The sequence below is a fragment of the Sminthopsis crassicaudata genome, chromosome 5 (genome assembly GCF_048593235.1).
Source record: "Sminthopsis crassicaudata isolate SCR6 chromosome 5, ASM4859323v1, whole genome shotgun sequence".
NCBI classification, from domain to species: domain Eukaryota; kingdom Metazoa; phylum Chordata; class Mammalia; order Dasyuromorphia; family Dasyuridae; genus Sminthopsis; species Sminthopsis crassicaudata.
In genome coordinates, this window is record NC_133621.1 from 290,342,303 (window position 1) to 290,586,095 (window position 243,793).

The following is a 243,793-nucleotide window of genomic DNA, read 5'->3' on the forward strand; positions in this document are numbered from 1 at the left end:
AGGACTTATTCTCCAAATCTGCCAAAGTAAGCCTCTCTTTCTCAAGTTTTTCTGCTCTTTTCATTCTGACAAAAGTAATTTATGGCATGCTTTTGGATTAAAATTCTCAGGAATGTTCAGGAAACCTTCACTCTCCACAGTTATGCCTCAAAGAATGGTTACATCAGGAATGTCATTCTTCTTTTTCCCCCTTTTAAATTAATATTTCTTTCTTTTTTTTTCCCTGAGGCTAGGGTTAAGTGACTTGCCCAGGGTCACACAGCTAGGAAGTGTTAAGTGTCTGAGACCAGATTTGAACTTGGGTCCTCCTGAATTCAGGGCTGGTGCTCTATCCACTGCGCCACCTAGCTGCCCCTATTTATTTCTTTTCATCTCCCTTAATCTCCATCACTGAAAAAGAAATATGCATACTCAAACAAAACAAATTCTCACATTGACCATATTAAAAAATTGGTGTTTTATCCTGTGGCTTGAGTCTATCATGTCTCATTTCTCAGGAAATGAGCAATGTGCATCATCACTGGTCCTCCAGAATCATATATTCAACAGTCATTTATGAAAATTCTACTATGAACTAGATGGAGGTACAAAAAAATATGGGATATTCCTTCCCTCGTGGGGTTTATATTCTATTGGTATATAGAGCATGTAACATATGCAAACTAAATGCAGGACAGTTTCAGTAGGCTGATGTGTGAGTTGAGATTTGAAGGAATAAATGTGGAATTCAAAGAAGCAGAGATATGAAAAAATGAGAGACTGAATATACATTGCAGGGGAGAAGGATGGGGGTGGGTTTAGGTTTATTTTGTCTTCTTGTGAATTGTGTATGTTTGTGTCTATTCAATATGCAGTGCAGTGCATCTGTGGTGCTGAGGATCCTGCATTGTTTGGGATGTTCCTTTAAGAGGCAAGTGGTAAAGGGACTAGAGTGAGGGAATCTGAGTCAAGGAGAGTTGGAATCCAAATTTGCCTCAGATGCTAATTGTGTGACAATTGGAACAATAGAGTGCAATTCCCTCTACCTCTTTGAGGATACTAAGGCTCAAAAAGTGTAAGTGACTTGCCCATGGTCCTTCAGCTAGTGTCAGGGGAAAGTTAAGAACCCAGTTCTTTTTTGAACTCGAAAAGAAAATAGGGCTTTATTTATCTCCCCCCAAAATTAACATGTTCAGAAACTCCATCCTGAAATGTGTTTACTACACCAGGAAGACTCATGTGGTCATAATATAGCCCTGAATGGGACAAGATTTTAAGGGGGGTGTAAGAAATCATTTCTTAAAACAAAACAATATAGGCAGCTCTAAGTGACATCCTTCAAATCAGAAGTTCTATTTTTGGATGAGCCTGCTTCTATCTGAATCCCTTGAAATTCAGTCTTGAATACAAAAGTCCACTATACAAAAAGATAATCTTTCTTCTATCCCCATTCCCCCCCCCCGCCAAAAAAAAAAACCTTTGGTGTAACTTAAGGCAGTGTTCTTAACCTGAGATTTATGAACTTTTAAAAATATATAGTTTGATAACCATATTTTGCTTTCATTGGTTTCCATTGTGTTTTATCCACTTAAAAACATTATTCTGGGAAAGAGTCCATAGGCTTCACCAGATTGCCAAGAAGGGCCCATCACACACACACACACACACACACACACACACACACACACACACACACACACACCCCAAGATAAGAATTCCTAGATTAAGGAAAACTTGGAGTTCCTTAAAACTCAGAATCAAAGGGATAATATATCATGGTCCAACCTGACAGGTGGGGGTTTGCTAGTTAAAGGACTAAGAATAGTGGAAAGTATTTGGCAAAAAAGAAAAGAGGTTATGGCATATGTCTTTAAAGAGAACAAACCCCAGATCTGGACATATTAAAATTGAAACACAAATACATGCAAACCTTCAAAGGAAAAAACTGCCCAGATCAGTCAGATCATGCGGGTCACTCTGTGTTCTATGCTTTTCACTGTAGCCATCCATCCTACTGTAGTTACTGTTGCCAAGGGAAACTTGATCCTTTGCTTCTATATGTTGGATTGGTTGGTTTTTGTTTTTTGGGTTTTTTTTTCCACATCAGAGCTTGGCTGGTCGCTTTCCTTCAATGCTTTCAGAACTGTAGAAGAAATTTAAAAAATACCATCCCACTCCCTATTATGACCCTAAATACCTACAAAGCAGAGGGAGTGACCCTGGCAGGTCACCGGGTGGGCCCTTTTGCCATTGATGCCCTTGCGCCAGCAGCTCTTTGCCTTGTGTGCCAGGGTCAAAGCCAGGACCTCTGCTGAGTGTCCTCTGTGAAGAATTAACAAGTGTGACAATTTGTGGTCCCTCCCCTAGGGCCCCTGGTCCTGCCTGTTTCAATGCTGTAAATAGAGACATCTGGATAGAGCCCTTTCATTGGAATAATTGAAAATGAACGTGCATCAGGTTCTGGACTGTTGTATTCATAAATCTTGGGGCTTAATTACATTAAAGGGGGGAATTGAAGGCCCAGCTCTATGGAAACTGCAGATTCTATTGGGCTCTTGGATCATGAATCTTTAAGATAAGTGTGTAGTTTCTCTTTCTTTCTCTCCCCCCCCCCTTCTCTTTAGCAATGGCTGAATGGGAAATTTCCAACTTAAGTCTTCCAGCATTCATACACAGAGAAACTTTAGGAAGAATTGCTTTCTTCTTCTTTCTTTCTTTTTTTAAACATTCTCCTGTTTGTACACAGGTTTCATGTAAATTTTCTCTCCTTGACATTTACAGGATTTCTACAAGCAGTTCGGTATTTTAAGAATTAAAATTAGGCCCATTACCATGAGTACTCATGAAGGACTTGACAGGTCTCTAAAATATGTTTTTGTAAGGAAAGCTGGAAGAGGATGCATCTGGTTAAACTTTAATGAGTTGGGAGAAAGAATTATGGGGATTTAATGTTAAAAATGAAGGCAAACCACTCAGCATCTTCCCCTCCCCTCAAATCAGGAGGGGAAAATAATATCTCTGAGATATTCCTCTAAAAGTTGTTTTTTTTTTTAATACCTATCACTGAATTCTCACTATTACCCCTGGCTTGTGTATGGGGAAAGTCATGTTTTTATTTCATACTTTTAAGAAAAGTCCATCAAATTGGTGGGTGCTAGGACTTTTGTTCTTTGGACTATAAGACATCTGGAACTCATTAAGGATGCCTTTTGTCTGTCTACCTTAGTCTGAATCACAAGATCACTGGAGTCCATACTTCTAGACTAAGGATTCTCCCCAGGAAACAAGGGAGAACCTGGAGCTGAAAGGTAGCTGAAATCATTTACTCTATCACTAGGGGGCAATAGAACCAACACAACATTGTCCCAGGCCCTTCACTAGTCATTTATATAGTGACTTCTAGGAGAAAAAAAAAAAAAAATCAATGATCATAAGTAGAGCTTGGACTTGGAACCAGCAAGATGAGAAGTTATCTGGGTATAACTTAAAAGAAGGTGCAATGGAATCGGTCAATCAACATGCAATTATTAAGTGCCCATTTAATAATGTGTACTAAAGATATAATAGTAGTGAGACAGTCTCTACCCTGAAGAATCTCCCATTCTATTAAAGAAATATTTGCCGGGCAGCTAGGTAGCGCAATGGATAGAGCACCAGCCCTGAAGTCAGGAGGACCCGAGTTCAAATCTGGTCTCAGACACTTAACATTTCCTAGCTGTGTGACCCTGGGCAAGTCACTTAACCCCAGCCTCAGGGGGGAAAAAAAAAGAAATATTTGCATATAAATAATTATATGAATAATTATAAAAGATATGCAAAATGAATTCATAAAAATCTTCAGGAGGCATTGGCTTCTGGGGGAGTGGAGGAATCGGAAAAGAGATTTAAATGTCTTTATAAAGGCACAAGTCAGAAAATTTCATTTCCCCTGGCATGCAAGTATTTATTTTGTGATAAGTCAAGATTCATGTATTATAAAATATCTTGAAGTCCCCAGGAGACAGATTTTGGGTTTTTTTCGACCTTACCTAAGGCATCTAAATTATTTCTCTTTGCTCCTCCTATGACTGGAAGCAAATTCAAGTAATAGTTAATAAAGGAAAATTAAATAACCATAATAAGGAATGGGAAAAGTCTATATCCTTATATCATATCTTGAGTCAAGAATTATTAAATTATGTCAAATCTGCATGTCCATGAAGTTCATGAAGTTGATATTAGCTAGTCAAATATATTAAATGGTGAACATGTCCTTTACACTTTTACATTTTGCCTGTTTAATATTAATAATCATGGGAATGTTGAACAAAGTTATCCTCAGTTGTTATACTATCAACTAATTTCTAATGTTTTTAAGTTATGTGTGGGAGATACTTTGTTGGAAGAGAGTCTTTAAGATACTATTTTGCTCTGCTGATTTGAATATGTTTTTATACGTACATACATATACATATGTGTATGTGTATATATATATGCATATATATGTAATTTAACAAGCTATAAACCCATTTCCTTATGAAATGGCGATAGTACTTAATCAATATCTGTTCTTTCACCTATTTCCCATCTTTCGGCTTCCTTTCATTTATTGACTCCTTGCCCACACCATTATAGGCATAAAATCAGTGAGGCAATACCTTTCTCCTTCATATAAAACTCTTGAGCCTCATGTATATCTTTTTAAACTCAATTGTTCAGTCTGGGGGCAGCTAGGTGGTGAAGTGATTAGAGCATCATCCTTGAATTCAGGAGGACCCGAGTTCAAATCTGGTCTCAGACACTTAACACTTCCTAGCTGTGTGACCCTGGGCAAGTCACTTAACCCCAGCCTCAGGGGAGAAAAAAAGAATTGTTCAGTCTGTCTTCTCTCTGGAAAGATCTAAATGTCCCCCAAAGCATCTACAATGTGCTAGTACCTCCAAAGCAGCACCTCTTAAGACTTCATTCAGTTGCTCAATCTTCAGAATTGAAACTGTGGAACACCTAGTATAGTAGAGAGAAAAGATTAGTCATTTTGTAATCAGAGTATCTAAATTTAAATCCCTTTCTTATCTTTTATAATCCTGTGGCTTTTGATGAATAAGTTAACTTCAGCCTCTAAGGACCCTTCCAACTCTGAATCTATAATTCTATGATCTATGAGTTTAAGTATCAATCATTGACCTCTTTCTCATTTTTTTTGTTCCTCTATATAAAATCAACAAGGTCTGCTGATTCTCTCTTCGAAAATTCTCTTAGATATATTTGTTTCTCTTCCATTTCTATTATAGCAAGCTTAATCCAGAATCATCAGCTTATATGTCTGATTATTCCAACAATTTCCAATTTCAGGGCTTCTAATTTCCTTATGCAATCCATCTATGAATGCCAGATTAATCGTCCTAGATCACTACTTTTTATATCACTTACCCTACTTAAAAGGTGAAATGAGTACTAACTCTTTAATTTTCTAGATTTTCAGAGCCAGGATCTATATAACTCAGCCTAGCTTATTCCATCATTATTCCTCAGGAAAGACTGTTCCCTCTAGGTTAGATAACATCTTTATTTTTCCCTACACTATCCTCAGTCTTCCTTCTGCTTTTCCTCGTGCTCTACAAAAATGTTGTCCTCAATTCTCTCCATGATTACAAAGTTTATTTATCCATTTAGAATCTCTTTGCTTTTGAGATTTCTCTTATTACTTCAATCCATGATATTCAACCACTATATCGAATTTCAATAGAATTTTTAATATGTTCCTGCTGCCACAACCACTGAGAAAGAAAAATTGTCAGCACCTTGGCCAGGGTGAAGAACTGCAAAGAAACAGAACTATTCATTGGGTCAGCACTGCTTGCAGGGACAGCACCAAGTCCCTAAAGCTGAGCTCCACCACAGCTTACTGGGGATATAGTTTAGTGGGAAGGAAGAATAATCCTAGAAGACAGTTATAGACTAAGTATTAATATGATATTTGGTAGAAATTTTGTTCAGAAAATGACTTTTACCTAAATGGGACCTTAAGATTTGAGAAGGACCAGATTGGACTAATGAGGTCTCTGGGACACTTCCTGATTTAGCAATGTCACTGTATTTCTCTCTCAAGATCATTAACCCTGAGGTTTAAACCCATATTCTTTTTTATTTTGTATTCTGTGAATGAGTCAGTCTTCCAATATTGAACAAGTATGTAATGATGACACTTTTCTTGAACTTTCAATGACTATATCTCTGACATAGCATCTTTAGGAGACTCCACCCCATAAGCCTCAGGAATGGTTTGCAGGTCCTGGAAGTTAAGCTTTAAGAGCAGGAAAGCACATGTTGTTATCAACAACCTTTAAAAATTGAAGATTGAATTTCTAACAGTAAACCCAAAGGGAGAAACATATAATCATTCTTATAATGGGATGGGATAATTTCCCAAAAACTCAAAAAAGCCCCCACATACACAAACAACAACAATAACAAAGCAAAGGAAAAGGAATAGAAAAAGTCAGAAAGGGGAGGAAGAAGAAAAAGAGAAGGAAGAAGAGGAATCAGCCATTCACTCATTCAACATTTAAGCTCATTGAATTGAAGTATTATGCTGGGCCCTGAGAATGCAAAAACAAAAAGAAATAGCCTCTGCCATTATAGAGTTTATATTCTGCTTGGACATAGTGAATTCAATGTGTGTACAAGAATACAAACCCCAAAACTACAGAAAGTAAATTCAACAGGAAAGGGTAGTTATAACCCAAAGTTATCAAGAGGAGCCCCCTGAAGGAAGTAACATTTGTCTCCTTAAAATACACATATATGTTTATTTACATACATTTTATCCTTGTAATTTATGTTTTTATTTATCTACTTATTACTTTAATTATATATGCATTATCCCTGCAATTTAAAAAATCTATGTGTGTTTTGCCCTATAAAATAGTTTTACTTGATTCAGAAATTCCCTACGGATGGTTTAGAAATTCCATGCGGATAAAGAAAAGACCCTTCTCCAAGGGAGATTAATTGGACAAAATCCTGTAAGCAAAAACTCTAATGCAATTTCAAAGTTAACTCAAATAAGCCATTCATAACAAAGGACCCATTTACCCCACACTATGAGCCTGTCCTTCCCTTTTGTTGCCTTTCTTCCACTAATTAATTCTGCAAATATTTATTGAGGTCCTACTATGTGCCTAGTGCTTCAAATGTGTCATTCTGTGGCACAGACAATATATATTTTTCATATATTCTCTGTTACCAAGGGAGCTCGTACTTTAGACATCTTTCTCTGATTTTAATGAAAAAGTCTGGTGAACGGTAAATTGTCCACAGAAGATATTTTCCTGAGAAGCCCACTGAATCCAAGAAGAGAGTTGGGCAGGAAGAATGCTTTGTTTCCTTTAGGAAATTTTGTCTCTTCTCTATTGTTGGACACTAAGGGCTGCTAGCTTGTCACCTTATCTGTGACTTAGGGGATCTAGAAGAGCAGGCCCCTCCAGCGCTGATGCTAATAGAATGCTACCATTGGATTAGCAGGGGCTGCTGGAAGCTTCCTCCGGCTGACAGTCTCACTGAACATGACGGCCCCCATAATGAGTCCTGTTCTCCCTGCCCAAGTTCTTGTGTCTTAAGTACATTCCTTTACACATTGATCCCAGTTGTCCCAGCAATGTCCGGCTGCTATGTCAACTAGGTCAGCTGAATGGGTGTCTATAAGGGTATGTGTTGAAAATATTTTTGAGTTCCCATACTTTTGAAAACATCTCGTTAAATAGGCTAAATAGCTTGGTCTTTTCAGGAGGAGAGGGGATGATGGAAATAAGTTGCCATGGTAACATGCTCCCTAGACAGAGGTCAATGATTTTTTTTTATTAAAGTATGTTTTTCCCAAACATGTCTCATATTTAGTTTGACTACCCTTTGAGATAAGATTTATAGAAATTAAATTCAATACTTCTCCCTACATCTACCCTGTTTGCAGTAGAACTGATATTTTTTAAAGCCGTGTGTTCAATCAACTTCACTGGCAGGAATATGATCAAGTCCAAAGATTATTTTCTTTCACTATATGAGTTCAAGAACACAAATTAAATTGCTAGAACAGCGGCTATATTTATTATTGAATATATGTACTTAGTTATGTAAACCCTAAAACACCATGTAAATGCCAGTTTTATCATTACTATTATAATAATGTTGGCTATCTCTTATATTTCTATTCTCAGAAGCAACTTCAAGTTCTTTATTCAAAGCCCATGAATCTTGACATTTCAGCCAGATGTAGTTAAATCATTTAACTAAATCTTTAAAATTTAAGAGAAAAGAGTCTTGTATGTATGTATATATATATATATATAATGTTATATTATTTGTATGTATATACACATACATATAATATATAATTATATATAAATGCATAATATAACTAATATATTAATAATAATAATATTATATTAGATAGCTATGTATTGATTAATATTCATATATTCTATGCAATCATATGCACACATGTATAATATTACATTATTATATAATATAATCTATTATATTTTATATTATTATGTGCTATAAAATTATAATATACATGTGCATATCACAGAAAGAAAGTGTGGCAAGTTGGATAGAAAGCTGGCCTAAAAGGCAGGAAGAACTGAGTTCAAGTCCTACTTGGGGCTCCAAGTAAGTCATTGGTTCCAGACAGGGTTCTAAGACTAATAGCTGCAGAATAGTTTCTGGTCTACATTTGAAAAGGAAAAATTTATTTGCTGTGAATTATTATACAAACAAAATGATGAGATTTGAGATGGAGGTGTAGAAACACATATGTATTACAATTATGTTTTTAATTCTAAAATAGTATAAAATGTTGCAAGGTACTACATTATAATAAAATTCTGCTTGTATTACAAATTATATGTAATATATATTAAGTCATTGAAAATTTGTCTTTCTGGCCTCAGTTTTTTCTTCCATAAGGTAAGATTAATATTACTTGCTCTGTCTACCCTATGGGGCGCAAATAAATCTAACTCAATCCCTTCATTTTATAGTTAAGGAAACTGAGGTCTTGAAAGGTAAAGTCATTTTGCTAAAGGTCACAGTGAAAGTAGGAAGTAAAATGGTCAAGATTGGAACCTGGCTCTTCCCATTCAATGCAGAACACTTTTGAATGGCCTGTGGTGCCTTAAATTTCCTGGATTTAATGAATTATAATGATTTGGGATAAATATGTTTGTCCCATAGAGATGACATCCTTGGAAGGGAGTGTGGAGGCTTATTTCCTCCCGATTCTCTTCTCAGGCATGATTTCAATACTCCATCACCACTGGCACTGGACCACACACCACTGGACTGCACCACTGCATCACACAATGCAGCTGCTCTTCAGTCTCCTCACTTGGGTCTTTCCATCATGGTAGCCATCTCTTGAATCCTATCTTTTCTCCAGAGGGAGCAAGAACTATACTTTCTCTGGGACCAGCTACCTTCTCTATCAGCATAACCCATCCTGTAGTTAGATTATCTTCTGAGACACCATCACCAATCCACTCCTAAAATCTACTTCTAATTTTGCTCCAGGTGACAGATTCCCTAACTACAGGTCTAGCAGAGAGAAATCATATTCTAATAAAATAATGACTAATAAGAAATGTTGTTAACTAGGAACCAGTCCAAGATTCATCCATTCAGCTTCATTCTAGACTTCAAGTAAAATAAGAGGCAGAACTTTTGCATAACAAAAGTTGTTCTAATGCAGGTATCTCTTCATGTTTTGGGAGATAATCGCTATCAAATGAACACAAAATATAGTAAATTTCAGCTGCAAATATATTTGCCAAAAATATGACAGTTTAAAAAATAGCACCATAAGTCCATGATCCCAATTCCCATCATCTTTGTTAAAGTACTGGCTCATCTTGGAGCCCTTGAGTTCTAAACAAAAACAAAAATATGAATCCTCTGCCTTGTGATAGTGAGCAATAAACACCTCAAAACCAACTCTCTTACTCAATGTCCTCAGGGTTATTTCCATGTCCACCCAGAAGCCAAAGGCTTTTCTGTAGATTACAGTACATCTCAGCCTTTGTGTGGCCTTATTCTTCCTCTGTGTTTTCTAGGGTGCACCTTGGCATGTCAAATGCTCCCTTCTCAGTGGAACCATGTCAATTCAGGAAAAGCCATCTTCCATTGAGAAGACAATTGTCTTCTATAGAGCTGAGAAACAAATACCCATGACCTGGGTCACCTTACCCCAGCAGGCTTTTGCTTCGGCTTCCTCTGAGCAAATACAGCAGGGACCAGCAGCAGTGAAGCCTGCCATCCCACACTGAGTCGCTCCGGTCCTGCAGGGCTATTTACCCTTCCTATTAATCTGTCAATGCTCTGGTCAAACAGGCAGAACAATATGGTGCCCGCGTGGTCTGATTGGCCATTGCCAAGGAACCTAGGCGAAATGGAGTAATTGGAACGCCCACAGTACAAAAAAGAGAGAGGGGACAAGTGGGGGGAGGGAAGCAGAGGAGAAAAGAGAAAGAAGGAAGGAAGAAGAGGGGGAGAGACACAGAATGACACAGAAAGAGACTGAGAAGCACAGACAGAAGAGGAAAAAAAAAACAGAATTCCATTAAAAGCTGACAGCCATTCCACCATGCTGTTAAATGGCAGTTATTAGGATGGCTCTACTTTTAAAAGTCCTCAGTTGGCAGTCTTATGAACACCTAGAATCATAACATATGATCTTTGAGATTAGGAGTCTGACCCCCTCATTTTACAGATAAAAAAATCTAAGGCTGCAATCACATATTTAAAATTGGGAGGAACTTTAGAAAATGAGAAAATTTCATTTTACATGAAGAGACTTCAAATAAGTGAAAGTCACACACCCAGTAACTAGATTTCAAACCTTTGTCTTCTGATTCCAAATTCATCCTTTACATATACATGTGCTGAATCTAAATCCTAGCCATGTCACCATTCCAAAATCGTGGGATGATATTGGACCAACTGAACTTAAGCTTTCTCCCAGCTGTAAGTCAATGACTCTACAAACACTTAATGTTAACCCATGTTAAGTCAAGACATCTCAAAAATAGCTCTTGTAATTAAGATGATTTATTCTAATAGCATCTTGAGTAAATAATCATAGCTTCCATTCAACTGACCTTTTGGTAGCTCCCTCAGGACAACTCTATGAGACAGATAAAGTAACTGTTACTGCTCCCATTTTACAGAAGGGGGAAACTAAAGTTCAAAGATGTGAAATGACTTGCCTAAGGTCATATTAGAAGCATATCTTGCAACCCCATTCTCCTGAGTGCAAATTTACTGTTACTTTAATCAGTCCCTCCTGAGGAAGTATGATTCACTTTTCTCTTTTTCTTGTTGCTATATGTACAAAGAGGATATCAAAGGAATATCAGATGATAAAAGCAGGTGGAACAGAGTGAGAACAAAGGACAAACAAGGGACAGTTTCCATGTTTGATCAAAAAGCAGCCAAACAATGTCACTAAAGTTAGTAGAAAGTCACCAACAGATTGGAAAGAACCAATATGGAGGCTTTACGAAGGAAGTACAGCTCTACAATTTAGAACTATACTCAAAAAGTTATCAAACTGTGTATATCCTTTGACCCAGCAGTGTTACTACTGGGCTTATATCCCAAAAAGATCTTAAAGGGGGAAAAGGAACCCACATGTGCAAAAAATGTTTGTGGCAGCCCTTTTTTTGTAGTGGCAAGAAACTGGAAACTGAATGGATATCCATCAGTTGGATGGTATAAGTTATGACATATAAATGTTATGGAATATTATTGTTCTGCAAGAAATGATCAGCAAGGATGATTTTAGAGAGGCCTGGAGAGACTTACATGAACTGATGCTAAGTGAAATGAGCAGAACCAGGAAATCATTATACATGGCAACAATAAAACTCTATGATGATCAATTCTGATGGATGTGGCTCTCTTCAACAATGAGATAATTCAAACCAGTTCCAATTGTTCAGTAATGAAGAATCATATACATCCAGAGAGAGGACTATGGGAACTGAGTATGGACCCACAACACAGGATTTTCACACTTTCTGTTGATGTTTGCATTTTGTTTTCCTTCTCAGGGTTTTTTTCTTTCTAGATCTGATTTTTCTTTTGCAACAAGATAACTATAAATATGTATACATATATTGGATTTAACATATATTTTAACATATTTAGTATGTTTTGGACTACTTGCCATCTAGGGGAAGGGGTGGGGGGAAGGAGGAAAAATTTTGGAACATAAAAAGTTTCGCAAGGGTCAGTGAAATTATCCATGCATGTTTTGTAAATAAAAAGCTTTAATAAAAAATTTTAATTTAAATTTTTTTAAAGTATAGCTCTACTCAGGTCTCATCCCTACTAAATAAACTCCAATGGTCCCCTACTGGTCTAGAATTAATTACAAAATTCTCTATTTGGTAGTAGTAGTCAATCTACTTCTCCATTATCATTTCCCATCCCCATTCCTTTGCTTTGTCTACTGTCCTCTGTTATGGGCCAGAAACTCTGAATTTGAAACAAGGATTCTTACAAGGTGCTAACTCAGTGGAATTGATAGGACAATGGTTTTTTAGCATGGTGCTTAATAGTTCTCTAGTTCAGTACACATACTTAGTGCTTAATATAGTTCTACAAGATTCACACTTATGATAAGAGAGCATGTAAACTTAGACAAACTCAACCAGATTCAGGGCAGAGAAGATAGGCAGGAGCTTAAGCTCTCAGAGGCTCAGAGAGAGAGCTAGAGAAGATAAGCGCACTAGAAGCTCTCGGAGCCAAAGAGACAGAAATTCATTTCACCTTCAGTCAGGCCAGCCTAGCCTGGCTTCCCTGCACTTTCTCCCATTGAGACCAAGGCCAAACTGAAAGGCTCTCCAGAAAGCTGCCCAGCCTCAGGAAGGAGATAATAATGGATTTGGACTTTAACACCTCGCTGTTCTTGTGGTGATTACTGAACTGAAATGAAAGCTGCTTCCAGAGACCCCAAGAAAACCAAAACAGAGAACATTACAGTCCTCCATGCTTAAAATGTCTCCTCCCCTCTTCAACTCTACATTTTAGAATTCCTAGTCTTAAAAGAGACTCACCTTTAAGACTCAACTCATGAAGCCTTTCTTTCACACACACCACACACACACACAGCACACACACACACACACACACATACACACACCCCAACTACTAATAACTCCTCTGTAAGAAATGATTTCATTTGGATCTCTGCTCTATTCCAATCAGTATTAGTCAGTCTGATGTTTTACAGAAATTATATAAGGATAAGTAGAGAAGTTCTTATAGAAAAGGACCTCAAAATTTAATGTAATGTTAGTCACTCATTTACTAGATATGAAGTTCATTTGTACTACCACAAGAATGCTAATAAATGAGACAGCTAGATGGTATAGAGAATAGAATACTAGCCCAGGAAGTCAGGAAAGACCTGAGTTCAAATCTGGCCTCAGTCACTTAACACTTCCTAGCTGTGTGACTCTAAGCAAGTCACTTAACCCCAATTGCCTCAGCAAAATAATAATAATAATAATAATAATAATAATAATAATAATAATAATATATCTGCATCCTTTTTTGCTCCAAGTCCAGTACAAGTGGTATGGTATGGAAATCCCCAATTTATTTTTAGTATATCTGTATTATCTCTACCATATATTCTTGCCCAATATGAGGAGGAACCCATCTATATTATGATAAGTTTATCAATGGAAATATTATGTACTTCTGATCTGAGTGTTCAGATTCTCCAGTTCTGGGAGACCAGAAATATTTCAGTTCATGAGTTAGAGTTGAGATCTACATTATTAAAAGGAGCCATGAACTCTTTAATAAAGTGCTATTGACTTGGAGCTCTGTCTCTGTGTTTTTTCTTGCATTTCTTCCCAAATACCTTGTCTTTATTCTGTATATACTTATTCACATACATGACCTCCTCTGATAGGATAGAAGCTTTTTGAGGGTTGGGATTGGATATTCCCAACAACTGGCACAGTGCTTGGCACATAGTAAGTTTGTAATAAATGCTGGTTGACCGTTGACTTCCAGAATAAGAAAGCATGGCTGAATTCCAGTATGACAAGGAAGGGGCAGAAGGTAAGAGGGAATAACACAAAACAATGAAATTCCAATTCAAAGTATAAAGGTCATAACAATTCATTCAGTTACTCAAGCTATTAAAGAGAGATTGTGTCCATACGTTCAATCCTAGGAAATTACTTTGTGTTTTATTTTCTTTAAAAAAAATTGGATTAAAGGAAAGAAGAAATGTTTGAAAGCTAATAACCCCATGCTTAATAAAAGATTCTCCTCCACTAAAATCCTCCTCCATTGCCTCATAGGAATGGGAAAATACAGAGTGAAGTAAATGTAGTCAATAATCTCCTCCACTAAAATCCTCCTCTTCCATTGCTTAATAGGGATGGGAAAGTATAGAAGTAAGAGGAGTGTGGTATAGTGAAAAGGGCATTTTTCCCTACAGTCAGATGACCTTGGTTCAAATCTCATCCCTGATACTTAGTACCTATATAGCTTTGATCAAGTCATATCTTTGTGGGCCACCATTTCCCCATTTATAAAATGTGAAGTGTTAGTGTTAGACTAGATAACCTTTGAAATTCTTTCTACCTTTCAGTCCATGATCCTTTTATCATAGTGGGCCTAATTCTCTCATCTCTAAATGAGGCAAATGGACTAGATAGCATCTGAAGTCCCTTTGAGCTCTCATCTCTGGGCCTCAGTTCCCTTAACTGTAACATGGCGGGGAAATAAGACCAGATAGCTTCTGAGGTGCCTTCCCACTAAATTTGAGATGCTATGATCCCTTAACTCTAAATCCAGTGTCATTTAAATGGCATCACAAGAAGGATGAAAGAATTAGTCTTTTCCAGTTGAACTCACTCAGTAGGACTTAAAGTGAGGTTCAACCACAAAGCATCAATACTATCCAAGAAGTAAAGAGGCTAAATTAGCGTCTGGCTTTGGAGAAATAGGTCAAAGAGAAGATATTCAGAGTGCCATGGATCAAAGGCAGCAAATAACTTTAACTGAAGGCTTGGTCCAAGATCACAAGTCAGTCAGGAGGAGATAAGCAGAATTTGGGATCAAAGGCTAGGATTAGTGAGCATCAACAGTCATGGACAAGAGCAATGTGTTATGCTCAGTTTAATGGTGTGTGGCCCTAGCCTTTGGATCTAGAGCCTCAGCACTAGCCAAACCTTCCCATTTAAATGGCTGAGACTGGCTGTGATCTCTGGCAGCTACGTGGTACCATGGATAGAGCACTGGACTCGGAATAAGTCTGAAAGCAAAGCAAATCATACTTTCTAGCTGTGTCATCCTTGGCAAGTCACAATCTCTATCTGCCTCAATTTCCTCATCTATAAAGTAGAGATAATGGTGATACCTACTTCCTGGTGTTATTATGAGGGTAAAATGAAATAATATTTATAAATTTGTAAAGTTCTTTACAAATATTTTTTTCATTTTTTAATGGTAGCTTTATCTTTCTCAAAATACATGCAAGATAGTTTTGACATTCACCCTTGCAAAATCTTATGCTCCAAATTTTTCTCTCTCCCTCCCTACCTCCCCTACCCCTAGACAACAAGTAATCCAATATAAGTTAAATATGTCAATTTTTAAAAATATATTTTCACATTTATCATGCTACACAAGAAAAATCAGATAAAAAAGAGAAAAAAATTAGAGGAAAAAAACAAGCAAGAAAACAACAACAACAAAAATGATATATTATAATCCACATTCAGTCCCCACTGTCCTCTCTCTGGGAGCAGATGGCTCTCTCCATCACAAGTCTATTGGAATTGGCCTGAATTACCTCATCGTTGAAAAGAGTCAAGTTCATCACAGTTGATCATCACATAAATCTTGTTGTTGCTGTGTACAATGTTCTTTTGGTTCTACTCACTTTATCTAGCATCAGTTCATATAAGTCCCCAGGTTTTTCTGCTCATAATTTCTTATAGAATAATGTTTCATCTTTATTTATTTAAAAATTAAAGGATTTTTTATTATAGCTTTTTATATACAAAATATATGCATGGGTAATTTTTCAACATTGACCCTTACAAAAACTTCTGTTTCAACTTTTCCCCACCTTCCCTCCACCCCCTCTCCTAGATGGTAGGTAGTCCCATACATGTTAAATATGTTAAAGTATATGTTAAATACAATATGTGTATGTATATATATATATATATATTTTTTTTTTTTACACACTTATCTTGTTGCACAAGAAAGATTGGATTTAGAAAGAAGGTAAAAATAACCTGAGAAGAAAAAACAAAAAATGCAAGCAAACAGAAAGAGTGGAAATATTATGTGGTGGTCCAAACTCATTTCTGGGTGTAGCTGGTTCTATTCATTATAGATCAATTGGAACTGATTTGGATCCTCTCATTGCTGAAGAGAGCCACGCCCATCAAAACTGATCATCATATAGTATTGTTGTTGAAGTGTATAATGATCCCTGGTTCTGCTCATTTCACTTAGCATCAGTTTATGTATGTCTCTCCAAGATTCTCTGTATTCATCCTATTAGTCATTTCTTATAGAACAATAATATTCCATAACATTCATATACCACAATTTACCCAACCATTCTCCAATTGATGGACATCCATTCAATTTCCAATTTCTAGCCACTACAAAAAAGGCTGCCATTTTGGCACATACAGGCCCCTTTCCATTCTTTAATAGCTCTTTGGGATATAAGCCCAGTAGTAACACTGCTGGGTCAAAGGGTATGCACAGTTTGATAACTTTTTGAGCATATTTCCAAATTGCCCTCCAGAATGGATGGATCTATTCACAACTCCACCAACAATGCATCAGTGTCCCAGTTTTCCCATATCCACTCCAACATTTGTCATTATCTTTTACTGTCATCTTAGCCAATCTGACAGGTGTGTAGTGGAACTTGGAATTCACTTGAAGAAAGGAATGGTAAGACTGAAAAATAGTAAGTCTTGAAAATGTCACATACTATTCTTCATTTGAGGTTGTTTGAGATATCTTGTGAAAATCATTCAGAGTTCATAGATTTAGAGCGGAACATCTAGTCCAAATTCCTCATAGCTGAGGAGACCAAAGCTCAGAGAGAAAAGAAATAAGTATTTATTAAGTACCTACTGTATGTTAAGTTGGTCATTATATTCTCTTGAGCCAAGGAAAAAAAAATCTATCTTCTTCATGATAGATCTCTAAATACTTGAAAATGGTAAGGATGTTTCTGCTTTTCATCTCTAGGCTAAACTTGGCCAAATTCTTCCAATTGATCCCCAAATGGCATAGAGCCCAGTCATTCTACAGTCCTAGTCACCATTCTCTCTGTCTAGTCTAGCCCATTAGATTCCTTCCTACACTGTACTGCCCAGAGCCAAAAGCAGTATCTACCCCTGTAGAATACAGCTACAGTCAATGAAGACTAGACACTAGACCTCTCAAACCAGCTTATGATCAAATTAGATTTTTTTTGGCTGCCCTGTCCGCTGCTGATTTATTTATCATGGTGTTGAAGATTAAAAACTGATGTCTATAGAGGTTAAGATTGAAAGAGTTTAAAATCCAGCAAGCATTTCTTATGTGCCTACTGTCTGTTCATTTAAATCCAATTTATGTGCAAGTTAAGACATCACTCTTTGGTCTTCTTTGAAAGGGAAGGGCAAAACAAACAGCAACTGTGTGCTAGGTGCTAGAATTATAAAAACAGAAATGAAAATGTTCCCTGACCTCAAGAATATTAGAGTCTATTTGGGAGGTTAAGGAAAGAGTGAGAAGAGAGAAAATGGAAACATCCATTGTAGATAGCCTTCTCAAGGAATTTAGCCATAAAAGACAGAAGAAATACTTGGAAAGGAAAGAATAAATGAGAGTTTTTGGAGGAAAGTAGGGGAGCATAGATGTGTTTGAAGACAATAGGGAAGCAACCAAGAGACAGGGAGAGATTGATGAAAAATGACAGAATGGAAATAACCGAGAGGGTAATTTGTTGGAGGAGATATATGAGGAGTTCTGTGAAATCGGTCTGTAAGAATTATTGGAGCTAAATTATGAAAAACTCTTAGTAGCAGGCAGAGAAGCTTAAATATGATAAACATATTAGATAATCATTTGAGTGAGAAAAATACAACTGAGGAGAGAGCAGATAGGTTCATGAAGTTGGTAACACCTAAGGAAAAACATGGAGATAACAAGCCACATGTTCAAGGTTCCTATTTAAATATAGCAAAGATACACAAAAAGAAATAGTGTGAAATCATCCAGAGAACATAGCAAATCAATCACTGAACTTGTTGTTCAAATTCTGCCTCAGTCTCTTAATAACTGTGTGACCTTGAGCAAGTCACTTTACCTCAGCTTGCCTCAGTTTCTTCATTTGTAAAGTAGGGTCAATAATAATAACAGCTACCTCCCAGGATTGTTGTGAGGATTAAATGAGATCATTGTAAAGTGTTTAATACAGTGCCTGACACATGCCTATCTTCTCTGTCCCTCGGTTTTCCCAGCTATATAATTGAGATCATAATCGTATCTATCTCAAAATGTTAGAATCAATTGTGATAATGTGTAAAAGGCTTTGCAAACTTTAAAGAGCTAGTTGCTATGATTCTCACTATATAAATGTTAGCTAACATCATGATTAACGTTGCTGTTGTTGTCTTGGATGCTGGAACTTTTTTTTATATCTTTTGCTATTTGTCAGAAGCGGAATTTGAATCTAGATCTTCCTTCCACTAAACCCAGCTCTATCCACTACATAGCATGTTACTTCTTATATCTATACTGACTATATTTTATATTTACTTTTCTAGGTACATATTGCCACTTCCCCCATGCCCTTTAAGAATATAAGCAAAATGGGGACAATTTCAATTGTGTCTTTGAATTGCCAGAATCAAGAATAGAACCTTGCACACAGTACATATTTAATGAATGATTGTTGATTGATCTATTGGTTTAGAATTGGAAAGGACCTTGGATATCATGGAATACACTCTGTTCATTTTATAACCCAAGAACTTGAGGCCCAAGCCCAAGCCAGAAAAGTGACATGACCTTTCCCAAGTTCCAACTTATTCCTCTTGTTACAAATCATAGACTTTGGCTGTAATCTACTCCACACTCCTCATTTTACAATTCAGAAAACTGAGACCTGTATAGGGGATTTAGCCTGGTTAAGGATACACAGTCAATATCACAGGTTTAGAACAGGAAAGGATATTGAAGGTCATCGAATCCATCTTTCTCATTTTACAGTTGAAGAAACTGAGGGCCAGACAAGTCAAATAACTTGCCCAAGATCACATGAAAGAATTAGATTTGAACTCAGGTCTTAATCCAGTGCTCTTTCCTCCACTCCATTCTTCCTCCCCAACTGATTGGAAAATGATCTCTTCTTCCAAATTGGAGTTTTTCATTGGCAGTTCTATCTCCTTGATTTTCTTCCTAAAGTATGAGGAAGAGATTGGGCAGAGCCAGACCAGTGTCCATCATTGATCTTGAAATGAGGGGGAGGAGGGGCAGCTAGGTGGCGAAGTGGATAGAGCACTAGCCTTGAATTCAGGAGGACTTGAGTTCAAATGTGGTCTCAGACACTTAACACTTCCTAGCTGTGTAACCCTGGGCAAGTCACTTAACCCCAGCCTCAGGGGGGAAAAAAAAAGAAAAGAAAGAAATGAGGGGGAGGGAGACAGGAGTAGAGGAAAGGGGAGAAGAGGGAGAGTTGGTATCACCTAAGGAAAACATGGAGATAACAAGCCATATGTTCAAGGCTCCTATTTAATTATAGCCCATGGTACACAAAAAGAAATAATGTGAGATCATCCACAGAGTATGGCAAATCAATCCCTGGCTTTTAGTTCAAATTTTTCCTCACTCTTACTAGCTGTGTGATCTTGGGCAAGTCACTAATCCAGAGAGGGAGAGGGAAAGGGAGAGGAAGAGAAAAAGGAAGAGAGGGAGAGGGAGAAAAGGAAAGAGGGAGATGGAAAAGGAGAGGGAGAGGGAGAGGGAAAAGGGTCACAGGATTATAGTTCAAGAGCTAGAAGGGAACTGAGGATCATAGATGTAAAGTGACTTAGCCAACATGACTCAAGTAGTAGGTACTATAAACAGCATTTGAACTCAAGTACAAAACAGGGTTCCTTCTAATACACTGATTAGATTAGAATATTTTGAAATTCTCTCACAGCTCTAATTCTCTGACCTCATGATATTTTTAAAATCGCTTAGCAACATTGCCTGAAAGTTCTTTACAGGGAATAATGAAGTAAATTGTTTAGGATTGTCAAGAAAATGAAAACTAGACTAAAAGGACGAGAATAAAGGTCAAAATCAATGGAAAAGGCCAAAAAAAAGAATAATGGGAAAAGAGAGAGTGAACAGGAGGGGAAAAGAAGCAAGTCTGGCAAAGGGGAATATAGATAGCAAGCTACCTGTGAAACCAAAGTGGGAGGAAATGAAATCTGCTGGGAAAGTGGCAAATAGAAGGATGAGCAATAGAAGAAAAGAAACTAGAGTAAAGTAATCAAGTTTTTAAAAGATCAACCACGAAATTTTTAAAAATTAATTTGCGACTTTCCGGTTTCATGGATGAATAAGCTAAAATTCTAACTTCACCCCAAACCTTGAGTCTGGGTGTATGTGTCTGTGTGTGTTTGTAACTTGTCTTCCCTCCACACTTAGTGGTTTCCCCCCCCCCCTCTTTTCCTTGAGGACCGAGCAGGGCCCAGCCAGCACTATCTCATTTAAGGAGCCGATCTAAATGAATACTCCAAATGGGTTAGGGCCCTTTGAGAAACTCATTATTAGACACTAGACGAAGCTAATGCTTCTTTTCTCATTGTAAGTTTGCACAGCGAGGACCTGAAACAAGTTTGAAAAATACAACGGCCCACTATTATAAGCAGCCGGGTACATGCGGCGTAACTTCTACACAATGGCTCGGCCCCCTCGCCTTTCTTTGTCCCTCCAAGCTCCCCTTTTGTAACTCACAGGTGTTTGCGGCCCAAAGCCTACCGGGGAAGAGTTTATTGTGAAGAGTTCTTTCTTAGCCACTTGTCCTAAACCTGTTCGGAAAGTGCTACATGCATTAGACCCAGCTCTCTAAGAAGCAAGGAACAAGCAGCCTTCTGTAAGCTTGGCCCTGCAGCTACACTATGACATCAGTTTCGACAGCTCTGTGACCCTGTATTGTCTGCGCTGCATTCACAAGTCCTCCTCTCACCCCCCCACCCCCACTTCTCTCTCTTTCCCTTAAAAGAAGGCATTTTTATCTACTGTAAAATAAAAAGGTTGGGGGGGGGAAGACAAGCTTTTTCTTTTTTTTTTTTTCTTTTTTTTTTTTTTTTAAAGCACTATGGGGCAGCTATCAGTATATGCAGTTACTGTAGCATGGACTTCCCAAACCACCTGCAAAATCAAATGCAGTCACCATAGCCAAATGGGGGTCTTGGAGATCTTTTTTCTCCCCTCCTTTTCCATTTTAAAGAGCTCTCTTGCCATAATACGGCAAGGCGGCCCATGAATTTATGTGACAGCTATGAAGTTAGTATTAAAATCGTGAATAGTGGCTAACAGTTTTTTTTTTTGTGCCCTCCCGAGAAGCATCCCACCCCCCTCCCCATTTGCCACACAACCGTGAATAGGGTAAAGAAGGGCTTAGGCTGGGTGGGGAAAGGGGGAGGCCGCTGGGGAGAGAAAGGGGAAAGGGAGGAGGAGATGAATGAGAGGAGTGTGTGTGTGAATGGGAGGGGGGCAGGGTAGGCAACAGGGAAGAGTGATTTATTTTTCAAATTCCAGGAGAGAAAGACTGAGAGAAGCCCCCTAAAAGATGCTAAAGCAAAGGGGCCACAAGATAAATAATATGTCTGAATACATTTATCCTGTGTCAATGTGAGCTCCAGAAGAGAAGACTGGAAAGGCTGGGGGAGGATGGAGGGGTGGCAAAGGGGGAGGGGGGAGGTGAATCTATTTCTCTGGCCTGGGAGTGATTGAATACTTATTGCCAGCAGGGAACAGAGTGGGGTGTGGGGGGGAGGTGGGGGCTAGGCTGTTGGACATTTATCCCAGCTTTCCCAGTAGAAATAAATCATTTGACTGGAATAGGGTCGAAGCTTGAAAAGGGGGCCTCCCTCCCCGGGTATCTGGGGAGGGGGCGGTTTATTAACACCAAGATAAGCATTATTGGAGTCAAGAAAAGTAGATGAGGCTGCCAAAATTCCGAAGAAATTTGTCAGTCGCCCCCAACATGGAAGTCTTCTGGCCCCCCAAATTGTCTCTGGCTGCAAGAGGGGAAGGCCGAGGTGCCGGCTCGGGGGGAGGGCCGCTCTGAGATCGATCTGGGGGTCTCATTGTCGCAGCCGCGCTCGCCTCCGCGGGGGACCATCTGCTCCCTGTCAATGCATCACCTGCTCGTCTGGCCCGTTGCCCCGGCAACGGGGGGGGGGTGGAATTGGAGGGGGAGGGATTAAGGAGCGTGTGTCTCAGTGGGAAGAAGGAGATGGACGGAAGGGCAGGGGGCTTCCCGAGCAGGCAGTCCCCCTTCCAGTGGTCCTAGAAGGAGCTAGGGCATGGAGCCAGAAGGGGAGAGGACCCTGGCTGAGGTGGTAGGCCAGCTAGGAGTGGGATGTGGAAGCTGGGGTGGACGTACCCCCACCTGCAGTAGCCTCAACTTTTTCAGTGACTTTCAAGCATCTCTCCTCCACAGTCAATTTATTGGAACTTAAGATGCAAGACCTCAAGGGGTGGAATGGGATTGATTCAAGGCAGCAGAAGTGGAGCATCAGTCCGACTGAAGAAGAAGTACAGAAAGAACTGGGGACAGTTGGGTGAGGGGCAACTCTAGTACCACGAAGTGGACAGCTCCCTCGTGCCTTAAGCCAACTGCTCCTTAGGGCCATTGAACAGCAACCAAACTCATTCTGAGCAAATCCTGGGGTCTCAAGGTGAATCAAATGACCTCAAAGTCAAATTTAAAATGCTCCTGATCTGTGGCCTCCATTTAAAAGCAAACAAGCAAACAACATTTCAAACATTTCAAAGCAAAACAAGAATTACGGCTTTCCTTTCCATTCTTTTTGGCCTTTTTTATCTTCATTACCAAACAATTTGCTTTGCACCGAGCACAGATTTAGATCTGGAAAGAACTTTAGATGCTATTTATTTAGCCCAGGCTTTTCTTTTTCTTTTTTTCATTTTGTATTTTCTTTATAGTATATGTGATTTATATTTATATTTTACATACAGGGAAACGGAGATCTAGGAAAACTAAATGACAAAGAGAAGGGACAAGATTCAAACCCAGGTCCCTTTCTTTCCACCGCCTCACACTGCCTTTCTAGACAGTAGCTATGGGATACAGATGAGACCAGGTCCGGGATAGTAAAGGAAATAGTTACTGAAGAAACTCCCTCTGTCACTGCTCATTAGCCCTTTCTATGCAACTCCAGAGAGTTGCCTGGAAAGCACTTATGCTTTCCAAAGGATAAATGAATTAAGTTTTTTCAATACTATTTTATTTTTCCAAATGCATGCAAAGATAATTTTCAACACTCACCTTTGCAAAACCTTGTGTTCTAAACTTTTTCTCTCCCCTCCCCCTTTCTCTCCTCCAAACAGCAAACAATCCAATATAGATTAAGCATGTGCAATTCTTCTAATCAATTAAATCATTTTATTAAAGTCTCAAAACCCAGACTGAGTGCTTCCCGAAGATCCTTACTGCAAATTTTTGGGACCCTCTTGAGATCTTGATGTTTTTCGATGTCCAGAGTTCCAGGGACATTTTAAAAACTCTGATTCCTGCCACCTACCCAAGTTCTTGAACACTGAGAGAGCTAAAGGTGGGAGGCAAAGAGAGAAGAGTTTTGCAATGGAAAATGATGTCAACCCTCAACGGACTTAGGAACACCCTTTTTTGGCTGGAAAAGAATGTAATAAAAACCGATTTTCTGGGTGAAAACTTCAGGTGAGAGGGGAAAAGCACACTCTCTCGATCTGAATCTACATTCAGCATCAGCAACAAATAATGTATCTGTAGTTCTTTGTTGATTTAGACAAAGAGAACAACAGTCTCCTACATGGCTCCATCCACCATGAGATTTACATCCATGATTCCCATGTGGGCAGCACCAGTGATGAGGAAAATGGGAACAATCTCTCCTTGGATCAAAACTGGAGGATTTGTGGCTAGTTTTCTCTCAGTGTAGATGGATGGGAATTCCTCTAGGGAATCACTCAATGACAAAGTCCCTTAAGAGTGTATCTAGGGCCCTATGCTCATCACACTATGAAGCTGGCCCACAATGAAATTATTCCTAGTAGATGAGAATCTAGCTTCTTTTAAAGAGCTCCATCATAAGAAAGTTGGAAGGCTTCATCTGAACCATAGTCTAAGCCCAGTGAATATAAAATCCTTCTTTGAATTCTTAACTAGCTGTCTTTGGCCCTGATCAAATCACTTAATCTCTCAGCCTCAGTTTCTTTATCTGTAAAATGGGAATAGTAAGAGCACCCACTTCGCAGAATTGTTTTATATTAAATGAAAGCTCTTCTTATTATCTGATGCCCAATAACTCTCAAATTGTCTTTCCCTTTAACTCTTGGTAGTTTAAGCTTGTTTCATGTATTCTTCCCCACACAGAAAAGGAAAATTCATAATGGGAAGAGCAGAGAAGTGGAGAAAGTCACAGTGCTCTGCAACATAGTCTTTCTTTCTACAAATTGTTCTCGGTCTTTTCTTCTCTGTATAACATTTTCCTAGGATGTCACACTTTCGTAGGACCAAAGATTCAGAGCTAGAAGAGACCTCAGTGACTTCAAATAAAACTCTCTCATTCTGTAGAGGAGGAGTGTAAGGAATTTCCCACAATTATTAGAGTGAAAACACTGAATCTTGAGTTTAAAAAAATCTGGGTTTAAGTTGTCATCCTACTATTTAGAACCTATGTGATATAGGGCAAGCTTTTTTTTCTTATTCAGGTAACAGTTTTCTCCTTTATAAATGAGGGGCTAAATGACTCTTACAGCTCTAAATTTATGATCATGCTGGGATTAGGAATATGTTTAGCATATGGGATTAGGATACAGTTCTGCTACAGGAATGCTGAGGCTGGTAAAATATTCATTTGTAAATATGATGATGAATGAAGATGATTATGATAATCATATGATGATAAAGTGCTAATCATAATGAGCAAATAATAATATTGTATTAGCAAATTCTCATTAGCATTTATATAGTGCTTTAAGTTCTATAAAGCTCTTTACAAATATTACTTCATTTTATTCTCACAACAACTTTGGAAGAAAGGGACTATCATTATCCCCATTTTGCAGATAAGTAACTGAGGCAGTAAGAGGTTAAGTGTCTTGTCCATGGTCACATAGCTATTAAGTGATTGAGGAAAGATTTGAACTCAGATCTTCCTAACTTAAGGTCCAGCATAATCCATTGTGTCACTTAGTTTGGCAGTTTCAGGCTGCAATAGGCTGGTGTCAATCAACTGTCAACATCAATTTGGTGAGCAATCAGCAGCAGAAGCCCAGCAGGCTGCATAAATGGAGAGTTAACTGTCAGAAACAGAATAGATCAAAGCTCTCGTGTGATGACCAGAAATAGGATTGGGCCCTTGAGTGTTTGGAGCCAAGGGAGATAAAGGAGACCCAATCTCAAAAAAAGAACTAAGGAGAAATTATGATCATGGGATAATCATCAACACTCCTTACCACTTTAAACATCATCATGTAACATTCCATCACATTTGTGATAAATTCCTTGAGTGCACAGCTCTGGCAAAAGTGATTTCACCTCTCTTCTCTAATTCAGAGAAATGGAAATGATGAAACAGCTACATTTTCTGACTTAAAGGCAAATAAAAATGGTGGAATCACTTGGCAATGAATAATGATTCCTACTGACTTGTAAGTTGGTTCCTAAAGGAAAAAATAATAAAGAAAAAAATTAACATTCAAAATTGAATTAATTCAATATGTATTTATGAGTGTCTACTACATGTCAGGCACTATTCCAAATTCCAGGGACAAAAACAGCTTCTGCTTTCAAGAAGCATCTATTCTAGGATCTTGGATTTAGAATTGGAAGGGACCTCAGATACCATCTAGTCCAATTTCCTCATTTAAAAATGAGAAAAATTGAGCTACAGATAGCAGAATCTACTTGGAATGATGATAAGGGACCCCGAAGGCCATCTAGTCTAACTTTCTCACTTTCTATAATTAAAAAAAAGCCTTGCCTAAAGCTATTAAGTTTATAAGTAGTATGTCAAACCTATTAAAACTTATTCCACCATTTAGTCTATGGGATAAATAATTAGACTGTAGTTAGGAAGGTCTGAGTTCAAATCTTGACTCTGACACATAATCACTAAGGGATCGTAGAGTAACCACTTAACTTCTCTGTGCCTCAGTTTCTGCATTGATAAAAGGGAAGTGGTATTAATACTACCAACCTTGAAAGATTATTGTGATAGCCAAATGAAAGAGTATATTTAAAGGATTTTTTAGAAACCTTAAAGCACTATATAAATGTTGACTATTCTTATATATTTAAATTGGAATGAAACTCAGTTAATGACGCATTGAGTACAAATCTTACATTCTGTAGATAAATTAACTGAGCCTCAGTGCTCTTTCCATATTGAAATGTATTAAAATATATTAAAATTAACCTAAGTCATCAAAGGAAAACTCATGTTTTACTATGCAACTTTCACCAGTAACTTTGTTACTCAAGATATCTCTGTGTAATTCTTTATTTAAAAATTAATACAATTTCTTCCTAATTTTTATTCAAAAAAAGGTACTTCTGATATCACTCATGCAGTAAATACAATGGTATCTGTCTCAAACTGAGTCTTGACAAAATGCTGAGAGGACCATTTGTCAGATACATTGTCATGTTCGGATATGAGTGAGATTATCTGATTAGTGAAGTATCTTCCAGGTTTCATGGAGTATTGATGCTAGATTCAGAGGACTTTGATTCAGATCACTCACTATCTTTGTGAGCTTGGAAAAGTCACAGTCCTATTAATTGGAACAAGCATTGATGTTGACATGATTTCACTCTGTGAAAGCAATAGTCAAGTGAATGTGTTTATCATTCAACTGGCAGGGGAAAACGAGTTTAATCAGCTTTCAACTGGTCAAGCCCCCCCCAAAAAAGAATCCTCTCTATAAATACAGAACGAGTGGCCATCTAGCCTCTGTTCTAAGTCTTCTAGCAAGGGGAAGTCACAGCTTTTTGAGATGACTCATTATACTTTTGTATCTCTTTTATAATTAGGAAATTTGCCCTGACATTAAGTCTTTTAAAAAATAACTCAGTTATTTATTTAAGCTGTTAATTTTAAAAAATCATCATCAATGGGGCTAGGGTGATTTAAATCAATCTCTGTCAGTGCCAGGTTTGGGGTCAGTGAGGCAGGTGGATGAGGGATGGAGAGAAAAACACATAAGGCTGCCTCTGAACACCTGATTGTGACCAGTTGAAAGCTGATTAAACTCGTTTTCCCCTGCCAGTTGAATGATAAATTTCACGATATACAAGTGTTTCATTGCTCTTTTTTCTTTTGTTCTGTTTTTAATTCTGTGATTTTTGAAAATGAATATTATTCCAAGAAAACATGCAAAAGTTGTAACTGCAAACATTGAAGGGCTTGAAAAGTACTCTTCAGGGACTGTTAGAGAGATTACAATGACTATTGGTGTGGGGAAGTCAAACATTTTGTAGATCAAGCCATCACAGATTAGCCATATCAAAACGCAGAACATAATAGTGAGAAATAGAAAGGAGTGGCAGTGATTGACAAACTATCGCACCACATTCCACTTAGTAATATGTTTATCTAATTAAGGATCCATGATGTAGCAAAAAGAGTACTGAACTGGTGATTATAGGAATCAGCTTTGAATCCTGGAGGAACTGTTTAGCACCTGTATGATCTTGGACAAGCCTTTTAACTTCTATAAGTCTGGGTTTCACTGTTGTGAAAAAGCCAATTAATTCTCAGAAAACAAGCAGAGTTTCAGGGGAACTCAAAGGAACTTGATCTTTTCATTCAAGATTGTACCCAAAGCATTTTCAGAAGTCTAGGTAGACCTGTAAGAACTGGGCATTGATAACAGACTGTAAAACATTTATCTTTACTTTCATGGGGCATGGGAAGAGAAGCTGACTAAAGAACCTCTAAGGACTTATTTGGGACCTCAGGCAACTGGCAACACTTTGACTTCTCTAGATCTCAGCTTCCTCACTAGTAAAATGAGGGGGGTAGAATCAATGGCCTCTAAGATCTCCTCCACTTTTGATCCAAAGTAAATATCCACATAGCATCATAGAATCTCAGAAAGACAATGGACTACAGGAAACATCTACCACAATGAATACCCCCCAAAAGAATCCTCTATATTACTACTTAGTGGTCATCTAGCTTCTGTTTGAAGTCTTCTAGCAAGGGAAAGTCATAGCTTTTTGAAATGACTCATTATACTTTTGTATTTCTTTTATAATTAAGAAGTTTTCGCTGGTGGAGTTGCGAAAGAATCCAGCCATTCTGGAGAGCAATCTGGAATTATGCCCAAAAAGTTATCAAACTGTGCATACCCTTTGACCCAGCAGCGCTACTACTGGGATTATATCCCAAAGAAATACTAAAGAGCGGAAAGAGACATATATGTGCCAAAATGTTAGTGGCAGCTCTTTTTGTTGTAGCTAGAAACTGGAAGATGAATGGATGTCCATCAGTTGGAGAATGGTTGGGTAAATTGTGGTATATGAAGGTTATGGAATATTATTGCTCTGTAAGAAATGACCAGCAGGAGGAATACAGAGAGGCTTAGAAAGACTTACATCAACTGATGCTGAGTGAAATGAGCAGAACCAGAAGATCACTATACACTTCAACAACAATACTGTATGAGGATGTATTCTGAAGGAAGTGGATATCTTCAACATAAAGAAGATCCAACTCACTTCCAGTTGATCAATGATGGACAGAAATAACTACACCCAGAGAAGGAACACTGGGAAGTGAATGTAAATTGTTAGCACTAATATCTGTCTGCCCAGGTTGCATGTACCTTCGGATTCTAATGTTTATTGTGCAACAAGAAAATGATATTCACACACATGTATTGTACCTAGACTATATTGTAACACATGTAAAATGTATGGGATTGCCTGTCATCGGGGGGAGGGAATAGAGGGAGGGGGGGATAATTTGGAAAAATGAATACAAGGGATAATATAAAATATATATATATAATAAAAAATTTTAAAAAAAAGAAAGAAAGAATTAAAAGCAAAGATAGACCTTCAAAATTAAAAAAAAAAATTTAGGAAGTTTTCCCTGACATTAAATCTTAAAAAAAAAATAACTCAGTTACTTACTTAAGCTATTTAATTTAAAAAATTATCATCAATGGAACTAGGGTGATTTAAAGCAATCTCTGTCAGTGCCAGCTTTGGGGCCAGTGAGGCAGAGGGATGAGGGATGGAGAGAAAGACACATCTATGAAAATAACTCCTAGAACTGAGGAAGCAGAGCAGAGAAGGGAAGGAAAAACAACTCACATTATGAGGATATCTGGCATAAAGCCCAAAGTGAAAACTATAAATATTAATCAGACGAGAATCAGTGTCACTTTATTTCAAAAAGCCTTAGCAATTAAAAGGCTGGGTATTGCATGGAGTGTGTTAACACCACTCCCACCAATAATGCAGGCATGCCAGCAATCCCCTGGGTGCCAAGGAGAGACAGTGGGCATAGATACAGACTGTCACAATGGTTGTTGTTGGAAAGTTCACAACACAAAAATGTCACGCATTTGAAACCGGTTCAAATGACGCCTTTATGTAGAAGATCTAAGGAAAATCAAAACCACTAAATTTTTGTGCATGTTTTGAAAGTAACATGAAGAAGTCAAGTTTTAAGAAAAATGTAAATGTCCTGATTGTTGTTTAGTTATTTCAGTCATACCTCAATCTTTGTGACCCTATTTGGGATTTTTGTGGCAAAGATATGGGAGTGATTTGCCATTTCCTTCTCTGACTCATTTGCCAGATGAGGAAACTGAGGCAGACTGGTTGAAGTGACTTACCCAGGATCACTCAGTTAATAAGTGTCTGAGACCAGATTTGAATTCAGGAAGAGTCTTCCCAATTCCTAGCCTGGCAATCTATCCACTATGGTGCTACCTAGCTACTTAATGTTCTGATTAGGGTCTGTAATAATATGGCAAACTACTTCATCTAGTGCCCTTATATATCCTATGAGATTGCAAAATCAGTGGGCTAGGAAGGAAGTAAAAGCATGATGAAGGGGAAAAATGCAAACCTTGCCATCAGTGGGCTCAGGTTTCAATCCTTTTGCTTCTCTCAGTTTCTTCATCTTCAAAATGAGGCCGATTGGACTAGATGGTCTCCATGCTCCCCATGAGCACTACATCTCTGCTTCTGCCTATGTGACCTTGGGCAAGTCATTTCACCTGCTTGCTTCTTAATGTCCTTATTCATGAAATGAGGGAGTTAACCCTCTGACATTCCTTTCAGTTCTTCTTCTGTACATCCTTGCTCTTACCACTATGGTGCTCTTTAAGCTCTTTAGGTTTCAGAGTTCTTTTATTTAAATAAAAGGGCCAGACTCAAGAAACTCTATACTGCCAGTTAAGTCTATATGTATGATTCTTTCTCATCATTGTATAGTGTAAAGTTTGAAGAAAAGGCTCAGGCTCCAAAACAGAAGTAACATGCTTAATAGGAAAAATGTTTCCTGTTGGTTTTCAGTGAGATAGGCCAGAAGACTTGAATAAACTTGACCAGTTCAGAATAAAATACCAGGCCTGGTCATCTTCCTGAGTTCTAATCTAGCTTCAAACCTTTACTAGATGTGTCATCCTAGATAAGTCATCTTACCATGTTTGTCTCTGTTTCCTCATCTGGAAAATAAACTGGAGAAGGAAATGACAAACTAGTATCTCTATCAAGAAAATCCCAGATGAGCTCATGAAGAATCAGACATGACTGAAAAATGACTGAACAACAAGAACAAAAGCTTAGGATATAGGAGGTACTTAATTTATCTTATTAATTGATTCATTAAAAGAGAAATCAAGAAAAACGATGAATTTGATTTCACAAATCTTGATCATTTATCCTCATTTCTGAGCAATTCAAATCTAGAAGCCTTTACTAAGCAAATGCTAAGCACTGTGGTAGAGGCTGATTCTTTTGTTTCTTTGGGGAGAGCATGGGGAAGGGGGGCCAGACCTATGATTTTATTGATATAGGGTACACACAGAATAGAAATTCACTGTACTAAGCCAGATTTCCAACTGCTCTGCAGTGTACAGTGCTAGAGAATTGCTTGGGGCATTTAAGAGGGTGACTTGCCCACAGTCACTGAGGCAATGTATCTCATAAATAGGACTTGTATCAAAATCTTCACTTTTCGATCCCTTCACATTCACCCTCATAATACATTACCTCCCTTTCTGCATTCTGCAACCAAACTGAATTTACTTTCTTCTTATTGTTTAGCTACTATAATCAATTTCCCATTTCTAAGCCTTTGCATCAGTTACCCTCCATATCTGTGATGCACTTCCTCTTCATCTCTGTCAGCTACAATCTCTCTCTCCCAAGGATCATCTTCCACCTGAAACTTTTCCTTATATTCTCAATGGCTAATGTTTTTCCTCCCTCTAATATTAGTGTATTATTATTGATGTAATTACTATATGTCAGACACTATGCTAAACACTTTTTTACAATATTTTATTTAATAATATTCATAACAACCTTGAGAAGTAGATACTATTATTATCCACATCTTATAGATGACAGAACTGAGGCAAACAGAGATTAAGTGGCTTGCCTTGAGTCACATAGCTAGGAAGTGGCTAAGATTGGATTTGAACTCAGGACTTCTTGAATCCAAGTCCAGTGCTCTCTCCACTGCATCACTTAGCTGCCCCAGTAGTAGTAAACTAACTTGGATTTATTCTCTTTGTATTTATGTGATATATACTTACATAGGAACTTGGTTTTTTACCTATTAGAAGAACCTTGAGAATAAGAACTGTTATACTTGTATCTCCAGTGCCTAGCACATAGTAGTACTTAATAACTGATAATTGATTGATTGATTAATTTTTGTGATTGTAAATCCAGGTCTATATTCATTCTGTTGTGCCATCTTTCATAGCATGGGGGAAATGAAATACTCCCTGCCCTCAAATAATTTACTTTCTATTTGGGGATAAGTAAATATGAAATAGATGTGAAATGTAGGTAAATTTATTCAATTATGCACTAACAACTAGAAAAATATGCAAAGTCATCTTATATGATATAATATTTTAAGTGAGCCTTGAAAGAAAGAAAGCCTTTTCTAAGAGGAAGAAGAAGTGAAGAGAGAGCATATTTTCAAGCATAAAGGATAAACAGGAAGAAAGGAAAGGAGGGAGAGATGGAGAAAGGTGGGGAAGAAGGGAAGAAAGGAGAAAAGAAAAGAAGGAAGGGAGGAAGGAAGGGAGGAAGGGAGGGAGGGAGGGAGGGAGGAAGGAAGGAAGAAAGGAAGGAAGGAAGGAAGGAAGGAAGGAAGGAAGGAAGGAAGGAAGGAAGGAAGGAAGGAAGGAAGGAAGGAAGGAAGGAAGGAAGGAAGGAAGGAAGGGAGGGAGGGAGGGAGGAAGAGAGGGAGGGTGAAAAACTAACTTATCAAGTACTTTTTATATGCTTATTGTACTAAGCACTGAAGATACAGATACAAGCAAAAAGAAAACCAATTCCTGAACTCAAGAAGTTTATATTCTAATAGGGGAAAACAACATATCAAAGGGAGTCCAAAAGTTGTGGGGAGAGAAGGGATAAATGTACCTAAGCATGAAGATATAGTTTTGAAGTCCTAAAGAAGTCAAAAATACAATTAGAAATCAGTTTCTTCATGTCCACAAAATGTAGGCTCCAGGAGGAATCACCTTGGTCATTGGGAAAAGAGCTCCCCATGCAGAGGGATAGCCTATGGTGAGTGCTGCCCTATGGAAGGCAAGCTGTTTCAGGCAAGAAGTCCCAGGCCCATCAGCAGAGAGGGAAAGGTGTTGAAATAGGAAGGAAAGCAGGGCCAAGGCCAGGAGGACAATGAAAGGAACAGCATGCAACCTACTAGACAGCACAGGTGATGGCAGATGTCTCTGTCCTAGATTTATTCGGTTTGGATTGAACCACGAATGCCCTTCTACTCAAGATGCCATGTGCTGCTTAGCACTTTGTATGTGACACAATAAAACTGAGCAGAACTTTCTGATTCTGTTTCCTCCCACATATACATAAGAAGATTTTCTCCATCTCCCCATTTAATCTTGAACTTTAATCTCTGGAGTTCGATGAGCAGAGATTCCAGGTGAAAGTTGTTTTTCTCCAAATCCTCACAAAGCTGTCATTTCATTTGGACACAGTGATAAAATTACAGAACCATATGCCCCTATCCTGAATTTCTTTGCTTTGTTCTTTAGGATCTAGAGAAGCAAGTGCATAAAAACTAAAGAAAAGCCAATTTTCGTGCCAAACCAATGCTCATGTTTCAGTCCATCCTCCAAAAGTCAAAGTTTATTCTTCATTGATTTTCACTAACACACACAAATATACACACATGTATACACATACATACATATATACACATACATACATACATACACGTCTCTTTTTCTCCCCTCTCTTGTAACCTAGCCATAGGAATAGATCTTTAAGTTTCTTCTCCTAAATTTCTCTTTAGAGCTAATATTTTAGCATCACAACTAGTCTAGTCTGATGGGCCAGTGAGACCATCACTAGTATAAAAGTGCTCCAGCCTCAAGGGGACATCCATCTCAATTTTTCAAGTTCTGGGCAATTATAAGTTTTCTTCCATCTCTGGGTTTACAACCCTATGATACTTTGGGCCAGCTTCATTAAAGCAGTGACTTCAAAGTGAGATCTTCTGACCTAGAATAATACAAGCATATTTGAGAAGCAGCATAGTATAAGAGTTAGAGAGCTGGTGTCAAAACCAAAAGAATCTTGGTCCAACTATCCTCACTCTTTGTATCCCTAGGCAAACCACAGCTGGTCTATGCAATTCCCTAAGATTAAAGTTGTAAAGCAGATGCAGACCTTCATTAACAAAGGGAATTTCCTCATCAGGGAAATAATAGATCCCCTATGATAGCTAATATTTGCATAGAATGACAATAACAACAATAATAATAACTAATATTTTTAAGAATGCTTTACATATGTCATTGCATTTGATCTCAACAACCCATGAGGTCAGTTCTTTTGTTATCATTATTTTACAGATGGAGAAACTGAGGCTGGGAGAAGATAAGTCATACAGCTAAAAGATGAAGCATTTGAGTTCAGATCTTCCTGGCTTCACTCCCCATTTTGTCAACTACCTTACTTTGTAGTCTCATGGAAGCTGCATGGAATGAACAGCTACAAAGCTGTTTCACAAAAGAAGACAATATTCACCAAAGAGAGGAAAGTATCTAAAATGATACCATAGTCCAAAATGTCCTCTTCCCAAGAGAGTTTGATGCTCTCAAGGACTCACAACAGACATTCATTATAAACCCTTAAAGTAATGTCTTTTGTTCTCATAAGATGATGATCAGAGGAGTTTGTTTTCCAATAGGAATATGCCCCTCAATCTAGCGTCCCTATCCCCATCACCATTCTCCAAGTCACCAACCTTCACAACCCAAGTCAAACTTGCCTCTTCCTTCTCATCACCCCCTCCCCACATCCAATCATTGGCCAAGTCTTGGCAATCCTTCCTCCACGGCATCTCTCCTATCTACCCTCCTCTTTCTAATCACGTATTAGAATCTATTTTAATTTAGATCATTATTATGTCTTGTTTGGACTACTGAATGCTCTCATAATTGGTCTCTTTGACTTGTTTCTCCTTTCTCTAGTCTATCCTCCACCCAAATGCCAAATTAATCTGCCTAAAGTAGATATCTGAACACATTACTCACCTCCTCAAGAAATTTCTATACCTCCCTTTGACCTTTAAAATAAAAGGCAAATATCTCTGATTGGGATTTAGAGCCTTTCATAGGATTGCTCTCATTTCTGTTTCCAGACTTGTTACACACTATTCCCCTTCATGAATTCCATATTCTAGTCAAACTGGTCAACTTGCTTCTCCTGGGCCATGATTCAATATCCCAACTCAGTGCCTTTATAACAGGTTATCTCCTATCCTTACAATACCTTCCATTTTTATCTATACATTCAAGATTCAGTTCAAGTGGGCTACATTCAGCTTAGCTGAAATTTTCCCTGCTCCCCACTCCCAACAATTTTATCTACCCTCAGATAATAAATAGATTAGAGGAACAGAGGATAATCTACCTCTCAGACTTGTGGAGGAGGAAGGAATTTATGACCAGAGGAGAACTAGAGATCATTATTGATCACAAAATAGAAGATTTTGATTACATCAAACTAAAAAGTTTCTGTACAAATAATACTAATGCAAACAAGATTAGAAGGGAAGTAACAAATTGGGAAAATATTTTTAAAAACAAAGGTTCTGACAAAGGTCTCATTTCCAAAATATATAGAGAACTGACCATAATTTATAAGAAACCGAACCATTCTCCAATTGATAAATGGTCAAAGGATATGAACAGACAATTCTCAGAGGAAGAAATTGAAACTATATCCACTCACATGAAAGAGTGTTCCAAATCACTACTGATCAGAGAAATGCAAATTAAGACCACTCTGAGATACCACTACACACCTGTCAGATTGGCTAAGATGACAGGAACAAATAATGATAAATGTTGGAGGGGATGTGGGGAAATTGGGACACTAATACATTGCTGGTGGAGTTGTGAAAGAATCCAGCCATTCTGGAGAGCAATCTGGAATTATGCCCAAAAAGTTATCAAACTGTGCATACCCTTTGACCCAGCAGCGCTACTACTGGGATTATATCCCAAAGAAATACTAAAGAGCGGAAAGAGACATATATGTGCCAAAATGTTTGTGGCAGCTCTTTTTGTTGTAGCTAGAAACTGGAAGATGAATGGATGTCCATCAGTTGGAGAATGGTTGGGTAAATTGTGGTATATGAAGGTTATGGAATATTATTGCTCTGTAAGAAATGACCAGCAGGAGGAATACAGAGAGGCCTGGAGAGACTTAAATCAACTGATGCTGAGTGAAATGAGCAGAACCAGAAGATCACTGTACACTTCAACAACAATACTGTATGAGGATGTATTCTGATGGAAGTGGAAATCTTCAACATAAAGAAGATCCAACTCACTTCCAGTTGATCAATGATGGACAGAGGTAGCTACACCCAGAGAAGGAACACTGGGAAGCGAATGTAAATTGTTAGCACTAATATCTGTCTGCCCAGGTTGCATGTACCTTCGGATTCTAATGTTTATTGTGCAACAAGAAAATGATATTCACACACATGTATTGTACTTAGACTATATTGTAACACATGTAAAATGTATGGTATTGCCTGTCGTCGGGGGGAGGGAATAGAGGGAGGGGGGGCAATTTGGAAAAATGAATACAAGGGATAATATTATAAAATATATATATAATAAAAAAAAAAAGACATGCATCAAAAAAAAAAAAAATTTATCTACCCTCCCTGAATTGTTGAATATTTGAATTTACCTATTTATTTCCATGAGGTAGCCTTCCAGAGGAATGTTAAGCTCCTTCAGGGCAAGAAAGGTTTCATTTTTGTCTCAATATTTCAATCTAGCCCTGTCCCTGGAACATAGTAGCATGTAATAATTGCTTGTTGGTTTGAATTAAATCAAGACTTTTCCCCCAAAGATACTTTTCTTGATGATGGGAATTCTAAAGTGGCAAGAGAAAATTATACATGATCATAGACTTTTCCCAATGGACCTAACCCAGAAATATCCATCATAGGGTAGATATCTCACACAGGTTGTAAAGAGATTATATATGTTTATAGATATAAATATATAATGTGTGATAATATATGAAGCTCTTCAGAGCTTCATAAGCCATAAAGCTCTATGTAAATATTAGCAATTACCCCTATGGAATAACTCTGTCAACCCATTAACTTGATTGTTTAGCCTAACAATCCATTCCTTATTTCTCATCTTTAGGGTTTCTGCTATCCAAATGACAAGTACCTGGGACAGGGAAGCAGAGTGGACAGGGATGGTATACTACATTTGATTATTCTCCCCCCCTTTGGGAAGAGACACAAGGAAAAAAAGCAACTGCCTAACACATATGCATTATTGTTTTTAAAAAGTTCAAGGCCATCTTGTTCTCTCAAATCAAGGCATGAGATTATTAGTAGAAAGTGACATGTGAATGCTTCCTAATTTGCAATAAGCAAAGGACTTGATTTTTTTTAACTAAGAAAATGTCATTTCAGGTAAATAAAAAGTCTTTGGCACAAATCAAGCTTCAGGGAAGGAAAATGTTTTTGAAAAGCTAGCTTGCAGTATAATTAAGTGATAATGAATTCAGGGTCTCACTTGGTATTCCACTACAACACATTGGAGTTGTAGCTCAGCTCCCACAGCCAGAGCCTTCCACTGCTCCTGCCCAGCATGGGTGAAACTCAGAGTTTGGCCTTTGGATAAACACAGCTGCAAGGGAATAGATGGTAAAAATTTAGATGATGCTCCAAAACCTGCTATTTCCCAATTTCTTCATTTGAACATCACAGTAACTACATATACACTTGCCCTTGATGGAGGAGGGAATGTGGTTCATTAAGAATCAGAAGGCAAACTAATGAAGCAATAGACAAGTGGCTTCTGTTCTCTGATATTCTTTCTGGATGTAATTTCTGCATGTTCAGGAAATCTACGATTCAGTTTTCCTTAAAAGATTGGGGTGTGTGTGTGTGTGTGTGTGTGTGTGTGTGTGTGTGTGTGTGTGTGTTTTGAGTGGATGTGTAAGGTTCATTGCTACCAAGAAAATTGCTCCAAGATGGGCCTCTATACATATATTCTGACAATGTTGGGTGCTCTTAGCCAACAGAAATGCTGACAGGATTCAGAGAACCTGAGTTCAAATTATGTCTCTGATGCTTACTCCCTATGTGACTTTGAGGAAATTAGTCAAACTCCTTGAACTTCTATTTCCTCTTCTGTAAAAGAACAGGTATGGACTCAGAATTGGCCTCTGAGGTTAATTCCAGCTTTAGATCTAGGTTCCAATTACAATTTATTTGAAGGTAATTAAGTCATCACGGAGGGTAAAAAGAATGGTATCTCATATCAGAAGTCTTGGATTCAAATCTCAGTTCCATCAATACATGGTAACATTGGACAGGTCACTTAACTTTCCTGTATTCTGGTTTTCTCATTTGTAAAATATTTTGTCAGTAAGAAAGTAATCTGTAAACATTAAAATCTAATTTTCTTACTAAGATTTATTTAAATTCCTTATATGTCTCAGAATGACTCAGATTGGGGAAGTTAACTTGAATGTGGTATAATTGTTAAGGGAAGTGGTGATTTGGGCAGAATGAGAGGAATAAAGGAAGTTTAACTGTTTCACCTTGCTTCTCTAGCATTACTCAGTGAAGTTTCAGAATCATTTGTAAAATCCTAATATTAACAGTTAGGGATATAATTGAAGTTAAAAGCTACTTAATCACTACAATGGAAGGAGCACGTAGATTTGGGAGAATTTTGATCAAGATGGAAATTAAATAGTGAAAAACATAGATTAAATGAAGGACTTTTTGTTCTGCTGACTAGGTGTGACTGTGAATCATATTCACAAAAGAGCATTAAACACTTTTTGTGAAGAATCAGAAAATGACAGCAACAACCAAATGGAGAAGTAACCTACCAGAATTCTCTTAGGAAGAAAAAAACTTCCAATTAATAGGATGTGATTTTGGTGAATTCAATTCAATAAGGACTTAGTTAAACTTCATTCATTCTTTTGAGATGCTGGACTTTACATTCTACTAGAAGAAAATAACATGTGAATATACATAAATATTCATACATATAACAAATGCAAAGTCATTTTTGAACAGGGGAAAGTGCCAACAAATGGAGGGACCAGTAAAAGAAAGGAAAGGTACCTGAGCTAAAATGTAGTGAGAAATCCAAGAGATGAACATAAGAAACTTGGAGTCACATAAGTTTATTTTGCCATATAATATCTCAGAATAAAGAATATTCTTTCATTTTTATTAATGTTCTTTTTTTCTTTAATGTCAATGTTACTTTCCACTCTACTTTCCCCTTTATGCCCCCAAATCTATATTACGTTCAAGAGAACCTTCTCTTGTAACACACATACATGTATATAATATATATTTATGTTATTTAATAGTTACATATGTGCATTTATATATTTAAGCAAAATAAATAAGCATACTTGTTGTGACTGCCTATGTATGTCTCATTCTGTACCTTTAGTCTACCACCTCTCTGATGAAAGGCAAGAGGTATGCTTTTATAATCACTTTTCTGAAGTCATGATTGATCATTAAATTAATCAGTTTCCAGATTTTCCAGTGTTGTTTTCCTTTACATCATTCCCCAGTATATTTAATTCTTAAGAAAATAAAAATTCTTAATTTGGGGGATCTTTACCAATGAAGAGTACAGCTTTTGAACCAGAAAACTCATCATTATTTCTATATTTCATGAGGAGAGGGTGAAGCTGGGAATTGGGGGAAGGAAGAATTAATTCCTCTGGCACAGTTCAAAGAGTCATAGAATCTAAGAGCTAATGGGAACCTTGGAAATAACATAGTTAATTTTTTTAATTGTCCCAAAGTACAAAGATAATATAATTCTGTGAATACTTGTTATATAATTATAACTTAAAAGCATACTCTTAATACTTGTCTTAGATTATAGTTCCTTGTAAGATTTAGTTACAGAGATAGATTTTGGCACAATTTAACAAAAAAAAAATTCCTAACAGTTGGAGAGGAAATAGTGTGATAACTGATTTTTTTTTTTTTTGTCTTTTGAGATTTAAATCTACGATTTCATTGGTGGAAGGAATTGCTGGTGTGGAACTTCCCTACATTGCTGGAGATGGGCAGTACATCTGAAGTTTCTTTTCTTAGGGAATCATCTGCCTTGCCCAAAGTCATGCAGACAGTGTGTGTCAATGGTAGGATTAAAACTTAGGTCTTTTCTGATTTGATTTCAAACATCTACTCACTAAATACCTTATCTATTATACATTATTCTTCCTTAGGCCACCAAAATGGACTTCTTACATTTCCCCAGGATATTGCTCCCTTATTACTCTCCATGTTTCAGCACTGATTCTCCCTAATCCTAGAATATCCTCCCTTCTCTCTTCAACTTCTTTAGATTATTTGGTTTTCTTTCAAAGTTCAATCCAAATTCCATATTCTACAAGTGACATTCGGGATGCTCCCTTCCTAATGTCCTTTCCCCTACGATTACCAAAAAAATCACTTTCTATTTTGTATGGACCTATAAATGTATGACTTATCTTATTATATTGTCCCTTAAGGGCTGGGACTATTTCATTTTTGTCTCTCATTTTTGTTAATTAGTTTAAACACATTGATTGACTGAAATTGTTCAAATAGAAGGATATTAGAGATGGGATTTATGCATTTGATGACAGAGTTTGAAATATAAGGCTTCTGAGATTGCCTCCAATTCTGCAATTCCGTGAATCCAAATGGCGTTCCATGACCTTCCCATGTCAGTGGGACATCATATGTAACAGGTTCAATCAGCCTTCTGTCAAACATTCAAGTTTGCAAAACCCATGAAGCCCTGATCTCTAGTAGCATCATTTGCAGCTCCTCAGCTCATCTCTCTCTCTGAGTCCCTCTCAATATTTACCTAACATTTCTTGGCCTTTTAGTGAGTTCTACAGTGTGTAACTGTCTTTGAACTCTGTGTTTACAAACAGTCCTATCGCTTGATGGATCTGGGAACATTACTTCTGTTAGTTCTGCTTGTTAGCAGTCATTCATCATGAGGCACCCTGACAGGAAGTGACCAGGGGCATTGTGACAGATAACGGGGAGGAAAGAAAGCGCAATGTACTTAGCGAATTACATGTTTCAAATACAGGAAAGTTCTTTGGGGGCCATCACTGTTCCTGCCACTCAGCTGACATTCACTTTGACAATTAACAGCAACAGACTGGGTCTGTTGCCTGGGTTTAAATTATCAATCACCAATGGTATTTTAAAGGGAGAGTTTGCCTGTGATTAGCTGTCTTCACCAACTAGAATTTGGGATTGGGGATTGAATGAAAGCAGGCCCATATTTTTCCTGATCCCTATCGTCATGGCATCTTTGAGGAAATATTCCTTTGAAAAGAAAAGGGTTACATCCCTGCTTCCTCCCCCCTCCCCACAAAAGGTTTACAGGTCTTTCTGACATGTAAGAAGCCAAGATTATAAGAGTGGAAAGAATAGAAAAACAAACTATTCTTCTTTCCCTTGTTATTTACAATTGAGTTGAATACCATAAAAAGAAGAAAAAACAGGAAGAAGAAGGAAAAAAAAAAAAAGAAAGGCATAGTAGGGTGGGGAGCAATAAGAAAAAAGGAAGTTAAGAAATAGAAAAAAAAATAACTAAGAAGTCAGGATTGTACCAAATGTGGCTTAAAAAAAAAAAAAAGCAGAGTGATTGATCCAAATTCACAGAGCTGTAAAGAAAATTAGAAGTGCAGAGCTTCTTAAACTTTTTCCACTCGTGGCCCTTTTTTGCCCAAGGAATTTTTACCTGATCCCAGGGAGAAAAGTATATGAAATAAGTATACAAATAAAACATCTATTGACATCATATTATAATTTCAGAGCCCTCACATTCAGTTACAAGATCTTACATGGGGTCTCAAACCACAAATAGGTGGTATTCATTCTAAGTAACTTAAACTCCCCAAAGACAGCTAACATCCTCTTAAATCTTCCTATTTCCCTGCAGTGAATAAGTAGCTGTATCTTAATGAAATCAATAGCTTGCTATGGTGGCCAAACAAGTTAGGGATCCTTAGGAAGATAGCATTATAGTACGCCATCTTGTTCAGAGTACATCAGAAGTATACATCAGAACTTTGGAAGATTTGTATGAACTATTACAGAGTGCAGGAAGCAAAACCAGGTTACTATACACCAGATGTGTCAAATCCCCAACCTGGAGGCTATACGCTAGTCATAATATGCTCAAGTGTGCTCCAATATGTAATTATGAAATATTTAATAAAATAAAAATGCAATGTTTAATAAAACTATTTCTGTATAATAATAAAATAAAAATACACTTAATAAACTATTTCTACACAATAATAAAATATTTAATAAAATACAACATTTAGTACAACATTTAATAAAATAAAATAATAAAACTACTTCTGTATAATAATAAAGTAAAAATACATTTAATAAAATATTTCCTTACAATAATAAAATATTTAATAAAATATAACATTTAATATAATATTTGATATTTTCAGTCTTTTTCTCACTAGCTTTTACTTGACTATTTCTCTCTGTACCAAGAGTAGAAAGCATATCAGGGACTGACTAGTAAGTAAAAGCAAAAGGCATTTATGATTTTAAAAATAAGCAATTGAATATAAAAGGGCCACTAGGTGGTGCAATGAATGGATAGAGCACTGGCCATAGATTCTGGAAGACAATCTTCCTCAGTTCAAATCTAGCCTCAGACACTTACTATATGACATCCTTGGAAAGTCACTTCACTCTTTTTGCCTCAGTTTCTTAATCTATAAAAATGGGCTGGAGAAGGACATAGCAAGCCACTTCAGTCTTTCTGCCAAGAAAACCACAAATGGGATCATGGAGAGCTGGACAAGACTGAAAAACCAAACAAGAAGTAAAAGTGTTAATCAGCATCAAAATATGTAAATGCTGGAAGAGGCCAAAAAGATCCCATCACGGGGTCTCTGTGAGTATTGACAAGTTGTTCAACTAAGTTGCACAGTGGTTAGAGCACCAAGCTTGTAGTTAGGATGACTAATCTTCATGAATTCAAATCTGAGTTCAGACACTTACTAGCTGTGTGACCCTGGGCAAATCACTTCACTCTGCCTCAGTTTCCTCATCTGTAAAATGGATTGGAGAAGGAAATGACAAACCACTCCAGTATCTCTGCCAAGAAAACCCCAACTGGGGTCACAAAGAGCCAGACAAAATTGAAAACAGCTGAATGACTGAAAGTCCTTTCAAAAATCTTTCCAAAAGGTTAGAATACTAGTCATCTCAATCTCTCTCAACTAAAAAAAATCAACCAATATTCAAAACTCATGAAAATATATATTTTCCTCTTACTTTCCAAATTTTTAATAAAATATAAGAATGGGGTTTGTTTGTGTGTTTGTTTACTTACTTTGGCTCTAAATCAGAATATTCCTTAGAATATGTGAGTCCATACTACTGAAAATGCTCCAAATGAAATATTTGAAATGTAAGGACTTCACTTTACCTAGTCCTATAATAGTCATGGGTGTTTAAGGACTTGTTGCTAAATGCTTTTTTGCTAATGAAAATAGCCCAGCTGTACTTCAGCCCTCAATCAGCCCTGAAGATATCCACTGGCTTGGACAGGCTCAATGACATACAATGCCACTTACTGTATGAATCATGCTGAACTAATAAAACAGTCTTCAGATTAACTTCTGGCAACAGAAAACATAGACAAGGAGGATGGAGGAGGATATTCATAAAATTCAATGCCATCTTAAATATTATGTTTATATATTTAATATTTTAGATATATTATATAAATATATTCATAAAAGCAATAGCAGTCCAAAACACTGCATTGCCTTTCATTATTACAATATGAAATTTCAAGGCATTTGGCATCTTTTTAGGGTGTTTATGCTTTTAATGGGATGGGACAGATTCTACTCTTCAGCATGCAATTTCCATACTGTAGAAAAGTGAAATTCTTTCTACTTGGCCCTAGAAGACAGAACTAGGTGGAGGTAGTAAAGAAGCCAATATAGGCTTGATGGCAGGAAAAACATGATGACAATTGGAGGTTCCCTAAAGTACAGTAGGCTGCCTGAAGAGATGATGGCTGCTTTGTCCTTGGAGATTTTCAAGTAAAGGCTGAATGACCACTTGTCAGGGATATATCATGATAGGAATTCTCTTTGTATATGAGTTAGGCTAGTTAACTATTCAGGTTAATTCTGTTTCTTGAGGGTAGAAACTATTCTGTATTTCTAAAGAAGGGGAAGAAGAAAAGGAGAAAGAAGAGAAGAAAAAAGAGAGGAGAAAGAGGAAGAGGAGGAGGAGGAAGAAGGAAGAAGAAGAAGAAGGAGAAGAAGAAGAAGAAGAAGAAGAAGAAGAAGAAGAAGAAGAAGAAGAAGAAGAAGAAGAAGAAGAAGAAGAAGAAGAAGAAGAAGAAGAAGAAGAAGAAGAAGAAGAAGGAAGAGAGGAGAAAGAAGAAAAAAGAGAGGAGGAGGAGGAAGAAGGAAGAAGAAGAAGAAGAAGAAGAAGAAGAAGAAGAAGAAGAAGAAGAAGAAGAAGAAGAAGAAGAAGAAAGAAGAAGAAAGAGAAGGAGGAAGAAAAGGAGGAGCAGTAGGAGGAAGAGAAAGAAAAGAAAGAATGGAAAAATGGAGGGAAGAAAAGAGGGAGGAAGGGAGGGAGAGAGGAAAGAAGGAAGGACAGACTGATGGATAGAAGGAAAGAAAGAAGGTATGAAGGAACAAAGAAACAAAGAAATAAAGGGAATGAATGAAAGAAGAAAAAGGAAAGAAGGAGAGTGAATGAAGAATATAAAGAGAGAAAGAAAGAAAGAAAGAAAGAAAGAAAGAAAGAAAGAAAGAGAAAGAAAGAAAGAAAGAAAAAGAAAGAAAGAGAGTAAGAAAAGAAAAGAAAAGAAAAAAGAAAGAAAGAAAAGAAAAGAAAAGAAAAAAGAAAGAAAGAAAGAAAAGAAAAGAAAAAAGAAAGAAAGAAAAGAAAAAAGAAAGAAAGAAAAGAAAAAAGAAAGAAAGAAAGAAAGAAAAAAGAAAGAAAGAAAGAAAAGAAAAAAGAAAGAAAGAAAGAAAGAAGAAAGAAAGAAAGAAGAGAAAGAAAGAAAGAAAGAAAGAAAGAAAGAAAGAAAGAAAGAAAGAAAGAAAGAAAGAAAGAGAAAGAAAGAAAGAAAGAAGAAAGAAAGTAAGAAAGAAAGAAAGAAAGAAAGAAAGAAAGAAAGAAAGAAAGAAAGAAAGAAAGAAAGAAAGAAAGAAAGGAAGGAAGAAAAGAAAAAAGAAAGAAAGAAAGAAGAAAGAAAGAAAGAAAGAAAGAAAGAAAGAAAGAAAGAAAGAAAGAAAGAAAGAAAGAAAGAAAGAAAGAAAGAAAGAAAGAAAGAAAGAAAGAAAGAAAAAGAAAGAAAGAAAGAAAGAAAGAAAGAAAGAAAGAAAGAAAGAAAGAAGGAAAGAAAGAAGGAAAGAAAAAAAGAAAGCGAGGAAGGAAGGGAGAGAGCAAGGAAGGGAGAGAGCAAGGAAGGAAGGAAGGAAAAGGAGGAGAAGGAGAAAGGAAAAAATGATAGGGTCATAGATAAAGAGCTTCAGAGGCCATCTAATCCAATTCCCATAGTTTACAATTCTGAAAAATGAGGTTCAATGAATTTGAGTCACTTGTCTAAGGACACACAGGTAATAAGTGGCCTTTGACACAGAGTCTCTGGGTCTCTTTGATCCAGGTCTCTGACTCCAGAGTTTCACTTGTGTCTGTGCCCTCTGCTGCCTCCACAGAGGAAGAAAAGAAGACAAGGAGGGTAGAGGGAGAATAAGCAGGAGATAAAGCAAGAGAAGAGGAAAAGAAAACAAAGAAAAGAAAAGAGAGAACGCTAAGAAGGAACTTGACAGAAGATGTTCGGGGAGTTTTCCCGGAGGCATGTCGTTGGAATCCAACCTGTCAGCAGCACATGGAACCCAGTTGACTTATGAAGAGTTTGATGGGAGAGCATGTGGTATTGTATGAAGGAGGCAGAGGGTGGGCAGGCGGCCAATGTCGGGGGGCAGGTCTGCCATCCTTTCACTTTCCCTGGCCTGCCACTGCCTCCCAGCAGGAGCTGACCGAGCCTTTGCAGAGGTTAACTCGCTCAGCAGCCAGCATTTGTGCTGAGTGGGAAAGCCCATGTGCTGAGCCCCAGCTCTCCTTTTGGAGGCCTAGGGAGCGGGGGCGAGAGCAGAAGCAGGGGCAGCTCCTCTCTGCTGCCTTCACATTGGCACGGGGCAAGAACTCAATGTGTGTCTGCTTTCAGAACCCCAAGGATCTGTTTCCAGTCAGTTGCAGGAAATGACACCCAAGACATTGAAACCAGGTATTTTCTAAAACAATTCTGCTCATAAGCCTGTGGATGACGGTTAGAAAATAGCGCCTTTATCCAGATGCCTTCCCCTGGATCTCAGGGTATCAGATGATCCTTTGGGGGTGGGGAAGGTCTTGGAATGAAGGGATGTTTGAGGAGCAGCCCCATGGCCATTGTGAGCCCATCATCTTGCCAATGTTTTCCCATCAGAGCTCTCATTATGAAGTACATCAATGGAAAAATCTGAACTGTCAAGAAAATGCTAGCCTGGAAAGGGAGGGGGGAACAGGAGCAGCCCAGGCTACAGACAAAGCAGGCGTCCTACCCCTACCATCATAAGCAGATACATTTGTCACAACATTTTCCCACATCTCCCAACAACTCGAAGGGAACTGTTTCAGGAGGGGGTGAGACACAACACTGTCAAGTACCTTCCCATAAGAAGATAGAGTCATAGTCCACTAAGTGTGTCCCATTCATGGTGAAAGGTCCTGAATTAGATCGTGAAAAAAAAAGTGAATTGTAGATTTAGAGCTAAAAGAGATCTTGAAGACCATACAGTCTAACTCACTCAGTTTACAGATGAGAAAACTGAGTCCCTGAGAGCTGGCAAGATCGTAATTTTAGATTTGGAAGGAACCTCAGAAATCATGTAGTTGAATCCCCTCATTTTACACGTGAAGAAACTGAGGATCAGAGGGGGGAATTGACTTGCTTGAAGCCAGACAAAGTATCAGAGATATAAAACTGGGAAGGACCACAGGAAAAGTCCATCTACTCCAATAACATTGTTTTAAGATGAGAAAACTGAGGCCCAGACACAGGAAGTAACTTAACTTCACAGATTTAAACCAAGGAAATAAGTTAACAGATTTAGACAGAGGAAGTAGCTTAAATTCAGATTTAGCTTAAGAAAATAACTTAAGTTTACAGATTTAGATCAAGCAAATAAGTTTACAGATTTAAGCAGAGGAAACAACAAGTTCACACACTTAGAAGAAATAATTTAAATCCACAGATTTAGGCAGAAAAAGAAACTTAAATTCACAGACTTAGACCAAGGAAATAACTTAAGCTTACAAATTTAGACAGAGGAAATAACTTAAGTTCATAGATTTAGAACAAGGAAATAACTTAAGCTTACAGATTTAGACACAGGAAGGAATTTAAGTTTATGGATTTAGACCAAGGAAATAAGTTTACAGATTTACACAGAGGAAATAACTTAAGTCCACAGATTCATTTTTTTTATTATAGCTTTTTATTTACCAGATATATGCATGGGTAATTTTTCAGCACTGACAATTGCAAAACCTTCTGTTCCAACTTTCCCCCTCCTTCTCCCCACCCCCTCCCCCAGATGGCAGGTAGATCAATGCATGTTAAATATGTTAAAGTATATGTTAAATACAATACATGTATATATGTCCAAGCAGTTGTTTTGCTGCACAAAAAGAATCGAACTTTGAAATAGTGTACAATTAACCTGTGAAGGAAATAAAAATACAGGTGGACAAAAATAGAGGGATTGGGAATTCTATGTAGTGGTTCACACTCATTTCCCAGTGTTCTTTCTCTGGGTGTAGCTGGTTCAGTTCATTACTGCACTATTGGAACTGATTTGATTCATCTCATTGTTGAAGAAAGCCATGTCTATCAGAATTGATCATCACATAGTATTGCTGTTGAAAATTCACAGATTTAGATAAAGGAAGTAACTTCAGTTCATAGGTTTAGACATGGAAAGGGCCTCAGAGGCCATCTCATGAAACTTTCTTCATTTTACAAATCTTCACAGAGATAGAATGATTTCTATTCAAACATTCTCATTTTATAAATGCAAAAAGTAAGGTGTGGAAGGTTTTGGTGACTTAGAATCATTAGTGTTACCTGCATCTTGACATTATTTTGTATAACTGTGTTTATATTGTGTATTTCCTTTTATATGGACATTTTGTATCCTCCCCTTAGAGTCTATACTTCTCATTGTTTGATTTTTGTCTTTGAAACCTTAACACATGGCCACACCTTCAAATGTAAAAACATGTTTTACATGAGACACTTGGGCAGAATAGCTTTATAATTGTTTAATCATTTTTCAGTTGTGTCCAACTCTTTGTGATCCCGTTTGGGGTTTTTGTGGAGCCCATTTTACAGGTGAGGAAATGGAGGCAAAGTTAAATGATTTGCTTGGAGTCACGGAGTCTGGGTTTGGCTAGGTTTGAACTCAGGAAGATGAGTCTTTCTGATTCTGGGTTTAGTAGCTAACTACCACCTAGCTGTCTCAAAATAACTTTAATTTAGCATTAAGAATGGTCCATTTACTCTTTAACACTGAGGCTGGAGAGCAACATCATTAAGTTTAATATTTCTATGATTTGAAATTCTTGTTTTATTCCCTGGATCACCTCTTACCTGAATAACTCTAAAAGCCTTCTAATAAGATTCCCAGTTTCTTTGGTTACTTACAAGCTAGATGACCTTGGATGAATCACTGCAAATGTCTTGTCTTCAGTTTCCTCATTTATTGGACTAGATGATCTTGAAGTCTCTTCAAATTTTAGATATATGATCCCCGGTCTTTGCCCTCTGTAATCTGTCCTCCACCCTGCTGCCAAAATAATTATCAACAGAAAAGTGTGACCATGTCACTCCATTGACCAAAATGATTCACTGGGGTAGAGGAAGGGGGATATAGTTGGAAATTAAGATTACATAAATACAAAAGAGTCTAATAAAAATAAGATTTTTTTAAGATTAAGATTTCAGAAAGCATATTCATGAAATAAACAGCTGGATAAAAGAATGGTATCTGAGAATAGCATTTGGATTTCTCAGCCTTTGGAAACATCTTCCTTGCAGATGTCAAACTGATATTACTAAAACATGGATCTCTCCACATCAGTCCCCTAATCAAAAATCTTCACTGGCTCCCTATTGCCCTCAGAATAAAATGCAAGTTCCTTATCTTGGCCTTTACAACCTATCAGATTCTGATTCCTATCTACCTTGGTGGTCTATTACATGAAATCTCTTACATATATTCTTGTTATTGTTTAATAGTGATCTACCCTTCGTGACCCCTTGGGTTTTTGTTGGCAAAGATAATGGAACAATTTGCCATTTCCTTCTCCAAAGGATCCATTTTCAGGTTAAGTGACTTACCCCAGCGCACATAAGTAGGGTATGTCTAAAGCTGAATTTAAATTCAGATCTTCTTGATCCTAGGTCAAGCATTCTATCCAGAAGATCTAATACATTTTCTTTTCCAGGATGAAGGAGATTTGGAAATCTTTAAAGGTAATGGGAAAGGAATCAGAGTTAGTGAGATATTGAAGATTAGAGATGGAAAGAGGAGGGTGGTTGGATAGGGCAATCTGAAAAAAAAGATAGAAGAAGATAGGATCTAAGGCCTATAAAAGGGGGTTGACATTGGTAAGGGGAATAAGATACTTTATTTTTTATATATTGTTTTATTTTCTGGTTATACATGAACATTCAATTCAAATGTATACATATTTCTTTATGAATCATGTTGGGAGAGAAAAATCAGAACAAAAGAGAAAAACCACAAGAGAAAAAAAAGAAAAAAAATAAATGAATATAGCATGTGTTAATTTACAATAAGTCTCTATAATTCTCTCTCTGGATGGAGATGGTGTTTTCTATCCAAAGTTTATTGGGATTGCCTTAGATCACTGAACCACTAAGAAAAACTAAATCATATAGCTGATCATCACACAGTCTTGCTGTTATTGTGTACAATGTATTCCTGGTTCTGTTTTTTTCGCTCAGCATCATCTCATGTAAATCTGTCCAGGTCTTTCTAAAATCAGCTTGTTCATCATTTCAAAAGAACAATAATAATCCATATTTTCATAACTTATTCTGCCATTCCCCAATTGATGGGAATCTACTCATTTTCTAATTCTTTGCCAACACAAAAAGGAGTTACAAACATTTTTGCACATGTGGGTCCTTTACCCCCCTTTATAATTTTCTTGAGATATATTCCTTAGGAACGTGATGGATCAAAGGACATGCACAGTTTGCCAGCCTTTTGGGCATAGTTCCAAATGCTCTCCAGAATGGTTGGATCATTTCACAACTTCACCAACAATACATTAGTGTCCCATTTTCCCCACATCCCCTGCAACACCTATCATTATCTTTTCCTGTCATCTTAGCCAGTCTGAGAGATGTGAGGTGATACCTCAGAATTATTTTAATTTTCATTTCTCTAAAAGTAATCTTGAGTATTTTTTTCACATAACTATAGGTAGCTTTAATTTCATCATCTGAAATCGTCTGTTCATAAACTTTGACTATTTAAAAGATATTTTATTTTCACAATCTAGAGAAAAGGAACAAAAAGTGAGGGGTGACTTCAATGGCTTTTGAGATGAAAAGAATAGGAGAAGAATTTCCTGGTGGATGACTGTAATTTTTTTCAATAACATTAATGATAAGATTCTCAGTTCATAGGAAGAGATTTGGGTGTGAAAGGCTTGAGTAGAGAAGAGAAGGCTTCAAACATCTCCCTTGTGGCAAATTGAATAGAGGACATATTCTAGAACAGTAGGAGAGCCCGGGTGAAAATGGATAACATCAATTTCCAGTGGACACAGTTAGCATGGTGTTGTGACTTCCTTTAGCACTTCCAGGTGAGTAAGATTTGAAGGGACAGGCGCTGGAAATAATCTGTGCCTAGGGTTTAACAAGGCATGAACAGTGATGGGACAGAGGAGGGGTGGGATGGTTCAAAAGGGCATTGTGGAATAATTATGGAATTCAATTAGTTAACAATAGTTAACTTGGAAGGAAGGGAAGGGAAGTCAGAGGAGATATGATAGCCTCAGAAAGTACAGAGGGGAGGTGCAGAGGGATTGGAGGCCATGATGGTAGCCTTAGAGGTCAGCAATTTCCCCTCACTGGAACTCTTCAGGTACAAGTGAATTGACCACTTGTCCAGAATATAGCAAGCAAGCAAGGATGTAGCAAGATTCCTCCTGCCTCTGAGATTCTTGGGTATAATTCAATACAGTGGTGTTCAGTAAGCTTTTATTTATTAACTACCCTGAGGCAGCCATTACAATTAGCCCTGAGTTTACAAAGACAAAAATTAAACTCTCACTCTTTGGGGGGGATAGGAAACAACATACACACATAATGATCCATTAATAAATCAATAAGAACTTATTAAGAACTAATTATGAGTTTAGCAATGTGCTAGATAATGAGCCCCTTACATTCTATTGGAAAGGAAAAAAAAACTTATAACAGCAATCCATTGATAAATCAATAAGCATTTATTGTGTTCACTGTGAGCTGTTCATTATGCTAGGTGATGAGGATACAAGTTACAAATTAATCAGTCTCTGACCTCAGGAAGTTTACATTCTGCTGGAAATTCTAAGTATACAAATAATAATCCATGGAAAATCACCAAGCATTTTTAAAGTACTTACCTTTATTAAATACTTACAATGTATTTGCCTGGTTCTGTGTTAAATGATGAGGTTACAAAGTTTAAAATGAACCAATCTCTGACCTCAGGAAGTTTACATTCTGCTGGATATGTTAAGTATACAAATAGCAATCCAGGAAAATCAATAAGCATTATAAAGTACTTACAATGTATTCACATTTATTATGTATTTACTAAGCTGGCTTTATGAAGATACAAAGTTAAAAATGAACCAATCTCTGACCTCAGGAAGTTTACATTCTGCTGGATATGTTAAGTATACAAATAGCAATCCATGGAAAATCAACAAGCATTATAAAGTACTTACAATGTATTCACATTTATTATATATTTACTAAACTGGCTTTATGAAGATACAAAGTTAAAAATGAACCAATCTCTGCCCTCAGAGAGTTTACATTCTCTTGGAAACAACATGGGCACACATAATAATCCATAAACGTTTATTAAGTACCTACTCTGAACCTAGCACTGTGCTAAGTCGCCCCCTGGAAATGTAAAGTCAAAAATTAAACAATCCCTATCATTTTGGGGAAGCTCACCTTCTACTAGAACAATTTGATGGCTGTTTATTAAGCATATAAATAAATAAAAGATCATTTGGGAAAGGGAGAAAATTACTGGTCCCTCTGTGAGGAGCTGAGTTATAAAGTGAACTTTGAGAAGATAAAAGATTCTGAGAGGCAAGGAGGAGATGGAAAGGGTTTAGAATACCTCAGCCATGGGAAACAGGAAAGTTATATGAGTGCACATAGACAAAAGATATAGAATAGTTTTTCTTTTATTATCATTGCTTGACAAATATTTGTTTTTTGTTTTTGTTTTTGTTTTTGCTTGACAAATATTTGTAATGAAAAAAAAAACAAAAGAAGGACTTGTAACTAGTCCATTTTGGAAGGAACACATTATGCAAAAGGGATAATATTTATATTATATAATAATAATGGGAATATATATTTATTTTATTTATATAATATTTTAATAAATATTTTTATTATATATAATTACATATTATATAATAATCATGGGAAATAAGATGGGAATGGTAGGTTGGAAATAGGACCTAGAGAGCATTATTAGATTAATAAGATGTTTGTCTTTTATCTTGAGGTAAATGGGAAACCATTGAAGTTTCTTGAATATATTGCATTAAGTTCTCCACAGAAGGCCTAGCTGCCATGTTGGATGATTTTTAATATTTCACTGATACTAATGTGTCCAACACTCTTAAAACCTCTCTCTTGCTATATGACTAGCCAATGTCCCTTTTGGCCAAAAATGGCCTCGATGTTGCTTTTCAGCTAATGATGGTAAAATTGGCAAATTATTACACATGGCTACTGAGTCAGAGTATGAACAGGCCAAAAAACCCACAGAGAATATTATGGTTGAAAACCACTTACTGATGTTGTTTTGCATTTCTTTGCCTTCATCTTTTTTGGTTTTTGCCTTTCTTTTTTTTTTTTTATACAGACAAATGCAAATTTTATTTAAAGCTATATTTTAAGTTTAAAGTTACTAAATAAATCACTATGAAAAAATTTAAAAAATAAAATGCAGCAAAACTCAAATCTAGGAAGAATCCTGTCTCCAAGGTATGGCCTACCTAAGCAGAAGTGAGCATTATCTATTTTAATAGGCAGTAGGACAAAAACTAATCTATATTTTAACAGATGGAAATAAGTTTGTTAGTGCCCATGGAAGATATGCCTTGGTGGAAAGGCAAGAACTTATTCAAAGCATGGCTAGGTGGTACAGTGTATAGAATGCTGGCTTTTTATCAGGAATACTTATCCTCATAAATTTAAATCCAGCCTCAGACACTCATTCACTATGTGACCCTAGGCAAGTCATTTAACTCTATTTCCTATTTCCTCATTTTAAAAATAATCTGGAGAAGGAAATGGCAACCACTCCAGTATCTTTGCCAGAAAACCCTATTAAATGGGGTCATGAAGAGTCAACATGATTTAATGACCAACCAATAACAAAAAGGCATTTTGAAGATTAAAAATGCTTAAGGAGGAGACCAATCTTAGCATTTCTGGTACAAGCAATGGATTGCCAAAAAACAAATTGTCACTTGCAAAGAATGTAAAAAAAAAAAAAAAAAAAAAAAAAGATATGCTATACTTGTAACTAAGGTATGTTGTCACCAAGGGAGGGACTCATTAGACTATTAACTTCTAGAATGAGGCACATGTGGTATCAATAATAGGATACCCTAAGGGAAAACCCTGGATTTGCCCTTGTAATTTGTCTCCATGGTGTTTTTCTTTTGATTGCCACATCCATATGACTTAGTAATGCCCCTGGTATTTATCTGATCAACCTTTGTACAATATCTGAATTTTCATTGGTGCTTAAATGCTTTCCACGGCAATTATTATAATATTCCCCTGTGAAAAAAATGGATGGGCCAGTTATTCAAATACAAAGATTTTAATTCCTTCCTATCATATTCACTAGCAGAAGATGTTTTCCTGCTTTGTCATCTTACCAAATATGAAAAATGATAGATTTTCTTGTTATGTATTTTCAAGAAAAAATAAGGACAATGCGCTTTTCTTGATGCCTTTGAGTAGAATTCCCCTTTCAATCAATGACCATTTATTAAGTACCTATTATGTGCTTGGCACTATGCTAAATGCTGGGGATTCAAAAAGAGGCAAAAAATAATTCCTGCCCTCAAAGAACTTACAATCTCATAAGAGAGGTAACATACAAACAAATATCTACAAACAAGCTATGAATAGAGGATAAATAGAAAATAATTAACAGGGGAAAGGCCTTAGAATTAAGAGGAGTTAGGGAAGACTTCCTTTAAAAGATGGAATTTAAGTTGTGACTTAAAGGAAGCCAGGGAAGTCCATAGGCAGAGGTGGATGACTGTCCAGATTGCTGATTTCATTCTCCACCAAGGCCTTTCCTATTCTCCCAGTCCTTTGAGTACCAGCAAATCTTTTGCTTTTCCCTTTTGTTGAGGTATAACAGACAAAGCATTGGACTTGAATTCTAGAAAAAGAAAATCCCACCTGAGACAAGTGTGTGTGTGTGTGTGTGTGTGTGTGTGTGTGTGTGTGTGTGTGAGAGAGAGAGAGAGAGAGAGAGAGAGAGAGAGAGAGAAAGAGAGAGAGAGAAAGAGAGAGACAGACATACAGAGAGACAGAGACAGACAGAGAGAGAGAGACGGAGACAGAAAGAGAGACAGAGAGAGAAGGAGAGACAGACAGAGAGAAAAGATTCCTGCCTTGGGGTCCTGGACTTCTGCTTGGTGGTTAGTGACAGTTATAATTTTAGACCCCACCACACTGTTGCTCCCTCACCACCTCCATACCATGAAGATGTACACATACATCTCTTCTCTCTGACCCCATCTTCACATCTAGTTCTAAAAGAAAAAAAGAGAAGCAAATAATCAAATAAATACTACCATTTTTGAAAGAATATGTCCATTCATTGCCTATGGTTCCACCACTCCATCTCTATGATTTTTTTGACCAAAGTGCCCCATGCCTGGCTATCACTACACTTATGTGTAGTCTTTCTTAGAACAAGAAGGGATTACCTCATTTTTTGTGTTTTTATTCCCATCTCCCAGCACTGTACCTGGCATATAATAAGTACTTAATTTTTTTATTCATTCATTACTAGCTATATGAAATCAGGAAGATCACTTAATCTCTCACTCTTAGATTCCTCATCTTTAAAATGGAACACTAGAATGAGTTATAGTATGTGAATGTAATAGAACTTTTTTTCTATAAGAAACAATCAGCAGGTTGATTTCAGAAAAGCCTAGAGAGACTTACATGAGCTGATGCTAAGTGCATAGAACCAAGAGCACATTGTATGTGCTAACAACAAGACTATGAGATGATCAACTCTGGTGGACTTGGCTTTCCAACAATGAGATGATTCAGGCCAATTCCAATAGACCTGTAATGGAGAGAGCCATCTGTACCCAGAAAGAGGGCCATGGGTACTGAATGTGGATCACAACATAGTATTTTTGCCTTTTTAGTTTTATTTGCTTGCTTTTTCTTTCTCATTTTTTTTCTTTTTGATCTGATTTTTCTCATGTACCATAGAAATATGTTTATAAGAATTGCACATGTTTAACCTATATTGGATTGCTTGTTCTCTAGGGGAAGGAGATAGAGAAGAGGGAGAAAAAGTTGGGACACTAGGTTTTGCAAGGATAAATGTTGAAAACTGTCTTTCTTTGTGTTTTGAAAATAAAAGGCTATTATAAAGAAAATTTAAAATAAAAATTTAAACTGAGAAGCTAAAGAAAACAAACAAAATGACTTTAGAATTACCTCACAGAGTTGTTGTGAGAATCAAATTCAATGAGGTAAATAAATTATCTCACAAATGTTACTTATTATTTACTAGGGCAAGTTAGTAAAGAAATTCATCTGATGGATAGTATTATTGCATTAACTATACCTGGAACTTTCTACCTTGTCCTTCTGGCCTGTAGAACTTCTACATGCTTGATCTCAGACTCATAGGATTTTATTTTGTTGCTATCCTGGTGAGTAGCAATGTCCCCTATCATCTTCACTTCGTGAGAAACCAAAGGGTCAGCTTCTATAGTACAAGAATTTATCAACCATATGAGAAAAATTTGTATATTTTCTCACTTTCCTTTGTATCCACTTATACAAGTAACTAAATATTTCTCCAAAAATCTCATGTTGAGAGGATTCTTGGCCCCAAAGGAGTTAGAGAAGAGAGCCACTGAAGTGTCTTCCAATTTTGAGATTCTGTAATAATAAGAAATGATTATGAAAGTGATGACATTAATAATAGCTGAAATTTGCACTGGAGAAGTACTTTACACAAATCACCTCATTTGGTTCATAAATTTTTGTACTTTGGAAGCTGACCCTTTGGTTCATCAGGAAGCTGAGAAGATAAAGGATATTGTCTGCTCACCAGCAAAAGAAAATCCTATTTGTCTGAGGTCTTAAGCATGCAGAAGCTCCAGAAACCAGTAGCTAAAAAGAGAGAAAAAGTAAGGGGAAAAGTTTCACCATCTTCTTCACCCTCTTCTGGATGCTATTACAGAACAAAATACATTTATTGGAACGTAGAGAAAATCTTCTGGTTAAATAAAGATTCTTAGAACTTTAGGCTTTGATTATTTGAATTCAATTATTAATGTTGTTGTTGTTGTTGTTGTTTTGGGGGGGGAGCTTTCTTTTTACCTGTCTATCAATAGTTGAAAAAGGGTTGTATGGAGATTTGAATGGAAAACAAAGACTAAACAATTATACTGATTGTAAAGTAAGATAACAGAACCATGAATGTCATTTGCTTCATGCCAAGGATGAAAAGAAACATAGGACACTGGCATCTAAATGAGAAATGAGAAGTTGATGTTCAAAAATAATGTAAAGAAAGGATGATATAAAGCAAGACTTCTTAAACTGTGGTTTACAACCCTTATTAGGTCTTGTAACTAAAAGTGGGGGAGTTGCCAAACTATGACATTATCAGTAAATGTTTGATTTGTATACCTATTTTATATACCTATATTTCCAGAGTCATGCAAAAATTGCTTGGGCGCTAGATTATTGGAAATGATAGTCTCATTCAGCCCTGGGATCAAACATGGATCCAATTGATCCCAGAATATCTCTCCCATTTTAATAAATTATTAAATACTTTCTAATCTCAAAAAAAATTGCTTGGGCAAAAAGGGGTCATAAGTGGAAAAAGCTTAAGAAGCCTTGATATAAAGCATATCCTGCGTAGTTTCAGTCCATTTTCTATTTTTGTTGGTCAGTTAATGCCTATCTTTAATTGCTACAAAAGGAATTATTTTCTCAGAAGAAAAATCACAAAGTGTTTACATGATTGGGAATAAGCTGATTAGGCTTGTTTTGAAATAATGTATTAGGGATTTTCCATAGCAACAATTAACCAAGCCTGGGAGGGGGGAGATAAGTGAGGAAGGAAGAAAAAAATTTAGAACATAAAATATTAAAAACAATAAATGTCAAAAACTATCTTTAAACGTATTAGGAAAAATAAAATACTATTGAGAACAAAAGGAATGTAAAAATAAATAATAAAATGAACATACATAAATACATAAAACAATTAGCCAAGTCCATAAAGAACTTTTTTACTCTGTTCAAATAATGAGCACCTTTAATCAGAAGGAACCACAATGAATTTCTCTTTTTTCTATTCTGCATCTAAATAAAAACAACATGTTACACAGATGTGAATGTATCCTCCCCAAAAATGATATTTTGTAGTCTACCCTTGAGATCTGGATGCAGTGTACTGGTAAGTACTTGAATTGGAATTGGAGGAAATGATTTTAAATACTAGTTCTGCTTTTTTTTTTTTTTTTAGGCAAGTCACTTGACTTCTCAGAGACTTAGTTTTCACATCTATAAAATGAGGAGAATGGTGACTTTGAGGGTCCCTCCCAGCTCAATATCTCTAATTTGTACAGTCTTAGTGGCTAAATTTCATTGTTCTTTTGTTTCTTCAAACATAAAATCAGAGGGCTGTAGTAGACAACACTAAGGTAATTTCCAACTCTAAACATTTAATTTCAGGATCCTAAGCCTCATTACCTGAAACATCATCACATCTGACTTCATTTTGTACTTGGCTGCTCCCCAAGACTTGATCATCTCCAGAAATTCAGCATTCTGCAAGGTGAAATAAACTCAGCAACTCACACATCCTCAGTACTCTCAGCCCATGGAGTGCCTCCTTCCCTCTGGCTAGAGAAAGGGGTTCTCTGACCTTCCATCATTTAAAGAGATGCCCGGAGAATACATTCTACTCATTGTTTCCCATCTGGCTGCTCCCTGGGCTTCATGATCTCCAGAAACTTATTTTGCAAGGTGAAATCAGCTGGGAAACTCTCACCAAGTCTGGGCCATTTGTCACCCCTGGCAGCAGGATTCCATCATGTCCCAAGTGGGTAACCTCTCCCTCACTTTTCAGTTCTCTTTTATATGCTGTCTCCCCCCCCATTAGATTGTAAATTCCTTGAAGCCAAGGCCTGTCTTAAGTCTTTCTATGTATCTCTAGTACTAGTGCTTTTTAAAACAATCATTTTTTATTTATTTTGTTAATTATATCTGAGCAAGGTGGTGCAGTAGATGGAATGCCAGTTCTGGAATCAGGAAGACATCTTCCCAAGTTCAAATTTGACCTCAGATACTTACTAGTTGTGTGACCCTGAGCAAGTCACTTAACCATTTAACTCAGTTTCCTCATCTATAAAATGAGCTGGAGAAAAAAATAGCAAATCTCTTTGCCAAGAAAACCCCATATGGATCACAAGGAATCCAACTGAATGACTCAACAACAAATTTGCAGCGAAATGTGCTAAGTACTGGGAATAAAATAAATAAAAAATATTAAAAGAAAATTTTAGAAATAGTCCCTACTGAGACAGCTAGGTGGCACAGTGGATACTAAGGATAACCTGAGTTCAAATCTGTCCTCAGACACTTAACACATCCTAACTGTGTGACCCTGGGCAAGTCACTTAACCTCAATTGCCTCAGGGGGGAAAAAAAGAAAGAAAAGATAAAAGAAAAATAACTAAAAATAAAATAAAAATAGTCCCTGCCCCCAAGACAGTCACAATCTAAACAAAAGGAAAATCAAACTACATTTAAGCATGGCTCTATAGGGTCTCCTTAGAGAGGCAAGCAAAGGAGTTGATGAAGTTGGCTTTCATCTGGCACCCAAAGGCAAAAAGAAACATCATTCCTTGGAGCATCCACTCACTTCATATTACATAATCCTGAGCAAAAGATCACCTGGAAGGTAACCATGGTTTATGAGGAAACAACTGTCGCAAAGGACAAAGAGGGAAATAGATTAGGTCAACATAACTTTCCATTTTCAAAATATTTAATATAAATGGGGGCATAATGGAGAATAGATGAATTATGTTGGGAATGAAGCTCAGATTTGAAAAACAAAATGATCAATAAGCTTGTGAATGATTAAGGAGCCTCAAATATATGTGCCATGAATGTGTCATAGTAAAAGGACCAGAATATACATATCGTTTCAGTAAAAGTTGATTATTATAAACTATGGCTGGCAGAGAGCAACTGATTGCCAGAATTTCTCAGTCAAGTGAGCTCTGAACACAATTTCTTACCTATATCTAGTATAATATGAGCCATAAGAGTTGAATTCAAATCTCACCTTTAGTGATGACTTCCTGTGTTTTTCAATGAGTTTCCAAGGCCTTAGTTTCCTGAGCTGTGAAATGGAGTTGTATAGTATTTCAGGCACTATGCTAAGCACTGAAGATTCAGAGAGGGATAAGATTTGGAATAAATGATCTCCATAGTTCTTTGTAACTAGACTGATGACCCTATCGGGAAAAAACAGAATGAGAATGGTGTCAAGAAGTCAGCTCTCTTATTTGCCAAGAAACAGAAGGAACAAGCCTCTGGCTTCATTATCCACTAGAAAGAATGAGAGATAAAGATAGATTGGAAGAGAAAAAAAAAAAGTGACCTCAGCATACCTTTGTCTTTAAGCCCTGATTCCTAGTATTCATTAAGCAAAGTTACAACCTAGGATCTAGGACTGGTCAGTCTAAGCCTTTGTGGCTGAGCATATTGACACCTGCCTGTTGCTCCTGCCTCTGGGAAAGGCTGAAACAGATGGATCAGTTGGGCTCATGAATCCTGAGCTGTAGTGTAGTCAACTCGGTGACCATACTAACTCTAGTGTTAGGTTCTTACTAAGTGCTAAGTCAGTACTTAACAATTCTCTAGTTCACACCTTTGGTTCCAGCCTTTAAGGGGAGTTTACCCCTTTGAACTTCTGAGGAGGAGTTTACATATGAAAAGGAGTTTATACAACCTTTAAAAGGAGCAAGTTCATTGGTTGAAGTAATTTTCCCATAAGCCCTTGAGTTCTCACATTCCCCTTCTCTGGGAGGATAAAAGAGACAACATTGGGCCTGGAGGAGTGAGTGTACTCTAGGTCAGAGTTGGGATGGCTCTCTACAGGAAGAAGAGTCTGGCTGGGAGATTGAGTTGAGACAGCAGATCTCCCCAGAGAGTGATGGGCAGTTTCTGGAGACAATAGAACATTACACTCTAGCACCAATATGGTGGTCAGCTTCTGTCAGTATGTTAGGAACCTTCAAGGTAGGGGAAGTGAATAAGGCTGTCTGAGGAAGGGAGACTCCAGAAAGGTCAGAAACAGGGCAGGTTAATGCTTCTATTTTCATCAGTAGTGGGATTGGATCCAGTTACCTCTTTGGTCTATTCTTGCTCTACTTAATCAAATGGTTCTGTGATAACCCATTTAACCTTCTTGAGCTTCAGTTTTCCCCTCTGGAAAATGAAAGTTTAGACTGGGTAATCTCTGAGGTCCCTTCCTTCAAATCTATGCGTCTATGGACTTTCTCTAAATGTTCATACAGACATCTTATATGTACTTCTTCAAAAACCAACCTTTTCCATCTTGAACTTGAACTTTTTCCTTAAATACTGACACAATGATGCCTTCCTTGTTACTTCCCTAATGATATTTTCAACTCTTACCAGGTCTCTGTCTATAACTAGGATCATGGTTAGAAGCAGAAGTGGGAAAGGAGAGAGGATCACAATGGAGATTTGGAGATCACATATATTTATATTCTTGCCAATATGTGTAAATTAGCTTCTGCCAGTGCTCTGAGCTTGAGAGATCAATCCCCATTTAAGATCTTACTGTGTAGATTTGAAAATTTTAGGGATTTTCCCCAGCAACAGACAAAATTATCAATGTTAAAATAAGCTTCTAAGAAACTTTTCCATTAAATGTATAATAAAAGGAATAAAAATATAATAGATAAAACTTATTTTTAAAAAATCCATCACTCTAAAAAGAGCTATGATAAGAAAACATCAGTCTTCAGTTAATTCATTCTGATGCTTTATGAAAGCTTGCTAGCATTTGTAGGAAAGACAAACTAATATTTACATGCAGTGACATCATGGTATAATAAATAAAAAACTTGCTTTTTAAATTTTGTTTTTGTTTTTTTTTGAGTGATCAATATTTCTTTTTCTTTTTTTTTCTTTTAAAGCTTTTTATTTTCAAAATATATACATAGATAATTTTCAACATTTACCCTTGCAAAACTTTGTGTTCCAAAATTTCCCCCTTCTTTGCTCCTACCCTCTCCCCTAGACAGCAAGTAATCCAATTTATGTTATAACTTGTTCTGTTCTTCTATACATATTTTTACAATTATTGTGCTGCCCAAGAAAAATCAGATCAAAAAAGGAAAAAAAAATGAGAAGAAAAACAAATCGCAAGCAAACAACAAGAAAAAAAGTGAAAATTATGTTGTGATCCATACTCAGTTCTTTCTCTCAGTACAGGTGGCTCTCTCCATCACAAATCCATTGGAACTGGCCTGAATCATCTTGCTATTGAAAAGAGCCATGGCCATCAGAAATGATCATTATATAATCTTCTTGTTGCTGTGTGCAAAGTTTCTTAGTTCTACTCACTTCACTTAGCATTAATTCAATTAAGGAAGACTTGCTTTCAAATATCACCTCACTCTATCTATGTCACTCAGGATAAATCACTTAATCTTGCTAAACCTCCATTTCCTCATTCTTAAAATGGGAATAATAATAGCATCTACATCAAATCAAAGTGCTTTAAAAATCTTAGAGTGCTATGTAAAAGCTATTATTGCTAAAGTATCCACCCCAAAGGACTATTTCTCACTAGCTTTGCATCATGAAAATGATGGGATTTTTTCAAACCTGAATTATTTTATTTCCCTTCATTGAGTTTGTCAAGGGAAACAGGAAGCAATAGGATGTGGCAAAAGCCCTGGAATTGAGTATTTAGGAATCAAGGGACTTTAGAAATTAGTTAAAATAATCCCCTTATTTTTAATTGGGAAAGGAAGCCCAAGAGATTCTGTAACTTACTGAAATCCCCATAGATAGTAAGGAGCTGAATTGAGAAGTGATCCCCTCATTCTCTGACTCAGTCTCATTTTCCTTCTCTGTGAAATAGGAAAGTAGCATTGACTCAGATGACTTTTGAGGACTCATCTATAATCCTATAAATCCCAATATACTTTCTGCTACATAGTCAAAAGATTGGGATTTGAATCTATTTCCTACCTGTGTGACTCTGAACAAGGCACTTTAACCTCTGTGAGACTCAGTTTCCTTCTCAGTAAATATATCAAAATGTTTTGATTTTTGGTGATTTGGTTTGTGTTTTTTTTTCCTTCATATTGCCTGGCAATCCTCTGATTCATCACAGTCAGATTGATATTATTTGACCGATCCATGCACCAGCTGCCATAAAATTTCTATTTATGAGGAATTTTGAGCAACACTCTTTCTTTCCCTAGGCTATCAGCAGTTGGCAAGTTAGCAACAAAGTGAAAAAATGAGACAAAGTGAATCCCAAAAATCTCTTTGGCCTTTGAGAGTCCAGCTTGAAACCAAGAGAATAGCTTATGTTTTGCTTCCATCTAGTGGCAAAAATGGTTGAAGTAATGAGGAATTCTTTGTATCAATAATTAAGGAAGACGTCCAAGGAGTAGATGGAGAATCTTGGCTTTGGGAGTATAGTTTATTAGCAGGTGAGATGAGAACACATAGAGAATGTTCACAATCTCAAGGATATTAGAAGGAAGGCACCTCAGAGGTCAACTAATTCAATCACATCAGTCTCTGGATATAGAAATTGATGCTTCCTGGAGAAGAGATGCCATGTGTGATGGTTTAATCTGCTCACAGACTTTGGAACATTTAAAAACCATGTATTTCAATCCCCTTATTTTACAAATGAGAAAACTGAGGGTTAGAAAAGTAAAGTTACTAGTCTAAAGTAATACAATGGCAAAAGCTAAACCTAAATCCTGTCTCTCAAGTCAGTTTCTTTCCATTATACCCCAATTTTACCAAACTAAATTTGCTGACATATCAAGTCCCTTTGCCATTCTAAATTACAGCTTTCTCCTCTATCAAAAATATTTCTAAAATCTATTCTAGCTCAAATGTTTCATAAAATTAGAATCATGAATTTTAATCTGAAATAGGCTTTGAACACCATATCATATATTACAGCGGTGATAATTGAGATACAGAAAAGTAAAAAAAAATTCTGACAATCACACTTCAAATCTAACAGTTCAATCCAAACATGTATTCCCAAATGACAAGACTATGGATCGTGAAATCCAAAACTTATGGAAGAACTGGACCTTCGAAGCATTGAGTCCAAGTCCATCACTCAGCCAATTAGAAAACAGACCCAAATGGGTTAACTCACTTTTAATATCTACTAAATTTTAGGATACTAGGTCTTAACTGGAAAGGACTGGAAAGGACATCTAATACAACCACCTTATTTTATATATGAGGAAAAATTAAATGATTTACAAGATCACTTAGATAACAAAGTACAGAACCAGGATTTAGGAAATTTAGGAGAACTTAAGTTCTGGATTTTTAAATTTCATGCTTTTTCCATTTTTTCATGTTGCTTCCCCTAAACACGCATCCACTTCAACATTTCCCCCATCCCAGGAAAAGTCTATCACAAGTTCTATCTCACAGGAAAGGATTTGAGACTTCTGTAGTTTGTCTGGACTGTTAAGAAAATGACAGCTTAACTATTAGCAATTATCTTATTACCTTCTAACTATTTAGAAGACATCTTGTTACCTTCTAAGGAATTGAATAGCATAGTGGCTGACTCTTCCTCTACTTGTCTCTGGCCACAATGGATCTCAAAAAAGTGGGTCCCAATAAACCAGGAGAACAGAATCAGAAAGAAACTGTCTATTTATAACAGGGACAAAAAATCATAGGCCCATAGCTGAAAAGGACCTCAGAGACCAATTAGTACAATTTATTTTTTACATTTTATTTTGTTATTCCATTGTAGCCAACACCAAAAAGGCAACATTTCCATAGGCAAACTAGAATATAAAAAGTAATTTATATGTAACACTATTTCTTTTTTTAATTATAGCTTTATATTTTCAAAATATATACATGGATAATTTTCAACATTCACCCCTTCAAAAGCCTTTGTTCTAATTTTTTCCCTCCCTTCCTCCCACCCCCTCCCCAAGTTGGCGAGTGATCTAATATATGTTAAACATGTAACACTGTTTCTTAATTAACTATATTTTTAAATTCTAAAACCCACTCAAAAACTTTTCTCTCTAATTACAGATGTTTTATATTTATCTTTCTTTTTTAAATGATTTATCTTTTTCATTACCTCACCTATTGCATCAATAATAATAATAATGTTGATGATGATGATGAAGAAAGAGAAGGAGGAGGAGGAAGAGGATAAGAAAGAAGAAGAGGAGAAAAAGAAGAAGGAGGAGGAGGATAACAACAGGGACAATAACCCTGGATACCTCTGTCTCTGTCTCTGTCTCTTTGACTCTCTTTGTTTCTCTCTGTATTCTGTCTCTCTCACTGTTTCTCTGTGTCTCTGTCTCTCCTGCTCCTTCCTTCCCTCCCTTCCTCTCTCTCTGTCTCTCTCTGTGTGTCTCTCTGTCTCTGTCTCTGTCTCTGTCTCTCTGTCTCTCTCTCTGTCTCTCTCTCTGTCTCTCTCTCTCTCTCTCTCTCTCTCTCTCTCTCTCTCTCTCTCTCTGTCTCTCTCTCTCTCTTTCTCTCTCTCTGTCTCTCTCTCTCTCTCTGTCTCTCTCTCTGTCTCTCTCTCTCTCCATCCTTCCTCCCTCCCCCCTTTCTCTCTCTCCCTTCCTAGATTTAAGAAATCACTAAGTTCAACTCATTCATTTTACAAAGAAGTTTATGCCCAGAAGAGTTAAGTGATTTCTCTAAAGTCAAGTATAGCTATTAATTAAGAAAGGATTAGAGACTCAGATCTTCCTGACATTAATTCAAATCCTCTATCCTTTTTCAGCTCTAAATCTATGATTGTTTGATTTCATATTATATACATTCCCAGCTTTCTTCATTTTATTAGACCAATGCAAAATAGATATATAATTTATACATACACACATCTATTACATTTACTTATATTAGAAAGAGACAAAAACCGAGAGACAGAGACAATGACACAGATGCACAGAAGAGACACAGAAAGACAGAGAAACACAGAGAGACAGACAGATACACACACACACACACACACACACACACACACACACACAGGGACAGAGACAGAGACAGAATATGTGTATATGTGTATTTGGCATTTCATAAAGTAAGAAAACCAGACTAGATATTCAGATGCAAATATAAATCCTGATTTAATCTATCAGGTAAGTGATTAAGTGCCACTATGTTTCAACCATTCTATTAGTTACTGAGAATACAAAGACATATGGAAAACACTTGCTATCTGTATGACCTTGGACAATTCACTTAACTTCTGAGCTTTAGGTTGAGCATCTACAAAATGTGGACAATGGCGTTGGCTGTATCCCAGACTCAGAGGATTGGAAAATTGTACTTAGAACTGGAAGCAACCTCAGGGATCATCTACTCCAACCTCATTAATTATATAGATGAAGGAACTGAGGCCCAGGGAAATTCAGATCCTCTAGGTAAGTATGAAAGGGGAGATGTGAACTCAAGGTATCTGCCTTTTGAGCTAGGGCACTCTCCACTATACCACACTGCCTCTTTCAGCACCTATGTTTATGACCTCTCTAAACAGATATGGAATTGTAGGAGGTATATATCCCCTCAGTGGGTCTAAAATTGATGCCTGCTTATTATTCTATGTATTTCTCCATAATTTCTGGGCTTGGGATCAAAAAAATCTGAGTTCAGATCCCATCAGTAAAGCTTACTATGTGTGAGATCTTGCCCAAATGACTTAATCTTTCTTACTTAATTTGACTTAATTAACTTGGCAAGGTATAGATCAGGATTTTTTAAACTTTTTCTACTAGTGACTCCTTTTCACCTGAGAAATTTTTACATGAGCCCTGATACATAGGTATATAAAATGGGAATACAAACCAATCATTTACGGATAAGAAATCATAATTTCACAGCCCCACATTCAGCTGCGCAACCCATATGAGGTTGTGATACACTGATTAAGAAGCTTCAGGACAATATATACAATGCATACAATGTTTGGAATGGGGAAAACATGAATTCAAATTCTGCCTTTCACATAAGCTGTATGATCATAGGAAAGACACTTAATGTCTCTGAGTCTTAATCAGTTTCATAGAATCATAGGTCTTAAGGTGGCCAGAGGTCATCTAATCTAATTTCTCTCTTTTTATAGATGAGGAAACTGAGGTCCAGGAAGATGAAGTGGAAGTCCAGGAAAACTAGCCCATATTCATAAGGGTAGGAAATATCAGAGGCAGAATTTGAACCCAGATCCCTTAGGATCTGAACCCAGTTTTCCTTTATTTCCAGGCTGGTCAACTACCCACATCTATGCCAAGCAGCTGACTTGAATAAATCCAAAGAAGTTGCCTGACAGAGAAATTAAAATGATTTGCCAGAAGTGCCACAGTAGCATCAAAAGTGGGATTTGAATCCAAATCTTTTTGACTACTAATCCGATGTTCTATCCAGCACACTGGTGGAGAGAATTCCCACACCAGGAGCTCCTCACTCTAACTAAGTCACAAATGCTTTGTGCCTTCAAGTATCTCCTTCACAAAAATTCCAAAAACAATTACCTTGCTGCTTTGTACAGAGTAGACAAATGCTTGTTTTGTATCTTAAATGAATGGATGGATGAGTTCCCTAAAAGGAACATTATAATAACATTCAGCTGATTGATCTCCCATAAAATGCACTGCACCCTTACAAAATAGTGGCTAAATCATACATAGATTTCCTTGGAAATGGCTGAAGTTCATTGCAAACTCTGAGATTTCCAAATTAAAAAAAAAAAACAGCAACATCTGAGTCTCAGAATCTAGTCAAAACACACATTTATAACTCTTAGATCCTACGGAGCTCACCCATTTATCTTGATGTACCTCTCAAGAAAATGCTGCCCATCTTTGGTTCAAATGGAACAGTATTTGTTGAAGATGATTTCGTCCACTGAGATACTTTTTTAAGAACAAGAACAACAAAAAAAGAAGCCAGAGAGGTGACTTTCAGTCTCCTAATGTATGGGGAAGACCATCCCTTTCCTAGTTGTCTGCATGGCTATCAGTGGGATGCAGCAGGGATGCATTTTACCAAGGGGAATTAACTATTTCTTCCTTCAACCAGTCTGGATGAAAGGTCTGCCTCCCTCCAACTGGAGGCATTCCTCTGGAGAGCAGCTGCAGCTATATCTTAACCTATGGAGCTAATTAGTTCTACTCATCTCCAAATTTAAAGATGGCAGCCATAAGACCCCATTATGGTGAGCTCTTCCCTCTTGGAGAAAGTCATCTCTATAGAAACTAAAACCCCCACATTGCCAACTCTCTTCATGACAATGATAATAACAATATTAGAGTCTCAGGCTTACAAGGAGGGAGGCTGTGTGACACAGTGGATAGAGCTTGGGGTCAGAGGTTAGAAGAGCCATGTTTAAAATCTGGCCTCTGATGCTTATTGTTGGTATGACCATAGAGAAGTGACTTCACTTCCCTAGAATTCAGATTTCTCAACTATAAAATGAGAAAATTGGGCCAGGAGGCTCCTGAGATCATTTTAGCTCTAGATCCATGATCTTATGATCCCAAGTCACTTCATCTCCTGGAGCCTCAGTACCTGTAAAATGGTTGGAAGACGTGATCTGACTAGATGAACTTTGAGAACTCTTTCCAGCTCAAAATTCATGATCCTAAGAGATAGGAAAGTTTCATTATCTCTCCATTTTAAAAATTAGGAGCCTGAAACTTAAAAGAAAATGTGTTTAAAGTCAGAGTGTTTTAGGATTATTCACTAAGCAAATATATAGCACTTTCTAAAAAGCATCTTCTTTGATCCTCACAACAAATGGTGGGTGCCATTACTATCCCCATTTTATAGATGTGGAAACTGAGGCAAACAGGGTGAAGTGACTTCCCTATGGTAAAATATAGCTAATAATCTTAGGCCAGATTTGATCTCAGGTTTTCCTGACTCCAGGTCTGATGCTCTAACCATTGTGCCATCAAGCTGCCCTGAGTTACCTACAGAAAATGGACCCCATAAAACAATTCATCTATCTGCTTTTTCTATGATCACACAGCTAGCAAATATCAGATCTGGACATCAAATCCAGGTCTCCAGATTCCAACAAGTAGTCTTGTGTGTTTCATACTGTCATTTATTCATTCAATAAATATCCCTTGAATATCCACAGTAATGATTTAAAGTTGTTAATGACTTCAGAGAATGTTCATTTATACATGATCTTATTCAATTTTCACTGCAGTCATAGAAACAACAGTGGTTTGGAGACAAAACTAAACTTCTAATTCCAGTTTTATCATTTATCTCCCAGATCCAAAAGGATCAGAAAAAAAGATGGACTGGTAGAAAAGCAAGAGCACATCACATCTATCTCTAAGCCTCTGCGTTCTCAGAATCATGTAACCTTTCTGCGTCTCAGTATCTTCACCTGTCACATTCAGAGGTCTGGGCTCGAGCTGTATGTTCCCTTGTAGTATTCAATCTAGAACCCTTAGCTCTCCTTTATTTAAATGTAAGCACCTTGAAAGCAAGGATTATAGCATTTTTTTTGTCTAGGTACTTCTGCAGTAGATATTTAATAAATGCTTATTGATCGACAAATCCTATCAATAACTTTACAGGAAACAAGGCAAGTATGTACTTATTTTATTTCTAAGGTTTTTTTTTAAATAAATGTAATCACCATCAATATTTATGAGCATGTTTATTCATTGCCCTTCTCATCCTCTTCTGAATATCTTCCTGGGGTTTTATATATTTTGATATTTCTTGATTATTGTGTTCATTGGAGAGATGAAGAAACTAAAGTTGTATATTCAAGGCCACACAGTGGAGCAATAAATCTGGGATCAACACCCTGGTTTTCTGAACATGGCTGGTCTTCCACTTCTTCTTGATGCTTAGTTACTTTCACTGCCCAATGGTGAATTTCCACCAATCTGATAAAGCAGCCATCACACAAAGCAAAAACAAGAGGGAAGAGGCCCCCTCAGCTCTTGTGTGAAGTCAATTGTATTTCCCCCTGAAGATAAAGTAGATCTGGAGAACAGAGAAGGGGCAGCTGACAGCCCATGAATCAGAAATGGTGCATTTGTCTCCGGCTACGCAAAGGAAACGGATGCCATGCCTCCTGACTTTTCAACACAGTAAATACATAGATTGAAGATGGAGGGAAATAGGAAACAGGAAAGAAAAGAGCTGACCTCAAAATGCATCATTCCCAGAGGGCCACGAGACAGGCACACTTGGTCAAAGCTGGGTAATTAGGGGATGAATTCAGGGACCCAAATGGGGTCTGTTTCCCCTTGGAAATACACTTTGATCTCTCAAGTCATCATTTGATCTTTAGCCCCATTATGGAAAAATCATAGCATAGGAAATAGTACTAGCTTTGGAGTGGGGGACCTGAGTTCAAAATACAATTGTGTTTTTCCCTACCTATGATATTGTGGACAAGTCCCTTAATTTGTATGAGCTGTAGTTTACTCCTCTTTCAAATGGGTCAAAATGATCAATTCTGCTGAACGTGGCTCTCTTCAACAATGGTTCAGGCCAATTCCAATGGTCTTGTGATGAAAAGATCTGCATTCAGAGAGAGAACTGTGGGGAACGAGTGTGGATCACAACATGGCATTTTCATTCTTTTTGTGGTTGTTTGCTTACATTTTATTTTCTTTCTAATTTTTTCCTACCTACGCCAAGATTCACTTATGGCATCACCTCGCTGCTCCAAGATTCACTGATAGCACCATGTACATATCCCAATATTCACTTATGTAACCTTGAGCAATCACAGCAGCTATGTAGCTGTCTCTGGAGTCAAATCCAGCCTCAGACACTTCCTAGCTGTGTGAGCTTGGGTAGTTATTTGCCTCTGTTTGCCTCAGTTTTCTCATCTGTAAATGAGTTGAAGAAGGAAATGGCAAACCACTCCAGTATCTTTGCCAAGAAAACTCTAAATGGGGTCATGATGAATCAGGCACAACTGAAATAACTGAAAACAACAACATTTGAACCTATCACTTAACATGTTTATGCCTCAGTTTCCTCATTTATAACATCAAAATAGACCCTGAGCTTTGTAATTTTAAACATAAGGCATTCTATGTACTGAAAAGTCAATGTAAATGTTAGTCTTTTTCATTCCCAATTTCCCAGGAGTGTCATGGGCAGAATGCCCTGGAAATCTCAGAGCCTATTGAAATGTGAACTATTGCAATGGATGAAAAGTGCTCAGCAAAACTTAAAGTGAGGTGAAATACTAGCTATTTTATGTATAGAAGAATTGCACATGTTTAACATATATCGGATTACTTGGCATCTACAGAGGGAAAGAAAAACTTAGAATAGAAGGCTTTACAAAAGTGAATGTTAAAAATTATGTATATGTATATTTTTAAAATAAATAGCTTTAATTTAAAATGTTGCGTTTTTTAAATTTAATAGTATATTATTTTTCCAATTATAAAAAAGTTTTAAATATTCATTTTTGTAAAATTTTGATTTCCAAATTTTTATCCTTCTCTTCCTTCCCTCTCCTCTTCTAAAGACAGCAAGCAATCTGACATAGGTTATACATATACTTCATGTTTAACATATCTACATACTAGTCATGTTATGAAAGAAGAATCAGAACAAAAGAGAAAAGCCATGAGAAAGAAAAAAAAGTAAAAATAATCTAATTCAATCTGCATTCAGATTCCATTGTTCTGTGGATGTGAATAACATTTTCCATCACAAGTGTATTAAAATTGTCCTCCATCACAGTATTGCTGATAAATTCTAGTTGTGATGAAGATTTTTTTTTGCTGAGACAATTGGGGTTAAGTGACTTGCCCAGGGTCACACAGCTAGGAAGTGTTAAGCATCTGAAATCAGATTTGAACTCAGGTCCTCCTGACTTCAGGGCTGGTGCTCTATCCACTACTGTTACATAGCTGACCCAGTGATAAAGAATTTGAAAGATGCCCTTAGGTATCTTATTCTAGTGTTTTATCACCCAAATAATGATCTCATCTGGCAGCATAAATCCTTGAACAGGTAAACAGCACCTCTGCATTTAAGTCAATAAGTCAATGCTGTTGCTATTGCTGCTGCTGCTGCTGCTGCCCATCAGGTATTGCTATAAAAACTCTGGAAGTCTTCAGGAGTAATACCTTAAGCCACAAGAGGGAGATATTACTCTAGGAAAGCAGGTCCTTTTTCTCTAGAAAATTAAATGGTGAATAATTCATTGAAAAGGAGGAAGAGAAGACAGGTTGTTGGAAGGGACCTCAGAAGCAATCATGTCCAATATCCTCAATTTACAGGTGAGGAAACTGAGGCTATTTTGGAGAAATGATCACATGGCTGGGCAGTGACTGAACTAGAATTTGACTGAGGTTCTGGCTCTAGATTTCTTTCCAAGATTTAAAAAACTCTCAAGTTTATGTATTTTAAGAAAAAAAATGGAAATGTCATTATAACAAATGCTGACAATGTTTAATTTAGTTATTACAGAAGAGTGTGTTATTGCTTTTATTGGGTGTTTTTTGTTTTCCCCCCAAAATTCTATGACAATAGATTAGTGAATAGGTTAGTTTCTCAATTTTGAAGTTTTAACAAATGTTGATTTTTTTATCTTTTGTTTTCATTTTTTAATATTCTTTTCTTTATGAGCTCATAGTTCCAGAGTAGCAGGTCATCTAGTCCAAGCCCTTTTTGTCAGAGAGGAGAAAATTTTGCCTCACATGGATTAAATGGTTTACCCAAGATCAAACAAATGGACAGAATAAAAAGCAAGGTTTGACCTTATGTGCTCTGGCTCACACTGACGTTCTATCCACTATATTATGCTAGCTTTTCCCTCATTCTCTCCCCTTTTGGCTCTTTCTTTCCCCAGTCCTACTTTCCCCTTTATTTCTCCCCACTAATTAAGTAGAATTGAAATTTGCTATATTTTTCTATTTATTAAAACTGTTTCCTTTATTTTAAAATTTCACAACTGAAAAGAAATTTGTATTTCTTACTAGAACAAAATAAAATTATAAATAAAGTCTAGGACACCACGACCCTCCCAATCACCCAGGCCTACAACTTTGGTGTATTATAACTCACTCCTCTCTTGTTCTTCTACCTCCACATTTCTCAGAAATAACTTCTTCCCTCCCCTCACACAGTCACAATTCTGTTTCTGGCCTTAGAACCTCTCTCCTGGATATTAATGTGCTGCTGCCATCTTCTGACAGGTTTCCCTGACTCCAAACTCTGCTCACTCCAAGTCATCTCCCATCCAGCTGCCAAGGTGATTTTTCTAAAGTGAAGATCTGATTGTGTCACTCTTCTACTCAATGAGCTCCAGTAGCTCCCTATTACCTCCATGATCAAATTTAAAATCCTCAGTTTGGCATTTGAAACTCTTCACACTATATAGCCCTTTTTTGTCTGTTTAGTCTTGTTATTTTGAACTTCTCTCCCATTGTCTTACTGTATTTCTTCCAGTAAAAGACTCCATTCTCCAATTAGACACCTTTGCATTTTAGGCTCTTTAGAGGCTGAAATGTTTTATCCCCTTAAGATTGTTTTTAAATAATTGAAGGAAATGCTAAATTTCATCTAGAGATTAATGAAAATAAAGATGGTATTTTTCTTATTCAAGTCCATAGGCCCCCTGAAATAGTTAATCCTAGATTAATATATATTTTTTTAAATAAGAGATCACCTTATTTATTACACACACACACACACACACACACACACACATACACATGCTTTACAGAGAGGGGAAAGTGACTTGTATAATGTTCCACAGTTAAGACTGGGATTAAATTCAAGACCGGAGACTCTTAGCAAAGGCTCCTTTGCTGTCTCTCAAGAGACCACAAAGAACATTTTTTTATAATTCTGTGGAGCAGGTAGATCATGCAGGGAAAGCTGAGGATACTTAGAGAGGGCGAATGACATGTCTAGGGATACTTACTAAGTAAATCCTATATTAAAACCAAGCCCCTTATGTCAGCGATCCTCATAATTTTTTAGTCTCTTATCCTATGTTAATTTTTAAATTTTATTTTGCTTTTGAATTTACCAAACATCAAATAAAATTGACATTTCAGTATATACAGTAGAACAAAAAATGAGGATCGTGCAGGAAACTACAATTTTCTTTTATGTGTGCTAGCTTGTCTGCCCTGCTTTAGATGTTCAAGAAGCATAAGCAACATTTAAAGCTTGAAGGGACTTTAGGGATGATCTCATCCAATTTGATCATTTAGATGGACACTTTGGTAGAGCAAAGTTGAAGTGGCTAAATTGGTATTGATGTCAAGAAAAAAAAGTTCTTCTGAGTGGATGCCCAACAGTTGGGGAATGGCTGAATAAGTTATATGTCATGGAATATCATTGTTCTATAAGAAACGACCAATAGGATGGTTTCAGAGAGGCCTGGAGAGACTTACAGGAACTGATGCTGAGTGAAGTGAGTAGAAGAACCGAGAGAATATTGTACCCTGCAACAAGATCATGCGATGATCAATTCTAATGGATCTTTTCAACAAGGAAGCATTTCAGGCCAGTTCCAATGATCTTGTGATGAAGAGAGCCATCTGCACCCAGAGAGAGAACTGTCAGGACTGAGTGTGGATCACAACATAGTCTTTTCACCTTTTTTCTTGTTATTTACTTGTTTTTGCTTACTTGTTTGTTTTTTCATTTTTCCCTTTTTGACTTGATTTGTCTTGAGCAGCATGATAAATGTGGAAATATATTTAGAAGAATTGCACATGTTTAACTTATATTGGATTACTTGCTGTCCAGGGGAGATGGAGAGAGAGGGAGAAAAATTCGTAACACAAGATTTTGCAGAGGTGAATGCTGAAAACTATCTTTGCATGAATTTTGAAAAATAAAAAGCTATTATTATTTAAAAAGAAAAAGTTCCTGATAAATAAGGCTCTCCAAATGTGACATCAACTACCATGGAAGGTAGTAAAACCCCCATCCCTAAAGGTCCTCATCTCAGGGATAATTCCCATTTGGCATCCTGTGATTGTGGGCTCAGCTTTCTGGATGAGCTTGTTTAACCCAGTTTGCTCCTTGTGGTTAATGGCATTTGTGATACCAACTTCGCAGGATTATTTTAAGTAGGTTTGTCTCATTCTCACAGAGCACCATGATATGCATGAGATGAAGCTATGACATGCAACTGAATTGCATTTGAGTGAGGGAGAGCTGATTGTACAAGGTCACCAACCTCACTTTCCTCTCCAGAACCACTAGGGTCTAGTGAGAAGACATAGATGAAAGAGGGATTAAAATATGGACAAGATATATAATTTCATTAGTATATAGAACCATCAGATGAGCAAACTCCCTCTACTATTCCAGTTTAGCATCAACTCACCAATATATGGCTCTAGAAAATTAGCGGAAAAATTAAATAGCTTGGCCAGAGTCATATAACCAGTCTGTGACATCAGCATGACTTGATCTCAGGTCTTCTGGCTTCAAGAAGATCTTGCTATACACTATACCCAATTGGGTCTCTGCTATTTAAATACTAAATTATTGTTATTTAAGAGTCAAATTTTCCACAAAACACTGTCTTTACAGGATGAGGAAAGTAATTATATTTCTATGGGAGATGATATGCTATAAAGGTCAACTTCTGAAAGATTTATTCTTGAGGCAAATTGGAGTAGTGGTTAGAGCAATGGACCTTGAAGTAAGGAAGGTTATTTGCTTCAGTTTTGTGGCCCAAGGTAAATTTCTTAACTGCTTTGGGACTCAGTTTTCTCAGCTGCAAAATGAGGATAATAACAGAACTCACCCAGAACCAATAATAGAATCATCTCAGAATGGTTATGAGGATCAAAGGATCTATATGAAGTGCTTTGAAAACTTTAATGTGCCTAATGAATATTATAATTGAGTTATTATTAATATGATGATGATATTATAAAGAATGAAAGAAAATATAAGTGACTATTATAGTAGCAAATCCTGAAGGAGGAAAAAGTGAGTGACATTCAGATGATGTTCTCCTGTTTCCATAGACATAAATGTTACCAGATTAGTTCTAAGAGATTTATACTTTTTCCAGAAAGTCCTTGTTTAAATTTTTTGTTATCTGGAATGGTTAATATACATTTGCACATTCTATTTTTGATTTGCATATTCTAATTTGCATAATGTGCAAATTATATAGTTTCTCCTCTGCAAAATTAGAATGATACAAGTCATACTTCCTTGTCAGGGCTATTAGAAAGGTCAAAGAAGACAATATACATAAATGTCATTGTTATTGTTCAATAGTGTACAATTCTTTGGCACCCTGTAGGTACCCCATGGCACACCAGTTCCTTCTAGCCTCTACTATCTCCCAAAGTCTATCTAGATCATATTCATTGTTTTCATGATACTATGTATTCATTTTGTTCTCTGTCATTTCCCTTCACCATTTGCTTTTGATATTTCCCAATATCCAACAAGTCCCAACTTTTCATTATATGGCCAAAGTTAATACGTTTCAGCTTCAGTAGTTGACCTTCCAGTGAATAATCTGAATTAATTTCTTTAACTATTAACTGAGTTGATCTCCTTGATGTCCAAGGGACTCCCTAAAGTCTTCTCCAGCACCAGAATTTGAAATTGTTGATTCTGGCCAGCTCAGCCATGTGTTGCTATTGGAAAAACCATAGTTTTGACTAAACAGACATTTGTTAGTAAGGTGATGTCTCTGCTTTTTAGTCTGTTGTCCAGATTTTCCAGGGTTTATGTCTTAATTTCATGGCTGTAGTTGACATCTGTAGTGATCTTTGAACCCAAGAATATAAAATCTGATGTTGGTTTTATTTCTTATCCCTCTTTTTGCCAGGAAGTAATGGGACAACTTGTCAGAATCTCAGAATTTTTTGGAAAATCAAACCAGCTTTTATACTCTCTTCTTTCACCCTCATCAAGCAGCTTCTTTCTGCCATCAAAGTGATATCTACATATCTGAGATTGTTGATATTACTTCTGGTAACCTTGCTTCTAGCTTTTGATCCATACAGCCTGGCATTTTGCATAATGTATTCTGTGTATAAGTTAAATAAATGAGATGACAAATATAGCCTTGTCATAACTCTTTTTCCAATCTTAAACCAATCAGTTGTTCCATGTTTAATTCTAAATATTACTTCTTAAGGTTCCTTAGAAGACAAGCAAGATAATCTGGTACTTCCTTCTCTTTGAAGACTTGCCACATTTTCTTGTTGTGATCCATCAATCAAAAGCATTAGTGTCATCAATAAAGCAGAAATTTTTTATAGAACTCCTTTGCTTCCTTTATAATCTAGTAAATGTTGGCAATTTTGGTCTCAAGATCCTCTTCCTCTTAGAAAACCAGCCTGTTCTTCTGATACTGCTTCATTCACATATTGCTGGAGTCTAGCTTGTAGAATCTTAAGCCTAACCTGGCTGTTTGTGAAGTGAGCCCAGTTGTTATTTGGTAATTTGGTCATTCCCTGCCATTACCCTTCTTTAGGATTGGGATGTAAACTGATCTTTTCCAATTCAGTGGATACTGTTAAATTTTCCAAATTTGCTGGCATACTGAATGCAGCACTTTAACAGCATCACCTTTTAGGCTTTTAAATGGTTTGGCTGGAATTCTGTCACTTCCATTAGCTTTATTATTAGGGCTTAACTTCATTGTCCAAAATGTCTGGCTCTAGATCAATAATCACACCATTGCTTTTTGGTGATGTTAAGATTTTTCTTGGAAAATTCTTCTGGAAATTCTTTCCATCTCTTTTTGCCACCTTATTAAAGAATAGTATCTTTAAATGCATTCAGTTAAGAATATTCAGTGAAGTCCCTACCATTTTTGTCTTTTATCTCGCCCATTTTTACATGAAATGTTTCCTTGCTATCTAATTTTCTTGAAGAGATCTCCTGTTTTTCTCATTCTGGTATTTTCTTCTATTTCTTTGCACTGATCATTTAAGAAAACCTTATCTCTCTTTGTTATTCTCTAGAATTCTGCATTCAGTTAAGTATATCTTTCCCTTTTTCCTTTTCCTTTCCTTTTCCTTCTTTCTCAGCTATTTGTGAAGTCTCATCAAGCAGCCATTTTACTGTCAATAAATTATTTTGCAGCTCTTGAAGTGCTATAGAAATCTGGGCCATTGATTTTATTATTATAATAATTATAATTGGAACTTGTAATTTCATTAGTACGGGGAACCCCAATAGAGAAACTTCTTTTACCAATAAGAACCCACTCAGTCTATGCAATTTCTAATTTTAAAGAGCTTCCTGAGACCCTGAGAAGGGAAAAAACTTACCAAGTCAGGCAGTCATTGTGTGTCAGAGATGACTCTAAGAAGCTGACTCTAAGGTCAAGTCTCTAGTTACTATACCAGTCTGTTTCTCATTTTTTGGTATTATTATGAGTACTCTTTCACTATAGCACTAGTCATAGACTTTCAGTCTAAGGACAAGCCACTTTCATTTTTACTAGGTCATAGATTTAGAGCTGGGAGGGACCTTAGAAATCAAAGACTTCACCCCACTTCTTGCCTTATACATGGGTATAACATATCAATTCAAGCTATTGAAATGATGTCGAGACAATAAAAAGAAGTAAAGGAAACAGCAACAGGATAAAATCTTGACAGTCCATTACAGTTATTATAATGAGTCCTTTTATCATCTTAATTAACTACCATCAATAGGAAACATAAACCCAAGGAATTAGGATGTAGGAAGTTACATTTCATTAAGATAAAGATGATACAGCCCAGAATACTGAAAATTATAGATAGCTCTGGGGTTGATTGAAAAATTGGGAAAGTGGGAGGTGAACTCCCTCCTTTCTTTGCAGAGGTGGGAGACTATGAATTTGTGAGGGAGACTATGAACCATACATATAACAATGGATTCAGAAAGCCAAAATTCAAATCCAAACTCAGACACTTACTAGCTGTGAAACCCTGGACTTTTCACTAAAAAAATACCCAAAAAATCTCTATTTTCTTCAGTTTCCTCACCTATAAAATGAGGATAATAATAGCACTTAGATCTTGGGGTTGTTATGAAGATAAAATGAAATATTAGTAAAGAAAATCACACATTTTAAAGCACTACATAAATGCTAACGAGTATTATCACTGTCAATTGCTTAATTTTACTGGATTGCTTTTCTTCTCTTTTTTTATGTGCATGTGTTATAAGACAAGGGTTCTTAATCTTTCTTCAGTGATTGGCCCCTGTTGTCAGTCATTTTAATGAAGTTTCTGGACTCTTTACAGAATAATGTCTTTAAATGCATAAAATAAAATACAATAGGATTACAAGAAAAATCATATATATTGAAATATAATTATAAAATTAACTTAAGATCCTAGAAATAAGACCAAAAAAGGCATTTTAAATGAGTAGTCTATGGACGGACTATATTAGGAAGTGTTGGTGATATAGAAAACCAAAGATATTAATAGAGGCTGATCCTTTCATTTTCGAGATGAAGGAACTGGAACCCAGTATAATGGGCTACTTCAGATGCCAGGTAGACTCCGTTGAAAGATGAGGAAGGTCCAGTAAGTGAAGTGATTTACCTAATTTCAAACAGGTAGTATCAGAAGTAGGATCTGAATGCAGGTCATCTGTCTCCACTTTCCCCTAAAACAGGTAGTAGATAGAATTCACTCTCATAACTTGTTCTCTGGTTCCAAAGTCAGGGTTCCACCTACTCCCTCACTCTGCTTTATGTCCAGCAGCCCTCCTGACTCACTGCTGTGAGAAGTGAAAAAAAAAAAAAAGAGGGGAAGAAAAGAAGCATCATGGAAAGATCTGAACTAAAAAGAAAAGGCAAGGAAAAGGAAAAAGGAAAAACACTCTAGAGAAGGGATGGCTCCCAGTGCCTGCAAACATCCTCAGATTTGGAACACTGGCTGCTGCCCTGTCTCCACAAATAATAAATGGTCAGTCTTCCTCAATGAAAAACAGAAAGCAACAGGATCTGACCTGTGACCAGGAAGCCCCTTAGCCCTATCAGTTCCCAGCAAACTTTCACTGCATTTTCCCCTTGCTGAATCTCAATGTGCTAGAGAAACAATGAAGGGGTACCTAGATGGGGCAAACTTGAGAAAGTAATTGCTTAATCCCTTTAACAAAGGCTTCTTAATCTGAGATCCATGAACTTTTTAAATATATGTTTTGATAACTGAATTTAAATCTAATCGGTTTTCTTTGTAATATCATGTATTTTATTTAACTGTATTTACTTAAAAATAATCCTAAGAAGTCATGCAGAGAGTTCTTCATGACTGATGTCTGTATTTCGATCTAATTGGTTTCTTTTGTAATCCTAATGTATTTTTCCCTAATAAACTTTTTTTAAAAATTTTCAATAGTATTTTATTCTTCCAATTCATAAAAAGATAATTTTCAACATTCATTTTTGTAAGATGTTGAATTCCAATTTTTTTCTCTCTTCCTTAACTTTCCTCTCTCCATGATACCAAACAATTTGATGTAAGTTAAACATGTACAATCATTTAAAATGTATTTCCAAGACCCCCCTGTGGAAAAATATTTGTAGCAGCTCTTCTGTGGTAGCAAAAAATTTGGAAAATGAGTGGATGCCCACCAACTGGAGAATAGCTGAGAAAATTATAGTATGTGATACATACATATATATAGTATATTTTTCTATAAGAAATACTATATATAGATATGCTACATATAGTATATATACTATAGTACATATAGTATAGTATAGAAAAATATACTATATAGTATATATACTATATATGGCATATATATAGTATACTACATATAGTATAGTATATATATGATACTATATATATTATACTACATAGTGCAGTATAGAAAAATATATTATATATATAGTATATATACTATATGCTATATACTATGTTTTTGTATAAGAAATGATGAACAGGCTGATTTCAGAAAAGCCTAGAAAGACTTATATAAACTGATGTTCAGTGAAGGGATCAGAACCAAAAAAAATGACAAAATCTTGACAGCAAAATTGGGTGATGATCAGCTATGATAGACTTGGCTCTTCTCAGCAATTCAGTGATCCAAGGCAATTCCAATAAACTTTGGATAGAAAATGCCATCCACATTCAGAGAGAGAGAACTATGGAGACTGAATATAGATCAAAGCATACTATTTACAGGGTTTTTTTTTTTTTTTTCAGTTTTTTTCTTTCTTGTGGTTTTTCCCTTTTGTTGATTTTTCTCTCCCAATATGATATATTTGGAAATATGTAAAAAAGAAAATGTATTTATATAACTTTAAAAAATTAAATATCTAAAAATTTGTAAATAAATTTCCTATAAAAGTATATAAAAACTGTAAAGAGAGAGGGTTGAACTACATGATGTCTAGAAGTCTCTCGTAGCTCAGTATCTATGATCATGTGACTTGCCTATGTTCCCACAGCTAACAAGTAGCTGAGTCAGGATTTAAAGCTACCTCTTGGGGAAAAAAAAAAAAGACTCCAAGCTAGTTTTGCTCAAGAGGTCAGTATGTGAAAGAGATAAGCTAAGATATTGGGTGCTGCCCTTGATAATTTCTGTAGTCTTAATAGAAATAGCTAGCAGATTATCCTAATGTTACAATTAGAAGGAAAAGGAAGAAAAGTATTTTATATTCTCACCAAGCTATCATGGATTCCAGGAATTTGGTGAAATGAGTAGACAAAATGGATGTCTTATTGACTTTAATACCAAATTATTTAAATAGGAAATGTTGATTTATTTTAAAACATTTTCTCTGCACAAGACCAAAAAGCTGAAGGAGAGAGAGAGCTCCAGCCCCACAAGAGAAACTTATTCTATCAGCACTGGATAACTAGTGCCTCTAGCTTGACAAGTACTGCAAAGAAGCTTGTGGTTTTGTTTTTGTTGTTGTTGTTGTTGTTATTTTTTGTTTTTTGCATTAGAACTATTCTAGCTCTCTAGTAAGAAACTCCTCAGAGTTTAAGTGAATTATTCACTATTGTTCTTAAGTGAATCAATCTATTTCTAAATACCTGGTGAATTCTTTTGAGTAATATTCATTCATTCAACAATCACATATTAATGTTTCAGGCATTGAGATGCAAAGAAAAAAAAAAGAAAAAAAAGAGATTTTGTTTTCAAGGCATTTATGTTGTATCACAGGAGATGACATATATGTATCAATCAATCCATCCATCAACTAACATTTATTATTGTTATATGCCAGGCACTATAGAAAGCACTAGAAGATACAAATTCAAAAAGGAGCTGAGACTGCCTGCAAAAAGCTAACATTCTATAGGACAGACATTCCAACTTCAGTAAAGCAGAGATAACATCTTGTTGACAAAGGTCTTTATGGTCAAAGCTGTGTTTTTTACAATAGCAATATATGAGTGTGACAGCTGGACACTTGAACCGTAGTGCTGGAGAAGACTTGACAATGCCTTGGAAATCAAGAAGATCAGATCAGTCAGTACTTAAAGAATTAATTTAGACTATTCACTGATAGGTCTCTGAAACTGGAGCTTAAATGTTTTGCAACTTAATGAGAAGACAAAATTCATTGGAAAAGACCCTGATCTTGAGAAAGATTGAAGGCAAATAAAAAAGAGGAGTGCCAGAGGATGAGATGGATAAATTGTGTCATGGAAACAATATGGGATATAGCAGAGGCTATATGTAATGTGACAGGGTCCCTAGGTTAACAAAGAATTAGACATGACTGAACAACAACAAATGGAGTTTATATAACTTCTCTTCTTTGACCCTCGCTCTCAACACCCCTGTAGAATTATGAGAAAAATGACAGCTGATTTTCCCATGATCTCATTCCTTGCTGTTTTCCCCAAAATAATGTTTTAGAAACCATCCTGTGAGGCAGCTAGGTGGTGCAGTGGATAGAGCACCAGCCCTGAAGTCAGGAGAACCTGAGTTCAAATATGGCCTCAGACCTTTAACACTTTCCTGGCTGTGTGACCCTGGGCAAGTCACTTAACCCCAATTGCCTCAGCAAAAAAAAAAAAAAAAGAAAGAAAGAAAGAAACCATCCTGCCATGTGCTCAGGTCAAAGTGTATAAAGACACACTTGACTCATCTAAATCGTTTATATCCATATTTCTTTCTCGCTCCTTTTTTTCATGCTCTGAAATTATCACAACTATTTTTGTCACTGACATCTATCTATCTATCCGCTCCCTATTACTTCCCAAAAACCTCAGAGCCTGAGTTGCGGGGGAAATAGGAGAGGACACCTCTTTGGGACTCAGTTTCCCTGTGAGTAATTACTTTTAATTCAAACCTGTGATTTTATTGGCATAGGAAATCCAGTGAGGTAATGTGCAGATGAACTCCAACTTGTCTTTAACTTTGTCTTTGAGAGAAGCTTGGGTAAGAAACTTGACCAGAGTAACACAATCAAGATGAATCAAACCATTCTTGAACTCAACCAGCTCATTTTGAAGCTAGTTCATCATCCATTAGCTCACACTGCCTCTCAGCATTTTAAAATTAAATAAAACTAGGCTAGGTCATTAATTAAAAACAGCCACCAAACCCTGTTCCTTAGAGGCCTGAGAGCTGTTGTGAAATCACTACAGGAAATGGGTCTTGGGCTGCTCTGACAGCACCCTTGACAGTCTTTAGCCAAAGGACATATATCACAGCAAAGCTCTGGGCCCATCTCCAGAAATAATATCAAGAATGATAACAGAAGGTCACATTTCTAAATTCTCAAGTCTACAGTGAGCTTTTCCTATCATCATCCTCTGAGGTCTATTGAAATAATCTTACCTATCCTTGAGAGAATTAGACAGTAAAACTTTTGTAAGGAAGTTGTGTATCTCAGCATGTGAGTAGATTATTCTTCAGGGTTTGATAACCATTCATTCATTCAAAAAGAATTTAGAATCACAAATTTGGAGATGGAAGGTTCCTCAAGTGTCAAAGAATCCAACACCTTCATATTACAATCAAGGAACCTGAGGCCATGAGAAATAAAAGTGAGCTTCTCAGAGTTACATCAGAGAAAACTTGAACCTAGATTTTCCTGATTCCAAGACCTGAGTTCAAAACACAATACCATTTTGCCTCAGTATTGTGCTATATTCAGTTATTTTTCAGTCATGTTTGACTCATTGTGACCCCACTTGGGATGTTTTTTTTTATTTTATTGGATTTGTGTGTCAATTCCTTCTCAAGCTCATTTTACAGATGAGAAAACTGAGACAAACAGGGTTAAGTGGCTTGTTCAGGGTCACCCAGCAAGTATCTGAAACCAGATTTGCACTCAGGATGATGAATTTCTAAGATCAGGACCTATCCACCGCACTACCTAGCTTTAGAATTAGTAGATAGCTATTAAATTAACATTAAATTTAATTAAACTAAATATTTATCCTGACGTTATGATGAAATTTACTCTTTATTCTCTTGGGTGAGTTATCTGCAAAGCAACTGTGTGGACAGAGATACAACGGAACAATATTGACCCACAAATCTAGCCAAGTCACTCCCCCCTTAAAATTCTTTAATGGGTTCATTTCAACCATAGGATAAAATTCAAAATCTTCAACTCAGTACTTAAAGATTTTACTGGACCCTATCTACCTTTCCATTCTTATTTCCTGTCACTTCCCCTCATGGATGCTGCATTACAATCAAAATAGGCTGTTGACTATTTCCTGTATACAACATTCCATCTCCTATGATGGTAACTGGAAGCAAGTGTCTGTCTCCCTTTCCCATCTGAAAGGCACTCCCTGCTCATGTTTGCTACTATAGAATCCTGAGCTTATTTCAAAGCACAGCTCAGGGCCTGGTTTACTACATAAAGCCATGCAATTCTAGTTAGTAGAACTCAATCCCTCTTGAAATTAATTCAAATAGACTTTACATAGAGTTTGTATTTGCTTATGTGCATGGGGGTAGGGGGAGAATTAAAAAAAATAATGAAAACTCCCTGAGCACCAGATCTGTTTTACTTTTTTATTTTTATATTCCCCAGTCCCAAGAGCATTAGGTAATCAATGATTGTTGAATCTAATTGAATTGAGTTGGCTTGAATTGAATTGAATTGAATTGGCTGGCACATTAAAGTTCATAAAATATTTCAGCCACAGCATCCTTTGAGTTAGATAAAGCAAATGTTATCATCATGCAAATGAGGATTTGACAGCACAATTTGGCAGCAAAGAAACAAATGAGTTGAACTTCAAGCTATCCAAAAACATTAGATAATATAGGAAACCAGGGGACAGTAGTTTCTCCTATGATGGTTTTACAAATGAGGGAATGTTGGCTATGGAAACGGAGAAACTGGGTTCGAGTCCTATCTGTTTGACCATGAGCAAATCACTGTGCCTCAATTTCCTCATTTGTAAAATGAAGCAATTAGACCAAAAGACCTCTGAGATTCCAGATCCTAACTAAGTGACCTTGGAGAATTCAATTCCTCTCTGTATCTTGGAGATTCCACAAGGTGTGCCATTACTTATATTCCCTAGAACTCATAAGATCTCAAACCATAAATAACTTTAAAGATCATGGATTTATAGCTGTAAGGGGTCGAAAATGAAAAGAGGTTCTATCAGCTAGTGTAATGTTAATAAGTTCTACCAAGCAGAAGAAAGCCAAGGACATAGAAGCGACAACCTATAGAGCCAGGATTTGTACCAAGGTCTCCTAAGGTCACTTAGTATACATTTAATAAATTGTTTTTTCTTCACTCATTCTTCCATTAATTTACAGCTGGAGAATTCCAGGGATGTATCTGTTTGCATTGCTGATCTTAAGAGAAGATAAAGGAAAACATGTGTAGACTATTTGCTCCCATGCCATCCATGTAGATAACAAATGGATTTAGAGGTATACCAGAATTTAGAGCATCAGTTTGTGGTATAGTAAAAGAGAAGAGAAGAGAAGAGAAGAGAAGAGGAGAGGAGAGGAGAGGAGAGGAGAGGAGAGGAGAGGAGAGGAGAGGAGAGGAGAGGAGAGGAGAGGAGAGGAGAGGAGAGGAGAGGAGAGGAGAGGAGAGGAGAGGAGAGGAGAGGAGAGGAGAGGAGAGGAGAGGAGAGGAGAGGAGAGGAGAGGAGAGGAGAGGAGAGGAGAGGAGAGGAGAGGAGAGGAGAGGAGAGAAAGAGAGAAAGGGAGAAAGGGAGGAAGGGAGGAAGGGAGGAAGGGAGGAAGGGAGGAAGGGAGGAAGGGAGGAAGGAAGGAAGGAAGGAAGGAAGGAAGGAAGGAAGGAAGGAAGGAAGGAAGGAAGGAAGGAAGGAAGGAAGGAAGGAAGGAAGAAGAGAAAGAGGAGAGAAAGAAAGAAAGAGAGGGAAAGAGAGAGAGGAAAAGAGAGAAAGAGAGAGAAAGAGAGAAAGAGAGAAAGAGAGAAAGAGAGAAAGAGAGAAAGAAGAGAAAGAGAGAAAAAGAGAGAAAGAGAGAAAGAGAGAAAGAGAGAAAGAAAGAAAGAAAGAAAGAAAGAAAGAAAGAAAGAAAGAAAGAAAGAAAGAAAGAAAGAAAGAAAGAAAGAAAGAAAGAAAGAAAGAAAGAAAGCTGGATCTAGAGTCAGAGGACTTGATTTAAATTATACATTTGCCTCTTAATACCTATGTGATTGTTGGCAAGTCACCTTCTCTGAGCCTCAGTTTCCATATCTATAAAATAAAGGGATTGGACTAAATGATCTCCAAAATCCTTTCTAGCTCTGAGTCCATGACATAATGAATATAACCTCCAATGTCCTTTCCAGCTCAAGATCCTATAATCAATTGGCCATTCTTACCTCCCAACAAAATTCAGAGACTTTGAGAGTGCTTGATTTCCCATATATTGCCTAGGATAGGCCTTCCTTTTGGGTACTCACATAAATACTGACAAACTCAAAGTCTGGCCAATTTTATTCCATTTGTATGAACTGGCATGTGGCCCAACCCTGAGAGAGAGAGATGAGTTATGTGGTTGGCTCTGTGAATCGTGCCAGGGCAAGGGACCACGAAGCAGGTCAGGCAGGGGCCTAAAAGGTTGGGGACAATTCTTAAAAGTTGTGGAGGGCACAGACATGCCTTGCTGTGGCCCTGCCTCTCAGGAAATCCTGTCATTCAGCAGGAGTAGTGTGGATCCACCACTGGAATGGTCGTTTTCCCTAAAATCCCGTATTTTGGCTTTTTTCCTGTCTAGGCTTCCCATGTCTGTTTTTTCAGTCCTGAAGTTCTCCACAGGAAGAGAAGGCAACTGACTTAAAGGGACTTAAAAGCAAGGACTGAACAGAGAAATAGCTGCATCGCCTAAGGGAAAGTCAATGAAGTTCAGCTGATCTCTGCCCTACCTCATTTGGTCATTAACAAAATTAAAGAATCCTGGTGAGAGGCTGGAAGGAGCAAATATTTCCTCATCATGAGAAAAAGCCTGAAGTCTTCCTTCCTTCTCGGTTTCATCATACATATTCTGTATTCACTGACTGAACCACTAAAGCAGGTAAGACAAACTTTCTGTCTTTGGGGGGTAATTCTCATCCTTCTGCCTTCAAACCCTTCTTGCCCAGTTTTGTTATTTATCAGTATGGGGCATTCACATGCAGGAAAATCCCTTCATTTTTGTATATTACAAGTATTGCAATACTTGAAGCATTAAGAGGTTAAGTGATTTGCTTATGGCCTCATCACCAGGACATAGTATAATAAAAAGAAGTGAGGGAACTGGGCTTCACACCCAGCTTCTGTTGCATAGTCTATCACATTGGATAAGTCACTTACACTCTCTGATTTCCTCATTTGTAAAATGGAGATTATGGAAGCAACTCCCTCACTCGGTTGTTGTGAGGATCAAATGATATAACATCTGTAAGTGCTTTCCAAAAGTTTAAACCAGGAAGTTTGCCTTAACCTGTTTGCCTAATGAACCCATTTGGTTTATAGAGCAGTTCTCAAAATAATATTTAGAAATGGATAAAATACATAGAATTATAATGAAAACCAGTTATGATGAAGTTCAGTTATCAAAATATTTTATCTATCTTCACACACACTCTTAAGTTAAGAACCTCTGCTTTATACACTGGGACACATTTTTTGTCATTTATTTAAGGCTTTCGCTTTCTAGTAGGCTCCTATACATATGCTAAAAGTTAGATATGAAAGAAGAAATTTATACTCAGACTGGAAATCTCTGTCTTCAAAACTTTTTACTTCTTGTAGCTTGGAAATTATAAATATTTTGTATGCCAAAGTCTATTAAAACATTAGTCTGACATTTTTATGACTCAATGTAACATCTGATTATGAGTGACTGTTCAGGATGCATTAATGGTCCATTTCCAGGATAGTTATTTATGTTCTCAAGGATATTTTTGAGATCTGTATTTGTAGTACAAGGATTTGTCATTTATTGGAATTTGTTGCAGTTTATATTGGATTTTTTTGTATTTTAAGTTACTTTTGTCTTTAAAAATATTTTAATTAATTTTTAAAGTTAAATTTTAAATTATTTCTAATCTTAATTAAATTTTAAGTAAACAAAAATTCACTTTCTCTCCTTTCCATCCCTCCTCACCATCTCCTGCACACCCACTGGAAAAAAACAACAACAACAAAATTCCTGTAACAGGCATGTATAATCAAATAAAATAATTCCTATATCTATCATGTACACAAATTATGCACGTCTCATTTTGTACTTTGAAAGCCTGTCACCTCTCTGTCAAAAGATGTCTTCTACTCATTTACAAAAAATTTCAAGAATCTGATATGTAATTAAGTAATATGTAATCTATCCAGTACCATCTTCTTAATATTTGGGAGGTCTTAACCTCTTTAAATTAATTTTATTTTAATGATCAAATGGTATTTTTTTATCACTTCACTGGTGGGAAGAGAGAAAGCTCTTCTAACAAATAAGTAAAACCAAGCAAAACAAATTTCCATATCAATCATGACTAGAAATGTGTGTCTACTTACACTTATTAGTCTGTGACTTCTTTATCAAAAAGTGGATATTATTTTTCATCATTGATCCTCTAGAAGTATGATTTATCATTGCATTAATCAGAATTAAGTTCTTTAAAACTGTTCATTTTTATGATACCGATGGTGGTGAGTTTTTACAGCCTAAAGTGATATGTTACACTGTTTCTGTCATAATCTGCTTTACCCAAAAAAAAAAAAAAAAAAAAAAAAAAGGTCTCCTAAAGGATAATCCTTTGATAATTTAGGTTATCATCATCATCATCCTCATCATCATCATTTTAATTTATCACTTTATTCTCATCTTTTTAAATGATGTTCATGTAGAAGAAAGGACCCCCCAAAATTTTATGCTGCTACTGATCTTTTATATGCAATGTTCTATGGAATCCCAGAAACTAAAAACTAACAAACAAAATACCAAAAACAAGCAAAATTTCCTTTTTTCTTTTCTTTCTTTTTTTTCCTCTTGTAATTGAAGCTCATCTTCTGCAGGCTCACCAAAAGTATCCTTGGGACCACACTAGTGGCAGACTGGATAATAAGAATAATATGTACCTCATTTTGTTCCTTCATGATTTTATCTTGTTGGCCAGTTCTCTAAATCTCAAAGGCTTTCTGTTCCATATGGTTTAGAGATTTAGAAATTTTGAGTATGCTTATACCTATTAAAATATTACTCTTAAATACTTATAAATCAATTTCACATCCAGGCAATTGTCAGAAATAGTACTATTTCAGATAATTGTCCTGACCTGGTACAGTTTATTGAAATCTCAAGGAAATTTTGAAGTCTAAATGTGTAGTATGGGAATTATCACTGTCATAATACCACCACTATTATCATTATCTTTGTTATCATTATCATTGTTTTTATTACAAAGTTTGAGGTGCTTGGTTCAATCCAGCCAGCTCCAGTGGCCTCAACTGATAATATTCAAAGCTCAGTTTACAATTCAATTATATAGAAGTGTCCAAATTTGGAAATAATGGATGTCGATCAATTTTAAAAGATCTAATAGAGTCCTATTAGGTTACTTATCAAGGCATTGAAATACAATAAAAAAAAAAATCTAACAGTCTCTGCCCTCAAGGAGACTAGGGAAAATAATGCATGAAGATAAATACAAAATATATTCCAGTTTTGGAGAATGAAAGAATTTATGGCCAAAGAATAACTAGAGAACATTATGGAATTCAAGATGAATAATTTTGATTATGTTAAATTAAAAAAGATTTTGCACAAACAAAATCAATGCAGCTGAGATTAGAAGATAACAGGAAAACTGGGAAACATTTTTTACAGATGTTTCAGATAAAGGCCTTATCTCTAGAATATAAAGAGAACTGAGTCAAATTTATAAGAATACAAATCATTCCTAATTGATAAAGTCAAAAGATAGAAACAGACAATTTTAGATGAAGAAATTAAAGCCATTTATAGTCATATAAATGTTCTAAATAAAATATATTCAAATAAGTACTCTATAATTGGGGAGAGACCACTAATAGCTGGGTAGATGAGAAAAGGCTTCATATAGCATAACACCTGTCTGAGCTTTGAAATGAGAAACTGTAATAAATAAAGTTAGGGAGAGAATGCTGATTCCAAGAATGAACACAACTTGTGCAAAAGCACATGGAAAATAGAATGTTTTGCTTGAGAAATAACAAGTAGGCTGTTGTGTCTGAAATGTAGAGTGTGAAAAAGAGAATGATGTGTAATAAAGGGTGAGCAATTGGAGTTTATTGAGAAGAAGAGAGATGAGAAATAAGGGGATCAATTAAGAAACTGTGGCAGGTGCCTAAGCAAAAATTGAAGAGGGTCTGAACTAGGATGTGGGACATGTGTGTGGAAAGAATTAATATTTATGCTTCCCTTTCAAGCCTAAGAATTTAGGAATCTATGAATGATAACTTGGCAGGAAACATTTGAAAGTCAGTGGAACTATCAGAATTGAATGTTAGAAATTGCCTAATCAGTATGAGAGAGAAAGGGAAGAGTAAATTGTGTTATAATTTGATATAATAATCTTAAGACAAAATAGTGGGAAAGCTTGTTTAGAAAAAATAGAATTTTACTTCAGGATCCCAGCAGTTCCATAGAATGTTAATTCAAATTACTTTTACTACTTTTATTATTATGATCTATACCATTCATTTAGAAAACTTTATATATGGTAAAACTAGAAAGGACCTTTGGGCAGTTAGATGGTACAATGGATAGAGCACTGGTCTTAGGAGGTCCTGAGTTCAAATGCAGCCTCCGACATTTAACACTTCATAGCTGGGTAATCCTAGGCAAATCACTTAACCCCAATTGACTTACAAAGAAACAAAAGCAAAAATAATAGAAAGGACCTTCAAATGATATGATAAAGTGAAATGTGTGGAAGATCTGGGTTTAAATCCCACTCCTATTCATGTTGGACAAGTTATTTATCCTCTCTGGAGTTATACAATGAGAGGGGTGGGCTATATGGCCTCTGAGTACCTTAGACTGTTTCAGCTTTGTCACTATATCCCCAGAACTTAGTAGAATGTCAAGCATAGAGTGGACACTTAAGAAGTGCTCATTGACTTGAATTGAGGGATCATGGAATAGTAGATGAAGCCTTGGACTTGGGAATAATTCAAACATTATCTCAGACACATATTAAGTGTGTGATGCTAGACAAGTTAGTTTCCTCATCTCTCAAATGAGGGTTTTAGATTCAATAAGATATCTTCCAGATATCTGAGATATCTTCCAGATTTAAAAATATGATCTAATTCCTTCTAGTTCCATATTTCTGATAATATGAATAAAACATTTTTGACCATCTATTATGGGCCCAGAACTTGCTAGATATACCATTGGGAGAAAACAACAACAAAAGAAATATTCGTTCTAGATGGAGGAGATTAGAAAGTCATGCAAAATGGAAGAGCTAAGCAAGCTGCTTCAATAATTCATATGATCATGGAGTTAGGGCTTAAAGGAACTTTAGATATCTTTGAGTTTACATCCTGATTTTATTTTTTTGTGTGTGAGGCAATTGGGGTTAAATGACTTGTCCAGGGCCATGCAGCTAGTAAGTGCTAAGTATTATGAGACTGAATTTGAACTCGGTCCTCCTGAATCCAGAATCAGTGCTCTATCCCCTGAATCATCTAGCAGCTCCTACCCCTTGGTTTTACAGATGGTTAACTGAGGTTCAGAGAGAGCAAGGAATGTGTCCAAAATCACACAGATAGGATCATAGGTTCCCATTTAATAAGTGAGAAAATCAGAAAAAGTGAAATAACTTGCTCAGGACCCCATACCTAGTAAGCATCTGGAATGATTCCAATACAGATCTTCCTTACTCCAAGTCTAACATCCTATCTGTTGTATCTCACTATTTCCCCACTATACCAAACATGAGAAAATCTAAGAACAAATTGAAGAGGGAGGAAGCACTAACAATAAGGAAACCACTCTCAGAATCAGAGGTGGAGAGGGTGGCATTTTAGGTCTGAAGGGACAGCCTGCCCAAAATTTCAGAGATGGAAGATGCCAAATTGGGGGGGGAAAGGCAAAAAGGGAAAATATAAATAATAGAAAAATAGAAAAAAAATAGCAAATACAAGAGTTTGATTAAAAGACAAGAAATCTCAAGAGGCAGCCAGGTGACATTGGGGAAAGAATAAGAGTCAGGACTATTGTGACTATTACTGAAACTCTTCCAATTACTGACAAAAATAAAACAGTACCTACCTTCAAAGACTTAATTTTTTTAAAGCCCTTTCTAGCTCAAAACTCTGGTGAATCTTTAAACTGAGCTGTACTGATTCAGAGCAGGTTTGGCACTTGAAGAGAGAAGACTATGAGATCTTAGGGACTTAATGGGGCAGCAGAGAACTTCTAAAGAAAGAGTCACTTGAGCTGGTTCTTGAAATATCAATATAATTTGGATATCTAGCAAAGGAAGAAGAAGAACATAAGTAAGCACTGAGGTAGGAAGGATTGTGAAAGGAGAGAACAATGAGAAAACCCATTTTTTAGGCATAAGCCTTTCCTGCTTCCTCACCTATGGGTGTTCTCCCTCCCCAAACTACCTTTGTATTCATTTTGCATATTTTCCATATCTACTTACATATACAGCTATATATAATACATATATAGATAGATATAAACATCTAGATATATAGTACCTTCCATTAGAATATAAACTCTTTGAAAGTAAAGATTACTTCACTTTTGACTTTGCAGCCATAGAGCTGCAAATGCAGATGCCTTACAAATCAGTGCTGGGATCAATGCTAAGAAAAGAGACAATTTTAGAAAAACTTGGAAATTTGTCAGAACTGATATAGAGTAAAGTGGGAAACCAGGAGAGCAATTTATACAGAAACAACAATTTATTAAAGACTTTAAAATTCTGATGAATTCAGTGACTAACTTTGAGTTAAAAGAACTCTTGATGAACCATGTTATCTGCCTCCTGACAAAAAAGATGATGGGAGTCATATTCAGAATAATCCATTTTTTGCTATGGTCAGTACAGGAATTTGTTTTGTTTGTCTATCCTTATTTATTATAAGGATTTGTTTTATTCTCATTTTCCTTCTCATTTGAAGAAGAATCGTGGGAGTAAGAGAAAATAAATGTTCACTGAAAATTTTAAAATAATAATGTTAAAGAAAATATGTGTCAGGACAGGGAATGGTACTGAATTACAGTCAAAGGGTAAGGAGCTGGGACATGGAGAAATGATCTGAACTTCTCTGTGGTATACTTTATCATTTGATGTTGCTATTCAATAATTTTGTCTGTATATCCCTTGTTTCTCCAATGAGATTACAATTTTTTGGGGGCAGGAACAATTCTATTCTCTGGTTATCACTCTCTCTTGCCCACATTGCTGGACACACAGTAAATGATAATAAATACAAATGGAACAAATGATGGGCAAACCTTTGGATGACTATTGGTGGAAGTTTTGTAAGGGGTCTTTATCTGTGTATGGTTAGTACTGTAGGACTTATGCAGTCCTTTCAAACTCTGGTTCTATGATTCTTGAGAAGAGTAGGGGGAAAAAAACCGTCCTGATTTTGAAGTCAGAGTACCTGGATTAAAATTCTAATTGCCACTTACTCTCAGTGTGACTATAGAGAAGTCATTTTTATTTCTCTATATCTCAGTTTACTCATATGTTTTTAATAAAAAAAAAAAAGAAAAGAAAGAAAGAAAAGATTGTCTGGAAAGTCTTCTACAAACTGAAACAAAAATGAAATGCATTGTATACAAATAGCAATATTGTGAGATATCTGTTGTGAATGCCTTAGATATTCTCAGCAGTACAAGGATCCAAAACTACTGTGAAGGACTTATGATGAAAAATGCTATCGATAGCATTTATCGATTTTTATCGATAGCAGAGAAAGAACTGATTGTCCTAATACAGATTTTTTTATAGTTTCAATAAATTTTATTTATCTGAATACAGATCACAGAATACTTTTTTCTTTTACTTTATTTTTCTTGAGGGTTTTTTGGGGAGGAGGAGATAAAGGGAATCTGTCTTCTTTTACAACATGATTTATATGGAAATGCTTTACATAACTTCAGTTGTATCTTCTCAATGGAGGTGGGGGTAAGAAGGAAGGAAAAGAACCTAGAACTCAAAGTTTAAAAAAAAAACCTGTAAAAATTGTTTTGTTTGTAACTAAGGAAAATAAAAATATTAAATAAATAAAAAAATTTTAAGGTTTTAACTTAATCACTTCAAAGGTCTCTTCTAGTGGTGGATTAGTGGAATAGATTAGATATATAATAAAACAATAATCAAGGTCTATAGCAATCTAATATTTGGGAAAAAAAACCCAAACTCCAGCTTCTGGAATAAGAACTCAGTATTTGACAAAAATTTGGGGGGGAAATGGAAAATAATGTGTCAGAAATTCAGCATAGACCTACAAATAAGTAAGTGTCCATCAATTTGGGAATGGCTGAATAAATTGTGGGATATGAAGGTAATGGGATATCATTGTTCTATAAAAATGATGAACAAACTGATTTTAGAAAGGCCCAGAAAAATTTACAGGAACTGATGCTGAGCGAAACAAACAGAACTTGGAATATATTGTACAAAATAACAGCAAGAATCTGTGATGATCAACTATAAAAGACTTGGTTGTTCTCAGTGGTTCAGTGATCCAAGGCAATTCCAGTAGACTTTAGATGGAAAATGTCATCTGCATCCAGAAAAAGAACTAAGGAGACTGAATGTAAATCAATACATGCAATGTTCACTTCTTTTTTCTGTTTCTTTTTCTCTCTCCCATGATTTTTCCTTTTTGCTTTGATTTTCCTTTCCCAATGTGATTTATAAAGCAATGTGTGTTAAAAATAAACAAATAAAAAAGTCTACTCTAAAACTATGCATTTAGAATCCCCAGATGAAATTTAAGTTCCCTGAGATGAAAGAAATGGGTTTTTGACTTTTAAAAATTTTTGACTATGTTTATACACACATTGTATCATGATAACAATAGTCAGAAACCTGACTCAGATTCAGTCAAGACCTTGTTTCAAACCTTGCTTCTAGCATAGAGTGGTTGTGTCATAAGGCCCTTCTCTCTTGCACCCTCAGACAACTCTCTAAAATGATATCCAGTGCTGTCTCACATAGCAATGAAAGTATATATCTGAACAATAAAAATAACTCGCACCTAGCTTAATGCCTTGCATATGAGTACTTTTAAAATTCCTTTGGTGTTGAATTGAACTAAATCTAACTGCATCAAATCAAGCTGAAACATTGCTTCCATTTAAAGTAACTATTTTGCAAAAGAAGTCTGTCTCAATAACCCAAAAAAGTCCCCAGAAAAATATTTGCTTCAATGAACATGATTATTAGTTAGATATTCATAAAAGATAGCCAGAACATGAATTGAGATTATTTCATAACTTTCCCCAGGCAAATAGATGTGACAAGAAGATTCTGGTCACCACCAGGACTGAGTGCCGGTCTTGTAGTCTCAACCTTCATATCAATTGTCCAGAAGGCTACACTAAAGTGACCAATGGCTCCTCTGGAGTAAGAGACTGCAGGTAAGTACCATGGACAAGTCCTAGTGCAGAAATTATCTACAATCTGCAGAATTTCTTCAAACTGAAATTAACCTGCTACACGGTAGCATCCTGAAATTTTACCTTATTCTTCCAATGCTACATCAGGAGGTCTATGTCTCTTAAACCTGTTTATATGAATCTTTTAAACCCTTTGGTGCTTTTCATTTAAATTTCAATAAAAAGAGGTGCGTACCAAGAGGTCTCTAAAGGCAGACCCATGAGTTCAAGTCTCACTTATTACACAAACTGGATTGTGACCCTGGACAAGCCACTTAATCCCTATGGTACTTTAATCAATTCTCTGAGACACTGGATTGCAGAGAAGGTATGAATTTGCTTTGGTAGATGGAATTTCTTTAACTGGGAGTTTCCTACATCAATGACCATACAGGTCAATTTTTTTTCCAAAAACCAAAAGAGTTGAACCTTTAAAAAAATTTAATCCCATTGCCCTTAGTATCTATCACTCTTTCATTTCTCCTTGAGAAGTTTTTGGTTTGTTTCATCTCTGATAGTTAAATTAATGAAAATAGAATACAAACTTGAAAATAAAGATTGTTTCTTTTTGTGTCTTTTTATCCCTAGTAGCTAGCACAATCCCCAGTACATAGTAGGTACTTAAGAAATGCTTAATTTATTAATTCCATAAACAGCTCAACTGGTTCAATGAGTTGTATTCCTTTATCAAACTTTATTTATATAGGATTTCCTCTATATAGCTTTCTAGAAAGCCTCTTAAATTTTCTAAGATGTTCTTAACTCTTCCCTAACTTTTTTCCTGTCTCCAAGATACTCCTTCCAGGTCAGGGATTATTCCCTGTCTCTTCCTGGATGCCGACATATATGCAGAAAGGAATATCTACAGCCACAATGCTGTCCAGGATTCTGGGGTCCAGACTGCATGGGTAAGTGGTCCTTCCTTTACCTCAGATTTATGGACATAGAAAAATATCTTCCTGGCTTTCCTTCAGTTTTATAGACAAATAAGCTTTGCAACCAGAAAACTGAGAAGCCATTCTGAGCCTCTTCTGCTCAGTTTATCAGCATGCAGAACAAACTGTTGAGGCACATTTAAATTTGCAGGAAGAATTTGTTTTTGTACATGGCTTAATTGAAGTAAGGGCAGCTCTACATCCAAATCTCCCACCTGGCACTCATTCCCTCTGACCCCTGACCTTTCTGAGCCTATTTCCTCACCTGTAAAATGGTCTTCATCATGTCAGCATTGTGAGATTGAAATAAGGTAATGTTTGTAAACTGCCTTTGCAAACAGATCTGAAGCAACATGCAATTTTTAAAAAAGCATGTTGGCTATGGAGTCCAGAGATTTAAATTCAAATCCTGACTCTGATCTTTACTTCCTATATGATCTGGAGCAAATAACAATGCTTTTGAGCTTTTACTTCCACAAACATGAAAAGGGGTACCTTTTAACTCTGGATCTGTGGTCTTATTATGAACATGTAGCAGCTCCCCCTCTTTCTCTGATCTTTTCTCTTTTTTAATAGTATTTTATTTTTCCAAATACTTGCAAAAATAGTTTTCAATATTCACCTTTGCACAATATATATTTATTTCCATATTTATCATGCTATGCAATAAAAAATCAGATCAAAAAGGGAACAAAAACAAGAAAAAAAACAAACAATGGCAGTAAAAAGGTGAAAATATTATATTTTGGTCCACATTCAGTAGCCATAGTTCTCTCTCTGGATGTGTAGATAGTTCTTTTCATCACAAGTATATTGGAATTGACCTGACTGATCTATTCTTTTAGCATGATCAAGAAAATAGACATCATAAAAATAAGATGACCTGAAATCAGAAGCTAAATGTATTCTGCCTTGTGTTATTCTATGTCTCCTGCCAAGCATAAAAAGGTCCCCCATATGAGATCAAAATAGTAACAAAGGTGAAAAAGTTCTTTGAAAGCTCTCTTAATTCCTTCTGTTTTGAGAGCGTGTTTTGAGAGCCTCTTAGATGCATGAGACTGTGTTGGCTATTGTATATACAAAGATAAATAGCAATAATAATGATAATAATAATAATAACAAGCATTTATATAATGCTTTAAGATTTGAAATTTTTAAATATGTAATTTGATACTCCCTCCAATAATCTTGAGAGATATGTGCTATTATTATTTTCATTTTACAACTGAAGAAATTGAGGCAAGTTAGGTAACTCATCCAGGATCACACAGCTAGTAAAATAGTCTGAGGTAAATTTGAACCTAGTGATTCCTGATTCCAAGTCCCATTCTCTATCCACTGTACCACTTAGCTAACTCCAATAAAATAGAACCTGACCTTAAGACACTAATTCTCCAAGAGTAATACAACATGTGCCCAGATCAGCAGCTCAAAGTATATACAAAGTCATTTCCAAAGGCACAGATGAGAAAGGGGAGGATTCCACATATGAATTCCAATTCCACCCATACAGTGTTTTGGAAGCAAGAGATGGGGTGCTCTGTACAAAGAGCTGGCTTTAGGCTAGCTACCTGGAATGGGGAGTGTGTGAAAGGGAATAATATAATATAATAATGATATAAATGTAAGTAAATAAATTATATTATGTATTATAATAGAAATATAATGATAAATATTAATAAAAATAAAATAAATGTGGGAACCAGGTTGTCAAAGGCTTTAAAGGCAGGTTTGTATTTTTTAGCTAGAAGCATAGACACCAAAGATATTTGCCCAGGATAGTTACCTGGCCAAAGCTAGGTATGTCTTTGTCTGTATTTCAGGTTGTCTGTAAACGTGGAAGAGAAAGAAATAGCATTTTTATTTTCACTTACCTCTAACAAAAACTTAGCATTTCTTTCTGATGTAAACAGAGGCAACAAACTACAACATTATTAGCAATAACTGTGACTTTGTCACCATAGAAATGACAGATACTTTCCTATCATGTTATACTTATTTTGGGAGGGGTTTTTTAGGTTGATTTGGGTTTTTTGGGTTTGTTTTTGCTAAGGCAATTGGGGTTATAAGTGACTTGCCCAGGGTCACACAGCTAGGAAGTGTTAAGTGTCTGAGACCAGAATTGAACTCAGTTCTTCCTGACTTCAGGGCTCATGCTCTACCCACTGCACCACCTAGCTTTCCCTCACATTATACTTGTTACAGCTAGCTCAAAATATAGTTTATGATCATCAACCCTATCTTTATATCTAATCATCATCAGGTATTTAATAACCAAAGCCAAGAATGTGCTGGAGCCAGCTCATCGTTAGCTTTTCAATGTTAGCGTTTTAGCTCAGAAATCAATAAATGCTATAAATTAACATTTGATTTGATATTTTTTATTGTTCAGACTTAAGAAAATGATAAAAAAAAAAAGTTGATGCAAATTAAACTTAAAGATGTATTCAGGTATACCCCCTGTCCTGAGCCATCAAACACCTATCTCTAATTCTGTTTTTGACCTTATAGACCCTTCAAACACCCATGGGAAACTATTTTAAAATTACTACAATTATATATATAATTACTACAAACTTTTAAAATATCATACTATTATTAGAGTTGCTTCTGTATCCTATATCACTACAGTCTTATTGTCTACAAACTGTTTCAACATAATTTTATGTATTTTATTTTATGCATTTAAAAACATGACTCTGAGGGGTCCATAAGTTTTACCAGGTTTTTGAAAGGATCTAGGACAGAAAGGAAAAAAAACCATATTTAAAAGCCTCTGAATTAGAGAAGCAATTTACAAGCATGTATTACGTGTCTGCTGTGTGCCAAACTCTGTTCTGGACTCTGGAGAAATAACAAAAAAGAAGCAGTTGCTGCTCTTGGTGAACTTATATTCTTTGGGGTCATAATAACAGCTACACATTTCAATGCATATAAAATAGATACGAAGTAAGCAGCCAATTCAAATATTATTGCAATATCCCAATAAATCTGAAGATCAGAGGAGCAAACAACGTATGGGTGTTTCTGATTCTTCCCCTCACTTAAATTGGGGGAGGGAGGAAGAGTTAAAGAGCACACCCTTTATCTGCTGTTAGAGAACACTCTACATTTGCTGGCAAAGCTTCCTTCCTGTGACGTGTGCAGGAAAAAGTGTCTGTCCTCAAATTGCATGGTGATGACAAAGTGAGATTCTGGCTATCACTTTACATTTCCTGAAGAGATAAGGGTTCTGGGAGTGGGGAGGAAGGGAAGGGGAAAGTCATCCTTGAGCTTGCATTGGGAGGAAGCACATTCCTAGACTCTGCAACCATAAATTATTCAGAAAAGACTTCTTTTTCTTCTCAGTAAATCAATCACATCTTCACCCAAAACCCCTTTAAGACACTAGACACAAAATTCAGCCATTCAGACACGAGGGTTCTAATGATTTTTGCCCTTATTCAAACTGGTAAGGCAAGAATGCCTGCTTCTTCTTGATTCTGCTAGTGTTCATCCTCATTCTGGCTCTCCAGGATAAGCCCATTTGTTCTTTGGTTTTTTGATCCTGATTGATTCAGCATGAATGTCAATAGCAATTATTGCTGTTTTGGACAAAAATTTTGAGGGCTTTTCCCTCCCGGATTAATTATTTTTTAATTAAGTTAAAAAAAAAAAGCCTATTTTTTTTTCTCACTTAGCCTTATTCACTGAATGGGTGTTGCCTCGGTCAAACTGAGACTGGTTAAAGTTCTTAGCTTTAAAAAGGCTAAGGCTCCTATTGCATCCAGGACCAACTTCAATCATCCTGATCTATATCTGATGGTTCTGGAGGAGAAAGTGAGGCAACCCTCTCTCACTCAGATCCAACTCACTTGTACATCCTGATGACATGGTCCTTTTTGAGAACAAAGAACAAAACTAAAAATAAGTATCCATCCTCATTCAGGAATTCAGAAGCAAAATTCTTTCATCTCTCAGATCATATCACACATGAACAAAGCAGAATTAACTAAGCACTTACTAGCTACTTAAGTCAAATTATTAGATTTAATTAAGTTATGGAAGTGAATTAAGTGGAAGGGTGGTGGGATTACATGTCTATAGGACTGGGGATCTGGAATTGGAAAGTACCTCCTTTTATAGATGAAGAAGTTTAGGTTCAAAGGCATTAAGTTCCTTGCCAGAAATTATACAGGAAGTAAAGATAAGAGTGTGAATTTGAACTCAGATCTCTGGACTCCATAGTCTAGGGAAAATAATGCATGAACATAAATACAAAATGTATTCAAGGGAGATGCATTGTAATAGGGGAGGGACTATTAACAGTTGAGTCGAAGAGGAAAGGTTTTGTTTAGGGTAGGTACTTTGAAGAAAGAGACTCTAATAGGCAGTTAGGGAGAGAACTGCATTCTACGAATAGGAAGGAACTTTAATGTAATTCTTCATTCTTGAAAGGAAGAAATCAGGATCCAAAGAGAAGTGTTGACTTTCTAGATCTTCACTTCATATGATCATAATTCTAGAACTGAAAGGAATTCCAAAGGAATTTATTTATTTATTTATTTGTTTATTTATTTATTTATTATTAGAAACTGAGGCACAGAATAAAAGTTATTACTCTAAGGTGGATTTTTAAAAATATCTTGATAACTATTTCAATATATTTCCTGTAAAATTCTATCAATTTTTTTTTCTTTTGCATTTAAAAACTCTCTGAGAAAGGATCTTTGGTTTCATCACACTGCCAAGGAATGCCATCACATAAAAAAGTCAAGAGAGATTAAATGACCTGCTCAGGTTTACACACAAGCAGTTAAGTGACAAAAGTAGAATTTGAATATAGGTTCTCTGTATCTAAAACTATAAGTATTTGTCACCTTTCTCCCAAGTTCTTTGAGCAATAGGTAGATAGCAATTTGTCAGTTATATTGTAAAAAATTTTCCCCAGGCATGCTCTGGCACTATTTGTATGAGAGCTCAGGCAAATCATTCTGTAGGCTTCAGTTTCCTTGTCTATAAAATATTGGGGGTTGGGGATGGGCCCTGAAGTCTTTTCCAGAACTCCCAGATCCCATCTCAGTAATACAAATGAGAGGATTGATAAGATGTCTATTGGAGAGCCCTTGACTTAGTGTCCCTGACATTGCCAAGGTCACTGTGCTTGCTTATTTCCCATCAGGATACAGGATTCCAACCTGGGATGTAAATGGGAAAACCCAGGAAACATTCCTATTATCTCCAAATCCAACCAGCGTGGTTTCACACCCAGCTGCTGACAATTCATTGGTATTCTTATTTTTTTAATCTAGAATTCCTAGGAGTGTCCTAGCCTCAAGCCAAAAGGAAACTCATTATCTTCTTCCCTAAAGCTCCAGAACAATATGATTCTTTGCTGACCAGCTGATAATGGCTTGACCTCTTCATTGAGAAAAATAGCCAAACAGGAGGCCATGTGGGGTCCTGGTGATAACTCAGGGCAAATGGAAACACTGTGACTCAAAATAGCTTTGTCAGCTATTTTTAGTACACAATTCCCCCAAAAGTTTGTCATGGGAATAGGGAAGGCTATGTCCAATGATAGCTATGGCAAATGAGGATTCTGAAAATTGCAGTTCTGAACATTTTGTTAAATGAGGGCATGAGGAAAAGAACATGGGAAATTGCTTTGGCTAGCATGATAGATATGCCTCCAGCTTTAGGGGGGAGAAAAGTAACTCGAAGCAGTACGGAAATGAATTTTCAAATAAGTTTTCAAATCATTAGACCTCATTCACCACACAAATGTGAAATGCCAATGGAAATTCAACATGTATGGATAAAAGAATGGGGCCACCAAACTTGGAGCTGGGAGGTGCTAGATTCAGATCCCACCTCAAGTTCTGACTGCCTACATGACCGTGAGCAAATCCCTTAACTTCTCTAAACTTCCATTTCCTTAACTGTGAAAATGAGAAAGGTGACCTTTATGATCTTAACTGTGAAAAATGTTGGAGGGGATTTGTACATGAGATAGGGATGAGAGGGTGGAGTTAGTTAGATGGAAGAGATCTAATATTAGTTTCAGCTCTTTCACTCTTTGAGTCTATCTTCTCTCCCATAATACACTTCTCTTGAGTAAATTACAATTATTCACTAAAACTTACATGACTCTTTAAGGTTATAGAGTACTCTACTTAAATCTCATTTGATCTTCACAGCAGCTCTGCCAAATAGGTTCTCTTATCTATGTGATATTACTGGGCATAAATCCCATTAAGTCTTCTTTTAAGCATTTATATAGCACTTTAAGATTTGCAAAATGTTTTATATGTATCCTCATCTTATTCTCATAACAACCCTAATGGGTAGGTGCACTGGGCTTGGAACCAACAAGATATCTTCATGAGTTGAAATCCAGCTTCAGATACATGACCCTGGGAAAGTCATTTGACCTTGTTTGCCTCAGTTTCCTCATCTAAAAATGAGTTGGAGAAGGAAATGGCAAACCACTCCAGTATCTTTGCCAAGAAAACTTCAAATGAGGTCATAAAGAGCTGGGCACAACTGAAACAATACAACAAGAACAAAAACTATGTGACAGGCAGTGTGCTAAGGACAAAGTAAAGTACAAGATAGACCCTGCCCTTTAGAAGTTCATCCTGGCCAATGATAGAGCTAAAGCTGGAAAGGACCTCAGGAAGTCATCCCCTGCAACTATATCATCATTCTACAAATTAAGAAACTGAGGCTCTGAGGGTTACAATGATTTTCCCAATGACATTATGAATTTCAAAGGTGGGATTTGAGTCCTAGAGATCAGAGTCAGAAGCCCATTCCATGGGAGCACATCTCTTCCTCCTTTACCTCCATTCAAGAGATGACAATGCCATATCTTGTGCAAATGAAGAATGATGACATTTGCCCATTGTGCTTCTGTGGTTGGGGACAGGTCTAGATGTTCTCTTCACCCAGATATCCATCAAAAAATGGATAGTTTCTATGGTTTCTATGAACATGGCCTTAGTTATCATTGTTATTATTTATTGGTGGTATTTTCAGCTCTGACTTTTCCATTGTTTCCTTCAGAATGTCCTGGAGGAGAAAAGTCCCCTTGCAGTGACAGGGGGCGTTGTTCCGATGGCATTGAAGGAAACGGAAGTTGCATTTGTTTGGTAAGTTCAGGGATGAATTCTCCAAATTTCACACTCTAACCTTAGCCACTAGAAATTCCCCATTTCTGAATATTTCAATGGCTTTTTAACCCCATTATCATGAACAGCTCTTCAATTCAGTTACAGGTTACAATCTATCCATTCCCTTATCATCCTAGTTATAATATAATAATCATATATAATAAACATTATATATTATGTTATATGTAATAAATGTTATATATTATATATGTTATACAATAATCGCAATATTATAGTGCTATTTGAGAGTTTTGGAAGAAGTGGATTCAAATCCTGGCTGGGCCACTAACTACCTCTTTGACCTTACACTCAAGAGAAAGTTAGATGGGTTCTGAGATCCCTTGTAGCTCTAGGTCTTTTATCTTATAATTCTATGACCTATAAAATCACCTCTCCTCTCTGGGCCTCTGTTTCCTATACTATAAAATGATATAATTGAACTAGATGAGCTCCAATAGACAGATGGTTGAGTAGATGGATGGATGGATGGATGGATAATTAGATGGACAGATAGATAATTAGATTGATAGATAGACAGGATAGATAGATGGATGGATAGACAGACAGGATAATTAAATTGATGGATAGATGGATAGATAGATAGAATAGATAGACAGGTGGACAGACAAACACAATGGATAGACAGACAGACATGATAGATGGATAGACAGACAGATAGACAGGATAGATGGATGGATAAATAGACAGACAGATGGATTCTAAATTCCATGACTTCTTATTTGAGCTTCCCAACAAGCTTGGAAGGTTGTTGTGAACACCTTGAGAACAAGGACTACCTTTCCCCTTTCATCCTATTCCCAGCACATCACAGTGCCTGACACATAGTAAGCTCTTAATAAATGTATTAAATACCTACTAATGCACTAGGCACTAGGAAGCAGCAATATACAATGGTTCCCTGTTCTCCATCTAATTATTTACAAGGCAGTACAATATTGGATAGAACAGTAGACTAGGAGTCAGGAAGACCTGGATTCAAATCCCACCTCAGCTGCTTACAAGCCACCTAGGTAAATCACTTTATTTCTGTGGGTCCTAGTTCTCAGAGTAAGATGAGGACTCAATGGCTTTCTGGCTTTATTTATATCTGGATCCTTTGAATGTAACCTTACTAGTTCTATGATCTTGGGAAAGTTACCTAATCTCTATAGATCTCCAAGGCCCCAACCGCAAAATGAGAATGTTGGACTCCATGGCCTTTGAGGTCCTTCCCATGTTTTAATCTATTTATTCTGGTCACATAAACCAGGTCCTCACAGACAGAACAGAAAAATGAGGAGAAGGCTGCAGTGTTGTTTAATAGCAAGAGTTGGTTTTAGAATGGATGGATTTAGGTTTTAATCCTCCACTGCCACTTACTATCTGTGCAATCTTGTACAAGACAATTTAGCATTCTGAGTTTGTTTGCTCCTCAGTAAAACAAGGAATTGGGGCCATATAGCATCTGAGGTCCCTTACAGCTTGAAAGCTATGGTCCTAGATAGCACGTAGGGGTTGGGGACTAGATCTGTGATTTCCTTAGTAGAGGAAATTAATTCCCTAGTGAGAAATTCCCTCCACCAATGCTGATTGGTACTTCTTAGATTCTTGGCCAAGTATCTAGAGCACAGAGACATTGGTTGTTGCTGTCCTTCATTCCTAAAGACAACCATGACATCAGACAAGTGAATTGAGTGAGTGAGGATTGTGCAAGTTTCTCCCCTGGAATCATCTGAGTCCAATGGCAAGATACAGATCAGGATGACTGGAAATGGCCCTACATGCAAAGGTAGACACTCATTCTGTGATTAAGGCTGGATAAGAAAGAAATGAGGCAAAGAATAGCTTTTTTAATCTAGTCCAAAAACAAAAAACAAATCAAAAGGAATCAATCTGGGAGGAGAAGATCCTCATGGTTTCCTGTCAAATAGCAACAAATGCTATTTCTGTTTACTCTGAGCCGATTGGAGCCAAAACAAAAACCAATTCAGTTTGGCCTAGGATCTTTTCTTGGCCATTCAGAGCCAGAGTGATTTGCTTTTAAAGAATAGCCAACATTAGACAGCCCATGTTCATCACAGATAGGACTTGAACCCAGGATTTATTCTGATTCCAGATCAATCTTCTACCCATTCCACCATATTGTCTCTACAAATGCATATAACACATTATAGAATATCATGAGGCAAAGGAGTAATCCAGACAAAAGAAAATTTGAGGTAGGAGAGTGAAACTTTCCATTGGTTGGGAAATATTAGAAAAGGCTTCATGGTGGAGGGGATGACTGAAGAAAAAAAAAAAAAAAAAGATATCAACACACCAAGCTGGGGAAAGAGTTAGTACAAGATCCTGGGATCAAGATGTGCAAATGTACAAAGGTCAAAGATCGCTGATTCTCATACCTTTATTCCATCTATTCAATGAGAAGACAGGGTATAGGAAGAGCATATTCAAAGTGCATCATGGGTACTCTTTAGTCAAGTGACATGTGTTTGGTTCTGTTCCACAGGAAGGATACGGTGGAACAGCTTGTGAAACCTGCGCCGAGGAAAACTTGTTTGGACCTAACTGTACTTCAGGTTTGCCCAATCAGATGAAATAATGTCTTCAAAGAACTTTACCAACTTTAAGGCATTACATAAATATTAGCTATTAATACCCCTATTAATTATTAATATCCCTATTAAGGGGATATTAATTTGATAAGGAACATCCTTTAAAAGGATGAATCAAGAAACAAGCCACACCGAGTTTTAGCAAAGAAATGTGAGACAATATTTGAACTCGGGAGTTCCTGACCCAAAGTCTAGTTCTCTGTTGAATATACTCTACAGCCTGATTATTTCTGTACCTGAAGAGGGAGCAATACATACAATATTTGAGCAGTTTAGTGGTACAGTGGACAAAGTAGCAACTCTGGAAAGAGAACTGCCACCTCAGACATTTACCAGCTGTGTGACCCAGAGCAAGCCATTTAATCTTGTGTGCCTCAGTTTCCTTATCTACAAAATGGCTGGAGAAAGAAATGGCAAACCATTCTAGTATCTTTGCCCAAAAAATGAGGTCACAGTCAGATATGACTGAAACAATTGAGCAATAACAATCACAATAATGTTTTCTTTATCCCCCGGAAAAAAAAAAAAAGGCTAAATGAGAACTTTTGTGAGCAATGTGTGTCAGTTTCCAAAAATCACCTTTTGCTAATTTGCTAATAAGCAGGGAAGAACAGCCCCAAAAGATTATTCTAGCTATGCTACGTTGTCCAAATCACTTAACTTCATATTTTCCTTTCTTTATCTTTTAAGGGATTAGAGTAGATGCCCCCTTATACTTCTCGATTAATGATGTTTTGGGTGACCTTGGGTAGCTCACAAGCTACCTGAGCCTCAGCTTATTAGGGAATAAAGTAGAAAAGTTTTGGGATCAAGAGTTCGAGAACCTGGGTTCAAATTCTAACAATGATTGTGTGATATTAGGTAAGGATGGGGGGAGTTGGAATAGAAGGAGACCTTCTGAATGAAGAAGACTTTCCTTTTGGCTGTAGCCCTTGATCCTTATGATCTCTACTGTGACACTTATTACCTATGTCACTTTGGACAAGTCAATGACTCTCTCTGTGCCTCAGTTTTCTCATTTGTAAAAGGGGTTGCACCAGATGGCCTCTGAGGCCCCTTTTAGCACAAACCCATGTGCTTTACAGAGGCCCTATGATAAGAACAGATTCTCTGCTTGCTTCACAAGACTGTCTGGTGGGAGGAAAGACACTTGTTGAGAAGGGCCATAGATATATGATGTGTTTGCTTCTCTCTTCAGTTTGCAGTTGTGTCCATGGCATGTGCAACAATGGAATAGATGGGGATGGAGCGTGCTTGTGCTACTCTGCCTATTCAGGCCCCAACTGTGATAAGCGTGAGTATAGACATAACCTCCTTCATGTTTCTGCCAGCTCAAATCTACCAGGGTGTCCAGTGCAGCCAGGAGCTGGGAATAATGGGGGCTGCTTCCAAAGATTAATCATGATCCCTGCCCTGAAGTCAGGAAGTAAGTCGTCCGAAACCTTGGGACTGTTAGGAATCTTGTTACTGTTAGGAATCTAGGAAAGGGAGCTTATCATTGGGATACAAGAATTCCTTCCCTATTGCAGGGTAGCTGAGCAAGAAAAGAATCATAGGTTATAAAATCTGGAACCAAACAGAACCTTCAAGGTTATGTAGCCCAGAAGCAGTAGGTAGGGAGAGGGGCAATAGATAAAGCCCCGGGTCATGAAGGCCTGAGTTCAAATCCAGCCTAAGACACTTATTAGCTGTGTGACCTGAGCAAATATTAACCTTTGTTTGCCTCATCTATAAAATGGGGATAATAAGAATGCCCTACCTTACAAGACGATTAGGAAGATCAAATGAGATAATATTGATAAAATGCTTTGCATACTCCCTAACACCTAATAAGAGCTATGTAAATGTTATTATTATTAAAAACAAAGTGATTCTCCCTACATGTGTCATTAGATGAGTGACTTTGTAGAAATAATTTTATTTTTATAAATTTCAGTTTTCCTATAGTAACAACTCACATTTTGATAGGATTATATAATTTATAAACCACTTTCCTTGCAACAATTCTGTGTGTGTAGGTGCAGTAGTATCAATATTATTCCCATTTAACAGAAGAGGAAATTAAGAGAAAATAATTTGTCCATAGGTTCAAAATTCTGGCCTTCTGACCATCAAATTCAGTGGATGTCCCTTGACCTCTCTGGGCCTCCATTTCTTCAACTGAAAAATGATGAGATCTCTGAAGTTGCTACTTCTTTAGCTGGTTCTTTAGAAGTTCTATCTCTTTAGTCCTAAGGAGCTGTCTAAGGAATAGAGGTCTTAGTTGTTCACTTGCATTTTGTTTTCTTACTCATTTACTTTCTTTTTTTGATTTTTCTTGCTCATCAAGAGAATTGTATAAATATGTTTATACATATTGGATTTAACATATTTTACCAGGTTTAACATATACTGGATTGCTTGCCATCTAGGGAAGGGGGTGGGGAGAAAGAGGAGGAAATCTGAAACATAAGATATGCAAGGGTCAATGTTGAAAAATTATCCATGCATATGTTTTGAAAATAAAAAGCTTTATTAAAAAAAAAGGAATAGAAGTCTTATCCAGAGACATAATCACATAGAATCATAGATGAAGAGGTGGAGAGAACTTTAGAACCTCATCCAACTTTTTCATTTTATAGATGAAAAACCTGAGGTTAAATGACTTACCTAAAGTCACACAATCATTTTTAGAATTTGAACCCAATTTCTCAGACTGTTGATTCCCAAATGTTTCTATTATATCCCCTCATAAGTTTCAGAGAGAAGCTAGAAATAGCCATATTCATCTCCTTATGTACATTCTGGAGAGAATTCTTCAGGTATGGGTCATGCTAGGGGAGATCTGAGATTGCTTTCTAGTTCTAAATCCCTCATCCTTTGACCAATCTATCTTTATTATTAATTTATTTTAGCAATCCCTGACTGTGAAGCTTTGTTATGCCCAGAAAATTCTAGATGTTCTACTTCCAGCATAGACGAATCCATATTGGAATGCAAATGCGTCCCCAATTACAAAGGAGATGGCCGACATTGTGAGCGTAAGTGATGCTAAGAGATCCCGTAATGTTGATGGACATATAACCAGAGGACAGAAATATGTTTTCAGCTTTCCTGGAAAAGCTGTTAACCAAGAGACGTGGCTTATGAATCAATCTACTAGTGTTCATCCACTGTTCCTAATAATTCATATTCCTTGGCTCATATCCGGACCTCATCAATCTGTCATTTGTTTTGTTCTTGCCTCTCAAGCTATCAACCCATGTGAGCAAAAGGTCTGTGACGAGAACGCTCATTGCACTTATCTGGGACCAAATCGGCATCAATGTACCTGCCGAGAAGGTTACAAAGGGGATGGCCGAGTGTGTGTACCTGTTGACCCTTGCCAAGTAGACTTTGGAGGCTGTCCGACTCAGTCCACAATATGCCAGTATGATGGCCCTGGACAGGTGAGCAGATGATACACACCAGGAATGATTCTTTGGATGGGGCTGGCCCCACATGGCAAAATTCTGGGAATGAGGAAAATATCTATTTATAGAATCATAGAATGTCAAAGCTGGAAAGGACCTCAGATATCAAAATGCCAGTTGCCTCATTTTAGCGATTCATAGGATCATAGATTTAGGTCTAATTTTGTACCTGATGACACAGATCCAGAGATCAGATAATAAATGTCAGAGATAGATTTCACTTCAGGATGGAAAATCAGACAAGAATGCATCTTTAATTTTGTTTTAATTTAAAACTTAAAGCTAAACTTTATTCTAAACATTTTTTTATTCTAAAACTAAACATGGGGCGGCTAGGTGGCACAGTGGATAGAGTACCGTACTTGAACTCAGGAGGACCCGAGCTCAAATCTGGTCTCAGACACTTAACACTTCCTAGCTGTGTGACCCTGGGCAAGTCATTTAACCCCAGCCTCAGGGAAAAAAAAAAAAAAAAAAAAAAACTAAACATTAAGTAAAATGAACATTTCCATATCCAAAGCAGAAGAGCAAAAAAGGAATGTACAAGAGATTACAGATCTCTAGTTTGTAGAACCTGATGTTTTTCTTAAAGTTTATAATAGATTCACCATGTAACTTTCAAAATTTTCCTGCTTGCCAAAAATTCCTTTTGTTGAGGTTGGGAAGGGTTTGGAGTCACAGACCAGTGTCACAAGGTGTCTCAAAAGAATTTGCAGGCTTGAATACATTTCCTTGTAAAGGGGCAAAGTTTATTGTAATTGTAATGCCATTACAAGTGGGCTAAATTCCAAAATAAATTAACAAAGTCCTACCAGAGAGAAGACTCCTTGATCCAGCTTTCTATCATTGATGTGGCCCAGAGAAGTGGTCTCCAGAATTTGGTTATCACTGACCAGATTATCACTGACCAACAGATTATCTATGTGACAGTTAGCATTGAACTGAGGTCTCTTCACTATTGTCTCAGGAGTTTGCCCTGTGGGACTGTCCTGAGGCCAGAAGCTATCTGACTGAGGAGTGGCCTATTCAGAATCAGACAGATTAGGTGTGGGAATTTCCTGAGGCAGACTCCAAAGCCAGAAGATTTAGGATTACTGATTTAACAGAAACCCTTAAAATCACAGGACCACAAAATCATATTACATCACTTTTTTAAAATTTATTTTTAATAGTATTTCATTTTTCAAAATTCATGCAAAGATCATTGTCAACATTTACTTTTGCATAACTTTGTGGTCCAAATTTTTCTTCTTTTTTTCCTACTCACCGCCATCCCCAAGACAGCAAACAATCTGATATAGGTTAAACATATACAATTCTTCTAAACATGTTTCCATATTTGTCATGCTGAGCAAGAAAAATCATATCAAAAGGGAAAAAACATGAGAGAAAAAAAGGAAAAAGCCAAGCAAACAATTTTAGAAGATGAAAATACTATGCTTTGATCTACACACAGTTCTCTCTCTAGATGTAGATGGCTATTTCCATCCCAAGTCTATTGGAATTGGCCTGAATCACCTCATTGTTGAAAAGAGCCAAGTCCATCAGAGGTGGTCATCTCATAATCTTGTTGTTACTATGAACAATGTTTATTTGATTCTGCTCACTTCCCTTAGCATCAATTCATGTAAATTTTCCTAGATTTTTCTGAAATTAGCCTGCTCATCATTTCTTATAGAACAATAATATTTTATAAGAACAATAATGTTCTTATAGAACAATAATATTCCATTATTCATATACCACAGTTTGTTCAACCATTTCCAACATTTTCCTTCTGTTCTCTTCTGTGTATTTGGGGAGGAGGAGAATTTCTTCAGTGAGTTTGAGGTGGAATTGGAACCCAATCTCCAGATCCCTACTCATTCCATTGTGCCAAGCTCTCTACTAATACTAAAAGGCATAAATATATATACAGATGAGGAAGAGAACTTAGGGAGAAGTCTCAAGGAGGAGCAAGCTTCTAGAATCAAATTCATCCCTGCCACAAAACTCATTCTTCATACAGAAGCAAACAATCACTTGATTGCTGAGGGAAACACTTTCTGCCTCAGCCTCCCAGAATTTTTCTTTTCCTCAATCTCACTCTCTACTTAGCTGGCTGAATTCAAAAGTTTGCAAGCAAGTGACATGATGTCTCAGATGTTTCATGGTCAGAGATAGAAGCCAGAAGGGATCTCTAGCCTACTGTTATGAATGAGATAACTGAGATCTAGGGAAGTTTAAGGAGTTGTCCAACATGACAAAGGCAGTTAGTATCAGAGATGAAATTTGAATCCAGGTTCTCTGAGTTGTGAGCCTTTGTTCTTTCACTTGTCATCTCAAAAGTAAAGATCAGGATGAGCAAAGCCAAAAAACTATAACACTAAAGCACTAAAAAAACCAGATATTTTTAAAAACAGAAGCAAAAAAAATGGATTTCTATTCTGACGGAGAAGTGGGAAAAAGCCTACCAATAACTCTCCATGGGAGAACTGTCTTTGAGTATTTGGAAAATCCTCTTTTTAATTTATGGACTATAACAAGCATTTCCATAACACAGTACAATAAAAAAGATGTTATATGAAATCACAAATATGCTATGCATAAGTTACTATTCCTTTTAAATATATAATAAAGTTATCATGCAAATTTCTTTTTTTCCTCCCCACCCTCATTCCCTAGACTACTCTTAGTCTACCATTAGACACAAATATGTATATACTTGCAGAATTATTCTATACATACTTTTATTTATCTGTTCTTTCTTTGGATGCAGATAGCAGCTTTCTCCATATGTCCTTTATAGTTAATTTGGGTATTTATAATAGAAAAAAATAATTTGCTCAAAGTTGTTCTTAAACCAATATTTTTTCCTTAATAGCTTTTCCCCCTGAAATACATGTAAAGATAGTTTTGAGGGATCATCTTGTGGAAGAAGGATTAGTTATGTTGAGCTTGGTCCCAAAATGTGGAACAAGTCACAATTAGTGGCAGTTGCAAAGAGCCAGATTTAGGAAAAACAAATAATAATAGCTGCTCAAGGTAGTACTGGCTGCCTTAGGAAGTAGAGAGTTCTTCCTCTTTGTCTTCCAACAAGGGTTTATATAATCATTCATAAAGGGGATTTCATTTTGGACTGAAGCTTTTTTTTCTAGTACAGGTTGATCTAGATAGCTATTGAGGTCCCTTTGAACCCTGGGATTGGGATAGGTACTAAACCTGAGATTTCGCTGGTATAGAGAACTCCCAGGTGAAAAATTTCTTTATCAATATAAGTCATTCCCATCTCTTCAATTTAGAGTACTGGAGAATTGAATAGAACACTGAGGTCAAGTGACTTGCCCAAGGTCACACAGCAAATCTTTATTAGATCTGGGACTTGAATCAGTTTTTCTTACATTTAAGACCAGCCTACCATATATTATTCCATGCTATTTATCTTTGAACCTGAAATCAGGTAATTTTGTGATGCCTTTGTTTTTTTCATGGTGATAGAGCAAATATTAATTTTAAAGTGTTCTTTACATTTCTACAATATGCCAGGCACTGTGCTAGGGATTTGAGAGAGAGAGAGAGAAAGAGAGAGAGAGAGAGAGAGAGAGACAGACAGACAGACAGACAGACATATACAAGAGATACACACAGAGGCAGTAACAGAGGCAGGGACAGGCAGGGATAGAGAAAGGGAGGGGGAGAGAGAGAGAGAGAGGGCAGGGAAAGGAGGAGGAAGGAAGGAGAAAGAAAAAGGAAAGGAAGGAAGGAAAGGAAGAAAAGAAGAAGTGAAGGAGGAAAGGAAGAAAGAGAGGAAAGAAGGAAGGAACCACTTTTTGCCCTCAGGAAGCTTACATTCTATAGGGAAACATGGTACATATGCACAAAATAAATAATTTTGTGAGAAGTTTACCAGTACTTGAGATAATATTTATAAGGCATTTAGCACAAAGGCTGGCACATAGCAGGTACTATACAAATGTTAATATTTTTGTAAGATCAAGAAAGCTTCATTACAGACTAAGGGAATTTTATACTGAGCTTTGAAGATAGCTGGAGACTCAGAGGTAGCTAAGAAGAACTAGATAAACCTGGTATGTTCTTTTTTATATTACATTTTCATTTATTCTTTTTTTTTTTTGCTTTTTATTTACAAGATCTATGCATGGGTAATTTTTCAGCATTGACAATTGCAAAACCTTTTGTTCCAATTTTTCCCCTACTTCCCCCCACTCCCTCTCCCAGATGGCAGGTTGACATTGTAATACATGTTAAATGTGTTAAAGTATAAGTTAAATGCAATATATGTATACATGTCCATATGGTTATTTTGCTGTACTTTGAAATAGTGTACAATTAACCTGTGAAGGAAATCCAAAATGCAGGCGGACAAAAATAGAGGGATTGGGAATTCTGTGAACTGTAAACCTGGTATATTCTTTGTGAGAGGCATCCCTCAGTTTCAAATATTTCACTGGATTTTTTTTTTTCTCCCATGACTTTCTATTCAAGTCCCATTGTGAATGTAAAGAACACTACCAGAATTTTGCCCCTGGCCTGGGCTGCAGCATGATGGACCTCTGTGAATCCAGCAATCCATGTCATAAAAATGCCAACTGCACCATGAAGGCACCTGGCCAAACAGAGTAAGTCTCTCTAAAGCCCCCCAGCTTTGTCTTACCAAATCATGCTAATTCTGGGACACAGAGAACCTATAATTTCAGGGGTATAAGTAACTCCCAGATAAGGAACTTCCCCTCCACTAATGAAAAAATCAGCACTTTTTCTGCAATGGTCTTGGAGACTGTCAGTGTCACTCAGAGGTTCATTAAACTTCTCCTAAGCCCCCTGACCTCAGCACTCCCTCTCTGTCCAGGCCACAGCTCTGCCTCCCATAGGCAAGGAAGAAAAATCATCAGCACTGTACAAAGTTGATCATGGAATAGAAATCCCTTGAAGTCAGAAATTCTATCTCATCAGCTTACAATGAGAGCATAGATGTGCAGCCAAAGAAGTTGAGTGGCTCATCCAAGAGCTGGATCAGGATTTGAACCCAGATCTTTCTGAGATCAGGTGTAGCTCCACATCAATTATATCATGGAGTGTCTCTCAGTCTCTGTCTCTCTTGGCCTATGTATGTCTCTGTTTCTTTGCATATGTGTCTCCTGGTCTATCTGTGTATTTTTTTTAAGCTGGGGTTAAGTGACTTGCCCAGGGTCACACAGCTAGGACGTGTTAAGTGTCTGAGACCAGATTTGAACTCGGGTCCTCCTGAATTCAGGGCTGGTGCTCTATCCACAGCGCCACCTAGCTGCTCCTATCTGTGTATCTTTGTATGTGGCTGTCTATCTGTCTTGGAGTATTATGTGTTTGTGTATGTGTGTCTCTCTGTGTGTATCTTGATTTTTGTGTATCTATCTCTGTATGTGTGTCTATCTCTCTCATGAGCGTGTGTGTGTATCTCAGTCTGTGTGTCTATTTTCGTTTTGGTGGGTCTGTCTCTATGTATTTCTGAATCCTTTGTTCTATGTGTGTGTGTGTGTGTGTGTGTGTGTGTGTGTGTGTGTGTGTCTCAATCTGTGTGTCTATTTTGGTTTTGTGTCTATCTCTCTGGGTGTGTGTGTGTGACTTGGGGTCTGTGTGTGTACCTCGGGCTGTGTATCTATTTTGGTTTTGGTGTCAGTCTGCTTCTATATGTATGTATGTTTCTCTTGTATATCTCTCTCATGTATGTGTGCATGTATTTCTCTGTGTGTATCTGTCTCTCTATGTATATGTTTCTTGGTCTGTGTGTCTCTTTCCATTTCTCTTGGTCTGTGTCTGTGACTCATTTAAAGGGCCCTCAGAATCCACACTATATAGCCTTTCCCTGACCCAGAATCCCTTTTGCTATACAATGGAAAAGTGGCTTTTCTGCCATTGCTGGCAGACTCCCAGTTAAGAAGCCTCCCACTAAAGGAGCACCCCCTCCTTTTGGGAGAGCAGTCATAGGCAGGAAGTTTCTCATTGAAAAAAGCCCAGCCCAAACGTCCTTCCATCCGCTAGGCTTCTCTGCTCCCTATCAAGTTGAACTCTGTTTAATCCAACAAACATTCATTAAACATTTGTTACATTTATGTCCCATTTCAGAGCACTATGTCTAGACATTGAGGATGCAAAAAAAAAAAAAAATTCTTTCAAAGAGCCTATATCCTAATGAGAGAGGGAGGAAGTCAACATGTTAACACATAAATATGTGTTATAATTTTTAAAACTCGAGCTTTTACCTCCCTGCAACCAAAGAAAACAAGTCTAGTCCTTCTGTTCATGAAAATTCCTCCATCCTACTCCTACTCATTCCCCCCCTCCCAGCCTTCTCTCCTCTCTAGGCATTTTTATTAAAAGTTTCTATGGTCTCCCCTGAGTTTCATAACAAACCTCTGAGGCAGATAATCCACGTATTATGATGTCCATTTGACATCTAAAAAAGAAAATATCCTGAAGTTCAGAGAGATAAATTGATTTGTCCTAGGTCACACAGCTAGTAAGAAGCAAGGGTGGAATCTGACTTCCAAATCTAATGCTCTACTGTAGGTTTATATTTGTGTCCCCAGTATTTCACTCACAGTAGGTATTTAATAAATGCTTGTTGATTAATTGGTATTGCTGTTCTGCTAGCTATGGAGTCAGGGAACCTTAGCTAAAATCTTGGTTCTGCCACAGAAGCACCTATTTTTTTTTTGATTTGTTTATTTTAAGTAACTTGCCCACAGTCACACAGCTAGGAAATGTTTAAATGTCTTGGCTGAATTTGAACTCAGGTCCTCCTGACTCTAGGGCTGGTGCTCTATCCTGTGAGCCACCTAGCTGCCCTATTGCACCACCTGGTGGCTATGTAAGCACCTACATGACTGGCCTCAGATTATCCCGACCCTTATGTACAATCTCCTTCAAGTTTAAAATCTATAATTTTATGATAACAATAACTAATATTGACATATCCCTTATTATATGTCAGGCACTATGCTCAGTACTTTATAATTACCTAATTTGACCTTCACAACAACCCAGAGAGGTAGATGCTATTATTCCCCTCATTTTATAGATGGGAAAATTGAGGCAAACAAATATTAAATGATTTACCCAGTGTCTCAGAGCTAGTTAATATTTGAACTTCCTGTTTCCACACCTGTCTATCTCCTGTAATACCTGCTGTGCAGTTATGGCTAAATCACTTAATCTTTGGGATTTTCATTTTCCTCATCTGTAAAATTAAGGGATTGGACTAGATGGATTTTAAGGTCCTTTTAAATCTATGAACCAATGACCGAGTAAGCCATTTCACTTGCCACAGCCTCAGTTTCCTTATTTGTTAAAAAAAAAAAAAAAAAAAAAAAAAAAAAAGGAAATTGCTACTGAGATTCTTTGTGATCAATGCTTCTTTCATTAGATTCCCTTGTATCACAATCTCAGCTCCTCACCCTGGTCATAGCTACTGCCCTCTACCCTCGGTGCCTTTTAACCTAGTAATTCTGTGGATTAAGTAAATTTACCAGCTAGCCAATCAACAGTAGAATGGTTTACCCTAGTACTAGGACACTCTAGGATATTGGCTCATTTTGCCCATGTGGGTTCAGTGGAATGGCAGGAGGAGGAAGCAGCTGCCACTGAGGAAACATGTGTAAGGGAAGATTACAGACCTGAACTCTGCAATGTATATAGTTGTTTCCTTATTCGTGAAATATTAGATGTCTGCAGTACAAAACAAGACCAGGGAGAGCATATAAACATCAGTTGGACTTCCTGGAAATAGAGCATGAATGTAAATGCTTACTGTGTGCAAAAAGAAAAAGAAAGATAGAGAGACAGAAAGACACACAGAGAGACAGAAAGACCCACAGAGACATACATGCACATACAGAGAAAGAGAAAGAGAGATACATAGAGAGACACAGACACAGAGAGACACAGATAGAGAAAGAAAATAGAAAGAAAGATAGATGGCTAGATGATTGATGGCTAGATGGATACATGATGGATACATGGATAGATGATGGATACATGGATAGATGATGGATACATGGATAGATGGATACATGATGGATACATTGGTAAATTGATACATAATGGATACATGGGTACATGCATAAATGAAGGATGGATGGATGGATGAATTTTGGAAGGGAAAGCTTTATGTGATGGCCTGGTGATCAGAACAACTAGGGAGAATGAAGAATTCAGAGTTAGTCTTCCATTGTCTTCATTGGTTTCTTGCCATACTCTTCTCTGCCCTTGCTTGGTATCCACTTACCCGGCATTCCCATGATTTCTGCAAGTTTTCAGAATCCCCCACTGAAGTTGCTCTCCTTGAACAGCTCTTAAGAGTTTGTTTTTCCCCATCCTGCATCATCACAATATATGTACTGCCAACTAATCTGTTCATATCCTATGTGTTAATGTGATCATTGATGGTAGTGCATTAAAATATTTCCCATCAGCTAATGTTTTGTATTTTAACAGAAGCTTTCTGGAAATATTGTTTAAATCAAAGGCAAAATTTTAATAGGGGAGTGAAGGCAAAATTCAAAGGGAAATGGACAGCACCATGGTAAGCTGGGAGAACTAAAACTGTTTTACAATTAGATAGTAATGCTTCACAAAAAAGAACATATCTAAATAATTGTAGAACTATTGATTGCTAATGATTAGATTATACCAATTCAATTAAAATGATGATAATCTTTTGATGGTTTTTTAAGTAAAAGAGGCCACTTATATGGTACATAATTCTAATATATCAAAAAAAATCCTGCTTTCATAATGTCTCCTCAGGTCACTGCATGGTATCCAAGATTTCATCATTAGAGCTTCAATCCTTAGCTAAAGCTTTGATATCTGTTTAAGTGTAAACAATTATAAGAGGCTGTCAGTTAATAGTGTTAATAATTTAATGTAATAATGTAATGTTAATAATGTACTAAGTAAGGATTGAGGAAACAAATGGTTGTTCTTAGTTCTGGTTGACCAATAAGCATTTATTATGTGCCTATTATAGTCCATGTATTATGGTTGATGGTGTAGACTTGTGATGTATGATCATAGATTTAGAACTGGAAAGGACTTTAGAGACATCTAATCCAACCCCTTCATTTTATAGAGAAGGAAACTAAAGCCCAGAAAGATTGCTGCTACTGTTTAGTCATTTCACTCTCATCGTGAACCCACTTGGCATTTTTTGGCAAAGATATTAGGTGTGATTTGCCATTTCCTTTTCAGGCTCATTTTCCATATGAGGAAACTGAAGCAGAGTTAAGTGACTTACCCAGGGTCATGCAGCAAATAAGTATCTGAAACTGGATTTGGAGTATGTTTTCCGGATTTCAGACCTGGAGCTCTATCCACTATGGCACCACCTAGTAGTCCAAAAAAAGAGCATAGAATCATAGATTTCAAGTGGAATGGACCGCAGAGGCATATAGTTCAAATCCTTCATTTAACGGAAGAGGAAACTGGGCTCCAGAGAAGGGCAGATGATTTGCCAAGGTCCTAGAGATAAGAAATAACCAAGACGGGATTAGAAGTCAGATCTGCTTTCCTCCAAGTTCACCATCCTTGTGATTATTCCACACTATCTTTTCATGGTCCTAGGAAATTTGCCATATAAAGATCATTTAAAGGAATTAAGAAAGCTTAGTCTTTTTCTTCTTGTGACCCTTTTCTCTAAAGAAATTTTTATGTGACCATATATATAGGTGTGTAAAATAACTATATAAATTAAACATTTACTGATAATCAGTCATAAGTAAATTTATTTAAAATAAAAATTTTAATTTAATTTAAAATTAAAGTTAAATTTAAAAATTAAAAATCAAATTATATAATTTTAATTTTACCATTTATTAAAGATAAAAGCAAATTTGCATTCTAATGAGATGGATGTGCTTGTTTATTTTACGTAAAGAAATAAATCTTGGCAAAATATATGTAGAGCATTCAGAAATCTTTTTTTGTAGCCAAAATTTTTCAACCCCCACATTATTGGGTAACCCTCTGGGTCTGAACTCACAGTTTAAGAAGCTTTGGTCTAGAGAAGAGAAAACTCCAGAGCATAATAGGTATCTTTAGGCATTTTAATGACACCAAATGGCCAAGAGATTAGGCTTGTTGTACTTGGCCCCAGAGGGCAGAACCCTGAATATGAGGTCCAGAGACAGCTTTAGATTAAACATCAGAAAAAAAAATCAGATGTCCAAAAGTGGAATGGTCTGTTCTGGAACTATGTAGCAGGTTTCCTTTCACTCTAAGTCTTCAGGAAAAAGCTGGGTGGATAAGCCCTTGTCAGAGAAGTCATAGAGGAGATGCCTGGTCAGTTGTGGGTTGGACCAGATGACGTCTGTCTCCCTTCTGCCTCTGAGATTCTGTCATTCTCTCCCATCTTCCCTTTCTGCACAGGTGTACTTGCCAGAAAGGCTATGTGGGAGATGGCTCCATGTGCTACGGAAACATTATGGAACGGCTGCAAAACCTCAACACGGAACCCAGAGGACAGTGGCAAGGAAAACTTACCTCATTCATTTCACTCCTGGGTATGCAGTTAAATATGCATATTCCTCCAGAGAGCTCCACTGAGTTGCACTAGACCCTGGGGAGCCACAAGGTCAGGCTATAGCCTGGATCCAAGCCAGGTGGAGATAGGAGGAAGAAAAATATGGCAGAAGTAAAGAATCATGGCTAGACAATCACTTATTCTATAATAAGGTTGTGAGTTACTTTGGGAGGGAATAAAGAAAGAACAGGTTCTAAGCAAGGTGTTTTTGATGAGCATCTAAAGGAAGGGATCAGGCCACCTGAGAAGGAAGAGACAATGAAGACATATTAAAGAGTAAATCTGTAGAGTATCCTAGGCTTGGCATAAATAAGCAGGTTTGGACCATCGATCCTCGATGTAGGAAAGAAATTACATGCAGTCTGACATTTCTGCTTATATGTGGGCAGATAAGAATGGAAAGATGGGTCTCCTGGAGTCTGAGGACAATATACGATCTTACTACTGGGTATCACGGGCACCATGACATGGCATAATAAGTACTTGAATTGGATTCAAATGCTTGGTTCAAATGCTCTTTCTGATGCTGTGTGACCTTGAGCAAATCACTTATACTCTCTGGTCCTTGATTTTCCCATCTCTAAAGCAAGGATAATAATATCTACAGTGTCTACTTCAAAAGGTTATTAGGAGGATTAGGTATGTTTGTTACAAACTTTTGAATCTTGTGTAAATACCAAATTTAAATACGGCCATACCTCAAATCCACCAGCTCCCCAAAATGTTCTTCTGGGAATAAAGCAGGTAAAGAAGCCAGTGAAATCAGCTACTTAGTGGACTTGCTTCTCCTTGGTTCATTGATATTTATTAGTTGTCCTTAAGGCTATAAATATGAGTGTAGTGGACTGAGTTATACACTAGAAACAGTTAAGTACACACTCCCGAACTCCACAAAATTCTCCTGACGAGGATCATGTGTCATAGCATCAGAGATTTAGGGCTTAAAGGATCCCTTAAAGGCCATCAAGTTCAATGCCTTTATTTGACAGATGAGGAAACTGAGACCTAAAGAAAGAAAACAATTTGTCAGGAAGAACTCAGTTCAAATCCAGTCAGTTATTTACTAGTTATGTAACCTTTGTCTGCCTCAATTTCTTCAACTGTAAAATGAATAGGGATGGATTTGATGGCCTCCAAAATTCCTCTAACTCCAATTCTATTATCCTATGACCTCCAATAAGGCTTCCTTCCAGGTTTAAAAAATCAATAATAATAATAATAGGGATATCATTCCACATATAGAGTGTGTGTGTATACATGTATGTGTGTGTGTTCTACATATAGAGTATAGAAGTATAGAACATTAAGAAACTTCATGGTCACAGAACCACTGTCCGTAAAGACAAAAACTCTTGTTTTAATCTTCATCTCTCCTTCTTCATGCCTTCTAACATATACTTAGTATTTAATAAGTGATTGTTGACTGAATGAACTGTACAAATGCAAAAATAGAGAATTGAGATCCACATGAGGTAAATTACTCAAAATGATATAGAGAATAAGTGATGATCAAGATTCAAACCCAAACCACCTAAATCCAAATTCTTTTCCCTTTCCATTGTGCCAATCGGTCACAAAGCATTTGTTAAGCATCTACCATGTGCCAGTGAGCATGAACTATATTGCCTCCTCGTGAGTTAATTTGGTATATCAGGATGAGAGAATATCCACAAGTTCCATCATGTCTTTGGCACATTGCTGGAGTTAAGGATGCCCTTTAAGCTTCTCCTGGAGCTCAAGGATGATTACCTGTCCCTCTGCACTGGTTTTTCTTTTGGCAGACTTGGCACTCCAGCCAAAGTGCCCAGAGAATACTGAGACCCATTATTCCAAATGCTGAAACCACCTACCCTCAAGGAAAAAAATGATTCACTGAGAGCCACCATCATTTTTTACATAATGTGTTTTTGTCTTATCCCATTTTTCTCTCCCAAGATAAAGCCTATGCTTGGCCTCTCAGCAACCTGGGACCCTTCACTGTGCTAGTACCAACAAACAAGGGGTTAAAAGGAACAAATGTAAGTAGCTGTGGGGGTAAAAATACATGGGAGGGGAGAGAGAGAAAGTATGGTTAACCAAAGAATACCATAGCTCTCTCCCAAAGTGCTCAGCATCAGACATCATCATGGTAGTGGTGATGGGGGCAATACTGGTGGTAGTAGTGATAATAGCCAAGGTGCTACTGAAAGTGGTTTTGGTGGTAGCAAAACTATTCCTTACTCAAGGGCCCATGGGCCATATCTCATTCTAACATTCATTTTGGCCAGAGGGATTTGTGTGATGATTGGTAAGACCTCAATTGAGTTCTAAGTCCTACATACACCTACATACACTTATGTGATTTATGGACATAAATGATAAATGGGCCCAAAAGGAGCTAAGGGCTTACCTAATCCAACTCTTTCATTGGAGTGACGAGAGAATTAAGACCCAGTGATATAGACTTGGGTTGAACAGGGAGGAATGAATAAGAAAGCATTCATTAAGCATCCCTGCTTGCCAAGCACTGTGTGATAAGCATTTGGAAATACCAATATAAAATTATGAGCTGTTCTTATCTTCAAGAAACTTACTGATGGAAGAGACAATGAGTACAGGAAATAGTGACTAAGGACATTGAAGTTTGGAAGTTTACAGGTACAATGAAGGGAGCCAGAATGACATACCTTCTTGGGAAACAATGGCACTGTTGTTTAATTACAGATTCAGGGAAGAAAAGGAGAGGGGATGGGAGATAAAGGCATTGTAAATGCCTGATAGAGTGGGCTATAAGACCAATCAAGATAGCAGGGTCCTAGAATGGATGCTTTAAAGATTTCCAGGGAATTATCTCTGTTCAAGTGGTAAGGCAATTGATGAGATGATGGCCACCAGGAAGTAAAGTAATACCGTAAATTGTGAGAGCTGAGGTGTGAACTCATAAAACAAACTGGCTAAGTATTCCCACTGGTTGGGGGGGGAGAGGAAAGGAGGGAAACAAACACCTACTAAGTGCCAAGCACTGTGCAAAGTGTTTTATGAAGCCAGAGCCATGTCTTCCTTCACAGAACTACACATCTTAAAAACAAAACCTCATTTTATATGCATCTTTCTCTTTTACTACATTTTCCGTGCTCCCAGTGAAGTGCCTAACATGTAAATAGTATTTAATAAATGATTGTTGGCTGAATGAATTGTACAAATACAAATATCCATTGGGACTCCCTGGCTCTGCCCATATGCAATATGAAGGTTTGTTTGGCGATCAAAAAAAAAAAAATGGGAAACATTTCTTTACTTTTCTTAGGTCAAGGAGCTTTTGATGGATAAAGAGAAGGTTCAGTACTTTGTGAAACTCCACATCATCGCTGGCCAGATAGACATGGAAGGATTGAACAGCACAGACACCTTTTACACCTTGACTGGGAAGTCAGGGGAAATAATCAATGGAGACAAGGTAAGAGATCTTAGCTTTGTCCTGCATCGTTTTTAAGTATCACACTATAACTCAGATTTAAAACCCTTTATTGTTGCTCATAGGACAAAATGTTTAAAGATAGAAGACCTAAAAGGTTTTTTTGGCATCCATTTCTGTGGTGAAATAAAGTATATTTAAGAAAAGGAATAGAGATGCAAGATCCTGACTTCCCAGTGGACTCCCAGAATGTTTTGTGTTTTTTTTAATACTTGCATGGGAGACCCAGAGGATCTTTGTGGGGCTGATCCACACAGTCTTATTCTTTCTTCAGCAGAAACTCTTTAAGTAATTATAGAGGAGATAATGGTTGACAATCAAGAACTGGCAGAAGTAAAAGAGGACTTTCTAACTCTAAATCAGATAGAGGCCTGGGATAAGGATAAAGAGAATAATTCTCAAATAGCTTTCCCTCAATCTACCATTTCACTTTATAATTTGTTTTGCATTTTAAAAAAATATTTATTTAAAATGATTCAAAAATAAGAAAAAAACAAGTAGAAAAAGAAAGACAGAAAAGAAAAAATTTTTAAAATAAAACAAAACAAACATTGTCATGTGCCCAGCAGAACAACAGGCAGGATTCAAAATATGTAACAATAAATTTATATTTCAAGAAAGCATATAATAAGAGACTATATTTGACTATCCATCTTTTTTTTTTTGCTTCCTTGTAAGTTATTCTTTTGTTCTCACTTTTTACTTTATATTCTTTTTTCCCCTTCATTCTTACCTCACCTCTCCTGAGCAGGTTACAATTAAGTATGGACATATACATATACATACATATGTATACACACACATATGTATATACATATATGTGCATGTATTGTGTTTGTTTATGTATATAGTGTATATATCTATATATACACATATCTTCATATACACATGCACATTTACACATATGTAGATATACATCTAAAACAATATTAATATAACTGACATATAACAGATTTCTCTCTCACTTTATTTTTAAGTTTAATTTTGTGTGAAATCAATGATTATGAGCCCTACTTTGTCATTTTTTAAAAAAGCAATAATGTTACAAAGAACATTCTTTCCTTAATTCTGGCACACAGAATATGTGACTCTGGGCAAGTGACAAACTTTATCAGCCCCAGTTTTCTTATTTATAAAGAATAGATAATAATGGTACTATTTCATGGGATCGTTGTGAGGATGAAAGAATAGAATGCATAGAAATTTTTAAATTAGCTTTAAAGTACTTCATAAATATACATTATTATTATTATTATTATCAGTTGAAATAGATTCTTACCTCTTCCTTAAGGTCTAGCCCAGCTAAGTTTAGCCATATCTAGAATCTAGTTGGGCTACAGGGGGATGAATGTTTGGGCTGCAACAATTTTCAGAAAGACCATCCACCATGAGGGAGCATTTGGGTTGTTACATGGGGGTATTTGAATTTGTGTGTGAGAGTGTGTTTTGCCAAAGACAGCAATCATTCAACTGAGAACAGGAAAGAAAAATTTAAGCATGAAATCTGTTTCCTGGTAGGATGGGTACAAAGCTAGATCAGCATTCCTTTTAAGGAAAAGGAAATAGACTGTGTTTATTTTAGATTGCTGGAGTTTATCTATCCCCTCTTACTTAACCTTCCATTTTTCCTAATGCTTAAAAAAAAAAAAAAAAAAAGGAAACTAAAACTCCTTCCTTCATGAAAGGCCATTGTCAGCCCCACTTCTTCTGATCAGTAATATTTGAAGGAAATTCATTGGAGATTTTTCAGCTGTCATTATTCCCATGAGGATTCATTCTCCCCATCACTTCTAAAATGGAACTTTCCTTCCAAATATCTAGGTAAATATAATATTCACATCATATTTCTATAACTATAATATTCAAAGCCATTTTATGAAAGCCCTAGGAGTATGACTTTTTAAGGATAATTATCTTCATTTCTAGATGAAGAAACTGAGATTTAGGTAGGCTATGTGACTTTTATATTTATACACATTGATTATCTGTGATATCATTAGTATAGACATCTACAAGCCTTCTTATTCTTATCCTATTTTATCAATGTCATCCTGTGATTTCTCCCTAAAAAAAGATCCAATATGTTGAAGTCTGCCTTCAGATCTTCTATACATTCTATGAATCCTGAGGTGCCCAAGTATTGTCACTTTCCCTCGGTCCCAGTCAGACACACTTAAAATCAAAAAGGTCATGTCATTTTGTTCCCTTTCAAGAACAAACAACAATAACCAACCAATGTATAACTAGCCCATCTCCTTTCCAGATCATTCATTTTCTTGCAAATATCTTTTTACAGAACATTTTGCATAAAGATCATCACTACTGTTATTATAGAATCATAGAGATCCCATGATTCTCAACCATATAATATTACAGTGACAGTATTGACAATAAAAGATGGATTTTCTTTTCCACTAGGGAGTAATTTAGGATTGCAGATGTTTTCTGAAATGTGACCCAACCCTATGCAATTTTCTTCCTCTGTGGAAGAAAAGAGGCCCCATTTATTGGTCAAATGCCCAGCCACCCAAGGCCAGAGAGATAATAAAGAGTGAAGCTGAGTCCAGAACACAGGTCCTCTGACTTCTGGTTCAATGTTTTTCCTATCATACCACGATTTTTAACAGCCATTCCTTTCACTTTTTTAGGACAATCAAATTAGGCTCAAACTCAGTGGAGGAAAAAAGAAAGGGAAGATTGTACAAGGGAATATAATCGCCTCCAATGGACTGCTGCACATCATTGATAAGGCCATGGACAAGATGGCACCTGCGTTTGAGAGCAGCTCAGAGGTGAGAAATCTAAGATAAAAATGTTAACCTAGACATTTTGGTGATGCAGTGAAAAGAAGTTACAAGGGTTAAAGTCAAGAACCCTGTGTTCAAATGTTGTCTTGACTCTTAGTATGTAACATTATATAAGTCACTTAACCTCTACCTCAGTACCCTCCTTTTTAAAATAAAAAAGATGGACTTGCTGATATCTGAGATCTCTTCCAGCTCTAAATCTCTAATCCCATGATCCTTTTTTATTGCACTGAAGGGCAACATCTAAATAGAAAGGCACAGAGAGGGAAAGGGGTTATTCTATAATTATTTCTTATTGGCTGGAAGTATAATTTCATTGGGGTAATAAATTCCCAGTGAAGTAACTCCTTCTACCAAAGCAAATTGCCAACTATTCCTCAATGTTATAGTCTTAGAAATTTGACTAGGAGAGTTAAGTAACTTGCAAAAGTCACACTGCCCATCTGTGTCAGAGGCAGGACTTGAACCCAGATCCTCTGACTTTCCACTATTAGCATCGTGTTCCTCATTTTTACTTCATATAGTATTGGATTTATCCATGCATTCATTCAACAAATATGTTTAAGCACTATTGTAGTAATACTCAAAGATAAAATCTGTGACCTGTCATTTCAATGAAAATTGAACAAAAATGTGATAGTAGAATAAATGGTGAGGTCATAAATAATACTATTCAACAAAGTTGATTTTTTTGTACTTTTCTATGATGAAGAGAACGTGACAATCAGCTATGGTATTTGTGGTAATCTGTTCTATTAGCCTAAAAGTTGAGAATTTACCCAACATGTCTTGCACAGGAGGGTCATAACTGGTCAACATCGACTCAATTAACTCCATGTATAGAATAATCTGGAAGCTATCTTGGCAATATTGAAATATTTCTCAAATCAGATGTTTTATAGTTTTAATACTTTAATGCACAGCATCTTCTCCTCAATGATTTTTTTTGGTAAAATAGTTCCATTTGTCTTTTTTTTCCCTAAGCAAACCATAATGGCAATGCTACAGCCAAGATACAGCAGATTCAGATCCCTGTTGGAGGTAGGTTTCTGCATATTTCCCATGAAGTCTTGGGGAATGTTTTCAAATGTGTGTTCAGGCTTGACTGTCTATAAGTCTTCCTTTTCTAAATTCAGGTAACAAACGTGGGCCAAGCTTTAGATGAAGATGGTGTTGGTGGACCATATACCATCTTTGTTCCAACAGATGAAGCCTTAAACAACATGAAAGATGGAGTTCTGGACTATCTCCTCTCTGCAGAGGTATTGGGGAACAATCATAGAAACATACATCCTAACTAATACAGATAGCAAAGTGGTAGAAAGAATAGAATACAAGACTTGGAATCAAGAAGACCTGACTTTAAATCCAACCTCAAACAATTACTTACCTGTGTGACCCTGGTCATGTCACTATATGATGTGCTAATTAGTAATAGCAGTGTTCAAGACAAAGAACAAGAGATTCAGAATCAGAAGATGGGTTCAAATCCAGCCTCAGCCATATATTACCTTTGTTTAGTCACTTCATTTCTCTAGATATGTTTCTTCCTCTGTAAAAAGGAAGGGGTTGCACTAGATGGATTCTGACATCACTTCCCATACTAAAACCCTAATCTTCAACTGGCATGATTTTATTTAACAAACATGGTTATTTTTTGATACGTACTTTTAAAAAATCAGAAAGAATTTCTCAAATCCATAGTCAAAGATGTCAACATATTAGTCTTTCTAGCCAAAAAAGATTCAGTATTTAACTTGAATAATTAAAGTAAAAGCATCAACTTTGAAGCTAGTTGATCCTACTTCTGATATTGGACTAGTTTCATGACAGATAATTTCTTTAGGCCTCTGTTTCCTTATGTGTAAAAATGAGTGGATTGGTCTAAATGGCTCCTGAAGTCCCTTTAGCTCTTTATGATCTGTGATTCTGGCCCTTTTTTCCTGTAGTTTCAGACCTTAAAGGGAAAAGATTTTGGATATTTACTTCCTTGCATTTCAGGTCACTGCCACCAAGGGGCAGGAACGCACTTGCAAGTTCTTAGTTAACCTTCCAAATATGTGCTTTTTCTGAAATAACAGAAGATGGCGCTGTGTTGGAGCAACTATTAAAAAGCCACAATTTTTCCATATTTGATATGTAAAAATAATCCTTGTTAAAAGATCAATTTAAACAAAACTTAAGTAAATACTAACTCTACAGATAGTGCTTTAGAGCAAAGTAGTTAAAGAAATAAATTCCTAGGAAATAAGTTGAATAGAAAATAGTCCATTTGGGAGGATCATTCAGTCTTTTCCTAACCTTTTCTTCTAAGTCCTGACTCCAGGACTAATATTCTATCCATTACACTATATAGTTGCTCCAGGATCATTTTATAGGAAACAATGAGGACTTTAATCTAGCCTGCCCCCCAATCCCATTTTATATATGAGGAAACTCAATCCTGGAGGAAAGTGACTTGTTTGAGACCACACAGTTAGCAGCAATAACATTTGAACCAAAGCCTTTTAAATCCAAATCCCCAGGTGTCTCTACTGTATCCTTCTGTTCTCCAAAAGAAGACCCCCCTCTTCTTTATGCTTGAAATTATGAAACCTCTCTCCTTAAAAAGAAAGAAGTATATTGTTATTTGGATTTTTTTTAGATTCATGAAGGCTTGGATAAGAGAATACAAGCACCAACAAGCCGAAAAAGCTTTTCTTTGTTGATGAATTGCCTATCTGTTATCTGAGGACCAACTTGGCTAAATTAGGAAAGGCTTGTCATCCTATTAAAGAGGGATAACCACTGCCTTGGTGGAAACATTATCCTAACTCTTAATTCTCTGGATGTGTTTTCTAGGACACAAGGGAAAAATTCCTTTCTTGATTTTCCCCAGGCCCAAAGATATCCATTTAAAATTTTCACACGATGGTTTTAGCTTTCTCTTAAGCACAGCCCACAAGAATTGATTACATACCAGTAGCCATATCTAATATGGCCCTGATCCCATCATCATGAGGTTAATATACAAAGTGCCTTTAAAGTTTTAGCGTATGATAATACCAGGATTTGGAGAACCCCATGTACGTGATCACTGACTAGAGGGTTAAGCCTTGAACTTTGCTCTGGAATCAGACAGAAATAATAGAGTATGAGAATACTGTTAATCCACAGATACCTTCCATGTACCATGAGAACTGGTAGATTTATACAAAAGGCTTTGATAGAAATGCCCCATCTGCCTGTCCTTCCTTGAGCAATTTTGTCACTGGACCACTATTGAGGAAGCCATTGTCATCACTTCAGAGAGAATGTACATGTTAGGGAAGTAGCACCAAAAGATACTTGGATAATAACAATACCTGGAAATGTATCCTGTTTGTCTCTATGTCCTGGATAAGCTGAAGTGGAGTTTAATGCAGTGTTAAATTCAGTCTAATGGATGTCTAACACTAGAGACTCTGTGGCTTGGTGGATAAAATGCTGAACATAGAAGTCAAAAGATCCAAGTTGATTCTGGGATTGAAACTTCCCTTGTTACCCCAGACAAGGCTCTCCAGCTCTGGGTCTCTGAATATTATCTTGAAAATAGTTTTGACCTCTGAAAGGGCTTTTAGAGGAGGAGAAATGTTGTATCTTAAGCCTGAAATGGCTTGAAAATTCCATCAAATACAACTGTCAGAGAAAAGACTGCATCCTTTTTTCTATCCTGTAGAGCTTTCTCTCAGCTTGGCTTTGGATGCCCATCATGGTGGCCCTCAGAGGAAGTTCTGCCTCTATTTTTCCAGTTGGATGTCACTTTGATAATAATGAGCAGTGAGACGAAGGGTAGCCTCAGGCCAAAGAGGATTAGAGAGCTATATCCATACTCAGCAGACCACCCAAGAATGAGTTGAGGATTGGAAAGGTTTGTGTTTTTTTTCACTGACAAGGGAATGTCATAGGTTCATAGCTATAGAATCAGAAGGGACTTTGCAAGTCATCTTCTCCAGTCTCCTCATTTGATAAAGAAGGAAACTGAGACCCAGAGAAACTAATATTAAAATTAAATTGAATAGGGATTCAAACCAGGTTTCTTTCCTGGACCACATTCATTCATCCATTGCTGTCCAGAAGAGGATTGGTGCCCAAGAGCCCTGTGCTTCCTACCCAAGTTCTGCTTCTCCTTTCCAAGACTAAATGGGGAGTGGAAAGTTGAGAGGGAGCTTTTCTCTATTCTTCCTAGCGACACTTCTGTCTACTGACCCCTTTCAGTTATCTATTGTCACAGAACTTCTTTGTATGGAAGCAAGTATTCTCAGTTGCAAGCACACTTTGTCATAACCAATGGGTCCATTCCAAATAGATCTGCCTTTTCAAAAAAGAATGTCATAGGCAATGTGGGTATTTACCACCAGAATCACCCAAGCACAATGCATTTAGAATCAAGGACCTGGATTCAATGGTCTTTGCCATTTGTATAATCTTAAGCAAGTCAAAGTATTTGACAGAATGATCTCTGGGATTCTCCCAGATCTATGATTATATTATACTATCACTGTATTTGGGTTAGGTAGGTAATGCAGTGGATTGAGTGAAATATAGCCTCAGATACTTACTAGCTGTGTGACCCAGGGCAAGTCACTTAAGCCTCTTTGTCTCAGTTTCCTCATTTATAAAATGACCTGGAGAAGAAAATGGCAAACCATTCCACCATTTTTTGTCAAGAAAACCCAAATGGGGGACACAGAGTCCAATATGACTAAATAACAAAATCATTTTGTCTCTTGTTTTCTCAACCACAAAATGAGGGAGTTGAGCTAAAGGTTTTCTGAGATCCTTTCTAGCTCAACTTGTGATTCTGTGAAGAGATACTTCTTTTCCCCTGGGTTGTGGCTCCTGAAAGATCTCCATGCTTTTCATTCTCTCTTGTTTAAATAAGCATTCTATTTCTCCCATACAGGGCTCTCGAAAGCTTCTGGAACTTGTCCGATATCATATTGTCCCATTTACTCAGGTGGGTATTCCATCTTCATGCTTGGGGGCAAGAGGAAGGTGGGGGCAAGAGGAAGGTAGGGGCAAGAAATCTCTAATACTGCTCTAATACTGAGAAATTTTCTTTAAGCCTTAGAAAAGAGATTTTTTTAAAGCCAGAAATCCCTAATTTCCTCTGTTTGAGGAGGGCAGATAGGATGGTGAAAGACCTATAGCAATGTATCAAATGGAGGATTTGGGAATTTTTAACTTAGAGAAAAAGAATGGACTAAGCAGGGGCATGATAAATATATTCAAGTATTTGAAGGATAGTCACATGGAATGGGGATTAAGCAGAGAAAAATCCTGAAAGAGAAAAATTTAGGCTTCAGAAAAGCAAAATCTTTATAAGTATCCAAAAGTAGAATGGGCTAGCTCTAGAGAAGGTGGGTTTGTCCTTCTTCACTAGAGACCCTCAAGCTCAGGTAAGACAATTTGGGGGTTGAGTTTCAAAAGTTTTCCTTTGTGCTAATATCATTTGGATTGGATAACCTCTACATCCCTTGCAACTCTAAAGATATGGATTGCTGGGAAACTATAATGTCAGAATTGAAAAGAGTCTCAGAAGCCATGTAATCCAAACTAGTGAATAACAACACTTCCTAAAACTTCCCCATTGCCCTTATGGGAGATATGAAGGCTTGATCAATAGAATCTTCAAGACAACACATCCTTATCCCACCAAAGACCAGGATCCATTTTTAAAAGGGAAAAACTTCAATGTCCCCTTCTTTCCTTGGAATAGCACTTTGGATCGAATGGCTAGTTGTCGTTTATGTGTATATCATGCTTGATTCATTTCAGCTGGAAGTTGCCAACATCATCTCCAAACCCCACATCAGAAGCATGGCCAACCAGATTATCCAATTTAACACGACCAGCAATGTAAGTGCAAATTTTTTTCTACTGGGAACCAATCCCCTTGACTAGTCCATCAGGCATCTATTAACTGAGTTATTCTATGGATGTTTTAGATCTGTCTCTCACCACCCATGTGATTCTCTCCTCTAAACAACTCATCCTCTATATAGCTGTCCAATTGGTTTTCCTAAAGTACAGATCTAATCATGACACTCTCTCTTCTCTGTAAACTCTAGGGTCTCTTTATGATCTCTAAAATCACTGTATCATAGACTTGAAGAATAAATAACTCCATACCATCATTTTATCGAGAAAATGTATGGAGGCAAAATCAGTAGTATTGGAGCCCATGCCTTTGGACTCCAAATCCAACACTACTCCACACAACACTGTGCCTCTCCTACTTAGGGTTTAAAGCTCTTTGTAGCCAGGTTTTTCCTATCAGGGAGCTACATGACAGAGGGAAGTACTGTGCAGGACTTACAATAAGGAAGGCATAAGATCAAATCCTGCCAAAGATGCTTCCTATATGTATGATCCTTCACTTCATTGAGCTTTGCTTTTCTGATCTATAAAATAAATGGGATTGGACTCTATGGCCTCAAAGGCCCTTCCCAGTTCCAAATCCATGTTTCCATGATCTTTCCAGTCTTTATTCCACATACATATGTTGTTACTTGCATACAATGTTCCCTTTCTTCTTTGTGAGCCCTTGCATTATCATCATGCTGCCCACTTGCTTAGGTTGTTTTCCCTCCTCACCTTCATCTCTTAGCTTACCTGGCCTCCTTCAAAGTTCAACTCAAATGCTACTTTCTACAGGAAGCTTTTCCCTGTCTCTCATTTATCTCCCATTCCAAAATTCTATTTTGATCTAGGATAATCAGAGTGGAAAGGAAATGCCACATGTTAAGATGTAGACTGACTGTGTGACCCTGGCAAGTCAGTTTGCCAGGGCTCTGGGCCAGATGTGTCTATTGGGAGACATTTAACAACATAAATCAAATATAATAAAACATAGATAATGTTAATGGAATTCTGTGAACCAATAAACTGCTAGCAGAGATATTTACAAATGGTTTAATGGCTCCCATTTGGATTTGAGTGTGACCCCACTGTTGCAGACAATTCTCTAAGACTGTAAATTACAGAGCAGAGGTGGGATCTATATTGGCAGATATAGGTTAGATGGATGTGTGGTTGGATGAACAGACTGATGAATGGGAAGATGAATTGGTAAATGTATGGGTAGAATAGAGAAAGAGAGAAAGAAAAGGGAAATACAGGAGAGAGAGAAATTATTCCAAGCATTGTTTTTCTTACTAGGGGCTCTCTACATGACTGAAATTCCATTAAAAAGTCCTTTAAAATGTATTATTATTATTATCATATGTTTCCTAATTATGATAGGCCTTGCATTAGAAGACTGTTTTTCATAGGAACAATACCAAGAATTGTGGGTCCGTGATACAAAATAACTCAAGTAGATCTTAGGATCCTAAGAAAAACTGATGATGCTCTGTTGTTTTTTCTTTTGCAGGGACAAATCCTGGCCAATGAGGTGACAATAAAAGAAGTGGAAGTGGCTGCCAAAAATGGCCGAATCTATACCCTCAATGGAGTTCTCATCCCCCCCTCCATCATTCCCATTCTTCCCCATCGGTGTGATGAGACTCAGAGGGACATGAAACTGGTAAGATCTATAAGCTCTCAGATTGGCTTGCCCAGGGTTGTAGCTAAGAAGTGCCTGAGGTAAATTCAGCTTCAGAGACTCAATAGGATACAAACACCTCTATAAGCTCATAATATTTAGATTAAGAGTCAGAAGAGACCCTATAGGTCATCAAGTCCCACTCTTTTGTTTTATAGGTAAGGAAACTGAGTCTCAGAGAATCCAAGTGACTTTCTAGGGCAAAAGAACCAACATCCGAGGGAGGGATCCAACCCCAGATCTTCCTGACATACTAAACAAGAACCTCTTATTCATAATGTATCAAGGACTAACCAATGCTACTCAGGAGACAGGGGAAATTGCAAAATACTAGATCAGAGGAGGGAAATCAATCAACAACTATTTTTAAGCACCTATGAAGTACTAGACACTATACTAAGTGGTAGGGATAAAAAATATAAAGAATGGAGCAGTCCTTGATCCCAAAGAGCTTACATTTTTATGGGACTGACATGTACAGATATAAATATATATTCCACAGTCTTTTGATTTTTATTGATGTTAGAAATTTCCAGTGAAGAAATCCCCTCTTCTGTAATTTATAGTCTTAGTATCCCTCAGTTTTGTCCTCTGAAAAATGGGGATAAAAACTGATGTCTCACAGAAAAAATTTTCAGTGTTTTTGAAATGCCAAATACTGCTTTTCTCTGAGCTTATGAACCCCGTTGGGGTCTACTCTGGTTTCCATGGTAACCTTTAGACGCATCCTGTTGAAATCAGAATGTTTTAAAGTTCCACACTGCCATATGGATACTTTTCAGGTTCCCATGGATACCACAAGTCCAAATGTATTGAAGTCATAATATTTTACATCAGTACCGTGCCTTCTCTTAAGTGCTCTCCAGCTGGTACCTCATGGATTCTCACAATAAAATTTGGAATAGTTTCTTCTGGTCTCATAATAGATCTCATGAAGTTCAGCCAATCCAACCCCCATTTTGTATCTAATCCACCCCCCCCTCTTTTTACAGATGGAATTGTCACTGAGTGCTTATTTCCCTATGTGTTGGCAATGCTACTGGGAGAGTTGGCTTGGTGATATCTAATAAAAAAAAAAAAAAACTGGGTTTCCAAATGCATAGAGATGCCCCAAGTCTTCTGACACAACAACCAGGTGACCTTGGAAAAGATCATTTTCCCTCTATGGAAACGTCATCTGTCCATATGTATCTTCATCTGTTAAAAAAGAGGGCGAGGGAGCTAAATTAGATGATTTCTAAGGTAACTCTAAATCTATGATCCTCAGAGTTAAGCCACAGCCCCTCTCAGTCTCAGTTTCTTTATCTATAAAAAATAAAGGAGCTGGTATAGGTTGTGTCTGGGCTCCTTTGAAGTCATAGAGGGAAAGGGAAATAGGTTTATTCTATATTATTCCATTGGATAGAATCAATGGGAAGGTAAATTGTGTAACCAGTGAGAACTTTATAATACTAATGATCACCCAATGAAATAATGACTTGCTTCCTGAAGTTGTGAGCTCCCTGTTAGTGGAAGTATCCAAATGTCATCAATTAGTGATGCTCTAGAAAGGATTCCTGAATTGCATATGAAGGTAACCCAGATGACTTTTGATTCTCTTTTCAACATTAAGAATCTATGATTCTTTCAAATAGTACTCATAGAATCAAAGATTTAAAGTTGGAAGGGACCTTAGGGTCATCTAGTCCAACTCTTTCATTTTGCTGATAAGAAAATTGAGGCCCAGGAAGGGGAGGTATGTGACATGCCCAAGATCCTATAGAGAATGTCATAAGTGAAATTTGAACCCTGAATGGTAACTTATTACCCTCAGAGGTTGTCCTTTCTACTTTGAAATAGTTCTCATTGTTGAGAACTTTTCCTTCAAATGAAGACAAAATCCGCCTCTGTACATCCTCTATCCACTGCTATTTATTCTGGCCTCTAGGACCAAGCAGAAGAAATCTATCTTCCAAATGACCTGAACATCCATCGTCATTAAATGCTTACTTTCTGATGGGGTGAGAGAATCAGCTTAGAGGTACCCATGGAAAAACTACATCTCCAAATTCATAGAAATGGACAAGGTTTCCTGACATGTTCATTCAAGCAAAGCAAAACATCTCCTCTATTTAAAAAAATCTTCCCTGACACTAGATGTAATTCTCACCCTGCTGGCACTCAGCATGCTCCTCAGAGAAAGAACACCCCTGCCCAGACTCACATTCCTCCCTAGAATGGTCATAAGTTATAGCCCAAATGTGTAAATATGCCCTGGGCATCTTACCAAGAAGAAGGCTATGGGAGGAAACTCAGCTAACCTGGAACCACGGAGAGGATGGATGAAAAGGCAGTTCCCCAGCCCAATCAATACCTGCCTCTCTTACCTTTCCAAATTACTTCCCCTACCTCATCAAAACATAGGGAGGAGCAACTGGAACAGCTGTCTGGTAGCTATAAGAGTAGACCCATGGGCTTATCGGGCATTATACCAAGGGCTGGACCACCATGGGGTTAGAGAAAAGCTTCTTAAAAGGATGGAAAAGTTGGGATATGGATATTCATTAATTGAAAAAAACAATCCAAAAACAGAAAAAGATGTATGAAGCAAATCACATGGGGATTGGGAAGAAGGATAGCTGTAGGTGGTCATTGGCTGCAGGTGGATGGATAGTATTCTATCCACAAAGTATTCTACCACCACTACCGCTACCATCACTACTGCTACTACTATTGCCACTACTACTATTATTACCACCACCACCACTACTACTACTACTACCACCAATTGTACTAAATAATAATAATAAATATTTATATATTGTAGGTTGGCAAAGTGCTTTTACACACACATACATGTGCGTGTGTGTATGTGTAATCTCATTATCTGTTCATTATATAATCTCATTTTATGCTCATTTTATATTCATATATTACATTCATGGATATAAGTGCTATTATTGTCTTCATTTTACCAATAAGGAAACTAAGGCAGACAGAGATTAAGTGACTTGCCCAGGTTTACAGAGCTAGAAAATATATCAGGACCTATAGCAATCAAAAAACATTGTCTACTATGTGCCAGGCACTGTCCTAAGCTCTGGGAATGTGAAAAGAGGCAAAAGGCAATGTGTGCCCTCAAGAAACTTATAATCTAAGGAGGGAGACCACAGAGAGAGACAGAGAGAGACAGAGAGAGACAGAGAGAGACAGAGAGAGAGAGAGAGAGAGAGAGTGTGCAAGCTATACAGGATAAAGAGGAAATAATTAAAAGAGGAAAGGCACTGGAAGGAAGCAGCATTGGGGAGGGCTTGTTGTTATAGGTGGGATTTTAGTTGGCATTAAAGGTACCCAGGGAGTTCAGGAGCTGAGCAGGAAAGAGTGCATTCCAGTCAGAGAAAATACTCAAAGCTGAGAGATGGGGTGTCTTGTTGGTAGGTAGGACAGGAAGGCAGTGACCTTGGATCAAAGATTGTGTGTAAGGGAACAGGGTGTAAGAAACCTAAAAAGGTAGGAGGGCTCTGAGTTATGGATACAGTTTATGGAGATAAGCTATTGTATAAAAAAAAACCTGAAGTTACACAAAGAAAGTTGGAAGCCCCAGAGAATTGAGAACTAAAGCTGAAATCTTTGGATCCTTTGGGAAGCATCCTGGATCAAGCATCAGAGGATCTGAGTTCAAATGCTCATTCTTTCTTCTCCTTCATACTCATATGATGTTAACAAGTCATTTTACCTTTCATGAGCCTTGGATTCCCTTTTTAGATTACAATTCCAATGAGTTCAAATTCTGACTCTGATGCTATTTGAGTGGCCATGGGTAGAACACTTGCCCTCTGTCCTAACACAGATAACAATTCACCACCAACAGGATTGGAAATCCAAGAGTAGAGGAATCGTCTGGGAGTTGTTGATGTGGTACAGTGGAAACATGACTGGATTCTGCAACAAAGATTTGAGTTCAAACAGACTCTGACACCATCTTTGTGATCTTGAACCAATTATTTACCTCTTTGGACTTTTGGGTTTTTTACTATAAAATAAGGCTACTGAAACCCTAAGTTTCCTTCCAGCAGAAGTTTATCTTCTTTATAGGAGGTATAAGCTTATGAATCTCCTCTTCTACTAAGAATCCTTGTCATTTGTTGTTGATGATTTAGGAGGATGTTAATGAGTCTTTTAAAAGCTTAAATATTTTCTGGAAAAGGTACAGAGAGAAGGGGTTGGGAAACATGCCCAGGACTAGAGGAAGACTGGGAACAATTTTTTTTAACAACACATCTGATTATTGTGTGACATTCTAAAAACTATATTTTTGGAAAGATATTAATAAGCTGAATGGTGTCCAGATGAATAAAGACAACCAAGGTGGTGAAGAGAGTTTGAAATCATGATGGAGAAGAATCTACTGGAGGAGGATGATAAAGAAAGAAGAAGAGAGCCAGAGAACTTAAGTTAAATCCTTAAAGGGTCACTTACTATCTATGACTGTGCAATTCACTTGTCAGTCTCTGAGCCTCAGTTTTCTCATCTGTAAAATGAGAAGGTTGGGCTAGATGACCTCTAATATCCCTTTCAGTATTAAATGTTGGATACTATAAATTGAAGATGTTTATTAATACTGGAGAAGAGAAGACTTAGGGAACACTTGAGTATTTGAGTATTTGAAATGGAAGAGAGATTAGACTTCCTCTGTTTATCACCAAAAGCTAGAGCTCGGAGCAGTGACAGGAAAATGTAGGGAGACAAAATTCCACAATCAGAGCTGTCCCAAAGAGAAGTAGGTTGTCTTGAGAGGTGGTGAGTTCCCTATTTTTGGACGTCTTTCAATAGAAGCTGGATGGCACATGGATTGGGTCTGATGTGTCCCATTTCTTGCTCGGAGGCTAATAAGATCCCTCCTACTTTGGAGATTCTACTGGAGAGAGTGGAAATGAATGAACTAAAGGCTCACTTTTCCATTAGATCCTTCCTTTCTAGACTGTAGTTGACCTTTTTGTTTGTTTGCTTTTTTGTTTTTTTGGTTCATATCAACCAGTAATTATACACCTTCCAGACCTACATCCTACACCTTCCAGAAAGGTCTCAATTTAAATCGTCCTTGTTCTCATTGCAGGGCACATGTGTGAGCTGCTCCATGGTATATTGGAGCGTCTGTCCTGCCAACTCAGAGCCATTGGTGAGTGGGAATGTTCCATGAGATCTGAAAACATAGATGGGTTTTTCCACCTTTTTCTACTGCCTTTGTTTTTTGTTTGTTTGTTTTCTCACTTAAACAAGTACCTACTCCAACTAGAATTCTGTAAGAATAACTCTTACCCTATTTTTCCCTTATTTTAAAATTTGCTCATTAGAAAAAGGGCAGGTAGCATTGGGTAGAGATAGGGGTAGGTCTTAGAATTAGGAAAACCTGAGTTCAACTTCTACACCTGATCTGCTCTGGCTGGATGATTCTGGATGAATCATTTGATCTCTTAGCACGGCAGATAATTGCCTTGTAAATCTGTAAATTACAAATATGGACTTATCAGTAAATAATAATAAAAAATAGCATTTCTATAACACTTTAAGCTTTGCAAAATGCTTCCAAAAATTATTTCATTTAATCTTAGCAACAATCTTGGGATGTAGGTGCTTTTATCATCCCAATTTTGCAGATGAAGAAACTGAGGAGGTAGTTAAATGAACATCCCCAGATCATATCAGTAATAGTAAGTCATATGGTCAGTTTTGAACTCAAGTCATCTCACTGTGTGCTTCCCCTGTGCTGGAACTCACTGTGACCTATTTAGTTTTCTGGCCAGAGAAGAGAAGGTGGAATTTGTTACAGAAAGAAGGACATACGTATGAACCTTCTCACATAGGAAAAAGAATGGGGCCAGAGAGCCAAGGCAATAGAAGTTCCTTTCAGTAGCATTACATAAGGTAATGATAGAACACTGTGATTAGCATTATTTCACAAAACAGTGAAAAACTATTGAAGGCAAGACAATAACTTGTAATATAGTAAAAATGTTAATTCACATTTATATAACACTTCAATATTTGTGAAATTCTTTACATACATTGGTTGATTAGACCCTCTTACTTTTGGGGGCCTCGATGTCTTTATCATAGTTTTTTTTTTAATTTAAGATTTTTGTTTCTAAAATTAGTACTCATCAGTAAACATTAGTATTTCAGCTCCTGCTCTCCCACTATTATCTTCTAGAGCCTCTGAGGACACTGACAGTTTAAATTTTTTCTCTAATGTCATACAGTTCTCTGTGTCAAAGTTAGGATTTGAACCTATATGTTCCTAACCTTAGGGCTAGTTCTCTATATAATGATTCCTACACAAGGTTAGATATTAACAGGAGAGAATGGGGAAGGAGATAAGAAAGAAAGAGGGAGAGAGAAAGAAGGAAGAGAAGAGGGAGAGAAGAGAAAGAAGGAAAAGAAGAAAAAGAAGAAAAAGGTAGAGAAAAAGGAGAAGAAAAGGAGAGTTGCTCAATACAAATAAAAAAAAAATTTTAATTTTTTTTTTTTTTTTTTTTTTTTTTGCTAAGGGTTAAGTGACTTGCCCAGGGTCACACAGCTAGGAAGTGTTAAGTGTCTGAGATCAGATTTGAAAGATTGCATTCTTAATGAAATCCTTTTTTAAAGCAAGGAATGGCCTTCTAACCCACTCAGAAATAATATTATAAATAAATTCAGGGGAGCAGGTGAAGTTCAGTCAATTTTTTCAATTATTATGCATTTATTTCCCCCACTTGTCCCCTTCCATGTGAAAAAGAAAAAGAAAAACCAAAACAAAACAAAATCTTTATAACAAAAAACAAAGTTTTTATTGACTTGCTTATTCCTCATAACCCAGATAATATCAGCAGATTTTCTTTGCTTTACCTCCATATTTTAATGTGGTCATGCTTTCTTTCCTCATTCTCCTTCCAGAGCCTTTTTACATCCAACTGTGCTTATGATCGCAGGATAGGGAGTGAGAAATTTCCTACCAAGGGTTGTGCCAGATACTGTAACTCTACAGTAAAGGTAAGGCATGGGGGTTGATGGGTGTGTTCCAGCAGCCTGGCCAGCCCTGAGGGTTCTTTCCTCCAAATCTCACTTTACTCTCATTTCCACCCTCCTTACTTGCCAAAGGGGAATGACATTACTGAGTCTTGAGAAAATCATCCTGTGAAAGAAAGAAGGTGGATCACGAGGGGATTTTCTCATTTATAATTGGCTCATCTCATCTTTGAACAAGAAAATAAAGAATTGAGTTTTTCATTCTAGACTGAAAAATGAAAACACAATTGTGTTTCTCAGATACCCAAGTGCTGCAAAGGCTTCTACGGCCCAGACTGTAACCAGTGTCCAGGAGGTTTTTCCAATCCATGCTCTGGAAATGGACAGGTGATGAGAGGTGGAAAAAACATTGGCAGGGAGGGAAGGAAAGGAAAGGGAAGAAGCAGGAATGGAGGGAGGCAATGGAAAAGCAAACGGGTCTATGGTTTGTTTTGTAGACATGTGCTTCTTTTATGTTAGAGAATCTCCACTCCGAAGCATTATATGGACTATTTGTGTCCAACTTGTGGTAGAGTCTCCCAAGTTCATATTGGTCTGATGGGCCACAGTTGGACACACTGTACTTCACCTCCAACATAGTGATATCATTGTGGTCCTCTTCAAGAACTAAGGAGTTTCTTGCTATCCAAATAAATTTTAAGTGTTAAAAGAAAAAAAGGGGAAAGAAATGCAAGTCAAAAGGTAAATTTTGGATAGAATGCAAGAATGGAAGACAAGAAGATCTGAATTCAAATCCAGCTTCTGACACTTAGCCTTGGGGGGGGGGAAATCACTTAATGTCTGTGAGCATCATTTTCTCATTTGTAAAATTAGAGAGTCAAAGGCAGTGGATTACTAGTTCTCTTCCACCTCTAAATGGATGGCCCCCTCACCCCCATGACCTGCCTAGGCCTCCTATGACCCAAAGCAATTTATAACTCCTAGGTTCTCCTTATGCAACCTGAATATTTCCCCCATGACTTTGTAGAATCCTAAATCCCAATTTTTTTTTTTTTTTTTTTTTTTTAATTTTTTTTTTATTATATATATATATATATATTTTATAATATTATCCCTTGTATTCATTTTTCCAAATTACCCCCCCTCCCTTATTCCCTCCCCCCGACGACAGGCAATACCATACATTTTACATGTGTTACAATATAGTCTAAGTAAAATACATGTGTGTGAATATCATTTTCTTGTTGCACAATAAACATTAGAATCCGAAGGTATATGCAACCTGGGCAGACAGATATTAGTGCTAACAATTTACATTCCCCTCCCAGTGTTTCTTCTCTGGGTGTATCTACCTCTGTCCATCATTGATCAACTGGAAGTGAGTTGGATCTTCTTTATGTTGAAGATTTCCACTTCCATCAGAATACATCCTCATACAGTATCGTTGTTGAAGTATACAGTGATCTTCTGGTTCTGCTCATTTCACTCAGCATCAGTTGATGTAAGTCTCTCCAACCCTCTCTGTATTCCTCCTGCTGGTCATTTCTTACTGAGCAATAATATTCCATAACTTTCATATACCACAATTTACCCAACCATTCTCCAACTGATGGACATCCATTCATCTTCCAGTTTCTAGCTACAACAAAAAGAGCTGCCACAAACACTAAATCCCAATTTGAGAAATACTCAACAAGGAATGACTTCCTCCATCTTAAGATCCAGTATCATATCACAGTCTAGACAAGCACCCCATGGTCTGACCAGGTGACACAGAGAGATAGACAAAGCTAAGGCAAGAAGTCAAGCTTTCTAAGTGAATATTTCTCAAGGTCATGTAGACTCACTCAAAAAAGCCTCTTCTTGTTATAGTGTGTTGATGGGTTCAGTGGCAATGGGACTTGCATTTGTGATGATGGATTCCAAGGTTCTCGCTGTCAGTTCTGTTCTGATGCTGGAAAATATGGACCCCGGTGTGAAAAAAGTAAGTCACCTTTAACCTCAGGGACCACTTTCTTACCTAACAAGACTTGATTGCTCCAATGCTATTTATGACCTCAATAAAGATATGATATTTGGGTGGAGCATCATCATTGTCCAAAAATCTTTATTAGTGTACTTTTAACTAGGGGATTTGCAGTGTTGTGTAGACTTAAGTTCTGAGTCCTACCTCAAATAATTGCTAATTAAGTAATCCTAGGAAAATCATTTAAATACAGTCAGGGTTGAAATCTAAGTCTTCTAGCTTCAATTCCAGTTTCTTTTTCCCTACTAGCTGTGTGACCCTAAGCAAGTCACTTAGTTGCTTTCTGCCTCAGTTTCCCCATCTGTAAAATGTATCTGTATCTGTATTTGTAAAATAATAGCATCTTTCTCCCAGGGTTGTTGTGTTTTGTAAATCTTAAGACACTATGCAAATATCATCTTCATCATCAGCTCATTTTATAGGTTGTCAAATAAGGATAGTTCACATGGTTGCTAGGAGGCTTAAATAAGATAATGGCTATTAAGAGTTTCAAAAACCTTAAAGCCTTTATAAATATCACCTCTCATTTGGAATATTTGTAGATACATAGTTGTTTGCTTCTTGTCTCCTCCATTAAAATGTAAGTTTCCTGAGGGCAGGAATCAAGATTTTTGCCTTTCTTTGCATATTTAGCACTAAACACCATACCTGGCACAAAGTAAATGTTTTTTAATAAATGTTTGTAGGCTAATTGACTCTTGGATAATTTTAGGAAAGTCACTTGGACTTTCTGTAGCTCTCTGTTATCTTTTATGTAAAATGTAAAATTCTGTAAAACGAAGAAGCAGCTAGGGGGCATCATAAGGGATAGAGTGGTGGGCTTGGAGTAAGAAAATCCTGAGGTCAAATTTGACCTCAGACACTTTGAATCTAAATCCTTTTCAATAAGTTTTTACTTTTTCAAAGATTTGTAAACTCTTCTTTAAAAATTCAAACATGGGATTTGGCTCCTCCCACTGGATGACGCCTTCTTTTTCCCCTTACAGTAGTCTCAAAACCTGGAATGCAGTCCCTCCTCATCTCCACCACACAGTACCTTGCCCCTTCAAGAGTTAGCTTAAGTGCCACCTCCTATAAGAAGACTTCCCTGGTTTCTCCAGTCACTAGTGTTCTTCCACCCAAAATTTATTTTGTTTCTATTTCTGTTCACTTACATTTATATATAGTTTTCTCCTAGCAAATCAGGGGTAAGGATTGATTTGTTTGTTTGTTTGTTTGTTTTTTGCAGTCTTTGTATTCACATCACCTAACCCTGGTAGAAAGAGATTAGATTTATTCAACTTGTCCCCAGAGGACAAAATTAATTTTTTTAAGTGAAAGTTGTAAATAGATAAATTTAAGCTTCTTGTTTGGAAAAAGTTCAACCATGAGAGTTGGCTCAAAGTGGATTGCTGCTAGGGAGGAAGGGAGGTTCCTTTTTACCTGAGGTCACCTAAAAGTTGTATGACCATTCATTGAGTTGTTGTAGATTCTTTTTCAGATTCATAATAAAGTGATCACTGAGGTCCCTTAAACTCTGAACTTCTGGGATCTAGTCTATCTCATCTTATAGTTGAGGAAACTGAGACAGAGATATCTGACCAAAGTTACCCAGCTAGGATCAGAGCTGATATTCAAAATCCTATCCTGCCTTCTGATTTCTAGCTCAAAACCCTTTCCATTATATATACCAAAGTGCTTCTTATCCTTTTGGGAATCTTTCAAAGGATCAGATGTCTACCACCCACTCCACTCCTACCCCCCAGAAAATTAGTTGTACATCCAACTTTTCCCCACGTGTAGCAGGAAATTATGCCATGTACCAAATAATGAATAAAATATAGAAAACTGTGCTAGGAATTTCTGGTAACACATGCCTCTTCCTTTTGACAGAAAGGCAAACAGTGTGGTGATGAACAATATATGCTTTTAAAAAGTAGGTGTATGTTTTCAGACATGGCCAATATATAGATTTGTTTTGCTTGGACTGTGGACAGGTTAAGTAATCTGTAATCTTAATGAAATTATTGTTTCAAGGAAAAGTACAATTAGGTATATGTAGTAGGATAGAAGGGGGAGAAAGAAGTGTCAAGGAAATCAACGATGTTTTAAAACAGAAAAGAACATTAAAAAAAAAAAAAAACTTTCTTTTAAGAGAGATGCTGGAGTGCCTCCAAAATAAAGTCTTCAATTCTGTTGATGTTATAAGTTTTGGGTTTTTTATTTTAATAGCAACTATCATTTATTTTATGAGAGGAAGGTGGGAGGAAGAGGAAGGTAGGATAAAAGTATTCCCTACCTAACCAGAGTTAGGATACCAATCTCTTCTGTGATCTTTACTTGCTTTTGAATAAACCTGTATTATACCAATTAATGAAAAGGGGAAAAAAATTACTCTGGGCTATCCCTATGGCTCACTCAGTCTAGTGGGTAGATTGTGCCTATATATAAATATATATAAATTTATAAATAAATAAATAAATATATATATATATAATAGTTGTCTTCTAGGACACTGGACTCAGAATTTAAAATGTAACCCCAAAGTGAACCCAAATTTTTTTGACTCATAGAATGTTTGTGCGTTCATGGGAAATGTGATAATCAAATAGACAGTGATGGGGCCTGCCTTCCGGGAACATGTAAAGATGGATCAGCTGGAAAGTTCTGTGATAAGCAGACCACAGCATGTGGCCCTTATGTCCAATTCTGTCATATCCATGCAAACTGTGAATACAGCAACAGATATGCCAGGTAAGATATCTGTCTTTTAACTATCAAATATGGACCCTTCACCTAAGGAACTTAAAAATGAATTAAACAAGCCCCATAAATAAGAGGTGATTTATTTTCCATCTTTACAAAGTTTTTAATAATTGAGACAGGTAAATAGAGTGCTGGACAAATTGAGTTCAAATCCTGCCTTAGATAGTTCCTAGGTATGTGACCCTCAGTAAGGCATGATATACTCAATATAAAATCATCTGCAAATAGGAGTTTTAGTAGCATTTTTCAGCCTATGATATAAACAGTGCAAATGGAAAGGATTTGTTCTCCTTGGTAGTGAAAAGAGCATGCTGCTTTTTCTTTTTTCTTTCTTTTTCTTTCTTCCTTCCTTCTTTCCTCCCTCCCTCCTTCCCTTCCTTCCTTCCTTCCTTCCTTTCTTTCTTTTTCTTTAAATCTTTTTCATTTTTTGTTATCCTCTTTATGTTTTCATCATTAAACATCCTCAGAATGATTCTGGATGATTGTTGTTGGTTTTTTGTTTTTGTTTTTGTTTTTACAAATCTTTTCCATTTTTATGTTTGTTATTCTCTTTATGTTTTCATCATTAAACATCCTTAGAATGATTTTGGATGATTGTATCTTTGACCAAATATTTTTAAATTTGTTTTTTTTCTCACTAATTTTTGTGGCTCGTAATTTCCCACTATCTTTGCCTGTGAGATTTTACAAATGAGAATATTCTTAACTTGCATTGCCATCAATACCATCTTTTAAAGAACAAAAAAATGAAGGTTTTTCAGCTGCCTCTCCAACTTTCCAACTTCTTCAGAAATTTGTTAGTTTTATGTAATCATTAAAAGTTTAGTGAAACATTGTTTACAACAAGCTTATGTGATGATGAACTGTGATGGACTTGTCTCTTTTCAACAATGAGATGATCCAGGCCAATTCCAATAGACTTGTGATGGAGAGAGCTATCTCAACCAGAGAGAGGTCTCTGGGCATGGAATGTGGATTCCCAACATAGTATTTTCACCTTTTTTGTTGTTGTTTGCTCGCTTTTTTTCTTTTTCTTTTTTCCCTTTTTGATCTTTTTCTCGTGCAGCATGATAAATGTAGAAATAATTTAGAATAATTGCACATGTTTAACCTATATTGGATTACTTGATGTCTAGGGGTAGGAGAAAGGGAAAGAGAAAAATTCGGAACAGAAGGTTTTGCAAGAGTGAATGTTGAAATCTTTGCATGTATTTCAAAAATAAAAAGTTATTATTAAAAATAATAAATAAATTCTGAGGGGAAAAAAATGCTTATTGAGCAAACTGGAACCTGGTTGAATGGGTTACCATTTCCTTCTTTTTTACTATGGAATTTATTAACTATGCTTCCTTGAGAGAATTCCTCTTGCAAGTGTCCAGTTCAAAGAAGGTAATAGTCCATTAAACCCTGCTTCAGTCAAACTATCTTAGGACCCATTCTATTGTATTTTAAGAAGAATATCTACAAATTAAATTATGTACAAAGGCAGATCAGCAGAATGACAAAAGGTCTAGGAACTATATCATGTGAAAATTAGAAATAGGAGTGTTTGAGTTTTTTAAAAGAGATGACAGGAAAAATATGACAATTGGCCATTTGTATATTTCAAGATTTAATATATTAGAATGAGAGCAGATCTTGATTACTGGTGGGAGGAAAGAGGAGTAAGTTCAACTCATTATAAGTAAAAACATTCATAGAAATATCCCAAAATTCAACAAAATACTTCCAAAGAAGGCATTTCTCATTGTTGGAGATGGATAGCCCATGTTGTCGGGGGATCTCCTAGGCTTGGTGGGAGGTTAGATCACGTGATGGCCAAGGACTCTCCTCTAACTCCATAACTGAGCACAATCCTGTTTTTCAGCTGTGTCTGCAAACAAGGATACCAGGGTGACGGGACCATTTGTACAGAAGTAGACCCATGTGCAGGAAACATCCCAGGAGGCTGCAGCAGCAATGTGAGAATTTGGCTTAATCTCACAAATGGGTTAGAAGTTGTAGGGGGTAGAAAAGGGAAGAAGCAATATTGGATCTCCCATTCTTGAGTACATTTTTTGTCTGTTTGTTTTGAGCCATATGAATATGTTGATAAAGAGGAAATATTGCATAGTGGATATGGCCTAGCCTTAGAACCAGGAAGACTTTTTAAGAAAGTTCTTTGCATGATATTTATTGTCAACATGACCCTGGGGAAGCCACTTAATTCCCCGACTCCCTAGGCAATGTCTGGCTCTAAGCTCCCAACCTATATTTCCTTACCTAGAACTCCCTTCTACCAGTGAAATCGTGGGTTCTGTACGTATTCCTATGACCACGCCAAAGCTTCTAGTGCCTTTTATTTTGTCTTGTTCGATTCCATAGGCAGAATGTGTTAAAACCGGTACAGGAACTCACATGTGTGTCTGCCAACCTGGATGGACTGGAGATGGAAGAGATTGCACAGCAATTAATAACTGCTTGCTACCCAACTTTGGAGGTTGCCATGATAATGCAACCTGCTTGTATGTAGGTCCTGGCCAGGTAAGCGATGGGTCAGGTGTCAGACAAGAAGCATACTTAGAGATGGTACCATTTTCCAAAATAGGATTGAATATGTTTTAGGTATTGGTCACTAGGTAGTGCAAACTCCAAACTCTCTTTCCACTCCAAATATAATATTCTGTACTAATTTTCTCTTACTTTAGGCAATTCATCTCTCCTTTATGTGCCTTAGTTTAAAATGAGGGGGGTTGGTCTTGATGCTCCCTTAGGTCCCAGACAACTTCAAGTCCATGATCTTATTTCTTATCTCTGGGATCTTAATCAAGTTACACTCCTCTGACCTTCACCTTCCTTCTCTGTAAAATGGAAGGGTTAGACTTCATAGCCAATAAAGTCCATAGCAACAACTCTATGATCCTATATCATGTGTGACCCTGGTCAAGTCATTTTACTTTACCATGCCTCAATTATTTCATTTGGAAAATGAATGAATTGGACTGAATGGTCCCTAAGGTCCCTTCCAGCTCCTAAATTTATGATTCCTTGAATTATGACTCTTTGGGTTCTTTTTTTTTAGGAGTAAGGATGAATTGCCCCAAGTCAATATCACTCTTCTTTGGCTCCCTACTGAGAACCCTATAGAAAGAAGTCAGGAAGGAACACAAGTTTCAAGGCCAGGATAGTGGGATTCATTGACATAAAGCTGGAGATATTTCAAAGGTTTAGAGATGAGGAAACTTAAGCCAGAAAAAAAGAAAAGTTTCCTTCTCCAAGCCTCAGTTTATAGGTCCATAGATTTAAAATTAGATGGGAATCTCGGAAATCATCTTGTTCAACATCCCTCATCTTGTAGTTGATGAATTAAGGCCCAGGAAGGGTTAGTGACTTCCCTGGAGTTTCACAAAGAGTGAGTTGTAAGGTTTGAACTCAGGTTCATTCATCTTGAAGGATGAGATAATGAGGACCTATATCAGGCTTGTAAAAATGGAAAGGAAAGGGTCAGTTCAAGTCAAAATGCATTTAGGCACCTGCTGTATTCTGGGCACTCTAGGGATACCAAGGCAAAAATGAAATTCTCTCTGCTTTCAAGAAACTTACATTCTATCAAAGAAACACCATATATTTACAAGTTTGCCTTGGAGTCAGATGATTAGAGTTAAAATTCTCTTTTAGATATTCATTGGTGTGTGATCGACCCTAGGCAAGTCATTAATCTGTCTCAATTTCCTCATTTGTAAAACAGGAATAATTATCACATCTACCTCCCAGACTGAGTTATTCTGAGAATCAAATGAAATCATATGTACAAGGTGCTTTAAAAACATTAAGACATTTCATAAATATTAGCTATTATTATTATACAAAGTAAATACATCAGTTGATCAATAAGCACTTATTAAATACCTTCTATATGCCTGGCACTAGACATACAAAAACAAAAAATAAAAGCCCCTGTTCCCAGGGGCTTCATTTTCTTCATTTTTCTTTCTGCTCTTCCTACCCAACCACCCCTATTTCTTTACTCATTCCAATTAGACCCATTCATGAGATCCCACTTCTGAGCTTGTCTAGAGACTTGATTGATGACATCTAATAGAGATCATGGGATTAAGTCATATGTCTATTTTTCCATGTCTTATTTATTAAGTTTCTAGTTTTTTTCCCCGAATCAAAATAATTTTAACAGTATTTCCTATTCTTTTAGACACAAAGTTCTGTTAAATTTCAGTGTACTTGGATATGCTGAAAATTGCCTTTCTTTTCCTAGACCTACCTACATTTTAGAGTCTTTATTTTGCCTTTGACTTTAAGGCAGGATTGTGGCAGTTAGGCAATATATTCAATAGATTCCTAGGATTCAGAGAATGTGAATTCAAATCCTGCCTCAGCTAGGTGATACAGTGGATAGAGCACTGGGCTTGAAATCAGGAAGACTCATCTTCCTAAGTTGAAATCCTATCTCATACACTTACTAGCTCTGCTGCCCTGGGCAAGTCACTCTACCCTGTTTGCCTCAATTCCTCATCTGTAAAAATAAACTGGAAAAGGAAACTACAAAATGAACTCACCAAGAGTAGGGCATGACTGAAAAGGCTCAACAACAGTTCAGACCCTAGTAACTGTGTGACCCTAAGGCTTAGTGCCTTAATTTTCCCTTTAACTTTATTTTCTTAACTGTAAAATGGGAATAATGAAAGTACCTCTCCCACAAAGTTGTTAATGATCAAATATTAACTATGTGACCCTGAGAGGTCACAGAAACCCCTCTTAATTTCAATTTCCTTATCTGTAAAATAGGAATAATGATAACATCTCCCTAGTATAGTTTAGAGGATCTGAGTTAATATGTAAAATGCTTTGTAAATCTTTAAGCACTACATAGGTACTAGTTGCTATTATTATCAACAAGGCAGGGTAATAGGAACTATTCCCCAGGGCACTGACTATTTAGAAATCTTTCTGCTGGACAGAAACAACATAATTTAGCATCTATTTAGCATGAATAATTAAAATAGGAAGCTACCACATAATGGGCAGAAGGGAGCTCCCCTACTCCCACAAGCTTATGCAAGGATTTTGGGAATGACAATTTCCCATAGTGGGGGACATCTCCTCTCCCTCCAGTTGGGAGCACTATGCTGACCGGCCCCCCATGTACAGAAAAATTCCTAGTGATAGCTTTGAGTAGAATACCATTTAGACTGAGTTTCAGAAGATGGGAATTCAAATCCTAAGTGCTGCTTATGCAAGAATGAAAAGGTCATTTCATTACTCCGAATCTTGCATTTTTTTTCCCATTTTAAACCATGGGGACCCAAATAGATGAGCCCTAAGGACTCTAGTTACAGAATGCTCTTCCTCTCACCTCCTCCTCTTAGTCTCCCTGGCTTCCTTCAAGATGCAGCCAAGGTCCTACCTTCTATAGGAACTCTTTTCCCAACACACCTCCCCTCTGAGGTTACCTTCCATTTACACTGTATAAAACATGTATCTTAGATTTGATATATAGCATTGCATGCATCACATACATAATAATTTGCATAGAACGTGAGCTCCATGAGAGACGTAACCATATTTTGTTTTGTTTTTACCTCTATTTGTATCCCCAGATTTTAGCCTGCCACATAATAACTGTTTGATAGATTCTTCCTGACTGATTGATAGAGTACTGAGTAGGGAGGAAGGAAGACCTGTGATGGAATCCTGATTCTGACACTTGTTATCTGTATAACCCTGGAAAAGTCATTGGACTTTTCTGAGCTTCAGATTTACCATCTATAAAATGGGCATAATAAAATCTTCAATCTCAATTCCTCAGGTTTGTTTTAAGGTTTAAATGAGGCAAGGCAGGTAAGGGACTTTGAAAAGCCACAAGCACTATGTGATTGTCAAGTAATATCATTCTATGTATTGACAAAGGCGACACCATTGATGATACCACATGTAATAGTGAGGATAAGATTGTGACCTTTTTATTGTGTCTTTTTAGAAGTCTGAAGAAATTAATTGTTTAAATAACTATTCTTGTGCTCTATTCTGAAACTACAGCACAACTGTGAGTGTAAAAAAGGATTCCGAGGTAATGGGATTGACTGTGAACCAGTAATGTCGTGCTTGGAACAAACAAGGAAATGTCATCCCCTGGTGAGTAACTTTTACTGGGGAGAAGCAGTAAATTAGCAAGTGGAAAATACAAGGCTTGGAATCTAATCTTGTCTCTGCCATTTACCAGATGTGTGACCCAGGCAAGTCCTTTTTCTGTTCTGGGCCTGAGTTTTTGACCCATAGTTATTTCTGCCTCAGTTTCCACATGATGATAAATAAGACTAATAATATCTATAATGCCCAACTCACAAGGTTGCTATGAGGATCAAATGAGTTAATAGAAATGAAGTGCTTTCAGTGATTCAACAAATAATTATTAAGCACTTATGGGTGAGATCCTGGGATCCTAAAGATAAATAATGAGAGCAATTTCTGACTACATTCTACTGCACTCAATCAAGCAATTAACAAGCATTTATTAAATGCCTGATATTTGTCAGATTTTGATGGCACAAATACCAAAAATAAAATAGCCCCTCCTTTTAAGGATCTTTGAGGGATAAGAATATATATAGAAATATACCAAATTTTGTCTCCGTTTCCAAATCTGTCAAGTGAGCTGGAGAAGGAAATGGCAAACTACTCTAGTATCTTTGCCAAGAAAACCCCAAAAAAAGTCAGACACAACTAAACAATTTACACATGAAACACAAATAATTAAATAAAAGTACTGCCATTGGGAAGAGGGAGTAAACTAGCAGTTTGATGGGAATTGGGAAATATTTCATATAAAAGAGTTAATTGAATTATGAAAGAATGAAAGGAATTTTCTGAGATGGTAATAAAGAGGAGCCTGGCATTCTAGGCATGTAGCATGTCTTAGGAAAATCCTGGAAGTTAGAAATGATTCTTATGTGTGAGAAACAGAAGGCCAATTTGCCAAAGTTTGGAAAGGTAGGATCATAAATGTGGAAATAGAAGGATCTAACCCTTGAATTTATGGCTAAAAAAAACAGAGATAGGTTGGAACAAAATTGCAAGAGCTTTAAAATCCAACTACCAGGGGCAATTGGTTAGAGCATTGGTTGCAAATGGATAGAGCATCAGCCTTGAAGTCAGGAGGACCTGAGTTCAAATGAGGCCTCAGATACTTACCACTTCCTAGCTGTATGACCCTGAGCAAGTCACTTGACCCTAATTGCCTCAGCAAATAATAATAATAATAAAATAAAATAAAATCCAAATACAAGGATTGTGTTTCATCTTAGAGGAAATGACTAGAGCTTTTTATGAAAAAGGGAGTAAGGGTGAATAATGACCTTTCAGATGCCTTACAACTTGAAATTCTATGATCAGATCCTTCCCTCTGGGTCTTAATATCTGTGTGGGAATTTGGTACCCTATGCAATTCCCTCAGACTTACCTGCAGATTGGTGGTATTGCAGTAAATAGAGTCTTGGGTCTTGAGTTAAGAAAACTCATCTTCCTCAGTTCAAATCTGGCCACAGACACTTAGTTATGTGCCTACAGACTCTTACTACTTGTATGACCCTGAACAAGTCACCCGTTTGCCTCGTTTCCTCATCTGTATAATGAGCTGACAAAAAGAAATGGCAAACCACTAGCTTTGCCAAGAAAACTCCAAATAGGGTCACAAAGAGTTAAACATAACTAAAAATGACTAAAAGCAATAAAAAATAATTATATATATATGTATTTTTTTTAATTTATTTACCATCACCTTTCTTTTCTCAGGCAACCTGCCAGCCCACTTCCTCTGGCCTCTGGAGCTGTGTTTGCCAGGATGGTTATGAAGGAGATGGCCTGCTATGTTATGGAAATGTAGCTATGGTAAGTAATCCAAATGAACCCTGTTTTTAAAAGAGAGAGAAAGGGAAAGAAATAAGATCAAATCTTGTAAAGAAATTTCACCAGAAACCTTGGGATCTTTCTTTCAAGGAGGCATGAACCCAAGACAATAGTGCCTTGTCCTATTGCATGAATGACATCAAGACTTTCAACACAACAGTACTAAAGCCAACAGTCTGCCATGAACAAAGGTGAAGATGTTCTATTTTGGTCCAAGCTCTTCCCTTTATATAAAAAAAGTATAAAGAGTGTCTTATTTAAAATGGGCTGGGCAGATGTGGAGTTCCGGGATGCAAGAAAAAACAATTAACAAAAATAAATTCTGGAGTCAAGAACAGGAGGATGTCATCCACTTGATTGCATGATAGGAGAAGATGGGCTAGTCAAGTGGAATGACAAATGGACAGCCCAAGCATGTTGTTGATGCCCTCTTGAGATCAAAAGTAATATGGGAAGTCTTCCCTCACTTTGGGTAGACCCTCTAAGAAGAACATATGGGAAAGCATGAACAAAGCACAGGATGGGGGGCATGACTTGAGTTGTGGTTCACATTTCTAGAGACAGTTCTGAAATAGAAGAGATCTACGAGCCATCTGTTTATTGGAGAGGAAAACCATTGCTTTATAAGTATAATTTGTAACAGAGCTAGGATTTGAACCCAGGTCTTCTAAGTTCAAATTTACCTTTCTTTCTGCTGTGGTGAAAAGCTCCTCTGGATTGGCATAGCAAAAGTCAATCAACAAACATATCATTTTTAAAATTTAATTCAATTTTAATACATATTTCTTTATGAATCATATTGGAAGAGAAAAATCAGAACAAAAGGGAAAAACCACATGAGAAAAAAAAATTTTAAAGAAGTGAACATAGAATGTGTTGATTTACATTCAATCTCCATAATTCTTTTTTACATGCATTCATACATGCATTCATTAATCACATATATAACTATATATACATACGTACATACATTACATTACATTACATTTACATTCAAACTCCATAGTTTCTGGATGCAGATGGTATTTTCCATCCAAAGTCTATTGGAATTGCCCTGGATCACTGAATCACTGAGAAGAAGCAAGGCTTTTGTAATTATCACACATCCTTTCTTATTGTGTACAATGTGTTCTCAGTTCTGCTTATTTCACTCAGCATCAGTTCATGTAAATCTTCCCATGCCTTTCTAATATCAGCTCAACAAGCATATCCTAAATGCCATACACTGTTCTAGGATCTAAGAATACAAAGACTGGTTCCTGTCTTCACAGAGCTGACATTCTGTCACAAAGACCATGTGTAGATATTTAAGCATATCCCCCCCCAAAAAAAATGCAAAATGACAGGAAATATAATTAAGAAAATTTTGATGTAGAAGATGATTTTTTAATAAAAAAATGTTCGAACTTTGAAATTTTGAAGGAAACTTGAGATTCAGTGAAGAATACCTGACTGAAAACCTAAGGACTTGGATTCAAGTCTTAGCTCTGTCACTAACTTTCTGTCTGTCACAGTGTATTTCACTTAATGTCTCTGATCTTTGATTTCTTCATCTACAAAATAATTCAACCAGGCTACAAGCATTTAGTAAGTGCTTACTGTATGCCAAACACTTGGGGACACAAAGAAAAAGTAAAAAGAGTCCCCATCTTCAAGTAGCTTATGCTCTTTTTAAAAATAGATTTTATTAAGATCTTTTATCTTCCCATCACCTAGGTTCCCCCCTGCATCTGTTCCCTGTTCTTTCCTAAAGAGTCATACCTGATAATGAAGAATTTATTTTTAAAGAAAAAGAAAAATTCAGCAAAATCAACTGATTTTTTAGGCAATGAATTCCCCACATTCACTAATGTTTAGGGAGAGAAGTGTTTTCTCCTGTCTCTTCTTTGGGGCTTATTTATTCTTTCTGATATTGCAACATTGATTTTTAATTGTTTTGTGGTGATAGTCTTTTCCCATTTATATTGCTGTCATTATATCTTTGTTTTCCTGTTGAATTCCTCTACTCTGCATCAGTTCATATAAGTTTTCTACTCTTCTCTGTATCCATCATATCGATCATTTCTTACAACACAACAAGACTCTGTTATATTCACATAACTACAATTTGTTGATGGCCATCTATATAATTTATTTCCAGTTCTTTGAGGGTTTTATGTTCAAATAAGAGACATATATGTAAATCAGCACATACAAGATACATGCAGAACAATTCAAAGATAGCATCAGGGAGGAAGGCATCAACAGGCAAAAGAACCAGAAAACATCTTTTCCAGAAGATGACATTTGAACTGAGTCTTGAAGGAAGCCCAGGCTTCTAAGAGCAAAGGTTAGAATAGATGACCTCTAAGGGTTATGAAGGATCAAAAATTTTATTATTCTCATCTTTTCAAATGCATCAAAGTGTGAGTTTCCCATGGTGAGTTCAGATGAATATTCATGCATTTCAAAGAACTCCTCTGGGGCTACCATAGATACCAGCTTCTAAAGTCTCTCTCTCCTTTCATTTCCCCTTGACAACATTGTTTCTCTGCATTATCCCCAGCCTATTATCATAATGGGACTACTTTTCTAGATGAGCTGGCTTTAAGGTGATTCAATGCAGAAGCAATTCAGCTTTACCAAATCCTATAATAGTGCCTCACTGCAGAATACAAACAAGTCAGGTTTATCACATGTGACCTCTACATTCATGACATATTCCTCAAAAGAATGCCCTCCAATTTGGAACAAGCCATGCAGAGAATCAACTGGGCTGTTAGCTGTATAGGCAATCAATCAGAGAATGTTAGACATGCTTAAAAGCCAGTACTTGGAATAATTGTTATAGAGAAATCTGCCCCAGTAAATTTTTTAAATTAATTTTTAAATGTTTAATTAAATTGATAATTTAATTAATTTTAATTAAAACTTTTTGTTTTTAAAACATATGTATAGATAATTTTTCAACATAGATCCTTGCATAGCCTTGTGTTCCAAATTTTCCCCCCTTTTTCCCTATCCCCTCCCCTAGATAGCAAGCAAACCAATATAGGTTATACATGTTAAAACATGTTAAATCCAATATTTGTAAACATATTTATTCGATTATCTTGCTACACAAGAAAAATCAGATCAAAAAGGAAAGAAAATGAGTAAGAAAATGAAATGCAAGCGAACAGCAACAAAAAGAGTGAGAATCCCAGTAGAATTTTAAGAAGAAAGTTGGTGCTCTCCTGTACTGCAGAGAGGTCAAACCCTTTCTATACTTAAAAAAAAAAAATCCTCACTCATACCTGCAGCCTAGTTCTTGTTTCCTGTCTAAATGATGGAAATCTTCATTTCCCACCATGCACCAAGTCCATTTTGGTCTTGCTTCCTCCATGTCTATTATATTCACAACATCCACAAATGTGACCAGTGACCCAGAGAATCCCAGACTCAAATGATCAACTTCCATCTTCATTTTTTCTTGAACTCTTTTTGACATTGGATAGTTCTGATCTATACAAAATTCTCTCTCAACTCAGCTTCTCTGATATGATGCTATCCCAATTCTTCACCTACATCACTGATTCCTCCTCCTCTGCTTTTCCTACTCGATTCACATGCCTTATGTGAATATGGGTATTCCCCAAAGGGAATCCTCAGTTTTCTGTTTTCTCCTTCTATATATTCCTTTGAAAATCTCTTCTACTTCAAAGGCTTAATTATCCTCCTTATGAAACCCAACTATGAGTACTATATATTCAGCCTTAATTTCCCAAATTTCAGTCAGTGAACAAATATTTATTAAATGGCTACTTCATGTCAAGCACATTTAGACACTGAGGATAAGAAAAAGAATGAGATAATTCCAACCCTTGAGTTGCTTATATTCTCTAAGGGAAACACCTTGTATACATGTAAATAAAAACATGTGTAAATAAAAGACAATTTCAAAGCGAAGAAAAGAAGAGAATATGCATTTATATAATGACTACTAGGTTCTGAGCATTGACCTAGTAACTTAGAAATATTATCTCATTTAATTGGGGAATAGATAGATATGTTGAATACAGAGATGGTCTCAGCTTGTTGCAAATAGTGCTTCTGAGACATACTGGTTGAGTGACTTTGCAAGTCACTTCCCTAAGTAACTCAGAAAACTCTCTAACCATCTAAGGTGCAAAATGATTGTTGATATTCTTATCTCCGTAAATCACGAGTGGAACAATCTTTCATTTTCAACTCAACAAATCAAAAGTGAAAGACATTAATTATCTTCCTTTGCAACTGATTCCTTTTTTTGATATGCCTTTTCTGTTCATAATTTACTTCCTTTTGGAAAGATCCTGTAATTGAATCCTTAGAGGAGGTGGATAGCACACTAGAAAGAGCTCAGGTCTGAAGTCAGGAAGACTCCAAATTCAAAACCAGCCTCAGACACTAAATGTGGTACCCTGGACAAGTAATTTAACCCTGTTTATTCATTTTACTCAATTTACTCATCTGAAAAATGAACTGAAGAAGAAAATGGCAAACTACTTCAGTATTTCTGACAAGAAAACCCCAAATGGGGCCACAAGGAGTTGAACATGACTGAAACAACTGAACAACAACAAGAACTAAGATGTAGGGACAGAAATAGATATTTCCACTTGAAACACACAACATTTTGGGTAGAGTATGAAATTACAAGAGGTCTAGAATTTTTAAAATAATGTTCCTTATTAATAATTTTTTGTACCTGTGTTTTCCTCAACAAAGGGAGTTGTTGGTGAAGAATTTCCTCTGCCAATACAAATCAGCATCAATTAATATCATTTCATATTAAATACAGAATAAATTGCATTTTTAGCTATTTGATATATTAATGCAATGTAAGTAATATATTTATCAAGTTTTATTTATTTTATTATTTAGGTAAGTTTATATTTGCTATATTTTATTACTTGTATTTATAACAATCTTTTATTTATTATTATTTTTTACCCTTAAAGATCTTATGCTCTAAGGAAAATTTTCATAAATAACTTTAATGCACATCAAAACATGATTAATATAAGAGCAAAGCTCAAAGAAAATGCTATCAGAATTCAAGGAGAGAGATCTTACTTGTCACTAGGAGGAGTAAGATGGGGTGAATGAGAAGAGAGAATAGTAGGAGGCAGTTGACTCAGAAAAGGAAGTAGCGCCTGAGTTGGGTGTTGAAGCTGGTTCAGTGACTTTGCTCATGGGATTATTTTTTCACCAGTCTTTGGAATAATAAAATCTGCCAAGAGTTAAGATAATGAGCAAATCTGGCAATGTGCAAATTGTCTAATACCTAATGAACTCACTAATGTCTCCATCAGAGAGACTGGCAGGTGTGAGCTCAGAGGCTAGCAAGTTGAAAATGTGCTAAACTATAAATATACTGTGATGATGCCTCTAATTAGTCTTTCTCTTATGTGTTCTCTCTCTTCCTCTTTCTTTTTCTTCCCCTCTCCTTTCCCCCACCCTTTCCGCTTCCCTTTCTTTCCCCTTTCTCCCTCCCTCTTTCTCTCTCCTTCTCTCATTCTCTCCCACTCTTATTCATTATTCACATGAATAAGGAACTGTCCCTTCTGTCAGAAGCCTCCATATTTAACCAATGGGTAAATGTAAGTATGTTTATTTGAACGTTAAAGTATTTGAATCACACATACAGGCTTGGGGAAATTAAATTACTTCAGTGAAAATGGGTGGAGATTTCATGGTTGAGCCCTGGAGGGTAAACTATGTTTCAATGTCTATGTCCCTTTCCTCTCTGTGGTGAAGGCCTAGGGAGAAGGGTGCCAACTAATAGGAAGTAAAGACTCTGCCTTTGGCCTTCAAGACTGAAGTCTATAACTCTCAGAATTAAATTCAATTATTCAAGCATTTTTAAGCACCTACTATGTACCAGACACTGTGATTGACACACTAAGGATACAAAAAAAGGAAGAAAAATATTCCCCACCCTCAAGGAATTTACATTCTAAAAGGGAGACTGGGAAGCAAAAGGAAAATCTGGAGAGATAAGAAAAGGTCACTTGCCAGGGGCAGCATTTGAGTTAATCCTAGAAGGTTCTAAGAGGAAGAGATGAGGAGGGAATGTCTTCACATAGACGCTCTACACCAATAAAATCATAATAGTGCTTCATCCCAACCCATCCAGCCAAACAAAATGTGCCAGGAACTCTCCTAGGTGCTAGGGGCACAAAACAAACAAAATTCTTTTTACATTCTTATAAGATTCCCAAGTTATATTTTAGAGCCCTTCTCAGAAAAATAAAATTTAGGACTCATTAACTACTCTAAATGATCCTCATTTCCTTGCCAACCACAACCCAATGGACCACCCAACCCCAAGATTCCCCTGGGAATAGAACCTTCAGGATTCAAGATTTATAACCCCTCCCAGATCCCAAACTACATTGTTAGCACTGCTAGCAGCCTCCATTTCATGATGTGGAACCCTTCCCCTCTTGCTCTGACTGTGATTTAGGAGGCCTCTTCACAAGCGATGCTCGCAAGTGCCTCCAACCTTACAGTCCTGGTGCCTTCCCAACAAGCCATCAAAAATATGGACCAGGATGAGAAGACCTTTTGGTTGTCAAAAAGCAACATTCCAACCCTAATCAAGTAAGTACAGCTCATGTTTAGTTCCAGACTAAAAGTTATCCATCGATTGTTGGCTATGAACAGATCTTGAAGGCTGAATACATGAAAGCCCCATGGCATTTTTTTCTGAAGGGGTTCTACAAGACATCTTTTGAACCTGAGGCCTCATTAATTTGGACAGGCCTTCCAATAATTATTGAAGGCAATAATTGGAAGAACTATTTTTGGATCAGGCAGGTCTAGATTTAAATTCCTACCTTTGAAGCTAGTGTGACTTTGTGTGAGTCATTTAACTTCATGGCCTCAGTTTCCTTATCTGTAAATGAATTCTAGATGGCTTTTAAGGTCCTTATCAAGTTTAAATCTATGGTCTTACAACTGTAAGAGATCATAGCCCATTCATATTTTCTCATCCTTTACAATCCAGAGTCAGAGCACATAAGTTAAGTCTCACCTCTGATATTCACTCCTTGTATAACTTTGGACAAGTCACTTAATCTCCTCAGTTTTCTTATCTTAAAATGGAAGGGGTCTTTGAATTCTCTTCAAGCTCTAAATTTATGATCCTACAACTTCCTCAGAACCTCAGTTTATTCACCTATGAAATATGAGTACTGAAGTAGATGACCTCATCTCCAAATCTATGATCATGTGACTTTCTGTGGCTTCCGATACTCCTTCTATCTTTAGATCCATAATTCCATGGCCTGTGTCCATGTCCTCCTAAACATCCTCTCCAGAAGACCCATCCAACGGGTAGATGGACCTTCCTCTATCATATCTCCCTTCTGTTTGACATAATATCCCATGATATGCTAATGGAACACAAAGGATATCCATCAATTCTCATGACCAGCCCATATTCTCTTCTGATCTCATATCCCTTTTAATATTTTTTCCAATTACACTGTAAAGATAGTTTTCAATGTTCATTTTAGTAAGATTTGTAGTTCCAAATTTTTTCTCTCTCCCCATCCCCAAGAGAGCAAGTGATTCGATATAGGCTATACATGTACAATTATGTTAAGCATATTTCCATATTGGTCTTGTTGTGAAACAAGAATCAGAATAAAAGAGGAAAAATCATAAGAAAGAAAAAAACATTTAAAAAACAAAAATAGTCTGCTTTGATCTTCATTCAGACTCCATAGTTCTTTCTCTTGATGTGAATGGCATTTTCCAACATGTCTTTTGGAACCCACATCTCTCAAAAGCATCCATTGTACCCTTTCTCCTGTACAAAGTATTGATTTTTTAAAATGCTAATGGTGTCTTTAGACCTCACCCTTGTAACCTTTGGTTTTAGGTATCATTCCCTAGTGGGCACCTACAGAACCTCAGACCTCCAGGTCCTGTCTTCTTCAGACATGCTTGCAACATCTTTGCAAGGAAATTTTCTTCATTTAGCTAAAATGAATGGGGTAAGAACGTTTCAAAAACAGCTTTCATTTCCCTTTATCTCCCTGCATGCATTATGTATGTGCCTATTGTCTCCTCCATTAAAATTTGAATCTTTTGAGGAGAAGAATTGTATCCACTTTTTCTTTGTTTTCCCAGAGCTTAGCATGGTACGTGGGTGTCTGGCACAAATTGCTTAATAAATGTTTTTTGAGCAATTGCCTATTACAAATCAAAAGATCATAGATATGACCTGAAATAGACCTTTAGAGACATTTAGTCTTTTATCTAACAGATAAGGAAACTGAGGCCTGGAGAATTAGATGACTCTGCTATCCTCAGCACACTACATCTACAGAATGGAGTTTTTTATTTTCTCCATTAATAAGTTTTTTTGTATTTGTGTAGTGAGATAGGGAATTCCCTTATGTGTGGTACGGAAATGGTGAGGGAACACCATTTAATAAAAAAAGCTGGAGAGAGCTCTAAAGAAAAGCAAAGTTTATTGTACATTCTCGTGAGAAGGGCGTCCCACTCTTCGAGTAGACTATTGAAGAGAGGAAGCGCCTCCTGTGGGCAGGACAGCACCTTTAATCCCTAAAGCAAAATGCCCCCTCCCACCACTGACCCTCATCCTCATTGGCTGAGAGTCTTACATTCTAAACGCGAGATCTACCCATGAATTTGAACTTGACCAATAAGTACATAGTTGCCCATATTTGGATGAAATAGGGAGATGTCATAGGAGGGGAAGGCAATGCCCTTTGCTCGAACTTCAGAGTCCTTCAGGCCTACTCGAACTCTGAAGTAGATGAAGCCTTACTCGATTTTCACAACTGTCTTGAAAGATCTCACCTCATCTCATTCACTTACCAGAAAACTTCTTTTACCAGTCAAGTGGAACATTCCTCTGGATCTGAACTCATAGACAGTTACCTGAAGTGGTCAAGAAATAAAGTGACTTATCCAAAGTCACTTAACTATTATGTATCAGAGGCAGGATTTGACCTTGACATTTTCCAGACCTCAAATCTGAAGGTCAAATGTGGGTAACTCAATTATGGGTAACATATTTTTAGAGAGAGTTTCCACGTTGGAAAAATAAAAAATGCTTCAGGTCTTAGGTCCATAGATGAAACCTAAATGGACTTAAATGAAGGTCATACAGTCCAATATATCATTGTACAGATGAGGAAACTGAGGGCCTGAGAGGTTAAGTGATTTAGGTCACATAGTATTAAGTGACAGCAGGGATTCCAAATTCAAACTTCTATTATTCTCATTGAAAACTTCTTGGAGGGAGCAGCTAAGTGGAGCAATGGTTAGAGCACCAGCTCTGAAGTCAGGAAGATCTGACTTTGAATCCACCCTCAGACACTTAACCATTCCTAGCTGTGTGACCCTGGACAAATCACTTAACCCCAATTGCCTCAGGAAAAAAAAGAAATAGAAAACTTCTGGGACAAGGTGATGATAACTGAACAGCAAAAGAGAGAAGTCACAGTTAAAGAAGATGTTCTATTGCTGACAAGACCATTTTTTAACCTGGCATAGGCGCTGTATTCTTTGAACCAATAATTCTTTCTCTCTTCTTTTTTTTTTCCTGAGGCTGGGGTTAAGTGACTTGCCCAGGGTCACACAGCTAGGAAGTATTAAGTGTCTGAGACCAGATTTGAACTCGGGTCCTCCTGAATTCAAGGCTGATGCTTAATTCTTTCTCTCTTGATCTGAGTTTCTTACTTCTGTTAAATGGCCAGGGCAAGGATGGGGGGGAAGATTTGATGACTTCCAAGTTCCTGGACAACCCTAATTCTGAAATCCTGTGGTGCTTCCATCACTCTCTGCCTCTCTTTCAGAAAGACATGGGCAGGATTGTGGGATAAATGGAACTTCATGCTAAAACTGGGAACCCCGGTACTGGCTATAATTCCCCCCATTCCCCAGCAGCAGTCATATCACTGAAAACTTAAAGAATTTGCCCCCCCCCCCCCCAGCTCTCTGTACTGGTCTTATTTTTACAGAATATCACCATCGAAGGAGCTAACATCGTGGACAGCGACAAGGCAGCCACAAACGGCATCATCCATGTCATCGACAAGGTATTGAGTTACAACTCTTTAATGAAGATAGATTTGGTCCTTTATCTCTTCCTCACGTTTGTCCTGAGCAGAATCTCCCAGGGGAATCATGAATTCTTAGAAGTCTAGAGCTTTGAAACTATCGAATCCAACCCTCCTCATTTTAGAAAGACGAGAGGCAACTGACTTACCCAGCCATTTAGGCAAGGTCACGCAAATAATAAGTAACAGCCTCAGTATTTGAGTTTGATTTAAACTGAAAGCAGGACCTACAGGGCATTACGCCTGGGAGATAGAATGTAGAGGGGGGAAAACAATGGGGGGGGGACCTAATTAGCTGTCTTCATATTAACTATAATTAAACACCTGATACTGTGCTCACTGATCTCTTTTATCTTGAGATTACCGAAAAAGTCATCTATTGTCAACTTAAGAAATAGAAACTATTATTCAGAATTCTTGAGGCATTCTATTTATTGCACAGATGAGATCGTGAGCCATTGTAACAGACTGGCACTGAGCTTCCTAACATTTTTAAGCAGGTGACTCATCATTGCCAGAATCCATGCTGAGTCCAGGCCTGAATATATTGCAAAACCATATTACTTATATTAGAATTTTCCCTTTCTGATTCAGCCTTTAAAAAAAAACCAGATGCTGCAAAAAAGGAACTCCTCTGATCCTATAACCACTGATTTTCACAGCCTCCATGCTATCATCTTTTTTATCCCACAATCACAAAATATCAAAGTTGAAAGGAACCTCAGAGGCTTCCAGTATCTCTATGAACTTATATAAGTCATTTCATTTCCCTGGGCCTCATTTTCCTCATCTGTAAAAGGAAAGGGGTAGAGAACTAGGGTACCTAGTTCTTTCCAGTTTCTCTTGAAGAAGAGATCAATAATTCCACAAGTATTTGTTAAGCACCAATTAGGTACTACACATCAAACTGGCTCCTAATGGTACAAAGATAGTAAATGAATCAATCCTTACTCACAAGGAATTTACAACAGGTACTCTTCCAAGCAGAATTAATATAAAGAAAGCAAATACAAATAAATAACAAGTAAGCCATTCCATGATGATTTGAGAGAGAGTTATGAATAGTCAAGATAAACCAAAAAGGTTTTATTTAGAGCAGAACTTTTTAGTCTTGGTAGATTTTGGGGTGTATCTCTGAACTTGGATGGGAAAAAAAGAAAATTACATCTTTGTTTTCAAACTCAAGCCTTACTTTTCACATCTGTAAAAAACATCTGGATAAATGGAATTTCATGCTAATGAAACTTAGCTCAAAAAGAAATTAGCTTTTCCTTCAATTGTTTAAAAGCATGATGCTAAGGAGTCTATGAGCTTCACCAGATTGCCAGAAGGACACAACCATTGATTGGACTAGAAGAATAAGGAGCCATTTAATAACAAAGTCCATGGTGAATTGGTTTTTTGTTTCCATAGCACAAAAAGCTCTCAAACGACAGAAACAAAATGTCAATTCAATGGTCTACTTTCCTAGATTGTAGATTGATCAACATTAGAATGTGTTTTGTGGAAGAAATTGTACAATTTCCTCTAAGCTAGGATACTTTTTGCCTGAGTCAGAAGGTTGCACTAAATTATAACACAAGATGTGTTCTAGGTTTACCTAACAGCATGAGTGGTATGGTCCAGATCATGTGACTAAGAATAGTCTTACAAACATTCTCAGCTCCCTAATCATTTAACAATTTAGAGAGCTAACAGAATCCAACTCACTACTACTACTTTGGCTATTGAAATGGTATTGGAATTAGTATGCCCTATCAGCAGGCTAAGTTGCATATTATTTAGATTAAAAACATTTTTGGATCCTCCTTCTAGGTCCTTTTACCCCAAAGAAGTATGAGTGCCTCATTACCCAACCTTCTCAACCGACTGGATCAGATGCCTGACTATTCCATCTTCCGGGGCTACATCATTGCAAGTATCCATGTTGTCTTGGGAACTGAATCATTTTATTTCTAGGAGAAATAAAATTACTTATGTTCTTTTTTTCCCTCCCTAACCCTAGCAATATAATCTAGCTGCCGCAATTGAAGCTGCTGATACCTACACAGTATTTGCCCCAAATAATGAAGCCATTGAGAATTACATCAGAGAAAAAAGGATTGCCACGCTAGTACGTATTAGAAACATGTTCCATGGTTGTGAACTCTATCACTTAGAAGGTTTACTTGTATCCAGGAATCGAGACTTAGTTTCTGACTTTCCCTTGCTACTCTATCTAGTCCAACCTTGTCATTTTAAGAGGAGGAAACTGAGGACTCAAAAAATTAAGCCACTGGCCTGAATTTACACAAGTGATAAGTAACCAAACTAGGACCTCTAACTTCAAATGTGGCCCTTTCCCCATTGTCCCTATGAGCTAATTTTTAGGTTTAGGTATGAATTACTTTTTCCTTTTGCTCAAAGCTCACCAAAATCCCACCTCTGACAGTAGCCATGTGATTTTAGGCAAGTAATCTAACTTTGCTGGGTCTCAGTTTTCTCATCTGTAAAATGAAAAGCATAAAGTCTCTGAAGTCCCTCTCAGTTCCTCACCAGTGAGTCTATTACTAGCTCTAATTGTCTTGTCTTCCATGCCTTCCATCCTTTCTACTTGTCTGAATTCTGCCCATTCTTTAAGACTCACCTCAATTCCCACTTTATGACATCTCCCCTATAAATCTGGCCCATAGGGATCTCTCTCCCTCTGAAATTTTGGGGGATTGTTATCTACATCAGTTCTATTCATCTGTCTATTATGAGCATCATTTTGTTGTGTTTATGTCTCCTCTTTGCTACATAGCATCCTTGCACTGTTGCTATGCAATCATCTTAAAACCGTTCATTATAATTTAGCCCTTCAGTTTTGCTGTATGATTAGGATACATTTTTTTTTCCTTCTCCATCTCTTTGTACTAGACGATATTAGCCAGATCTCCAAAAACAAGCCGATTTGCACTATGGTCCATTATTTCAATTCAGATTTATCTTATCAGATTGGACATTTTTAGAGGGTAGGAGCCAGGGTTTCCTATGTCTTTGGGTCCACCCAAAGGCTTGTCTAGAAGAAAGCCTTACATTTAATCATCAATCAACATGCATTTATAAATCATTCATAATTGGTTATATGAGTACAAAGAATTTTAATAATCTCTATTAGTAGGAAACTTCATTTTGATAAGAGGAACAATAAAACATAAAAATATATGCATCATAGAACAAATAATGCAATGCTTTTAAGGACAAAGTGGACCTTACCTGCTGAGGGGCTGATGAATCAAAATTGTATATTGTCAGGAAGAGAGCGTACTTCGGTATCATATTATTCTAGAAGAGAAACTCCTGAAGAATGATCTACACAATGGCATGCATCGGGAGACCATGCTGGGATTTTCATACCTCATTGGATTCTTCCTCCAAAATGGTCAGGTGAGTAGCATCCTTTTATCTTAAGGCTTCCATTATCAATCATTAATCCGACTTACTGACTTATAGATCCTTATAGGCAATGCCTATCTTTCCAGGCTGAGATTATCACATTATGGGAAGGATATCAAAAAGTAAGAACTTGCTAAAACAAAGGGGGCTAGAGTGAAGGCTCTTCAATGACCATGTAAAGTAACTAGGAAAGTTTGTTTAAAAAGGAAACTTAGTAAAGCTACGATAGCTATCTTCAAGGATTGAAAGAACTATCATAAGATAAAGTAATTAAGTCCTTTTGCTTTGACACGAGGTAGTGCAAATGGAAATTAGGGTAGAAGTTACAGAGATAAAGATGTAGGTTTGATGTAAGAAAAAATTTCTTAATAATTAGAACTATCCCAAAGTGAAATGACTATGTACAGTTGACCGGATATGAGATGGGAATAGCAGCAGCAAGATTTGGCAAGTGATTAGATATATACAGTGAATCAAGGATGACACTCAGATCATCAGCCTTGGAGACTAGAAAGATGGTGGTGTCCTTGACAATAAAAGTTCAATACCCCGGTGGGCTTATGAGAAAGAATAATGTAACAAGACTTGGTGGGCAAATCATTATCTATTTATATTTGCTTAGTCTGTGTAACTCCCTCTGGGCCACTCAAATGAAAAGAGATTGGCTCTTACTAAGCTGTCAATTACCCTGGAACAAAAATCCATCTTCCAACAGCCATCTGTATCAGCAAAGAAATTATCTTGGGAATTGGGGTGGGTAGAATTGTTCCAGTGGCATCTGAGCAGCTGCTCTTAGTACCCAGGTGGGGATTATTTATAATTACTCTGAGCTGTTGTCCAGCTCAAAAGAGGCAAGGATGGGAGCTTATATACTAGAGACAGAAGACAAAATAGGGAAGTCTTAAGAGACAGGGTAGGTATGATTATGAAGGAAACAAGTCCCACAGTTAGTTATTGCAATGAGAGAAAAGTGCAGCCATCTTCCCATTCCCCAATTGGTTGGTCACAAATTTGAGGGTCCCCACAGTCTACTGGCAGCCATTCCAACTTCCATTTTAGAGATCCCTGCTTCCATATATCAGCCTCCAGGCAAATAATAAAATATCCTTTGATCTTCTTTCTCACAGCTCTACGTAAATGAGGCCCCAGTCAACTACACCAATGTAGCCACTGACAAAGGTGTAATCCATGGTTTGGGAAAAGTCCTGGAAATCCAAAAGAACAGATGTGATAGCAACTATACTACCATTTTACGAGTAAGTAGTCCCCAATTTACAGATGATGCTGTTAGTCCCCAAAAAATGAAAAATAAAGGATTAGGAATAAGTATGTGAGGTACAAGGGAACATTGCTATTTATCTTTTGCAAGCAGTTGGTGCTACCATGAATGAAGAACTGTATATGGAATCAGCACTTTCAGTCATGTCTGACTTTTCATGATCTCATTTGAAGACTTTCTGGCAAAGATACCAGAGTAGTTTACCATTTCCTTCTCCAGTTCACTTTATAGATGAGGAAACTGAGGCAAATAGGGTTAAGAGTTGCCCAAGGTCTAGGCTAGGCTGGAATTCTGTGGGGATGAGGAGTAGAATGAGGAAGTGTTAATCAAAAGTAGGTGAAGTGAGTGGTTTAGTGCTGGAAACATACCCACTGGGAAGGGAGAATGTGACCCATCTTCCCACTCTGACTGGTTGATTACAATATCCTTTTGGATCATTTTATAACTCTCAAATGACATCTCCCTAAACTGCTCTTCACACTGGACAAAATGACAGCTTGGAGTTTCTTTGAGTCAGTTTGAACCTGTCTGTGAGCTTAAGACACTTTCTACAAGGTTAAAGAATATAGGTTATAGGATATAGGATGGTAGAATAAGATCTGAGAAAATCATAGATAAAGTGGGCCTCCAAGGCCCTCTTTCTAATTCAATATCCTCATTTTTCTCAAGAAGCAATAATTCTGAAATGTTTCCTTTCTGTTTCTTACAAAGGGAAAGTGTGAATATTGTTTTCTAAAGAACTGCCCTCCTGGAACTAAACCTGTGGTAAGTATTTTCTAGATTGATGGAGTGTTTTGTGTGGGATTGGTAATAATACATTCAAACACAAGGAAGAACCAGGTCAGGAGAGTAAAACGAGAGAACAAGGCACAAACCGGCAATGAGAGAATTTTCACCTGCTACCTCTCAGAAATATAGCCAGAAACAATATAATCAACCTCTAGAAACATTAAAATCAGTCACTTTTATTCAATATCTGGATTTACATGCTTCCTCTAAAACCCACCTTCCCAAACTGATGATGTGTCCTGTTTTCTTTAAATATATTTTATCTATTTCATTAAATATTTCCCAATTACATAAGGAAATTGTTAACATTTTATTTTTTTTAAATTTTGAGTTCCAAATCCTCTACCTCTCTACCATTACACTGGTACCACTTGAGAAAGCAAGCAAAGTGATTTCAATTATAAATGTGAAGTCATGGGGAAAGTATTTCCATATTAACTATATTTCAAAATGAAACACAAAAAAGCAAAAAAAAAAAAAAAATAAAGTTTCTCCAAAAAGTATGCTTCAACTGATTTCAGAGTTCATCTGCTCTCTCTGTGTTAGCATTTTTCATTATTGATCTTTTGGAATTGTCTTGGATCATTGTCTTGATCAAAGTAGCAAGTCTTTAACAGTTGAGTATCCTTAAAATATTGCTGTTCCTATCTATCTCTTTTTTGGTCATAAATTCTTCCTTTATGTATAGATCTGGCAGGTAAAATATTATATATTCCTCTAATTTACTAATGATATCATTCTTTCTTTTTCCCCCCCTGAGGCGGGGGTTAAGTGACTTGCCCAGGGTCACACAGCTAGGAAGTGTTAAGTGTCTGAGACCAGATTTGAACTCGGGTCCTCCTGAATTCAAGGCTGGTGCTCTATCCACTGCGCCACCTAGCTGCCCCATGATATTATCCTTTATGTTTAAATCATTTATCCATTTTTTACCTTATCTTGTGAGGTGTTTGGCCTATACCTAATTTCTCCCTAATTACATTTCAGTTTTCCTGAAAACTTTTGTCAAATAATGATTCTTACCCCCAAAACTTGGATCTTTTGGTTTATCAAAAGCCCGATTACTATGGTCATTTACTGCTGGATACTGTGTACTTAATCTATTCCACTGATCTACCACTCTATTTCTTAGCCAGAGCTAAATTGTTCTGATGATTATTGCTGTGATACAGTTTTAAATCTGCTTTCTTTTGTATTTTTTTTTCATTTACTCCCTTGATATTCTTGATCTTTTATTCTTCCCGATCAATTTCATTATTATTTTTTGAATTCCAAAAAAAACAATTCTTTAATAGTTTGACTATTATGGCACAGTATAAATAGAATATCTTAGGTATCTCAGGTAGAAGTATCATTTTATTATATTGATTCAGCCTACCCATGAGCAATTAATATTTCTCCATTTGTTTAGAATTATCTTTATTTCTATGAATAATGTTTTGTAATTGTGTTGATATAGTAGCTGAGTTTATCATGGCATATACTATAGACTCTCAAATATTTTTCATTGTCTTCAGTTATTTTTAAGGGAAATTCCCCTTCTATCTCTTCCAGCTGGGTTTTGTTGGCAGTGTGTATGTAGAAATGCTGCTTAGTTATGTGGACTTATTTTATATCATGTAATTTTATTAAAGTACTGATTATTTCAAACTAGTTTTTAAGCTGATTCTCTAGAGTTAACTAAGAATACCAGTATATCATCTGCAAAGCGTGACACTTTTACTTTCTCATTGCCTGTGTATATTTCTCCAATTTCTTTTTCTTGTCTTATTGCTATTGCTAGCATTTCTAAAACAACATTGAATAATGGTAGTCATAATGGTGTAATGATTAAATTAAAGCAAACAGAGTTACAAAGTTCCAAGTGAAATTACCAATAAAGTGAATCTCTCATCTCCTCAACTAAAAGATCATGAGGTAAATAAAGTGTACTAGTTTTCATATTGTTTTGGAAAGTACAAGAGAACAAGGAATAGGAAGTATTACAGATGGAAAACAATATGAATGGTTACAAATTCTGAACTGTTATAGATTATAGAAAACAATATGATTAGATAGAAGGCTGTTAGTAACAACCACTCCTGCTTCTATCCTTTACTATGGAAAGCCCATTTGTGGTAACTACTTTCATGGCTAGTTAATGATACCACAATAACAGATTAGACTTTCTTGAAGCCTGTATTGTAAAAACTTCCTGGAATCTTTCTGCATCTTGCAAGGGTAATTAGTGAGATAATAGATCTTACTTAATTGTACATAAGCAGTAAGATGTGTAATAATAATTTGAATTAAGGTGATTTGGGGGGAAACTTTGAGAGGAAAGCTGAACTTCTGAATTTAGAAACATGGCTTAGTTTACAGAGTAGAATAGATTACAGAATGGAATCAAATATAAAATATCAAAACAATATTTTCTCAATGGACATCCTTGCTTCACTCCTGATTTTAGTGGGAAGGCTTCAAGTTTATTGCCATTACAAATAATTCTTGCTCTTGTTTCCATATAGATACTACTCGTTATTTTAGGATAGGCCCCATTGATTATTATGCTTTTTAGTATTTCTAATAGGACTAAATGTTGTTTTTTTATTTTTTGTGTATCTATTAATATATTCATATGATTTTTTTGTTGTTTTGTCATTGATATTGTCAATTATACTTATAATTTTCCTGAATCAATCCTGTATTCTTGGTATATGTTCCATGGCATATGATCTTTGTGACATATTGCTAGAATCTCCTTGCTAGTATTTTATTTAAGATTTTTGCATTGATATTCATTAAGGAAATTCTTGTATAGTTTTCTTTCTTGTTTTGGTTCTCCCTGGGTTATATATCAGCACGTTATGTGTTTCATAAAAAGAATTTTGTTAGACCCTACCTCTTTTTTTTCCAAATAGTTTGTACTAATTGTACAAAATGGTTGAGTTTACTTGTAAATCTATCTGGTCCTGGGATTTTTTCTTAGGATACTCTTTGACGGCTTGTTTGATTTTTTTTTTTTTCTAAAATGGGGTTGTTTAAGTTAAGTTGAAGCTAAATGGAGTGGGTTAAGATTGTGGTGGCAGGGCACCTCAAGGAATGAGGGGAATGGATGGAAGGGATGTATATATCCATTCCAGGGTCAGCTAAATTAAATAATGGGTTACCTAAGTTTGCTCTCATTTGTTGCCTATCTCAGCTCAGGGCTGAGTTTCCAAACTGGGAGGATGAACTCTTCCTATTCTAGCCAACAGCAATAATTCTGACTCTACAGTTGGTTTTGAACATGAGGACAAGACCGTGCCCCAATACATATTTGTCACTAGCACTAAGCAGTAATGTTGATGAATGTCCCTATTTCACAGGAAGGAGAGACAAAGAAATGTATCTATGTGACTTTCTTCATGGGAAAGAGATCTTTGCATGTAGGATGCCAGACAAAATGTGTCAAAACAGTGATTGTGAGTATCACCACTTCCCCATAATAGTTTTCATCCATTCATTACATTCTACGTACCTACTTGCCATTATGTCTTCCTTTGATGTTACAAAGACCAAAAAAAAAAGTCTTTGCCCTCAAAGAACTTTTATTCTAATAGGAAAATACAAAATGTATATGGAATACTTTAGTTTTCAAGTTGATCCTTGAAGAAATAAGGTAGTAATTATTATTTTCACTTGACAGAAGTAGAAACGTAAGCTCAGACAGGATGAACTCAGAGATTGATTGACTCAAACACATGGCTAGCTGAGACAAGAAAAAGTTCATAGGTTTAGAGTACCAAGGGATCTTAGAGTCAATCAAATCCAACCCTATTGTTTAACAGATTCGGAAAACTGAGGCTTCCAATGGGTCAGTTTTTCCCAAACAGATGATGTTTCAGGGCCAGGATTTGAACCCAGTTTCTCTTGATCCAAATATGACATTTATGCCATTGAGCCACATTGCCTTATCTATTTTTTTTTTTTCAAAATTCAAGTCATTATTTCTTGGCCATAGGATCTGTGGAGAAATATCTCAAACCAGAATTTCCCAAGATCCTATCACTTTGGTCTATTTGACTGAAAGTCAACTAATCAGGAAGCAAAGCTAGAAGCTAAAAAGATTATTTAGCATCAGGTGATGGACAGTTTCCAGGTAAATAGAAATGCCAAGGAACAAATGGAGATATACACATATGTAGAGTTACTCAGCTTCAGAGTAACATTCCCCAAGGCAAAAGGAGTCCATCAGGTGAAAATACTTTTTTTAGATGTTGAGTCTTAGGAACAGATTATCAGGTGATTTGAGGGAGAATGTGTAAACCTTGGAGCTTTAGGAATTGCCAAAGATCAGATTTGTTCAATAGATAATGAATTTCTCTGAGGCTAATCTTATCAGAATATCCTGATGGGCTGAAAATCTCCAATAAAGTGGAAGTCTCCTTCAAAATAAAGTCAGCAAGCCAAGGTCTCATCCTGTTTTAAGTAAAATGCATAACATGCAAACACACACACACACACATACACATACACATATATAATGCATTTCATGCATTCATTCATATAGATAGAGAAAGAGATATAGATATATAGATATCCCCAAAAACTCACAGTCTACCTCCTTCACAAGGTAAATATAACCTATTCCTATTTCTCCACTCTCCACCTTAAGCTGGGCAATTTGTGGCCTATGGAATTGATATTAAAAACCTTTATTTTTTCTCCCCTTCTGAACCTCTTTCTTTTTTTAATTCCATTTTTTTCTTTTCCTTTTTCATTGTTTCCTTTCCTTCTATCTTCCTGACTCTCCCAATTTTTTACATTTTTTTTTTTAAGAAGCATAGACTTTTTAAAATGTCTGGCTCAGACTGAAAGTACACCAGCCACTCACAGGACCAATCCCAATGGGCACAGAAGCTTTGACTTCCTTCACTTTTCTGACTTGAGCCAATTTTCCCCATCTTATACTTTTGGGTAGCTATCCACTCTTGGCAGTTTCCCATATTCATTCTAGATTTAGTTTGGACTCCATATTATCTTTAGCCTTTCTAAATCTGAAGAGTTCAGGTGTTCCACCAGCCTTAGCTTCCCCAGCAGCACGAATTCCAGGCCCAAGCCAGCATATCAATCAGGTTCTTAGAGTTCGAGCTGTTTTAGAGGTCACTTAGTCTAACTCCCCTCACCTTGAAGTTAAGGAACTGAAGCCTAGGGAGTTTAGTAACTTATTCACTGTCACATGAGTACCATAGAATCACACATACACCCCTCACCCAAACTCTGAGATAAAGGACAAAACTATAATAGACTTTAAGAAAGGAAAGTCCCATCACTACAAATCCTAATTTTAGACTAAGAAAAAGGAGCCCAGAATGAGACTCATCCCAAACTTCTCCATTTCAGACCAGAGAATGTTGTGCAGGCTTCTTTGGGCCTCAATGCCAACTCTGTCCTGGCAAAGCTGGGAATGCCTGCTTTGGGAATGGCATCTGCCTAGATGGCGTGAATGGCACTGGTGTGTGTGAATGTGAGGGAGGATTCAGTGGAACGGCCTGCGAGACTTGTGTGGAGGGCAAATATGGTTCCAACTGTGACCAAGGTGAGGAGGGCATGGGGACTTTCTCTTCCTTCTACAAAGTATTAGGTAACCTCAAAAATGATCTGTCCTTGAATCGCCTTTGATCGCCTAACAAGCCATCAGCCAAGATTGTCAGCATCTTCTCCCTGAATGTCTCTATCTCAAAACAACAGGAAGACAAAGTATTCTTGGGCTGTCTTAATTTTCATCCAGATGATGATAAAAATCCACATCACAGCTTCTTTTGTATATGGCCAGTGTTTTCTCGGGCTTTTTTCCTTAAAATAAATGCCAATAAACTTGCCAGGCACCCTCACATACATACTAACTTTTAAATATCAATTCTCACCCTGATCATATCCCTACAAGAATCACTCACATTTTTATAATGAAAGACAGTGTGCCATAATTGATAAAGGAATGGCCAGAAAACCAAGAATGTGTATAGTTGCCTATCCATGCAACTGCCTGTACAACCAAATCATTTAATTTCTAAGACCTCCAAATTCTGTTAAATAGAATGTGCTTAACTACATTGGTGGAAGGAATTTCCTCATCTGGAAGTTGGCTATAGCTATTAAATCACGGATCAAATCCACATCCCTGTTTATATGATAAGTGATATTTCCATCATCCTTTAAAGTTTGCAAATCTTTTTATGTATATTTTGCCAATTGTTCAGTCTTTTCCATTGTGTCCCTTTTCTGCGGCCATCTGGAGTTTTCTTGGCAAAGATACTAGAGTGATTTGCCATTTCCTTGTCCAGTTCTTTTTACAGATGGGGAAACTAAATCAAGTGATTTATCCAGCATCACAAAGCTAGTAAATATTACTAGATTTGAACTCAGGACTTTGTAGAGTGTTCCACTGGAGTTGATTCTGCCATGTTTTCAGAGTCTATATTTTCTCTCTGCATCTAAATATTAGCTGCAGACTTGATGTTCTCTGATTACCTATGATTCTCATACATGGACAAATAATTCAGCAAAATCACATCGAGAGTATGGCTATAACATATGACAATAATGTACAATGCGCACATGGCTGGCCAGAACTCACAGGATGGCATTTCACTTACTTCTTTCCTTTATTCATTTAGTATGCAGTTGTGTCCATGGACAATGCAGCCAGGGACCCAATGGTGATGGGTCCTGTGAATGTGACCTTGGCTGGAGGGGTGTGAAATGTGACACTAGTAAGTCAATTTTAAGTCTTTGAACAAAAAACAATAACAATCATTATCACCAAGGATTATTTAAAATATGTAAATTATATAATTTAATATATGTAGTAATTTTATCATATAATGAATATAATAGAACCATTATTATTATATAATACAATGGTTATCATAAGAAGTATATATCACATAGTGGGTATTATAATTATATAATATAATTTTCATTAAATTATCTAACACAATAACTATAATAATTTCGTGTAATGGTTAAATAATTATATAATTTCAGTAAAATTATATAACACAACAGTTATAAAAATTATGTATAACAAAATGACTGCCAGAACTATATGATACAATGGTTATTATCATTTTATGTAATGGTTAATATAATTCTTTGACATAATAGTTATAAAAATAATATATAACATGATTGCTATAAATATATAATACAATGATTGTAATAATGTAATTGTCATTTAAATCATATAATACAATAGCTATTATAATAATTATATATGATTGTTGTTATATAGAGAACAACAGTATTGATGATTCTATATAATGAATAACAGAATTACATTATATAATTATACTTAAGTTATATGGCACAGTTGTTATCCTCATGTATAATAATATGATCATTATAAATATACAATATAATAATAATATAATGGCTCATTATTACTAATAATAACAATGGATCTGTGATCTCATTAATATAAAGAACTCAGTATAAAGGAAACTCCTGCTAGGGGATATTTGCAGCTTCTCTTACCTTAAGATCTTGAAGAGTAAATTGATTTGTCTGGGGAAGGCAATAAGAGATAACGTTAAGCCACCATGCCTCCTTGGTCCAGCTCTCTGTCTATTACACCAGGCTTCCTATCATAATAATAACCTGCTTTATAATCTCTAAGGGATTAGAGGCATTCTTATCCCCATTTTACACATAGGGAAATTGAGATTCAGAGATATTAAATATCTTATCCAGAGTTACATAGCATCTAAGGTAGGATTTGAAACCGTCTTCCTGATTTCAGACCCAGTATTCTAACCACCTTGTGCTTACCTCACCGGATCCTCACTATTTCAGTCCCAGCTGATTCTTCTTTTCTGGCTAGTAAAGACCCTATATTCCTGGGTACTCTGCTTGCTGTAAAAAAAATTGATGCTTATTAATAAAAAGAAAAATCCTATCTTCCACTCCAGTAGTCTTTCAGTGTTCCATCATGGAATTGAGATGATCCTAGGTTCTTGAAGGCCAAACCAGCAAAATATAAGATTTGGCCAATCCCTTGATGCTAAAAAGAATTGGAGCAGAGCCCTTCTAAGGCTGCTATGCAGACTCATGAATGGAAAACTGACCATCAGGTGATGAGTCTTTTTCAGTCGCTACAACTTGTGAAATTGAATTGCAATCCACTTTGGCAGAGAGTCTGCCCACATTGAGGAAATCCTAGATCCTTAAATGAATCAAGTAATACTCATATGCTTTTGAAAGTTTACAAATAATGTAGTCTAATACCTGGCAGTTAGGTGGCACTGCAGTGGATAGAGTGCTGGGCCTGGAGTCAGGTTCAAATCCAGCCTCAGACATTTCTTAGCAAGTCACTTAACCTTGTTTGCCTCAGTTTCCTCATATGTAAAATGAGTTGGAGAAGGAAATGGCAAACCACTCCATCATCTTTATTAAAAAAAAAAAAAAAACTCCCAATGGAGTTGGACACAACTGAAAAACAACTAAACAAAAGCTTATGAATAACATAATAAATATTATTATGGTATTCATAAATGTTACTTTATCATTGATAAAGGGAAGCCCAGAAATATTCAATGACTTGCCCAATATCAACAAGATAATGGTGGACCTAGAAACAGACCCTAGGGCAGACTCTCCTTGCTTTTTTCTGAATTTCTTCTAGGTTCCCCTTTTTCTCCCTATTTTTAATTTTTTTTTTACATCAAAAACGATGTCTAGAAACATTCAGTGCTATTTTTTCTTTTTCCTCACTTTATAATATTTTTAATTATTTGTAAAGATATTTTTCAACATTCATTTTCATAAGATTTTGAATTCCAAAGTTTTACTCCCACTTCTCCTCTCTTCCCTCCCATCTCCCTAAGATCGCAAGCAATCTTATGTAGGTTATACATATTCCTAAAGAATTGTTTCATTGTTTTTACCAAAGTTTCTACTGAGCAATGGATACTTTATTTCCGTTATCCTTCACTTATTAATGATGAAATGAAGAATCAAGGCACTAATAAAAACAACAACAACAAAAACCTCCTAAAGAAATGAACATCTAATTTTCATTTGAATTCTGTTGGTTGGAGTGGGTTGGTGGTCATGGCACCGCGAACGATTAAGAGCCCACTGTCTATCCTACAAGAGTGAATTAAGACCATGAGCTGCCATATGCATTATCTCATTTGGGCCTTACCCTATGAGATGAGTACAACAATTGAGATGGATAAACCCCATTTGATAAATAAAGGGGGCCATCGAGCAAGCCAGTGGTTTTCCAAAGATCTCACAGCCAATCAAAGAGAGATTTCTTATCCCTGTGCTCTTTTTAACCACAAAATAAGTTCTCTTGAACACTAGGAACACAACCTCTATTTGCAAATAAGGAAACTAGAAGCAGCAAAAATGATAACTGATATTTATATTTATATACGATATATTAAAATATATTATAAGATTTATTAAAAACTTATATTATTTCATTTAATGCTCATAACCTGATGAGAAAAGCACTACAGATTGTATCATCTCCATTTTAAAGATGAAGAAATTGAGACTCAAATGAAGTGATTTACTCATAGCCACATATAATAAATTTCAGAGGCATGATTAGAATTCTTATCTTCCTCACTCCAAGTTGGGTGATTCATCCACTTAGTCATCTTCTCTCTTACAACATGATGTTTAGTTCCAAAGAAAGATATATATAGTGTTAAGAGTCAAGAAAAGAAGGAGACTGAAGATCATAGCTTTCTAGATTTTGTTGAGTTGCCCATTCATTGTGAGACAGCGTAGAGATTGGAAGAATCACTGAATTTGATATCAAACAACCTGAGTTCAAATCGCATTTCCAACTTAGTAGATATCATTTAGCCTTTCTAGATCTCTCAATTTTCTTACTTTTAGGAGATGTACTAAATGGCCCTTGAAATCCCTGTCGGCTGAGATCCTATGAAGTTCAAAGAAGGGAAAGGATTTTTGAAGAGCTGGTTTCCTTCCCTAGAAACTGAAAAGATCAGACTAGTTATCCTCCAAAGTATCTTCAAATGCTAAATCTAGATTAACTCATTAAGAAAGTCTTGTGAGACTGTTTGGATAGGTATACATATATTGTATTTAACTTATACTTTAACATTTAACATGTATTGGTCAACCTGTCATCTGGGGGAAGGGATGGGGGGAAGGAAGGGAAAAGTTGGAGCAAAAGGTTTTGCATTGTCAATGCTGATAAATTACTCATGCATATATCTTGTAAATAAAAAGCTATAATTTAAAAAAGAAGAAGAAAGTCTTGTGAGAACCTGAAGTTAAAGCCTGAGATGGACCAGGGAGGTCAGTTGCAGATTACTAGAGTCTAGAGGCAAGAGAATCTTCCAAAGATGAGAGAAGAAAATCCAGGGAGCTCAAAGAGAATTTTGACTGGGCCCCAGAAAGATCTACATTGTTCACATAGACATACATTGATGAACCATCTCAATGTTCAAGAGAAACCCAGATCATAGGGTGAGACAGAGCCTCAGAAGCCAACTAACCCCAGTACTCTCATCTTACAGAAGAGGAAATAAATGCTTAGGAAAGTTAAATGATGTTGGATCAGACACAAAATTATAGATAGCAAGTTAGAAGGGACCCAAAAGGCCATAAAGTCTAAATTTTTCATTTTACAGATGAGGAAACTGAGGGCCATAGAAGCAAAGTTAGCTATGCACTCTATTGACTTGGGAAGACCCAGTCCTGAGCTATATAATAATCAATTAAATTTTACTGGACATGAAAAGGATTATAGTTTTCAGTAGTTTCCAGTTTTCCCAGAAGCTCCAGTGGGGGAATTAATTTCTTCCCTTTTTTTCAGAGATCGAGAAAGATGACTGTAATAACACTTGCCATACCAGTGCAAAGTAAGTATCTATCCTGATTTCTTTCTGAGTATGTCTCTCTGAGTGGGGAAGTTATCTCTTTCAAGGGGTCTCTAGCTCCTCTATTGTCCTGGGGAGTTTATATGGGGCTGGGGACATAAACGTGATTGGACTGGATTTAATGACACTTGCTGTAGACAGAATGAGACCCTTTCCCCTCAGTGCCATAATCCTAACTGCATTACAATTACTGAACACTAGCCTAGCCTAGGATGTGCTCCTAAAATTTGTTGTGATGCTAAAATCAGGACAGCCTAGAATTAGGCCATAAGCAGCTCCTCCTATTCCCTTTAGGAAGCAGCTGTCTGGATTTATGGGATTCAGATCTTGGAATGAACCTGAGAAATCCATTCGCCCAACTCCATCATTTTATAGATGAGGAAACTGATTCCCAGAATCATTCAGGAAGGAAATAGGATCCTAGATCAAGCACTGGATGGGGCCCCAAAGTCCCTCTAGTCTAACCTCATCATTGTTAAGATGAGTAATCAGAGATTCAGAGCAAGAAATACTTGCCCAAGTTTTCATAGCTAAGAAGAAACTGATTTGAGGTTCAGACCCAGGTTTTCTGCCTCTACTCCAATGGTACCTCTATTTGGGGCATTTACGGGCAATATGAGATATTGTCCTAGTTAAATCCAAATGACCCAGAAAACTTACCTAAAATAGAAAGCACCCCAGCACACCCTTCTAAGGAGCTTATTTTGTGTCAATTCTGTGAAAGCAAGAAGTGGAGAGGGGAAGGAGGAAGAGAAAGAGGAGGAGGAGGGAGGAAAGAGAAGAAGAGAGGAGGAAGAGAAAGGAGAAAGACTTCCATGTCCTGAATTATGGAAGGTTCATTTTACATTTTCTTGAATTCATTGGATCAAAAGCTAGAAGGGACTTCAGGGGCTACATCCAAATTATTCATTTTAAAGAGCAGAAAACTGAAACCCAGAAAAAAGGTTATGTGACTTGCTCAAAGTTAAACCGGCCGTAAGAAGTAGAATCATTGACTCCAGCAGGTTTTCATGGAGTTTCTTTCTGGTCATAGTCTTTCAGTGTGAGATGGCATAGGGCAGGGAAGAGTTTTGAATTTAGAATCTGAAGAGTCAAGTCTCACTTTTGTCACTGTGGGTAAGTCACCCACTCTATGCATTCATTTTTTTTCCCCTGTAAAACAAAGGTATGACTCTAAGGCTCTAATCCTGTGAATTCAAGAGAACTGAGAACCTTCCAAAATTCAGGGTATAGAAGTGTTTATGGGGTTCTCTTTCCTTCTCTCTCTTACTTACTCTAGCTCCTTACCCTTTCTTCCTCTCTCCTCCTTTCTTCCTCCTCCTCCTTCAATTCCTTTTCCTTTCCCTCTCTTTCTCCTTTTTCTCCCTTTTCCTTCCCTCTTTCTCTGTCTTTTTGTCTGTTTTTGTCTCTCTTCAGATGTGGATGTGAATGTGTCTGTCTCTGTCTGTCTGTTCTCTCCCCACCCATCCCTTTGTCCTCTACGTTCCCGTTTATCCTTAGATCTATGATCCAATGAGACCTGTCTATGCCTCCATATCCTCATCTATAAAATATGGGGATGACACTCAAAAGGAGTCCTTCCAACTCTGACTCACAATCCACCTGACCTATGGGCTAAATAACATTGTCTTAACTAGTGTAATGGCCACCCACTGTTGTGACATCTTCCCAGTGTTAAGTATAGGAGAATACGGCCAATAGCCCTTCACTCATGTGTATGAGTTACTAATACCATGACTGTTGGAAGGTTTTATTTTGATTTTTTGTCTTTGTTTGCTACTCAATACAACACCTGGCTCAGAGTAGGTGCTTAACAAAAGCTCATTGTTGTTTTTCTGATCATGAAACTTTCCTCTCTTTTGTTTCTTAGCTGCCTCCTCAATTCCAGTGGTACAGCTTACTGCAAATGTGCTGCTGGTTTTCAAGGGAACGGGACAGTCTGCACAGGCAAGTGGATTTTATTTCTGGCCTTTTCAAAGTAGTCTGGCTATGTAGCCTTGAGTCTTCCTCTTTGGTACAAATGACTAATAGGGATTTCTGGGGACTTCAATGATTGAGAACCATGAATTCATAGGATCAGACACTTAGAAGCTAAAAAAAAAAAAAAAAGACCTTAAAGATAATCTAGTTCAGCCCTCTTATTTGATAGATGAGAAACTGAGCCTCAGAAATGCTAAGCAAGTCACACAGCTAACAAGTGCCTGAAATGAGATTTGAACCCAGGGCTTTCTAAATGCAGCAAGATGGCACAGTGGGTAGTGCACTGAACCCAGAGTCAGGAAGATCTGAGCTTCAGATACTTACTAGTTGTGTTACATTGGGCAAGTCACTTAGCCTCTATTTATCTCAGTTTCTTCATCTATTAAATGAGAATAATAGTAGCATACCCCTCCTAGGGTTGTGAGAATCAAATGACATAATATTTGTAAAGTACTTTGCACAATGTCTATAGTAGCATATAGTAGGTGCCATATAAATGTAATCTATTTATTTTACCATCTGTTATTATTTATAATGCACTTTGCACAGTGCCTGCAAAAATACATATACAATATACCTATACCCAGTGCCTGAATATATATTATATACATGTTAGTTATTATTATTTTATCAGCCATTATTACTTGTAAAACACTTAACACGGTGCTTAGTATAGTCGGTGCTACATAAATGTTAGCTGTTATTATTATTATTTTATCAGCTATTATTACTTGTAAAGCACTTAGCATAGTGCCTGGTACATAATGGGTGCTGTACAAATATTAGAAATTATTTTTATTAGCTGTTATTATTTGTAAAACACTTAGAACAGTGTCTAGCACATAGTAGGTACTATATAAACATTAGTTATTTTTATTAGCTATTATTATTTGTAAAATATTGAGCACACATTCTGGCATATAGTAAGTACTACATAAATATTAACTTATTATTATTATTATATTGTCAGATATTATTACTTATAAAGCATTTCACATACTACCTGGTACATAGTAGGTACTATATAAATGTTAGTTATTATTTGTAAAGCACTTAGCACAGTGCCTGTCACATAGTAAGTGTTACATAAATGTTAGTTATTTTTTATTACCTATTATTATTTGTAAATCATTGAGCATAGGATCTGGGACATAGTAAGTGCTACATAAATGTTAGTTATTTTTTATTACCTATTATTATTTGTAAATCATTGAGCATAGGATCTGGGACATAGTAAGTGCTACATAAATGTTAGCTGTCATTATTATTATTTTTTTGTCAGATGTTATTACCTGTAAAGCATTAGCACAGTGCTTGGCACATAGTAGGGACTATATAAATGTTAGTTATTATTTGTAAAGCACATTCTAGGAATGGTCATATGACATTGTTGACTCTATTGCCCTTGTGGGTCACTAAAACCCCCTTTATTCAGTTCTCTGAAGCAACAGAACATAAATCCATTTGCTTTTCCACATGATATATAATAGTTAACACTAGGGGTAGAGAAACCCTCAAAGATGTATCCACAAGCAGGAAATATTCTGTTCCAATATGGAGCTAGAATCTGAGGGCCGAGACCGTGTCTATTTTCATTTTCTGCTGGATCGGCTAAGAGGTTGACAAACTAGTGACCTATAGGGGATCAAATTCCATTAATCAGACTATCCCTTTAGTCAGAATCTTTTCTTCAAGTCAACAAATAATTATTAAGCACTTGCTGAATGCAGACCATTGGGCTACATACCAGGGTTATAAAGATCAAGATGAGATAACCCATGTTTTCAAGTACTACCAAGGAAGAAAATAGGACACATGCATAAATAAGTATGATACAGAGAGGGAATGCGACACAGGGAGAAATCCAAGGCTCAGGAGTCATTGTTCAATCAATAAGGGAGAAGGAGGAAGAGGAAAGTGTCAGAGAAACCCCAAGAAAGAGGAGCCATCTGAGTTTTGCCTTAAGGGGAAAAAGAAACTATTCCAATCACCTTTCCTCCATGCTTAGTCCCTGAAAATTACCTTACATCTAATTATTTACTGCATATTTATTAATATTACTGCATATCAATAATAACATAACTGATACTACTTTATATTTATGATATATAACTACTTTATATTTAACTATTTACCCATATATTAATGATAATATAATTAATATATTAACAATTTTATATTTATTTACCCCATATATTAATATCACTATTAATAATCATACAATTAATATATTAATTACTTTATATTTAATTTGCTCTGTGTGAGTAATTTTCTTCCAATGGAATATAAATTCTCTGTTCAAATTATAAACTTAGGGATAGCACAGTAGATAGAGCACAGATCTTGGAGTCAGGAGTATGTGAGTTCAAATCCAGCCTCTGACACTTGAAACTTACTAGCTTTGTGGCCCTGGACAAGTCACTTAATCTCATTGTCTTGCAAGGAAGGAAAGAGGAAAGGAAGGAGAGAAGGAAGGAGGGAGGGAAGGAAGGAAGGAGAGAAGGAAGGAAGGAGGGAGGGAGGGAAGGAGGGAAGGAAGGAAGGAGAGAAGGAAGGAAGGAGGGAGGGAGGGAAGGAGGGAAGGAAAGAGGGAAGGAGAGAAATTATAAACTTAAGTAGAAAAGCAAGTTCTTCATAATAGAGATTCACAGTTTCATCTAATATCTGAAATAGAGGAAAATGCTTATTTATTTTCAGTGTTTGTTCGGGTCAGACTAAAAATAAAGGAAAGTAGTACATCCAATGATTATGGCAGTATAAATGGAAAGAACAATAAGTTCCCAAATAATCCATACTGAAGGCTAAAAAATTATAAAGAATAAACTTTAAATGTAAATAAACACAATAAGACAACTGGTGGGAAGTCAAAAGATATGATTTCAAATCTTAACCACAACTACATTCTATCTCTGGGATGCTGGGCAAGATACTATACTTCTGGGCTCAGTTTCCCCCTTTATAAAATGAAGGGGTTGGACTAGATTATCTCCAAAGTGACTTCCAGCTCTCAAGCTATAACCTGTTTTTTTCTGTAGCAATTGATGCTTGTGAAACTAGCAATGGGGGTTGCTCCACCAAAGCCGACTGCAGGAGGACCACACCAGGAAATCGAGTGTGTGTTTGCAAAGCAGGATACACTGGAGATGGCATCGTATGCCTAGGTATGTACAAAGCTATAACTAGGGTGGAGAAATGGGAGCTTGTCCCTGGGCATCTAAATTTAAGGGGAAGCATGAGTATTCTTTAGCAGCATAAAAATGGTAGAGCTTGGAAACTAATCAATAAGAATTAGTTAAAATAAGAAACAGTCAGATGATGGCTTTCCTCCTTTATCATTAATACACCAAAGAAGTTTCTCCTGATTCTAGCTCTTTCCCTTCCTAATTCCCAACGAATTACTTCCCCAGTGTCATTCTCATGGTTTTCCATGGTACCCACACACAAGAGTAAGTATTCCTTCCTCCAATAGATTGGTTTTTGTTTGTTTGTTGGGGAGGTGGAAAATGAGGGGTTTGGAGTCTTACCACATCTTTGATTTTTTAAAAGTTGATTTCCAAGGGCTTTCTTTGTTATGCTCATTGCTCCAGGTGTTAATTTTTTTAGGAATAGCTTTGGATAGATACTCTCAGAAGCTGAACTCTTCTCCCTTATCCCAGGATTTATTTCATCGTTAAAGACCAAGATAGCACAGATAGTGGCAGCTGGCATGTCAACCTAAGTATGACAAAGGAGTTCAAGGGATAAGTAACAACAATGTATGTGAGTTTACAGGCAGGCAGTTGTGATCACAAAAATTAGTTTGGAAGGAGCTGTTTTAAAAAAATAAGTTTAATAGAAAGAGGAAATAGAAGAGATAGAGGAGATAAATAGAAGGGAGAGATAAAAGAGATGATAGAGGAGATGATAGAAGAGATGATAGAGGAGAGAGAGGAAATAAATAGAATAGATGATAGAGGAGATAGAAGAGATGATAGCTAGAAGAGGTGATAGAGGAGATGGTAGAGGAGATAAAAGAGGTGATAGAGGAGATAATAACATTATATGATAAGAGATGATGGATAGAGGAGACAGGAGATGGAAAAGACAGAAGAAACAGATAAAGGAGATAGAGAAGATAGATATAAGGAATAGTGAATAGGCCAAGATGTGAAGAGCTTTAAATGCCAAAGTTGCTCCTAGAGGTAATAGCCAGTATGGTTTCCACCCTGCCACACACACTTTATTGCAGCTTGATTTAAAGCATAGAAACTGAAACATACACAGAAATCCCCCTTTTGGGGACAATTGGAGTTAAATGACTTACCCAGAATCACACAGCTAAGTAAGTATATGAAGTCCTATTTTATCTCAGGTCCTCCAGACCTAACAAGTAATCACTGAATTTCCCTTTCCTAACTGTTCTTTGACAAAGGAAGTTAAACCCACCACACTTTCAACCTTTGTCACGGTCTTGGCAAACCCATTCTCCCATTTTCTCTGGAAAGGGAGTTTATCTGACTGATTATGGTCTTTATGTTTCAAAGAAATCAACCCCTGTTTGGAAAACAATGGTGGCTGTGACCAAAATGCAGAATGTACCCAGATTGGACCCAACCAGGTAAGCTGTGTCTCTATTCCCTACCTTCCTTGATGTTCTAGACTTCTACTGGCAGATTCAACATTAACTTCTTTGAAAGGAGGAAGAGGCAGTATGGTATCACAAAATGTACCATTGGAATTGATGGGTCAGAAAAGAAGATCTATTCAAAACTGCACACTTAGCTAAGGAAAGGGGAGCAATAAAACCTCATCTGGTGCACCTTATGTGTCCTCTGTAAAAAATCCAGTTGTCTGAATGACAATACCTTGCTCAAAGACATTCTGTCTCCTTAACCTGGATGAACAGATATCCTGGCTTCTTCCTTCTCTCTTTTACAATTTACAACTTTGTAGGTTGTTAGCCTGCTAGCTAACCCCAAATTTTCAATATAAAAACTCTCCCCAAACTATTTCAAACTGCCAAATTCTTTCAGAGTTTTGGTTTATCTGCTGCGATGTAAATAAATCTTTTGTGATCATAAGGTAATTTCTTTGAATTCTTTCAAACTATAAACCATGATTCTCATATACTTCGGTATCAGGGCAATGATCCTATGGTACCAGCTCTGCAGTCAGAAGGCCAAGCCTATGATGTTTATTACTTATGTGACTGACCAATACTTACTCTCCTACACTCAGTATCCTCCTTTGTAAGAAAAAGAGGTTATGAACAATGTAATAATCAATCACAGAAGTTCAAGGGTGAATGATACTTCCTACCTCTTTGGCAGAGAGGTAATGGATAGAGGAACAGAAGAAATATTTTCAATTTTTTGTGTGAGTTTATTTATTTGTTGTCCTGGACTGTTTTTTGAGAAGATGGAGCTTAAAGTAATACTTTTAAGAAGAAAAGAAAATAAATCATAAAAATCCATAGAAGAAGATAGTAGAAAGATTATCAGGAACATAATCAAAACAGCAATGTTAGAACAACTGTGTTTAATTTGAATTTTTTCCTAAGTTCAACAAGTCATCCATTGAGGAGATTCCCAGTTTCGTAGGCAGTCCCTATGAAACTTTTCCCTCATCTTTTTCAAAAAGGGAAATATACACATTTATTAATTTTATAGTAAGAAGAATAATTTTTTTCAAACGAATGCATTGAAGGCCACTAAGTAGCCCAGTGGATAAAGGGGAGTCAAGAGGACCCAATTTCAAACCCAGCCTCAGACATTTAACACTTACTAGCTGTGTAACCCCCCAGACAAGCCACTTAACCCCAATTGCCTCACCAAAAAAAAAAAAATGAAGACATATGACTAGATGGTCTCCAAGGTCCTTTCCAGCTCTAGTTTTCAGAGCTCATGAGCATGGGTAGGATGGAGACCAGAATACAAACCCAGAGAAGGTACTTTGAAGAACATGGTTCAGGACCTGACGAATATTCTTCCAGGGAAAAGGGAAAAGTATAGAGACACTAGCAGCTGACTAGACAGATCCAGCTACTGCTAACAGCCTGTTGATATCAATAACTCTCTTTCTTCAGAGTCTTCCTCAATCAATAAGCTTTTATTAGTCAATAAGAATTGATTACTTATCTCTAATAATAATAATCCTCACATAGCATCTAGTATATGTCAGACATTATACTAAGCATTTTTTTAAAATATTACCTTCTTTGATCCTCACAACACTGGCAAGTATTTTTATCTCCTTTTACAGATGAGGAATTTGGGTAAACAAAAGGTTGAGACTTGCCCAGAGCTGCACAGCTAGTGAATGTCTGAGGCCGGATTTAATCTCAGGGCTTCCTGACTAGTTTCCAGACAAGTGATAGACACTGTGCTGAGTGCTATGATTACAAATATAATCTGTGCTCTCAAGATGCTTATATTCTAAGGCAGTGGGGAAGAGGAAGGAGGGTGAAGACAACCCAGAAAAAAAATGCTGAAAAGTAAAGGAGACTATCCATGGAGACGTGATGGAGAAATCTGGATTACAGACTAGTGAGAAATGAAAAGAAGGCAGCCTGATGGACCATATACAAGGCAATGTGCTATGGTCCATTATGGGGACACAAAGACAAAACTGAATGACTCTCCTCAAGGACCTTCTTTTCTCTCCTGTGGAGAAGGGAATATAGCTATTATTAGCCCCATTTTCCAGTGAAGGGAACTAAGGTTTAGAAAGTGGTTTGGTCATGGATATACAACTAGTCTATGGCGCTATCAATCCAAACCAGAATATCAGAACTGGAAGGAATCACAATCCAATCTATTCCAAAACAGTAGTCCCATTTAGAACTTCTTTGAAAGATGGTTAGCTAGTCTTAAAGACTTCCCTCCAGGGCTGGGAGGAAACCCCATTCCACTTTTAAATTACTCGAACTGTTCCGAAGTTTTATCTTATATAAAGCCCAAATCTACCTCTGTAAAAATGGTACTTGTTATTTCTAGTCTGCTAGAACTACTAGTCTTTCTAGTCTACTCTTTGGGTTCATAGTTCTTCCACTAAGCTGATACCCTCCTCTGAACACTCTCCAGCCTGTTAGTTTCCTTAAAATGTGAAGTCTAGAACATAATACTCTAGTGCATGGTCTGACTATAGCAGAGCAGATCTAACCCTAGATCTGGTACCTCTTTATGTAGCTTGAATTTGCTTTTTTTTTTTAAGATATCACATCACACCATATTTACTTATACTGATGTTGGAAACCATTTAAGTCCCCAGATTTTCTCCAATAAACTTTGGCTTAGTCATGCCCATCTAATCCTTGTGCGGTTTTTTTTTTTTTTAAACCTAAGTTTGTCTCTTTATATTTCTTAGAAAGGACTGGATCTGGAATTCCATTAGCATAGCACACTCCCAAAGAGAAAAATTTCTCTCCCAATGCAGATTGGAACATATTCTTCAAATGATATTCAGAGTTGTCTGGGGCATTGATTGTCGAGAATCATATAGCCTCTACTTCTTAGAGGGACTCCTGGAACTCAAACCTTTCCTATTCAAGTCCAACATTCTATCCAGTATGAGATGCTTTTTTACATTTATCTATATTGAATTTCAGGTCCTTAGATTTCTTTTGTAATTCTAACCTACTGAAGTCATTTTGGATCCTCTGTTACCCATCATGTTAGCTAATATGTCCCATTTATGTCTTCATTCAAGTGAATAATAAGGATGCTGAGCACTATAGGTCCAGGAATGAATCCCTAAGTTGCTATATTACAAATCTCCCTCCAGACCATATAGATGACTTGGTGACTTACTGGATCTGTTTGTTTAACTGGTTCAGAGTCCAACTACTTATACTAACAACTAGATCCCATCTTTCCAGTTTTTCACAAAGGAGGTTTTCTCAACTAGATGCCTTGTTAAAATCTATTTAAACGATATCTACAATATCCATCCAGCAACACTGTCAAAAACAGAAATAATATGCTCATTGGTTTCCTTTTTAAAATGAGACCGGGACTCAAATATTCTATATTTAGGTGACACAGTCGATTCAGAATTAGGAAGACCTAAGCTTAAATCTGGATCAGACACTTACTAGTAGACAACTCACTTAACTTCTCCTGCCTCAGTTTCCTCATAATAATAACTCCTACTTTCCAGGATGGATGTGAGAATCAAATGAGAAAATATTTTTAAAATACTTTGCAAAGCATTAAGTACTATGTAAATGTTAGTTGTTATTATTATTTCATCTCCAATGCTCTACTACCCTATTATGGCTACTTGATATAACTTCAAAGATGCAGCAAAGGTCCTTTTGTCCCACATCCAGCTTGATGATGTCTGAAATTTCACCATTAGAGATTCATTACTTTTCCTTGAGATTTGGATTACAATTCCCTTGAGAGGGAATTCTATTACAGTGTCAATCATATGTACCTAATGTGAATGAGTTTATTGTAGTCTTGATTAAGGTCAAGGCTAATGATAGGGAAGTTATTTATTGTAATACCATTAAAAAAAAAAAAAAAAAGACCTGAGATCTGATTAAAGATGCCATGTGCCTTTTTCTCCCTTATAGGCTACCTGTAACTGTTTGCGAGGATATACAGGGGATGGTAAAACATGCACATTCATCAATATCTGCTTAACAGTAAGTATAGTTTTTTGATGAATTTTTTAAAATAAGTTTTTCATTTCATTATTTATAACATTTATTTCTTTTTAAATTAAATTAAATTTATTGATTTGATTTAATTATCAATTTATTTGATTTATTTATTTAATGTAAATTTAAATCCAAGTTCTCTTTCTCCTTCCCACATCCTTTGTACCTATGGAAAAGGCAAACAATATGATATCTATTATCTTTCTATAAAGAAATGTAAAGTTTAACTTTATTGAGATCTTTATGATTACTTTTGTTTACTTTTTTTCTTCTCTTTTATTTAAATGTCAGATTTTCTATTCAGCTATGATCTTTTCATCAGTCTTCTGTTCCATTTTCCCCCCTGAATAATCATGCTCAGTTTTCCTGGGTAAATTATTCTTGGTGATAATCCTAGCTCTTTTGCCTTCTGGAATATCATGTTCCAAGCTCCTCCCTCCTTTAATGTGAAAGCTGCTAAATCTTGTATGATACTAACTATAGTACCACAATATTTGAATTGTTTCTTTCTGGCTACATGAAATATTTTCTCTTTGACTGAGGAGCTCTGGAATTTGGCTATAATATACTTACTTAGGAGTTTTCATTAGGAATCTCTTCTCCGAGGTGATCAGTGGATAGTTTCAATTTCTATTTTGCCCTCAGTATCTAAGATGTTGGAGCAATTTTCCTGGATGATTTCTTGAAATATGATATCTCCTCCTTTGATCATGGCTTCTAGGTAGCCCAATTTTTAAAAATTATCTTCCCTTGATCTATGTTCCAGATCATTTGTTTTTCCAATGAAATATTTCAATTTTCTTTTTTTTTTTCATTCTTTTGACTTTCTTTTAATGATGAGTTGTTTGTTGTTATTTTGTTGTGAGGTTTTTTGACATGCCATAGAATAATTGGCTCCCATTTGCCCAATTTTAATTTTAAAAAAAATTTTGGTGAGATTTTATACCTCTTCTTCCATTTGGAAAGTTCTGCTTTTTTAAGGAATTCTTTTCTTCTGTGAATTTTCATATCTACTTTTCTATTGTATCCCTTCTATTTTTTAAAATATTATTTTCCTCAGTATTTTTCTGTATCTTTTACCAAGCTTTTAACTCTCTTTTCATAATTTTCTTGCAACATTCTCATTTTCTTTTCCAATTTTACCTCTACTACTCTTATCTTTTTCTTTAACTCTTCTAGGAATCCTTGTTGGACTTAGTATTTTTCTTCTTTGATGTTTGTAGTTGTTTTCACATTGACGGCTTCTTCTGAGTTTGTGTCTTGGTTTTTCCTGCCACCATACTAGTTTTTTAATAATCGATTTTTTTGTTGTTGCTGCAACTCATTTTTCCAGCCTATTTCTTGGCTTTGAACTGTATGTAAAATTGGGTTCTGTTCACCTGAGGGTTTCCCAAGCTTCATGCTTTTTCATGCAGTTGTTTTCAGTACTAATTTGGGAGTCTGCAGGCTTTTGGTATTTCCAAGGTGGTATAACCCTGGAAGAGGTATGGTCACTGTTCTCCTGTTCAGTGCTCTGGTCTTTATTCAAAAAGGTCTCCTGGTCTCCTGAAGCTACAAATACTAGCATTCGTTTTGGCCCTGGAACTGTGACCAAGATCCTGTCCCTTGTGGCTTACCTCCAATAGTCTTCTCTACCCTGCAGCTGTGACCCAGATGTATATGGGCAATAGAGTTGCCAATCAGTTTCAACTGTACCCAGTGCCAACAAAAATCCCCTATATAGTTGTCTGACCCCCTTATTATCTCTGAACTAAAGCCACTGAAGTTGCTGAAGCTGCTACTGCTTCTGCCTTATTTGGGCACTCCAGATATACTTCCACATTGATGTCATAAATTTTCTGCTGACCATCAAAATTTTCTTAAGATGGAAAATTGTCTGGACTTGCATATTATACATGCTTACAGACAAATAATTAATTGTGTACACCCAACTGCCTCTTATTCAAAGAGACAAGATTGAGGCCATTATTTTTCTGTGACAGTCCCCAGAGTTCCCCTGAGTCATTCACAAAACTGTGCACAAGAAGCAACATTTCTCCCAAATGGTTGTGATGCTCTGGATATTCATTTCTATAAATATTTCCCATCCTTTTATTTATAGTCCTGAATACCTGAGATCCTGAGGGCCTTTGGAAATCATTTAGCCCAGAATTCCTGTCGCTGGAGCCTTTTCTTGGGGAGAGGAACTACATTGTTCTCCTCTGTTGACCTGGCAACTTCCCTCTCTCAAAATAATCTCGGGCATGTTGTTATTCTGCAGCAAAGCAATGAGAAAGGGCCAGAGATCCTGGCACTAGGCCCACAGGTTTATCCTAACAGTTCTTGGCCTTATTTCAGTACTCATCATGCTGGGTTTCAGGAGCAGATTGTCTTCTTGCCTCTTGTAATGAATAATCTTTCTTAGCAATCACGACTCACCTTTAAAAACATCTCAGGGTGTACAAAATACTTTTTGTCCAATGGTCCTGGTGAACACAGTGACTCTGCAGTCAGAGGAGCTGGCTTTGAATCTTTTGAATCCTTCTCCTGACACTTACTACTTATGACTTTGGATCAGTCACTTCATGAGCCTCGGTTTCCTCATCTGTATAATGAAGGATTTTGAATAAGTGCCTTCTGAGGTCCCTTCTAGAATCAGAATTCAGATCTTATTCTTCCCTTTGATGGGGGTTGAGGTCCCTTTAAGATTCCTTATCTGAAAAGCCCGCCAAGAACTTGGCATCGCCTACAAGCCCCTTTTAGGTATAAAAGAGCCAAACTGGAGCTCTTATCTCTAGAGACAGAGAGTGAGACAAAAGGAAGCCTTTTTCCTGAAATGCAAGTAGTCTCCACGGAAGACTTTTGCTCGCAGCCCAAATCTGGTCTGGGTGCCCACTATGTTTTAGAGATAGAGTGAGACGAGGGTAGGAACACAGATATTCTTCCCAGAAGCTGCTCGAACTGCTAAGGATGAAGATTGGTTCTGAGAGACCTGAAAAGGTTAAGGTTAGTGTTCAGGGTAACAATTTTCAGGGTCCCCCTAAACGACCACCAAATGATGAGAGACAGGAAAGGGGGAATCCTGTTTGTCAGCGCAAACATAGGAAGATAATCCCATGAGGTGCAGTGTCCCCTGTAAATGAATTTAGAGGCCCCAAAACCTAGACTGATAAATAAAACATGTTAAAACATGCATCTTTTAAGTTACAAAGATAAATACGAATTGGTCTCTTTTCTCAAAGTGTTTACCATTTAATTAGGGGGATAGTACACGTATATGGGGAAATAGAAGGTGAATTTTTTTAAATGAAATAGGAGTAAGAAAGACACAAAGTGTGATGAGCTCAGATGAAGGAAGAAATCCAAAGGCAAATCTCTCAATCTCAGTTTCCTCTTCTGTAAAATGAGAAAATTGGACTAGGTGACATCTAAGATCTCGTCTAAGTCTAAATACATAATTCTATGATCATATATATCATATATATGTTATATATACATAAATATCACATATATCATATACATATATGATATAGATATATATCATATACAAATATATAGATAGATATATTATAGGACTAATCCGTAATCCTATGATCATATATATATAATATTTTTCTATATAGCATATATATCTATAAATGAACAATCAAATGAGTGAATGAAGGACTTTGCTCGCAGTGTTCCTAGAGAAAACAATGACTCTGGAGTCAGAATATTTCAGAATAAATGAATGATTTAGTGTAGGTCTTCATAACTACCTTACCTCTTCCTTCCCTGACTAATCCTACTGATTGTGCTATACTCCATACTCTCTTATCCTTTATAAACTTTATTCACGATAGTCATCAATGAGGCATCCAATGCTGAGAAAAAGCATGGATATAAAATCATAAAGAGCTTCAATTCAAATTCCACTTTACAACATTAGGGAAAATAGTTAGCATTTCTAAGTCTCGGTTTTCTCATTTATAAAATGGGCATATTACTACTAATAGGGTCTACCTCCCAATTCTGATATGTGACTCAATTGATTTAATTTTTTGTTTGTTTTGATTAAAAAAAAAATTTGTAAACTTGAGAAATATATACTATTTTCTCCCAGACCTGTTTTTTTTTTTTTAGTGTCATTATCATCCCCACTCACTTAGTCCCATACAATGGGTACCCAATAAATCCCAAAGATGCTAACTTCCTCTAAAGCTGCTGCCCCATTGACTCTGGTGCCCTTTCCCATAGCTGGTTCAGAGCCAGGATGGGGAATGAACTAGAAACTATCTTGCTCATGAAATTGTCAATATTGAATAAATAGGAAGGGGTCCAGAGGACATCTAGTCAAAACCCCCCACCACCACATTTCCCCAGATGAAGAAACTAAGACACATAGAGATAAAGTGACTTGCCCAAAGTCACACAAGGAAAAAAGATATAAATAAATAAATTGTTTATTTTATATGTAAAGTTCCTGTCTTCTCTTCAATTATAATCCTTCTCTGGAAGGAGATCTCTTTTCTGCAAAATCTTTTCCTCTGTGAGCAGATTCCTCTGAATCTCCTCCAGCTCTTGTCCTTCTCCAATCCAGACTCTCTCCTTCCAGCCTGCCATCCCAACTCTGTAGCAGACTAGACTCTTCTCTCTTTTTTTTTTCTTTATCTTCTATTTTTTTGTTTTGTTTTGTTTTGGCTGAGGAAATTGGGGTTAAGTGACTTGCCCAGGGTCACACAGCTAGAAACTGTTAAGTATCTGAGATCACATTTGAACTCGGATCCTCCTGACTTCAGGGCTGGGGCTCTACTGCGTCACCTAGCTGCACCTATATATAATATATCTTTAAAAAAAAAAAAAAAGAATAAAGAGCCTTTATCTTCAAAACCTGTGTTATTTCTACTATGCAATGCTGTTTGTGTTAAGAGCAAGGTGATGGTATAAAATAATAATAATAATAATGTTATGTTATCATAATGTATTCATACTTTATACTCTTTATGTGATATAATATAAATATATATTATGAACTATAATAATAACAGTTAATATGCTAATCAATTTAGCAGTCCTTGACATATCACATGGGGCTAGAGATGTGTCATGGTGAGCCTGCCAACTTGTAAATCGAGCAGGATGAATGTACCTGCTGCCTACCAACCCAAATCCATTGCAATCCATCAATCAGTCCATCAATAAGCATTTTAAAGTTTTTGCTATGTTCTAAGCATGGTGTTTTGCTCGGGGAATATGGGTACAAAGAATGAAACAATCCCTACTTACAAAAAGCTTATATTCTAAAGAAAAATCACAACATGAGCAAGAACAGAGCCTCATCTTTTCAGTTTCCAAATGAATTTAAAATTAAGATCATCTGGACTTGTATTGCAAGTATAACTGAAACAAGCAAGCTAACTGAATTACTCTTCCATTGGCAATCTCACTAGAGAAATGGTGGCTGCAGTGAACTGGCTATCTGTAATCAAACTGGCATTGAAGAAAGGACTTGTACCTGCAAACTAGGTTATGAAGGGGATGGATTCATCTGCCGGGGACCCATCTATCTGGTAAGTCATTGTCCATTTCTTAGGAAAAAGGGGCGTTAGTAAAGGCAAGGCTTACCAAGTTTTTTCCTGGGTTTTTACAAATAAATAAATGTATGAATAGCTAAATAGACAAGCTGATTAAAGCATTGTTTATTAAATTTAATTTATATCCCACCCAACCCTACTTAATATTATCATGCATAATAACAATATATCCCTAGTAATCGATGCCATGAAAAGACCATCTATAGTTGAAATAAGAGAATGGATAGTTAAGTCCTCAGGAACAAAGCCAAGTGAGAGGTAGCTAAGACAAGGGAGCATTTAAACAACCAAGCCTGCACAGAAACTAAGCAAAGAGGAAGAATCAGAGATTTGGGAGAGCAGAGAGCTAAGAGCTAGAAAAGAGAGGCACCAGAATAAATCTATAGCTCTCTGCAATGGAAGGCTGAGCTGATAGAACAGGTAGTTATTTGGGGACCAAATTGGAAAAGCAAGGACTGTGCTAGGATAATCTCCAGAAACTGGGCTAAAGAGATTATAGCAAGACTCAAAATGTTAGAAAAAAGTTATATAGTAATGTCATGTAAATGGAACCCATCAAGACAATGTGTAGGGGGTAGCTAGGTGGCTACGGATTAGACCACCAGTCCTGCAGTTAGGAAGACCTGAGTTCAAATCCAGCCTCAGATATCTGACTGTAATCACTGGCCAAGTCACTTAATTCTGTTTGCCTCACCAAAAAAAAAAAAAAAAAAAGACATTATTATATAACAAACCATGATTCCAAAGGACTGATGATGAAGTATGCTATTCACCCCCCTAACAAAGAAGGGTGGAATTAAGACACGGAATGAACCACTTATTTCAGAGCATGGCCAATGTGGGAATGTGTTTTGTTTGTGTATATTTCTCTTTGCACTCAATAATTTTATTTTTCCTAATTACACATAAAAATAGTTTTCAACAATCATTTTTCTATGATTTTAAGTTCCAAATGTTTCTCCCTTCTCAAGACAGAAAGCAATCTGATATAGAATATATACATGCAGTTGTGTTAAACATACCACATTAGTCATGTCGTGAAACAACAATTATGCATACTACACACACACACACACACACACACACTGAAAATAGTATGTTTCAATATGAAATCAGACTCCATAATTCTCTCTCTAGATGTGGATAGCATTTTCCATCATGAGTCCCTTGCAATTGTCTTAGATCATTGTATTGTTGAGAAGAGCTAAGTCTATCATGCTGATACCACACAAAATTGCTGGTACTATGTGTAATGTTTTCTTGGTTCTGCTCATTTTACCCAGTATCAGTTCACCGAAGTCTTTCCAGATTTTCTAAAATCTGCCTGCTCATCATTTCCTATAACACAATAATATTCATTATATTCATATTCCAGAATTTCTGGGCATCCCTTCAGTTTCCAATTTTTGCCACTAAAAAGGGCTGCTATAAAAATTGTTGTACATGTGCGTCCTTTTCCATTTTTTATGATCCCTCTGGGATACAGACCTAGTAGTAATATTGCTGGATCCATGGGTATGCATAATTTAATTCACCTTTGGGCATAGTTCCAAATTGCTTTCCAGAATGGTTAGATTAGTTCACAACTCTACCAATGACGCATTAGTGTTCCAGTTTTCTCTCCTTTTCTCCAATATTATTCATTTTCCTTTTCTGTCATATTGGCCAGTCTGAGAGATGTGAGTTGTTTTAATTTGTACTTCTCTAATCAGCAGTGATCTAGAGCATTTTTTCATGATTGTAGGTAGCTTTGATTTCTTCATCTGAAAACTGACAGTTCACATCCTTTATTTATTAAATTGGAAACAATTTGTATTCTTATAAATTTGATAGTTCTGTTTGAGAAATGAGACCTTTATCAGAATTATGTATATTTTTCTCTCTTTTTTTTTTAATTGCTGAGGCAATGGGGGCTAAGTGACTTACTTGACCAGGGTCACACAGCTAGGAAGTGTTAAGTGTCTGAGGTCAGATTTGAACTCAGGTCCTGCTGACTTCAGGGCTGGTGCTCTATCTATCCACTGGGGCCATCTAGCTACCCCAGAATTATGCATATTTCTTAAAAGGAGGTAAATAATCTCCTCTTTTTAATTGGGGTGAAGGGTAGAAATGTGGGAGAGGATAGAAAAATTAATATTTCTTAATCCAAAATGGTAAAATAAAATGAAAGTCACATAAAGACAAAATTAAAGAGACATGTCTGACAGCTTCCTATATGAAGTCGCTCCTTCCAGCCTCAACCCCATCCATACTTGGAACACTAGCTATATTCCAATCAAAGGACTTGGGATTTGAATAAGGAGTTTCTTGGTTCAGACATGGATCAGATCAACTAGATTCCAGGGAGTGCTAAGATGTTGTGAATTGTGGGTAACAGGGTTTACTTGGTTCCTTCCTACAATGATATGCTATTTTTGTGTCCATACCAAAGACAATAGACACATTACATTATTGCATTGTCTGATTACAGGAACTTCCTAAAAATACGGATACCATCCCCTACTTCTTTCATCTTCAGGTAAGGAAATCTCAGTGTGTATGTGGCCATCTGACCACAGGCTAGAGCCATCCAGGCTGTCATGAATCTCTTGTTTCTATAGATCAGGAAAGACCTCAAAGCTTTCTAGATGATGATGATGATGATGATGATGATGATGATAGTGATGATATTGGTGATGGTGGCGGTGATAGTGATGGCAGTGATGATGATGATGCTTTTCTTCTTCATTTTGCCAGGATAATGCCATTCGAGACCTGATGGGCCCAGGTCCCTTTACTGTCTTTGTGCCTTGGAAGGAAGCTTTAGAGAATGCATCCCAAGTAAGAAAATCACCCTGGGGGGGCAACCTAAAATGTGGAGTAGTTCATACTCTTTGACCCCCAGCAAATGAGCTTGAAAAGCCACAAGGAAGTACATTTAGAAGGAGGAATTTAGGGCTATCCAACAACAAAGTCAATTGTGTTGGGAAATAATGAACTCACCATCATTTGAAGTGTGCAAGCAGGCACTGGCTGATGTTTAGAAAAGTAGAACAAAATGAAATGGCTCCCCAGATCCTTACAATTCTTAGATGAAGAGGCAATGTAGTTTAGTTGGCAGTCAGGGGTCCTTAGGTTTGAATCTCAGCAGTGACACTAACTGACTGACAAGACAAGAACAGATCACTTCCCTTCCATCAGCCTCAGTTTGCTGCCTTGTAAAAAGGGGATGGTAATACTTCCGCACCAACCTCACCAGTTTGCTATGAGGGAAAGTACTTTGTGAACCTTGAATCACACTTTTGGAGCTGGAAGGGACCTACCTCAGAGATCTTTTGGTCCAATCCCCTCACTTTACGAGTGAAGTAAATGTTACCTAGAGAGATAGGAACATAAGAATTAGCGTTGTATAGTAGATAGAATGCTGAACTTTAAGACAGGAAGATTTGAGTTAAAAAACCTGTCTCAGACTCTTACTAACTGGGTGATTCCGTGCAAGTTATCCACCCTTTCTGTGCCTCAGTTTTTTCATCTATAAAATGGAGTTGGATTCATTGGTTTCCAAAGTTTCTTTAATCTCTAGATCTATGATCCCAGGATCCTAAGTTATGCCTTTTCAAGTAATAGATAAGTTGAATTATATTTATTATTAACTTTTTTTCATCTTTCAAAGGTCAGATGATAATAATTATTATATTTTGTGTTAAAAATAGTATTAGATCCTTGCTCCCCATTCTAGCCCATTTTGCTTTTGTGGAGGGGTACTAAGGAAAAAAAGAGAAGAATACAAGAAAGTAGGTGAGAATAAGTGAGTGTGTGGATAGATTCAATATTGGGCAGCTTGGCAAGGTAGATGGGTGTTCAAGGAGTACTAGCCCTCTGATTTGTGAGCTTACCAAGCCCTATCAGGGATGCTCATCCACCTCTGATGTTCATCTTTCACCTACATGTGGCTCCAAGGAACATAATATGCAGCATATTCACAACACAGTAACAATCATTTTGGCAAGTGAGCTAAACCAGGTTGAGGGTTATCAAACCCATACATGAGTCAGGGGGATGTCTATCCCAAGCATCTTGACTTTTGTCTTGCCATTGGACTGCAATAACTTACAAAGAGAGGGGGAAGCTGATGACTTTGTACAACTCTGCTTCATTTAAGAACAATTCACACACAAACCAAGACATCACCCCTGTGATGTCACTGGTCCCCTTCAAAAATTAAGGAAAAACAACATTGGCTGCTAGGTGACACCATGAATGGAGTACTGGATTTGGAGTAGGGAAGATCTGAGTGCAAACTCTACCTTAGGTACTTATTTGCTTGTAGTCCTAAGCAAGTCACTTAACTGCCGCCATTTTTCTTCACCTGTAAAATAGAGAGATAATAGCCAATAGCATAGCCTCCTAAGGTTGTTGTAAGGATCAAATGTGATTTCAGTTGTAAAGCACTTCCTAAACCTTAAAAACAGAAATAAAAGCTGTTGTTGATCATCATTCTCAGACCCAGGTTAAAGAGTGGATCACCCAGGGCGTCATGCCACAAATCCTTCGATACCATGTAGTCGCCTGCCAGAAGTTGCTCTTGGAAAACCTAAAACTGATTCCAAGTATGACTTCACTCCAAGGGGAAGCCATCCATATCACTGTGTCCCAGGTAAGAGAAGCAGCCTCCTACAGCCCCCTGGGAAGTTCTTACTCCGTTCAAAGTGCTCTTATCCTCTTGTTTCACTGGCTTAGGGATGGGATGGAGCTTCAGGTTCTTTATGTAACTCAACACCATGCCCAATCTAGACTGGATTCATGTATGGCCATAGAGAATAAATATCTTAGAGAGCTGATCATTAATAAACAACTATTACTATTGATTTTTTAAAATTATACCATAGTTTTGCTTTTCTGCAAATGAAAATTGCCTTATTTAGTTCATTTTCTTATTAAAACAATAGCTAACAAGATTTTGAATGACTAAAAAAAAGGCAACATCATATAATCTATAGATTATATATATATATATGACCTGAAATTATATATATATATGACCTGAAATCAAGAAGTCTTAGGTTTGAGCCCTGCCTCAGATAGCTACTAGTTTTTTGACCCTGTGTTTCCGTTTCCTCATCTACAAAAATGTACAGTTGGACTCCATGGTCCCCAAGTTCCCTTCTAGTATGTGATCACTCATCGATCTCTTGATTTTGTCCCAGAGCTATAATTAGTTAATATATCAGCTATAACTGCTCCAGGCAAACGGCACTGAAGGAACTCAGTAGGACAGAGTTGGGCCAGAGAGGCACTCACCTAGAATCAAAGAACTATCTAGAGTTTCCTATTTCCATGAATAATTCTAGATTTCTAGGTGTTAGGTTCAGTGTTTCTGTGCTATGGAAAGACTGAGTGTAGATAGCACTCTCAATTTCAAAGTCTTGGCCACAATAACTGTAATTTTGTCTCTGTTTTACCCACAAGTGTATGGTATGGTGATATAGTGGATATGGAGTTTGAATGAAGAATCCAGAAGACCTGAATTCGAATCCTTCTTTAGACACTCATTAGCAGTACAACCCATTGCATCTCACTTAAACCCTCTCAGCTCAGAAAATTTCTATATTTGTAAATTGAAGCTGACAACAGCATTTCACAGAGATATTATAGAGCTCAAATGAGATAATATCCATATAAACAATGCCAAGTTTAAAATATTATGTAATTGTTTGCTATAATAATAATTATCATTGTTATTATTAAATCAAAATTTAGCTGGAAATCAGATGAGTTTGAATTCTTCTAGTATTTACTAATTTTGTAACAATGGACAAGTCATTTAAACTCTCAGCTTCAGTTTACTTATCTATAAAATGGGAATGGTAATTGTATTACCATAGTAACTATTGTAACGGTCTTCTGGATTTTTGGGTAGAAACTCAAATGTAAGTAAATTATTATTCCAATGTTATACTCCTACTACTATTCTTATCATCCTTGTTAGTAGTATTATTATTTGTTATGGTTCATGAGTTAGTTCAACATACCCAGTTGTTGATTTGAATTTGGTTGTTAAATTTTTTTAATTTATTTCAGGATACGGTATATGTAAACGGCAATGCTAAGATAGTGTCCAGCGATATCATCTGTAGCAATGGAGTGATCCACATCATAGACCAAATACTGGTGCCAAAAAAATTGCAACAAATACACAAAGATGCCTCTGGGAATAATATAGTGAGTAAAAATTTGAAATGTGGACCAAAGTGGCCAGACCTAGAGTCAGGAAAACTCATCTTCCTCAGTTCAAATCTGACCTTGGACACTTTTACTGGCTGTGTGACATTAGACAAGTCATTTAACCCTGTTTGCCTCAGTTTCCTCATCTGTGAATTGAGTTGGAGAAGGAAATGGCAAACCAGTGCAGTACCTTTGCTAAGAAAACCCCAAACAGGATCATAAGGATTCAGAAACATCTGAACAACAGCAGCCTGAAACCTAGAGATCCCATTAAATTCAATTAAGAATGTTACTCATCCAAAGAGGAAAGTATTTTATTATTAAATTCAGCTCAATAAACATTTATTAATCATCCACTAAATGCCAGCAACTATGCTAGACACTTGGAATACCATAAGAAGATGAAAAACAATTTGCTCTCTCAAGGAGCTTCCTTTCCACTAAAAAGGAGAGGGGTGACTTTTATACAGATTCTTTCATTCATTTAACAAGCATTTATTAAACATCAAGCATATTATTATTATTATTATTATATATTAAGCATATGTTATGCTTTATATTTATATCCTCAGAGTCTAGCACACCAGAAGTCACTCATTAGGTGTTTAATAAGTGTTTGTTGACTGATTATCAAATGGAGTAGTAGAACCTCAAATGACCATCAAATAATTTAATTCTTTGACAAATGAGAGAAAACATAAAATATTTGTCTCTTTGTAGGAGAATCTCATCTCAGTGGCAAGTCACCAGGGGTACCTAAAGTTCAGCAGCATGCTCCAGGTAAGAACTAAGGACAGAAAAGGAGACCTAAATGCTTAGAGGTGTTTCTTTCAGGATTTCTCTATTTTCCCAGGCCTGCATGGAAGAAGGCAAACATTCTGGAAGACAAGCTCATATTGTCTCAGTTGTTTACTACTCGTGAGATCCCTGACAAGTATTTAAACCTGTTGGTTCTTCAGTTTCCCTCATCTTTCAAATGAAAGAATTTGGGCTAAATGATCCCTAATCTTTATCCAATTCTGAATTCATAAAATTCACCATAAATTCAGCAAAACTCCATAATCTCTTGGGGTTCTGTGTATAGTGAAAAGCTTTAAGAAACACTTTTGTACATATAGTTCCTTTTCCCTTTTTTTGGGGGGGGGATGTCTTTAGGATATAGAACTAGCAGTATTATTGCTGGATCAAAGAGTATGCGTGGTTTTATAGCCCTTTGGATATAGTTCTGCTTTCCAGAATGCATTAGGGTCCCAGTTTTCCCACAATCCCTCTAACATCCAACATTTTCCTTTTTTGTAATATTACTCAATGATAGGTATGAGGTGATATCTCAGAATTGTTTTAATTTGCATTTCTTTAATCAATAATAATTTAAAGCATTTTTCACATCCTTATAGATAACTTTGATTTCTTTGTCTGAAAACTGCTTGTTCATATCAATTGGGAAATGACTTGTATTTTTACAAAGGGGATTTAGTTCTATATTTGAGAAATGAGGCCTTTCCCCCAGTTTTCTGCTTTCCTTATAATTTTATTTGTGCAAAAGTTTTTAATTTGATATAATCAAAATTATTTACTTTACATTTTGTTATATTTTCTATACTTTCTTTGATCCTGAATTCTTCCTTTATCCATAAATCTGACAAATTAACTATTCCATCTTCTCTTAATTTGACCTCATCATGGTGTATAGTGTGAGATGTTGGTCTATATCTGATTTATGCCATATCATTTCCCAACTTTTCCAGCTGTTTTTGTGAAATAATGAGGTTTTCTTTTTTTCAGAACCTTGGAACTTTGAGTTTACCATATTCTAGATTACTATGGTCATTTGCTACAATGAAGTTGTACTTCATCTATCCCCCTGATTCACCACTTTTGTTTCTTAGCTAGTTTCAGATTATTTTTGATAATTATCACTTTCTAGTACAGTCTGAGATCCATTATGGTTAGACCACCACCTTTTGCAAGTCTATTTTCATTGATTCTCTTGATAGCCTTGAACTTTTGTTCTTTCAACTGAATTTTGTTACTATTTTTTCAAGTTCTATAAAATAATTTTTGATAGTTTGATTAGTATGAAACTGAATAAATAGATTTATTTGGGAAGAATTATCATTTTTATCATATTGGTTCAGCCTATCCATGAACAATTTATGGTTTTTTCAATTGTTTAGATCTGACTTTGTGTAAGAAATATTTTATAGTTTTGTTTATATAGTTCTTCAGTTTCTTGGCAGGTAGACTCCCAAGTACTTTATTATGTCTTCTTTTTAAAAAGAATTCTTAAATATTGTATTGATTTTTCAACAACACTTTTCACTTTGTATTGACACACCCCATTTGGAGCACAACCTCCTGTACCACCAAAATCTTCCTTCAAAGTTGTTAAATAAAACAAGTGAATACATTGGCCTTCTCTTACAAAGCATGTCTCATTCACCGCCTATAATCTACCACTTCTCAGCTAAGAGGAGAGAGATATTTCCCCAACAATTCATCAAAGTAAAGTTTTCACTGCATTAATGAAAATTCTAAAGTCCTTTGCTGGCATTTTCCTTAACCTTATTATGGTCACTATGTGAATCATCTTTCTCACTCTGCATCAGGTCATTCAAAGCTTCCTGAATGCTTCCCATTAGTGATTACTTCCCATTTAAATGCTTCACGCACTCTTGTTGACAGTCAATGGTGGACATCTCCTTTGCTTATGGCTCTTTGGTTTCAAAAGACTTGCTGCTACAGATAGTTTTGCATATTTGGGGTTGGGGGGGCTTTCCTTCTGTCTTGATTTCCTTTCTGGTTCATGCCCTCGTGAGTTCTAAAACAGTGTAGACTGGGCAGGACACAATCTGAGCAACATCACAAACTGACCTATAGGGTTCCAAGCAAACCTCTAAAAGTTATGGAGAAAGGGTGTGCTGAGATTTTCCAAGGCTCTGGACTGTTTCTTCTTTCCTCAATTTGCTTTGTGACTGGATTTCTAAAGCTAATTCACTGTGTGTTTCAGGATGCTGGTTTGCTAAGTTTTATCAATGACCCCATTCACAAACCCGTAACCCTGTTCTGGCCCACGGATAAAGCTCTGGAAGCTCTTCCCCAGGAACAACAAGATTTCCTGTTTGGCAAAGACAACAAGGATAAACTAAAGCACTACCTCAAGTTCCATATCATCAGAGATTCCAAGGTAAAATCTCCAAGGACCCCACTCTTGGAAATACTCGGTAGTATTTCCAACGACCAACATTTCTCTGGGCCTGAAGTAAAACCATCCATAGACATAAATAAAGCTAATGTTTCCTGGGAGATAGAAGTGATCTACCCAGTCATTTCTAGCCTTCTCTACATCTTTGAATTCCTTTGTATCTGCTTATCTGTGTACCAACTCTATCCCAGTCCAACTTCTGTAGAATATCAGATCCTAGAAGTCAAAGAAGTTCTTCCTCTGAGATTCCCTCCATGTTATCCTATATATGTCTAGGATTTGCATATTGTATTCCCCATTAGAAATGAGGGCAGACCTAGGATATACTATAAGATATTTAATATGTATGGGAATGCCTGCCATCTAGGGGAGGGGGTGGAGGGAAGAAGGGGAAAAACTCGGAACAGAAGGGAGTACAAGGATAATGTTGTTAAAAAAAAATTACCTATGCATATGTACTGTCAAAGAAAATGTTATAATTATTAAAATTAATAAAAAAATTTAATTTAATTTAATTTAAAAATTAAAAAAAAGAAATGAGGGCAGAGACTGGTTTTTCCCTTCTTTGTAACCCCAACACTTAGCACAGGATCTGGTATATGAGGTTTGAAGAAACACTTATTGATGTGTTGAAGTCAAATGAAGTCTCCTTTTTTTAACCTTTTGTTTGTTTGTTTTTGTGAGGCAGTTAGGGTTAAATGAGTTTCCCAGAGTCACGCAGCTAATAAGTATTAATGGATTTTAATTCAGGTCTTCCTGACTCCACAATCAGTGATCTATCCATTGGACCATTTAGCTGTCCCAAAGTTTCATTTTTTTTTGCATATTCAAAATAGAAGGTAAAAATATGATCAAGTACAGAGAATACTAGCTAATATTTGTCTAGCACTTTAATATTTACAAAGCACTTTATTTGACATTATTTCAAATAACAATAGCACCTTTATAGTACTGCTATATGTTACATGTGTATGTGTGTATAAATGTGTTGTGTAGCAATTGATATAGCACTTCCAGTGTTTCAGACATTGTGCTAAGTGCTTTAGAATTATTATCTCATTTGATCAGTCATGGGAGGAAGTATTATTATCATCCCCATTTTACAGATGGGGAATAACCAGAATCACATAGCTAGTGAATGTATGAAACCGGATTTGAACTGAGGTCATCCTGACTCCAGCTCTGATGCTCTGTGCACTGTGGTACACATAGTTGCCCAAAATCACAAGGCTAGTAAATATAGGAGGCAAGATTTGAACTCAGGTTTTCTTGATTCCAAATTCTAACTACTGTGCTACATAGTCATCTCAAAAAAAAAATACAAACTGAGTAAGTACTTGGAGAGTTTAGAGATGAGGAAAGTCGCTTCCAGCAGAGGATCGGAGGAGGCAGTTCTGAACTAATTCTTGAAGAAGCCATAGAATTTCCCCAAAGCAGAGATGTGGAAAAAGTATTCTCACAGGAAGAGGAAATGAACAAAATTACTGATATTTCACTGACAATTTCATCCATATTATCAATCAGTCGATCAACAAGCATTAAATGCCTGATGTTTGCTGGAAACCCAAAGATAAAAAGAAAACATCCTGTTGGTAGAACCACATGGCTAGATGAGCCATCACCTTGATCACCTTGCTTTCCCATGGTTTTGTTCTAAACCCATCCTGAAAGTCGAATCTCTCCAGAAAGTCTTTTTTCACTGTCCTGGTTTTCCAATATCCAGTTATTCTTCCTTTTAACATCCAGCATCTTACTGAAAATGTTACAATTCTTGAGAAAGGGAAAGCAAGAACATGATGTGTTTGCCAAGTATCCTAGAGTTCTTCAGGATACTAGGTGTTAATTAATACTATATTAATTAATAATGCTACATTGATGGTAATTAATAAATTAATTTATATTAACTAATTGATATAAATTGCTTCTCTCTCCCAGATCTTAGCAGTGGATTTGCCCAGTGTTGCATCCCGGAAGACATTGCAAGGTTCTGAACTCAATGTGAAATGTGGTGATGAGAACAACATTGTAAGTATTCTCCAGAAGGGCTGGGATGATGAAAACAGGTCTATGGGATCATTGGAACATGGATTTCAAGCTCTGCAAGGAACCTCAAATGTCATCAACAACAATCCCATCATTTTATAATTAATTTAAGTGAGAGCCAAAGAGGTAAATTAATTTGCCTAAAGTTACATAGTTTGTTGTTGCTGTTTGGTCATTTCGGTACATCCAACTCTTCCTGACCCATGTGAAGTTTTCTTGGCAGAGATATTAGGCCATTTCCTTCTCCAGCTCATTTTACAAATGAGGAAACTAAGGCAAACAGAGTTAAGTGGCTTGCTCAGCAGTCACACAGTAAGTGTCTGAAGCCACATTTGAACTCAGAAAAATGAGTCTTCCTGACTCTAGGTCCAGTGCTTTATCCGCTGCGGCACCATCTAGCTGCCCTAGATGTCACATTGGTATTATATGGATCTTGTCATTAAAAATCTAGTCTTCTTTTCACTGAACTTCTTCAAATTCACAAAATAAAAGATTATGTCAGTATGGCTACTATGTCCATACTGCTATTATTCTATTATTGTCACTTGGCAATTATTGTCCATTGTAATTTATTATCAATAAGAATAATAGAACTAGCATTTATATAACACTAAGATTTTTCCAATATTATCCCCTTTGAGCCTCACAACCACCCTGAGAAACAGGTGCTATAATTATCCCATTTTACAATTAGTTTTTGGATTTGCTCCAGGTCATATAGCTACTGAGTATCTGAGGCAGAATTTTAACTCAAATCTTCCTAATATCACAGCCCATAATTTAATCATACCTTATTAAGCAGTGTCCATTGGCCCAGAATGTCATCACTTCACGGTCAGCCTTCTGGTGCTGAGGAGGTAGAATGAGTGGACATTGTAATGAACCCTAGAATTAAGAGTCCAATAAAGAAGATTCACGTTCAAATCTCACCTGAGATACTACCAAGGTGTATAAGCCTGAGCAAATCATTCAGAGTTTCAGTTTGCTGATGCGTTAAATAAGGAGGCAAAATCTGATGACCTCCATGGTCCCTTTCAACCCGAGGTCTTCAGCCTGTGGTCCAAACCTGTACTCAGATCTTTCATATCTTGATGGGACCTGCCAGATCATGGGCTCTGCTGCCATAGCTTTAAACATCCAAGGTCATCTCTATCACAATAAAGTATCAAGAAGGACATTAGTGGAAGCTCCTTGAGTCGTTCCACTAGTTGTCACAGCCTTGGATAGAGATGAAGTCTTGGGAGGGCTTGCAGACTGACTCACTGCCATTCTCCCCTTTCTTTCTCTTAGGGTGACCTCTTTCTGAATGATCAGAAGTGCCGGATTGTCCAGCGGCAACTTGAGTTTGATAGCGGCATTGCTTATGGGATTGACTGCATGCTGATTAACCCCAGCTTTGGGGGCCGCTGTGACAGTTTTGTTACCTTCAATGTCTCGGTCAGTCCTAAAATTGTCCTGCCCCATTCCCTGTTGTTTTGATATTAGGCTGGCTTTTAGACAATGACTGTGGCCTATGGCCTATGATCTGCAATGTGGCTAATGTAAAAACCCTTTGGGTTGGTCTTTGGGTTGGTCATTGGGTTGGCTTTGCAGTCAATCTACTCAGATATGGGCCTGGAAGAGTCTGGGAGTTGGTAGTAATTTGATAGTGATGTCATTCAATGAACAAGTAATTTATCGAGCACTTACTACAGCCAAATACTGGGCTAAGCCCTAGGGATTTTGTTTAAAAGTTCTTGCCCTCATGGAGCTTATGTTCTTATGTTCCTCAACCAATTAACAAGAATTTGTCTGGTTCTTACTTTGGGTACAAAGGAAAAACAAAAACAAATTGTTATCCTCAAGGGGCTTCCGTCCTAATGGAAAATAGATATACAAGATGCCTTCTAGGGAAAATGTTCCCATTATGCCCAAAAGAGGAAGGTTGTTGCAAATGGAATGATTGGGAAAAGTCTCCTGTAGAAAGTGACATTTGAGCTGAAACATAAAACTAGGGATTCTAGGAAGGAGTAGTAAGGAAGGATGGCATTTCAGGCATGGGGAACGGTCAGTGCAAAAGTATGTGGTAGTATGTCATGTTCAAGGAATAGAAAGTGGGCCAGTGTGGCTGAATATTAGAGTGGATGGAAGGGGCTGGTATAGAAGAGTGCTTCTGGTGCTCACTGTATCACTGATCTATATCCCAGGATTAAAGATAACACATATAGACCCTCAGGACCATAGCCTAGTGATCTGAGAGGAGACAGGAGGAGGAAAAGAACTTGGCAATCATCGCTACATGTGAAGTGTTCACCTTTAATAGAACTAGAAAACTGAAAAGGACAATCAATCAACAAACATTTATTAAGTCCTAACTATGGGTCAGGCATTGTGCTAAGTGCTGGGGAAGGTGGGGAGAGAAAGGGAGAGAGAAGGAGAGAGAGACACAGAGATGGGGGGGGGGGGGAGAGAGAGAGAGAGAGAGAGAGAGAGAGAGAGAGAGAGAGAGAGAGAGAGAGAGAGAGAGAGAGAGAAAACAGAGAGAGAGAAAACAGAGAGAGAGAGAGACAGAGAGAGAGAGAGACAGAGAGACAGAGAGAGAGAGAGAGAGAGAGAGAGAGAGAGAGAGAGAGAGAGAGAGAGAGAGAGAGAGAGAGAGAGAGAGAGAAAACAGAGAGAGAGAGAGAAACAGGGAGAGAGAGAAGGAAAGAGACAGACAGAGAGACACAGAAAGACAGATACAGAGAGAGAAACAGACACAGAGACAAAGAGAGAGATACAGAAGGGGAGAGAGACAGAGAAACCGACAGAGAGACAGAGACAGAGAAAGGGAGAAACAGAGCAAAAGGAACAAAACAAGGAAATAGCTCATACCCTCAAGGAATTTCCTTTCTAATGGGAGAGACACAAACAAGAGAAGGTGTTGACAAGAAAAATAGCAAGTAGGTGAACTGAGGCCACATCCATAAGAGTGAAAATTAAAGCATCAAAAAGTGAAAGGAAGGAGCAATTAGAGAGTGTAAAGTCTCACTGTATTTATTAGCTCTCTCTGGCTTCTGGCCAGGGGAGCAGTAAATACATGAGATCATCTTTTTATAAAAAGGCATTTTGGTCTCTCCATAACCAGGCAAACCACTTTATATTATTTTCTCCATGAAAATGGCAAATTTCTTGTGTCTTTTAATTCCTTCTCTAACACTACCCCATGTTAGAGGTTCTTGATCAGTCCACCCAAGTATTAGCCATAGAAATGTCCCATATTTTCCAACATGACCTTTAAAAATAAGTGTCTTTTTTTCTGCCAGGGAGACTGTGGGAGCTGCTACAACGTTCCTCGCTGCCCAACGTGGAGTAAGCCAAAGGTAATTGTCAAAATGCTACAGTTTAGTCTTTTTTTTTTTCTCTATAGTATTTTATTTTTCCAAATACAAGTAAAGATAATTTTCAGCATTTTTGTAAGACTTCATGGTCCACATTTTTCTCCTCCCCTTCCCTAACTCAGCAAGCTATTTGATACAGGTTATACATATACAGTTTTTTAAAGATATTTCTGAGAGAGAGAGAGAGAGAGAGAGAGAGACAGAGAGACAGAGAGACAGAGAGACAGACACAGAGACAGAGAGACAGAGACAGAGAGAGACAGAGACACACAGAGAGAGAAAGAGAGAGAGAGAGAGAGAGAGAGAGAGAGAGAGAGAGAGAGAGAGAGAGAGAGAGAGAGAGAGAGAGAGAGAGATGGATAGAATGAGACAGAGAGAGACAAAGAAACATAGAGAAAAGGATAGGGGGAGGGGAAGAAAGAAGGAAGAGAGATGGAGAAAGGGAGGGAGGTCAGGAAGAAAGAGACAGAGACAGAGAGAGAGCAGCCCAGCAGGTGGGGATGCCAGGGAGCCACTCAGCATAGCAGAGAAGATGGCTCTTTACATGCAACAGATACAATGACAGGCAGTTCCAGCCCATCAGCCCGGACAAGCACTGCTTGCAGGGTTTCTAATGAGGAACTAGCAGCAGGGAGGCTGTTGGTGATTTTGAAGCTGACCTGTCACCATCTCATAACGTGCATATGAGAGAGGGAGTGACAGAGAAAGGAAAAGAGGGGTGGAAGACAGAGAGAGAGAGAAAAAGGAAATATTGAACGTAAATAAGATCATAAATGTAGTACTAAGACCACTCAGCTCATCAGCTTCAAACCACTTAAGGAAACTGAGAACCAGGGAGTTGAAATGTCTTGCCCATGGCTACACTGGTAGTGTCAGAGGGAAGATTTGAACCTGGAACCTCAGGCTCCAGAACTAATGCTCTAAAGTTTCCATGATCTGACATTTCAATGATGTTGTGGGAAATCTGGGTTTCCCATCCTTGTATGAATATTCTTTGCTCCTCTTCAATTATATTATAGGGAGGGAGGGAGTCTCATCATGCTTCATTGGAAGGAGGAGACTTTTATATCTGTATTCATCTTGGGAAACTGTCACCCAGGAGATTCTGCTAATCATGTTCATCTGGGATGGAGAATTAATCAATTAGCATCAGATAGAAGGGGAGGGAATGAAACAAGTATTTATGTGTCAGGTATAGAACTATGTGCTTTTCAAATATTATCTCACTCCTCACAACAACTCTATGACATAGAGGCTATTATTGGATAGGTGAGGAAACTGAGGCAGGCAGTAAGTCCAGGGCAACAAAAAATTCATATTTGAACTCAGGTCTTCCTGGCAAAGTTTCAAAGCAGGTGTATCAGAAGCTCCTGAGAGAGAGTGGGTACACGTGCATGTGAATGCACACTTGTTCTCATGTGGAATAATTAATATTTAGATCAGTGTTCGGGCAAATGAATGCATGGGGATAGAGAGAGAAAAAAAATAATCCCACCAACCTGCCAACCCACCCACCCCTCTCTTAAATTACCAGACAAGGGAGTTAGTAGGGTAGCCAAATATACCAAAACTCAGTTAGGTTTCCAAAGAGGGGAAAGCAATCCTCATCTGGGGCAAGATGAGGGGGAGCTAGTACACGTTCACTTAGCACCTAGGGATCATTGCTAACCAGACAGTTGTAACAGATAGAAATTGTGGTATCAAAGCAGGAAGCCCAGCTATGTGTTGTTCCATTCACTTTACTTATAAATGTCTTATCTGGTTTTCTTCCTTCTCTTCTGCCTTCTGTGGGGGCTCGGAAACTCTTCAGGGAGTGAAGCAGAAGTGTTTTTACCACCTGCCATTCAGGAGGAACCTGGAGGGCTGCCAGCAGAAGTGCACGATGGTTATGAGGCTGCCTAAGTGCTGTAAGGGCTATTTTGGGAGAGATTGTCAAGGTGAGACCATGGTGTGTGTGTGTCTGTGTGTGTGTGTGTGTGTGTGTGTGTGTGTGTGTGTGTGTGTGTGTCTGTGTCTGTGTGTGTGTGCGCGCACGCGTGCGTGTGTGTGTGTGTGTGTGTGTGTGTCCTGCTAGACTGTAAGATTTTGGAAAGCAAAGACTGGGTCTCCCTTTATCTCTTCAAGCATTTAACACAACTCTCAAATAATGGAAACTTAATAAATATTTGAACTGAATTGAACTGTTGAAAAGCTAGAATAAAGCCCAAAGCATTGCCCATTCCCGTTGCTCAAGAGGTTTATCATTCAATTGTTATTACCAATGGCAAAGTAAAAAGATGGTAAATGGACCATTCCTGTGTGATCATTAAGGAAACTGAGTCACCAGCGACCGTTGCTATAAGTTCACACACAGAACTAACCAAGACCTAGGCAGGGATTCTTAGCCTAGGGTCTGCAACTTAGGATTTTTTAAATATTTTGATAATGTATTTCAATATGATTGATTTCCTTCATAATCCTATGTATTTCATTTTATGTACGTAAAAGCATTATTTTGAAAAGTAAGGAAATGAACATGTAGTAAGCACCTACTGTGTACCAAGCACTGTATGAAGCTTTTGACAAATATCTCGTTTTGATCCTCATAATATTCTTGTAAGATAGGGACTGTTATTATCCACATTTTACATTTGAAGAAACTGAGGCGGAGAGAAGTAAAGTGACTTGCCCAGAATCACACAGTTAATAAACAAGGCCTTCCTGATGCCATGCCCAATGTTGTAACTACTGTATCATTAAAATTCCTCCTATGTTTTTATAAGCTTCACTGGAGTCCCAAGGGAGTTCATGATCCACAAGGTTAAAAAGCCCTAAGCTAGGCAGATTGTGGGACCTCTGACCTCCCTGTTGGGTTCACTGCCTTTCTGGCTAACATCTGTCTAATTCCATTGCTGGAGAGGGTTTTAGCTGCCCACTTCACAAACATGAAATGTTCCAGATGATTCACCTGTGTTCAATCTCTTTCAGCTTGTCCCGGAGGATCCACGACCCCATGTAATAACCGGGGTGTCTGCATCGATGAATATTTTGGGGGTGGAGAGTGCAAATGCAATACTGGGTTCAATGGAACGGCATGTGAACTGTGTTGGCCTGGAAGATATGGACCAGACTGTAAATGTAAGTGGTGAGCCAACTATTCATCTTTACCCCTTCCCCAGAGTCATGACGCTCCAGTGTCCTGAGCCAAACATTCCCCTGGGTCTGTCCTACAAGATGAGAAGATCTTCATCTGTTATTATCTTAGGTTATTTCCCCAGAACTTAGCAGTCCCAACATCTAGTGAGGTGATTAATAAATGCTTATTGGTTTGATGTTCCTCTAATGTAGTAGGTTATTAACAAATGCTTATTGGTTTGATGTTCTGCTAAAGTAACAGGTAATTAATAAATGCTTATTGACTCAGTGTTCCTTTAAAACAGCAGGTGATCAATAAATGCTTGCTGTTCTTCTAAAGTAGCAAGTGATTAATACATGCTTATTGGTTCGATGTTCCTTTAAAGTAGCAGGTGATTAATAAATGTTTATTGATTCAATGTTCCTCTAATGTAGTAGGTGATTAATGAATGCTTATTGGTTCAATGTTCCTCTAAAGTAGCAGGTTTTTAATTAATACTTATTGGTTCGATATTCCTCTAAAGTAGTAGGTGATTAATAAATGCTTATTGGCTCAGTGTCCCTCTAATGTATTAAGTGATTAATGAATGCTTGACATTCTTCCGAAGCTATGGTGGTATGTAAAGTTCACACAATGGACTCTTATCTAAAGAGCATTGTAAGTTGATGTTCTGGGGTGATCAAAAAAGTGAGCTTCAGTTTACTCATATGTAAACTATTGGGCACTGAACTAGAGAAAAAATGTGAAATAATGGGAAAATGCTGAACTTAGGGTGAGAGAAATGAAATTTAAATTTCAGCTCAGTCATTCACTGATATAAGCCTGGGTAAGTCAAGTCCTCCTAAATCTCAGTTTCTCCATCTGCAAAATGTGTAGGTTGACAAGATGCTCTCCAAGGTCTAGCTCTGGATTCATGACACTATGGACACTAAGTTCTCTTTCAACCTAATGCCTACACCATGTCCTTAGGGAAATATTTCACCCTCTGGATCTCAGATGGCCTTTATAGACCCCCATTAAACTCTGAATCTGTGATTCTATGTCACTTCTCCCTGAAACTCAGTTTCCACAACCATAAAACAAGCCTAGAAGCATATATTTATGATATATAATGAGGAGTTAGACAGGTGGCTTCTGGGGGCACTTTGGTTCCCTCATTAACTCTTAGGTATTTTTCCCATGATGCAGACTAGAGCCCTTACTCTCCCCTCTGCCATTTCTCATCCTGTGGAATCTTTCTTTTGCTCCTCTAGAGGGAACTTATTTTCCCTCTTGCCTCTAACTTGACAGCTCTCAGCTCACCAGTGGGTGGAGGCTCACTTAAATAGAGCCTTCCCTTGGGAGTCCACTTGCTGATGAATGTAGTAGGTGCCAACATCACCTGCAAGAGCTCGAGGTCCTTCCCAGATATCTGGGGGCTCCTGGGCGGGATGCTCCCTGACATTGGCCACATGAAGGGCAGACCCAGAGCCTGTAATTATTTTGTTCTGACCCGATCGCTTTGCTTGGACCCACTGGATTATTAAAGTAGGAGAGCAGTGATCCTGAGACCACCTCTTTGTGGATGAGGGAAAGAAAGACAAAGTGGGAAGAATCTGAAGAAATCCCAGCCTCTGCTATTCACTAAAATCACTCCCAGCATTCCAAGTGACTGAATCTGCAGTCAAAGAAGGGGCTCTTCAAATTATTCTGGGAAGACTTGGAATAAAGGGAAGAGATTCCACAGAGTTTGAAGAACCTCTAGTCTGACTCCTTCATTTTACAGATAGGGAAACTGAGGCACGAGGAGGTTATATTATTTGCCCAGTGGCAAGAAAAAGGATTTAAACCTAGACCCTTTGACTAAATTTAGCATCCTTCCCTCCATCGGAAGCAATAACAAAAATTTTGTGATACAATTCCATAAAGTCAAGAAGAAATTGCTATGTAAACCTTTAAGCGCCATAGCAATGGGGACATAGTGGATAGAACACCAGCCCTAGAGTCAAATCTGGTCTCAGAGATTTAACATTTACCAGTTGTATGACCTTGGGCAAGTCATTAACTACAATTGCCTGACCCCCCCCCCAAAAAAAGAAACAAGTCCCACCTTCTGGGAGAGACTTTCCCAGTTCTCAATTTTCAGGATTCCTCTCTGACATGATCTCCATTATATCCTGTCTGTATTTTGTTTGTATACTGTTATTTACATGTTGTTTTTCCCAGTAGAGTGTGGGCTTCTTATGGACAGGAACTGGTTTATTTGCTTTCCTTTGTCCCCCAGATGTAAGTAGGTACTAAATACATTTGTTGTTGATTATTATTAATTTATTCTTATGTTTATTTGTTTATTTTGCAGCCTGTGAATGCTCAGAACATGGGACGTGTGATGATGGCATCACCGGCTCTGGAAATTGCTTCTGTGAAACAGGCTGGACCGGTCGATTCTGTGACACTCAATTAGGTCTGTCCCTAAATAATGCAATCTACTGCAGAGGGCGAGAAGCTACTTTACTATGGCTCAATTACCGAGGGAGACTCACTGGGCTAAGAGGAAAAGGAAGATGTGGGAAACCTTCCTGTACATGAAAATATGAAAAATGGCATTTGGACCTAAAGGCGGTTTGCCTCTTTTTGTGATAGCAGAGAACTTCTCAGAATCATATTTTTAAATTCATATAACAATATGCATAGAATTATAAAATAAATTAATTATATGAAGACAGTTACTTTTTGTTTTTAATTATTTTTTTAAAGTTCATAGATCTCAAGTTAAGAGCCTCTGACTTGGGGGCAGCTAGGTGGCGCAGTGGATAGAGCACCAGCCCTGAATTCAAGAGGACCCAAGTTCAAATTTGATCTCAGACACTTAGCACTTCCTAGCTGTGTGACCCTGGGCAAGTCACTTAACCCCAGCCTCAGGAAAAAAAAAAAAAAGAAAGAAAAGAGCCTCTGACTAGCCCAAACCCCCTTATTTTAAAGATGAGGAAATTGAGGCAAATAGAGTTAAGTGACTTATACAAGACAATCATCAGAGGTAGAATTTGAATCCAGATCCTGACTCCAGAGCCATTGATTTTTTTTCTTTCATACTACAGATTTAATATTAAGCAAATCAAAATATCTATCCATTTCCTTATCAATTGGAAAAAAACAAAATAAAATATGGGGGAAAACAAAAAAAATGGAAAAGAAATGGAGAAGAATATCTAGGATTTTCTTTATAGAGAAGGAAAGAGATGAGCTGGTGATAAGGAATCTTCCTGGCCCCTCCCAGCTTTAGATCATCATAAAGTTAACTTTCATCCAAAACCATCTGGTTTTAGATACGAGACAGAAAGAGGCATAAAGAAAGAGATTCCAGAAATAAAACACTTTCATGTTCCTCAGATCTCAATCCTGCACCCGCCTAGATGATGATGATAATAATAATAGTTAACATTTGTGTAGCTTTTACTATGTTCCAGATATTGTGCTAAGCACTTTATAAGTATCTCATTTGATTTGTAGAACTGGGAGGAAAGTGCTATAAGATTTTTATATTTTTACAGATGAGGAAACTGAGGCAATAGAAGTGAAGTGACTTTGTCACACAGTGTCTAAGGCCATATTTGAACCCCGATTTTTCAGACTCCAGACCCAACATTCTATCCTCTTAACTACCTAGCTGTCCCAGATATAGCATTGGAATTGAAACTATATTCAGGAGCTCTTTTGTGGAGGCAAAGAATTGAAAAATAAGTAGATGCCCATCATCTGAAGAATGGCTGAATAAGTTATGGCATATGAAAGTTATGGAATATTGTTGTTCTATAAAACATGATGAGCAGGTTGATTTTAGAAAAGCCTGGAAAGATGTACATGAACTGATGTTAAAGGAAGCAAGCAGAACCAGGAAAACATTGTACATAGCAACAATAAGATTGTGTGATGATCAACTCTGATAGACTTGGTTCCTCTCAGCAATTCAGTGATCCAAGGCAATTCCAATAAATTTTGGATAGAAAACACCATCCATATCCAGAGAGAGAACTATGGAGACTGACTGTGGATCAACACATACTATTTTCATCTTTTTCCTTTCTTATGTTTTTTCTTATGGCTTTTCCCTTTTGTTCTGATTTTTCTCTCCCAACATAACTCACAGAGAGATATATTTTAAAATGAATGTATCCGTATAACCAAAAAAAATGTAGAAATGCTTTGTTAACATTAAAGTGCCATATAGAGATCTAAAAAACAAGAAAATATATGCATGTCAAATATCTCACCATCAATAGTAATATGTTAATAATTAATAATATATTATATTAATAATAAATAAATCAACTTTATTTACAGTTTTGGCTCCCGTGTGCACGCCTCCATGTTCTAAGTATGCCACCTGTAAAGAGAACAACTCTTGTGAATGTAACCTGCATTATGAAGGGGACGGGATAACATGTACAGGTAAGTTTCTCGACTGCTTGTGTTTAATATCTGTAGCTTGATATAAGATGGAATAATGTGGCCAACAACTGCCTTTCCTTGAGGTCTGAGGAAAACTATGAGTCAGTGGGTTATATGTCCTATTCCTAGCCACTTGTTTCCTTCCAGAAGTCAAGGATAGAAAACAAAATTTACTTCAAAATCATAGCATTGAAAGCTGAAAAGGACCTCGAAAGTTAATTGGTCCAACTTTTTAACTTTACAAATGAGAAAACCAAGGTACGTGGAGGCCATGATTTGTTCAAGATCATGTGGCTTTAAAATTAGAAGGAAGAAGATAAAGAAGCCCTAGAGTAATGTGTCCAAGCTCACATAGATGGCCTTACTTGCCTTATCCCTTTCCCAAAGAAAGTTTGAGGAAGGGGAAAACTTTGTGGGTTGGTTCTTGATATCCATCTGAGATAGTTGAGGCATCCTAGGAGGCTCACCAAAAACTTGTTGTTGTTATTGGCTGTTCATCCTTTGTTCTCAAAGGGATCCAATGACATCACTAAGGTGATGTCTTGACTTGTGCACAAGCTGGATATAAGTGAGGCAGCCCTATGCAAAGCCGTGAGCCTTATTATCTTCTCTGTGACTCTCATACTATCTTTGCATCAGCTGTAGCACTCAGCCTAGTGCGTCACACATACTAGCAATGGGATCCATCTTCATTAGATAAAATTGTATAAATGAGGTCAACAAGAAGGAGGAATATCTGATGGTTTTCACAATTGCATATTCATGGCCAGCTTTGAAATACTAGGAATTCCTTCCAAAAGAAATAATTCAAGGATAAATTCTGGAGCTTGTCCACTGTTAGAGCTAGACTGGGTCGTCCCTCTCCTCTCCTCTGTTCTCCTGGCACAAAGTCCGGCTTACCTATTTGGGTCCTTGATCTTACAGTTGTGGATTATTGCAAGCAGAACAATGGTGGCTGCTCAAAGGTTGCCAAGTGTTCCCAGGTGGACACGGCAGTGTCCTGCAGCTGCCAAAAAGGCTACAAGGGGGACGGGCACATCTGTACCGCTGTGGACCCCTGTGCGGATGGGCTGAATGGAGGGTGTCACGAACATGCCATTTGTACCATGACGGGTCCGGTGAGTTTCCTGCCCCTATTCTAGGTTCTTTTACACTTAGAACAGATACTGTTTTATTGGGGTGAAGGAAAGATACCAAACTGTGATTTAATCTCCCTCTCTCCCGTCCTCCTCCCTCCCTCCCTCCTTATATTCAGAGAACTGTACACATTAGTTTTCTTTTCCACAAAATGAGAGGATTGTATTAGATAATTTCTTACATCCTTTTCAGCTCCAAATCTGTGATCTACTAATCTTGGCAACCTTTCCAGTGTGTGAATTTCCCTCTAAAACTGTTTTGATCCCTACATACCATTAATCATTAATCAAGCAAGAATTTTGTTCTCTTCTGACCTCAGTTTCCTCATTTGATAAAAGACGGACTTGGATTTCTTGATTCCAAGGACAGTTCCTTCCCAACTCTCTCACATCCTATGATTATAGATAATAGATATGTGGTGGAGAGATGGATGGATTGATAAAAGGATAGACAGAGAGGTGGATAAATGAATAGGTAGATAGAGAGATCATCTACTATCCGCTTGGCACTGTGTTAAGCACTGGGGATACAAAAGCCAAGATAGTCCTTGCCTTCTAATGGGAAAGATAACACATAAAAGGAGACTGAAGGGAAAAGCATGATGAGGTCACATGGTTTAGAAATGGCGGCCCGAGGTTCCAAGCAAGATGAAGGGAAACATGGTCAATCAGAGCCCAATATGGTCTGAGGCCAAAGTACAAGGTCTCCATGAGAAGAAGGTAGGAAGGGAATCAAGATGGAGTTCTGGAAACAAAAAGTTCTGGTGGCCAGAAAATGGCCTGGAGACTTGGTTTGGGAGAAGATTATAAAAGTTCATGTCCTCCAGGAACTCAAGCAAAGTGAAATGTGCCATACACAACATAATAGCAATGTTCTGGGATGACCAGCTGTAAATGATTTCACTATTCTCAGTAGTACAATAATCCATGACTACTCTGAAGCACTTGTAATGAAAATTCCCATCCACACCCAGAGAAGGAATTGGTTATATCCAAATATAGATTGAAACATTCTCTTTCTCTCTCTAGCTCTCTCTCCTTTTTTTTAACTTAATTTTTCTTGAGTGCTTTCATTTTCATTAGGGTGGAAAATCTATGTTGTTGTTTTGTTTTCCACAACTTGACTTTTATGGAAATGTTTTGTATAACTTCACAAGTGATTTCTTAATCATGGGTGGGGATAAGGGAGAGAACCCAGAACTCTAAATTTAAAAAAACAAATGTAAAAAAAATTGTTTTGAATGTACTGGGGAAAATATTAAATAAATAATTTGTAAAATAATATAAAAGATTCCCCATCAGAGTTTTTGAATATACATGCTGTCCTGGGAGAACAGGGGAAAGGCGTAGGGGGAAAACAGGTGCTCCTTTCATGGTTATATTTTTTGTTCCCCAATAGGGCAAGCACAGATGTGAATGCAAAAGCCACTATGTGGGTGACGGATTGGACTGCGTGGTGGAACAGCTCCCCATAGACCGCTGCTTACAAGACAATGGGCAATGCCACGCGGATGCCGACTGTGCAGACCTCCACTTCCAGGGTCAGTGTTCTAGGGGCCTGTGGGGTAAGGGATAAGCAACTGTGGACACAAAACTCTTAGATGAAGGATTCTGTCATCAGAATCTGGTATCTAAGCAAAGTAGCTTAAAATGCCCTCAAATCAACAAATTTAGTTGTTATGGTGTGGGGGGAAGGGTAATGACCTTAAGGCACTACTCCATTAGAAGGAGACAGAGACTTTGGGTTACTGAAAGGGGAGCGCATGGAATCAGGACAGGAACCCACTTGGGATTACAGGCAACCAGCATTAGTGAGATGGAAGGGGGACCTCCCATTTGGTTAATTTGTCTCTCAGTACATATGTTTTCTTCTTTCCCGTTCAGATGCAACTATTGGCGTATTTCACCTACGCTCTCCCCAAGGCCAGTACAAGTTGACCTTTAATGAAGCCAGAGAACTGTGCGCTAAGGAAGAAGCAACCATAGCCACCTACATTGAGCTCTCCTATGCCCAGAAGGTTAGTTGAGCGGCCTGGAAATGCGGCTCATTCATGTTAGATCTGGGTATGAAGGGCCAAAATAAAAGATGAGGGAAACTCTGTTGCTAGGAAAGTCCACAGTATCATAAAGAAGGACACAAGGTATAATAAAGATGGCAAATTCATATAACTTAACAAACTTATTCCCACTTAAGTTTTCTCACTACAGTGTTATTTAATCATTTTTCAGTCATGTCCAACTCTTTAAGACTTCATTTGGAGGTTTTCTAGCAAAGATACTGGAAGGTTTGCCATTTCCTTCTCTAGCTCATTTTACAGATGAGGAAACTGAGGCAAACAGATTTAAGTGACTTGTCCAGGGTCAAGCTAGTAAACATCTGAGGCCAGATTTGAACTCAGGGCTTCCTGACTCTATTCACTGGGTAACCCAGCTACTATAGGGCTGTACCCAGTCAAGTAAGAAGAAGGATTCCTTTCTTCATAACTTTAGCCACATTAACAAGTTTTAAAAAGTAGATTGTAAGGCTGATATTTCAAGTCTAAAGGTAACAAAAAATGGAGCAATTCACACTAATGTGAAAAGAACTTCTAGGAGACCCTTTTCTAAAAGCAAGCTATAAAAGGAAGTAAGAAGAATTGAAATATTCCAGAAGGCTTTTTTGGTCCATAAGTCTCTTTTAACAACAACAAAAAGTGTGATGAACCTCTAAATTCAATGTTTACCAAGATGTCATCCAAAAGCAAATACTTATTTTATTTTGAATCTCTGCAATTTGCTATTATCTGTACCACTGTACTCTTCTTATAGAATGCAGGCTGTATAACAAGTTTATTCACTGGATAGTTAATACTTACACTGTAGGAAGAAGCTGTGGCATTGTGGAGGCCATCTCGGAGCTAGAAAGAATTAGATTGAAGTTTCCCTTTAACTTATACTATTTTATGACCCTAGGCGAATGACTTAACCATTCAGTGTCCTGAACAACTCCCAGGGACTATTAGTTTCAGGAAAGGGATAGGCTTAGTGGATAGGACTTCTTCATTAGAAGCTCCCTATACCAATGAGAGCACAAGTCTGGTCTTAACACAAAAAAATAAACCAAAATACATTCTGAGCGCATTACTAGGGTCTGGAGACACAAAGCCCTACTACCCTATCCAAAAAAATGATCCTTGCTCTTGCTATTTCCCAGAAAGCACTTGGTGCTTGACATTTCATAGTTTTATGGTTGATTTAAACTAAATTCCTCCTTGCCCAAGGTGCCTGGAACACAAGTCTCAAGTTCGCACTTAAAATTTAGTTCAGTTGCTAAAATTAGGCCTCTATCTGATCTTTCTGGGTAATATCAGGAGAGGGGAAAAAAACACATCATTTGCCAAGGGCCATTAACTAATCAACCTAGAGAGATAAACAGATGTCAGTGACATCGCCATTCATAACTAGGGCACTTTAAGTAAACATGAGTTGGCCAAGGTATAAACTTTACCCAAGGTCACAGGGCAGTGGAAAAAGCTGCCAGGGTTTCTAGTCTTGGTTTTATAATTTACTCTTTGAATAACCTTGAGCAGGTCACTTCAGGGAAGTAACCAAGTCATTTGGTTTCCCTCTTTAAACTGAGGGAACTGGATGAGATGGATTCTAAAGTACCTCCCAGTTCTTGGTCCAATGAATGAGTCAATAGCACTAAGGAGAGGATGCTATTGAGGACGAAATCCCTATGGTTTGTTTATCTTACTACCAATGAGTTATGGAAGGAAGAATAAACAAGAAGATGTTATATGGGCTTAACTTTTGGAAGCTCTCCTAGCCCTTACCTTTAATTTTATTTCAACTTGTCATAATGGAACAAAAATAATCATTGTTGCTTCCCTTTGATGGAAGAACCCGCTAGGGAGATGAGCTGTGACCTCTCGTTCGCTATTTCTGGATGTCTTTAGTTCTTTTGATCTTGTCTTTAGCCATAGATCTGTTCAAATCCGACCTCAGATGCTTACTAGCTTGACCCTGGACAAGTCTGAATATAAAGTTAGAATTGTACGGTTTGTTTTCAGTTTGGCAGAACTTTTTTATTCTTCATCATAAGGAATGGCTCTTTGAAAGAGGATAAGGGGATGGATACAGTAAGCAATAGAAGTGATTAAAAAAAAAACAATAGAAAACAGCAAAATTGATTTTTTTTAAAAAGAAGAAAGCCATTGGAGTTGTGGCTAATAGCATGAGCTAAATAGTGCCAGGCTAGGATCAGGAGTAGAATGTGGCCTACACACTGAGGGAGAAAAGAAAGGAGTTGGGTTGGCTATACTCAGTTCCTGCTAATTTCTGCCTCCTCTCTCAATACACACATATTCATACATTCTTCCTCCTCTCCTTTCTCCCCCCTCTTCCTCTCTGTTATCTCCCCTTCTTTTTCTCTCATTCTCTTTTCATCTTTCTCTCTCCTTCCTTTCTCCTTTTCACTCTGTCTCTCCCCCCCCCCACTTTCTCTCCCTTCCTTTCCCTCCTTTCCATTACAGACTATGGAACAACAAAAAAAAAAAAATGTGCTGTCTCAGCACAGAAATTGGCAGGACACTTTTGAACATTAAAAAAAACTGTGAAATTTATACCAGCCAGCATCTTTCCATCTTAGCTTATCCTTGGCACTACAGGACAGTTTCATGCCGGCTGTTTTTAAAGCTCTAAAAGGCATTTTCTAGAAATGCAGCTAATGGCTTTCTACCTGCTGGGAAGCGTATGATTTTCCATTTGGCCTCATGTGCTCCAGCAAAAATTAGCTTTGGGGGCAGAGGGGTGCCACGCTTACATCATGGCATTGGAAACACTAGGGCCCAGAGACAGCATGGCTTGATGAGCCAGCCAATAACCTCTGACAAAACTCCCTTCTGTTTCTTCGGGAGGAGCATTCACTAATCATGTGTGACATAATCCACTCCAGAATTTCCTCTTTACCCGAAAATATTTCCCCAGCATAAAATCCTATAGGATTGTGGGTTTAGAGATTGGAAGGATCAGAGATAACCCCCCCTCACCTCATTGTGCAGATGTGAAAACAGAAGTGAGTGAAGGAGACAGGGATGGGATCTGGTTCATTGGGGGGGGGGGGGGGGGGGGAGAGAGAGCTCTCGGGAGCTGCTTCCTCTACCAAGATTAGCCAGTACCTTCTCAGCAAGTGCTGAGGAGATTGAATGGCTTGCTCAGGATCGCATAGGCAGTATGCGTCCAAGCCAGCTCTTCTCATTCTGGTCCCAAAGTCATATGAGCAAGCGAGAAGAGCAGGGCTAAGATTTGTTTTTAATTAATTTTAGTTTTTAAAAAATGAATATTAAATGAAAAAGAAAAAAAAAATCTCTCCCTCCTGTCCCTTCCCCACCCACTGAGAAGACAAGTAATGTGATATTAATGATATATGTCAAGTCATGCAAAACATATTTCCATAGTATCCATACTACTAATAATAAAGTAAAAAAAAAAAAAAAAAAAAAAAAAAAAAAAAGATGCTTCAGTCCACATTCTCTCTGTGGCTCACTCTGTCTCTTTCCTCCTTCATTTTTCATCTTGTGTTCTTTGTAATTATCTTGGATCATCATGTTGAGCAGAGTGATCATCACAAAAGCAGAATTCTGGGCGGGCAGCTAGGTGGCGCAGTGGATAGAGCACCAGCCTTGAATTCAGGAGGACCCGAGTTCAAATCTGGTCTCAGACACTTAACACTTCCTAGCTGTGGGACCCTGGGCAAGTCACTTAACCCCCGCCTCAGAAAAAAAAAAAAAAAAAAACAGAATTCTAATCTAGATCTTCTGCCTCCAAAGCCAGCATCCATTCTATGGAACCATGTAAGAGATATAAACATACCCAACTATAGTATTAGTTGGGTATATAGCACTAATATATATTATATAATATATGCTATATAATATATAGCACTAATATATATTAATATATTCTATAATATGACATATATAATATATAGCACCAATATTATAGAGTAAGCAGCAGAATTTGTGTGCCCAGAGTGAAGTTCTACTTTAAAGACAAATTGAGAGATTTTCCTCTTTATTTCTTTCCTTCTTTTTCTTTTCTCCCTCCCTTCATTTTCTTTGTTCTTATCTTTTTTATGTTTCTACCTTGCCTGGCTAGAAGTGCATCAGCCATTCCTGTACTGAGTCCCAGTAGCGATCAGCACAGAAGCCTCAACCACTCTACCCCTCCTTTAGTGGCCTCCCACTCTCGGGGGCACCCCGTATCTTTGCAGACACCTTCTCGGCTAAGCCTGCTGTAGATCCACGCTCTGTGCTCCAATGTTCTGTTGGCCTCCCTCCCAGGAGCAGGGATCACAGGCATGCTGCCAAGCCAAGTCGGGCATCTCAAAGTCCATGCTTAGGACCCGTTCTCACCATGTTAGCTGTTGTCCAAAAGCTCAATGAGGCATGACCACGGCTGCGCCCTTGGTAAACACAGTTGAGTTGCTTGTGCCCTGGTGGAAAGATGCCAGAGGGATGAATCGACGAGCAAACTGCGCTCTGCACAGATAAACAAGAGAGCTTTATGCTACCTAACTATTCTAATTTGGACAATGTGGACCGCAAATAACACTGGTTGTCCTCAAAAACACCACCATCTGGCAGCCAAAAATGGAAATAAATAACCTTTTAAGGTTCTTGAGAACCAGAATTTTGATCCTTCATATATGTATCCCCAGGTCCTAGCTTAAACCTTGGTATACAGAAGGCATTTAATCGATGCTTGTTAATCCACTAATTTGATTGGGAGATTATAGGAGGGAAAACAAGACTGAAAAAGAAAAGCAAGTAACTTCATTTCAACTCCACTTCTGACCGCGGCTATGTCTCCACGTTTTTGTAGGCCAAGTATCATCTCTGTTCGGCTGGTTGGCTCAATGATGGGAGGGTGGCCTATCCAACTGCTTACTCCTCTCAGAACTGTGGTTCAGGCTTCGTCGGCATCGTGGACTATGGGCCAAGGCCCAACAAGAGCGAAAAGTGGGATGTCTTCTGCTACCGAGTGAAGGGTAAGAACTCGAGCCCGGTCCTTAGGTATGAGCCATCCCCAAGCCATTCTCCCAGAGAGATCAAGGATACCTCAGCCATCCTGACCTAAGGAAAGGCTGGTAGCTGCACAATTGTATGCCCTGGGACGGGGGTGTGAATGGCAACCTACCTCAGTTTCTTAGCTACTCATTGGGAATTTTGTACTTGTGACCTCCAGATGTGAACTGTACGTGCAAGGTGGGCTATGTAGGAGATGGCTTCGCTTGTAGTGGCAACCTCCTGCAGGTTCTGATGTCCTTCCCCTCACTGGCAAACTTCCTATCAGTAAGTATGAGGAGTGGCAATCATTGGCTCCTTTCCTAGGTTCCATGGTGGGGATTGTTGGCGGCAACTTGAGTATAAATGGAAAAAAAGCCTAGGCTTGGAAATAAAAAGCCTAGAGTTCTATGGCCCAGCTTGATCATTTCCTAGGTGGGACATCTTTCCACTGTATCACAGTATGCTCTGTGAAGAACTCTGGGCTACTTTCAAGTATTTCCCTTGGCTATTCCCCTGCAACTCCATCCTTCCTCATCCTCACCTACTAGTGTCTCTGGCTTCCTTTAAGTCTCAGCTAAAAACCCATTTTCTTTTTTATTTGGAGGTCCAATATTTTATCTCTTGCAATTTCTATGTCCTAGTCCATCAAAATATACTTTCTTGGTCTGACTAGTTTTCTCTCCTTAAATTTTAATACTGCTTTCTCAACCCATCTGTTTGGTGGATTGGGGAATTATTCTGAAAGCATACTTTCTCTCATGTTCTCCTCCTCTTTTATTCAGGATGATTTCTCCTCTTCCCTCTTTTCTTCCTTCTCTTTCTTTTACAAACCCATCTTCTGAAAGATTCTCTTTCTGTTCTCCTTTATCTTTGTACCCTACTTCTATTGATCACCTCCAGTGTATCCTAAGTATATCTTGTTGGTAGTTGTTTGCATATTGATTTCCTGTTAGACTAGGAGCTCCCTTAAGGTCAGAGAGAAAAAGAAAGTCCTTATACCCACATTTATTTATATGTATATATTTATAGCAGCATTTTTTTTGTAGTAACAAAGAATTAGAAGTCGGTGCCTACCAGCAAGGAAATAGCTGAACATTGTAGTACATTAATAAAGAGGATGTTGCTTTGCTGTAAGAAAGGGCTAATGTAAAGGAGTAAGAGTAGGTAATGAGGAAATCAAACTGTCACTCTTTGCAGGTGATATGATGTTATACTTAGAGAACCCCAGAGATTCTAATAAAAAGTTATTAGAAATAATTCACAACTTTAGCAAAGTTGCTGGATACAAAATAAATCCACATAAATCCTCAGCATTTTTATACATCACCAACAAAATGCAACAGCAAGAGATACAAAGAGAACTTCCATTCAATACAACTGTCAAGAGTATAAAATATTTGGGAATCCATCTACTAAAGAAAAGTCAGGAATTATATGAGCAAAATTACAAAACACTTGCTACAAAAATAAAGTCAGATTTAAATAATTGGAAAGACATCCAGTGCTCATGGATAGGCCGAGTGAATATAATTAAGATGACTAAACTAATCTATTTATTTAGTGCTATACCAATCAGACTCCCAAGAAACTATTTCAATGACCTAGAAAAAATAACAACAAAATTCATATGGAAGAATAAAAAGTCGAGAATTGCAAGGGAACTAATGAAAAAAAAGTCAGATGAAGGTGGCCTAAGTGTACCTGATCTAAAGCTATATTATATAGCAGCAGTCACCAAAACCATTTGGTATTGGCTAAGAAATAGAACTGTAGATCAGTGGAACAGATTAGATACAAAGGACAAAAAAGGGTACACTTATAGCAATTTAATCTTTGACAAACCCAAAGATCCCAACATTTGGGATAAAAATTCATTATTTGAAAAAAAAAACTGTTGGGAAAACTGGAAATTAGTATGGCAGAAATTAGATATGGATCCACACTTAACACCATATACCAAGATAAGATCAAAATGGGACCATGATCTAGGCATAAAGAATGAGACCATAAATAGATTAGAGGAACAGAGGATACCTCTCAGACCTGTGGAGGAGGAAGGAATTTATGACCAGAGGAGAACTAGAGATCATTATTGATCACAAAATAGAAAATTTTGTTTACATCAAAGTAAAAAGTTTCTGTACAAACAAAACTAATGCAAACAAGATTAGACAGGAAGTAACATATTGGGAAAACATTTTTACAGTTAAAGGTTCTGACAAAGGTCTCATTTCCAAATTATATAGAGAACTAACCCTAATTTATAAGAAATCAAACCATTCTCCAATTGATAAATGGTCAAAGGATATGAACAAACAATTCTCAGATGATGAAATTGAAACTATATCCACTCATATGAAAGAGTGTTCCAAATCACTACTGATCAGAGAAATGCAAATTAAGACAACTCTGAGATACCACTACACACCTGTCAGATTGGCTAAGATGACAGGAACAAATAATGATGAATGTTGGAGGGGATGTGGGAAAACTGGGACACTAATACATTGTTGGTGGAGTTGTGAAAGAATCCAGCCATTCTGAAGAGCAATTTGGAACTATGCCCAAAAAGTTATCAAATTGTGCATACCCTTTGATCTAGCATTGCTGCTATTGGGATTATATCCCAAAGAAATACTAAAGAAGAGAAAGGGACCTGTATGTGCCAAAATGTTTGTGGCAGCCCTTTTCGTAGTAGCCAGAAACTGGAAGATGAATGAATATCCATCAATTGGAGAATGGCTGGATAAATTATGAAGGCTATGGAATATTATTGCTCTGTAAGAAATGACCAGCAGGATGAATTCAGAAAGGTTTGGAGAGACTTACATCAACTGATGCTGAGTGAAATGAACAGAACCAGAAGATCGCTGTACACTTCAACAACAATACTGTATGCAAGTGGATATCTTCAACATAAAGAAGATCCAACTCACTTCCAGTTGATCAATGATGGACAGAAACAACTATACCCAGAGAAGGAACACTGGGAAGTGAATGTAAACTGTTAGCACTACTATCTTTCTATCCAGGTTACTTATACCATCAGAATCTAATACGTAACATGCAACAAGAAAATTGGATTTACACACATATATTGTATCTTGGTTATACTGTAACACATGTAAAATGTATGGGATTGCCTGTCATCTAGGGGAGGGAGTAGAAGGAGGGGGGGATAATTTGGAAAAATGAATACAAGGGATAATGTTATTTTAAAAATTACTCATGCATATGTACTGTCAAAAAAATTTATAATTATAAAATTAATATAAAAAAAGAAATGGCTAATGTGATGGGTGCAGAGAAGCATGTAAAGATTTATATGATCTGATGCAGACTGAAAAAAAGAAAGACGGGCTATCAGTCCCACCTGCACTCAATAGCTGTGTGACAAAGAACAAATACCTTAACCTCTCTGCGTCCTTAGCAACTCCCTTAAGACTGTAAAAAGTCCTTCCCTTAAAGGGAAAATCACTGGCTCTAAAGCCCAAATGTGCTATCAAACCTGGAGGCCACCACATCACACTGCTTTCCACTCAAGGTAGGATGGCTGATGGCAATGATTGCCAGGTGAATATTCTTGGCCTTCTACATGTCCCAAGCTCCCAGAGCATTTTGGCTGATCTCAGATATTCCATCTCTTTCCCAGGAAGTTCTGATATATTCCAATAGCTCCTCCAAAGGCAAAGCATTCCTGAAGCACCTGACTGACCTGTCAACCCATGGTACTCTCTTTGTGCCAAACAATGATGGACTCTGGGAAAACAAGGTGAGTTCCTAGCATATTCTTTCACCCAAGTCACTATATTCTGTTGCTTTAACCCTGTGAGATAAGTATCTCATATAAGACACATGAGAAAACATCTAATAATTATAATAGGAGAGCGTAATAGAATCATAGTCTTATAAATGTTGATTTATCAACCAACTGATTATGCACTAGAAGAGACTTCATAGGCCATCTAGTCAAATCCCCTAATTTTACAAATGAGGAAGCTAAAGCCAAGGGATGGATGATAGGTTTATTATAAATTTAGGGCTAAAAGGAATATCGGAGATCATTGAGCCCAAAGGTTTTTATTCTGGAGTCCATGAAGTTAGCTGAGGAAAACTTAGAGCATTTTTATTTTCACTTACCTGTAAGTGAAATTTTGCATTTTCTTAAATTATTTTAAAAAGTTATTCTTAGAAGTCCGTAGGCTCCACCAGACTTTTTGAAGCCAGTGACACAAAAATAAGAACCTCTTATCTACTTCAGTCTCCTCATTTTATAAATTTATGTATGATACTATCATGCTATCCCTATGCCACACTGATGGATTCTGGGGAAAAAGGTACGTTCTTAGTATCTTTTCACTTGAGTCACCATATTCTGTGGCTTGAATCCTGAGCAACTAACCTAACTATTCATTCTAATAATAGGAAAGGATAATAGAATCATAGACTTAGAAATATCTAAAGTTAGACGAAGATTAAGTGTCAAAGATAAGATTTGAATTCAGGCCCTATAAGTCTAAAGCCAGTGTTCTTTCAATACATCATGCTTCGCTTACTGCTAACAAACTTAATGATTTCAAAAAATCTTCACCTATTCTTAGTGTTGCCATAAAGAAAAGAACACCAGAGCCCAGGGAATCCCCCTCCCCCCAACCAGTACTTAAAGTAGTGTTACATGGCCAAAAAGAAGCCAAAGTGATTTGGTAGCTCTCTTCCCCAACTACTGATGGAAGAATGTCTCATTAAGAGGTTTCTTAATGATGTGTAAATAAAGCTTCCCTGATAATGGTTTGATCTATAAACCAATTCAGTTCATTTCTTTAGGGAATGTATGGGATTATGGTTCTACTTAACTCAGTTCAAATTTCCTAACATTGAAGATAGTATGGAATTATGGGTCTATATCCTCTTTAACTTTTACAAGATTGCAATGTATAAAATAACTATTTCTCTATAACTTTGACATAATTTTGCTCTATTTAACTCTAACTACAGTTCAGATATTCTGGGGCCTAAAACTATTATTCAAGTTTAATAATAAAACCTAGGTTTCACCTTTACAATTTCCTGCATTATTAGGGCTGTGTATATATAACATTCAGTTCATTTCTTTAGGGAATGTATGGGATTATGGTTCTACTTAACTCAGTTCAAATTTCCTAACATTGAAGAAAGTATGGAATTATGGATCTATATCCTCTTTAACTTTTACAAGATTACAATGTATAAAATAATTATTTCTCTATAACTTTGACATAATTTTGCTCTATTTAACTCTAATCACAGTTCAGGTATTCTGGAACCTAAAACTATATTTGAGTATAATAATAAAACCTAGGTTTCACCTTTACAATTTCCTGCATTATTAGGGCTGTGTATATATAACATATGTTGGTATATATAAACACATGTACATTTATATGTCATAAATGTATTTACTGTAAACATGTATATTATATACATAATTATGCATGAGTATGTGTTTTATATATGTAGATAAATTTGATATCAATTATTTACTACATGAACTCTGAGGAGATATTTCTTCCTTAACAAAATCACAAGTTGGGGCAGCTGGGTGGCGCAGTGGATAGAGCACCAGCCTTGAATTCAGGAGGACCTGAGTTCAAATCTGGTCTCAGACACTTAACACTTCCTGGCTGTGTGACCCTGGGCAAGTCACTTAACCCCAGCCTCAGGAAAAAAAAAAAACAAAAAAACAAAATTACAAAGATCTGAGTTCAAATCAGCAGCTGGCCCAGTGGTTAAGAGTAGGGCACTTTATTATGGCTTTATCGGCCTCCCTTTAAAAAGAGAAAACTACACCTGTTATTGATGCCATTCTTGTGTCCCAACTTGTTTTTTAGACACTTTCTGGAAGAGACATCGAGCACCATCTCTCCAATGCCAGTACTTTATTTTATGAAGATCTGACCAACGGCACTACCCTATGGACTCGGCTAGGGGGCCAGCTTCTGATTACGTATGGGCAAGACCCACTTCACACTGTAAGAAAAAAAATGAGTTTATATGTTTTATGGTTTATAATGTCCTTTTTATAGATACCATCTAAGGAAGATCATCCAAGTGTCATTATTCCCATTTCATAGAGGAACAAATTGAGACTCAGGTTAAATGACTTCAGTCAATCCATGGGCATTTATTAAGTACTTTTGATATTCTTGGCACCATTCTTGGGAATACAAATATAAAAGGGGAAGCCCTGCCTTCAAGAAGTTTATAGTTTACCTTCCCCCAAATAGTGATAATATGTATAATATAAACTCATTTGAGAAGAAAAACTTAAGGCCAACAGATATTTCCCTTCCCCTTTTCTTAGAATGAAACCAGATTTGTTGATGGACAAGCCATCCTCCAATGGGATATTTTTGCTTCCAATGGAATAATCCACGTAATTTCAGGGCCTTTGAAAGCACCTCCTGCACCAGTTGTAAGTATTGCTTTTCCCTTGCTATGAGATCAATTCTCTGTAAACCTACTCTTTTTTCTAAAGTTATTTCCACCCTGTTGTTCTGCTCTGAAAGGACCAACTATCTTTGAAAAGAACTAGGTTTGAGGGGCAGCTAAATGTTATAGTGGATAAAGCATTGACTCTGGAATCAGGTCTTCCTGATCTGGCCTCAGACACTTCCTAGCTGTGTGACCTTAGACAAGTCACTTCACTCTGTTTGCCTCAATTTCCTCATCTGTAAAATAAGTTGGAGAAAGAAATGGAAAACTACTCCAATAGCTTAGCCAAGAAAACCCCAAATGGGATTACAAAGAATCAGATATGACTTAAACAATTACATGCTATAGAGAAATGATATGAATCTTAGGGATCGAGATTATGTTTTCCTTAGAGACAACATGATATCATGGATAGAATTCTGGGCCTGGAATCAGGAAAACTGAATTCAAATCCTGCCTTTGACAAAAGACACTTATTAACTGTGTGCTCCATCCACTGTGCTACTAAGATGCGATGCCCTCTCCACAACTGGAGAAAAAAATTGAAAACCACAATTGAAACTGGTACAATATCACTAAGATCACATAGGCCACAGAATTCTAGAATGGAGAATGACAGTCCTCAATTCATACAGTCCTTTAAAAAATAGCATTTGATTTTCTCCTAATTGCATGTAAAAATAACTTAACATTTTTTTGAGTTCCAAATTCTCTCCCTTCTCCCTCCCTGAGATTATAAGGTGGATAGTATTTTTCATCATGTCCTTTAGAATTGTCTTGGACCACTGTATTGCTGAGAGTAGGTAAAGTCATTCATAATTGATCATTTGCTGTTATTATATACAGTGCCCTCGTTCTGCTCATTTCACTTCGCATCAGTTCATATGACGCTCCTTTTATGCTCAGGTTTCTGCTCATGCTGGTTTGGGAGCAGGCGTATTCTTCACCATCATATTGATCATTGGGGCCATTGCGTTAGCTGGATATTCTTACTTCAGGATCAATCGGAGAACAATCGGCTTCCAGCATTTTGAGGTAAGAAAATATAAAATGGGCTAGGGAAGCTCACTGTGGCTAAGTTAAGACCTGAAGATTGGCTTGTATCTCTATTAACGGTTGCCATTACCTTGGGTATAGTGATGGAGACCAAGTTTGCTCTGTGTACTGGTCAAGAGTAGGGGGAATGTTGAAGATTTGTTGTCTCTTACTTATGGTACTTTGGCCCCTGATAAGTACACAGTGATACTCGTAAACCACATCCTTCATGTCTTCATTGTCTACACCTGTAAAAATGAGGCCCTTGGTCCCTGAACAATATCGACACTGTGAGCACAATGAAAGCATTTAGCGCTTACCCTCAGTCACGTCCTTGCTGTTAAAACACTGGCATCAGAACCTATGATTTCACCAAGGTGAAATATCGATCTAATGGCAGCGCCAATATTGTCTAGTGCCCCTTAGGATAGTCCACAGTCAAGGTTAACCCTTTGGAAGGTGTAGACAAAGTTACCATTAAAGGCTGCCTCCTTCTACACAAATGAATTCTCAAGGGTGGGCCCTCGGGCCAGATGGGCCCACTAAGGACGTTTAAGCGGCCCCCTGAGTTATGGCAAATGGGCTGTGGGGAGGAGACAGAGTGTGAACTTTTGTTTTACTATAGTCCGGCCCCCATTTAAAAAGTCTGAGGACCAGATGGGCCAGATGTAGAGTCTCTTTTATTCCCTAGGATTTAATGAAATCCCTGGCCACATATTTTCTCAATTGTTCCCATTCTATAATCCAACACACACACACTTGCCCATTATCTGAGTTCTAAAAATGCCTTATTTAGTTTCCAAATTGGGAAGCATCACCTTAATAAGATTTCCTTACAGCAGCCAGGGAAGGCACTGAATATATTCACAAAACAATTGTCTGTCCTGCTTCCAAATGAGTAGTGTAACCTAAAACAAGTCATTTTAGCTCCATCATGAAGTTTCTATTTTTTTAAAAAGGGACAATAATATCTGAACTTGATCTCAATGACCTGACATGTACCAGATACACCCCAACACAACTTAGCCATTAGCATGGGTCTGGTTATACTACTCAAGAGGCAGAGAAGGAACATTCTCTTTGTAAATAAAATAAATATTTGAATATTTACCTCAAATTCAGCTTCCCAATGGTTCTTATTCCTGGCTCCAACCCTTACCTGTAATATTCTTCTCTAAAATGTAATATTCTCTGGGAGCAGGTTTCTTGGGGGGCTTCTAGGAGCAACCTTCCTTTCAGTGCAGTAATCATCCCAAATGCAGCCAAGCATTAAGAATCCTTTATTGTCTCTTTCCAAGTCTTGTCTCCTTTCCTGTGGCCCAGTTAGCTTTCTTATAGGCCTTTTGTAGTCTTGGTTCCGAGAGCTTGAGTTCCTGCCTGCCTTCTTTGGCTTCTGAACCTAGCTTCTATATGCTCTCTTAAAGGTATGAATCTTGTGAAATTATACTAAGTACTGAGTAGAGGTACTGAACTGGAGAACTGTTAAGCACCGTGCTAAATTAGCTAACTACTGTCTCTATCAATTCCACTGACCTTGTTTCAAGTTCTGGCCCATAACACTTACCAGTTATTGCCAAGGAAAGTGGCCCCTAGAACAACATCCTTCAGCTGTATCTCCCCCTGATTCATCAGTGTGGATGAGTCAAGATTCTTTTACCTCCTGAGGGCCTGCTCAGCAAAGGTTAAGAGCAATGGAGTCACCAGCAGTTCTTTCAGCTTTCAAGATATATATAGTGTCTAGATTCAGGCCAATTCCAATGATCTTATGATGAAGAGAACATCTACACGCAGAGAGAGGACTGTGGGAACCGAGTGTGGATCACAACATAGCATTTTCACTTCTTTTGACGTTGTTTGTTTGAATTTTATTTTCTTTCTCATTTTTTTTCCTTTTGATCTGATTTTTTTTGTGCAGCAAGATAATAGTATACATGCATGTATTTTTACCATGTTTAACATATATTGGATTACTTGTTGTCTAAGAGAGGGGGTAGGTAAAGGGGGGAAATTGGAACACAAGGTTTTGCAAGGGTCAGTGCCCTTGCTTTATTATCCTTGTCCATGTTTTGAAAACAAAATGCTTCAAAAATTATATAGTGTCTAAAAGTCAGTGGCCAAATTGGGGGCTGGTAACTCACCATGGACTGAAGGCCTTGATAAGGCAGCCAAGTCAGCATTCACATATCTTTTCTTTGTTGAACAAACTGGCAAGGGACCAATATTTAACTGTTTGTTGATTGATCAATTGTGATAATTACTTCAAAGGTTTAATATGCAATTGTGTGTTTGTTCAGGAAATAATAATACAGTACAATCAAAAGAACAATAGTAGAGACATTGAATTGCAATGAACCCCAGCTACATGATCTGGATATGGAAGCTGTGGGATCACCTGAGTTATGGAGATTACCTGTTTTCTGGGGCCCTGCTACAGCTGGTCCTATTACCCTACTGCCCACCACTAGGTAGCTTCCTATCTTACCATCCCCTTCCCCTCCAGGGTACAACCATTTCCCCCATTAGGGTATGCCAAGAGTTGGAAGTTCAGAGCTCCTGCTGTGGTTTCTACAAACGATACAGTCAATGGAAAAGAAAATTGGTTTCTGGGGCAGCTAGGTGGTGCAGTGGATAGAGCACTAGCCCTGCAGTCAGAAGGACCTGAGTTCAAATTTGTCCTCAAACACTTAACACTTCCTAGCTGTGTGACCCTGGGCAAGTCACTTAAACCCAATTGCCTCAGCAAAAAAAAAAAAAAAAAAAAAAGGGAGGAAAGGGGAAGGGGGGAGGGGTTTCCATCGTGTTCCGACAATTTTCACAGTAACCAAATCTGAATCCACTGAGCTCATTTCTAACAACCATTTTCCTCACAACCAAACTTTTAAAAATCCAGACTAGTGACAGAAAATGGAATCGAGGCCTAATTACTCAGTCCCTTTTTTCTTGAGCTTTTCATAGGACTGAAACAAGGCCAAGGTAACCAGAGCTTTGCCGCCAGGCACGGAACTTTAGAGGGTGGCCAAAACTTATATCACAGAAAGCACCGTCCAACCTGTTCCTCCTCAGGTGGTAGTGATTCCAGGTCTTCATCTCCCCATCTCATACTGATTTCCGGATCACCAAGGGACAAATAGTTGATCTGAGAGTACTTTGAGTAAACTGGCTGAAGGCACCATTTCATCTCAGTACTCTAGGATATGAAAAATTAGTAGTTTCTATTCTACTCAGTCAGCCTTTGAGGTCCTGGTTCCTAGAGCTTCAAAGCAGCAGTTTAAGTCCATTAGCATCCAGAAATGAGAAAATCTGCATATTAAAAAGCTCACTACTTGGGCAGTTACTGACCCTTTCATCTCTCCTTTTTTTCTTCACTTTAATTAGGGATCAGGGAAAGGGAGGTGGCAGAAGGGGCACCCAATTGGCCTGCTTTGGTGATGATCCCAAAGCACAAAGATCCCAGTCCCCGCCTCCCTAATGATCCTGGCCTTAACTGTGTATGCTCATGTGTGTTCCCTGCAGCCTGAAGAGGATATAGATGTCACAGCCCTTGGCAAACAGCCGTCCTCGAATATCTCCAACCCCATGTATGAGAACACAACCACGCAGCCTCCAGAACCCGACTATGACCCTTTTTTGGTGAGTTGGCACTTTCCAGGGTACCTGGCACAAGCCAAGCCACCCAATAGCCTTTAGTGGAATCTGAAAGCTAAGCATTTCACAAGAGATTGCTCATTCCTCCCCCTTTGCTTGGGGCAGCAATTAGAGCTCTCCAACAACAACCTCACACATGGTCTCTCGTTTAGGTCAGCAAAGCATTCAGCCTGCCAGGGGTAAAGGGAAAGAGTGACAAGATGCTGTGACTCAGGAACTGCGTGACTGAGCTGGCTGCCAGATAATCTCTCATGTTGCCGTGTGACCTTGAGGATTCTGTTTTGGGCCAGACATAGAGGAAAATGAGGGGGTCATTAAAATAGAGAGCTTCCAGACCAGGGAATTCCCTCTGCCAAAGGACGGGGGCACCTGATCTGCCGCTTAGAGAGTGACCCAGATCCCTACCAGCTGAAATAACCCTTCCTACCTTATGCAGACAGTATGGAGTCAGAAGCAAGATTTGAAACTTAGGCCTTTCTCAATACAAAGGCCTTTATATTTTCATAATTTTTAGAGCTGAAAAGGACCTCAAAGATATTCTAGTCAAACCTACTAATCACTTTACAGACAAGGAAACTGAGGCTCAAAATATTTAAGTGAAACTCCCTACAGTCCCAATAGCTAGAGCCTGAAACTACAACATCAGGCTCCAAATCCAACATATTTTCTTTGATTTCAAATTGTTTTTCAATTACCAGGCTTTTTTCTCTCATCCCATATTGAGAAAGAAAAACAAAACCTTATGACCCATTTGTAAAATCTCTGGCTCTTTCATTGAGGAAATCAAATGAGGCAATGGAGAAAATGCAACCGAAATTCCAATCGGTATGCTATGTTTCTGCTTCATATCAATTACTTAGATATTGATGGTTGAGGGACAGCTAGAGGGCACAGTGGATAGAGCACCAGCTCTGAAGTCAGGAGGACCTGAGTTCAAATCTGGTCTTAAATACTTCCTGACTTTGTGACCCTGGGCAAGTCACTTAACCCCAATTGCCTCAGGAAAAAAAAAATCAGTGGTTGAAATTATCCTATATAGAATTAGCATCTTTGAGCACCGGAGGTAATTAGAAATATCTTAAGTTTATATTTTCAGAGCTGGGTGGAAAAATGTAGAGCATTGGGCTTGAAATCAGGACCACCTGAGTTCAAATGTGACTTCAGACACTTGACTCTGGGCAAGTCAGGTAACCCCCACTGCAGAGAAAGAGAGAGGAAAGCAGAGCAGATAGGTGGCAAGTGGAGGGACAAATACCCCAGAGAGATCTAGGAAGATAGTGACAGGGAAAAGGTCATCAGATTTAGCAGCTACATTACTGGTAATTACAGAGTGCTGAAATTGGAAGTCAGATTACAAAGAATTAAAAGCAATAAGGTTTCGGGGGGAAAAAAGACTTCAGAACACCAATCCAGTTGTAATTTCAGAAGGTTACCAATGAAGGATACCACAGCCTTCTGTGAGAGAGACAGTAAGCCTAGAAATCCCGAATAAGGTGCCCATTGAAAGCCATGGCCAATAAGCTACCATGTTTCACTTGACTACTTCATGGAGACTTAGTAATTTATTTGTAACTTAATAACCTGGTTATTACAAGAAAGCATTCTGTGGAGGTTTGGAGAAGTCCATTGGATAGATAGTGTTATAAAAATAGCACTCATAAACCTTTTTTTTTTTTTTTTAATGAAAGGAGAGCTACAGAATAGGGGCCAAAAGAGAAGGAGCCCTTGAAGATAATCAGATTTTACATTATGGGCCATGTGAATTCACATGGACTGAGTGACTTGGGAGTTGATCTTAAAAGAGCAAACTTTCATGATATCCTATACTCTGGGAAAATCTCCAAATGTGATTGAAATCTAGCTCATCCTTTATTATTGTTCCGTCTTTTCATTTGTTTATGACTCTGACTCCATTTGGGATTTTCTCAGCAGAGATACTGGAGAGGCTCACCATTTCCTTGTCCAGTTCATTTTATAAATGAAGAAACTGAGGCAATCAGGTGTGATTTACCCAAGTCACACAGCTAGTTCCTGCCTGGGTTTCCTCAAATGTGGGTTATAGGAAACTACGCTCCCTTGAAAATAAAAGCCCAAAGACATGCATTTCTTGTCACCTTTTATGCTGGCACAGAGCTAAGTCAGAAAGCACCAGGGATTCACAGGAAGCCATTTACAAATAGAGAAATATTCCCAAAATGGAGGTATTTAAAAGTTTCCAGATGCACCCCAGGTGATAAAATTTCACAGCTATTAAAAAAGAGCCAGAGCCAAGAAGCAGATCTCCTACAGAGATGACAGTCACTCTCTGCTTCTAAAGGCCCAGACACAAAATGGAACGTGGCACCTTAGAACAGATGAGCTCCATTTCAAAGATATTAAATAAATCTGAACCCTACATGTCCAAAGGGACTTTTTCCTATTAAGTTACTTGTAATATTTCCTGCTGTGAAAAAAAAGGAAGTAGAAGACAGACCTGAGAGATGAACTTAGAACAATTAAATGCTGAACATCAGCGGTGGGAGAGATCTTAGGATATTCAAGCTAGTGAGGACCTAACAGTACTGATCCTAGAATCCCCAATCAGGGAGAGTCCCACTTTGAGAGAACATTAGAAGCAGGAGGGACTGGAGAATGGACAGTGTTAGAGCTGGAAAGGACCTCTTCGAATATAGGAATAGAGACTGTGGGAGATGGGAAGAACTTTGGGATCATCTTTTCTAACCCATTCATTTTACAGATTAGAAAAATAATGCCTAAAAGGGTAAAAAATCACTTGGCTTGAGATCACCAGTTAATTAATGGCAGAATAAAAACACGAAACCAGGTTTCCTGGCATCCCTTCTACTTGCCTTTCTAAGAAACTGACTTATCTTTAAAAGCCTTTGCTAATTTTAATAGCTGGGGCAACTAGATGGCACAGTGGATAGAGCACTGGCCTTTAAATTAGGAGTTCAAATTCAGTCTTAGACACTTAACCCCAATTCCCTGTAAAAATAATAATAGCTAATGTATAGAGCAGTCTAAGATTTGATTTTTACCACCACCCAACGAGGTGGTTGTTATCCATTGTACCCATTTCACAGATGAGGAAAAAGATATGTGACTTGCCCAGAATTATACAACTTGTAAATATGTAAGGCAGGGATTCTAACTCAGATCTGACTCCAAATCCAACACTCTTACTCCTTGTACCAATTATCTGCCTCGGTTTACCTTAAGATACAAATCCATCCCCCCCAATACTGCAAAGTGTGTCTAATCATCTTCAGATAGAGAATTACAATTCCTGTTCTTTAAAATGGCTTCTAAATTGTACGACTGCAGGAGAGAGCTTGCTGATCCTTTTTAGGCAATAAAAGTTAGGAGGTGTGCTAAAAGAAATCCATTATGACTGGAATATAAGCTTTGTTGACTGCAGCTTTGTACCCGTGTCATCTCTTACCTTGTGTAATGTGGCATTTCGGCTCATCCCCCTGGGACTGGTAATGGATTCTCAGCCCAAGATACACTTTTCATAAATTACAGTCAAATGTGAACAAACATATTCATATGTGGGGGAGGAGGATGTTTCCATCTTAGAATTATAGCTGGCAAAAGAAGGGAGGAGGAGGAGAGGTTGTCATCTTTGGGAAATGAAAGCCTGGTGGGCTGATTTATTCAGTAACAAATCTCTCTTACAGGAATCTGATGAACAGCAGCTTGTGACTAGTGGTACCCAAGACCTTTAAGATGACCTAGAGCTACGGGGGCCAGTTGTGAAGTCCCCACTCTGGAGGCTTACAGAGAAGCCCTCAATCAGGCGATGGGAACTGTGAATACTTAGGGCCAGCCAAGTTTCAGGAATGATGAAGCCAAAGTCACTCCAATGTCATACCTCATTACTTTTGTTCTGGAGCTTTTTTGTTTTTACCTAGAGGGGGAGAAGGCAAAGAAACGGGCGTTTCCTCCTGTGCTACATTTCAGCCCAATGGAAGACTAACATTTCCCTGAATTCAACATTGCCTGGAATAATAAGAGCTAACATTAATATAGCTCTTCAAGGTTTCCAAAGTCCTTCATACAATTATCCCATTTTTGTCCTCAAAATGACCTGGGAATTAGGTGCTATTATCATCCTCATTTTACAAATGAGGAAACTGAGTCAGACAGAGGTTAAGTGGCTTACCCAGAGTCACCCAGCTAGTGAGTGTCTGAGGCCAGATTTGAATTCAGGTCTTCCTCCAAGGATGAGTTCAAGGCTCCCTACATTGCCCTCCCCCATCAAGATTTTCTAGACCATTCTGTCTGGATCTCTCATTCACTCCTTGCTCTTTTTTATATTTATCCTGCACGTGCAGTATTTCTTCTCTCCTTGCCCCAATTAGAATGGAAGCTCCTTGAGGGCAGGAATTGTAATTTTTTTTAAAAAAAATTTGCACATAGTATGCACTTAATAAATGTTTTTGAATGAAATGCAAACGGAAAAAAGGAGGATTTCTGCTACTTAAGCATTATCTGTTTGGCTGAAAAATTTCAGTGAGTGACCTTGACAAGGAAATAGGAAACCTGTCCCTCAACTGAAAGTCAGAAGCAAACAAAGCATCCTTATTTCAGACTGAGCTAGCAACCTGCATGTATAAAGTCTGGAATACACATTTTAATTATGTTGGAACAAACCTGTGATCTCCCTGATGGGGGGATGCTCTCTACCAAAGAAGGCTGGTACTTCTCTGCAATTTTAAGCGTTAAAGGAGCATCCTAGGGAACTAAAAGGTTGATTATTACCCAGGATTACACAGACCTGAATATGTCAGAAATGGACTTGACTTGGACCCAGATTTTGCTGACCACAATGCCTGATTCTTACTGAGTGCACAATGTTGATTTTTCATTATTAGAAGCTGGGAGTAGGATGGATTCCTCTCTGGGATGACAAATCAACCAGAACTCACACTGCCAGCTTGGTGTGCCACACGGCTACAATTCAATCTCTCTGAGTCTTGGGGGTTACTCTGGTGTGGGCACGTTAACTCCCACGATTCACCCTTGTGGCTCTTGAGCACTTGTATGCTTCCCACTTACAGGAAATCAGTCACCTTGACAGCATCAAGTAGAACTTAGAAACACTACACAGAAATAATAATAATACTCAATAGAAGGCAAAAGCAGAAATTATCACAGCAGCCCATGCCTAAATCTGAGTCACTCTTTCTCACCAACATACACTTCTCTGTGGGGAAGACAGGAGAGATCACATTTATAAAAAATAAAAAAT

General features: G+C 37.2%; 1 protein-coding gene across 1 annotated transcript; it reads left to right on the plus strand.

Moving 5' to 3' along the window:
* The first annotated feature begins 87,038 nt into the window (after window positions 1–87,038).
* STAB2 (stabilin 2) lies at window positions 87,039–242,995 on the plus strand. The gene is made up of 69 exons (XM_074271422.1): window positions 87,039–87,426; window positions 95,855–95,988; window positions 96,799–96,914; window positions 103,989–104,074; window positions 106,605–106,674; window positions 107,909–108,004; window positions 109,605–109,730; window positions 109,942–110,138; window positions 114,648–114,781; window positions 120,567–120,700; window positions 122,656–122,738; window positions 124,007–124,156; window positions 126,823–126,966; window positions 127,966–128,022; window positions 128,118–128,243; window positions 131,906–131,959; window positions 132,781–132,861; window positions 134,378–134,530; window positions 139,644–139,706; window positions 141,461–141,556; window positions 141,833–141,919; window positions 143,405–143,516; window positions 146,111–146,291; window positions 148,171–148,264; window positions 148,668–148,826; window positions 152,337–152,432; window positions 154,089–154,184; window positions 159,758–159,805; window positions 160,672–160,808; window positions 162,094–162,208; window positions 164,207–164,284; window positions 166,121–166,219; window positions 166,311–166,418; window positions 167,582–167,713; window positions 168,850–168,978; window positions 169,713–169,766; window positions 173,135–173,230; window positions 175,152–175,347; window positions 176,426–176,521; window positions 180,610–180,655; window positions 182,544–182,620; window positions 185,689–185,814; window positions 187,177–187,250; window positions 191,211–191,282; window positions 196,706–196,825; window positions 199,320–199,367; window positions 199,586–199,669; window positions 201,333–201,485; window positions 202,910–203,050; window positions 203,774–203,833; window positions 206,064–206,240; window positions 208,194–208,283; window positions 209,592–209,738; window positions 211,586–211,642; window positions 213,471–213,597; window positions 214,628–214,777; window positions 217,114–217,218; window positions 219,096–219,203; window positions 220,128–220,321; window positions 221,739–221,880; window positions 222,224–222,357; window positions 227,204–227,369; window positions 227,567–227,673; window positions 231,041–231,160; window positions 233,256–233,396; window positions 233,729–233,839; window positions 234,766–234,894; window positions 238,408–238,524; window positions 242,220–242,995. Exons 1-69 carry the CDS (start codon window positions 87,346–87,348, stop codon window positions 242,265–242,267), a joined length of 7,665 nt encoding a protein of 2,554 aa, XP_074127523.1. The 5' UTR covers window positions 87,039–87,345; the 3' UTR covers window positions 242,268–242,995.
* The last annotated feature ends 798 nt before the right edge of the window (window positions 242,996–243,793 follow it).

What these genes read in the sequence shown, in the direction of transcription:
- STAB2 (XM_074271422.1), top strand. Translation starts at nt 87,346, where the DNA reads ATGAGAAAAAGCCTGAAGTCTTCCTTCCTTCTCGGTTTCATCATACAT. An exon ending in ATTTAGCTAAAATGAATGGG is followed by an intron (nt 162,209 to 164,206) that starts GTAAGAACGTTT and finishes TTATTTTTACAG; the next exon opens with AATATCACCATCGAAGGAGC. An exon ending in TCGGCTTCCAGCATTTTGAG is followed by an intron (nt 234,895 to 238,407) that starts GTAAGAAAATAT and finishes TGTTCCCTGCAG; the next exon opens with CCTGAAGAGGATATAGATGT.